At 28.5% G+C, this 239764-nt stretch overlaps 54 protein-coding genes across 58 annotated transcripts; 25 read left to right on the top strand and 29 right to left on the bottom strand.

The window, feature by feature from the left end:
- Positions 1–23127: 23127 nt before the first annotated feature.
- OCT59_007404 (uncharacterized protein) lies at positions 23128–27742 on the bottom strand (the record flags this gene model as incomplete). Its single annotated transcript, XM_066148455.1, has 6 exons — positions 23128–23597; positions 23763–27175; positions 27248–27312; positions 27401–27430; positions 27499–27633; positions 27713–27742. 6 exons carry the CDS (start codon positions 27740–27742, stop codon positions 23128–23130), a joined length of 4143 nt encoding a protein of 1380 aa, XP_065998676.1.
- A 1010-nt stretch (positions 27743–28752) lies between these two features.
- Positions 28753–29274, bottom strand: OCT59_007403 (uncharacterized protein; the record flags this gene model as incomplete). The annotated part of the gene is made up of 5 exons (XM_066148451.1): positions 28753–28783; positions 28851–28856; positions 28937–29088; positions 29156–29197; positions 29266–29274. The coding sequence occupies 5 exons, from the start codon at positions 29272–29274 to the stop codon at positions 28753–28755; spliced, it is 240 nt and encodes a 79-aa protein (XP_065998675.1).
- A 1914-nt stretch (positions 29275–31188) lies between these two features.
- On the top strand, positions 31189–33043 carry OCT59_007402 (uncharacterized protein; the record flags this gene model as incomplete). The annotated part of the gene is made up of 2 exons (XM_066148449.1): positions 31189–32509; positions 32574–33043. 2 exons carry the CDS (start codon positions 31189–31191, stop codon positions 33041–33043), a joined length of 1791 nt encoding a protein of 596 aa, XP_065998674.1.
- Positions 33044–43120: 10077 nt separating this feature from the next.
- OCT59_007401 (uncharacterized protein) lies at positions 43121–43483 on the bottom strand (the record flags this gene model as incomplete). The annotated part of the gene is made up of 1 exon (XM_066148443.1): positions 43121–43483. The coding sequence occupies one exon, from the start codon at positions 43481–43483 to the stop codon at positions 43121–43123; it is 363 nt and encodes a 120-aa protein (XP_065998673.1).
- A 5062-nt stretch (positions 43484–48545) lies between these two features.
- Positions 48546–48788, bottom strand: OCT59_007400 (uncharacterized protein; the record flags this gene model as incomplete). Its single annotated transcript, XM_025324614.2, has 1 exon — positions 48546–48788. One exon carries the CDS (start codon positions 48786–48788, stop codon positions 48546–48548), a length of 243 nt encoding a protein of 80 aa, XP_025185411.2.
- Positions 48789–51692: 2904 nt separating this feature from the next.
- Positions 51693–53775, bottom strand: OCT59_007399 (uncharacterized protein; the record flags this gene model as incomplete). The annotated part of the gene is made up of 11 exons (XM_025314360.2): positions 51693–51994; positions 52056–52204; positions 52273–52348; positions 52429–52523; positions 52592–52612; positions 52690–52704; positions 52793–52892; positions 52960–53110; positions 53180–53442; positions 53519–53635; positions 53692–53775. The coding sequence occupies 11 exons, from the start codon at positions 53773–53775 to the stop codon at positions 51812–51814; spliced, it is 1254 nt and encodes a 417-aa protein (XP_025185409.1). The 3' UTR covers positions 51693–51811.
- Positions 53776–54598: 823 nt separating this feature from the next.
- Positions 54599–66990, top strand: OCT59_007398 (uncharacterized protein; the record flags this gene model as incomplete). Its single annotated transcript, XM_066148419.1, has 35 exons — positions 54599–55250; positions 55330–55477; positions 55564–55801; positions 55962–56006; positions 56114–56299; positions 56371–56906; positions 57018–57378; positions 57453–57756; positions 57832–57993; positions 58072–58448; positions 58519–58671; positions 58771–59127; positions 59199–59459; positions 59541–59633; positions 59727–60078; positions 60153–60260; positions 60330–60754; positions 60834–60937; positions 61010–61767; positions 61836–61887; positions 61969–63730; positions 63816–64155; positions 64227–64306; positions 64393–64473; positions 64543–64649; positions 64720–64894; positions 64983–65119; positions 65193–65274; positions 65354–65456; positions 65524–65631; positions 65724–65843; positions 65913–66158; positions 66239–66459; positions 66530–66673; positions 66739–66990. The coding sequence occupies 35 exons, from the start codon at positions 54599–54601 to the stop codon at positions 66988–66990; spliced, it is 9630 nt and encodes a 3209-aa protein (XP_065998672.1).
- Positions 66991–67615: 625 nt separating this feature from the next.
- OCT59_007397 (uncharacterized protein) lies at positions 67616–69022 on the top strand (the record flags this gene model as incomplete). Its single annotated transcript, XM_025314359.2, has 1 exon — positions 67616–69022. The coding sequence occupies one exon, from the start codon at positions 67616–67618 to the stop codon at positions 69020–69022; it is 1407 nt and encodes a 468-aa protein (XP_025185407.1).
- A 2473-nt stretch (positions 69023–71495) lies between these two features.
- OCT59_007396 (uncharacterized protein) lies at positions 71496–75723 on the top strand. Of its 2 annotated transcripts, XM_066148407.1 has the most exons (4): positions 71548–71724; positions 71872–71905; positions 72031–72121; positions 72738–75723. In XM_066148407.1, exons 2-4 carry the CDS (start codon positions 71879–71881, stop codon positions 75290–75292), a joined length of 2673 nt encoding a protein of 890 aa, XP_065998670.1. In that variant the 5' UTR covers positions 71548–71724; positions 71872–71878; the 3' UTR covers positions 75293–75723. The 2 variants fall into 2 exon arrangements, with proteins under 2 accessions (XP_065998671.1, XP_065998670.1); XM_066148408.1 differs by lacking the exon at positions 71872–71905 and having other exon boundaries at positions 71496–71724; positions 71981–72121.
- Positions 75724–76275: 552 nt separating this feature from the next.
- OCT59_007395 (uncharacterized protein) lies at positions 76276–78551 on the top strand (the record flags this gene model as incomplete). Its single annotated transcript, XM_025314356.2, has 10 exons — positions 76276–76369; positions 76457–76518; positions 76595–76660; positions 76724–76845; positions 76910–77163; positions 77239–77468; positions 77542–77686; positions 77762–77928; positions 78010–78182; positions 78264–78551. The coding sequence occupies 10 exons, from the start codon at positions 76276–76278 to the stop codon at positions 78322–78324; spliced, it is 1374 nt and encodes a 457-aa protein (XP_025185404.1). The 3' UTR covers positions 78325–78551.
- A 10493-nt stretch (positions 78552–89044) lies between these two features.
- OCT59_007394 (uncharacterized protein) lies at positions 89045–89614 on the bottom strand (the record flags this gene model as incomplete). The annotated part of the gene is made up of 1 exon (XM_066148388.1): positions 89045–89614. The coding sequence occupies one exon, from the start codon at positions 89612–89614 to the stop codon at positions 89045–89047; it is 570 nt and encodes a 189-aa protein (XP_065998669.1).
- A 5785-nt stretch (positions 89615–95399) lies between these two features.
- On the top strand, positions 95400–95720 carry OCT59_007393 (uncharacterized protein; the record flags this gene model as incomplete). Its single annotated transcript, XM_025324611.1, has 1 exon — positions 95400–95720. The coding sequence occupies one exon, from the start codon at positions 95400–95402 to the stop codon at positions 95718–95720; it is 321 nt and encodes a 106-aa protein (XP_025185399.1).
- Positions 95721–97826: 2106 nt separating this feature from the next.
- Positions 97827–98435, bottom strand: OCT59_007392 (uncharacterized protein; the record flags this gene model as incomplete). Its single annotated transcript, XM_066148374.1, has 2 exons — positions 97827–98119; positions 98216–98435. The coding sequence occupies 2 exons, from the start codon at positions 98433–98435 to the stop codon at positions 97827–97829; spliced, it is 513 nt and encodes a 170-aa protein (XP_065998668.1).
- A 60-nt stretch (positions 98436–98495) lies between these two features.
- OCT59_007391 (uncharacterized protein) lies at positions 98496–99498 on the bottom strand (the record flags this gene model as incomplete). Its single annotated transcript, XM_025324609.1, has 3 exons — positions 98496–98560; positions 98628–99091; positions 99185–99498. 3 exons carry the CDS (start codon positions 99496–99498, stop codon positions 98496–98498), a joined length of 843 nt encoding a protein of 280 aa, XP_025185397.1.
- Positions 99499–101309: 1811 nt separating this feature from the next.
- OCT59_007390 (uncharacterized protein) lies at positions 101310–101648 on the bottom strand (the record flags this gene model as incomplete). Its single annotated transcript, XM_025324608.1, has 1 exon — positions 101310–101648. The coding sequence occupies one exon, from the start codon at positions 101646–101648 to the stop codon at positions 101310–101312; it is 339 nt and encodes a 112-aa protein (XP_025185396.1).
- Positions 101649–102377: 729 nt separating this feature from the next.
- On the bottom strand, positions 102378–102671 carry OCT59_007389 (uncharacterized protein; the record flags this gene model as incomplete). The annotated part of the gene is made up of 1 exon (XM_066148354.1): positions 102378–102671. One exon carries the CDS (start codon positions 102669–102671, stop codon positions 102378–102380), a length of 294 nt encoding a protein of 97 aa, XP_065998667.1.
- A 149-nt stretch (positions 102672–102820) lies between these two features.
- Positions 102821–104259, bottom strand: OCT59_007388 (uncharacterized protein; the record flags this gene model as incomplete). Its single annotated transcript, XM_066148344.1, has 5 exons — positions 102821–103035; positions 103101–103410; positions 103540–103650; positions 103718–104138; positions 104207–104259. 5 exons carry the CDS (start codon positions 104257–104259, stop codon positions 102821–102823), a joined length of 1110 nt encoding a protein of 369 aa, XP_065998666.1.
- Positions 104260–104426: 167 nt separating this feature from the next.
- OCT59_007387 (uncharacterized protein) lies at positions 104427–104996 on the bottom strand (the record flags this gene model as incomplete). Of its 2 annotated transcripts, XM_066148336.1 has the most annotated exons (3): positions 104427–104524; positions 104588–104703; positions 104905–104996. In XM_066148336.1, the coding sequence occupies 3 exons, from the start codon at positions 104994–104996 to the stop codon at positions 104427–104429; spliced, it is 306 nt and encodes a 101-aa protein (XP_065998664.1). The 2 variants fall into 2 exon arrangements, with proteins under 2 accessions (XP_065998664.1, XP_065998665.1); XM_066148337.1 differs by lacking the exon at positions 104427–104524 and having other exon boundaries at positions 104571–104703.
- Positions 104997–105267: 271 nt separating this feature from the next.
- On the bottom strand, positions 105268–105681 carry OCT59_007386 (uncharacterized protein; the record flags this gene model as incomplete). Its single annotated transcript, XM_066148333.1, has 2 exons — positions 105268–105521; positions 105612–105681. 2 exons carry the CDS (start codon positions 105679–105681, stop codon positions 105268–105270), a joined length of 324 nt encoding a protein of 107 aa, XP_065998663.1.
- A 199-nt stretch (positions 105682–105880) lies between these two features.
- OCT59_007385 (uncharacterized protein) lies at positions 105881–106249 on the bottom strand (the record flags this gene model as incomplete). Its single annotated transcript, XM_066148324.1, has 1 exon — positions 105881–106249. The coding sequence occupies one exon, from the start codon at positions 106247–106249 to the stop codon at positions 105881–105883; it is 369 nt and encodes a 122-aa protein (XP_065998662.1).
- Positions 106250–106482: 233 nt separating this feature from the next.
- OCT59_007384 (uncharacterized protein) lies at positions 106483–106683 on the bottom strand (the record flags this gene model as incomplete). Its single annotated transcript, XM_066148320.1, has 1 exon — positions 106483–106683. The coding sequence occupies one exon, from the start codon at positions 106681–106683 to the stop codon at positions 106483–106485; it is 201 nt and encodes a 66-aa protein (XP_065998661.1).
- Positions 106684–111311: 4628 nt separating this feature from the next.
- On the bottom strand, positions 111312–114807 carry OCT59_007383 (uncharacterized protein; the record flags this gene model as incomplete). Of its 3 annotated transcripts, none has more annotated exons than XM_066148313.1 (9): positions 111312–111743; positions 111867–111885; positions 111963–112057; positions 112172–112563; positions 112643–112882; positions 112964–113091; positions 113163–113446; positions 113540–113658; positions 113735–114807. In XM_066148313.1, 9 exons carry the CDS (start codon positions 114805–114807, stop codon positions 111397–111399), a joined length of 2697 nt encoding a protein of 898 aa, XP_065998660.1. In that variant the 3' UTR covers positions 111312–111396. The 3 variants fall into 3 exon arrangements, with proteins under 3 accessions (XP_065998660.1, XP_065998658.1, XP_065998659.1); XM_066148311.1 differs by having other exon boundaries at positions 111400–111726; XM_066148312.1 differs by having other exon boundaries at positions 111400–111743; positions 111825–112057.
- Positions 114808–117285: 2478 nt separating this feature from the next.
- On the top strand, positions 117286–117978 carry OCT59_007382 (uncharacterized protein; the record flags this gene model as incomplete). Its single annotated transcript, XM_066148301.1, has 3 exons — positions 117286–117349; positions 117622–117807; positions 117875–117978. 3 exons carry the CDS (start codon positions 117286–117288, stop codon positions 117976–117978), a joined length of 354 nt encoding a protein of 117 aa, XP_065998657.1.
- Positions 117979–122077: 4099 nt separating this feature from the next.
- Positions 122078–123544, top strand: OCT59_007381 (uncharacterized protein; the record flags this gene model as incomplete). Its single annotated transcript, XM_025314352.2, has 4 exons — positions 122078–122672; positions 122754–122893; positions 122970–123103; positions 123173–123544. 4 exons carry the CDS (start codon positions 122078–122080, stop codon positions 123468–123470), a joined length of 1167 nt encoding a protein of 388 aa, XP_025185390.1. The 3' UTR covers positions 123471–123544.
- Positions 123545–125040: 1496 nt separating this feature from the next.
- OCT59_007380 (uncharacterized protein) lies at positions 125041–126924 on the bottom strand (the record flags this gene model as incomplete). The annotated part of the gene is made up of 6 exons (XM_025314351.2): positions 125041–125116; positions 125190–125410; positions 125496–125672; positions 125744–126046; positions 126127–126353; positions 126423–126924. 6 exons carry the CDS (start codon positions 126922–126924, stop codon positions 125041–125043), a joined length of 1506 nt encoding a protein of 501 aa, XP_025185389.1.
- Positions 126925–130321: 3397 nt separating this feature from the next.
- OCT59_007379 (uncharacterized protein) lies at positions 130322–130669 on the top strand (the record flags this gene model as incomplete). Its single annotated transcript, XM_066148277.1, has 2 exons — positions 130322–130503; positions 130600–130669. 2 exons carry the CDS (start codon positions 130322–130324, stop codon positions 130667–130669), a joined length of 252 nt encoding a protein of 83 aa, XP_065998656.1.
- A 90-nt stretch (positions 130670–130759) lies between these two features.
- On the top strand, positions 130760–131154 carry OCT59_007378 (uncharacterized protein; the record flags this gene model as incomplete). Its single annotated transcript, XM_025324606.2, has 2 exons — positions 130760–130807; positions 130888–131154. The coding sequence occupies 2 exons, from the start codon at positions 130760–130762 to the stop codon at positions 131152–131154; spliced, it is 315 nt and encodes a 104-aa protein (XP_025185388.2).
- Positions 131155–138813: 7659 nt separating this feature from the next.
- Positions 138814–140834, top strand: OCT59_007377 (uncharacterized protein). Its single transcript, XM_025310170.2, has 6 exons — positions 138814–139334; positions 139404–139630; positions 139708–140013; positions 140085–140261; positions 140346–140575; positions 140648–140834. The coding sequence occupies exons 1-6, from the start codon at positions 138833–138835 to the stop codon at positions 140718–140720; spliced, it is 1515 nt and encodes a 504-aa protein (XP_025185387.2). The 5' UTR covers positions 138814–138832; the 3' UTR covers positions 140721–140834.
- A 969-nt stretch (positions 140835–141803) lies between these two features.
- Positions 141804–143522, top strand: OCT59_007376 (uncharacterized protein; the record flags this gene model as incomplete). The annotated part of the gene is made up of 1 exon (XM_025333858.2): positions 141804–143522. One exon carries the CDS (start codon positions 141804–141806, stop codon positions 143331–143333), a length of 1530 nt encoding a protein of 509 aa, XP_025185386.1. The 3' UTR covers positions 143334–143522.
- A 235-nt stretch (positions 143523–143757) lies between these two features.
- On the top strand, positions 143758–145592 carry OCT59_007375 (uncharacterized protein). The gene has a single exon (XM_025314350.2). It carries the CDS (start codon positions 143865–143867, stop codon positions 145215–145217), a length of 1353 nt encoding a protein of 450 aa, XP_025185385.2. The 5' UTR covers positions 143758–143864; the 3' UTR covers positions 145218–145592.
- Positions 145593–146006: 414 nt separating this feature from the next.
- Positions 146007–147320, top strand: OCT59_007374 (uncharacterized protein). Its single transcript, XM_025314349.2, has 3 exons — positions 146007–146561; positions 146645–146768; positions 146841–147320. Exons 1-3 carry the CDS (start codon positions 146055–146057, stop codon positions 147107–147109), a joined length of 900 nt encoding a protein of 299 aa, XP_025185384.1. The 5' UTR covers positions 146007–146054; the 3' UTR covers positions 147110–147320.
- Positions 147321–147464: 144 nt separating this feature from the next.
- Positions 147465–150120, bottom strand: OCT59_007373 (uncharacterized protein; the record flags this gene model as incomplete). Its single annotated transcript, XM_025314348.2, has 11 exons — positions 147465–147717; positions 147815–147913; positions 147989–148102; positions 148170–148223; positions 148296–148488; positions 148565–148776; positions 148851–149153; positions 149263–149543; positions 149621–149787; positions 149922–150011; positions 150087–150120. The coding sequence occupies 11 exons, from the start codon at positions 150118–150120 to the stop codon at positions 147582–147584; spliced, it is 1683 nt and encodes a 560-aa protein (XP_025185383.2). The 3' UTR covers positions 147465–147581.
- An 815-nt stretch (positions 150121–150935) lies between these two features.
- On the top strand, positions 150936–152037 carry OCT59_007372 (uncharacterized protein; the record flags this gene model as incomplete). The annotated part of the gene is made up of 3 exons (XM_025314347.2): positions 150936–151146; positions 151239–151486; positions 151567–152037. 3 exons carry the CDS (start codon positions 150936–150938, stop codon positions 151762–151764), a joined length of 657 nt encoding a protein of 218 aa, XP_025185382.1. The 3' UTR covers positions 151765–152037.
- Positions 151813–155301, bottom strand: OCT59_007371 (uncharacterized protein; the record flags this gene model as incomplete). The annotated part of the gene is made up of 8 exons (XM_025314346.2): positions 151813–152222; positions 152299–152493; positions 152573–152727; positions 152798–153031; positions 153109–154327; positions 154398–154536; positions 154617–154779; positions 154862–155301. The coding sequence occupies 8 exons, from the start codon at positions 155299–155301 to the stop codon at positions 152074–152076; spliced, it is 2694 nt and encodes an 897-aa protein (XP_025185381.1). The 3' UTR covers positions 151813–152073.
- Positions 155302–158290: 2989 nt separating this feature from the next.
- OCT59_007370 (uncharacterized protein) lies at positions 158291–160739 on the top strand. Its single transcript, XM_066148234.1, has 5 exons — positions 158291–159340; positions 159408–159449; positions 159518–159569; positions 159648–159854; positions 159931–160739. Exons 1-5 carry the CDS (start codon positions 158654–158656, stop codon positions 160446–160448), a joined length of 1506 nt encoding a protein of 501 aa, XP_065998655.1. The 5' UTR covers positions 158291–158653; the 3' UTR covers positions 160449–160739.
- A 788-nt stretch (positions 160740–161527) lies between these two features.
- On the top strand, positions 161528–162539 carry OCT59_007369 (uncharacterized protein). Its single transcript, XM_025309074.2, has 2 exons — positions 161528–162330; positions 162406–162539. Exons 1-2 carry the CDS (start codon positions 161674–161676, stop codon positions 162463–162465), a joined length of 717 nt encoding a protein of 238 aa, XP_025185379.1. The 5' UTR covers positions 161528–161673; the 3' UTR covers positions 162466–162539.
- A 1017-nt stretch (positions 162540–163556) lies between these two features.
- On the top strand, positions 163557–164860 carry OCT59_007368 (uncharacterized protein; the record flags this gene model as incomplete). The annotated part of the gene is made up of 5 exons (XM_025309071.2): positions 163557–163657; positions 163757–163916; positions 163988–164121; positions 164211–164446; positions 164524–164860. 5 exons carry the CDS (start codon positions 163557–163559, stop codon positions 164658–164660), a joined length of 768 nt encoding a protein of 255 aa, XP_025185377.2. The 3' UTR covers positions 164661–164860.
- Positions 164427–166262, bottom strand: OCT59_007367 (uncharacterized protein; the record flags this gene model as incomplete). Its single annotated transcript, XM_066148206.1, has 7 exons — positions 164427–164815; positions 164893–165022; positions 165103–165190; positions 165259–165474; positions 165561–165919; positions 166006–166084; positions 166160–166262. The coding sequence occupies 5 exons, from the start codon at positions 166260–166262 to the stop codon at positions 165141–165143; spliced, it is 807 nt and encodes a 268-aa protein (XP_065998654.1). The 3' UTR covers positions 164427–164815; positions 164893–165022; positions 165103–165140.
- Positions 166263–166555: 293 nt separating this feature from the next.
- Positions 166556–168790, top strand: OCT59_007366 (uncharacterized protein; the record flags this gene model as incomplete). Its single annotated transcript, XM_025314344.2, has 9 exons — positions 166556–166752; positions 166829–166916; positions 167011–167141; positions 167203–167273; positions 167350–167453; positions 167524–167565; positions 167643–167936; positions 168015–168348; positions 168419–168790. 9 exons carry the CDS (start codon positions 166556–166558, stop codon positions 168643–168645), a joined length of 1488 nt encoding a protein of 495 aa, XP_025185375.1. The 3' UTR covers positions 168646–168790.
- A 1459-nt stretch (positions 168791–170249) lies between these two features.
- OCT59_007365 (uncharacterized protein) lies at positions 170250–171612 on the bottom strand (the record flags this gene model as incomplete). The annotated part of the gene is made up of 4 exons (XM_025314343.2): positions 171345–171612; positions 170743–171256; positions 170430–170663; positions 170250–170329 (listed from the first exon to the last, which is right to left on the bottom strand). Exons 1-4 carry the CDS (start codon positions 171555–171557, stop codon positions 170250–170252), a joined length of 1041 nt encoding a protein of 346 aa, XP_025185374.1. The 5' UTR covers positions 171558–171612.
- A 40-nt stretch (positions 171613–171652) lies between these two features.
- Positions 171653–173265, bottom strand: OCT59_007364 (uncharacterized protein; the record flags this gene model as incomplete). The annotated part of the gene is made up of 3 exons (XM_025314342.2): positions 171653–172888; positions 172957–173047; positions 173128–173265. 3 exons carry the CDS (start codon positions 173263–173265, stop codon positions 171747–171749), a joined length of 1371 nt encoding a protein of 456 aa, XP_025185373.2. The 3' UTR covers positions 171653–171746.
- Positions 173266–181077: 7812 nt separating this feature from the next.
- On the top strand, positions 181078–181401 carry OCT59_007363 (uncharacterized protein; the record flags this gene model as incomplete). Its single annotated transcript, XM_066148184.1, has 2 exons — positions 181078–181229; positions 181287–181401. 2 exons carry the CDS (start codon positions 181078–181080, stop codon positions 181399–181401), a joined length of 267 nt encoding a protein of 88 aa, XP_065998653.1.
- Positions 181402–185281: 3880 nt separating this feature from the next.
- On the top strand, positions 185282–186235 carry OCT59_007362 (uncharacterized protein; the record flags this gene model as incomplete). The annotated part of the gene is made up of 2 exons (XM_066148176.1): positions 185282–185288; positions 185688–186235. 2 exons carry the CDS (start codon positions 185282–185284, stop codon positions 186233–186235), a joined length of 555 nt encoding a protein of 184 aa, XP_065998652.1.
- Positions 186236–186771: 536 nt separating this feature from the next.
- Positions 186772–188130, bottom strand: OCT59_007361 (uncharacterized protein; the record flags this gene model as incomplete). Its single annotated transcript, XM_025329466.1, has 1 exon — positions 186772–188130. One exon carries the CDS (start codon positions 188128–188130, stop codon positions 186772–186774), a length of 1359 nt encoding a protein of 452 aa, XP_025185371.1.
- Positions 188131–189790: 1660 nt separating this feature from the next.
- OCT59_007360 (uncharacterized protein) lies at positions 189791–190967 on the bottom strand. The gene is made up of 6 exons (XM_025314341.2): positions 190804–190967; positions 190645–190727; positions 190406–190587; positions 190225–190332; positions 190088–190150; positions 189791–190017 (listed from the first exon to the last, which is right to left on the bottom strand). Exons 1-6 carry the CDS (start codon positions 190879–190881, stop codon positions 189938–189940), a joined length of 594 nt encoding a protein of 197 aa, XP_025185370.1. The 5' UTR covers positions 190882–190967; the 3' UTR covers positions 189791–189937.
- A 107-nt stretch (positions 190968–191074) lies between these two features.
- OCT59_007359 (uncharacterized protein) lies at positions 191075–193167 on the top strand (the record flags this gene model as incomplete). The annotated part of the gene is made up of 6 exons (XM_025314340.2): positions 191075–191084; positions 191159–191185; positions 191268–191294; positions 191435–192181; positions 192263–192355; positions 192431–193167. The coding sequence occupies 6 exons, from the start codon at positions 191075–191077 to the stop codon at positions 193165–193167; spliced, it is 1641 nt and encodes a 546-aa protein (XP_025185369.2).
- A 175-nt stretch (positions 193168–193342) lies between these two features.
- On the bottom strand, positions 193343–195261 carry OCT59_007358 (uncharacterized protein; the record flags this gene model as incomplete). Its single annotated transcript, XM_066148156.1, has 8 exons — positions 193343–193642; positions 193714–193940; positions 194019–194353; positions 194416–194509; positions 194631–194692; positions 194937–195023; positions 195119–195162; positions 195226–195261. The coding sequence occupies 8 exons, from the start codon at positions 195259–195261 to the stop codon at positions 193358–193360; spliced, it is 1170 nt and encodes a 389-aa protein (XP_065998651.1). The 3' UTR covers positions 193343–193357.
- Positions 195262–195332: 71 nt separating this feature from the next.
- On the bottom strand, positions 195333–196498 carry OCT59_007357 (uncharacterized protein; the record flags this gene model as incomplete). The annotated part of the gene is made up of 7 exons (XM_066148152.1): positions 195333–195350; positions 195430–195485; positions 195555–195624; positions 195700–195793; positions 195876–195961; positions 196037–196235; positions 196410–196498. The coding sequence occupies 7 exons, from the start codon at positions 196496–196498 to the stop codon at positions 195333–195335; spliced, it is 612 nt and encodes a 203-aa protein (XP_065998650.1).
- Positions 196499–196698: 200 nt separating this feature from the next.
- Positions 196699–199040, top strand: OCT59_007356 (threonine deaminase; the record flags this gene model as incomplete). Its single annotated transcript, XM_066148146.1, has 8 exons — positions 196699–197059; positions 197193–197262; positions 197379–197890; positions 197980–198193; positions 198270–198326; positions 198402–198604; positions 198670–198765; positions 198838–199040. The coding sequence occupies 8 exons, from the start codon at positions 196699–196701 to the stop codon at positions 198969–198971; spliced, it is 1647 nt and encodes a 548-aa protein (XP_065998649.1). The 3' UTR covers positions 198972–199040.
- Positions 199041–199262: 222 nt separating this feature from the next.
- Positions 199263–201487, top strand: OCT59_007355 (uncharacterized protein; the record flags this gene model as incomplete). The annotated part of the gene is made up of 10 exons (XM_025314338.2): positions 199263–199397; positions 199466–199535; positions 199615–199710; positions 199806–199911; positions 200024–200210; positions 200311–200589; positions 200656–200780; positions 200854–200951; positions 201031–201180; positions 201253–201487. The coding sequence occupies 10 exons, from the start codon at positions 199263–199265 to the stop codon at positions 201318–201320; spliced, it is 1314 nt and encodes a 437-aa protein (XP_025185366.1). The 3' UTR covers positions 201321–201487.
- Positions 201454–204841, bottom strand: OCT59_007354 (uncharacterized protein; the record flags this gene model as incomplete). Its single annotated transcript, XM_066148136.1, has 3 exons — positions 201454–202812; positions 202887–203750; positions 203993–204841. The coding sequence occupies 3 exons, from the start codon at positions 204839–204841 to the stop codon at positions 201655–201657; spliced, it is 2871 nt and encodes a 956-aa protein (XP_065998648.1). The 3' UTR covers positions 201454–201654.
- Positions 204842–210843: 6002 nt separating this feature from the next.
- Positions 210844–211050, top strand: OCT59_007353 (uncharacterized protein; the record flags this gene model as incomplete). The annotated part of the gene is made up of 1 exon (XM_066148124.1): positions 210844–211050. The coding sequence occupies one exon, from the start codon at positions 210844–210846 to the stop codon at positions 211048–211050; it is 207 nt and encodes a 68-aa protein (XP_065998647.1).
- An 11485-nt stretch (positions 211051–222535) lies between these two features.
- Positions 222536–229740, bottom strand: OCT59_007352 (uncharacterized protein; the record flags this gene model as incomplete). Its single annotated transcript, XM_066148117.1, has 6 exons — positions 222536–222552; positions 224133–224158; positions 224243–224268; positions 229280–229308; positions 229627–229652; positions 229727–229740. 6 exons carry the CDS (start codon positions 229738–229740, stop codon positions 222536–222538), a joined length of 138 nt encoding a protein of 45 aa, XP_065998646.1.
- Positions 229741–237366: 7626 nt separating this feature from the next.
- OCT59_007351 (uncharacterized protein) lies at positions 237367–237624 on the bottom strand (the record flags this gene model as incomplete). The annotated part of the gene is made up of 1 exon (XM_066148113.1): positions 237367–237624. One exon carries the CDS (start codon positions 237622–237624, stop codon positions 237367–237369), a length of 258 nt encoding a protein of 85 aa, XP_065998645.1.
- Between the last annotated feature and the right edge of the window lie 2140 nt (positions 237625–239764).

The raw sequence follows: 239764 nt of genomic DNA, 5'->3' as shown, positions 1-239764 counted from the left end.
CCGGATGTTAGAATGAATGAAACGACCGGTAAGTTTCGCAACATTGTGTTGCGAAACTTAATTTTTACTCTTTTTTTTTAAAAGAAACGTTTATATTAACGTTTCTTTTTTACTTTTTGTAGGTTCCGGATGTTAGAATGAATGAAACTACCGGTAAGTTTCGCAATGTTACATTGCGAAACTTAATTTTTGTTCTTTTTTTTAAAAGAAACATTACCTAACGTTTTTTTTACTTTTGTAGGTTCCGGATGTTAGAATGAATGAAACGACCGGTAAGTTTCGCAACATTGTGTTGCGAAACTTAATTTTTACTCTTTTTTTAAAAGAAACGTTTATATTAACGTTTCTTTTTTACTTTTTGTAGGTTCCGGATGTTAGAATGAATGAAACGACCGGTAAGTTTTGCAATGTTACATTGCGAAACTTAATTTTTGTTCTTTTTTTTTAAAAGAAACATTACCTAACGTTTTTTTTTACTTTTTGTAGGTTCCGGACATTTGGATAATGGAAATCAAAATGAACCGGTGAGTTTCGCAACATTGGTTGTGAAACTTAATTTTTATTAATTTTTTTTTAAGAAACGTTAACTATCGTTTCTTTACTTTCTTTTTTGTAGGTTTTCACCAGCTTCTACTTTGGCATCGGAGATACATGAATGAATTAGATGTGCGGATTACCCATGGATCATTGGATATCTGATGAATATAGATTAATATAGATTCTCATCGTTAAATAATAATTGTGCATTTGTTAATAAATAATATTGTAATAAATTATGTAAAATTATTAAACCAGTGTTTTAAATTGTCATGGTATTTGCACTAAATTGTTTAAAATTATTACTAAATTTCAACTCAATTGTCCGAAATTATTGCAAAATTTCACTCAATTGTCCGAAATTATTGCAAAATTTCACTAAATTGTCTCCGAAAATGTTGCGTTTATACTGTTTACACTCAATTGTACAAAATCAGTAAAACATTTTTCACTCAATTGTCCAAAATTATCCTAAATTTCACTAAATTATCAAAAGTTTAGCTAATATTTACCGAAAAAATGCAAAATTTACCACAATTTTCCACAATTTGTATTACGTTTGCACAACATTGCTGAAAAATTCACCTAAATTTTCAACAATTTATATAACATTACTAAAAATACACTACAATTTACCACAATTTGCATTACTTTTGCATAAAATTACTAAAAATTTGACTAAATTCACCACAATTTGCATTACGTTTACATAAAATTACTAAAAATTTGACTAAATTCACTACAATTTGCATTACGTTTACATAAAATTACTAAAAATTTGCCTTTTAAAACACTCCAATTTACAATACGTTTACATAAAATTACTAAAAATTTGACTAAATTCACCACAATTTGCATTACGTTTACGTAAAATTACTAAAAATTTGATAAATTCACTACAATTTGCATTACGTTTACATAAAATTACTAAAAATTTGCCTAAAATTTACACAATTTACAATACGTTTACATAAAATTACTAAAAATTTGATAAATTCACCACAATTTGCATTACGTTTACATAAAATTACTAAAAATTTGACTAAATTCACATTACGTTTACATAAAATTACTAAAAATTTGACTAAATTCACTACAATTTACATAAAATTACTAAAAATTTACCTAAAATTTCCCACAATTAATGATAATTTACTGAAAAATTTCTCAACATTTGAATTAGGAATTCTGTAGGAATTCCGCCATTTTGACAAAATTTGCCAAATTGTAAGTCCTCCATTATCCCAAAATTGTAACACAATTTACCCCAATTTACCAGGATAATTCTCAATTTGCCAGAAAAATTCCAGGCAAATTTTGCGACAATGACATCTGTTCGACCTGTGTTATATGGTTAATCTAAACATAACGCCCACGTGATTGCAGTGTTTTTTAATATATAGATTCACCCTATCATGTGATAAATTTGATTGGGCTGACTAATATTTATAGTTTCACCATATGTTTATATTATTTTTTTCATTTCTTCCTTCCCCCTTGTTTTTTTTTTAGTACATTTTTTTAGGTCTTTAGGCTCTTCCAGGTTTTACAATTTCTAATACAATACTAGGAAACGGAAACCGTTAAGAGTCCGGAGCGCTAAATATTATACTCTTTATCGTTTAAGTTAAAAGTATTTGGACTTAGTTGGATTTCTTAAAATAAGAAAAAAAATATTAATTTTAATAATTGTAATCATTAGTAATAATTGTAATTGTAATAATAAATATAATAAATAAATTGCGGTTTAAATATTTTCACGTGATAAAAAAAAATAATTATACATGTTACTAATACAATTTTGTTCTAAAAAGTAACATTAAGATTAAAATAAGTAATTAAAATGTTGATCACATTGTGCGATGTTCTATTAACAAAAGCCGCACACAAGCCACTATAGAATTTTTCGAATAAATATAATGAATAATAAATTCATAAGTTGAGACACTCTTCGAAAGCGTAAAGCTAGAGAGAATGAAACTCCTAGTCAGCGTGAAACTCGTCTTGCAAAGCAACGTGAAAGCAGGCAGCGAAAAAGAGCGAATGAAAGCGTTGAGAGAGAAGGCGCGCTTGCACGCGACAAATCTGGACGAAAATGCGCGAAGTTGGCTGTGGAAACGGATGAACAACGGGAAAAACGTCTAAATAGTTATCGTGAGCGAAGAACTTATCTGATGAACTCACCCCAAAATCAAGATACAATAAATCAAAACTTGAATTCTCAAAGAGACAATTTACAGCATTCACATCTGCAGCATCCGCAGCAAATACCTGGTCAAGCCCACAGTGGCACGGATACACATGATAGCACGATTCCCATTGATAATCTAAGCGAATTCGAACGAAATCTCTTAAAGAAATTTCGTAACAAGGTTGATAAACTTAAACATAGTCTTTGCTCTACCTGTAATGAAAGTTTTCCATCCATTATACTTGCAAAGGGGAATGCTGACATTGCCGTATGCTGAGAAAACTTTACCGAAAAGGTTCTCAAAAGGGAACAATATGGACCCAGGTGAAGTGCCTGATGATCTACAAAATCTAACTGAAATTGAAGAAATGTTGATTGCGAGGGTTTTTCCTATGATGTTAGTTTACAGACTTCGTGGGGGTCAACATGGATATCGTGGAAACGTAATCAACTTTCCTCAAAATGTCCAAGAACTTGCCACAAAGCTTCCTCGACATCCATCATCATTGGACGTGCTTGTCATACGTCGTCATTCTGCGAGTAATCCAGAAGCATTTCGAGATTTTAGAGTTTGTCGTAATAAAGTAATTCGTGCATTGAATTGGTTGAAAGAGAACAATCGCTACTACGCTGACATAATCATTGATTATGAAGTGCTCCGATCCTTGCCAATTGATGGTTCAATCGATGACCAGCTTCGAGACGTTCGAATGATCGCAGAAGAATTGAATCATGAAAATGAGGATAACGTGATTACACGCACCTTTGTTCCATTTCTTCCTTCAACTCTTCACGAAGACGTTGCTATAAAAAATGCACTTGATCGTATGCAAAGTGAAAACAATCCTCCATCAGCTTACAGTATTAATAGCAGTCCCATCAATGAATTTCAGACACCGGGGTATATTGCATGCGCATTTTCAACTTTGTACCCAACTGGATGCGCAGATCTTCGTGCAGAACGTATTTGGGATATCAAGCCTGCCGAATACTTTAAACACCTGCTTCTGTACAAAGATGGGAGGTTTGCACGCCATGCTCGATGGTGGTACTTTGCGTTGAACTCTCAAATGCGATGGCGTGCACTACAGGAGGGTAAAGTGTATGTTAAACAGAATTTAACTGATGGACAGATCACAGTTACAGACATCCAAGAAAGGATTTCTTCAGGTGATAATCATATTGCCGATAAAATTATGCGATATGGTGAAGGATTATGAGGAACTCGGCAGTTCTGGAATGGAAGACGTTGCGAGTTGTCCGATATGATTAAGCAAATAGGACCAGAAGGATTAGATTTCTTTACATTCAGTCGTGCCGATTTGCACTGGCCTGAGCTCCACAAACTTATGCCATCTAACGGAAATTCTGAAACTTCGGCAAAAAACCATCAACAAAACATCATTGATAATCCTCATATCGCGGATTGGTTTTTCTATAAGCGATTTGAGATTTATTTTAATGATGTTTTAAAAGAGAAGTGGGAATTGGAAGATTGGTGGTATAGGTTTGAGTGGCAGCATCGCGGCAGTGTTCATGTGCACGGAATAGGAAAAAGAAGAGGTGCACCGTCAATAGAATGGAAGCATATGAAAGAAGATGAAAGCGTAATGAATGAAATTGTACAATACCTCGATAATCTAGTCACCACAATAAATCCAGGACTTGATATGCCTGTTCCTGAACGGCATTCATGTCAAAAGCAAAAGAGCGAAATACGCGATGACCAGCAGGACTATATCGACTTGATAAATAAATTACAAAGACATACACGATGCAGTCCAGGGTATTGTCTTCGTATTGACAAAGAAGGAAAGCAATTCTGTAGGTTTAAATACCCTAAAGAAATCGTTGAAAAAACGTTTGTAAGAGATGATGGCCACAGACAACCAGAGCTTGTAACTGCAAGAAACGATCCGTATATCAATCTGCATAGCCGACTTCAATTACAAGGTTGGCGAGCTAATGTGGATTTAAAGCCGATTTTAAGTATACATGCTGCGCTGCAATACATTTCTAAATATGCAAGCAAAGCAGAACCACGATCGGCTGCATTTTCAGATATACTAAATCAAATTCTTAACGAAAGTCAACCAGAGGATCCATTACTTACCTCGGTCCAAAAGCTGTTACTGCATAGCGTCGCGGAACTGGATATCTCTGCCCAAGAGACCTGCCATATTCTTCTAGGCACTCTTCTTTACCATTCAAGTCGCCAGTTCGTTGTTTTAAATCTTAATAATGAGATACCAAGGTGGATTTGCGGCACCGGGGAAAGTGAGAAATCTCCTGATTCAGGACGAACAGAAAAATCACCCTTGGTAGCATATTGGGATCGGCCTACCGAACTTGAAGAGTTCTCGCTATTTCAGCTTTATTTAACTCATAGACTTGTCAAAAATCGATGGAAGGAGTGTCAAAAGGAAAATATTGTCCGTATATTTCCGCATCCATCACCACTTCGTGAAGGTCCTCAATGGGAGGACTTCTGTCGTATAAAAGTTCTTCTTCATGTTCGCCATCGAGACCTTCAACAATTAACCGAAAACGAAACTATTGCATGGTCAACTTTGTATAACAACCATCTTGAAGAGATCAATACTGACCCAATTGATCTACAGTCAACTCCCTCTATAGTCACTCCCGTTATAGTCACATTCTACTATATAGTCACACCAGTTGAATGTTCAAAACACTTTATTATTAAAAACTATCCTATATAGTCACAATCTATCTATAGTCACTATCACACCTATCCTCAAAAATCTTATATTAAAAAGAACCGTTTATAATTACAGTTATATAAAGAATATATTAAATAACTTGGCATCTAATAATCGTACAAAGATGTATCATAGCTTTGTTAGAATCGTGCAAAGCAGATGAATCGAATGGTGGTAGTTTTATCCTTTTGCTGTGCAAACAGTCTTATGACTTTATCTTTTATTTATATTTTGAACTTCGAAAAATAATCAAACAATATTACAAAAATAAGGAAATAAACTAATAAAAAATAAAAAGAGTAGCTTCACGACTCATACAAGTAAAGAAATCTAAACTAAAATAAAATTAAAGCAAAGAAAACTGAACTATTACAGAATCGCATACCCCAACTTTACCCGAAGGCCAGTGTGAGTCAACTATCCAACATCCAAAAATCCAGTCCGTTACCAGAAAGAGATCCTAAGAGGTTGAACTGTTAAGCGGCGCAGAAAATCCAAGTGCGAGATCCAAGATCCACCCCGAATTATAGAAGAGGATATCCAAGAAATCCAGGAATCCTGAGAAACTGACGCCAAAGAAGAGTTGTGTTGTTGTGGAGAAGTAGTATTAGGGAAAGAATTTGTAGATGGGCCACGTAATTTGGAAGCAGCCGAGATACCCTGCGACTCCTCCCAAGCATGGAAAAGAACATTCCGAACGCAGCCAAATTTCACATATAATTCGACTTGGAAGTCATTAAGAAGGGGAGAAATAGTCTTGTATATAACAGAGAGAGGAAAGTATTGATTCAAAAATGCCGTTAAATGCGCAGGCAACAATCCTCGAGTAAGCCAAAGACAAGATGAAGAAGGAGCTTCATAGTTCCAGCAATCCAAAGCAAAAAAATTGGTATGAAAGGAATTATCCAAAGATTTCAGGAAAGGAAAGAAGATAAACAAGAATCTCTAAATTTAATGACTTCAGACCGGTGCGTTAAACAGGGATTTAATTCCGGTAAAATATAAGGACAAGTCCAAAGATGATTCAAATCTTCAGGAGCAGAATTACACTGCGGACAAAGAAGTAGTCGGAGTAATATAAGTAAGGTTTACGTTGTTGAAGAGTAGTTAAGGTAGGCAACATATCCAAAAGAAGTTTAATGCGGAAGATCCAAAATTCAGGACGACCATTCCTATGTGAAGCAAAACCTTTAATTTGTGAAAGGCAAAAATATATACCAGCCCAATCAAAAAGTGAAGGAGCGCCAAGAGCAGTAAAACGCGCAAGTGAACAGAAAGATAAAAGAGCACGAGCATCAGCAATAGAGCGGAGAAAATGTCGAATATTCACGTCAATTGGCAAGGAGTTAAAAGTCAACACGCATGGAGCGCTAACAAAATGTTGAAAGTAGAGTAGTAGGTATTAAAGACGAATGAGCATCTTTTGCCAAAGAATCCGCTTGTATATTGTAAATATCATCGCCATGAGCAGGGACTTTAATCAATTCGACATTAAGATTACGATCCATGATAAGTTGTCGAATAGAAAGCCAAAGAAGATGATTAGGTTCTCGGAGCAACTTCGGTGAGAAAGCGTGAACAACCGTGTCCATAGTGAAATTAACTGACTACAATCAGTATAAATAGAGATTGACGAATCACGGAAAAGAGCATTCAATCCTAATAGCACAGAAATTTCCCAGAGCGCAAAGCGGAAGGAAAGTAAGAAGGGAGATGCATGGAAGAAGATTCCAGAACAAGTCCATCATCATCAAGAGCAATCCAAGCAGAAGTCATGGAAGAAGGCGAAGAATCGTTGGCAGGATGGAACGAACCATCTGCGTACAAAGATTGCACCGAAAGTGGTAAAATAGTATCTTCAATTCTATCGATTCTATCCTTAAAGAGAGGAGAAAGAGCGGGAGAAGCGTTTGAAAAATGAACAAGAGCAGGAAGTCGCGTAAGCTCCATGAAGTAGATAGAGTAATGGGAAGATAAGCCGCGAAAACTTTGGTATTTCTGGTAGGGTAGCCCACAGTTTCTGATAGGGTAACATTGAAAAAACACTTTTCGCTGTTACAGCGCTGTTGAATGGCAGATTTCTTGGATAAGGCAGGGATGTTAAGGGCGCAACAACATGAGGGTTATAGGATCGTTCATCAGCCAAGGTAGATATAGGAAGCCAATGAGACATAATAGCCGAGTTTTGTTTCTTGTAGGTGATACACACACGACCAACAGATAAAGTATGAGTAGCAGAGTCAAGATTAATAGCCCATTGAGGATAAAAAGAATAATCTTTAACAGTATGATCTAATAAACAAGGAGAAGCTAAAGTAAAAGAAGAATTAATAAAATATGAAGATAAAAGTAAAGTAGAAGAGGAAGAAGAAAGAAAATTATTATTAATAAAAGTAAACCAATTAGGAATCCGTCCTTTACGACCAACGATGCCGAGATAACGAAGGTCAGGCCAATTCATAAGATAACGTCCACAAGGAGAAACCAATTGAGCAAGCGCAAATATATTAAGTTTTTCCAAAGTTTCCAACTTGTTTGAAAAATGGAATGTGGTAGAATAGATCGGAGTGGTAAAGCAGGTTGTAGATCGCGCCGCGGAGGCCGAAGGAGAAAGACCACGTGATGTTCAAACGAAGAAAACCAAAGCGAATTAAACAAGGTATGCGTTCGTAAAGAAACAATATGCGACCTAGGTTCAGGTTAATAGTAGTCGGGCAACTTTCAGCACCCAAGTATCCTTGAAGATAAGAAATAGCATAAAGGGCAAAATCTGTAAAAGCAGGATGAGTGAAAATTTTTTGCCAAGATGCGATATGGGAAGAAAGGAATCGATAAAAAGCATTCTGAAGCGAAAATGGAAGTTTGAGAAATAACAAGGCCAACGGGGTAGTCGCAGCAAGACCAGCTTTTCTTCGAAGTACTGAAAAGCATGGACACGACTATTGATTGAATAGTACTTTCGAGAAAAGGGTAGTTTGAAGACGAAATTCCAATCGCGGAAGAAGGACAGCATTATAGAGATAGGCCACATGTTGTGCTAATAATTTCTTCGGTCCCAAGAGAGCAGCCATATCTTTAACCATGGAGCGCGCTTGTTTCGAACAAAATCAGAAGAGGCGGACAAAGAAAACCAAACTCCTAAAAAACGAAATGAAGTTTTAAGAGGTAAAGAAGAAAGGGAAAGAGATATATCGGAAATTAAAAGGGAAGGTGAAAGTTCAAAAGTAATCTCCGAAGAAGGCGAAGAGGATGAAAGAAGAACATATTTTGCTGAATTGGCTTGAACATTATTCAAAGTATAAAATTCAGCAGTAATAGAAAGACGGTCTTCTATTCCAGATTTTGAGGAAGCAATAAGTGTAGAATCATCCATAAACGTTAAATGTGAAATTGGTAAAGAATGTTGTTCAAATTCAAATGGGGAGTAATTTAAAAGAGCTGAAGATTTTAAAATAAAAGGATCTCGTGCTTCTTGATTCAAAACAGTGAGTAAGGGATCCAAATAAATAACCCAAAGAAGAGGGGAAATGATTTCTCCTTGATCGATACCAACACGTACTCTATAAGCAGCTGTATCGCCATGACAAGTAATTATCTTATTATTTCGTCGTGTAAAAAGATTTAAAATAAATCGCACTAAAAGTGCAGGGATATGTAACCTATTTAAAGCTAATTTAAGCATATTTAAATCCATAGAATCAAAAGCTTTAGAGATATCTTGAGAAATGATCCATAGTTCCTGATCATCAGTAGAGTCATGTTTATGTTGATGGATAATCGCATCAAGCATCTTGATAGGGACATCAGTAGAACCACCAGGTAAACCAGCAAAATTACCACCTTGAAGAATTTTATTATCAGCAAGGATGTTGGAAAGACGATTCGTGACGACCTTAACTACACATTTTCGAACTGTTTCCAGAAGAGTAATAGGTCGAGTGTTCTTGAGTTGAGCATCAAATTCGTAAGGTTTAGGAATAGGATAAACCACAGCTTCACGCCAGTCAGCAGGAATATCACCGCGAGAAAGGCAGGTATTGGCCAGTAAAAGAGAGAAATCCAAGGCTTCACCGGACAGATGTTTAATCATCTCATAAGAAATTTTTGAAGGGCCGGAAGCTTTGTTATTTGGCATGGAGGAAATCACAGCAGACCATTCTTGTAGGGAAATAGGCGCCAAAACAGGATCGTATAATGAAGCAGACACATTTGTAAAAGGAGTGTAAGCTTGTTGCCATCGGGCGGGAAATGAAGTGATGGAAGAATAGTGGACCAACGGAGGAGAAACAATTGATTGAAAATGAGAAACAGCCGCATGTTTAATATCTGAAGGATCCGTTAATAAAGTAGGAGTTGAGTCCAAAACGACAGAACACGGTCAAGAACAATTGAACGTTTTTCTACTGATAAGGCAGAATCGATAAAGGAGCCGAGCGAGTTCGAAAAGTGTTCGTCACGTAGTGCAGTATAATATTCCACTGAGTCCGTAAGATGTTGGGCGAATTTAGTAGATAAAAAGGCAGAAACTAAAGTCTTCTGTGATCGTAAAAACGATTTAAATACAGATGCAGGGGTTGTAGAAAAAGTAGGAACTGAGTAATCAGGAAGTAAGGATGCAAGATTTTCAAGAAGGGAGGGCAAAGCGGCAGTCATTTGCGCAATCTGAGTAGGCCGATTAGAACGACGAGTAGTAAGGCGATATAAAAATCGATCTAAAAACTTGTTAATAGCAATAAGTTTAGTTAATTCAGGAGAGTACGAATGTCGGTGTGTGTTGGAGACTTTTTGAAAGGGTAAAGTTTCAATAGCAGCACTAATTATGGCAGCTTTCAATGCATGCCACATACGATCAAGAGAAAGAGAGGAGAAATCAAAATTAGGGCGATATTGTCTATCTAAATAAACTCCAAGAGAATCATCTACTTCAGAGGTAAAATTATTCCATTGTTCAACTGAAGTGGAAGCGTAAGAGAAAATAGTACGCAATTCTTGTTTTTGTTTAAGACGAGATTTAGCCAAAATAGCCAGGCAAGAACTGAAATCAAAAACAGTTGAAAGAACTTTGTGATCTGTAAAAGGACGATCAAGGAGAGTCCGGGCAAAGAACCACTTGCGAAAAAAGACCAGGGGCAGGAAAACCAGGTGAAGACCAAATATAATCCAGTCTAGAAGATCCATTATCATCGAAGAAAGTGGGATCAGGGACCATTTGTAGAGGAATGAGCTTGATGATCGGTAAAAAACCGAGAAGAAAGCGCGAAGAAAGCTTAAAATGATTAGGTGAATAATTAGAATGAGCGATTGCATCAACATTGAAGTCGCCAAGAATAACTACAAAATAATTATTAGCTCGGGCATAATCGAGCCAAGAAAGAAGTTTGGCAATAAGATCATTGCAAATAGATTGATGTACAGAACCAGAAGGGGGATAATATATAGAAATAATAGAAATTTTAGTTTGATGAAAAAACAAATCTAATTTAAGAAGTCGACCGTTCCAAGGATCAATTGTTTGAACATGTTTATGAAGGGGATTACGTAACAAAATGCCAACACCATCATGAGGGCGAAGAAGAAGAAGATGAACAAGCCCAATAGAACTTAAAGTGATGTTGGGAGTGTTCATTTTTGAAAATAAATTTAGCATTTGAAGGGAAAGACGCGTATCATTAATAGATAAAGCACCAAAAGAGGAGTGGAGAAAAAAATTAAGCAAATGTTGTTGTCGAACTGGGGAACATAAACCATTAACATTTAATTGACCAAATTTGATAAGGGGAGAGGGTGAGGGGAAAAATTATGATTATTGTTGTCCATCATTATTACACACTGATAAATCGGTAATAAAGAAGGGGGAAAAAGAGAACAATTATTGATTAGCTTGGCCTTGTTGCCGAGCTAAGATGAGGTTGTTTTGTTGGATTCCTTCTTTAATCGAGCCAGCCAAAGAGGCAACAGTATCAGAAAGAGAGAGACGCTGTTCCATATCAATAGGAGAAGGAGCGACGTGTAAGAATAGAATTGAGCAACGGAGACCCGCGAAAAACCACTTGCCGATTGCAAAGGAGGAGAATTAACATCAACGAGGATATTATTATCATTTCGATTCACTGTATCATCCCATCCTTTGCATAGAGGAAGGGATGTAGGAAGGAGGTTTAGTGACAAAAGGGCCAGGAATAGGAGCGCGAGCAGCCATAGCAGATTCCAAATTAGTGATGCGGCTGTTCGTGGTAATAAGTGTGTGGTAAGAAGGGCTAATTCTTGAACTACTTTTTCAAGAGCGGAGCACCAATAGATTTCCAATCGGTAAGCGCAGTAGGAGGAGCAGGGGTATGTAACATCCATGCCATCAGCATAGTGATCAAGTTCCTTTTCATCAGGAATGCGACGACGTTGATCATTATTATTATTATTGAGATTATCGCGATTCCATGGTCGGCGTTGAGAACGAGAACGAGATTGTTGTCGGTTATTAGGTCTGGATTTAGAACGATGGCGAGAAGCATTAGTACGGCTTTGTCCATCATTATTGTTATCAGGGCGGGCAAAACGGTTATGTCGTTTAGCAGGATGAGAAGGAGGTAGATGCTTGTTATATAAAGCACGTAATTTATCATTAGATTGCCAAGGGCGAGGAGGGCGATTAGTTCTAGATGAAGAACCACGCTCGATCGGGGTTACAATTAGGGCGACCGCATCGATGACAAAGAGAAGCGACTTCATCCGGAGAATGCCAGGTAAGGCCAACTTTCTTGAGGGCACATGAAATAGATTTAGCATTTTCCATAGCCGTTTCGGAGGCAAAATGGCAATAGGCGTAAGGTTTGGGATTGTAGGAATTCGCTAGAGAAGGGAACGTTGATAGATTTAGCGGAAATTTCATCGGCAATTTCGGCAAGATCGGCCGCTATAGTACGCGTGGAAGACCGGCAAGTAAACGGCATAAGCGCGTCTTTCGGCACGTTGGTCGGGGAGAGAGAAAGAAGCGGGGCAGTTCGCAAATTCGCAAATAATGCTCGCAAAGGACGCAGGTAGAGAATCGAGGTTCTGTAAAGCACCAGTAGATTCAAAGGTAATGTATGCAGTACGATAAAGTTTAGATAAACGGGTATGGCAGCGAACAATATTGCCGTAACGGGAAAAGGTACCACGCAAAAGAGCGTCAGTTAAAAAAAGGGGGATGTCGGTAACCACCAGGGTACGCGCGTGTTCATCTGCTTTAATAAATCGTCGATACTGCATGGAAATGCAAGCCAAACAAAGAATCCATAGGGAAGCGTGTGTGCAAGATCATCCTTTTTCGGAAGTGACGATGATCCTCTTCAAATCGTTGGATCCACTACACGTGGCACGACTACCATAAGAGGAGAACAAGGAAAGTTGTCGATCAACCGCGTCGCACGCGTCGCGGTTCGAAGCGAAGTGATTCCAAAAGCTATCGACGTCATTAGGAGCGGCCGAGGCGTAGAAAAGTGTAGGTTGAGATTGTATTGCAGCTTGGGACGCGTCCGGAGAGGCAGCACGTTCAGGGAAGGAGACTGCGGGAGTAATTTCAGGGCTTTTGCCTTTATCGTTGTTGTTAGCAGGGGCGTGTTGCGAAGCATCGAGAGAGGAGGTATCGGGTTGAGAAGGTATCTCAGCGGAAGTTGTCTCAACAGGGCTAGGAGGCGTGAGAGGTTTATCAACATCCATGACAGAGTCTTCAGCACTGACTCTGGTACGTTTATTAGTAGAGGCGGTCGAAGGTGGAGTGTTCGAAGGGCCAGACATAGAGGAACCTTGACCAGAAACGTTGCCAGTTGGAGAGCTAGAGGCAGGACGTTTAGATGTAGTATCTTTGTTAGACTGGGTATTTTTCTTTTTGTTATCTTTACCCATTTGTAAAGTGTCGTAGTAGTTATCTAAAATAAAGAAATTATAAAGAAAAAGTAATAAAAAACTCCGAAAAAATTTTTTATTTTTTCGTAAATATTGTCAAGTGAGCAGAACGGGAGAGAGTTGTTTTTAGTTTTATCCTTTTGCGATCACTGGCTGATGAGTTATTCAACAAAATGTTAAGCATCGGCATTATTATATTTCTTGATTTACGTTTACTGCGCCATTTAACATTTTGCTAAATTTCTCAGTACCTAGTGATTGTAAAAAGACGATTAATAGCTCGTTGGAATCGCCTCATCAAGACGAATCGAATGGTGGTAAGCTCATCTCTCTGTGATCAATATTGACGGAGTTACTACTTAAAAACCATTTAATATTTTTTAATTTCGGAAAATGATCTAGTGATTGGATTTCGATGTATTTTATACCATTAGATTCGTCGCATTAAGACGAATCGAATGGTAGTAAGATTGTCTCTCTAGGATCAATATTGGCAGAGTTATTACACAAAAACCATTAATATTTTTTAATTTCGGAAATTAATCTAGTGATTGGATTTCGATGTATTTTATACCATTAGAACTGTCTCATCAAGACGAATCGAATGGCGGTAAGATCGTCTCTCTAGGATCAATATTGGCAGAGTTATTACACAAAAACCATTAATATTTTTTTAATTTCGGAAATTAATCTAGTGATTGGATTTCGATGTATTTTATACCATTAGAACCGTCTCATCAAGACGAATCGAATGGCGGTAAGATCGTCTCTCTAGGATCAATATTGGCAGAGTTATTACACAAAAACCATTAATATTTTTTTAATTTCGGAAATTAATCTAGTGATTGGATTTCGATGTATTTTATACCATTAGAACCGTCTCATCAAGACGAATCGAATGGCGGTAAGATCGTCTCTCTAGGATCAATATTGGCAGAGTTATTACACAAAAACCATTAATATTTTTTTAATTTCGGAAATTAATCTAGTGATTGGATTTCGATGTATTTTATACCATTAGATTTGTCGCATTAAGACGAATCGAATGGTAGTAAGATTGTCTCTCTAGGATCAATATTGGCAGAGTTATTACACAAAAACCATTAATATTTTTTAATTTCGGAAATTAATCTAGTGATTGGATTTCGATGTATTTTATACCATTAGAACCGTCTCATCAAGACGAATCGAATGGCGGTAAGATCATCTCTCTACGATTAATATTGGCGGAGTTACGATACAATAAAGTTTTGAGTATAATTTTAGCTAAAATTATGTTAATTTTTGGCCGGAATTATGATATACTAATATAAGAAATTTTTTATATAGTCACATCTCTTTATAATCACCAAATATGGACTGTCCCAAATGTGTGACTATAAAGAGAGTTGACTGTACTTGGACAACCTATAGGTAATGCAGAAAATGAAATCGTTGTTGAAGAGGAAGAACAATTAATCGAAGATGATGAAGAGGATGAATTTTGGTTCGACTGGATGTTTCTTGCAGAAATGGGCCTGAACCCAAGTTTCGATTGTTCTTCTGATCTTGGATCTCGGGACATGGACCGGAACCATGATTGGATTAATGATCCAAGGCAACGTTATAATGATACCGACCTCAGGGATATTGATACATTTATAAGTAGTAATTCCAGGATTAGTACCGAAGAAGAAAACTTAACCGTGGATTATCAGACACTAAACGATAATCAAAAGAAAGTTTTCAATCGAATAGAGGCCCATTACCATGATGTGCTCGTAGGGCATCAAGTCAAACCTTTAAGGATAATTGTAATGGGAACTGCAAGTGGACCGGAAAGACCTACCTAATCGAAGCAATCTGAGGTAAGCTTCAAGAAATGGCGGGAACAGGATCTAAATCGCCTATAGTCACGCTTGCGCCAACAGGAGTTGCAGCATTTAACATCAACGGGGGAACGATACATTCGAAGTTATCAATACCAATAATTAATGACGCAAAACGTCTTGATATACAGGGCGAACGATTAAAGCAACTACAGAATAGATTAAAAGAGGTGAGATATGTAATAATCGATGAGAAAAGCATGGTTGGTCACCAAATGTTTGCTTTAATTGACATGCGGCTTCGGCAAGCTTTTCCAGAGCATAATAACGAACCATTTGGCGGCAGATCAGTTATTATGCTGGGAGACTTTGGCCAGCTCCCACCTGTACGTGATCTCTCGATGTATGCCAGTACTAAGCGAGATGAATTATCCGATAGTGGTTTTGCGGCATATAAACAATTTAAAGAGGCATATAAGCTTAATGTTGTTCAGCGCCAGTCGGGGAATTCAAAAGAACAACAGAGACTTCGGAAACATTCTTTTGAGAATGCGCAATGGAGAATCTACTATAGATGATTGGAGAACTCTCGTCGCACGATTTGAAGATAATTTGAGCGTGGCAGAACGTAATAGGTCTACGGCGCTATATTCATCCTAACGAAATGGGCTGATGTTAACGCAGTAAAGCATAGGACCAAGCTTAGATCTTTGAATGTTCCCGTTGCTAAAATTCAAGCCGTAAATACCGGAGCGACGAGGCAAAGAAAGCCGGCTACACAGCGCATGTCTTGAAGCGCGAGTTATTGCTGAAGAGGATCGCGTGTCGTGTTAACGGCAAACCTGTGGACAGAAACTGGACTGGTTAATGGGCTAACGAACCGTAAAGACATATTTCTGCTGCAAGCACGCGGATCCACCTTCTTTACCTATAGCAGTACTAGTCTCTTTTGATAGTTATAAAGGTCCCACCATTACCAGCTTAGAGGGTGAAAGGGTTGTACCAATTGCACCAATTCGACGTACGTGGGATGGTAAATCTAGAGTTTGTTCACGACTACAAATCCCTGTTCGTCTTGCTCAGGCAATTACTGTGCATAAAAGTCAGGGTCTCACATTACAAAAGGCCATAATAGATCTCGGTGATAAAGAATTTATCGCTGGTCTTTCATTTGTAGCGATATCTCGAGTACGCACCCTTAAAGATATTCTCTTCAAGCCGTTCAACTTTGAGAGGCTTCAGCGTATTAAAGAATGCAAAAGGTTGCAAGAAAGACTAGACAAAGAAAAACGTCTAAATTCCATAATACCGGAAAATTGAAATAAAGTTTACAAAAATTACGTATACAATCACTTAAGCATAAAAAAAATAATAATGTTTTGTGTAAAAATGTTTTAATAATTATATTACATTTAGCGTGTATACAAATTGCATTCTAAAGTATATACTTTTGTACAAAAATTTCTATTACAAAAAAAATTTTGTTCTATTTTCGAAGAAAAAATTTCTCATATACACAATGCTTAATCAGTATATGTATATCTTGTCGTACGTGATGCGTATGATTAATCAATGTATCGCAATTTTATTTATCTTATTTATCTTGTTTATCTCAAATTTTAAGAACGTGACACGTGCGGACAACCGGAAATCGCCACGTGACACTAATTGTCACCGACCCTCGTAAAATTATATAGTCCTTCGCTACGCTCCGGACAATTATATCTTAACATGTTAAAAAGGTACGTTCTCTTTTTTTATTGATTTTATTTTTTAATTTTGTTCCTTATTAACTATATTTTCTTTTCTTTATGTAAGGTTGCTTGCCGAAACCTAGGGGTTTAGGCAAGATGGCATTTCGCCGAAAAGCGAAATTCTGCTAAAACTATATTAAAGTTATATTAAAAAACTGGCGAAACTTTGGAGAAAGGCGAAACTGCCGAAACTTATTATAAATGCCGAAACTGCTAAAACTCTGCCAAAACTATAATAAATCTATAGTAAAATTTTGACGAAACTAATTGTAGGATTTTGAAGAGGTTTAGAAAAGCAACCTTATCTTTATGCCATTCTTTAACTCCTTTCTCTTCAACATTATATGACGCGTTTTGCTCTTAACTTGCTTTTATTTGGTCATTAACTTTTTTTGGGTTTACTTTTAAACTTAATTATGGGGTTTTTTTCTTTTTTCTTTGTGGTGGGTATCTTTTTTTATTCTTTAATATTTAGGTTTTTGCTTATTTTTTAATTTTTATTCTTTACTAACTATCTTTTCTTTACTCTATACTGCTCTTTGACTTAATATGTTTTACTTTTCTGTCACGAATTTTACTTTTTGATTTCATAGGTTTCATCATCATTTCATTCTTTAACTTTTTACATGAGTTTCATTCTTTATTCTTATAGCTTTGTTCTTTGTTTGCTTTGTTATTGTGTATTTTTTATTTTTTTGTGTATATGTACCATAATTACTAGTCCTGTTAAAAATAAATAAAGTATGAGTTTTTTCTAATTAATAAACTTTGATTAAATGTTTTTAAATCATTATAGTACAAAAAAATTTTGCAAATAAAAGTATTGCAAATTTTCAGTAACGTAAATAAATTAAATTAACCAATCAAAATTGATTGGTGTAAAATATAAATTTTTAGGGGGGGTGATTTAACCTGGGTGATTTAACCTGGGGGCAAGTTAGCAAAACTCTATTTAATAAATCTGATAAATTTGATATATTTAATTTATTTATTTTATTTTTTATAATCTGTATCGCTACTCACCAGTATGACCTTAAATTATATAATCAAATTTTGATTGGTTAACTAATATTTACAGTCTTCAGTTTTAATTATTTGTTTATATTCAATATTATTTTTCCTTTTTTTTCATTTTTTCATTTCTTTTTATTTTTGTTTTATTTATTTTATTTTTCTTTCACCTTTTTTTTCATTTATTTTCTTTTTTCATTTGTTTTTCATTTTTCATATTTTTCTTTTTTGATGTTTTTTCATTCTTTCTTGCTATTTTTTGTAATTTTTTTTTTAGATCTTTAGCATAAGTTTTTTTTAGTTTTACAATTAAGGTACATCCTTTTTTTTCTTGCTTTTTATTTTTTAATTTATTCTTTACTGACTCTCTATGCTATTCTTTAACTCCTTTTCTTCAACATTATATGATGTGTTTTACTCTTAACTTCATGAGTTTTATATTTATTTTGTTTTTTAACTTACTTTATGAGTTTTATTCTTTAGCTTTATTATAGGATTTTTTTCACATTAAGTATTTTTTTTATTTATTTTCTTCTTTATTTTTTAGGTTTTTATTTTTATTATTCTTTACTAACTATATTTTTTTTACTTTATGCTATTCTTTGACTTCACAAATTTTACTTTTCAATATTATAGGCTTTGTTCTTTGATTTCATAAGTTTCATTATCATTTAATTCTTTAATTTTCTTGGTGGGTTTTGTTTTTCATTTTAACTTTGTTCTTTACTCCGTTATTATTATATTTTTTTTTGTATATCAAAATTACTATAAAAATTACTAGTTCTATTAAAAATAAAATATAAATTTTATAATGTTTCTCTATTAGTAAACTTTAATTAAATAATTTTTAACCATACAGTATATTATTATTTTATTGCATAAAATTAAAAACTTTTTGCAAATTAAAGTATTGCAAATTTTTAATAAAATAAATTAAAAATTGACCAATTAAAATATAGTATAAAGTCATATGATTAAGGTCATCATAGTAACAGAACTAACACTCTTATTTATTTATTATATTTATTTTATCTATTTTATTAATTATTTTCATTTTTAAATTTCATTATAAATAGTATTAAGTCAATGAATAGATAAGAATTGTATTATAAGATTCAAATTATATGAAAAGAGTATTATTTCCAGTAGTATAATTCAAAGACTATTTCTATTTGTACACTACGTGTGTAAATACAGGTCACGTGATTATTGTCGTTTTCAGTGATCTGCATAAAAAATTTCCTATTTTGGAAATTGTGTAATGCATTTTCATTTTTTACTGAAAAGCAAAATTGCTTTTTTGGTTGTGTAACGTTACTCTAATTTCCAAAATTGGAAATTACAGTAATTTTTGGCTGGAATTATAAATTTGGCCGAAATTTTCAGGTGTGGCATATAATATGTGACAAATAAGGTTTTTCCTATCGAAAAAATTCTAAGTCCTTAGAATAAATAGTAAAAATGGAAAACTATAGGGGTGTAACATGGATGACAAATTATAGTCACGTGATATGTGTTTCGCACACTAGTGTATATTAAGAAATTATCTAATTCAAAATAGTTAATTTTACGAACAAAAGATTATCTATATTTTTTTTGTTATATCTAAAAAATCTTATATTATTTTAATAAAAACCTATTTTCTTTAACTGAACATCAAATATTATTTCATATGATTATTTGTTATTAACTTAAAACTCTTCTATTAAGTTAAACTCTAGTTAATCTGTTAAAGTATTAAAGTTTTTCAGTCACTTTAATTGATAATAGGATAACAATACTTAAAATAAGAATTTTATAATATAATATATATTTATATTTAATTTAAATATTTAAATAATTTTTGATGATTGCATCCTTCTGGATGGATATAGCTTATAATAATTTGTTTGTATGGTATATGAACTTAATATTAATAAAGTATATATAAATCATTAAAAAAATAAATAAATAAATAAATAAATATTTAAATGATTTTTACTTTAAATCACCAGAGGTAATCATCACCATTAGCTGGAATTATCAATTTTTACCAGCACTATATTTTTTTAATGCTGGTTGATCATCATAATTTCAGTAACCAGTAATCATCACCCTCGGTGATAGTTAGAAAAATTCTATTTAAATTATTATTTTTTTTAGATGTTTAATTATAAAAGTAATAGTAAAATTAATTAATAACTGTTTATATATAATATATAAATCAAGATCTGATAGGTTGCATCCTATAAAACCCTTTTATTGTTTTTAAGTTTATTATAAAAAAAGATCTTTATACTTATATTTCTAGATATTTATAATTTAACATTAAGTAAACTTATTTATTTATTTTCTATTTTGAAACTACAAATAAGCTGATCTAATGCATTTTTATTAATAATAATTTTGCTATATTCATTTCTAATTTTATTTTTTCTAATTGCAATTATTTTTTAATTCTTTAATTTCTAATTATTATTTTATTTATTAATTAAAAGCTTTATTTTCAGTAGAATTTAAACTACTAATAATATTATTTGCTTTTTTTAATCATTTTTATTAGTCATTACTTAGTATATTACTTATTGAATTCAATAATTAATTGGAATAGTAAACTTTCCAGTTATTAAAATAATTTGTAATTTTTCCATAAAATAGTATAGCTTTAATTAATAAGTCAATTAGTCAAATATATCTAATAGTTTGCAATCCATTTTTCTTATTAAAATTCACTGTAAATATTTAACAAAATTTCCAATTTATTTTAGTTTTCATTCAAGCAATTTGCATTAAAATATTAATCTATTAATAATTAAAAAACTGAAAATTTTAATATTTTAATAAATTAACTAGAGTTTATTAACTAATTAGAAGAGTTTTATATTAATCTCAAATAATTACATAAAAATACATTGAATGTTTAATTAAAGAAAATTAGATTTTATTAATATAATTATAATATATATTTTAAAAAAAGAAAATTAAATCATTAATTGTAATTAAAGTTCCAAATAGGTCAGTTCAGTGCAGTTTTTTTCTGGTTCAGGTAGGAACTGAAATTGAATGAAAACTGAACCAAAACCATCTAGTTCGATTCAGTTCTATTCGATTTTTAAAAAAATGCGACAATTGAAATAATTTAGCAGCTAGTGATCGTATAAAAATGAGCAATAGCTCATTAGAATTGTTTTATCGAGACGCATCGAATGGTGGTAAGATCATATATTTAGCTTAGATATATTACGAGATAATCAATGCTAAACAATTTTTAAGAAACTAGTGCTAGAATTGTATCTATTAATTAAGGTTGCTTGCCGAAACCTAGGGGTTTAGGCAAGATGGCGTTTCGCCGAAAAGCAAAATTCTGCCGAAACTATATTAAAGTTATATTAAAAAACTGGCGAAACTTTGGAGAAAGGCGAAACTGCTGAAACTTATTATAAATGCCGAAACTGCCGAAACTCTGCCGAAACTATAATAAATCTATAGTAAAATTTTGACGAAACTAATCGTAGGATTTTGAAGAGGTTTAGACAAGCAACCTTACTATTAATCCTAAAGAAATGACTTTGGCATCATTTAATAGGTCTTAATGAGGTGAATCTAATGAGTTTCTTTGCTATCAGTGGTGATTTTTTTGGTAGTATTTTATAATGCTTTTTAAATAATATTAATAGGAATTTTTGACATGTCATGTAAATATCATATTTAATAACATATATATTAATAAGTCTATTAACAAGTATGATATTTAATATTAATATTGTAACTAATATAAAAGGATAATTGTCATATATTACAAAATTATTATTTTTTTACATTTCATTGTAATATAGTATTTTAATATATATTAAATTATAATAGCAATTATATTGTTAATTATTACAAAATATACATTATAGGATTATTATATGGTAATCAAAAAAATAGGTACTGATAGCTAAGCTTTTTTCATTTTTTTATAATCACTACATAACGAGTTATCTTAATTTTTACATTTTTTAAAATTTTCAAATGTCAAGAAGTAAAATTCTGATATAAAATATAACCCATCATCTACTGATTGCATTAGAATAATCTTTAACCATCTCAATGAGATGAGTTGAATAATGGTAAGATTATGTTTTTAGCATCGATAGATACTTTTCTAATGCTGATTTTCTAAAACTGCTTAACATGATTTGTCTGATATACAATGCTAGAGATATGATTTTATCATCATTCAATTCGTCTCATTGAGACAGTTCTAATGAGCTAAAGATCATTCCAATGCAATTAGTAGTAGATAATAAGTTATATTTTAGATTGGAATTTTTATTCTTTGACGTTTAAAAATTTAAAAAAATGCAAAAATTAAGTTAACTTGTTATATAGTGATCATAAAAAAAATGAAAAAAAGCTCATTAGATTTGTCTCATTTAAGACCTATTAAATGATACCAGGATCATTTCTTTAGGATCAATAAATACGATTCTAGCGCTAATTTCTTAAAAATTGTTTAGCATATGATCTTACCACCATTTGACGCGATGATTCTAATGAGCTATTACTTGTCTTTATACGATTACTTGTTACCAAGTTATTCCAATTTTCGCATTTTTTCTTAAAATAAAATAGAACTGAACTGAACTGAATGGTTCTGGTTCTAAAACTGAACTGAAAACTGAACTGAATTTTTGGTTAGTTTCAGATCAGTTTCTGGTTCAAACCAGAGCTTTAATTATAATAGAAACAAAATGAATGTTAAAATAAAATTTTCTAATTTAGTATATAAATAGTTCTTCATTAATGCTTCAAACAATAAAATTTTTTAAAAAATTGCTTATTTTAAAATTTTATATTATATATTTCTGAAATTTATATTATTAAAAACCTTAAATATAATTTATTTAAACTGTGATCTGTTAATTGGATTTTAAATAAAACTTATTTTATAATGCTATTAAATATTACTTTAAAATTACAAAATAATAAAAAAAATATTTATACCTAATGTATAAAAGCCATATAAAAATTATTGTATTATTTATCATAAATATCATAAATATCCCAACCAAAAAATTAAAATTATTAAAAAAAAGCAATAAAACTGTACAGAATTATTACATGAAATATAATTAATATACAAAGAAGATAAAAAAAAAGATAAAATGTGAAATATGTCAAGATACAAAACTATTATCTTGAATGCAATATAAATGTTAAGATTTTTCTGTAGGGTTTAATAATTACATAAAATTCATCTAAATAATCACATCTTTATTGTTATTAACTGACTTTTGTATTTTTAAAAATCTACTTTTAGTTCTTTTCTGTATTCTTTTCACAACTTTTTTAATTTTTTCATTTCCATTCACTACTCTTTTTTTTAATATTCCTAAAATACATCCTTGACATGAACAATCTAGTGAATTGTTGTCAGAATTACTAAGGGCTGAATTCCTTGAAATTGTACCTGAATGTTCTAAAACTTGATTAATTTGTTTATTACAACTATGATTATGCAAAGGTGTCCTCATCTTACGGATTGAATCACGTCTTCGAATGCATTGATATGGGAAAGATAATGAGCTTTCTGAAGTATTAAGTGATGTGGATGCAGATGGTATTGAAGTTTCAACAGGTGTTTGCAATTTTTTATGATGATGCTGTAAAGATGATGAAGCAAATAATGCTGATCGAGTGTAATTAGATGTAGATAAAGTTATTGGAACTGAATGAAATTGTGTTATGTGTGAAGTTGATAACGGATAATCTCTTTTTGGCGATGATAAAGATCGTGTTTGATATGATGATGATGTACGTTTTCGAGATACCTTACGATGATTTAAATTATTTTGCTGCTGTTGGTGATTTCTCACCTCCCCGAGTCAACTACCATCATCAATTATAGTTTTCTCCTTAAAAGAAATTTTAACCGATGTTTTTTCAAAATCAATGTTATTTAGTTCTTGCCCTTTTTTATCTAACGTGAGTTTATCGTTTCCTATAATTTCTCCATTAATATCAGATGGTAAAGAAGAAGAAAATAATTGTGACGAAATTTCTTCTTTAGGGTTGAAATACCCCTGCGAAAGAATTTCTTTAGCCAGTTCTTTAATTAATACAGCTGGATCTTCTTTGCTCATTTGTTCTATAATATTATATAATCCATATTGTTCAACAACTGCTTCTCGTTGTGGGTGTACGTCACATACTGATTTTAAAATTTTCAATAGATTTAATCTCACGACAGGTTTAGGATGTCCAAGACGATGTAATAGGCGTTTGAAAAAATTTTGCTGTGCTAAAGCACATGTCACAGACTGAGATAACTGAGTAATAAGATGTAACGGTTCGAGAATATTTTCAAACGAATTCGCTTTTGCAGTAATAAATGCTTCCAGAATAAGTTCAATATTTTTAGGTTGAAGCAATACGGGTTCAACTTTCTCAGTTTCCTCTTGTAACCATACCAGAATAGCCTCTATAGCATTAACCTGCCAAAATTGATCCGTCATCAAATCTAAATAAAGCTGTAAAATATCATGTCTCCACAACAAGTCACGGCAATCACCTCCAGCGTGGGGCATCTCACACAGAATGGGCAATGCGAATTGTTTAAGCGGAGATTTATTATAAGCAAAGTATTTCAAATGAGGAATAATTCCTGCATTAGCGGCTGCTTTTTGTCGTGATTTATTGATACGACAAAGGTTAAACATAGTATTAAGAACTTGATTAGAAATTTCTGTGACATAGGGTGGAGCTTGAACATCAAGAATACCAGTAAGAACTTTAATTGTTCCTGCATTTTGTAAAGCTTCCAAGGTATTTGAATTCATGGATAAATTCTTAATGCATTTAAGCATTGCTACTGTTAAAATTGGTGATAATTTATCTAAGTCCTCAAATATTCGAGGAACAACTCTAGTACGTGTAGCCATTATTTCTTTGATATGAGCATCAGCTTGCGAGAATAATAGGAATATATTGACAATTTTGTTCACGTAACATGGAGCTGAAGGATCAGGATCAACAATTACATTATGTAAAGTAATGGACAGTGGATCAAGTAATCCATATTTCGACAATAATCTGCAAAAATCATTCTTAGGAGTTGGACTTTGAAGTTCAAATACACTCCAAATTCCATTCACTGCTATCCATATTAATTGCTTATGTTTAGCATAATCTTCTTGCAAGAGATCTACTAAAACTTTCAATCCTCGACAAGAAACAAATATCTGAAGCGATGTATGGCATATTTGCCTAATAAAATTAGCTGCTTCAAGCCGAATGTCATAATTGTAACTTCGGGATATGAAATTCATTATGATAGGAATTCCACCAACAAGACAAAGATTCTCTTGAAGATTGATATTATCTTCAATAATGATATTCACAATTTTTAATAACTTGGATATAACATCTGTATAAGAACAAATTTCTAAAATATCTAGAATGGGAATAACTCCATGAAGCATAATGAAATGATTCTTAAGTTCTTTACGTTCCATTAATAACTCAATTAACTGTACGCAAATAGAAATTAACCGATTTTCGCTTTCATTAGGTTGTAACGCGTTTATAAGTTCCTCCAAACGCGAACAAGCTCGTGCATACTTATCTCTGGCAATGTTAGCATCCATATCCGTTTCGTCGAATTTTTCTTCCATTTCGAAAAATGGATCATCTTCATCACTAAAGTCATCTCCAAGCCAACTGTTATTAGATAGTCGAGTATTTAATTTCAAAGTATGATTCTCGCCATCTTCATCTTGATCATCAGTAGAAGCAAATACATCATCATAATCATCTTCTTCAGATTCACGATACTGATTAAATTCATTCTGAACATCTAATTCAAACGCTTGTTGTTGTGTAAACGACGATCTTTCTGGAGGTGGGGTCACAACTACCATTTTAGATGATGTAATTGAATCTTGAATGGCAGTATTCTCTATTTCCTGTTGTGCTGAAATAAATCTCCTTACATTTTTCGCAGTTGAATTATCAAATGATGCGCTTGAAGGCTTATGTACTGAAGTCTCTGGAAATACGATTGTACCATCTAATAATAATGCTTGAGATTTTCTTACACCTTCAAGATTACTTATGGACCGTCCATGTTGTTTTTGAGAATTTTTCGGAGCTATAATTGTGTCAGTCATATTTGAAGTTGAAACTGCAGATTTAACTACTCTTAACTTAGATTCAGGGTTTAAATTAATGACTGTATTACTTCCAGTATCATTAGTAATTTTCTCCTTGCCGTTAGTTTTAACAATATTTTCTCGGGTTGAAATTTTCTTTTTAACTTCATTTTGAATAATTTGAAATTGTCCAGGTCGAATAGTTTGCGCATTATCCTCCTCAATTTCTTTATGATTCGTTTGCTTAATTTGATGTGCAGCAATCTTTGTAGTTATAGATTCATCAAAATCATCATCCCAATTATCGGTTTCATTATCAGGTTCAACAATTGTAAATGGAAAGTCTGAAAAATGTCGGCTAATAGGAGGCCGATTTTGTTGTGGAACGGAAGGATTTAAATTATCCCCCTTATTTTTCTTAGTTTGCAGCGATGATGATGAATTTGTATTATTATCATTATTTAATTGTGTTTGTTGAAATCTTTTGCTCATATTTAACGGTAAAGAACCAGTGGGTTTAATTGATTCACTTCTCCTTCTCCTATGCTTATATTTTAAAGCCTCATTCCATTCTTGAACACTCTTTATAGCCTCTTGTTGAGGTACTGAGTCTGTAGCTTTTTTACGAATGTTAGTTATCCAAGGATGTTTTAATAATTTTTTAGCCGATATTCTAAGATTTCCATCCTTTTGAAAACATTGCATAAGAAAATCCTTAACAACTGGTGAAGCACTCTCGGGTAAAGGTGGATGTTCATCTTGAACAATACGAAAAAGTGCAGGCATTGGATCTAAATTATAATAGGGAGGTTTTCCTTCTATAAGTTCAATTACAACACAACCAACACTCCAAATATCCGATGAAGTAGTAGCACCCGATAATTCAATTATTTCTGGAGCCATCCAATAAGGTGATCCAACTACAGTAAAGTCGCTTAAAGTTGTAGTTTTTGTAGCAACACCAAAATCGGCAAGTTTTACAATACCTTCTTTAGTTGTTAAAATGTTTGCACCCTTGATGTCACGATGTATTACACCTTGATCGTGAAGATAGAGCAAACCCTCTAAAACTTGACTTATATAAATAGCAACAAGGTTCTCAGGAAATTTCCCAAACTTTTTACATATATTATGCAGAGAACCACTTTCACAAAATCTTCAAAATATAATAAATATAAGTAATATATATAAAAAAATCAATTTAATATAATTTTTTAAAAAAACTTACTCCAATATTATATATAAATATTCTGTTTCCTTGTGACGTCCTTTATATTGTACAATATTTTGATGCTATAAACAAAATAAAATAAACAAAATATATACACATAAGTATGTATATATTTATTTTTTTTTATGAAGGTTATTTTAAAATACTTACGTTAAGATTTTTTAATAAATCAATTTCCGTCTATAAATGTAAAAAAAAATAAGAATCGAATACTAGAAAGAAGCCATATAATCCATTAAAGGACTTACCATAATAAAGTTCAATTCAGATTTTGGTATATTGCTTATCTTAACTTGTTTGACTGCTACAACTTCTCCGGTTTCCCAGTTCAGCGCTCTATATACCGAGCCAAATGCACCCTTCCCAATACAATCGCCTAGTTGCTAAACAACAAAAGAAGCTCGATTCATTAAGCGATTGAATATTACAAATCGGATAGAAAAATATAAATAAAATACTTACGTAATTGCTAATAGTCTGGTTTGGTCCCATTTCGATACTTTTGTGAATAAATTAATAACACTAGGGCCCAAAAAGGCATTAAAGAAGATAAGAAGTGTATAGTTGATAAAGAATGTTTGAATATGCACGAGTGGAAGGAGTTGGACTTCAAATAACGGGAGAACACCTTAAGGTGAACTACATAAGAAAAAGAAATCAAAGATATTAATTGAGAATCGCTAAAAATCAAATAAACAAAAGAGAAAATAAAAACCTGGTTAATTTCGAAATTTTTTTTTTTAAAAAAAAAATACAATTTTATGTGTTGATCAATCGTGTGATGGATTATTTCAATAAGAACAAATTCGGGTAGGAGGTACGGAATTGAGAGAAATTTTACAAGGGGAAAAAGGGGGGATAAACGAAAAAAGGGGAAGAATGTACATGCCAAGATCTGCCTCATACTCTTGAAGCTAAACCAAATATGAAAAGTTGAATAAGTCGATAATCAACAGTGTTGCTTAATTTGGTTGGATTTGCGATCGCTACAACTGCGCGTCTGTTTGTTTTATTTTAACGTAGATTCTTACATTCCAATTCGGGTATAAACAAACATATAAATTTTGTGAAATGTAACAGGGTTTTAAATTTTAGCTGGAATTCGTATATGAAATAAGTACGTATTTATGACATTTATGACATAAGTTAATCGGAACATAATCGTGGAAAGTCGCGTTATTATTTATTTAAAGTAACATTGTATTGATTCTATTTCTATTTCAAAATGCTGTAATCAGAGTAATTACTGACATTATAATTGATCTAATGTATTATTTAATCTTTTAATATTATAAATTATATAACCGCTAGCAGCTACACAAACGCCAGCACCAAAACCACCAAGTAACATCGCTATTGTTGTTCCTATCGTTTCTTTCGAGTTCGGAATGACATATTCATAACAACTTCCGTCCGTTTGTTTCATCGCTACAGTTCCCTGCGTTATGAACAGAACTGACCATTTATAAAGATTTTCTTCACTTAAGTCTAATATGTAAACATCAGACGTTCGACCGTGGGTAGGTGAAAACCCTGAAATGAAGGCAAAAAAGTGAATAATAAAATTATCACGTGAGTGGTTAATCGCTTGACAACTTACCAAAAGCTACAACCATATAATTACCAACTATAGTGGCCGTGTGTAACCACAGATCTGGGATAGGATTGAATGATTCGGGTAATGACCAGGTGAAAGGTTTTGTTGTGGTATTTAAAACACAAAGTTGTGGAAAAGCTGCAACGTGTTTTGTTTCACCGCCATAAACGATAATCCTTCCATCTGGGGTTAAAACAGCTGTATGTTCCCCACGAATTCCGGGAATTTCACCTTCTGCTATCTTTGTTTTTTTTAAAAAAAAAAATTTAAGCTTTTAATTTTCTTTTGAGATAAAATGAAATACTCACCATTGTGGACCATTTGTCGTGTATTGTATCATAAATAGCAATCTATAGTTTAAAAAAAAGATCATTATGGACAATGTTGATAAAAAAAGAAAAGATTTAAAGTAACTTACTTCACTCATATCTACGTATTCATAAGTTCCATCCGTGGATTTTTGAATTCCTCCAATGTAAACGATATTTCCATCTGGTAGTATTGTAACGGCATAACTTGTTCTCGGAATAGGAGCGCCTTCCTTGGTGCCTTCATGCCAAGTTAAATGAACGGTGTCTAAAATTGTCATATCGTTGAAATCAGTTGTATTTGGATAACCGGTGTATTTATCAGCCGTTCCTCCAAATATGTACATTTTCCCCAAATTATCATTTACGGCTCCAAAATTTCTTCTCCTTAAAGGAGGATTTCCGCTTATTTTTGGTTCATACCATTCTTGTTTATTTATATCAAATACGTAAACAAGAGCATTTTCTTCGTTAGGTTCCATTTGACCTCCAAATAAAAAAATCGAATCATTTTTGCCTCCAAGAGCACTTGCTGCCCAACTATTTGCGGGCATTTTGCCCAAATGTGTAATATCAGTCCATGAAATTCTTCCCAACGTATTATTGAAGGGTATATTTGTAACATCAAGGTAAAAGAAATCATTTGTTGGTTGATATGAACCGTCAGAAATCATAACATCTCCTCCCAATATATACAATTTATTTCCAATAATATTTGCCGTTGGTGCATCTCTAGGTATTGTTTTTGCATTTATATCATGATTTAATATAATAATTAAAATTATAATTATAATTGAATTTAATGACATTTTTTATCTCCAATTCATCAATTTATTACTATATATAGTATATTATATGTTTTTATGTATATATATATTTTTTTTTAAAAAAAAAGTAGAAAGAAAATAAATAATTTTGAATAAAGCGTGCACAGCTAGTTTAGTATCATAATGTCATTAATTCTTCCCTGGAATATTCTCCTGAATATTCTTTTTTACCTTTTTAAGTTTATATAATTTATTTGGCGAATCAAAAAAATGATTGGTTTTTGTGTAATTTATTATAATTATTCCTCCGAGGGTTATTCCGAGGTTATTCCGAATTAATTATTCGTCGTTCGTCACTGCGCCAGGGAATTCCAGTTATGAGTTTATAAATCAATAAACTCCGAGATTAAAATATCGATAAATCAAAAATACAATATATATTTGAATAAATTATCCTGCATGATTTCCTTAATTATACGTCAGTTTACTATCTATCTTCCTTGTATTGATTAATTAATATTGATTTTTCATGATAGTAATTGTACGATTAATAAATCAATTGGTTATCATTATCCTTTATTTTCATATTGAAAAATTTTCGATATAAAGATGCTTGGCAAATTAAATAGTTTTTAGTTGTTCTTCGTTCTCAATTACGATCATTCTTTTTAATTCAATCAAATTTCTTGACGAACTCTGCATCCCTGTTTCTTTTTTTTTCTTTGACAGAGGGGACACGAATTTTTAATCTTTGCTATTAATAATCTTTACATAAAATATTCCGATTAATTTATAATATTATTAAATGTTTTTATAATAATTTTTAAAACAGAAAATATTTTTTGGGATATATATTTTTTCAAAATGGATGATAATTTTCATAATAACCAAATTAAGAACCAAGACCAACTACAAACACAAAATCTATACTCAAAACGATCACAATTACGAAAAACCTCAAACTCATTTCAAACCCTTTCCCGACAGGAACAATATCCGCATTTTAATGACTATACCAAACAATTGAACGATTCCTCTAACGCTAATCATAATTCTAGCAGTCAATCTGAAAGTGTTTCCACTATTCTAGGTGAAAGCGAAGATGATTACAACTACTTTGAAAATCATCCGTTCGTAATTATTTCGCAGCACTCTAGTCAACAATATTCAAGTCCTAAGTTATTATCTGAAGGCGAAGAAGAGGTATTTACGGAATTCTCGGATTCTGGATCAGAAAGAATTCATTACATATTCAATGAAGAAAATATGCCTTCACTAGAAAATGAAGGAATTTGTCTTACCCCTGAAAATTGGATAACTCGTAGAGATGAAACTGTTACAAGAATTGATCAATTTATACAACGTGATAGACTAATACTAATCAGAGCACCACCATTCACCGGTAAAACTTCTTTATGTATCTTATTGGAAGAGCATTATCGCAAAAAAAAAGTTCCTGTCCTGCGAGTATGTTTTTTAGGTGTAGAAGATATGTCTTTTGAGCAATTTTGGATAAATGAGACTGGGAAAAGCTGGAAATATTGGCTGAACCCTAAACATGGTGAAAGGATTATCATATTAGATGAAACTCATCATATTTTTGATGGTGACCAATATGAACCATTTTGGTTAAGAATAAAGTCCCTGTGTCGTCAAGCCTCACTTAGTAAAGAAACGATTAAAATTATTGCTTTTTCTACGGGAGGTAGATTGGCTACTTCGGTTCAAAGTCCCGTGGATTTTCAACAGAAATTTGGTTTTGGTTTAGTTCGTTGTACACAATCTGAATTAATGGAATTAGTTGAAGCGTTTAATAAATACAATTTTAAAAAGAAAATTCATGTTAGTAAAAAAATTGTACAACATATTATGGAATTTACTGCGGGTCATTTAGGTTTGATTCGCTGGATATTAAATGGAATCGATAATTATTTTTCTTATCGCGGAACAAACTATAAAATAACTACAGATCCGGAAATAATGTCATATTTTATATCATCTGATTTCATTGAGCATGTTAAAGCTCATCGTGGAGCTCCGCTTTACAAATTTAATACCGCAGAAGGAGAAGCTATTGATAAACTCCTCCTCAAAGATGAGCTACGTATTCATTCGACTGGTCCGGATGAGGCCGTAACTGCATTACTTAAAGCTGGAGTCTTATTCTATATCGACGATAGAGGTCCGGAATTTATTATAAGGGAAGGCTATGTTGGATTCGTTTCTCCTGTGGCTCGACTACTATCGTTCTTTCACCGGTGTGCTTCTTTTAAACAACCGCTTCAAAATGGTTTCACTCTACATGATCTTGTCCGTGAAGCTTTATCAAGAGTTAATTCTAAGGCTTTAACGCATAACCTAGGAAGGTCAAAAGATGGGATGAGACTTCTTGAACGTGTATGGCAAATGGAATTCTATAGGGCAATATATAGCTGTTTACCCGATGAGATGCATATATCGCCCGATGTAGGGAGAATATTTGCTACCGATGGAGTAGTTGATTTTTATATATCGGAACCTCAATGGGCAATTGAACTTTTGATTGATGGAATTGATATGAAAAGACATCATGAGCGTTTTCAAGATGGTAAATTTCAATATTTAGTATATTATTTTATTTATATTTGTCTAAAAATCTCTCATTTTGTTAGGAGGTCGATATTCTTCGATTCCTATAAAAGATTATATAATTCTTGATATTCGCGAAACACGAACAGTATTAAAAGCATATTCCAATACCTGGCATATTACTCCTAACAGTGATTTCACTAGTTTTAATATTATAGAAGGCAACACGAGTTTTGATGTATCCATAAGAAAAGTATTTAATCGATCTAATGTGAAAATATCTTCACAGGAATATGAAGCATTAGAATATGAAATGAAAAGTTTGAAACGTAAACAAGAAAGTGATGCCGAACTTATAGAATCTAAAAAGCGACAAAATAGAAGAGATGCAATAGAAAGTTTGGAAAAATTGGTCAGTTTCTTGCAAAAAAGAGAAAAATATTTAATGGAAAGGGGTGCTGTCGAAGAAGCCAGAGAAATACAACGTGAACTTGATCGAGCCTCTGATGAACTAACCAAACTTTTATACGAATCTCTTGGAAGAGAATTTTAATTTTTCTTTTGTAATCTTTTTATCTTTATCATAATATTATGACGTACTACGTTTCATTTTATAAATTTCTTATTCCAAATGAATGAAAATTTGTTGTTATCTTTAAGCCTGACACACACACAGGATAGTAAACAAAATACCGTTTTTAAATATGTCAGGTTGGTCTGACGTCGATCATTAGTCCTGTTTTTGATCGGGTTTTGAGTTGATAATTATTGGAATGCAACTTGATGATTTTACCGAGTATAGAGGTGACAAAAGTAGCGGACCTTAAATTTTATTAATTACTCAAAAACGTACATAATAATATTACTCAAAATTTTAATATAACTCCATTAATTGAATAATTAAAAAACAATTTTTTTTAAAAAATGGTTAAATTAAAAATTAGTATTTTTTTGATTTCTAATTTTCTAAAAAAGATTAATATGTAAAAATTCATATGCTAATTCTTTAAAGCAATAACTTTTAAATGATATAAAATTTAATCATTTTTATTATATACAATTTTAAGTAAATGCGAAAATAATATAAATTTTTGCAATTTTAGTTCAATTTTCTTTTTTTACAATTTTTTCATAAATTATATAGTAGCTTGTAAGCTAGCAATGAAAAATTCAATACATATGCTTACTGGGATTTTTGTTATCACATATTAGAGTTTCAGGCAATAATATTATGCAAAATTTAAAGTTATTAGAGGGTTCGCTACTTTTCTCAAGTAGTGTAAATATAAGGTTTAGTATAGTTTTTTTTTTATAATTATCCTTAAAGGGAGGGACAATACTTTATAAACATATACAATAAAGGTAAAATCCTACTATACCCTTATTCAAATTGATCCATTGATTAGCATCACACCATTTTTCTATTAATTTTATCAAACTATAATTTTTGTAAGATTTAAAAAAATTATTCTTCTACAAATTTTATTAATTTTAGCCAAACTTTTAGCTCCAACTCAAATAAACTGATGCCAAACCATAGTAAATTGTAGATTAATCAATTAAAAACCCATTTGGGTTGAAGTATTATCTAAGACCAAGGTTTACATATAAAACTCTTTGAAGATCCTACTATAAAAGGAAATTTTATGTTACATTGTTATGATTTTTTTCCTTTTTAGTCAATTAACCAATAGAATTTAAGCAAATCATAAGGTAAGGTTTCATATGAAAGTGAAATTTCTACCGGTAACATATTTTAGTAGTAAGCAGAGTCCTATTATCTACCCTACAAAGCATTATTGTACAATGCAAAATATATCTGAGTTGAGCCAAAAAAAAGGAATCAAAATTAGTATTTTTTAAAACAAAAATTTTATATAAGAAAAAGAATAATAACTAATTAAAAAAAAAAAATTTTGAAAAAAGCTAAAACTTTTATTTAAAACAAAAGTTAAAACATGTTTAACAACTATAAATTTAGTTAAACTATATGGATTAAACTACTAGTCCTCCTAATGTTTATATCCATTCTATTAACTTTATTAGTATTTTTTTTAATTCTTTACTTTAAAATTCTAAAGTCTTTCTTTTTTTATTTTTCTGTAAGACTGTAATAGAGGATTGACCGGAGGCAATCGAACAATATATATATAGGTCAGATGAAAATTTCAAAATTTACTAAGATCAATAAGCAAATTATTTTCATTCTGCTAAGCAAACTCAAATTGTAACATTAAAATTTTTTGCACTACCAAACAATTTATTTTGTAACTATAAAATGAAAAAAATTTCTTGACAAATTGATATTATTGTATTATATTAATAATGCTATTTTTAATAGCATCATAGTTAGAATAATTAAAAATTTCACGTGCTACTCCTGTTAAAGTTAGTGAACTATCACAATATGATATATAATATTTTGAAGACAATGATGAGTAGTAAATAGCGTATAACCTTTCACAGTTTGACTTGCAAAAATATTGAGATGAATGGGTAAATATACTTGTAATGAAATATAAGACAAATCTTCAATTTGAGTTACTGCATCTTGGCTATAACAATGGTTACCATAACCTTTATAATACATTGCTATTATTTTGGCAATACAAATTTTTGTCCCATATAATACCATCAGTAAGATTTTGGGTGGTGTATACTAATGTTAGTTAATACCAATTAACACTAGTGTTGCTTAACGCTTTAAACCGTAGAAAAACTAACCCTATAATGATTGACACTATCAAAAAATGCATATAAAAATGGCAGATTAATGTTAAACAACACGTATTATGTGTTAGTTGATTCATATTGTACAATATTATTTTTTTATTAATAAACTCGATAAACAATATGTATACTAACGTGAAAATATAGCCTAATAATGTATTGTTTTATTATTTTATTAACACTAAATTCATTATATTACAATTTAAATAATCTATAATCTAATTAAATAATCTAATATTTAATGTAAAACTATGTTAATTCTTTGAGTATTATCCAAATCTTCCTTCTTTAAGCTTTTTTTCGATAGTTGCGTCTAAATCTTTAAAATACACGTAAAAATACCTATGACCTTTAACGAAAATAGTTTTTACATTTATCAATGATAAATTTGTACGCTGAATAGCTATACATTTTGCGTATCTTCAACAACTTTGTATCGTCCAGATATCTTTCCAATCCACTTTGCTTTTTTTCTTTTTAACTCATTTCACACACTCCGATTTTTGCTAAATCACTAAAACAAAAAGTTTAATAAAAAAATAAGTTTCGCAACAAAAATTGTTGCGAAACCAACCTGTCATTTCCCTAAAATCAAACACCGGACCAGGGCTGATTATTTTATGATGTGATATAACATAAATTATTTATGTGTTATAAAAGAATTATGTGATATAATTTTTTAAAAATTTTTATATATTATTCGATATTATTTAGTAAATTTATGCAATTATTTAATTTTATGCATAATAATAATGGTATAAATTTATTAAATTTGTTATAAAATTTATATTACCATTTATTCTTTATTAAAATCACCATACAGTAGTAATTTCTAAATGCCATTAAAATATAACATGTTTAATCCTTTAAGAGAATCTTGAGATAAACTTTGTTGATCACTATTTAAAAGAGAATTATATATAGAAAAACTTCGTTCAACAGCACAACTTGATACTGGTAACCAAATGTAATAATCCAAAGCAATATTAGAAAAGATTGGCAATTGTGTTGCTTTATCTAACCAATATTGGTCCAGTTTCACTTCAGCTAAAAATTCATTATTTAATCCACAATAAATTCTTCATTCCCATAATAATTCATTTGATGGATTCGCAAATTCACTAATCAAATTATATTGTTGAATATTTTTTTGTAAAAAATCTCCACTTTGAATAAATTTGGGATCAAAAACTTGACATGCATGAAAAATTAATCAAGCTGGATGGTTAGGAATATGTGCAGAAAATTTGTTATAAGCTGCTTCAAATGCTGCTTGAAAAATAGGATAAAAATCATTTGTATTAAATCTAAAACCAATAATTAGATTTTCCAAAATAAGGCTAAAATCACTTGAATTTCTATACGTTTCAATATAAGCAGTGAGATGTTGAAGTCGTAATTCAACAAGAGGAAAAATGGGCTTATTTGATTACTGAAAAAATCTAGATTTTGGACAAATTCAGCAGCATGAAGAGAAATAAAATTCAGATAAATTGTAATAAGTCCTAATTCTTGTTCACTTTGCAAGTAAAAATTAATAGCTGTTAAAGTATTATGGTTTTTACACAGGTTGAAAAGTAAAAAATCAGGCATCAATCAGTTACCAATCAGTCACCAATCAGTTACCTGATTGGTGACTGATTAGTGCCTGATTTTTCACTTTTTGACCTGTGCTATCATTTTCTAATTCTTTTTTAAAAAAATTAGGCCAATATATAATGTGATCTTTTGCATAAAATACCATCTGAAACTAAGAGTTCTAATAGGTCTTATTATGTAAAAGTATTTTGCATGGTAAAAAAATTCCATGCATTTTCAAATAAGTGAGATACTGACCTCTTCGAGCAGGAGAATGTACAAATACCTTTTTAATTTTATCCAAAAATTCCTTTAAAATACGAAATTGAGGTAGTGTTCTCCATGTATCCTTAAAGTATTATTAAAAATAATTTTTCTTCCACTCTTCTTAACTCATAATATAATTTAAAATAAAAATAATATCAGAAACATACCTAATAATAAGATTTATGATATGCGTACAACATGGTACAGTCAAACCTTTATATAACGATATGTCGGGACATACAGTATATGAAATTTTTAGAAAATATCATTATATCAAAGTTATACTGATATTTATATGTCCTCACATATAGTGGGAAAATAAAATTTTATCGGTATATCAAGTTTTTAATAGTATATCGGTATATCGAATATCGGTATATCGAGGTTAGACTGTATATGGATTAGTTGTGGCATTAATAGTAACAAAACCTTACGATAATATTTCTTCATGTAGGTAGCTGAATCTAATAAAAATAGACGAGGTAAATTAAAGGATATATTGAAATGGAATAATATTGTTGTAAGTATTTGTCCTATTGTGGTATTATTTATATGTTCAGGAAAATTAACTGAAACCAATTTTGTTTTATTGCGATAACAAAAAAGTGTATTGACAACACTTCGTGCACAATCATCAGTTATTTCATCCATAATTATAACTACTGGCTTTGAATCAAAAAGTAACCTAAGTGATTGATAATGCTTATCAAAAATGTCAGATAAATAAATTTGTCTAAGAGTTGAAGCTTGAGGAATAGAACCACCATTCTTAACATATTTTTTAAAAAATGGAAGTAGACAATTAACTTTTTTAAGAGGAATGTCTACTATTGCAAATACTTCTATAAGGTCTTCAATAAGTTTTTTTTTTTATTCAGCAGCCATTTGAGTAGAGAAAAGAATAAGTTGCTGTGGTCTATTCTGGTTTTCTTTATGGTTTCTTACATTTGATATATGTTTTTGACTCTTGCAATGATTATCTACAACAGATTTATACTTCTATTTTATAGAAATATTGCAGTAATTGCAGAAAAGAATGTTATCATTAACACGAAAAATTTCTTTATATTCATTACATCTAGTGTAAACTGAAACACTTTTAGTTTTTTTTGGTGGCATTGTAAAAGAGTAAAAAAGAGATCAATTAATTGATAATCAAAAACTAAAAATAACCAAATTTACTGCGAATTATGTGCTTTAATATAGGGATATCTGAAATATGTGATTTTATGATTTGATAAACCAAAATTATGTGATATTACATAATTTATTTATTTAATGTGATATTATTTAATTAAATAAAATCATCGGCCCTACACCGGACGGTACCTATAAAATAAGAAAAAGGAAATGTTAATAACAATTTCCTAAAAAAATTAACGTAATTAATAAAACTTACTATTTACAAATTTCCAGTAACTTGAACTTCTGGAACCTAAAAGAATAAAAAGGAAATGTTAGAAAACGTTTCTATTAAAAAATATATACATAAGTTTCACAACATTTGCGAAACTTACTCATAACCATCCAGAATCCAAAACATTTTAAAGTCTAGGGTTTCGATCCGGATTTGGTCGATCCAGATTCAAATTTGGATTCCCTTATTTTTTGGACATCTGGATCTTACTTTTTTGTAACGGATGAATCTGTTTTTATTAATTTGAGCCAGCACTATAAATTTGGCCAGAGCTAGCAAATTTTGCAGACAGTTAATCTTTGACGTTTAATATTAATTCCGGTCAAAATTATAATTTTAGTCAGAGTTAAAGTCAAATTTAGAATCTGAATTCAATCCAGATTCGCAAGAAAAGATCCGGATTCTATCTAAATAAATTGCTTTAAAAAATAAGATTGAAACCCTACTGAAGTCTAGGTTAGCAAAAGTTTGCGTCTAATCTGAAATCTTCTAAATAAAAAAAAAAGGAAATATTAGTAAACATTTTCTAATTAAAAAAATAAAAAATATGTACAAAACTTACCGTTTTTGAATTTCTAAACTTCTAGGAATTGAACTTACGAAAAAGAAAGGAAACGTTTAATTAGAACGTTTTCTAATAAAAAATAAAAAAATATTATTTTTAAAAGTTTTGAAGCGAAATGCTTCAAAACTTACCATTTCGTTTTTCTTCAAAATCAAATATGCCGAAGGCTCTACAAAAAAAAATTATAGGAAACATTAGTAACGTTTCCTAATAGAAATTAAAAAAAAATAATTTAAAATAAGTTTCCACTTTGAAACTTACCATTCTTGAATTCCAAGTCAAGCACGCCAAAGGTCCTATGAAAGAAAAATATAGGAAATGTTAGTAATGTTTCCTAAAAAAAAATTAAAAAAATTTTTTCAAGATGAACGCCCTTAAAACTACCCTTTCATTTCACAAATTGAAAATGCCAAAAGTCCTAAAAAATAGATATAAGAAACGTTAGAAACATTTCCTAAAAATTAAAAAAAAAAATAATTAAAAGTTTTGAGACGAACTCCTTAAAACTTACCATTTTGTTTTTCAAATCAAATACTGCTGAGTCCCAAAAAAAAAAATTATAGAAAACATTAGTTTTCTAAACTAAAAAAAAATAATTTTTAAAGTTTTAAAGCGAATCAAAACTTACCGTTTTCAATATTCCGAACAGAAAACGAGCCAAGATCCTACACAAAAAAAAATGTTAGTAATGTTAATTAATTTAAAAAAAATTTTTAAAAAAAGTTTTGAAACTTTCACTTCAAAACTTACCATTTAGAAAAGGAGAGAGCGAAAAATAATGGGAAAGGGGAAACAAAATGGGAAAACGAAAAGGTAATTAAATAAAAAATTAAATAAAATATAATAAATAAAATAATAGTATATAATAATTAAGAATTATTTTTTTTTAATGAATTTTTTAAATAAATGAACGAAAAGTAGGGCTCCGATTGGTATCAGTAAATACCGAACCGAACCGATCAGTTTCGGTATCAGATCGGTTTCGGTTTTGTAATTTACTGAAACCGAATCATTCAGTAACTGCGGTTTCAGTATTAGTTTTGCGATTTACCAAACTGATTTACCGAACTGACTTTTGGCTATTAAAAAAACATTTCGCAACGTTTTTTATTGAAATAGTTAAAAAATGTTGCAAAACGTTTTTTAACATATAAATAAATAAATAAAAAACGTTTCGCAACGTTTTTTTATTAAAATAGTTAAAAAATGTTGCGAAACGTTTTCTAACATGTAAATTAATAAATAAAAAAACGTTTTGCAACATTTTTTTATTAAAATAGTTAAAAAACGTTGCGAAACATTTTTAACATGTAATTTAATAGATAAAAAAACGTTTCGCAACGTTTTTTTATTAAAATAGTTAAAAAATGTTGCGAAACGTTTTTTAATATGTAATTTAATAGATAAAAAACGTTTCACAACATTTTTTATTGAAACTGTTAAAAACGTTGCGAAACGTTTTTAACGTGTAATTTAATAGATAAAAAAACGTTTTGCAACATTTTTTTATTAAAATTGTTAAAAAACGTTGCAAAACGTTTTTTTAACATATAATTTAGCAAATAAAAAATGTTTTTCGCAACGTTTTAATTATTTGAACAAAAAACGTTGCAAAACCATTTTTTATTAAGTAATTTAATAAAAAAAACTGTTTTTGCAACGTTTTTTAATTCTTTTAATAGAAAATATTGCGAAAACGTTTTTTATTAATAAATTCACAAAAAAAAAGTTTTCGCACATTTTTTAAATAAAAAACTTTGCAAAAACGTTAAAACCCGAACTGCGAACCGATATCGGTAAATCAGTTCAGTTTTTGGTAATTACCAGTCAGTTTCGGTATTGATGATTACCGAAACCGATCAGTTTCGGTAATTAACAATACCATTACCGATCAATTCAATTCAGTTTCGGTTTTAGCAAAAACCGTACTAAACTGAACCGATCGGAGCAGGACCCCGAAGAATACATATACAACTCAGATCCAGATCCAAAATTTTAATATAACTTTATACACCTAATTTTATTAGAAGCTTTATACAAAATCATCACATAAGTTCAAATTTTATTATAAATTATACAATTATAAATCTGAGTTTATATAAAAAAAAATTTTTAAAGAAAAATTTCAAATAAATTTTATTGAAAATTTTAATAAATATTATTAAAAATTCTAACAAATACTTAAAAATTTTTTTTAAAAAAAATTATTAAAAAATAACTTAAATAAAATTTTTAAACAAAATTGCATGTTAAAATTTTAAATACCTTATAGATATTGATGCCCAATATGTATAATATAGTAAGTTTTATGCAAAAATTTGGGTGTATATTACAAAATAAAAGAAAATACATTTTGTTATATATCTCACCACCCAGTGATCGTAAAAAGATGAAACACAGCTGTTGGATTCATCTTGACAAGACGAATCGAATGGTAGTAGTTTCGTGTTTCTAGGTGTGATAGATGATGAGCTATACCACACATCGGCACTTTGTATTTTCGTCTACTGTGCATTTTTACATTTTATCACATAACTCGGCATCTATCGCGCCTAGAAATATGAAACTACCACCATTCGACTCGTTGTATTGAGGCGAATCTAATAAGCTGTGTTTCATTTCTCTATGATCACTAGATGCCGAGATATGTAATAAAATGTATTTTTTTTTAATTTTGTAAATGAATTTTAAAAAAATTTCTTCATTTTTATTAAAAAAATGTCTTAAAACGAACCTTTAAAAACTTCTTAAACAAAAAACAATTTCTATTAAAAAATATTTCAAGTGTTTTTTAAAACAAATAAAAAAACTCTTTTTTAAAAAATATCTTAAAAATTTCTTAAACAAAAAATAAAAAAAAACTAAAAAATTTTAAACGTATATAAAAAAAATTCTAATATCCGTTATACAAAATGAAAATCTTACTTATTGTAAAAATCATTATTGTTATACAAATAAAAATCTGACTTTTTGCATAACTGCTATTTGGTTATACAATTTCAAACATATGACTTATTAAGAAATTACATAGTAAGTTTATACAAAATTGGATCCCAGTATTATATGTATTTTTCGGAGTTCTATCGGAGCCCTAACGAAAGGAGAATGAGAGAACGAAAGGGGAAAGGGGAAAGAGAAAGGTGAAGGAAGGGCGAGGAAAAAGGGAGCGAAAGAAGGAAGGGAAAAAAAAAGCTGTGAGAGAGAAAAAAAAAATAAGCTTTGCTTAAAGCTCTAAACGGTTTAGGCTAAACCGGGGAACTGATCTGAAACTAGCTCAAAATTCGGTTCAGTTCAGTTCAGGGACGGTTCCAGTTCAGTTTTCATTCAGTTTCAGTTCTTACTTGAACTGGAAAAAAACTGCACTGAACTGACCCGTTCAGAGCTTTACATTAAACTACATTGCATATCATATTGAACTATACTTGTCATCAAACAACATAAAAAAACTTGTAAAATTATACATATATAAAAGCATTCAGTGTTAATCATTACAGTATATAGTATTAAACAATAGGATATATCGTATTAAACAACTCCTTAATATTAATTAACACTATAATTATTTAAAGCAACACTTTTAAAACTTGCTGATAACAATTATATAATCACTTTGTCGTAATAGAAAATCTTGAGTAATATTTGCGATTCAACACATACTACTAAATTAAATAACAATTATTAATATTAAAAATTACATAATAAGTTATATAATTAATATTATATTTACTTTTATTTGTAATTTTATCAGTTTGTTTTTAGTTTTTACCTTGATAATTTAAATTTATGTAAACTTGCAAGATTAGCTGTCATTGCCTTCCAATTTTCTTTTCATCGCTTTTCACGTTATTTTATAAATTGCATTGCTAGATCACCATTATTTGTAAGATATGAAATTATATGACTAGCCTTATTTGGATTAATAGTATTTGTTATTTCATGGCCAATCATATGTACATGATTTTGTCTTTCAATTGGTCTTAAATTATATGCTTCATGATCCTTTCGTAATTTAATCATACCCAAATAATTCTGCTCTCCTTTTGAAATATACTTAATAGTAAGATCTTTCACAATTATGTTAATAATGTTACTATTAAAAGCTTTAATAATGTAATAATATAATTAAATAAAATTTCATACCAATGAGTAAGTAGCTCATTATTAATTATTCTTATATTATCTAAAGATGAAATAACTTGAGCTTGACGAATTTGATCATCAATATTCTCAATATTTGATAAATTAAGAATATCATCAATTCTTTCAGTAGTATACTTGGATGCTTGACTAATTGCATCAGAAATTTCGATTTCATTATTTGAATCATTTTCAAGTTCCAAAATTGACTTAATTCTGTTTGATACTTCCAAATTTTGATTCTCTATTATTACAAATGGCAGTAATAATGAATGATTCATATTTGAAGTAGGGTCCATATCAAGTGCTTTAGCAAGTTCAGACGCCAATTTGTAAGAATGTTTAATAGCTAAAGTAATATTCTTATCTAATGGCCAAGCACATAATTTTGCTAACTTGCTTGGATTAATATTTCTAATATTATAGTCAAAATGGTAATCTATTTAAAAGAAATATAAAGGAAGGAAGATTTATAATCAGTTAACTAGTAATTTTTACTTCTTTTATTACAACTAAATAAATGATAATTAATTTACTAGGAAACGGAAACTGTTGTAAGTCCGGAGCGAAAGATTTGTACAAAAATCCAAATATCTTTAAAAATTTAATTTGTACAAAAAATCTGGCATCCCTAAAAAAATAAAAATGAAAAATGAAACGTTAGAAACGTTTCTTTAAGGTTAAACAAGTAAGAAAAGCCCTCCCAATTTACCTTTAAAAGTCCGGCATGTACAAAAAACCTGTGTTTCTAGATAAAAGAAAATAAAAATGAAATGCTAGAAACGTTTCTTTAAAGCAAAACAAATAAAAAACAACTCACCAGTCCGGTATGTACAAGAAATCCAGAAACCTTAGGAAAAAAATAAGAAAGTCGTTTAAAAGAAAAATATACTTACTAGCCGAAATCTAAAAAAAAAAGGTAATCATAAACTTTTTTACTTGTTTATTTTTGATGTAGTACAAAATTTCAATACACATTCTGTGCGGACTAATAAGAAATGACGTGTGCGGACAACCGGAAATTGCCACATGACACTAATTGTCATCGACCTTTGTAAAATTATATAGTCCTTCATTACGCTCCAGACAATAAGACGTAAAATTTGTGTAAATAACTATAAAAATATATGTCTATATAGTATTATTTTTTTTAACAATCAAATATAATGATAAATATTCTTATTTATAATAAAAGTATGCTTGCTTACTATTACGAACTGATTTTTCTTTTTCCAATGTAATATTTTTTGTTCTTAAAGCTTTAGCACATTGAGAAATTTTCAGAACTAATTGTAACAATTCTGAATAATTAAAATTAATTAATTTACGTGCTGCCGCCATGCCAAAAAAGTGTTCACAAGCCTTCTGACCCATATATCCATAGCAAAAATGGATAATTTGGGTAATATTCCCAATGTGCTTTTACCAGCAAAACTATAGACTTCGCAAAAGAAATGAAAATTGCAAAACTTTGATCTGCTAAAAAGAAATAAAATTAGGATACTTTTCACTCATATTTATTACATATTCTCTCCAAAATCGTAAAAAGAAAAAGGATGTCATTGACATTTTAATTCTTTCTAATGGAGTTATTTTACAGTTTAAGTAACTATCAGTAAGTTCACCTAATTTTAATTTTTAAATTATAATTTAATGACAAAAAAATACTATTACAATAATTATATCAAAATTATTTTTATTTAACCCATTATAAAAAGGTATACAAAAAGTCCTCACATGTCTTCTTTAGTATTGTGAACTTTATGGCAATTTTGTAAATTTTCTGAACAAAATACACAATAGTTGCACTGTTATTTTAACAGTCAAACTTTATTACATCATGACGATACATTACAGAATTAGAAAGATTTGACAATTTTAATAATTGTTCAAATCGTGCAGTTGAACTTCCAAGGGTAAGAAGATGGATGCCAGACATAATTGCATTACGGCTGGTTTTTTTTGCGTGTTTAGGATTTTGTATACAAACAACAGGTTCTACTTTCAGAAAAATTGGGCAGCTGAAATTAACTCCAGGTTTATTATTTTTAAAAGTTAACCGCTCATCTGCTGTTGAATACGATTGAATTGCAACTTGAGCTTTAAATTTGACAATAGCACCATCTAATCAGGATCCCAGACAATTATAATAGAGGTCATATCTGTGATACTAATAAAAATTCGAAAAAAATACACATAAATTTAGTCATTTTATTATACATTTTTATCCTATAACCTTTATATAATACTAAAATATACTTTTTTATCATATGACATTAATATATATTTACGTTAAAATTTTATTTTTTTATTTATGATATATCAATATCATATATGTTAAAATAGGGTAATTTAGATATCACCTCTATATAATGTTTAAAATCTAGCAAATCAATAAAATACACACAGTTTTATCAGGTAAAATTTATACTGTATGATAAAATTTTATGATAACTATGTTATTTACAAAATCAAAATAAACATCAATTTTACAACAAAAAAACTATGTGTAAAAATTCCAAAATTTCCAAAGATTAAAATAAAAATTACCAAATCTATTACTAGAGATCAAAAGCAAAAATTGTCATTAAAGATCAAAAATAAGTTTGCTAAAAGATTAAGAATAAAGTTATACGGCAAAGAAAGTACAAAATTATTACCAAGATATGAAATGAGTCTAGTGCTCCAAAACGAGTCGAGTTGACTCGCGAGTTGGTTGAGTCGAGTCAAGTCAAGTCGAGTTGAAAATTACAATCAAATCGAATCGATTCGAGTCGAGTTAATAATTTAATAAAATCGAGTCGAGTCGAGTTAAGCTGAATTAAACATAATTCCGGCCAAATTTATGGAATTTCCTTTTTTGGAAATTATGTTACACAAAATCCGAGACGAAAATTTTTTGAAAATTACAAAAATGGAATTTTGTGGAATGGCTATCGCCAAAAAAAGGAAATGATCGGCATAGCCGAATTAAAATCATGTGATTTAATTCGACTCGACTTGATTCGGTTTGACGGGCCAACTCGACTTGAATCGAGTCGAGTTTATATTTTTATAATTTTAACTCGACTCGACTCGACTCGATTTAACTCGAGTCGAATCGAGTTTACATATAACTTGACTCGACTCGACTCGTTCGGAGCTCTAGGGGTAGCATTGCTGTATCAGATGATTCTACTGCTATAAGAACAGGTAAATTTTCAAGTATACTACTATTTAATTTTATTAAAATATCATCTTTGTATCATCTAATAGAAATAATACTAATATAAAATTTTGCTGTATTAGAATAAAATATAACTCTCCAAAAATGGCGGCAAATTATTCCTTTTGTAATTGTTTTCAAACAAGTACAAATATGTGATCCATCATTAAAAAGAACTACTAGATTTTCTTTTTAAGAAATATTTCCTACTCGATGAATTTTCTAAGTTTTAACAATATTTGATGTATCCATATCATTTAATATAGCTTTTAATATTACTTGTAATTCATCTACTATATTTTCTATGAAATTATCATTTGGAGTATCAAAAGGTGAGTTCTGTAATGAAAAATAATGTTTTTTATTTATAAATGTTAATCAATACCAATAGTTTTATTTTTTAAGAAATAATATATACATCAAATGAATAAGATATTAGTTGCCCTTCATAAGTAAATGATTGTGAAATTTGAAAACGTTGTAAAGATAATATAAGAGGAATTAAAAATTCAACAATAACTGTATCAACATCTGAAAAAAATTGAAAAGAAAGATGTAAAAGTCCAACTTGCTTTAAGTTCTGTTAATTAACAATATCTAATTTCTCTTATTTATAGCTTTTTTCACCTCACAAAATGTATTTGTACTATTTAAAGATCTTTTAATAATTACATTAAAGCTTTCTACACTTTGTGAACTTTGTATTCCAGCATTAAACTGGAATGGCATATATGCTTTAGCTTAACTAATCTGATTAGCATATAATCATATTCTAGTTATATAACGTTCACAGTTTGAAAATGATTTTATCATAAATTCCTAATATTGCTCAACTATATATATAGAAAGCTTTACTATAATTACTAATGTTTTCGCCTAATTTGGATTTAAGATGCTTTATAATATTCTGCCATATATAGAACATACAATAAAAATGTGGTGTATTTGGAAAATTTGAGCAATAGCATTAATTAATTCAGGTTCAGAATCAATCCAAAATGATTTGAATTATATTGTCGATTCTTTTCACCAAATATTATAAAATCAAGTATATATTAAATAAAGTTGAAATGTATTCTCTTAATACGTTTGCTACATTGCAAAATCTTCCATAGCTTACCTTTTATCATAAATACTTTAAGTACGTTATACTTATTAGTTTTACAAGTATTGTCATTTAATACTATATTAGAAAATCACCTATACAATTCTTATTAACTGAAAGACATCCAAAATATGCCTAATAAGCGATTTTCATTACTAGTATGACGAACAAAAACTTTTCAACGTGAGTATTGAGTTATTTTTTCAAATAAAATATTAAGAAATAATAAAAAATCAGGTCTTTCATTTTTATTATTTTGGCATAAATTATAAATAGTATTATAAATGTCTTGTTTATGAAATACATGTTCTAAATACTTTTTTTTAAGAATTTCTAGTTATATAATAGGTGCAACTTTGCAATCCAATAAAAATTTCAAATTTTATATTATTTCATTATTAAAACGTTTATATATGAGGTAATTAGGTAGAGTTTACTTTATAGTTGCGGGCTAAACTAATTTTTAAATTTGGCAAAATGTCTAAACCTTAGTTTTGACAATTTTTTTATAAGAATTTATTATAGTTTCGCCATTACATATAATTTTTATAGTTAAGTTTTACCAATTTATTATTAAGTTTTTAATATAGTTTTACCAAGTTTCACATTTATTATAGAGTTTCACCTGTAACCTTAGTTTGCTTTATGATTATATATATCTTTTAATGATATACATTTTACTTAATTTGCCATGAAAAGTTGCAGTGCCACTCACAATTTATCTTTATAGTATTACATAAATGATGCAATTTCTGATCTATTACTATTCTGGATTCATGTTTTTCATTTTAAGAACAATGAAATGATTTATATCGTATAATAGCAAAATTATTTGGATTTTTATTATTTTGATAAACTTGATATTTAAACCCTCTTTCTTGATGTATAAATGTATCAACTGATTGCCAATCATTAAAATAATCTCCTATAGTAAAATTATACTGATAAACCTGTTCAGATAATGATTCAAAATCATTTTCAAAAGGTAGTTTAAAAGGAGTTTCACAAAAAGGTTCAAAAGAAGGTTCAGAAAAAGGTTCAGAAGATAACTTTAAAGAAGGGCTACGGAAAGTAATGCTAAAGAAGAGTTAATAGATGGTTTAGAAGGCGTTTTAAGAGAAAAACTATCTATGTTTGTAAAATTATGATTAAAATCTGGTTCAGCAACTGGTAAAAAATTTATAGCAAAATTATCATTAAATGGTGATAATAAAAAGTCTAAAGTTTCAGAATATGGTGAAAAAAATGCATTTGTCTTATATATATCTTTATTATAATTGTTAGAATCCTTCATATTGTTTATATTGTTTAAAGAAAATTATAAAAATAAAAAAAAAATGGTGTTCTAAGGCTAAAAGTTTGTTTATACATTATGTAAATTAAAGTAAAATTCGCTGAAAAGGTGAATTTCGCTATAAAATTTTAAAAATTTATGTAATACATGTATGTAATATATGAACAAGCGCGAAATTTACTATTAAATTATTGAAATTTGCATTTTAATAAAAATTTATAAAAAATCAAGTGAAATTCACCACTGGTAAATATAAAATTAATCAAAAAAATAAAAAAATAACTTTTTTTTTTTTTCTATGTAAAGGCGCGATCATGTTTATTGATAATTATGTTAAAGTAATACAATATATTTACAAAAGTAAAATAAAATAAAGTATTCTAAATAAAGTTTTAAACATTATCAATATACTGCCCCTCCCGAAGGAAAAGACCGACCTGTCACCTTGAGATCAAAGGTGACTCGTCATGATAAATCTAAAAATTTGACCAATGACCTCCCTTGTCAAACACCAAGCTATTCCATAGCTCCCAACGCGAACTTACTATTTTATCTAATTTATTAATTACAAATTTAGATTTGTTGGCTGACCTTTTCATCTTTGCATTAATCCCTTTCTGATGTTCTAAATCAACTAATTTAACATTCCTATACTTCCATATAAAAATTTTGAAATTAAAAATTAATTTATTAATCAAACTATCTAATAACCTTACCCTATCTTTGTCTATTATTTTGTAACTCTTAAATAAATTAACCAAATCTATATGCACGAAGCCTTTTGCTAACATAGATAAATTGTATGTCTTATTAAAATCCCAAATTCTACAGAGCAAAATCTCTTTAAGAATATTCTCAGAATTTAAATTTTCTTCTTAACTATTCATTAATATCAAATCTTGTATGTATTGTTGTAATTTACCTATCATGTTTTAGTTTACTTGTCTTAAATATTTACACTTCTATAAGTGTGAATATGTTTTATCATCTTTTAAACACATAGGACATTTCCATTTAGAACTATAAACATGTGGTTTTCTTTTAATTAGGTTATCAAGTGTTGGTAATTCTTCTGTCCGAATTTTGACTTTAAATAAGTTTAATTCATGTTCTGAAAAATTTGTTAATTCCATATTACCTTTGAGCACTCTAAACGTACATGACCATTCTATCTCTGCAAGTGTCTCAGAATTATTCCAACACTCATTTCATGTAGGTTGAAAAATTCTTCTATCCATTCAGCTTCCCTTACGCGTTTAATCATGATTGGAATTTTTTTCAATAAGGTTACGATTAACAAACATTTCCTTTCGTACATTAAAAGTCTTGGATCAATATATATAGGATCTTTACTTACAGCGTCTTTAGCTAAATTATCTACCATATTATTGTATTCACTATCGTTATGCACTTTGACTTTAACTAGCTGCACTGATAATTTAAAAAATTTAATTATTTTAAACCTTAATATCCACCATACGTTATATGGTCGTTTTCCTTTAGATATCTGTTGTAAAGATTCTTTTTTTAATTGATTGAAATTTAGTGATACCTGGCTAAATTCTTTTTACCAAAAATTTCAGTTTCGTCACCAACTAGTTTTGGTTTCGTCATTGACTAAACTATATAGTAATATTTTTTAAGTTTAAATTTTAATTATATAAAATTATAATTTTATTATAAAAATATATTAAATTATATTATACATAAAACAGTTTTATAAATTCTTTTAAAAAATATTATATTTTAATATAAATTTATTATTTTTTTTTTTATAAGTAATTATTATAATTAAAAATCCATGGAAATCTATAAAAAATCCATGGAAATACTATGGAATATTGAATTTCGGCATTTCGTCTTTTAATTTTAAATGTCTAAACTATTTCGGTTTAGTCAAATGACTAAATATTTCAGTTTCGCCCAGAATCTCTAGATTGAATGTATTAATTATAGTTTGTGCGTCAACATATATCGTAATATTCGCATCTTTGGGACAAATTAGTAACACTAATATTATTGCTATAAGCTCTGCTTTGAATGCTGACGGATTGTCACTTGTCAGTGATGTTAGCATTAAATTCAAACCTTTTTGGGCCAAATAAAAAAATAACTAAAAAAAATCAAATAGATTTTAAAAAGATATTAAAGATAAATAAAAAAGAAAATCTAAATTAGTAATTACAAATACTTTTTAAATTGCCTTTTAGAATATATTTCAATAATAGTAGATGTAATTATATTATTAAACTAATAAATATTTATTTTATTATTAAAATTAAAGAAATATTCTATTAAAGCTATAAGTTTAAAGTACTATTAGATATTCTATAAAACCTGTTATATTATGTATATCAAATAATCTAAATACAAATAAATCTTATGTAAATAATATTAAGGTATACAATAGTATACTTGAATTTACATTATTAGGAATAAACTTTGATAAATTTTTAAATCTTAGGTAGACTTTTCTATTCAGTTCAAATAGAAGTCACATGGTTTCATTTGGGATAAAGGTGGTAAGGAAAAGGTCAGAGTGTACACAGTATGTGGATATGTAACTTTTGAAGAAAATCATTTGAAGAAATATTAATAGTAATTTTTGAAATAATTATTTTTTTTGATTTCATTTACTATTATTTTTATTAATTGTGTATTCTGTTAATTGACTATATTGTAAATAAATGAAAATTCATTTATTTATAATAAAGTTTTTTTTTAAACCTATGCAAATCAAATTTTAAAATATAAATCTCTCATATATTGTATTGTTACACCGTTTTGTTGAATTTGGGAAAAACCTGTTTTTTAGAAGCATTTATGTTTAGTTATTCGGGATCAAAAAGTTTGCAAATGTCACAGTTGCACAAAGTTGACAAATTTTGAGTTTGTGTACAACTTAGAAATTCAAATTTTATCTTAGTGTCAAAGTGAATTTGACAGTAAAATAATAAGTACTATCTTTATTTTTTTTTAAAAAAAAAGCAATATCGTACATAATAAATTTAGATTATAATATCCTATTGTAAAGCAGGTAAAATTTTACCGTAACATTCCCCAAATCCAACTAAGTAACCTTCTCCCTGACAATATCCTGTTAATACTATTTCGTCTCCATCTTCAATAAATTTTCTTTTAATTCCATCAACTTCATTTTGACCGTTCCATGTAATTTCTAATAAAGATCCTCTAGAATCTTCGGTCTAAAAATTAAAAAATATTTATTCAGGGAAATTTTAAAATGTATAGTATGAAAGAACTTACAGGTCCGCTAATAGTACCGGTGCCACATAAATCACCGGGGCGTGTATTGCAGCCATTTACTGTATGATGAGCAAGTTGTTGTTTCAGAGACCAGTACATATACCTTAAATTTGACCTCGTTAGCGTCTTGAAAGAATCACTATTATTTGCTATTCAATAAAAAAAAATGTTGTTAACTTGTATTAATCGAATTTCGAAGATAAATATTAATATCTACGTTTAATTTTTACTTCCAAATGAATATCATATGCTGATGGAATATTGTCTTTGAGATAGGGTAAAGGAGCTGGATCCTATAAACGAATAGATTTAAGAGATTATTTAAAAAGAAAAATACATATATATAAAACAAATATATATATTAGATATAAACCTGGATAGGTCCATTAACTAAAAATGGCTCCAAAGAATCTAATGTAACGACCCATGGCGAAATAGTTGTACCAAAGTTTTTACCCAAAAATGGTCCTAAAAAAACAAACATATTTATGTTGAATTTTATAAATTAGAAAGTTTAAATTAATAAATAATCTTACCTAGCGGTACATATTCCCAAGCTAATAATATAATCGACGAATAATTAATTTTTTTTATCATTTGTAGTTCAAATAAAAATATTTAGTAGTAAACCTGCCTTGAATATCCCGAGCTATTAAGAAAATATTTTTTTATCTGACTAAATAAATTGAAAGAAAAGTGAATAGTAAATACTAAATTTATACAATTAAATTATTTACCACTCCAATCATTCATCAAAACCAATCCGAATATATGGTTGTTTGCTTGATCAATCGGAATTCGCGCTCCAAGCTTATTACCCGATCCAATAAAAAATGCCTAATAAATTTGACTCCAATGTATAGATTAGACTCTTCTTTTATTGTTTATAAAAGTTATGCTTTACCATTTCTAGTTCAAAATCCAATTTGGCGGAAGGACCGAAAATTGGAGGCTGATTTTTGTCAGGTGATATTTGTCCACATGGGCGAACAATATCTGTTCCAGAGATAACAATAGAGGAAGACCGTCCGTGATATCCAACCGGTAAATATACCCTTATTAAATTTATTTTTTTTTAAAAAAAAAAATTGATAAAATAAAGGCAATTCGACAGAAATACTCACCAATTTTGCATCAATGCATTGTCTTTACCCCTAAACATAGTACCAACATTGGTTGCATGTTCTTTCGAAGCGTAAAAATCTGTATAGTCTCCGATATGAGCTGGCAGATGCATTTTAGCCGATTGCTGCGCCACGAAAGCTTTTTGTCTAAGCTCCTCGTTGTCTTGTAATTCTGGATTATCATGAGATAAAATGCTTTGTAAAAATCTTCGTGTAGCTTGCCATATTGGTTTTCCTAATGACATAAACGAGTTTAAAGAGGGCTATAAAAAAAACACAGAAGTTACAATGAAATCGTACTATAGCTAGGAAATTATTAATCATGTTTTAGTTCATTACCTGAGAAAAAACGTTTGATGGATTCTTCAATTCTGGAACATATTTTTCGAATAAAGTTGTTATGGCAGTCAAGTCTAATATTTGATCACCTATGGCAACACCAACTCGTGGCGAAAGCTATATTTGAATTAAAATTAGGAAATGATTAATAAATGAACCTAATTTTATCTTACATTTTGTTGGGTAGAAAAAATTCCAAATGGTAAATTTTGGATGGGAAAATGTGAATTGGGAGGAACATGTATAAAGGATTGCATGGTTTTTTTTTCGGAAATTAGATGACTGTGAGAATAACAAGAATTAACAACTGATCAACACTCACTTACTCTACATATAATAAACTAAATCACAGGACCTTAAAGATTATCGTTGTGATACATTGTAAATTGGCCAATCGCAATTTATGAGATTGTCAATCACTCATCAATCTGGAAAAAAAGCTTAGTAAAAGATTGCTTTTTCAAGTTAAACAATAGCTAGCCAATAAGGAATCAAAGAATCAAAGAAGAATAATTCCCACGTTACAGAATAATTTCATATTCGTGTAACACACAATTTTGTGATTGTTCTGAATCATTATAATAAATCATTTCTCAAATATCACAAAATCTGCTGCGGCTTGTCGTTTGTATTCCGTCATTAAATATTAGTCTAAATGTATCACAGGATTTGTAGTACTGATAAATAAAAACTCAAAGTTCGCTATCTTGACAATTATCCCTTCTCCCTTTATTGAACGAGTGGCTTTCAATATATATATATATATTTTTTTTTTAACTCTCGGGCCAATCTGTTTTTGGAGGGTAACGCGATTTCTATTCAGTTCGAATCGTTAACTGCTCCGTGTATCTTGAATTCGGGATATATACTTTTCAGTAACTCTAAGTTTACACCGCATTCGTTGCTTGAGGACAGCATTATTTGTACACTCATCACACAACGCGTGTTTTTTGCTTACTGGCCCTAGATCTTGTAAACGATCAAAAACTTTACTATACTTTACAAAATTATATAATTTGTGTTGTTAAGTTGACAACATTAATTTGTATTTATACGAACTTTTTAAAGTCCAATCTCCTTATGTCACAAAAGCTACCCGTAGACCGGAAACCTCTTGAACAGGAAGAGATTACTGGTCTTGACGTGAAAGAGGGAGTAGAAAATCAAACCTTGAAGAATGAAGAAATGGATAACGAGGTAATAATTGAAGACGATTTGGATGGAGCAAACAGTGAAAAAGAAAACTTGTCAGAAAAGAGCGAAGATCTTGTGGGTCGTCAAAATATTAAAGAGGAGAGCAGTAGTGAAGATGATGATGAGTTGGATGATGATGATGATGATGATGAAGACGACGACATTGAAGATATCGATGAAGAGATAGTAGAAGAATATGAGGGTCATGAAGAAGACTGTGTAGTAACAAAACCAATCACACATGTGTCCCGTCGAGATCATGAACAGCATCCAAAGAAGCGCGTTGCCTTGGCTTCAGAAACATCTAGGCAACAGCATTCTTCTCATCGTGGTCGGAATAGTCGTAAAGAACATCGGCATATGGCTTCATCATCCGAGGATGAAGACTATGTGTCTGATGATGTTGACGACGACAGCGAACCCGGTCAGCGAAGAAGACATTCACAAACCTCAGCTACTGGTTCACGACGGCGGGGTACAAAGGATGAAGACTATCCTCTTAATAATTATGAAAGTTATATTAGTCAATTAAAAGAACGTTTGTATTTTTTTAAATCTTAAATAAGAATTTATTTTATTATTAATTTTATTGATCATAATTATTTTGTTTCTCTTAGCAAATCCTTGCAAAATACTCAATAAATTTAATGATTTTGGAGATCTCATTATCTCTGGTCACAATAGCTTAGACACTAAACAACATTTCATTGATTTAATGTATAGAGAATGGTTTCCAAAATTTGCAATTGTATTATTAAATCGGGGGTATTTATATTAGATTTTAAATTCTTAAAGTTTATCATTATTTTATTTATTTGATATTAATTTATGTGTACATATATTTTAAAAAGCTACCCCACTGTAGCACCCGCACAAGCAAACATTATTGCGAGCACAATTCAATCATTTTTGACAAAAGTTCTCCAAATCTCTATTCGACTTATCGAAGAACCGGAGTCAATGAATGTTAGCGAAGATGAGTTTCCGCTTTCAGAACATATGCAGGATGCAGTGTCTCGTATATTAGGAGATGAAAATGCTACGTTTTATCGTAGATTTGATAGTCGATTTGATACAAGGCGATTAGATGTAGGTGTAAATTCAGTCATGGTGGGAATAGTTAATGATGAGGTTTGTAGACTGGATTTCAAAGTTATTAGCATATTTTGAAATCTTGCAGACGGACCCTAAACTTACCCAGTAATTAATATTATCAAATGACTAATTCGTAATTGCTTATGTTATTTAGATTGGAGAATACGATGATTCAAGTGATATTATTGCAATGGAACAGGTTCAAAAGAAATCAATGAAGATTTTATAATTTAAGATGGTTTCTCATTAGTAATTTGTGCTGATAAAGCCTTTCATGTTGCTTGGCACCTGTTCCCAATTCCAAAGTTGGAACCACGTATATCCCAGTACCAATACGAATCAATAAATACGTTTGTCGGTAATGGTGGATTAGAGGCCGTCCTCCGTGCTCTAGGTTATGTCGACGAAACGCGTTCGATACGAATCGATACTCACCGCTTTAACAATCTCGATCTGAAAGACGTTCATGGTGTTATCAGAATGATTCACAAGGTAATTTATTTATAATAATTTTGTTTCTCAATAAATAATACAAATAATTCTAATTTTAATCGTTTTATTAGATTGGTCCATATGTCCCTAATAATGTGGATTTTAGACAATTTGTAATGAAGGTTGCAAATTGCGTATACGATCAAATTATAAACATACCTGAAGAATGGCTTATCCGTCAAGATAAAAAATTAATCCCAAATATTGTTCACATGGTCACATCCATGATATTAACTTTACCTTCATCTGTTTCTGGTACAGTCAAGGATATTGAGAGGAACTATCACCCAATGATGTCGTCAGATGAAGATGACGATGATGATAGCGATTATATGCTATATCAGGAAGTACCCGATGAACAACAAGTTATTAGGAGTGCCCAATTGAAAATTGATATTGCAGTTCGCTTATTGAAGACTTCAAGATTGGACTTGCGATTAACAGGTTTAAATGAAATTAAAGAAGCTCTTATTTTAGGTCTAAAACAAGCAAGAGTACTTAAAAAGAGTAGACGTAGAGGTAATGCTCGAAAAAGAAGTTTGAGTGTAGATGGCGAGGACGATGCTATTCAAGTGGATGAGGAAAACCCTTCCGACAAAATTCATCGGTATTTTTATTATCTAAAATTATTAGAAACATGTTCCGTTAAAATCTTGGCTTATTTAAATATTAATATATTAAATATTATATATATATATATATTGATGTATGTTTACAGTGTGCTTAACGAAAAATTACAGGAATATGCAATTCTAGAATATATATTTGGATCTAACATTCATTTGGAAATTGTACAACGGTGTACTGATATTTTAACTTTTATGATACATACTCGTACGCTAACGACTCGTGAATTGGATATTGTATGGTCTCCAATTGATGGGAATCAACATCGTAGCATAATTCACGGTGTTTGCCAAGTTTTAATTGAAGTTTCAGATTCATTGAGTCAAGATCAAAGAGATTATTTGTTTCAAAAATTAATGAAAATGCCCATGAGTTTTATTGAAACACAGACATATCTGTTAATAAGAACATTGGTGCAGTCTACAATGACCTGCGTAAGAGTAGGAGGAGTGGTAAATATTAAAATTATGTATTATTGTGCCTTGATATTTAATTAATCATTATTATTTTTCTTCCAATTTATAAGCTCGTCAGTCATATTTCTTTCGAAGCTCACCGAATATTATGGCGTATTCTATGTGATTCCTCTGTTCCTGTACCAGTATTAATGAATGCAGAAGTGTTATCACCGACGGCTGGTTCCTCTGCTTCAACTATATCAACTATTGACCCGGAAATTACGCAAAATGCTTGTACTGTTTTAACAGAATTGTTACAAGGTGATACTCGTCAGGAAGATCGCAACGCGCTATTAGATATGTGCATCGATTGTTTGAAGAGGCATGACCCAGGAACAGTATGGGCATTAAGAATATTAACAAGGATTATTTGTAAGTTATAAAATTCTGTTTTTAAAAAAAGTGGGAGAAACAGAATCATAAAATAATATTAATTTGCAATAAAAGCTCCTCCGTTTCCAAATCCTTCCACGACTACCAATGGATATCTTCATCATCTAATAACTGGAGTGAATCTACCACAATTGTTTTTGGATGATTTGGAACATTGGACTAAAACTGTAAAAGTTTGTGCTGATAGGAGCTATAGCTCATTTAGCATGGATCTTGGTGAGAGTTTAAATATTTATTAATATTTTTTCTTCATGTATCAAATTAATAATTTAATTTTACTTAAAAAAAAAAAAGATCGTAACATATCATATACTGCTTCGTCTTCGACGGTTTTACTCTCTCCGTCGAGAGCAGCAATATTAAGAGATCAACTAATTTCACGTTTGCAATTTTTACAATGGGTTGCAAATTATGAAACCATCCCATTTTTTACCTCTACAGCACAAACTGATGTAATATGGAACTGTTTAATCGTTGATCCAATTGGCAAACAAGAACAGGATGAGGCATTTTCATATTTCGATCATATCATTGAATATGATCATTTTACAAGTCATTTTTTTAATAATCGTTTGCCTGAGTTAGATGTTAGATATTTATCAGACCAAGCATTTAAATATGCCAAAAACTGTTTGCTTAAAGTTAACGCGAAAAATGGAAGGTTACGTTCGGTACGTTACAAAATACTTGGGATATTTCAATTATCTTTGCTAAAGTTAGTAATAAATTTAATTATTTTAGACGTCACCTAATCCTCAGTCACAAAATCAGCTTAGTATTATTGTACAAGGTGATCTTGTCGGAATTGATTTAATATGGGATATTGCTTTACGTGCGGAAGAGGAATCTGTGGGCAATGAGGCTATTGTCTTTTTGGTTTATTTATATTTGAATGTGGGTGTGGGCTCAATGTTGTCATTGTTGTCAGTTATTCATTGATTTTGTATTCAGAGTTGTGGTTACATATCGTTGATCTGTGAATTTACTCTTCAGACGGATAAAAAATTGGAAAATCACATTAATCTTGCGCGCCAGCATCGCGAAGCTTTGGTAGACAAATGTGTTGCACATCTGTTTACCGCTGCTAACGGGTTGTCTCGATCTCTTGCCTTCTCAACAATGGATAACAATATTACCATATCTAACTTAGTCCAAGCGTCATTGTCATTAGAAAATCAAGATTCAAATGCTTTAAAATTTAAGAGGTGTCTCGAAGTGTTAAAGTCTTTTATGGACTTATTTGATACTAAATACAGCGATTCTCCCATGGATCTTAACATCGTGAAAAAACATAGTATGCTTAATGAAGCAGAAATGATTACTGTAAAAGTAACAATAACACATGCGGGTGTAAGTTTTTAAATTATAGTTTATTAAATTATTTTTTATATCAAATTCATTTTTTTTTTTTTTTATTTTAGGCGAACCGTGGTTTTGAAATTCAAATTCATCCAACTGAAACTGTTTTATCGTTAAGACAAAAAATTGCTTCTCGTGTGGGATCAACTCGACCTGGAATGATAAGATTAATTACATCAGGAAAAGAATTAAATACTGATCAAAACGGAATGACACTGAAAAAACTAAAAGTAGTTGATCGACAGTCTTTCATGGCCATGAAACGCACTACAGACATAAAAAATGGTTTAGAGTCTGACAAAGCTGAAGATACTGCCGAGGAGGCATGATATTTATATATAACATATCATTTGTTCTGTCATGAAATTTTCGTGTAGTTTAATATTTTTTTTTTTTTTTTGTAGATTACGCAATCAGATCTTCCAATTAATATGCTTTCAAAATACATTGATCAGTTCTTCTTGATGTTAGAACTTGATGAAGCTTATTCGTCACAGGTTTTATATTATTTTAAATATTTAGTATACTTAGTATATTCATTATATTGTATATTCATTTAGGTGTATATATTATGTATATTGATTAACTAGATATGGGATCTTCTTATGAGGCTTCCTACTCATATAAAGTCTATGGAAGCTTTGAAATCACTTGAAATACCAGTTAAATGGGAAGAACTATTTGTTAATCGTTCTCCATTTAGATTATTATATTCTTTGCAAATATTAAATTGGCTTTTAAGAGACGGAGATGAAACTCAAAGTGGACCTGAATGGAGTATGCGTTTTGTAGAAAACGGAGGACTAGATTATTTATTATCTTTACTTATGGTGCGAGGTTCTGCAAATGATAGCAATAATATTGTAAATTGCCAACAAAACAGTGTCACTAAACGTGCCTGTCTTGGCCTTTTATTGAAGGTTATAAGCTATTTTGCAGTTGGTAAGAGAAAAATTCATTTTATTTATTTCGTTTAATATCAAATATGTTTAATATAATGTTTTGTTAACTTCTAGATAATTCATCTGTGAGCTCGACAGTTTTTCAACGATTTGAATCGAATGCTTTAATAACAAAATTAATTGATATTATTGGATATTGCGTAGATCCTTCTCATAAACAAGGTAAATTCCGTTTAATACTAATCTGTTATATTATAAAAAAATATATTATTAAGTCAATAAATATTTTAGTCGGAGAAGATCTTATTATAATTCGATATGCCATGAAGCTTTTGTTGTGCTTATGTTTGCGTGAAGATTCAGCTTTATCTAGCTTTGTTGAATATTCTAATTTGCGTGAATGGTTAATAACGGCATTAGTAGCATGCAGATCAGAAGAAGCTAGGAATCTGATGTCTCAAATGCTTCTTCAGTTTTGTCAAGACATTGCAGAATCTTCGAATGCGTTGTCGAACCAACTCCCCACTTCTCTTGAGTCTTTTCTATCATTATTATGGTCATTCTTGCCAGACGTGGAAAATTATGTTGATACTAGTAAAGAATATTTTGAATTAATGGGAAATTTAATGCATTTTGTCACAAAATCCAATCGTGTTAGTTTACCAGCACTATATAGCGATATTAAGCGGCAAATTAAAGAACATCCAATTAAAGAGGTAATTTATGGAATTTCTAGTGGAGTTTTTTGACGTCTAGTGTAAATAAAAATTTAACAAGAAATAAATTTCATATTAGCAATTCAATTCTCCTAACGAAGATACTGTAATAGTTGGTTTAATCAAATTGATGACGATCATTGTATCGGAATATCAGGATTTTAAACGTGTTTCTGGTGATACGTACGTAAGGAATTATAATATATTTTATTATTTAATTTAAATATTTAGTAATTTGCGTTTAATTGATTACAGGTTACTAGATTTAATATTTTATGAATGTCTGTTCCAAGTTCCTACGATTAAACACACGGGTTCGTGCTTACCTCCAAAGTGCAAACTCGAAGTTTCTAGAAATGCTGCATTAGAACTTTTGAATCAGCTTGTTAAATATTGCCCAAAAAATTTCCTACGTATAACGGAATTATATTTAAAGCAATTGGATAGAGGTGATCAATTAAATGATAATTGGAATTATTGTCCTAGAACAGCTCAAAAATCTTCTGCTGGTTATGTTGGGTTACAGAACCTTGGTGCGACATGTTATGTTAATTCACTTATACAACAATTTTATATGAACGCTTTTTTCCGGCAAAGTATATTTAACACGCCAGTTCTTGATAATAATAAAGATGATAACCTTCTTTATCAACTTCAAGTTGTTTTCGGTAATTTGCAGGAAAGTGAAAAGAAGTCTTACGAAGCCACTACATTTTGTCATGCTTATAAAGATTATGATGGACAACCATTAAATGTAGCGCTTCAAATGGATGTTGATGAATATTTCAATGGACTTTTTGATCGTTTGGAAAATAGTGTTTCAGGGACACCACAGGCGATGCTTCTTAAAGAACATTTTGGTGGATCATCAGTTCAGCAAATTAAATCGAGAGATTGTGACCATATATCTGAAAAAGAAGAATCATTTTATGTTTTAAACTGCGAAGTGAAAAACAAGAAGAACGTTGAAGAAAGTTTGGAACTTTCAGTTGAAGGCGAATTGTTAGATGGAGGTAATTTTAAATTTATTATTTTTTGTTTTATTGTTTATTCGATTTTAATTTAATTATATGCCATTTAGACAATCAATATTTCTGTACCAAATGTAACAAGAGTGTGGATGCTATAAAACGGTATATTCTAATTATATTTATTATATATATATATTTTTCCTAAAATAAAAAAACTAAAATTTGGTTGTGTTTCTTATACAGATCTTGTATAAAAAAACTTCCTAAAAATTTAATTGTAAATTTGAAGAGATTTGATTTTGACATGGAATTGTTAAAACGGGTCAAGATCAATGAATATTTTGAGTTCCCAACAAATATCAATATGGAACCATATACATTGGACTATTTAATTAGAAAAGAGTCAGGTCAACTTGATGAGATGAAATTTGACGTTACAAACAAAGGTCAATTTGAATATGAGTTGGTTGGAGTGTTGGTTCATACTGGTACTGCAGACTCTGGACACTATTACTCTTTCATTAAAGAAAGAAAGCCTTTGCACAATAATGAAAATAATGAAAGTAATGAGCGAAGATGGTATCAATTTAATGACTCCAACGTTGAAATATTCGACCCAAAAGAAATTGCGAAACAATGTTTTGGAGGACCAGAATATGTAATGCAATGGGATCCAGCCTCACAAAAAAATCTTCCTAGAATGTTTGCAAAACAATACAACGCGTATATGCTTTTCTATGAAAGAATTGGTGATCAAAACAATACAGAATCTGAGCAGGAACAAGTTGCAAAAGTACCTACCGATATATATAGTTCTATTTGGGAGGAAAACATTAACTTCCTTCAAGATAAAAACATTTTCGATCCAGGTTATTTTCAATTAATGTGGTCAGTACTTCATTCTATAGATTTTGCCGAAAAATCTAAAATTACTGTAAATGGAGAAGAAATAGATTTAGTTCTTCGTACAATTCAGCTCGCTACTGAGTTTGTGCTAGGTACACTTTCACGTGCCAAAGACAATCACGAGCTAAAGAACTGGGTAGAGTTTCTCAAATCATTGTTTCAAACACATTTGTATGGATGTCAATGGTTAATTGGTCGACTTATCGATAATAATCCTAATTACATTCAACAAATTCTTATGTCTTGTTATGTTCAAGATGTTCGAGAACAAATTGTTGATTTAATAATGTTTGTTTTAAGAACACTCCGTAACGGAGATCCAACAGCTTATGGTTTACAAACAGTTGTTGTTATTGATAATGAAGATATTTTAGACTCGTCTATGAATTTAGATTCAACTCAAGCTCAAATTTGTAATCCTAAGGGCCTGATCGTTCAATTATGCGAGGCATTGCTTAATTTATTACCTTCCGCACACATTTGGTGGAGGAATTTTGAACAATATTTCTATCTACTGTCTTATATTGCTAGTTCTGGTATGCCGGAACGTATATATATGATTAAGCGAGGATTCATCGGAGAATTGGTTAAATTATTCTTATTGGATGAATTGCAACCATTAAAATCCCGTAAACGAAGAATGGGTGACAAATTTTCATTGCCTCCTTTTCGATATTTGTTGACTACTTTACGTACTCTTTTAAGAGCTTGTGATGTTGCTAATATAATTAGTGATAGGGAATCGGAAAGAGAACGAGATCCGTCCTCATTAACAGGAATTCAAACTTTATTAAGATTAAGTCGGAGCGAATATGATTTAATTTTCGAACATAACGAGTCTGAAGATATTCAATATATTTTCTTCATGAAGCAAATTCGAGACTGTATTGATGGTGCTGCATCTCGAGAAATCTTTCAACATTTTGCTATCAACAATGAAGAAATTTCCGAAGAATTTATAAATCAATTGATCCGTGCTGCTGATACTTACACTGCAGATCATGTCCGACCACACCTTGAAATTATATATTCATTGAATCAAATCCAAGATTCATTTACACAAATTAGAATCGAACATACTATTTCAGAGATCTTAAAGGTAGAAAAGTCTTTCGTTTTTCTTTTTCAATTGAAACTTTAAACTTGTAAATTACGAAAATTCTTAAAAATTTTATAATTTTCAGTTAGCTAAAAGTAATCAAAATTCTCCCCCTATTGCATATGAGTGCCTTGGATTAATTGAAGCGTTATGCACTTCAACAGTTGGTGCATATGTTCAAAATGCATTTTTCAATTATATGGATGATTGGTTACTTGAATATCTTTTGATCAGTCCATATGAGACTGTGAGGCAACGTGCCGAAGATCTGTTTTCTTTATTGATATTTGGTAAATTGGATGAAGCGCAGGGAGATCAAGCACAAAAAGATGCATATAAATCGATGACAAAGCATTATACCATGATGCTCAAACATATGGATGGTTTTGAACAATGCTGGAAAGCAACACATAATAGGAGAGGAGGTACTAAACCTTGTTTTTAATGAATTAAATTCAAGCATAATTATTAATAGATGCTTTTTTTTTTTTGTTAGCTGAACCTTATGGATGGAGATTAAGCAACATCTTTAGATGCATGACAAAATGTTTGAGATCACAAAAAGAGAAACAAATGGTAAGAATTTGATAAATTTGTTAATTATTTTATTTTTCTTTAATTTTTTATTAATGCTAAATATTTTTTATTATATTTAAAAATAGTTTCAAGCATATTATGAAAGGTTCAGTTCTATTTTCATTGCAGTAGATACTGCCAGGATAGATTGTGATATGGACAAAAAGGTTTGTAATTATCTTTTGATGTGATTGCGTTTAACGTACGAAGTTGATATTGTTATTTCTCATTATTAGGAAATAATTACATTCTGGTATACGGTCTGCGAAAATTACACACCAAATGTGGATATATTCATATCGAATGAAAATTTGACCAATCATCTTCATATGTATTATGTTAGGTAATTATTATACATGTTATTTTATTTTAATTATTAACAAGTACTTATTACGATCTTCATTATTATTTAGTATTAATCATACACAAGAGAATATTAATTATAATCAGACAACCCTTCCAAAATATTATGGTTTACTCTTAATGGGTTGTCGCCGTTCAAATGAATATCATAAAAGATGGATAGAAGCTCCAAATTATTATTGGGCGCTTAGTAGTATGATATTCGGTGACTTTTACGATGACCATGTAAGTTGATGATGTATAAATTGATGATTCTTTGTGCGGCTGGTGCGAAGACATGTAAAGTTATTAAATTTCTTTTTACCGTACACAGAAAACCGACGAATTAATCGCGCTGATGAATTTCAGTGCTGACGAATCAATAGTATTCAGATCAAAAGTCTGGGATCATGTAATCCCAACATTGAGTAATAATACACCTTTATCACGTAAAGTTAGCCAAATTTTAAGGTATATCCGATATTTCGATAATACATTTCAATTTTTTTATGTATATTTAATATTCCTAATATTATATTTTTAGACTTGTCCAGTTTTTAAATAGAAATTCAATAGAAGATCTCTATTTGTTCGGTAAATACCATGGATTTGAAATTTTGTCTCAGGTAACTACTTTATATATCGGTTTATAATGAGTTATAATTTTAATCTATTAACAAAATACCAATGATTTAAATTCGGTAGCATATACATACTATTAAGGACAAACATCCTAATGATGAAAGTATTCTCAAATGCCTGGAGGTTATAAATTTAAACCTGGGTATTGCCCTATCATCTGATGAAGGTAATGATGAAATGAATGGTGATTTTATATTTTTATCGGATGAACTAATTAATATAATTATTTTTAGGTACTCGTGATTACATTAAAAGTTGGAAATCACGGTCAGATTTTGTAACCAATCTCTTAACGTTTCTTCATCCGAATGTGGAAAATGCAGTTTATGTAAAGGCGTCAGGTGAGTTCAAATACAATTTTACTTTAAAAAAAAAATTGTGATTATAAAATTTTTTTTTTTGTCATTTTACTAAAAATTCTTTGTTCAAATAGAAATCCTTTGTAAATTTGTTTCAATGAAATCCACCATGAACCTTGCAAGTGAAATTATGCAAATACTTATCGACAAGCATTCACTTTGGCAGCGCGGATGGTCCAATGTTACTCAAGAAGGTAATACATTTTTTTCAAAGCTTTTGATTTTTTGGTATAATATGTTTTTTTTACATTTTGTTATTATAGAATTACAGTTGAAGTTTGGAGGAAGCCAATCAATTTTTACAGAACTGAAGTTACTTGCCAATGAATCTGAAAGTTATAGTCCATCCGGGCCATCAATTCACGTTTATAAAACATTTTTAACTAAGTTACGAAGCGAGGATATACTTCGATTACAGCAAAAAATATACAACCCTTATTTGGTGATCATTAATAAATTGGTCGACGCCGCCATAGAATTGAAGGAATTTGATAAAATTATTCGGTTATGTAAGTTTATATAGCCCAGCTTCTTAAATTTTCTCTCTCTTTTTTAATACTTAATTTATTATACAATAAAATTATTATAGGTTCATTGATTGTTTTAGAAATGATGGACCACATTGATGTTAACGATATATTTAGTCAACTGTTGAATATCTATGAAAAGTATTCGACCAAAGAAGTCATAAACGCTTATCACAATGCACCATTTGCAATGTTGGTCGAACGTATTTTGAATTCAGATTCACATTTTATTTTGGATCTTTCGCCGGAAAGATTAAATACTTTCAAATCGCTAATTGGCATTGTAAGACATTATTCATCTTGATTATTTTTCAATGAGTTTATTAATTAATAAATCGCTTTTTACATTTTAGATAAAGACAAGTAAACCAGATGTCATTCAACCTATAGTGTTGAAACATATCCAACAATTTGCAGCTAATTCTAAAGTCCTTAGAGAGAAACTTGACTCTAAAGATTTGGATTCAATTAATACAATTATTAAAGAACTTCTCATAGTAAGGTTTCCAATTTAAGTTTTACGTAAATTTATCAAACTATTTAACATAATTTTTTTTTTTAGATTCTTCAAGTTTTGGTACTTTCATTATCTGACAGCGATATACCAGTTGATGATCCTCTTAGAAAAGCCTATTTAGATAGTTTAAAAGAAATAAATTCAGAACAAGTTAAAAGTGGACTTGGACAATTTGATGAGATGACAGAAGTAATTAATAAGATTAATTTTCTGCTCGATCAATTGACACCTCAATGTGAAAATGATTTTGAAGTTGTTGAGAAACCGAAAAATGATACGATTAGTAATAATGCATAAATTGTGTTAATTATGAATGATTATTAATTACCTTAGAGAATGCGGAAATAATTATATAATTTCATCACCCTTTTATCCTTCTGGTTTTCTTAAGTGTATGATATTAAAATTTTTTTTACTTATAATCTCCTTTTTTTAGTTGTAGTGTATTTTCTCTTATCTCTGTTTTTATATTATTGATTTACACATATATAAAATATAATAAAAAACCTACATTACCAACAACATACAGTATATATGTAATATGCACTTTGCAGATTTATCTTAAATACTTTTAATATTACACAACTCCTATCAATAGTCTAACTTTTTTTTAGTTATTAAAAGAATGTCAAGAAAAGGTGATGATCTTCAAATGAAATCATGCGTGATGATAAAAAAACTGTCACGCCAGAAAAGTTTGTAAGATAAATTAGATAAATAAAATATTGAACTCCTTCTTTTACCAAAAAAAAAATTATAACTTTTGAACACTCAAAATTTGAACATTTTATTATAAAAATAATTAACTTTGCTACAAAAATTTTCAGTTCAAAACCTTTTGTTTTTAAAAAATAAACAAATAGACTTTTTTTTTAAAAAAAAAAACTCTCCTTTTCCAAAGTTAAAATCAAAAAAAAAAAAAATGTCACAAACAGATAATTCATCATTTAAGGAGGATAATTTAATCAATCAAATGAATAATTTAACAATTCAAAATAAATATGATAATAATTTACATTCTAAAACCAATAATAATAAAACGGTAACACTTCAAACAATTATACCAGAACTTGTAGAATGTATATTGATTCATTTACCACATCCTTATGAAATTTCACTCGTTTGTAAATTATTTCATGAAATAGTTTCAAAATCAACAAGTTTTAAAAGAAGATGGCTTAGATTTTGGCTTAATCCAAATTTACCTGATGCATTTTTGCCAAAATATTCAGATTTATGTCAAGCGATTAAAACAAAAACACCATTTTTTATATTAATACAAATTATTGAATTACAAAGATTATATAATAGACCACTTGCATCATCATTTGGAGGAAGTGTAACAAAATTATTAGATGAAGCATATAATCATGAAGAAAGAGATAAATTAATACCACTTTTAATATCAAGAGGGTTAGAAATTGAAAAATATATTAAAGATCATACATCAAAAGATTTTCAATTAACAGGAGGAGTAAATTATGAAAAAAAATTAGAAAAAGATTATTTATCATTATTAATAATAGCAACAAAAAAATCCAAAATATTTAAAGAAAAACTTTTAATATCAAAAAATTTTTTTTCAGATACAGATTTAGCATTCGCTATAGTATTACATGAAAGATTAGATGTAGCAACTATATTATCAATTAATATACAACATACATTAGATATATTAGAAGAAAGTGTTGATAGACAATATACAGCAGGAATAGCATGGGCATTTAAACAAGGAATCAATGAAATACAAAAAGAAAAACCATTATATTTAAGATTATGTATTGATAAAGCAGATGTTGAATCAGCAAGACAAATTATAGAAAGTGGGGCCAATATAAATATATCACCAACGACACATACAGAAGATTTAACAATTTATGGATCAAAAAGTTTATTAGAATTTTGTATTCAATGTTATTTCGCTAATGGTAATGATAATAAAAAAGCAAGAAAAGAGATGATAGAATTATTTTTACAATCAGGAGCAGATGCAAATTCTGATAATGGTAGACCATTACAATTATGCGTAACAAATCATGATTATGAAATATTAGATTTATTATTAGAATATGGAGCAGATGTTAATTGTGATGGGAAATTTGCCATTAAAATAGCGACAGATTTAGGATATAAAGATATGGCAAAAAAATTATATCGTATATCCAATCCAACAGGAGAAGTAGTTAAAGGTATGGTTAGAAGAATGAGTTTATTAGGAAGGAGAAGAAGTAATAGTGAAAGTGATGCAAATAAATCTGATCAAACTCAAAGAAAAAAATCAAAGTTAAGAAACATAAATACTCATAAGAAAGGAGCTTCAAGAGGATAAAAAGTTTAATATATTTAGGATAATAGATAGATAATCATTTAGTAAATAAAAATTTTTAACAATCGGGACAATTAGTAAGATTATCATCATATTATATTTATCATCATATTATCATAAATGGTCTTTCCTTAAATACATATTTATATACATACATACAAATATATATTTATGTAATGTATGATTGTAATGTTGTTATAAACTTAAAATATATTAAGAAGCGAAATTATAAATATTCTAAATATTCTTTATTTCTTTATTTAAATCTTAGAATTATATTTTATTCATTTTTTTTTTATTATTATTATTATTATCATCTTATCATCATCATCATCATTATTATTATTAATTATTATTTTATAATTAAATTTCTTTTTTAATAAAAAAAATATTACAAAAATATAAATATTTTATATGATTGATATAATAAAATTAATATAAATAAATAATATTATAAATTTATAATACTTAAAATAATAAAAAAGATCACCTGATTTATAAATACAATAATTAGAAGGGTTCAAAGGTAGAAATAAGTCCGACATGAATTTAATTTCTAACAACAAAAAGTAAAATATTAATTTACAAACAATACATTCATATAGATTTTTTTTTTTGTTATTGTTTTGATTGTTTTGCAAAATAGAAAAAAAAATATGTACATTCAAATACTTTAAAGGAAATGCTAAAAAAAAAGATTTAATTTTTTTACTATTAACGGATATAATAAACAAAAAATTAAAATAAAAAAAAATATATATATATATAAAAAAAAATCTTTTTTATTTGTGTAATATTATTTGAATAAACAAACTAGGTAAATTAATGATTTCGGTAATCGATGTCCGAAAGTAAATAGGAAATAACGAAGATTAGAGTAACAAAGTTCAAAGGACTGCAGGGGGTTTACGGCTTTTACGCCTATAAATTGAACACTAATAATTAATATTTCTGTGAAGAGAAACAAGTAAAGCAATGTTAGCATCATAAAAGTGTATGATGATCACTATCATCAGTATCATCATGTATTATGTATAATAATCATTTTCGTCCATCCAACATTCAATTTGATATCATATAAAACACGCGGAGTACCAAATGTATCGTAATATAACACCAATATAATTCTCATTCAGTTCTCCTGTTTAATATAAGAAATCAACAACCATTAAAGATTAATCTGGAAAGTTAAATAAAATTTAATACACACACACAAAAAAAAAATTCCTTGCAATAATATTTCAACACATTAAGCAAACACACACAATAATAATAACTAAAAAGGCGTTATATATAACTAAAGTATAGTTTTACCCAACCAAAATTTATGCACTTTATTATTAACTCTTTCTAGTCAAGTTTATGCATTCTATTTATTTATTTATTTGTTACCTCTTTCCCGAGTTTAGAAAAGATTTGGGCTTTGAGGCAGTGTTATTTATCATTAACTTTCTTTTTTTTGCTTCACATCCCACTTCACACACCAATACTTGTTGAAAAAAAAATATATATATAATAATGATGTTGTAAAAAGGAAAAGTGACAAAGAAGGAAGAAGAAAACGAGGATGTATCCGTCTTCCACCGAATTTTAAAAAAAATTTTTTTTCTAAAATCTTGATATATACACCTCATTTTCCTTTCTCTCATTTCTTGATTTTTTTTTCTTTTTTTTTTTACTCTTACTTTTTTTTATATAATATTATTATATATATATAATATCTAAATATTTTCATTTAGCCTGGTTGCTTTTCACTTACTTTTAGTGTGAAATAAAATAATAAGACAATTATAAAAAAAAACCGCAACCAAAAAAAAAAAATTTTTTTTTTATTTTCAATAATAATTAATTTTCCCTTGTTTTGTTAGCCAAAGACGGGAACCGTTTTTTTCCGTATATTGGAGACACTAAATTTAACGGTCTGCAGGCAGCATCAAATAAGCTGGATTAACGATTGTATGAATATATGTCATCGGGCATCATCCATATAACGACTCTATAATCATCATTAGTTCTCAAAAAAATTTTTTGAACGATTTTTTTTTACATAATTATATAATTAAAATATCATCATAAAATAATATAATTAGTTTAGAGGAAAAAAAAAGAGAGAAAAAGAGGTGAGTTAAATCTTAATTACTAAGTTTTTTTTTTTTTTTTTTGTATTTGTATGAACACCCAATAATCTTATTTAAATGATAAATCTTCTTCATCAAAACCGCATAATGATATGATTTTTTTTTTTTTTTTTATGTTATTCGTCGCTCCTTCATTTTACACAGGTCTATAATCTCCATACATCATCAGTAAAGGAAATTATTTTGTCTAACAACTTTAAAAAAAAAAGGTACATTGCAGATTAAATACATAATATGATTTACTTCAAACGTACCGCAGTTGTTAGAAGTTGATTGAACGATACAAACTAATATTTTCTTAGTCATTTTAGTGTACTTTTGTGTGTCACAAACCAGCCGCAAAGCTTTGGATTTTTAAATAAAAACTTAATTTTGTTTTCTGACGTCACGGTAACCTTAGACAGGAACGAGAGAGGGGTCTTTCTATACTTTAATATTCTCATATCAATACACGCGTTGACAGGCACAATCTGTGGTTGCGGATTCACCGTTCAAACTCTAGTCATTTCTCAATAAACCAACGATTTAACCCAAAGTATTACTGTTAGAGACTTTTTAATTAACAAGGTATGAAAATGATGAACAAAATGTTATACTTACCCTTTGGTCTCCTCTCTCTCCCAAACAGCGAAAACTGACGAAACTCGGTCTCTTTTTTTTCTTTTTTCTTTCTTTTTTTTCTCTCTATCTTTCTATCTCTATCTCTCTTTACAGTTTAACAATGACAGATACCAGTATCAACTTTTGGGTAAAATTTTTTTTTATTTTTTTTCTATTCTATTTTTTTCTTTTTGCCATTTTCCTTTGCTATAAATAAATGTAGGTTCAATAAAAATTACAAACGAACTCAACCAATACAAAAAATCTCTTCAGGTTAATCCTTTCCAGATGTTGCGATTTAACGGTAAAGATGAACTTACCAAAGGAGAAGTGGGAGTAGATGACGAACGCGTGATGAACGGTGGTAAGTTTTTTTTTTCCTAAGCTTGTTTAAGAAAATAAATAAGCTGGTTTTAAAAAAAAAGTTTCTTGTTATTTACATTTCAATCGTTTCGAACCATTTAAATACCACTTTTTTTTTTTTAAAAAAAAATTTCTTTGATGAAATTTTTATATTGTCACTTTTCATTTTATATCATCTCTTGAATTTATTGAATGAAAAAAAAAACAAATTCAATTGTTTTTCGTTAAACATTATATACAATAAAAAATGAGATGGTATATTCTAAAGGTGTTCAAATTTAAAGAATTCAAAGAAAATTTTATGTTTATATAAAAATATTCTTTATTTATATATAAAGTTGCTTTATTTTATTTTATTTTACTTTATTTTACTTTATTTTTTTTATATTTATGTTCTTATCCTTTTGTGTTGTTATCTATTGTGTTCTTATCCTTTTGTATTCTTATTCTTTCCAAATTCGATCTTTTTTTTTTTAATATCTCTTTTTTTTTATACATATACGAAAATCCATCTAAAATTTTACCGTAAAACTACCAATTCCTTATTCTTTATACAATACTATCAATGCAATCTAAAAAAAAAAATTTTTTTTTATCATAATTTTGTCATCTTGCAGATAATCCTATCCGCACACATTCGCCAAGGTCACAAATACCCGGGTTATATAAAAAATCCTCACCACCTACATCCACACCGACGCGTCATTCCTTTAAATCACCAGATGAAAAACCTCTTAAAATGCCAACTAAAGTTGTCACCCCTGCAGATGCTGCCGCTGTGCTGGCTTCATTGACACCTCCATATAACAATTCTACTTACATAAATCACGATAAAAAATCACATCACCATCATAAATATCCCGTAGATGAAAAACAATCAAAAAAACAATTAAAACGCAGTATTGGTTTTAATCATTCTAATCGTTCAACCTCTCCTCGTCAAACAGCGTCAATTGACGTTGCTGAAGTATTGGCTACTACAGTTTCTTTTGTTAGAGAGAATAATAAAAAACTTGATAGGCTGTCTGACGAGGTCAGAAGTGACGGTCAAAGTAGTGATAACGATATGGACTCTGTTATGAGCGATGATAGTATGGAATCTTGGCAATTTTCAAATAATAATAATAGAGAAATTGAAAATGAGATTGCTGTATTAGGTGTTCAATTGAATGATATGGAATTGAAATATAAGGACCAAATTCGGGGAAAAAATAAGTTAATAGAAGAACTTGAAAGTGCTTGGAAAAAAAGTGAAAAAGATGTAAGAAAAAAGGATAATAAGATTGAACGTTTAGAAAATCAACTTGAGGCTTCAAGAAGGGCTATAGCAGAATTGGTCGAACAACAACAACAACGGGAGAATGAAAGTTATAATTCTCGTTTATCTCCTGATCCTGAACAAGCTGAAACTCAGAGGCTTTTGGAACAAGAATTGGAAGAGAAAGACAAATTAATTGATGAGTTAAACAAAAAGATTCAAATTTCAAATAATAAGAAAGCTATTGAGTTAAAAGAGAAAGAAGAGAAAGATAAGAAACTTGAAACAATTTCAAATCAGCTTTTGAAATATAAAACACTTGAAAATGAATGGTATAATAAACAAATGACACTTGATTCTTTAACTAGTCAATTAGAAGTTCTCAAAAAACGTGAGGTTGAACTTAATGAAAAGGACGCTCTAATTGAAACTCTCAATATTCGCCTAGATACATCACAAAAAGTAATTGCTGAATTAAGAGAGAAACATGCGCCACATGATCTTTTAAGACAACTTAGACAAAAAGATTATATAATTGATAACCTTACACAACAAGTCGAAAATATTGATGCTGATATGAAAGATAAAGATGATGATATTGCCGCTCTTAAATTACAATTAGCTGATGAGAAAAAACTTATAGAAAAATTAAAGGAACAAACAGCTCAAATTGAACCTTTAAAGAAAAAAATTGAAGAAGTTGAAGATGTTAATTATGATATTCGATCTCAACTTGCTCATAAAGAGAGACAACTTACTGAATTAGAAAAAAGATATAAAGAATCTTTAAACAATGCACAAAATAGTCAAGATAAAATTAAAGTTCAAGAACAAAATATGTCTAATTTACGTCAAGAAATTTCTCAACTTAGACAAACTCTTTCAGTTCAAGCCTCTGAATCTCGTGAAAAAGAAAGACTCCTTCATACTCTTAGAGATGAATCTGCACGTATGCGATCAAATTATCAAGGTCTTCTTAATGCTATATCTGAAAAAGATCAAAAAATTCAACAATTTGAACGTCATTTAGAAAGTTTACAAAATGCTCCTAAGAATGATCCAATTGAAAATGATAACAAAGCTACTAAAAATGAAGTTCGATTAAACGCATTACAAAAAGTTTTAAATAATAAAATTGAAGCATGTAGAGAATATGAAAAGAAGATCGCAAATTTAGATAAGGAGTTTGATGGATTTAAAAAACAAATTGAAGAATCACAATCAGATAGTTCAGAAAAGGAGGTTAAAATTGCTAGACTTGTAAAAATGAACCGTCAATTGAAAGAAGAAGTTACAGAATTAAAACAAAAAATGGAAGAAAAAGAAAAGGAATTAGTTATAATTAAATCTAAAATTCCCAAACCTAACCCCGGAAAAACTCCTTCTGTTTCATCTAGAAAAACCTCTGATAGTCCACGAACAGTTGCCTTAGCTCGCACTAGATCATCAACTTCGACTTCTTCAGTCGAAGAAAAAAGAAGTAGTATCGTTTCAGATTATCCAAGAGTTTCCTTAACTCGTACCAAATCATCTGCTTCGACCTCCTCAATTGAAGAAAGAAGAAGTAGCATCATTCTCTCGAAGAAGAGAGAAACCAAACCAAGAATTTCATCATCACTCAACACTGTCGATGTCCTTAAAAAGACACCAAAGAAAGAGTCCAGCCCTATTAATCGATCTGCCGTCACTCAAAGAAAACGTGAAATGGAAGTAGTGAATCATATGCTTAGTGGTGTTGCTTCTTCTGGAAAAAACAAGTTGTCGACACAAAAACGTTCCACCACTGTAAATGAAGCGGCAAAAAAGAAATCTACAGAAGCTACTCGACCAAAGGTAAATGATAACAAAGCCTCTACTTCCGCACAAAAAACGAGGACCCCTTTAATCCGACCATTGCCGTCTAAGAAATCATAAACAATCAAAATCAATCATGAGAAGATTTTATTGAGATACATTTACTTTTTTTTCATATTTTTTTTTTGCTTAGTTTTCTTGTGTTTTTTTATACATGATTTAGCTGGTTTTTTTTTATACATTCTCTTCAATTCAAATTTTAAACAAACATTTATTTACTCGAGGTTTCTTTTTTCTTCTCACTCCCTTTTATACTTTCATTTCTATTTTTCTTTATATATTCATATATACATATATTTCTTTTTTTTTTGGTTTCATATTTTAAAAAAAAAAAAATTTTCACTTTTTTTTTCACTATTATATATATTTACCAAAATAAAACTTAAACAAAAGAGAGAGAGAGGCAAGGAAGAGACAGAGAAAAGTCAAGAAAAAAAAAAAAATATTAAAATTAAAAAATCAGTTCAAAAAATTTTTTTTTTTTGTATTTTAATTTTTTTTTCCAATATTATGAGATCGTTAAAAAAGCAAAGATGAATGTTTGTTCATTTTTCATGTGTTACAATTTTTTTAATTGAATTACTATTGAATTGAACTATAAAGTATTAACATTTCAATCGTGTTATCAACGTATAGAACGAGACGCATTCAAAAAAAAAAAATTCGCGTTACATAAAAATTATTTTAGAGCCCGTACATTTTTGAAATTAAGAAAATTAAGATAACTCGATTCAAATTAACGAATGAAATTGTTTCACTTTTTTTTTGCATCAAATCGTGTTATATTTGATTCATGTAAATTACTTTTACTAAATTCTAAAATATTGAGTAATTTCTTCAACACGTGAATCATGATATATACTAATCTTGAAGTATTAGTCATAATGTGTAAGAATATTTAAAGATATAATTGGTTAGATCTGCTTGAATCTATAAAAAGTTGAAGATCTATAGCATTTTAACCTTTTGATCAATTGATCAATTTATAAAGGGACAATAAAAGTGACTTTGGAAACAAATAAAGAGACTTCAAATTATTTAATATGGCTGGAGTTGAAGAAAGAGTTAGTGTCGATCCTTCCACATTGAACCCTCTTTCACCTGAAGTTATATCGAGGCAAGCTACTATCAATATTGGTAATGACGCCCCTGATTGATCTCAAATTCTTAAACTTCTATTATATTGTCCGTCTATTCACACACGATTTTCTACTTTTGGCACAGGAACAATTGGTCATGTAGCGCACGGTAAATCGACAGTAGTGAAGGCAATTTCCGGTGTTCAGGTTGGAACGATTTTCAAAAAGAAATTTTTTTCAATTTTGTTTTAGGTACTAAGTGTTGTTAAATTTATTGACGTAGACCGTTCGTTTCAAAAATGAGCTTGAACGTAACATTACTATTAAATTGGGTTATGCCAATGCCAAGGTACTTCGATTTTCTTTCAATAATTTGTAAGCACCATAATCAATAATTAAGGTATTTATTTAGATTTATAAATGCGAAAGGGAAGATTGTCCTCGTCCAGGTTGTTATAAATCTTATCGTAGTGATAAGGAAGAGAATCCTGCTTGTGAAAGACCTGGATGTACTGGAAAAATGAAGTTATTAAGGTATTATTTTTATTAGAATGATTTAGTTAATTCAATTTTTCTAATTTTTTATGTTCTAATTCAGGCATGTTTCATTCGTGGATTGTCCTGGTCACGACATTCTTATGGCTACTATGTTGAACGGTGCAGCTGTTATGGACGCTGCACTTTTACTTATTGCTGGCAACGAATCTTGTCCACAACCTCAAACTAGTGAGCACTTGGCTGCTATTGAGATCATGAAATTGAAACATATTATAATTTTACAAAACAAAGTCGATCTGTGCAAAGAGAGTGCTTGTGAAGAACATTATAGAAGTATTTTGGACTTTGTTAAAGGTAATCACTATTTATAATTTTTTTTTTTGTTTAAAAAAAATTCTTTTTGACTAACTTACTTTATTTCGTTTGAAGGTACTGTTGCTGATGGTGCCCCCATTGTTCCTATATCAGCACAGTTGAAATATAACGTTGATGCTATCAACGAATATATTGTTAAAAAGATTCCTATTCCAGTTCGTGACTTCACGTCAGATCCTCGATTGATCGTAATTCGATCTTTCGATGTTAACAAGCCTGGAGCCGAAGTTGATGAACTTAAAGGTGGTGTGGCTGGTGGTTCGATTTTACGTGGAGTGTTAAAGGTTAAATTTTATTTATCTAACCCTTATTAAAAAAGGATTTTTAAGTAAATATTTTATTACTCGTTAAATTCAGGTTGGAGATGAAATAGAAGTACGACCTGGAATTCTTACAAAAGATAATGAAGGTCAAATTCATTGCCGTCCAATATTTTCGCGTATAGTAACACTATTCGCAGAACATAATGATTTGAAATTTGCTGTTCCCGGAGGCTTAATCGGTTCGTGTTTATATCTTAGACCTTATAATATCTTTAGTTTTTTTTTTATATTAATTATTTCATATACAAATATAGGTGTTGGAACCAAAATTGACCCTACTCTTTGTCGTGCGGATCGTCTTGTTGGTCAAGTTCTTGGTGCTGTTGGTAAATTGCCCAAAATTTATACAGAACTAGAAATTAATTACTTTTTGCTTAGAAGATTGTTGGGTGTTAAAACGGACGATAAAAAACAGACTAAGGTATTTTATCACAAATTTCTCAGGACATAGTAGGGGTTAATTTTTTTTGTTGGTGGAAGTAATTTAATTTTTTTTTTCAAGGTTTCAAAATTGGCAAAGAATGAGGTTCTTATGGTAAATATAGGTTCAACTTCTACGGGTGGACGTGTCATGAATGTTAAAGCAGATTTGGCTAAAATTATCTTGACAAGTCCTGCTTGTACTGAAATTGATGAGAAGATTGCCCTATCCAGAAGAATTGACAAGCATTGGAGGTATTAAATAATATATAAAATTCCGATCGAATTTCAACTATTTTTTAGTTGATTTATATTAATGATTTATCTTTCTTTTAGATTAATTGGATGGGGTAAAATTAAACGCGGTGTTGATATTGAGCCTGATGAAAGAAAATGATAAGATGTTTACGACATATTTTGATAAAGTTTTTCATTTAGATCTTGTAGTTTATTGTGGTTTTTATTTAATAATAATAGAGGGTAAAAGTTTTGCTTTATTAACAAAAGTTGCATTATTTATTATTGTATTATTATATATTTATCGATTTATAACATCGAAATTAATGAAATTAATATCAAAAATTGAAAACTACCGATTAAAATCCTTTACTGCGCCACAGATTTTAAAACAGAAAAAAATGCCTAAATTTGGAATTTTTTTTACAAATAAAAATTGTATTTATAAATTATAAAATATAAAAAAAAAATTTCGTCTGAAAATATTATTAATTTTCTTGGCAATTGTGTAACTTCCAGTCGGTTTGAGTTCACTGCATTAATTATCACCCCCTAATTTATATAATAATTATTTATATTGTGTAATCGTGACGAATAGATCGACTTAACCAAAAAGACGGGTCGACATTTGCGAGTTTTTTAAACATAAAGCAATAATAGTAATAATCACGAAACACGTGTATCATTACGCGTCTGATGCAAATAGTAATTTATTAGAAGAAGATTCTTGAAGAAGATTCCATTTTACAGGTTTATTCTTTGAAATGAATCACGTTTACCCCATCGTAATCAGTTATTTTATTAGAAAGAGTCCCCAGAAGAAAGTTCGGAATTATATATCCGACATCCGATTGTATCTTTAAAATTGCGCCAATAAACTCGATATAATTGGTTCATACAATCTTTCAAATTTCCTAAATTAGTTAAATTAAATAAATTTGCAATGTAATAAACCAAAATAAAGTTTTATATTATAAAAAGAATATGAAATAAATTAAACTTTATTTATTATAATTTATTCATATTTATACATGCTACTAAATTTTATTATTAAAATTTTATACAAAAATTTAATAACAAACAACGCGTTTAGAAAGAAAATATACCATAATATATTATATAATGAACTAACTTATTTCAAAAAAGATTTCCTGAAAGAACTTTTAGAATTCGTAGAATTCGTGAAAGGAAGAGTTACTTTTAAGCTTTTATCGCCGAAGTCACACAAACTTTTAAAACAAACTTCAACAAACTACAAATAGTCAACCAATCAAAAAATTAATTGTTTCCCGGAGTTTTCATTATTATATTGTAAATCTCATTATGTATAAACCATTTATGGAAACAATAAAATGCACGCAACGTCAATCATCTTAACTATTTCGGGAGGTTTGCTCCTCGTGTCCATCACTTCTCTCACTTGAAACTTTCTGCGCGAAAAACATTTCTAAAGTAGTGTAACAAAACAATTAATCCCGCAGTTAGTGCAGCTAGGTAAAAAAATGTAATAAATTGGATTCGAATTCGAGGTATCCTTTTTTTTTGAAAAAAATTTTTCTCTTCATTCTAATCTTTTTCTTTCATAATCTAACAATGAAACTACTAATCATCCTTATAAAACACATTTCTCTCACATTTCTTTTTCTTATATCCTTTTTTTTGAGATTTTTTCAACTCATTTTTACCAGAGGCGTCAGAGACGTTATTATTATGGTATTTATCTGCATATCAAATATACCGAATTCACTTTACAATTATATCGCTCCTCCTAAGAATGAAGGGTTTTCTTTAAAATTGTTGACTTTAAATGCAAGAGGATTATGCGATATGGGTAAAAACGCGTGGTTAGGTTTTGAGATCATAAAAAATTGTGATTTGGTGGGACTTTCGGAGACAAAGATATCAGAAAAGCAGATAAAATCCGAAAAAATTAATCCTAAATCAATATATGAACGATATTTTGGATATAAGACCCATTGGAACTATTCAAAAACGTCATCATCTCGCAGTAGTGGTACCGCATTTATCTATAATAAAGCATTAGAACAATACTTTGAAAGTATTGAAAGTGATAATGACGGTAGAGCTATTATGATAAGATTTAAAATTAATAACACATATTTAAGAATCATTCAACTATATTGTAAAACCAATCAAAGAAACATTAAATCATGTACAAAAGTTGATAATTTAAAAGATTTAATTTTAGAATGGGTAAATAAAGGAATTAAAGAAAATGAAAGAATAATAGTGATGGGAGATCAAAATGCTGCATTTAATCCATCTCAAGATAGAAAATCAACAAGGAAAGATAAAATTTCTAAACCTGAATCAATTCTTATAAAAAAATTAGTTAACGAGATTAAATTAATAGACATTTTTGCTTTACGAAAAAAGGATAAAAATGTAATGACTTATAAAGATATAAGTCGATTGGATTATATCTTATTAGATAAAAAATTAATAAGTAATCTTAGTGATAAAGGAATAATTAAAAATGATGAATTAAAATTATATACTGATCATGCCGCATTATATTTAGAGTTGAGTTTTTAGAATTTATATAGAACTTATTATAGGATGATTAATAGTTTAGCCTTAGGGGTTAATATTGTTAGTTTGATGGACCGTTCATGCAATTTTATAATAAACTCCCGTTATTTTACGAAAATTTTATTATTATGCTAGTCATAATAAGTAAATCGACCAATGGATACATAAATATGCCCCTTCTCCTATTAATATTTCTCTCTTATTCCCTTTATTGATTGATCTTGATATTGTCTTCTTGACAGACCTATATGGTAACAATATGCAAGATGCATACCTCAAACCTATTAAGATCAATCATACGGAGTTTAAAAACATAACTAAAATCTGGTACTGCTTATTTCCGAAATCTAATTAAAAAAATTTTTTTGTTGGTACCCCAATTTTAACGGTGTAACGACTGTAACGTGTAACACGTTTTATTGTAACATGTAATACATTTAGCCTACCAAGATCGATATTTTTTGCATAACTGATAATAAAAGCTAATCCATACGCAGTTTAAAAGCATAACTAAAATCTGGTACGGCTTATTTCCGGAAACTAATTTAAAATAAAAATTTTTTTTTGGTACCCAATTTTAACGGTGTAACGACTATAGTGTGTAATACGTTTTGTAATACGTTTAGCTATAAGATGTCGATTATATCATTAAAATTTGGAGTTTATATATAAAAGATTAGATTATACGTATATATTTTTGTAAAAAAAATATCGAAATAAAATAAATAAAATAATTTCCAAATTATTATGATAGAATTATGTCATATTTATATCATATTTTCATATGATTTTGTAAGCCAAAAATAATAGAAAATAAAAAAAATAAATAAATAAAATTAGATAAATAAGTCTTGTAAAGATTAAGGATGAAATTTATAAGAATTAAAAACAAATCTTTATAATCTATTATTTTTAGTTAGTTTAAAAAAAATCTATACCAAAAATTTTTGTATTATTATTAAAATTATCATACTGTGAATTTTATTGTGTGACTGCGGCAAATAGTAAATCATTGCATGAATTGCGTCCAATAGTAATCATTAATTTTCAAGTTTTTTTTCAGATTATACAAGAAATCAAGAATACACAACCAATAAATATTTTACATTAAACTGAACTTCAAATCCCACTTAAAATATTGCCTACTAAATCTACCATGTCAACTAAAGTTTAGTTATTATTTTCTTTATCAACTAAGTCAGCAGGTTTTAGAAGATGAAGATATATGTTGATTATTATTCTCTTGATGATTTATATCATTTCAGAGGATGACCTTTTGGCTTGTAATATTCTGGATTTGATATTTTCAGAATATTATGTTCTTCCATTACAACTAATGGCTATCACGGGTAAAGCTCCGAACGGGTCGGTTTGGTCCGGATTATAGACGGTTCGGATTAGAGCCGAAATCCGTAAGAACCGAACCGAAAAACCGGCGGTTCGGTTCGGTTTAATCCGATTTTCATAAAAATGCGAAAAATCGAATAGCCGGCCATCTAGTGATCGTATAAATTCGAGCCATATATCATTGGATTCGTCTCGACGAGACGCGTCGAATGGTGGTAAGATCAGGTCTCTAGCATCGATAGCTCACACGTTAACCCACGCTAAATGATTTATAAATAATTGGAATTAGCAAGCTATCTATCGGTGCTATAGACATGATCTTAGCACCATTCGACGCGTCTCAGTGAGACGAATCCAATGAATATAAATTCGTTCGTGTACGACCACTGGATGGCGAATAATATCAAGTTTCGCATTTTTTTAAAATTTTCGAGCGTTAAAAATTAAAAATTCCGATACATGAATTTATTCGTCGCCCAATGGTCGTACAAATATGAATTAGGACTCATTGGATTCGTCTCAATGAGACGAGTCGAATGGTGGTGAGTTCATGTCTCTAGCATCAATAGATCGTAAGTTAATTCACGCTAAATGATTTATAAAAAATTGGCATTAGCAAGCTATCTATCGATGCTAGAGACGTGATCTTACCACCATTCGACTCGTCTCATTGAGACGAATCCAATGAGTCCTATTTCATATTTGTACGACCATTGGACGACGAATAAATTCATGTATCGGAATTTTTAATTTTTAACGCTCGAAAATTTTAAAAAAATGCGAAACTTGATATTATTCGCCATCCAGTGGTCGTACACGAACGAATTTATATTCATTGGATTCGTCTCACTGAGACGCGTCGAATGGTGCTAAGATCATGTCTCTAGCACCGATATATAGCTTGCTAATTCCAATTATTTATAAATCATTTAGCGTGGGTTAACGTGTGATCTATCGATGCTAGAGACCTGATCTTACCACCATTCGACGCGTCTCGTCGAGACGAATCCAATGATATATGGCTCGACTTTGTACGATCACTAGATGGCCGGCTATTCGATTTTTCGCATTTTTATAAAAAATCGGATTAAACCGAACCGAACCGCCGGTTTTTCGGTTCTAATACCCGAACCGAACCGAACCGAATTTTGAGCCGGTTTCGGATCGGTTCCCCGGTTTAGCCCGAACCGTTCGGAGCTTTAATCACGGGTAATTATAGGAAAATTCTTGAATTTTATCATTAAAATGTGAACTTCCTTTATATTTAATCCAGTATTATGATGATAATTCATAATGAATTGTGTAAGAAGTCTGATCAATTCTGATGTAATACCTTCTGTTACAGCAGCTAAACACTTGTCTTTGCTATTGACATTAGAGAACCAAAGCTCAATTTTATTATTAACTTTTTTTTTTAATATTTGACATATAAATATTTGCAGTTTGAATTTGGTCAATATAATATAAAGTTTTGGTGGTATAATATTTATTTTTTTTGAGCAACTATAATATAATTAGTTATTTTAGTTGATATTGATTTATACTAATATAAATGAATAAACCTCATATGAAAAATAGCTTTACTAGACTGAAGAAAAACCTAATACTGATATTAACATGACATTTCTTAATTGATAATATATATATATGCACAAAACAAAGTTGAATCTTTAAGAATTATTACATAGTATGATATAAATGTTGATAAAGTGATAATAGAATAGGTACTAAATAATCCTTTAAAATAAAGTCAATATTTTTAAAATCATATTATATGTTAATAGAAAATCAGTTGATGAATTTAACTTATAATATTCCTTAATTTAATTATATTGTACTTTTTATCTTAATGATTTTTACTAACTACTTTAATAAAGTTATATTTTTTAAAATGGCATTAATGGATTTAATTCATTGAGTTAACTCAAAATACTTTTAAAATTGTGTATCTTATCCATAATTTATATTAAAAAAAAAGTTTTTTTCAAAATAAAATCAATATGACTCATACTTTATAAACATTTCATTGTATTGGAATTCAAATTAATACTTAAAAAATCTTTAATAAAATTCTGAACTATATTATTATGTAATAAACTTTAGCTTTTTTTTTTATATTTTTATAATATGGTAAATATATAACAAATGATAAGTTTGTAAATAAATAACTTAAACAGACTTTATTTTAAAATTGTTATCAATTTCAACAAATAAACTTAATACCATTTTATATTTATTTGTTTTTATCATATTATTATAAATAACAATATTATGAAATTTAAACTAAAGTTCATTATACTATTTATTTATTATTCAAAAAAAATTAGTAAATTTATTAAATTGTCTTCTAAATGTAATATTGCTATATAATTAAAATTAGAATCTCACTTATTTATAATAAAGGTCACTGTAAAAAATTAGTCCTTTACTAATGATTTTTACCTTACTTTTTTCTTATTAAATTCTATTAGTTAATAAGTTAAAAAAAAAAAAATCATAATAATATAATATAAAATTTCCTTTTATAATAGAATCTGTAAAGAATTTTATATATGATTTTTACCTTAAGTCTAAAAGTAATTTATTTTATAAGTAAGTAGTAGGATTTTTTAAAATCTTCTTTATATTATTTTAAAAATATAGGAATATTATAGCAATATTTAGTGCTCTGAAAAAAACTGATCTGATCTGGATCTGCAGATTTGATCTGAGTCAGATCTGGTTCAGTTTTCAAAATTCTGATCTGTAGATCAGATCAGATTTAAAAAAAATCTGATCCAATCAATTTCGGATCAGATCAGATCATAACACAAGAAAATCTGATCTGATCTGAACAGATTCAGATCAGATTTTTTTTTAAATAAAAAAAAAATTTTTTTTTTAAAAAACTTTTCCTGGACAAACGGACTTGAAACGGCCGGACGACCAAGATTTAAAAAAACGAACTAGATAAGTTCATTTCTTTTTTTTTGTTTTTTTTACTTGAGGGAACGTATTTAACAGTTCTCTTCTTTTTTAGTAGGAAGCCTGGACGAACGAAGCCTAACGACACAACCAGGATTTAAAAAAAATGAACAAACTATGGTAAGTTCGTTCCTTTTTTTTATTATTTTTTTTTATTTTTTATTTAAGGGAACGTAATTAACATTCCCTTTCTTTTTTTTAGGAAACCTGGACGTGAGACGAAGGAATGACCAGAATTTAAAAAAAAGAACGAACTTCGTTTCTTTTATTTTTATTTTATTTTTTTTTACTTAAGGGAACGTAATTAACGTTCTCTTTCTTTTTTTTTTAGAAAACCTGAACGTGAGATGAAGAAACGACTAGGATTTAAGAGAACGAACTATGGTAAGTTCATTTCTTTTATTTTATTTTATTTTTTTTTACTTAAGGGAATGTAATTAACGTTCCCTTTCTTTTTTTTAGGAAACCTGGACGTGAGACGAAGGAACGACCAGGATTTAAGAGAACAAACTATGGTAAGTTCGTTTCTTTTATTTTATTTTATTTTTTTTTACTTAAGGGAACGTAATTAACGTTTCCTTTTTTTTTTTAGAAAACCTGGACGTGAGATGAAGCTGAACGACAGGGATTCAAAAAAAGAACGAATTATGATAAGTTCGCTTTTTTTTGTTTTTTTTTTTATTTTTATTAAGGGAACGTCTTAATTAACGTTCCCTTTCTTTTTTTAGGAAACCTGGACGTGAGACGAAGCTGAACGACCAGGATTAAAAGCACTATGGTAAAGCTTCGTTTCTTTTTTTTGTTTTTTTTTCTTTTGCGGGAACGTAATTAACATTCCCTTCCTTTTTTGGTTTTTTAGGACAGAACCAGATCCGAACAGGATTCGGATCGGGGATTCAAATCGGATTCAAATGGATCTGAACAGTTCGGATTGGATCAGATTGAACCAGATCTGATCAGATTCAGATCAGATCAGATCTATTAAAATAAAAATCAGATCGGATCAGATTTAAGCTGAATCCGGTCTGAACCAATCTGTTAGGAGCACTAGCAATATTAGGTTTATTATAAATCTGAATATCTTGATACTTTTAAATTGCATTATAAAGATTTTTTTTTAAAAAAAAATATGATATTGTAAAAACTTGTAAATAAAAAAATCAATTGTTATTTTATACATAAATCATTTTTTATAGGGCCAAGTAAATAAAATTATTCATTTCTCATAATCGGATGGGTCATGTAAATGTTAAAAAAAAATAAAAAAATTTATTTTATTTAGTCATGTGATTTTAGTTTTGACCAATCATAATCATAAAAAAATAATTTTTTTTTCACTTATGACTGAGCAAAAAATCTATTAAATCAACCAATCAACTTCTAGGAATCAGTTAAATTTTTATTGAAAAATAAATTTTTTTTCCAGACAGTTAGGTCAAATTTAGCAAATTTTTTTTATGAGAAATAAATAATTTTATTTTTTTGGCTAAGTATAATATTTAATTTTATTTAAAATTAATTGTAAAAAATGTAAGTTTTTAAAAACTAATTTTATTAAAATAAAATAAAATTAATAATTATAACTAATATAAAATATATATTAATAGCATACTGTATTTACTAAAATAAAAGTTAATTTGTTATACAGGTCAAAAAGTGAAAAATCAGATATCAATTAGTTATCAATCAGTCATTAATCAGATATCCAATTGGTGACTGATTGGTAAATAGTAATAGTATTTGGTAAAAATACCAATCAGTTACCAATTTGCCTAATTTTTCACTTCAATTTTGACCTGTATTAAGAACAATTTGTTTTAATTAAAATACTCTCACAATATATAATGTAATAATTTCTGCTTTTTTTGAATTGTAATTTTAGCTTCCAATATTAATAAATATAATAAAGAATAATAGTTTTATCAATAATATCAAAATCTCTATAGAATTTAATAGCAATAAAGCTATTATATTTTGCAAATATATTAGATATTATTAGAGGCATATCAGAAATCACATGATTACGCTCATGCCAGATCCAACGGTAAAAAAATATATATAATATATAATATATTATATTAATATATATATATTATAATACAATTAGTTTGCTATCTAATAATCCAATTTACATAAATTTTTTTTGTTTTGTAGCCCCATTTATGCTTTATAAAATAAAATAAAATTCATTGAAATTGGACTACTAGATAGTGAAATAATTGCAAAAAAGCTTATTAATAAATAAATTACCATATATTATATATATATATTATAATTATACATGAAGTTGAAATTAAAGCTCAAAAGTAGAAATATTTCGACTTGGGAAGGTCAAAAGTCGAAATTAAAGTTGAAATGGTCAAAATTACATCATAGTCATATGATTTTTATAATTATAATTTAATATAAAATTTTAAACGTGAATAACTCCGTCAATATTGATGCTACAGATATGAAATACATATCATTGGAATCCTCACGATGAGCTGAATCTAACTGCGTAAAGATCATAAAAATCGAATCACTGGATGCGGAGTTCGTTAACTTTGAATTTTAAAATTATTGCTTACTATAAAAATTATAAGACTATTTAATACCAAATTTTAAACGTGAATAACTCCGTCAATATTGATGGTACAGATATGAAATACATATCATTGGAATCCTCTTGATGAGCTGAATCCAACTGTGTAAAGATCATAAAAATTGAATCCTGAATGTGGGGTTCGTTAACTTTGAATTTTAATATTATTGTTTACTATAAAATCATATGACTATGATATAATTTCGACCATTTCGACTTTTGGAGGGGCTCAAGTCGAAATCATTTTGACCATTTCAACCATTTTGGAGGTCAAAATCAACCAATTTCAGTTTTATGTATAGTATAAAGAAATAACATATATAATATATTTACCCACGATATTAATTGTGAATATAGTTAAATTTTGCCTCTTCGATAATTGGTTAAATATTTTTTTAAGTTTTAATACATTTCTTGTAGTATTATTAGAATCTTTGGAAAAACATATTAATTTTTTATGATCATGAAGTTGCTTATCTTGAGTGGAATTAGGTCTACCAGTTTTGAGATATACAACTTCCAGTTCAACATTTTTTCATAACTGTACTACTACCATATAATCAGCTCTTCATGCAATTTTATGAGAATCTTTTTGTATGGCACTAGCTGAACTTCCTTCTTCTCCCTTAAGGAAAAAAAATAATTATATACTGTATATGATAGTTAAAAGGTAGCATTTTTCAAATCAAGCTTACTATATATCCCATACTACTGGTTTTTCTGGTAAATTGTTCATCACTATGTTTATCAATGGTGCTAGTACCTTGCAAACATATGACCCTTCATTTATTGGTTTTTCCTTCTTTATATATGCTTTGTATTTTGGTGATTTCTAAGCAAATTAAAACATTATTCCTGTATGAAAAAAAATAAACTTACAATAACTCTAACATCTGTTTTGTTATTTTTTTAAGCTTTTTGAAATGATCTATCCATTTTCTATAATCAATATTACCCAAATCCTCATCTTCATTAATCTTTGATTCTTTCTTCTGAATAAAATCTTTACAAATATCTAATATAACATGATTCTAATCCAACTTATATTTTTGAAATGGTTCTTAAAAATATCGCAAAATGATTTCTAGATATTTCATGGAAAGATTCTGATTTGATATTGAGGTTGACTCCGAACATATCGATGATCAAATCCAAGATTTTCTACATTTACATTATTAAGTTCCATTTCTATCCTCTCCCACATGGTTCTTTCGTAACTTACGCTTCCATTTATACACTGTTCAACGTCACATTTCAAAGATCGTAAATTTGCATTTGTGTCTTTGTGTCAAGCTTCAATATCAATTACTAATGCTTTCATTTCAGAAAGCGAATATAAGTCTTCGAACTCAATCAAAACCTAAAAAATGTTAAAATTAGTTCACCAAAATTTATTTTTAAATCATAGTAGATTCCACATTGCAGGATCAGATTAGATTTCCATTTTCACATGAAGTATCAATTGCCAGTAGAATATTTCAAATAATAGTGTATGGTATATAACTATATGTGAATATTCAGCGTGAAGAGGAATTTGATCAAGATAACATGGCAAGTTATTTGCCTGTGTATTCCTGTTATTATCGACTTTGACAGGAGGTGTACTTGATTTAGCATCATCTTCGTTCTCTTCTAAATTATTTGTTACTTTATTTAAACTATTAAGTAAATTATTGTGAACGATGTCAGTTGCCAGATCGTTTCTTTCGTTCGCCATAGTTAACGTTTTCTCTGTAGTCCTCTTCTCCTTCATCTTTCTCTCCTTTCTCATAAAATAAAAATCTATCTTATCGTTCCTAAAAAAATTGTCTCGCTTCAAATATCCCTCAGCAATGTTACGAAATTTAGCATCGTCACGTAACGATTTTAATATATTCTGAAGTGCATCTATGCCATCCGATAAGGAAGTATAATCAAAATACGAGTAAAAATTTTTTGCAACCAATGTACTATCTGTCAAATGCTGGCAAACATATTGATATTCTGTAAGCTTACGCTTCATTGTATTAGTACCGTAATTTTATGAAAAATAAGATGGCACAGCAGGATCTGAAAAACTTCTAATAGGAGTTACCGCCAAACATGATTCGAGGCTATAATTAATTTTCAAAAAGGTCACCGCCAAATTAATTAGTAAAAGTCACGTGTTGGTTCGCAACAATAAGAATTTTTTTGTGAAAATCTTTCCTTTCTTGGCCCTATTACACAGTTCGAAAAGTGAAAAATCAGGCACCAATCGGTCACCAATCAGGTAGCTGATTGGTGACTGATTGGTGACCGATTGGCGCCGATTGGCATTTTCGCTAAATGCCGTCATAATCAGGCAGTTTGCTAACTTTTGATTCAGTAATCAGAAAAGGATGAAATATAGCTCATTGGAATCGCCTTAGCAAGACGAATCTAATGGTAATAAAATCGCATTTCTAGGATTAATACTTGATGAGAAATTAAGTAAAATATAAAAATAAAAATGTATCATTTATATTTTATTTAATTTTTTATTAACTATTAATCCTAGAGATGCGATTTTACTACCATTAGATTCGTCTTGTTGAGACGATTCCAATGAGCTATATTTCATTCTTTTCTGATCACTGGATCAAAAGTTAGAAAACTGCCTGATGGCGACCGATTGCCTCGATTTTTCACTTTTCGACCTGCGTTACTATATTTAAAATAGAAACATGTGAGTAAACAGCAAAACAACCAATCATATTATGGTTCGCACTCCTATTTTTTTTTGATTTTTTGGCGGTAACCTTTATATATAGTTTTCCAGGTCCTGGCACGGCGGACGTGCCAACATGAATATAAAATTTTGTAGCACGTGATAGATAACCAATCATAATTGAAGTAAAAAAATCGCTAAAAAATTTATCCAGAAAAACTTTTACAATACTGTATATAAAAAAAGTAATCGTGGCCCGTGATCACATTACTATTTTATATATCGCGTGATGGTACTTTATTAATACACGCGAATGATAAAAAAAAATAAATACAGCCCACTGTATATGAAGAAATTTCTAGTATGTTATGATCACGAACTTGATTTTATTGCTTGAAGTGAAGCAAGTAAGACAATATTCTGTTCCATTCCTATACCATTTACCTTAATAATCCAATAATTTGTTTTCATTTGCAAATGCAAATAGGAGTGGTAGCTCTACGGCTGAAGTGATGCAAAATTATAATTATCAATCCCCCTAAAACTATTTCAGAATTTCAAGTATGGGAAGTGCTCTAAGATGGATTTGATAATTAATTCTGGATCAGATCTGGCTTCGAAAGTGATGGGCTCAAAATTAGAGGCTTGAGGTTTGTTTCACAGCTTTTGGTAATTACCATGGTTCATGACCAGTTTCTTTCTTATATCTTTTATATAATTTGAAGCAAATTTTATCTGTCAAACCGCTTGGTAACCCACTTAATTTGGTATGCCAATCTAGATATTCAGGGGTTAATGTTTTATAGAATATAGTCTGAATATCAAAACTTTTGGATATTAGATAAACAAACTCCTTAATTTTTTGTATCCTTTTAGGAATAACAATTTCTGGTTTTTCATTGTACCATACTTCAAGAAGGGAAATTCCTTTATCTTGATATATGCATCATTTTTTTCTGATCACAATTAACAATATCTTCGAGTTTTTTAACATCCTATACCAGCTAGTGTTATGAAGTTGATGCTAAGCCCTTACACCTCTAATGCAATTCGATATTTTTGAAAGAAAGCATCAAGCTCTAATCCATTTAAGAAAGGAAGACGATATTTGATAATAGGTTCCTCATTAAGAATTTTCTTAGCTATCTGGATATATCTAATCTGGAATTTGCGATTTTTCTTAGCTTCTCTCTCTGCCTGATCCTGCTTTAGTTTTAAAATTCTAGCATCTATTTCTGCCTGATCCTGCTTTAGTTTAGTGATCAAAACTTCAAACCTAGCTTTCTCATCAGTTATCTTAGCCTCAAGTTCAATGATCAATACTTTAAGATCAGATGACATGATAGATAATATTTTTATATACGAAAGAATTATTCAATGTTACATGTATATGGTAAATGTAAAATTGCTTTATTAATACATACAAAAAATAAATACAAAGGTTTGGAACGTAGCCTGTGATACATGATGTCTAGGCTAATGACTGCGAATACCCATTCCTTAATAAATTTTTTTGTCCTTGCTAGAGTTTCGAACAGGTTGACCAAATTCAGGTAACCTGACAGGTTGACCTGAATTTATCAGGTCAGGTTTATCAATTGTAATTCAATATCAGTTCAGGTTGTAACATCAATATAACCTAAATGACCTGTTGACCTGAAACTATAATTTTATATAAGTGAGTTATGGTATTATAATTCACTTTTTATATTGATTTTATATAATAAAAGTGAGTTGTGATATCAGTATTCACTTTTTTATATTGATTTTATATATAAAAAGTGAATTGCGGTATCAAAATTCACTTTTTATATTGATTTTATATAAAAAAAGTTAGTTGTGGTATCAGAATTCACTTTTTTATATTGATTTTATATATAAAAAGTGAATTGCAGTATCAGAATTCACTTTTTATATTGATTTTATATAAAAAAAGTTAGTTGCGGTATTGCGATTCACCTTTTTATACTATTTTAATATAAAAATGTGAATCGTAATATTTCAAAAAAAAAATGGTTTGCACCATTTTTTTTTGATATTTTAATAAAAATCCCAAAATTTTTAGGTTTCAATTCAAGTCAGGTCAAACAGATAATCTGATATAACCTGACCTGACCTGATTTAAAAAAAAATTTCAGGTCAAGTTTATCAATTAACCTGATCTGACCTGACCCATTCGGAACTCTAGTCCTTGCTCTTTTTTTATCTGAAGAATCACCAACTTTGACCCTATCCTTCAATAAGCCAATGATTACCTCCATAACTTTTTTAACGCTACAGCAAAGTTCCGTATTATCTTTTATTATTTTCTCGTTAAGTACTATATGATAGTCATCTTTCGAGCAATAAATCCTTTCTGATGTGTACATGAGAAAGTACCAGTCTAAGGCTAAACAAAAAAAGACATGAGTTAGTATATGCGAATGATTGATAAAAAAAAATCACATAAAGGACTGAAAAGCTCTACTTATGGTCACAATCCTATAGAGATAGTCAAACTCATCATCAAATACTACAGATGCTTTCTTTTCCTTGTGTTTATATGGTGTAACTAAAGATATGGAATAGATTACACAGAAATTAATATCAGATAGTAATAATTAGTTAACATCAAAATATAATATGGATAAATAATTAGCCGATGGGTAAATAATTAACCGATAAATAATATTTATAGTTTAGTTTAGTCACGAGAAAGTCATATGATAATACATCTTTTATTTCTTATTATTTTCTTAAAATTTTTAATAGAAAAAGAATAGTAGATAGTAGAAATAATTTTCTTAACATGTATAAATACAAGTGGGATTCATTAGGAATTCCGCAGTCAATTTTTGGCTCAAATAAAATAATATTAAAATATTAATTATTAAAAGTTATTCAAATATGAATATGCTCATTGTACGCTTGAGAATTAATTAATATTATAGTATAAGTCCAGAGAAGTAAAGTAAGGGAAATTATCCCAGTTTAATTATTATATGAATTGAAATAAGAAGTTAAGAGAACTCTCGCAGTTTATAAGAGAAATTATGAGAATGTAAGAGATATAAATGAAAGAGAGCGAGAAGTTAAGAGATAATAAAATCTAAACCAAGCATAATATTAAACTGAGTATGAGTTTAGTCTGCCGATATGTGGCAGGTATCGGTGACAATGGTGAGAGCTTTTGAGTTGCATTATGTTCTACATGAATTCCGCCACCAAATCCTTTTGTTTTCCCTTTATTATGGCTACCAACTCCTCATTGACGACATCTATTACTTTCTTGATTGCGTAATCAACTCGGCCTGATGCTTCATTACCTACAACTTCGAACTGGAGGTTCATGGTAATTCCTTTCTCAGTGATTCTTTTGGCAATATAGATGGATGCATATAATATTGGAAAATATACTTGCAACACATAGCCTCATTCCTACTGGTTGCTGAACTTATAATTCCCATCCTGCGCTTTATTTCTGTTATACACTGCTCAAGCTCTTCGTCTTTATTGTCAATTTCCACAGGTTTTGGCTCAAAAGGCGGAATTTTTGTTATTTTACTGCTATTGATTTCATATTTGCGTAACACCTTTCTTAAATCTTTCTTTGTTTTATATGTTGAAAAAGCTCTCAACTTCTTATCCTTACACTCCTTAGCAAACTTCACGAGCCTCTTAGCTAGCCCCAATTTCATTCCATGACGTTCAAGCTCTTTCTGAATTAAGTCAAAGAAGTCCAGGCCGTTAACTTCTTCATTCTCTAAGATTTTAATAGCTGGCTTGTTAAGTCCTAAGTTCTCCTATTTCTGCAAAAATTCTATAAGCTTGACTGTATCATCTTTCTTAATTTTGTCCATTAGCGTAACTGTCTCATTTCCAGCAACAGTAGTGGAGGTGGAAGCTGGAGTATAAGGTGTACTAGTTTCAGACATAGCATTACATTTTTATAGGAATATTTGGCTTGGTAAAAAATAGTGTTACGTTCAGAGGGGAATAGAGTTTTTATTTCTGGTGGGAATGCAAGTGTTAATATAGGTTTTTATATCGCACAGGCATTGTATCATTTCATGTGATCTATTTCTCATATACGTTCGATAAAATAATACTTTATTATAAAATAAAAAACGTTGCCAGTAGCCAGCCTAAAATACATAAAAACTATTACATGGTATGATAATGGAATATAGATAAAAAATCTAACTACTGGGAAGCTTTAGGACAGGGTATATGAGGATGAGACCCTCTTTGATATGATTGATATTAAAATGCTTAAAAATCATATCATTTGGTTTCAACTCTGTCGTCAGCTCTTTTGGATTATCAACACAAAGCTTAATCTCATCAGGAACCTGCTTATAAAGTGTTTCCATTCCTTTTTTAATGGTGGGTATGGCATCTTTGACTGGCTATTTTAATTATGAAGATTTCGTCATCCGATTTATCGTAAAGTTTAAATCTGAAGTCAATAATATTGCCTATATTTCGTTTTCTAAAATACAAGAGCCCATAGTGAGAAAACTTGTCCCCATACATACACAACTTCTGGTATATACATACCTTATTTGCATTATTTTCTCTGGAAAAGTTTTTGGCAGAAAGTTGATTGAACTTCTACATACCCTTTATGCTTTATATCTTGCTGGAAAAAGATAAGGAGGTATGAGGCGTAATTAGTATTGTTGTATAATACTAAAAATTCTATGGCCGAAGATGTTAAGACAAAAGCACATGTAAATGGAATCCTCATACCTTTTCACATGTAGATCTACCAAAATGACACAAACTTGATTCTATGCCTGACGATCTTGAAATTGCGAGTCCTTCAGCCCTTCATAACATATGCTTTTGCCATCAATATTTACTTTTACAGTAGGTCCTGTGTTACAACTAGACACTCTTTCACATTTTCTCACATTTGTTTGGAAAAAAAAATAGAGGGACTTAGCATATATATTTTCTTTTCGTTATATGCAAAAATTAATATGATGCACAGACCTATTATATGATTAGCCTATTTTTTGTTTCACAATACGTGGTCCAGTAAAAAGTCTTCTGAACTGGCGATTACCGCTCTGGGTTGATGATCAATATTCTGAACACAAATTTGAATATATGCTAACCAGAGATAAACACAATCATGACAAGCAATACTAATAATAATTCTGATCAAGACGATGCTCAATTATATAATGAACTACATGAAGAACTTTTATATGAAGTACTTTTATATAAGAAGAAAGATATAATAGCTATTCAGAAAAAACTCGGTATGGCGATGGAGTCTCATCCGAGACCACCCCCATCTATTAATGGCAATACAAATAAAACAGCATTGAATCAAAGCAAGAAAAAAAAGACACTTAAAGATTCATTTGGGCTGTTATTTGATTTGGTGGAGGAATTAAAACTGATATATGAGAAAATCGATATTTGTGGTAAAGCTGCCGCCCGAAATTAGGGAATTTTACCATTTGCCGAAACCGAAATGGTAAAATTAATTTAGGAAAAATACTTAATTTTAAAATGCCGAAACTATTCCAAAATTCTGATTGGCTGTTATTAAATCACGTGACCAAAATTAAAAATTTTACCAAAATTATAACTGTATTTTAATACCATAATTCTGGCTCCATAGCGATCTATTTAAGCCTATGTTCGCTTTGTGTAATATATATACTATATAAGGAAATTATGCGTCTTTATGCACTAATGTTATACAAAGTGAACATAGGCTTAAAATGAAGCTACACGTGTCAGAAAGATCGCTACGGAGCCAGAATTATGGAATTAAAATACAGATAAAATTTTAGCAAATTTATAAAGTCATGTGATTTTATAATAGGCCAATCAGAAGTTTCGGACAATTTCGGGAGTTTTAGAAAGATTTTGGGATTTCGGAAGAATTTCGGGATTTCAGAATTAGTTTTGGAAACAAAATTCTGGCCGAAATTATTTTGGAATTAGGAAATAATTTCAGGTGGCAGCTTTAATCTATGTCCACCCCATTCTTACAATATTGCATCAAAATATGCAAGATCTTATGGATGTAACATTTGGAAAAATGCCATTTGGAAAAATTTATTATTTACTATTATATTTGGAATGGGATATAAGCACAATTCAAGATCTTCTTGATTATTAATAGTTATATTAATCGAGAAATAAGTGAAATAGAAGCTAATAAAAATGCAATAGGATATCTTTATATGTTTAAATTTAACCCTAGAAAATAGTCCCGTAATTTCCGAAAAGCACTCCTTAAGAATTGTACGATATTTTCGTAAAAAATTCAGCTGGCACAAACCAGTGTACATGTCTAGTATAAGTTAGTTAATCTATATTTTTTTGTCATATAAAAGTGACCCTTCAAGCTGATGGTCACTGCTCCAGATTAGTTAGATCGGTAGAGTTCTACCATTTTGCTTGATCGTCAAGTAATGCTACTAAATAATTCCTTGGTGCTTATCTGATTATAGCTATAGTGAAATGATCAGCACCAGAGTCTATTATCATAGATATATTGGAATTAAGTTGCTGGTATAATTGAGATAAAACTGAATTTAGATTATTATTAACACTATGCCTGATGTTATATATCTGTCTTTTCACTTGATTTATCACAGCTCAATGTGTTTCCATAAAATAGGAGCACCGCATCTGTACCACAATTAGAAAACAAATAGAGCGGGATAGAAGTATTTATCTATTGCTAAAAAATGTGATTCTGCACTAATGATCACTGCTCCAGATTATTGGTTGGACCGGATTTGACTTCGATATAGAAGGATCACAAAATTATTGTTTATTGTTAGTGTCGAATTAGTACTATGATATGGTTACATGAGGACCCAGAAACTTATAATTGAACTCCCAGGCAAAATTCGAAAATTTTACTAAATGGTTTACCCAATGCTTTTCTTATCAGTTTTACCCTTATATAGTATAAAGTTCAATTTTTTTATTATATATTTTACCCTTTACTATAAATGTGACATTTAAGTTTTATTTATATTAAAATTCATTTACATTATTACTATTTTAACTATGAAAAATTGAAGTAAGTTATTTACGGGCATTAGAATTATTAAAAAAATTATAAATTCGTAGAGCTTCTTCATTTAAAGTAAGTATAGAATTATTTTGAAAAGTGATTGTATCAGGTTTTTCAAAATAATATATCACTTCTTTAGGGATAATATGCGCAAATAATTTTCCACCTATTTGGCAATTGTTTGTAAAAAATGATCCATTATAAACATCAATAAATAAAGATACTAATGATATATATGATATTGCATCAATATTTGTGATATTACGTGAAATATATTCATGTCTCCCACTAATATTTTCATATATAGTTATTACTATTCTGATATATAATTTCTGGTCAGAAAATATAATCAAAAATCCATCTTTTTCCAAAGGATTGTTTTGGAAAACATTAGCACAGCTAATATCTAAAATAAAAAATTATTATTATTTTTAAAATTGTATAATAAATTATTGCCTATTATACTTAACTATTTAATATATTTTGATTAGATATCATATTCTCCATTCTTTTTCATTCTAACCATCTGTTAGTTCTATTATTGACTGTCTGTCTATTTAAATCATTGCTATTTAATTGAGTAATTAAATGATTTGCAGTATTTCTATCAACATTATCATTAGAACCGATGTTTAAATTAATACCAGGCTGTTGTCTAATTCCACGAATTCTATCCGAACGTGAATATGCATCATGAGATCTTCTAATACTAAGAATTTGATAAACATCAGGTAAATTATTATTTCTAAAGATTTCTTCTTCCAGTTCTTTTTCAGTTGGATTAATGAAAGTTGGTTGATTATTCTCTAATAAGTATTAGATTTCAGTTGCTTTTATAAAATTTAAATGTGAATCATCTATTGTATTATTTTCATTTTCATTTTCACTTCCTTCACTATTACTTTCATCATCATCATTACTTCGTATAGTATCAAATATTTTCAAATTTTCATCTAATTTTGATAACCTTACAATCTCAGATGCTGCATTATCAATTTGATTTTGATCTTCTATTAGTTCTAAATTATTGTGTTCGCCATTATCATTCTCATTCAAATCCGATGAACTATCAACTAATCTTAATGATTCTTGATTTATTTTTTTAATTCCAAGTAAATTCATAAATGAAGACACGTTAATATATGCTATCCTTATAGCATCACCAATATCATCATCACTTGGCTAGCATCTTAATAATTCAATTTCATTTTGAAATAAAATATTATCATCAATATCAAAAATATAACCTAAATAATTAAAGAAAATTAATTATATAAATTTAATATAAATTATAATATATAAATATTATAATACCTTGTGCAGATGTTTTATCTTGATGATTAATTAAATTTTCAAGCTTTAATATTTTATCTCTATACATAACTTTATTTATTATTTTATAAAATTCATAATAAGTAAAATCTAGTACAATTTGTCTAGCAAGTCCAAAAACATGTTCAATAGCTTTAGTACCGTGTTCCCAAGAAAAAAAAGAAAAGGTCAAATAATATTTTCTATATGCCAATATTAATAATAACATGGATTCTGCTAAACTAGTAAATATCTTAAAACTTTGCATGGAAATACAGGTTTTAGATATTAAATACCATTTATTCTGATATATTTCATTACATTGTAGTAAATATTCTTTCCACATTTGTAAAAAGAAATAACACCTCATATCTTTACGAATTTGGCAATTACTACTTTTTGCATGAGAAATTAAATTTTTTGGTCGATATTTTCTATCTAATTTAACTTCCTTACCACACTGACATCTTACAAGTTTAGGTGTTATTAGTTGAAGAAAAAATTTATTGCGTCGCAATTTTTTTTCTTTTTAGCAAATATTTAGGGAAAAGTTAACGAACTCATCATTTAATTCATAATCAGAACTACTCGCACTATCATCACTACTTTCATCATCCTCACTATTTTCAAACTGATTCTCATCATTACTATTGGAATTATCATCGCTACTAACATTAATTTCTTTAATAGAATGTTTTTTTTTAGTACTTATATTTGGTAAAAAATCAAAAAGACTTTTTTGTACATTATTGGTTAATTTTTGCTTTTGAATATTAGTAGTTTGACTTTTAGGAATAGATATAGTATAAAATTCTGGTACAAAATTAAGTGTAGTTTGTGTAGTTTTACGTCTTTTTGGATTTCGTTCACTCATTTTTTTTATTTGAGAAAAAAAAAGATGATTATTTTTGATAATCAATTTAACGATATATATATATATATATGTAGATTATATAATATTTGATTTACCCATCTATTAGTACAGACATGATTTTACGCAATAATAAATTTACCCATATGTATCCTTGTGACTTCAAAACCATTTACCCCTAAAAAAATCAGAGTTGTCTCTTTTGTCCTATAAGTTTTATCCTGTATATCATATGAGCGTCAGAATTTTTTTATATGAAGTTTACCCTTGAGATTACCCGGAAGTTCAATTATAAGTTTCCGGGGTCCTGTTACGTGATAATATTTATATCGCATAATGATCACAGCGATATCGCAGAGATATTGAACTAATCAATGTCGAATAAATACAGTTACGACTAATTTAACAATGTTGAATCTATTTTTTTATCAAAATGTCATAATGATATCATAATAATATCATTGCGATATCTAATCAATATCGATTGTAAACTTCAAGTTTCAGCAAAGTAACTCTAGTATTAAATACTATTTATTAAATAAATATAATATAATAGTAATTTCAAAAGTCAAGCAAATAACTTTAAAGTTTAAGTGTATAAATCCTTGACTTGCAAAAAAAAAGTTAGAATGAGATGAAGTAATTGTTATTTGAATAATTTCTAAGTAACTACTCTTTAATGTTATTTAAAGTGAAAATTTTATTAAAGCAATGAGCATTTTTGATCCTTGCTACAAAGTTCCTAATCATCATCAAATAAAAAAAATGGTTATCCAAAAATTTAATTAATATTGTTCAAATATTTATAAAGACTTATAATAATTCTTGATAATGTGATCACTATTGTATTAATATTAGATTCTGAAATCAAAACTTCACTTTTCAAATTAGGTAAGCTAACTACCAATATGATAAATATCTTTAAAAATCAAATTTCTTCATATTTTATCTAAAGACTACAATTAAAATTTCTTCATATAAAAAAGTTCTATATTATCATGAGAATATTTTTACCAACTAAAAAAATGTTAATTAAAAGTAACTGCTAATACAGAACAAATACCATTATACCAGTCAACTCTGATTTTGCAGAAATAGAATAATATTTAATTTTACCAGTTGATGAAAATATTTCAGCACTTCTTTTGATAACAAGTCCATTCTGCTGAGTTTTTAATATTCTTATTAATGATGAGAGATTATTTGGCAATACAATCAATAAATGTAATTTGTGAACAAATTTTTTCTGTTACAGAAAATATAATAATTAAAATTCAAAATAGGTTATATTTAGAAACCGCAAAGCATTATTATATACAAAAAGCTAGATTGATAATAATATTGGTGAAATTTTAGTATTTTTTTTTTATTTTGCTGCAACGTATATAATTCTTTATTAAGATTTTTATGAAAACCAGTTTTAATACAATACACATAGAACTAGTTAAAAATTCTAATTAAACACTAAGAATTAAACTACTTGCTAACTTATGACGGAGTAACCATGTGTGCACTGTCAGTGAAGGATTTAGGCTAGGGGAGTAAGTATACCTTGTAGGTCTCCTTTCTTAGAGAGATGCTCTCCTTTCAGTCTACACCATGAGTGCCCCAAAAACTTACTGCTACTGCATACGAAACCTGAACTCGAACACAAAAAGAAAAAAAAAGGAGCAACAACAGAAAGTCAGAGTAAAAAAATAAAAAAAAAGAAATAAGGGTAAACTAAAAAAATATTAGTATTCTACAAATACAAAGTTCAATATAGTGTCTTTCACATTCTACCTATAGTCACTATAAGACGAGCAGGCCTCCTATCAGTTCTCAAGCCTTCTTAGTAGTGACCTGATTTCTGCTAACAATGTAAGTTTTCCAGTTTCGCTACCATTTAAACCTTTCTTCAAATTCTTTAAAGTAGAAGAATTTTGTTTTTTTCTGTTAGATTTGCCCTCCTTATTCTTGTTATTTATAGTATTTGGTCCAATCTTGTTAGCCAAGTCTTGGTTCTGCTTCTGAGTACGGCCACTTCTTGGTGATTGATTACGACCTTTAGATAGTTGAGGAGAGAAATACCTAATCCAAACACCTTCATATTCTTGCAAGTTCAACTTGGTATTAGTGATTTTATCCAAATCTGCCCAATTTTCATAATACATGATGAACTTGCGAGTACTTTTCTCTTGAATCACCTTGAAAGCTTTGCATCCCAAATGGGATATATGGGTGATTGGAAAATATCTGAGGGATAGAGCATTGAAGTAGTAACAGTTCCAATTAAGTCCATCACTACAGCCTGAAATTATTCTCTTTCCTTTCTTTGTTGAAGATTCCAGTTAGCAGGGTACCATCAGATAGGAAGTTCTCCTAAAAGAGCGATTCAGACTTCTTGATTCTATAGGTTCATTGCCTATTCGTTGAAATTAATTGAAACGGTAACCGTTAAATATTTCTTCTGACATTTAGTCTTGAAAGTAATCACATGATCCCATTTCTCTAGATGCTAAAGAATATCGAGTTGAACCCATGTGGAGGGAATATCGTATAAAGTAATTTTCTGAACGTTATCCTTAAGTACTGCAAAAATTACCTTCTTGACCCTTCTCATGTTACTTTCTTGACCCGGTCAAAATATGCATGATTATGTATGACAAAAATATTTTTTTCTTGACCTGAAATGTGATAAAAAATTATGTGATAAGTAGCACAGTATTAGTGATAATTAATAGACATTTCCGATATTTTAAAAAATTTTTTTTTTATTTTTTTTATTTTTGTTGTATATTGGAAAAAACTTATTTAACAGACTTTATTAATTTTATAAAACATTTAAAGGCTTTAATATTCTTTAAATATAATAGTAAAGTCTATTTTCTTCTTGTCTATTATCAGAACTTGAGAAATTCAAAGTACTGGATGGCGGACGCAATTATACTACTATTATGAGATGTAGCAAATGAGCTAGAATTAAAAAGATATGTAGGTGAAAGAGAATATGGATTTTGATCAGGTGGACAATTGTTTGATGGTACCGTAAAATTTGAATAGTACGGTACGGTACTAGGAAATGAAATTGGTAAATTTGTAGGAGATAATATATAAGAAAAATCAATGGAAGTTTGTATTGATTGTAAAACAGATAGTAAAGGCTGAATATAGTCATTTCGCGAATAAGATTGCATGATTGTTGATTGAGTGTCTTGAAGGGGTAATACAGTTAAAGGTTTATATGGATTTTTGATATTTTTAATGTTTTCCTAAATTAAGTATTATTAGAAAGAACCGTATTTGTAATTAATTACTTTAATAAATTTATAATACCTTTGCATCCCTAATATTTTTTTCTAATTCTTTTTGTGCTTCTTGTTTGTTCAGAAGGTGGAATATTTCGTTCAGTAGTTTTAAGAATCCTATTTGGTTTTCTTGGTTTTGCTGATGATTTCGGAGGTGCCCCATTATTACCTTTATGATAATCAAGTTCTACAGGCTGGAACGGATCTTTATTATTCTCATTTGGTCGGGAGTATGATTTAAATATCGATATACCTAAATAAAATTAGCTAGATTAATTTATTAGAACTACTAAGCTTAAATTCTTTTTAAAATACTACCATGAGTTTTATATAAATCAATTATTTCTGAATATGCAGCTTCAACATCACCATTATATATCACTAGATTTTTTGATTCTGTGGGTAATACTCTTTGCTTATTTTTAAAATATTGTACTAACTCCTTTTTAACTTCTTGCTTAAACAATAATAGATCTGAAACTCCAATTGATTCTTTAAAAATTGACGCTGCATGACAGTGTTTGCAGACATCTCTGAATGGACCATTCCATACATAATCAAAACATGTACATTCTCCTGTTTTTATATTGATTAAATAATATTCATAATGTTCCAAATAATCCAGGATCTTGTTTAAGTGCTATTCCATTAGCTTGTTATGCAACGGAATAAGCAAGTTTAAATTATCCTTATCCAGCCGAATTAATTCATTGTTATATGAAGATTCTAATGCAAATGGATTATTTCCCTTTTTTACATAAAAATAATCATCAATATCAGTGCATTTAACGTAATCCAACAGAAATAATAATCTTCCATGATTTATTCTGCGCAATTTATCTGATGCGATATGCATAGCTTGTGATTCCTATTAAAAAAAGAACTATTTTTATAATAAATAAATAAATAAATATAAAATGTAGTAATGACAATACCTGTTCAATTGTTTGCATATCAAATATTGTTGCAAGTCCAGCTTCAAACCTTAAATTGCTGCATTTATCTGTTAAATTTTCTCGAAGTAATTGAATGCCATACAATCGTTCAATAAAATTGACAACTGTTCTTGTACCACTATATTGAGACTCAATTGTACGATTTAGTCTTTCCGTGTAATTATTTGTTGTCATAATATGCATTATACTTGGATTTTCAAGAATTCTTCCAGCATCTATAAAACTTAAAATCCATTTATTACAAATCCAATTGTTATAGAGATCTTTAACTAATTTGTTTTTTAATTCCTGTGTAATATCCAGCAAATTAATAAATTCTGAATATAATGGTCCTAATTCTTTAGCTAACTCTATAGATCTACTTCTACCAACTATTTTAAATGCCAATGCTATTGGGTATCTATAAAAATAAAATTTATAAATATAAATAAATTATAACATAAATTCTTAGAATAAAAACGTGTATACCTTAATGGCCATGGTACTTTCCAATTATTCAGGTTTTCACCGAATGTCTGCATGATATAAAATCAACACAAAATTGTGTGGTCTAACACATTTTCAGTGGCTATTTTAGTTGGTTAATGACTTAATGTTTATCTATCATTACCAACAGAATCCAATTGTGATTTTTGGCGCATTCTGTAATCCTTTAAAAACCTTTTTCATTTGGCAAATCTTCATAATATCATTTATGTTCACAATTTGAATCATTGTATGGTATATTATTTTTCAATGATTTCAACGTAATACTAGTTATCCAGTTATTTTCTTTATTAGATAATCCTAAATAAATACATAAATAAATTATCCACAAATTTAAAGTAAAATTTCAATTTTTTTTCTTACTAAATACTAATGGTGTACCAAATTTAGCATCATTTTTGGCTACAACTGCAAGTACTGGTGCGCGATCACTATTTAAGTCATACTTGCTATCAACTTCAATACAGTATTTTCTATACCTTTGAGCATTTTTTAACCATAATTGATTTGATAATGTTAATTAATAAAAACGTTCTGAACTCGTTTCTGATGATGATAAATTGGATTGTTGATAATAAAGAACATTTCCCTTTGGTTTAAGTATTTTATTAACTAAATAGTGTAAGATTGTCTATAGTCCTGCATTTTCTTTAGTTCGTCTATCATCATGCACCAAAAACCTATACAATTTTTTATCCTCACATAATTCCTTTTGATTATGTAATGCTTCTCGCAAATCTTCTTCGTTAGCACCATTGTAAGGAGCCAACATTTTTGCTTTAATATTTTTGTTATTTTATGGTCTGCTCTACAGTTTATTATAATATTATCACGTACTTGCCTAGTTAAACTCAACCGGTTAATTTGTAGTGTATGTGTTGTAAGAATATTGGATGGTAAATGGCTATTTAAAACTTTTATTTTAAGAGGACATGGATGATCAATTTTAGATAAATATACTTCTGAAATGATGCGTACTTTGCACAAATACATATCATTATAGTTTTTTAGATTATTTGGTAATGCTTCATTTTGACAACCTTCTATGTATTTACCAATTCCACCACATTCATATTGACAAGAATTACCATCTCAGCACAATATATTACCCAAAACCAGCATAGTTTATCTTTTTTTACTCCTGCTTCAATTTGTTTAACTAGTTCCTCTCCCTTTTCTGTTAATTTAACTATATCATCAATCTGGTTAGTTGATTTTGTTTGACCAGTCTTTATTCGCCATTCAATAAAATCAACAGCTCCTTCAACACGTTCAATTGTGATAATTCCTTCTTTAACTAATTCAGGAGTTTTCTTTCAACTTTGACTTTTTAAACAAATATTTTTAAGCAAAGGATGATTTTTTAGATAATATTCTGCAGTCTGACTAAATGGAATATTAACAGAATTTTCAGCAGTATTATATTCAATAAAATTTTCAAAGTTGCTATTATTCATTGTATTGTATAAAAAGAAAAAGTCAAGAGTTGCATTATATAATAAAATGTAACACGTATTATTTATGTAACGCAGTTATCACTAATACTGTGCTACTTATCACATAATTTTTTATCACATTTCAGGTCAAGAAAAAAATATTTTTGTCATACATAATCATGCATATTTTGATCGGGTCAAGAAAGTAATACGAGGAGGGTCAAGAAGGTAATTTTTGCTTAAGTACTGGATCATATCTGGTCATTACTGATTGTATTTCTTTTGGAAAAGCGCGTTGTTGTTTCTTCTTAACTGGTTGAGCCTTACTATCAGACACTATACGCTTGGTCACGTTCATTTTTAGCCTATTACTGGAAGGAGTTGGAGAAGTATCATGGTTGCTGCCTACATCTAAATTTCTGGAGACTATTTCTGCAAATGTAACTGTATGACCTTTTCCTTTAGGAGTATAGGGTATGGCTTTGGTGTTCAATTTTGTGGAACTCTTTTTAGAGTTCTTTGTTGAAGATTCAGGTATCATGTCTTTTGATTGGTGTTCAGTGTTTTGATCGTTATGTTCCACATCCATTAATTGGTGTTTAACGTTTTCAAAGTTTCCATATCCATCTGCTGTACTTGTGTTGATACTGGCGTATTATTGGCTAATTCTGTTGACTCAAACTGCGCCACTTGTTCTTGGATTATTTTGTTTATGTAATTCTTCAAAGAGACTTCATACTTGTTGGCAACAGCGGCAAAAGTAAACAACAAGTAAGTGAGTTGAACTTCATTTTTCATATCAAATTCCTTAAGACTGGTTGCTCATTTAATAAAAGTTTCAGTATTGTTGTATTCTTCAGTCAGTAAAATATGCTCTACATATTCTTGAATAGTGGTTAGTCTGGTGAGTTCTACCTTTTGAAAGGCAATACTTAGTATTTCCAGAAAGCTCTTTCCATTAACGTTACGTTCAGTGACCTGTTTAAGGTCAATAACATTAGTGTATTTCTTCAAGTATTCCATATTTAAGCGTTATTTTAATAAAAAATAAAATTATTTTTCTGCAAAAAAAATGGACATGGTGATCGTTAGAAAGAGTTGTCCTTTTGAAATTTTAGTATTATTTCATTATTATTTGTATTTAATAGATAGATATATACATATGATTGGTATAATAAATAAATGATTAATAGTAAAAATATACTTATTTGTAATTTATATAATAATTAATGAGTAAATATAAGCTATAATTTTATTAAAAAAATAAATAAAATTTTCAAATTAGGTTTGAATTAGATTTTAAATTAAGTCTGAACTACTAGGACTCATAATGTGAATCTAGTCTTCAGATCCATATACCATAAAGTTCTGAATATAAGCAACCTTTTTTTATTATAGGGGTGCTTATATTTGGATAAATTTATATATTTGTATATTGTATTATTGGCTAAAATTATCATAGTGTTAGTTAAGGATGCTTTATACTTTCAGATAATATAAAAATCTGGGAGTGTTTATATTCAGGGAATGCTTATAATTAGAACTTTACGGTAATAAGATTTATAGGTCCTAGAATTAAGTCTGGATTAAGACTGACTTTACCAACCCTACTCTCATCCAACTACTTATAACCAATGATATATTACTACTATCTTCCAATATCACAAGATCTTAAGTATTATATAAGAAGAAGATAACACTTTTACTACGTATATACCCTACCTTTATAATGCGCTATCATATGTAAGTTTTCTTAAAATGGTGCATTTCATTAGCAGGCTAAAAAACCCTCAAATGATCTCTCAAATACAGAAGATTGTATAATAATGATATAGTTTTTATTTTGGCCAGTTTTCACAAATGAATTTTTTTTCATTTTTTTATTTTGCTGTATAAAAACAAATAAAATAATTTTTTAAACAAAAGTGCTAAGAAAAAATAATAACTTTTTGAATAATACGAAAAAAAATATATAATAAGAGTACAACACTTTTACTATGTATATACCCTACCTTTATAATGCAGTCTATCATATAGAAGTCTTAAAATGGTGCATTTCATTAGCAGGCTAAAAAACCCTCAAATGATGCTACAAATACTGTAAATGCAATAATAATTTGCATATAGTTTTTATTTTGGTCAGGTTTTACTGAAATGAATTTTTTTTCGTTTTTTATTTGTTAGAGAAAAATGAAATAAAATAATTTTTTTAAACAAAAGTAAGAAGAAAAAAAATAATAATTTTTTGAATAGTTGATGAGAAAAAAAATATATTTTTTTTTAAATAAGAGGAACAACTAATGATGCAAAAAGAGAAAAGAAAAAAAGTGTTTTTTTTAAAATAAAAAAAAATGGTTAATAAGAGAAAAAACAAAAAATAAAAATTTTGAAAAGAATTTTAAATAAAAAGAATTTTTCATTTTTTAACTTCATTCTTAACTTTTTGACAACTTTAGCATTTTGAAATTTCAAATGAGTTCTTATTTTTCATTCTCTTTTTTTTATTTTTACTTTATTCTAATTTCATTTCTTTTTAAATTTTCAATTTTTTAGTATTTTGGCTTTTTGATTCAAAAATATGTTTTTTTTTTCCTTCTTTTTGTTTTTTCATTCTAACCAACTCTTCTTTTCTCTTAGATTTTAACTCTTTCTTCAATAACTTTAGCACTTTAAAATTTTAGGTGGATTCTTATTTTTTGTTCTTTTTTTTATTTTTACTTTATTTTAATTTTATTTCTTTCTAGGTTCCAGTTTTTCAGTTAAATTACAAAACCTTATCTAATTCTATAAATTAACTGCAAAGGATTAAAATAACAAATTGCAATACTGGAAAAAGAAAAATTAAAAAAATTATGAATATCTTTAAAATAAGCTGATTAAAAATCAAATAATACTATATAATAAACCATCAACATGTTTAAGCATTTTTAGTCTACTTTTCATAAAAAGAATTAATTAATAAAAATATGTTTTTTTTTCTTTTTTGTTTTATTTTTTTGTTCTTTTTATTCTTTTTATTAATTCATTTTAACCAACTTTTCTCTATTTTTAGGTTTCAGTTTTTTAGCTAGATACTATTTACTTATAAATTTATAAAATAAAATAGTATTATAGAATTTTTAGTGTTTAAAATTGTAAGATTTAATTAATAAATATAATATAGTAAAAATATATTAAATAATAAATTTATTATATTGCTATCCAATCAATGTTGTTCATATCTATTCTATGCTATCATTAATGAAAAGCAATAAATATTTTTGCCATAATTTAAAATTGAAAGACAAAATGTCAAAATTCAATATTCCATAATATTTTTATAGATTTTTATAGATTTCCATAGATTTTTAATTATTAATAATTGCTTATAAAATTATTATATATAAATTTATATTAAAATATAATATTTTTTAAAAACATTGATAATATATAATATAATTTTATATTTTTTTATAATAAAATTATAATTTTATATAATTAAAATTAAAATTAAAAATTATTACTATAGTCTATAGTATATAGTTTAGTCAATAACAAAACTGAAAAATTGGTAATAAAACTGAAATTTTTAGCAATAGTATAGTAAATTTAGCAAAATTTTAAATAAATATAAAAAATAGAAAGCTAAATATTTTAAAATAGAGTTAAATTAATGGCAAACTGAATTTTACCTATTGAATTTAAACTTATTTGACAGTATATATATGAAGTATTTTTTAACATAATAAGTGGTTTGGTTATTAATAATGTTAGAATTATTGGATCATATTTATATTTTCTTTTCTTTATAACTTTAATAACTATCAAATGTATTGTGATCTTGCAGTTATTTAAAAATAAAAAAATATAAATTCTATAAATAAAAATTGAAAATTTTTAATTTTAACTGAAGGTGAAATTTCTTCTATAGGAATAATAAATAAGATTTTTAATAACAAAAAATTTCAAAATTTCCAGATTAATTAACAAAAATAAAGATCATAGATTGTAATAAATAAATCTAATCTTTAATCTAATTTTAATCTAATTCTAATTCTAATTCTAATTCTAATAAATATTAGGAAAAGGAATTGTCCTTTTAGTTAAATGTAATTATTTTTATAAAAATTAGCTAATTAATTTGAAAATTATAAAATTTCAGAAATTTCAGAAGTTTCAAATTTAGCATTTATAGTAAAATTAATTTTATATAGTTTAAAGATTTTATTTATTATAAGTAAATTTTAATTTATTTACAATATTAGTTTATGTTAATAAGTAATACAAATTTACATATATATTATATTGTAATAAATTATTTATTTGTTACATTAAATACTCATTAAATAATTTGCAAAAACCAAAAAAAAAATTAAAAATATTAAAATTTTAAGATTTTTATATATAATGTAATATTTCTATAATAGGTATTTTTTATATTTTATCATTTAATAATCAGAATTTTTTATTATAAAATTTACCAATTTTTTTTGCTTATATAATATTGGTTAAAATAATTAATATTGGAATTTATACATTTAGTATTATAAATTTACAGTACCAGTTAAAATTAAAAAAATTATATATAATATATATATTAAAATGTTTTTATCATAAAGATTATTTTAATTACCAAATTATATAAATAAATTTTTTGAAATAATATATATTAAAAACTAACAATCTAAATTTACAAAATTTATCTTTTAAAATGAAATGTATTAATAACAAATTAAGGGATATAAAAATATATATATACTGTACTTTTATACAAAGAAATTGATGTAAGGAAAAATAAAAGCTAATTAAATAAATAATCTTTTTTTTTTTTGTTGGTACAAAAATAATCCAATTACCTTTGTGGCTTGTTCCAATTTGAAAGCATCAATTTCATAAGGGACCTTTTGATTTTGAGGAAAAAGCTTCTATTTTAGGTGTGAGGAATACCATTACTGTTATCGATGAAGACTTCTACAGCAGCCACCTCATACCCTGGACTATTAACATCATTTATACTGCTAGTTATTTCCATACCTCCTCTACTAGACCTCGCACTTTCTGTTCCTGGCATCTCCAAGGATTGTGAACTTGATGAATGTAATCTTGAAAAATCAGATCTCATTGGAGTATTTGAAGTGATAGGTCCTTCAGCTAAGCCAATGGTTCTATTATTGGTATTAATACTAGTGAATGGATCACCAGTACCTGAAACGGGAGATGAAAATTCACTAGCGTCAATAGTACCTGGAATAGTACCACCATTATCGATAACAGAACCACTAGTTTCGGCCACGTGAGAAGTCCAATCTGGGTTTAGACGTTTTTCTACATTGAAGCGGTGATCTCTATTCTTTAAATGGATTTCAAAATTTTCCAATGACAATCCAGGTCCAGGTTGATATAGCCTACCCGGGCAATCGGAACATTTAATTCGGAAATTTTCAGATTTTTGAACAATTTCGAAACGATCACGGGGATATTTCTGCTGCAACTGTTCACGTTGCTGAATTATCCATTCCGGAAAGACCTATGATTATAAAGTTGGCTATTAACGTCATAAATATTGAGCGAATTATGAAAGCAATAGCATCTTTTTTATATGGAGTTCAAAAACTTAATGAAACAACAGTTTCCCATAAATAAGATTTAAAATGAAAAAAAAATTACAGATTTGTTTGATGGTGTGTTAGGAGTGGTTACAGGCGATTTAGCAGAAGTTACTGTAAAACGCGGTTGGTACAATAGTAGACAGTAAATTTATAAACGTGAAATAATATGGGAACATATATTAGCATTTGCTATCATTAATACAGTAATAAGAAATTCAAAAATACTAAGAGCATTGCCTGGAGAATGTGCTAAATTTTGATTTTCTCTTGTTTCAAATTGTTGCTTAGAAACTAAATTTTGTTCATTCAGTGTATTAGGTTGTTTATCATTGATTGTAAAATCGAACGGTTGATTTGGTGTTGAAAGATTGTCTTGTGAAGGTTGAAGTGGTTTATCCATCGATTGGTTGGTTTCTTGCTTTATTAGACCGAGCTCGTCCTCATTCGTAGTTTGGGAAATTGGTCGTAGAGTATTGTTCTTTTGAAAGTAGAGGCCTGACGATTAGGAAAAGTTTTGACACGTGTGAATGCATACAAATTAAAATGACAAAAACTGGCCAAGTTATGCGGTAAAACCTTTTGGGTGATTCCAACTATTCATTGTATCCAGGGACTTACCGCACGCGTTACATAGTGTCTAAATAGATTATAACGAACAAAGTAATTAAATATTTAAATAAAATATAAACAAAAATGCTAATATAAATTCAATACCTTATCTCCGTTAGGCCCTTTACGTAACAGCGGTGTCGCCGTTTGTGGACATCCGCAACCATCACAATGCCATTCTTCTGATTCTTTACCCGTACCTGCAAGTTTGCAGTAAATTAAATAATAAGAATTAAAAATTAAGTTATTTCTTAATATTAAATAATTTCAGCTATTTTTCAAGTTAAAAAGTCATAATCCAGAAACTGACTCACGTCGACTTGATTTTTTTAAACTATCTCTCGACTCTCTTCCTTGTGAACTCGGACCAACTGAGCCAGATCTTCCAGTATTATTTAAATCGGTAATATCTGGAGAGTTTACGCTTATAATACTACGTAGGCCACTCCCAGCTGTACGTCCACGTCCGCGAACTTTACCAGGTGTGGGAACTTTTTCAGAAATAGCAGAATAATTGTCATACCCCATAGAGCTCGCCTTACGCATGACCGGTGGCATCCCAGATGAAATTAAGGTAATAAAACCACTTTCATCCGTGGGATCAGGAATAATAGTCGTGCTATGGAGTAAGGTTCTGTGTGTCTTAGGAGGTTCTCTATCCGGCAAAATAACGCCACGCCTTCCACGAGTTTGTCGGCGTTTACGTCTATTATTAAAAATTAAATAAATAAGTAAATTATAGATAATTCGGATTTATCGTTGATATAAAGAAATTGTCTTTAAACCTAGCATCTCTCTCCCGGTCCTTTTCAATTTTATCAATCTCCGCTTCTGTGAGTTCTACGAGAATTGGAGTATGTTGGTCAACTGTATCCTCTTTTCGGATTATATTAGTTACAGGAGGTAAAAGGCTTTGTCGTAAATCATCATCTTGTATAGGAGAACCATCAAAAGGATGTCCCACGAGTATTAAAGATTTAACATAAATTTGAATTTGTTCACGAATAGAATGTGCTATTGCAGTTCTGGAGTTTTAAATGTTTTTACATTTATAATATACATATAAATAAGATCGTAAGCAAAAAAAAAAAAAATTAATGAAGTACCTGAATTCGCCTCCTAAACCTAATTCTGCTGTCAAAATTTCTGCAAAAAGTTCTGGGTCATTTTTCTGACAATTAACATCCCATTCAAACTGATCTACTAACGAGATGTTGCCGATTGTGACATCAATCTGTAGTAAAAAAAAATATATCGTCAATTACTTATTTAGTTCGTATAATACTATCTTAGAAGAATATTTACCTTTATTAAAATTCTTAATTCTTCGTGAATATTTGACTCTTCAGAATTACTTAATATATTTTCGTTATCAGCCTCTTCCTTTATATCCGGATCTTCAGAAGGATTAGATAATGAAGGGAGTATTGGGGAGGTCGAAAATTGATCCAATGAAGATAAAGGATGTGAGATATATCCTTGCAATTGTTCGCGTATTTGTTTAACAATTGCTGGTACAAAAGTTGCTACAGGGAAATGTAAGTCATCGCAGAGAACTTCTGCAAAATGCTCGGGAGTAATAAGCGTTTCTGTTACATAAATGAAATAGAATAAGACAAATATTAATAATTCATATAATTATTATATTCATAAACTAATTAGTATAAAATATCACAATATACCATTTATATTCCAGGTGAAAGTATCTCGTAATTTATAACCATCCGCCCCATCAATTTCCAATCTTATTGGAACTAAAAGATCTTCTTTTTCAGCTATTTCTCGTAATTGCTGAAGAGAACTAAATAAATTATAATGTAATTAGAAAAAAAAATAATAATGATATTAACACATATACATTAGGAATAAAAGCTTACAATTTAAATTCTTTAGTCTTTTTAGGTCTCTTCCTATCGTGAGGATAAACTATCCTAAATTTGGTTCCAGTAATGCCATTTCCGTAACCTTCATAACCTGGACCAAACAGGAGTGTTGATTGTCGTGTTTGGTGTCTTAGTTCAGCCTGGGTTATTTCTTTACGTTTTTCACTTATAATATTCATTTGCCTTTTATGCTGAAGATCTAAAGCTTTTTGATAGAGCGTATCTCTCCTAACATATTGTTCTAAATATTGTTTTTGAACATCTGTAAGATCTGGCGCAGGCTCATAAGGTTTAGCGACAGTCGATGCTGGCTTTTTAACGGGTTCAGCGCTTTGTTTTTGATGTGAAGAACGTTGATGAAGGTTCTGTGCAGGCGGAGGATTTGTCATAGGACGTCTTATTTGTTGCATCATTTGTTGCTGTTGTTGTTGTATACGTTGCCTTTGTCGTGCAGCTGCTAACTGTTGTTGCTGCTGATTCTGTTGATGATGTTGTTGTTGATATTGACGCTGTTGTATTTGTTGTTGTTGTTGTTGCTGCTGCTGCTGCTGCTGCTGAAGTAACATAATGTTTGGTCGTTGACTGACCGTCTGTCCTAACGCACGATTGATAACTGGTTGTTGAAACACTTCCAATCCAAGGCCATTTATATTATTTTGTGATGGAAAACCTAACATATTAGTAGTATTCATATTATTATTATTATAAATCGGACCTCCTAAAGCTGAAATTGGAGGTATCGGATGAGCTGATGATGTTTGTAAAGACTGACGACCTTGAAATGTATATTGATTAGCCATATTATTTCCACCTTCACCATTTAGCCCTCGCATCTGCTGTAAGTTGGGGTTACCCATTGCCCCATAGTTTCTTTCCATCGCCATGTGCTGTTGTTGAGTATTCATAACGCGTGTATTTATAGAATGTGTTCCAAAATTATATTGATGAGTCGGTGCCTGCTGCAACAAAGCATGATTCAGTGGATTATTATTGTATCCGGCTTGTTGCTGTTGTTGATGCTGTTGCTGCTGTTGCTGTTGTGATGGTATTGAAGGATATGAATCCATTTTAAATAATTTACAAAATATTAACGATCGTGTTTATTTCGACTGAATTTAATGCTCAAGATCTATTAGTTCGATTTATTAGATCACTATTTGACGCAATCGAGTATAAAAAGAATTTCAATGAAAAAATTCTAATAAAATCATTTTAAACCTCTCATGTGACCAGGCTTGTTTGATTTAAATAAAATCACGTGCTCAGATCAACCCAATAAAATTAAATGTTGCGCTAAATAGCTCACTAGACAAGAGTTCAAAGAGCGTATAGAAACATCCAATGAAACCAAAAAACATACATCCATAAGAAAAATATATTCTTTAAACTCTCATCAGCAAGTTTTGTGGTGGGAATCGGTTATTTTTTTATAAAAGATATATTTAAACCCAACATACTAATCCCGTAAGGAGCTTTTTGCCATCGGTTCTTTTATTTTACCAATTTCTATTACTATCCTCTATTTACTAAGTTTAAGCTTGTTTTGAAGTAGTTGAATAGGTTATACTTAACAATATACGACATAATATTTTATCCTTAATTTCTTACTTTATTCAGTAATGCACCATCTTATCAAGAAAGGCATGACAATAATGACGTGATATCAAAGTTCAGTATCACTGTTTTTTAGTCACAACCATGTGACATCGATCCCTGAAGGTGTTTTTTATATTGTAGGAAAAAAGTATTATCACATATTGTCCGAACATGTAGCGCAGTAGCACGTGATTTATCTGCGACCCATCAAAAATTTCACTATCCCGTGACTTTGGGCTCGCATTACGCATTATGCACTAACATGTGAGTTTGTGACGTTCAGAGTATCATATGATAGCACGTGCTTTTTAATTGTCCGGAGCGAATGCGAAGGTATGTCTAACAGAGACCCGGAAAATTTCCGATATCAAATCACAAATATTTATCACGATAACAGTAAAAATTCCGATTTATTCCGATATAAATTTTACTAATCATTATAGTTATTTATTGCTATTTTGATTATTAAAGTACATAATAGTAAGGAATTTAAGTGATTCTAGATTTAAATTTTGTCTATCATCATCTAAAATTTTATTATACGCGGAAAAACTTCTTTCTACTGCGCAGGAAGAGATTGGTAACCAAATATAATTTCGCGCAATTTTTTCTAAAAGAGGAAGCTGTAATGAAACTTTATCCCAAAAAGTTGATACTATGATCACAAAAACGGCACATAAGTTTTCCATTATCTGCATAAAAATAACTTCAAAAATTTGATGAATATTTTTCTCTCTTCAGAAAATTCTTGCGCACGTGAAAAAGCAGTAACCGTGGCATTTTAACATTAAAAAAATTTTTCGGAGACATTAAATTTATTCCGATGATCTGCATTTATGATTGGCTAATTGTCACGTGTCGGAATAAAATTATCAAAATTCACTAAAATTCCGTTTTATTCCATTATGCAGCAAAAATTCCGTTTTATTCTTTTATTATAATAATGGAATACTCTGATGTCTACGCACTATAAAAAATGATCGATCACGTGTCAAGGCGTTATGCTGCTAATCAGTAGAAAATTGCGATCACGTGAGTTTCTGTCCAAGGCGTTATGCTTCGAAATCGCTACCATTCTTGATATATGTTAACATCTTTATTTATTATGATACTTCGCTCCGGACTTACAACGGTTCCCGTTTCCTAGTTATTACAATATATTGGAACTGCGCATATAAAAATTCAAAAACAACCCCTGGTCATCTAAAGGGTTTGTTAAGATAACCCCCTGGGGTACGACAAATCTATTGTAAGAGTTAAACAAAATTCACCCGGTGAATAATACGAAAATTTTATTTATCCAGTACAGCCGGTTTATAATTGCGTGTGATTATGTGATTACGCAAATATGTATTTGTTTATCATAAGAAAATGATTTGCCATTAAAAAAACACTAACCATTTTCATACCTACGTTCTTTTAACAATATAATTTTTATAAGATACGACTTTATTCCCTCATTATTTATAGTATCTCATCAATTTTCGATAATCACGATTATTGATGGGAACAGCGAATAAATTATTAACTTACTGGATAATAATCGAACTGGTTTCGTCTAGCTCTGATAACAATAGTAAGCGTAAGATGCAGTCATGCACATGATTATAAAGAGGCGGACGTCGCAACTTTGATAATTAGAGTAGGGCATAATACTCTCTTTTATTTTGCCGAACTCATTATTTATTAATGAAAATTTTTTCTTCCGTTAACACTTGTTCCTAGATATTATACCTGATTTAGATCAAGCGAAGAACAATCAATTTGACTTTTTATTATCATATATTAAGTAATTCGTATTTTTATTTAAGTAAATTAATGGGACAATAAACGTTTATTGTGTATATTTTTTATAAGAATTAATTTATCAATTAAAAAGTTGTTTTGTTACTCAAATAAAATTAATTTGCTACTTAAACAAATCAATTTGACACTTAAATCTAATTACGATGAACCTCTTACATCGATCACGTGGCTTAATGCTTCGGACTCAACAACGGGTACAGTTTCTCAGTATGTATAAATGAATGATTGATAACATGTTAGTCATCAAACTTGAACAAAATTCCTCTTCAATATTTAGCTCTTTTTATTTTCACGTCAAGTTTCGCCTTTATCACTTATTATTTTAATGATTACCGAACATTATTGGAGTTCACTTGGATTTATTTTTTTGATATAATTAATCATTAATTACATTCAACGTTGGATGACTAGGTATCATTAACATTTAGTGCAAATTTCTAAAAATGATATTCATATTTAAAATATTCAAATTTCCTCAGAAAAGAAGTCTGTTTTTCCGGATGAATTTAGAGAAGAAACAAAAGAATGTCTTGAAAAATGGAGAAATATTATTATAAACAAACATGAAACCGAAGAAAACTTTTATGGTGATCCCATCTTAATAATTGAATATAATGATGCAGGGCTTACCGCTAGAAACATTGATAGCCACGCTGTAGCACAGGGTATATCTTTAAATATTAAATTATTTATTTCTTTTGAGAGTTTCTCTAATCCCTTTTTATTGATTAGTTGTTCGAAACACCGCTGGTTATGTCGCCAATCCGTTCCCCAATAACAACACTATTGCACCACTTTCGGATTCAGTTTTTGTTTTAATAGAACACAAATATTAGAGAATGCTATAAAAAATCTACATGATACCTATCATGATAATACACAAGCCATCGTGGGACGCGTCTTTGTCTTAGAGTTTCTTCATCGAAACGGGACATTCGAGACCTGGGAGAGATTCCGTGTATTTGACTGACTAAGTCAGCTCTTTATTTCTATTAACTTATAATTATATGTAAACTCCATTTTTATAAATTAGCCAGCTTAAACCTTTTATTTACATATATTGATTGTATTGTGAATAATTTTACATATTAATAAATCAATACTTGCTGCAAAAAAAGAATTTTCTTTAGTACCGTCTGCCACTGCATATAGTACCCCGAAAATATCTCTTCTTTAACTAATATTCTTTAACGATAATTTGAGACTAAGCGTTCTCCTTAAATATATTATACAACGAAAATGAATTTGGCGTGTAGGTCAAAACTACTACTACTATCGAAGATGATGAAAGACGAACTCCAGAACGACAAAGAAGAGTAGAAAACGAATCATCTAGCTCAGCTGATGAGAAGGATACTGAACCATCTCTTTTTTCGGTAACTTCCCTTTAGGAATCTTGTTTTGCGTTCTATATTACATCGCAATGCAATGCCCTCCAGGCATTTCTAATCTGAATTCCTCTCAAAGCCAAGCGACGACAATGATCCTGATGTAAGGATAACACGTGAGGACGATAATAATCCTTTTATAGAACAGACAAGGGAAGATTTAACGAAATATAAGTAGAGATGGGGAAGTTCCAAACAGAGCGGTTCCGAACCGGTTCTGGAACCGATTCTAACTTTAGCAGATTCTGAACTTGAAACACTGTTCTAAAATCGAACCGGAACCGGCTTCGAACCGGTTCGAAGGAACCGCTCCAAATCGGGTTGTCATCAAAATTATGACGATCCCGGACCAACCATCGTTTGATGACCAATCAAAATTTTTCTAATCGACCTTCATCACATGCTCTACCTGCGTCTTAAATTTGACGCATGTAGCTCATATTTTACTTGACGAAGAACCGACGAACCGATCCCCATCCCTAATAGTGGGTAACGCAGGACAGACACAACATCTCCATCGATTTTCGTGAGTTTCAATTAGGTTCAATCGAAAAACTGAAAATCAATCCAACTTTGTCATATGCGAAAGAAATTGATATGATATTGTAAGTATTTTCTATGCGAAGCTACAGAAATTTGGCTGTGTTTAACATTATATATACTTACAGGTGTCTATCATCGATTACATTGCTATTGCGATGAATATGTCAGATGTTCCGAAGAGACATGGGACGAAGTTCGTCCAAGACCATTGATTCCAAAGGAATTGCCAACAGTTGCTGATTTAGCAGTAATCGAATACAATAGAGTAAGTACCTTGCCTGGTATGATCATAAACAATCAGTAAACACATAAATTTGTTTGTGTTTTAGCTTTTGAATGACAAACAATCACTCAATACAAAGTGGCGTAACAATTGGGCAAAGGGGAATAAATTATTAACAGATGAAGACAAAGGCATCTTCGATTGTGTACAGATAATTTCAAGAAATTTGTAAGTTCTAGGCTTTGCCTACGAGGTGAATTAATAAAAAAATAATAGCGATATTAATACTTTTTTCCCCTTGCAGTATTACCTATTTATCCTCAATAAGTTACAATGATAATAAAGAAAGAAGAAATTTTTAATAAAACCGGATTGTCATTGGTTTGGTAAGATTCATGTTGTCATCATAATAAATAACTCTAACACTATGTACTTACATTCCTTCGGAATTCCCTCATTATCGAAACAAAGGGCAATGGTGAATCTGAAAGTTCCAAGGAGAGGCGCTTATTGGATGGTTATAATCATGGTAGAAAACCAGACTTTCGGATCCTCTCATAGAATAGTGACATTGAAAGGGAACAAGCCATCACATCACATTACTCTTTCCGCATAATAAAGTTAGCAGAATTCATGAGAGGGTCTTTAGACTAAATTATTAATATATACGGTTATGTGGTTGGTCTGGAAACATATGGCGTATTAATTTGCGGTAAGACGGTTATATAACTTTGCTGATGTTTGTTTACCAAGCTAATCAAATCCCCTTTGGGCATTCATTCTGAATGTAAAAACAATAGGCAAAATTTTTAGTACTGATTTGGTGTATGATGGTCTATACCAATGTAAACTTATATTGAAAGTACGGAAAATGCGAATTTTTTAAACATCATCACTGTGGTGGTATCTACCTTATATTCATTACTGGTAAGAACCTTACTTTATGATCTTCAATCACGCTATTTCGCAGATTATTTTGCTTTATGCAGGAAAGGGTAAGATCCATTATTATAAATTCATCTCAATTACGAACCGAAACATCATCATTCCGCCACTCATATTGTCGAAAGTCAAATTCATCACAAAAAAAAAACGTGTAAAACTGTTATACGATATTATGATAGGTTTATGTAATATCGATATGTGTTCACTGTATATTTCATGTTAAATAAAAATGTTACAATGCAAAGTCAATATTCATGATATTATAAGGCCTTTGTTGCCATGAAGTAACTATTATTTCTAAATAACAGTTAGACCACCCGTTTTATAGAGGAAGTGGAGACTTCGATCAAAGCACCTTTTTTACTGTGGACAAAAAGGTACGTATTCTTTATTTTACAAAGAAGGGCAACTTCTAATCGAAGAATTATTATGAATGTCTAGTATCCATTCGAAGTACACTATGCAGGTATCTCTTTTGTCTTTAATGATCTTCCTATTTCAGAAAAATCTCTTTACATAGTCCTTTATTACAATTTATAATGTATCGTGCTATTAATATTAAACGTATACGGTTTTTCAAAAAAAAATTGGAAATCTACTAGAAGAAATGATCAGGGAATGCCTGAAAAGCATTGTTTTACAATGTAAAAGGTAAATTTTTTTATTTCGACATATGCTCATCATAGTTTTCGAAAAACTCAGGATTTAGTAACATATGATTATTTCACATCGTTTCGTACTGAATATAGATGGAACTTGGATGAATATGAACTAGAAAAAGAGAGTCTTTTACTAACTCTCAGAGATTTCGGCGTGAATGTTGGGAATCCTTTAGAGGACAATTGAAGATGACAATATCAACTTCTCTGATGCTACTAGTAGCCTAAGTTCATGACTAACTACTCCAACAAAGAAGATGAAAAGAATGGCAGTATCTTCCTTGACCTGTGGAATTTATCTTCAAGATAAAATGAGTTGATTACAAAGGGCGGTATCCAACAAGAAAGCACCGCAGTAATAGACCAGTAAGTATTTATTAAATTACCTGAAAGGGAAATCCACTGGTAATAAGTTATCTGAATGAAACGTGTATCAGAGAAATTATTAACTTTTACTTACACATAATGATTCTTTGGATAATTCTTTCGGAACTAGGGTTTACAGGTGCCATCGTGTCTCCTCAGGAAACTCTGACTACAATGTTTCCAATTTCTTTCTCCCCGCTATCATTCTTCACTACATCGTCATTCGTCAATATGTCGATGCAATGCAGTTAGACTGGTTGCTATTATTGAACAAACGGAAATGGCTGAAGACATCACGAACTAATGTGTTACATTATTGGTAAACAATGATAGATTCGGAGATTCGGAACAAGTTTTTGATCATATTACTGCGGTTAGCCGAGCCAGTAAAATAATAAAGAGCAGTCAGAAACGCTAAAATTAAATATTCTTTACTCTTTAGCTGTCTAAACGCGTACGCGTCAAAATAAACTTCGACTCTATATTATCATAATTGTGGTTGTGAAACGTTGAAATTTTCCGCTGAATATGATAGCACTTACCATAATTAGAATAGGGTGGCTTAGAAAGATCAGAGAATGAAAAAAAATTCTAGTTTAGTTCTTCAACGCGTTCTCTTTTTTTCTAAAATTCTTATTGATATAACTGATATCGTAATGTTGAGTCAATAACCATTTAATATTATAATGTAATTAATATAATTTTATTTATTTCACTGTGATAATTTGAAATTTAAAAATTTCGGACCCCTATTTAATAATAGCAATTAATTTTCTTTTACAATTTGATGCTTTAAATTTCTTTTAATCAAATGTATTTTTGTAATGCTTTTTCGGTTAAATTTAGAGAACATGTTTTAATTTCAAGTAATAAGCGTCTTTTATCCGCTTTATCCAGCATTAAAAAGCCTTCAATAACCATTACTCAAAATTTAAATAAGAGTACAACAATGCATACCTCTGTTTATGTTTTAATGAGATATAATTTCTTTAGACAAAGTTTACCTCGATTAAGCCCGAAAATATATATTTCTCGAAATATAAATGGTTTTAACAATCGCACACAGCTTTCGGAACGTTCTCCACAAAATCCTTTATATCCATATCAGAGATACGTACGTTTTAAAAACGCCACACCATTTTATCAAAAACAAATATTTTGGGTTTATACTGGTACGGTTGGAGGACTTGGAGGAGTATATTATGTGAGCCATTTAGAAACGGTACCCGTAACTAATAGGCGCAGGTTCATTGATGTTACTCCCAAACAAGAAGAGAAATTGGCACAACAAGCATATAATGAGGTTATGAAGCAATATGGTAGAAAAATTTTACCGCCTTTTGATCATCGTACAAAATTTGTAAAGAAAGTTGCTCGACAAATCGTAAGTGTAAGTGGAATGCAAGGTATATTATAAATTAGTTTATATGGTTATATATATTTAATTTTTCGATTCCTCCATTAATTTTTGTTTAACAATAAATCAGATTTAAATTGGGAATTTCATGTTATTGAATCTAAAGAAAAAAATGCTTTCGTACTTCCTGGTGGTAAAGTCTTTGTTTTTACGGGAATTTTACCTATTGTCGGGAATGAAGATGGATTGGCTGCGGTGTTAGGTCATGAGGTATGATTTTACCTTAATTTTTTTTTCTTGGTAAGAAAACCATCAAATAATTAAACATATTTCATAACAATTAAAGATTGGTCATCAGGTTGCGCGTCATAGCGCCGAGAAACTCTCTTTTGTAAAAATTTTAATTTTAGCACAATTATTCCTTAGTATCATTATAGATCCCGGCCTATTAGGTCGGCTCTTGATGGAGTTTGGTATGATGTAAGTTATCGGAAAATATTGATTTTTTAAACACGTAGTTTGTGTTTGATTATAATCTTTTTTTCATAGGTTACCTTTTTCACGAAAATGTGAAATAGAAGCTGATTATATTGGGCTTATATTAATGGCTCAAGCTTGTTATGATCCTAGGGAAGCAAGAAAAGTATGGGAGCGAATGAGTATTGCTCAAAAGAATTCACCACCACAATTTTTGAGTACACATCCAGCTCATGAATCAAGAATCCGTAAAATTAATGAATGGATGCCAGAAGCTTTACAGAAAAGGGAACAAAGTGATTGTGTAAATGAATATACAGGTTTTATGGATACTATGAATCATTTTAGAGATCAATGGGTTAAGTGGTAAAAAAGTATAATGGAATTTATTATAATAGAATATATGAATAAAATAAATATGCAAAAATTTGAAAACGGAAAAAATGTAAATGATATAATATATATATTAATGTTTGAATTATATGGGAGAAGAAAATCAATATCAACTGACCTGAACTAATAATTTTGGTTTTTTAAAACCTTGCATTTTGAATATATACGGTGTTTTTTCTTTCGTCCATGCACCACGAAGTTGTCGCTCAAATAAACAAATTCCAATAAAAAACTAGAGAGCAAATATGGAGAAAATCGATTGAATTAATTAGCTGGAAACTGGATTTTGTGAACACTTACGAGTTATTACTTATTATCCGGAATAATTTTCAATACATTTTTATCATATTAATTCTAAAGAATTTTCTATATGTAATATGGTTAACTGCCAATTATTCATTACATCTTACTCATTAGAACGATTTAAGTCGTACATGCTATCACTCGGCAAATAAAAAAGCAAGTCCGAAAAATAACATGATTGCACCGTCGTGTGAAACGACAAAAAGCACGTTTTACATTTTTGATATTTCTCTACTTTCGCGTTAAGCCAATACGAAATTGAACCGGCAAAAGTCATGCTGGCCCACGTTATATCTGAAATGGTAATTGTAACAAAGTCTATAAGTATTATAATACAGAAAGACATTAGAAAATTTATCTACTTTCGTTCACTACTTCTAAAACTACTCTCTAACAATAACTTTGAATTGCTACAGATGAAATTCGTCTGGAGAATTCTATCTCTTCAAAATGTCACTCAAATAAGTATGCTCCATTTTATTACAAATTTGTTCAAGTAAATTTAAATGATCATTCTGGTTTAATCATCTTATTGGAGATTAACAAAACAAAGACAATTTCCAATTAACACCTGAAAAACAATTCCAAGACTTAGAATCAGAGTTACATAAAAGCTTCAACAGACCCTTCTCTTCCTTCTACTACTTCTAAAAGATCCCATCCAATTATATTTTGTTTTAAAGTGTAACATGCATTTTTTATTTCGTTATTAATTTGATCACGTGTTTATTGTGCAAATTCTTTAACGACTGGATTATTTTTAATTAGCAAGTAATGAATATTTGATAATTAGAAACGCATCCTTTTACGTTACGAACCATAACATATTATTCCAGCCGTTAATTATTTTCCGAATTTTTTCTTTTGAGACTAATTTTTTTTTTATTTCCTTAAAGATTTGACGTGATACGGTAGATACGCCTTTATGCTTCGGATAATTTTCGTGGTCTGCTAATTTAATTTTATAATACCCATAAGGATATATAATACGTAGAATTTCTTAATTTGATAAGCGTAATTCATTTGATTCATCTCAAATAAAATGGAATAATAAATTAATGACCAACAGAATTTATTTTTTCTGGAAAAAATATTTATGAGTAAGTTAATAAGGAAGGGAAGAATTGTTTATTTACGTATTGGAATTAACTAATCGATTTAAATAATATTTATAAAGTATTACAAATAAATAAGTAAATCAAAACGACAAATAAAAACCACCTACTGTAATATTTTTTTTATTTTTAATAGAAATTTTTGCGAAGAAAATAAGCAAACCCGGCAAGTAATAATGCCGTATATACGAAAAGTTCCGGGGTTCTAAAAAAAGAAGTTTTCAAGTAAATTAACGTGTTATTATTTCTAAATTAATTTTATTTATTAATTTACTTACGATCTACGTGTAGTTAATTCACGTTTGACACTTGGTACGATACCAATATTTTCCCATTTAAGGATTTCTTTATGATGTTCTTTTAAAGGGCCAAATTCTCCTTTAGTATTTATGCAACTGAAAGAGGAAGGGGGAAGTGGTTCGTCAATAGCGTTTGTCACTTTATTTATGAATTCGACTGTACGTTCATACGATTTTGTAGTACTAGCATGATCCATCACCTAAAATAAAAAAAAAACGGAAGAATTTTTTAAAAAAAATACAATAACTTTTTTGTTGTAAATTAAAACTAATATTTTATCTTACTTGGAATACATGAGGCATTTCTTCATATATTTCTAGTGTAGTATTTGTCGGAGCTTGGAATGGAGATTTTTCAAATTTACCAGCATTATAAGATGGACCTTTATATTTAGCTGGTTCAGCAGATCTATGAGCAAGATAAATTGCTTCATCTCGCAATCTCTCACTATCTCCTGCTACCTGTATTATTCATATAAAATTTTTTTCAGTACGAAATTTCTTAATAAAGATCACATGTTACTTATCCTTACCAGTAATAAAGGAGGCAAACCGCCTAAGCTCTCAGCTAACATTGGACTAACATATGGAATTGCCAAACCTTCATTAGGTGCATACATTTGTATTCTTCCAGGTCTATCAAAAGAATCATGCCAAATTTTGGGACCAATATTTTGTTTCTTAATTTTTGCTGTGAGGGCAGCAGCTTTTTCTTTATATTCAATTTCAACTTGAGATTCTTTGGGAACAAACCTCTCCGAAGGTTTTGGAAGAAAGTCGCAACATTCGTCATCTAATATTGAAGGCGTGCTAACTGTAAGGTCAACCCATGGACTCTGTAAAATGTGGCGCAACATAATCATGTGAATAATTAGTAATTCAATAATATATAAAAAACTAAAATTTATTTATTTACCCAACCGATGATACCAGCGCATGATGGTAAACCAGCGTCACGTATAGCGAGACCAAGAGCCATGCTTAAACCTCCCCCAGCACTTTCACCAGAAAATACAATATTTTTTGGATTTAAAGGTTCAAATCCCGCATCTTTTGGAGGATTTAAGAGATACAAATAAGCGGCCAATGCATCTTGTAGTCCGGCGGGAAATTGATTTTGAGGTGCAAGCCGATAATCGATTACTATATAAATATTTAATTAGGTAAAATGTTGAAGATTCATGAAAATTTCATCCTTTCAATTTTGCTTACCTAAAACTCTTGCATTTACTTTTTTGGCAAGAGAACTTGTATTATTACGACAAGAACTTTTACCACAACAATAATAACCTCCACCGTGTAAATACAAAATAGTTTTCCTAATTTCTCTTTTTTCCCACTCATCATTAGGAACTTGAATCCATTCAGAAATAATTCCATCATCTTTTAAATCTTTCCATTCAGTATCTAAAACATGTTCATAAGGTTTCAAAATCTTCTCAAGATGTACTTGAGCTTCGTATCTATATTTATTGTTTATCTTAAATTCATTTATCGTTACACCAGCCAGTACAGGGATAGAATAACAACTTGCTCTTTGCACTTGCTCAATAGTTAGAGTACTGGAATCTTTGAACAATGATCTAACCAATATTACAGCTAAATGAAATTTTAAATCCCAAGAAGGTTTAGGTGGTCCATCAAGATAATGTTTTATTGTTGTAGAAATTAACAATGGAGTTTTTGGCACTACGAGTTTTACAAAATCGGCCATTTTTCTATGCAGTAAAACAATGTAGTATAACTAATTCGGTAAATAGTGGATCTATTTATACAACAATGCGAAAAACAATGGGGCTCATTTCAATGACAGATTTAGATTTAGATAAAATTAAATTATTAAATATACTAAATAAGTCAATAATAAAGAATAATATGAAACCTAAATTAATCACGAAAAAAAAAATCTTCACATGAAATAAAACCTGAAATTCCCATAATTGCCATATATCTACTCGAAGAAATAAAATTTATGTACGACAAATTTGAAAATGAATCACATGTTATTGTCACGTAATTCTAATTTTGAAAAATGTACCCAAAATATATGGCCCATTAGTATATTACCAATATGTAAATCTCGATGAATTAGGTTATTATTATGAATGGATTGTAATAAAATAAAATATATTTGTAATTTTATATTACTAGCTTTCATATAACTACAATAATTAATTAAAAAAATGAAAAAATTTAATATTAGTATTTTTTTTGATTTCTGATTTCTAGAAAAATAAAGATATAAAATTTACACGTTAACTCTTTAAAATAATAGCTTTAAAATGATGTAAAATTTAGTATATATAATTTTTTGTGTGAATTTATTCCTTACCCCGGGTGAGATTCGATATTCCTCATCCCCAAGTCATAAATTGTCAAAAATAAATATCAAGTATCAAAAATGGTATTTATAACCTTTCTTAAGGTACTAAGTAAATTTGTAGAGCAGTCAAAATTACCTATAAGCCATAATTTTGAAGGCTATACGAAGCTTATATTTTTTTTTCTTCAAAAATTACGTTGTTCCTTTTTTAGAAAGGATTGGCAAATGATCAACATAACGTCATTTTTGTATGGGTGAGAAATCACCCGAGTTTTATAATCCTAATGATATACTGTATATTTAATAAAGAAAGTATTTCTGTTTTTCCTATTATCTGTTATATTTTTTTTGTTTAATTTACATTTCAAATAAACCTTTGGCTACTTCTTATGCTTTTCTTATTATTTTTTTTTTAAAAAAAGTAAAATGGTTGTATATTTGTTAAATTTAAATTTTATTTAAAAAAAAATTACTTTCAAAGTGATTAATTAATATGGTACACATTTATTAAAAGAACTGGTAAATTTAACTTTACAAAATAAATGCTAATACCTCACTTGCCATGTTTTTTTTATTTAAAATTATATTAAATATATACATATTATTCAAATTATTTTAAACTATCATAGTTATAAGTAAAATCCCAAATTCAATTATAACATTCCAAATTATTTTGGCACTAAATTACATATAAACTGAATGAATTATGGCATTCCAAAATAATTTGAGTAATTAATTAAATATATATTAAAAATAGGCAATTTCTATTTATACACGGGTGTTTAAATATGGGTCATATTAGTAGATTAAAAACGGCATCAAAAACCTCCTTTAATGCCTTAAGTAAACTTGCAAAGCAAGTGAAAATACATATATTTATCTGTAATATAATAAGAATAAAAAGTAAAAGAGTATAATGTCAGTAGCATTCAATTTCAAATTAAAAAACAAAAAATTAGTCTATTAAAACATCAGGAAATTTGTTTAGGCGTAATTTAGTGTAATATTTCGGAGGTGGTGTAAAATTTTGAAATATTACACTAAAAACATAATATTACAAAAGTTTACGCTCTTAAATTTGAATAGTTATAGTAATTTAAGAATATCTCGCTATCTACTAATCCAATCATGACGATCTATAGCTCATTGAAATCAACTCATCAAGACGAATCGAATGGTAGTAAAATCGCATCTTTACATTTAATAGATAATTTTCTATTAATTTAAAACTTTATTGCATACTATAGAGCGTTCTATCAACAGTAGAAATGCGATTTTATTACCATTCGATTCGTCTTGATAAGCTGATTCCAATAAGCTATAGATCGTCTTGATTAGATCAGTAGATAGCGAGATATTCTTAAATTACTATAACTATTCAAATTTAAGAACATAAACTTTTGTAATATTACATTTTTAATGTAATATTTCAAAATTTTACACCACCTCCGAAATATTACATTAAATTACATCTAAACAAATTTCCTGATGAAATTATATTTATATGACCTGTATACAAACACCCTGTGTAAACTTAGAAATTTTCTTAAAAATAATAAATAGGACACAATCTTATAAAATTGTATTTTATTTGCATCAAATTGAGACTTACTTATAAGTAGGCTATGTTCTTCTTTTTTATATAACTACCTATAAATAACTTTTAATCTGACTTACATTTTTTTATTTACCTTGTTTGTTATTGTAAATAAAAGTTTTATTACCTTTAAAAATAATTCCATTTTAAAAGTCTTCAACCAAATATGTAAGCATATCTGAAATAGTTTGTAAAATAATTACTTACATGGATTTAAAAAGTAAATTGGCTGCTTTTTACCTATTTATTCAGAAGATCTAATGGATAACTGAAAGAATATTTCTATTGTAATCAATTATATGAGAAGTTTATTACATCTCCAGATATTATAATTATTTAACTTTATAATTTTAAAATAATCAATTAAAAAAATTTTACCATTAGTAATTATTATTTTACTAAAAATTAAATTTGAAAATCTAAGTGATTTTCATCCAAATGACTAGATTCATATTTCATAATTAATACCCTATAAAAATAAAATGAGTTAAATTTATTTAATATTTGTACTTATGTATAATAAAATAATGTCTAAAAAAGCACTATTTTGTTTAATTTTTATTTTTTTATAATAAGATATAAATCAGATAAAATACTGCTTTTTTAAATATTTTTTACAAATAAATACAAATTTAACTATTTAAATAGTGATAATAAAATTCCACCATTTTTATAGAAATAACTATAAATAGAATTTTCTAATATCCAGCTAAAGTATTATCAAAAATTGCTATTAGCCTTTCATTGTTATTTTCAATAACAATCTTGTTATAAGTGAAAATATTTATTAAGTAATTTTTACTAAAATAGAAAATTACTTTCTCATTAGTACTAGTATAACTTTTTAAAATATCCTAAAATACTCATTTTTAAAATTATTTATATAGATGTTTATAAAAAAAATTTTTGCAAAATAATAATCATATAAAAAAGTTTAAAATAAAAATATTTCTTAAAGTATAAAATCTGATATATACATATTATTGCAAAATAAAATTGGTATTTTATCAGTATTTTTATATTTTTAAAGATTATAATTAATTTTCACTTGAAGTGAAATCATCTAGGTGATATCATCTACTAATTTTTATTATTTTATAATAATAATAAATTTATTTAACATAAATGATATTGAAACTCTTTCTGACAATCGCATGAACCATTTTTTCTCAAGAAATTTTCAAAGAACTTATGGCCTCTAAGTTGCCTCTAACATTTTTTAAAGGCCCTTTAGGGCTTCAAAATATATCTACTAATGAAAGAGCTTCCTTTTTAGAACTTGTTCAGGCTGTTTTGGATAAATATGATAATATTTCTTCAGAAAATAAAGTTATACAAACCATTGAAAAACAAAGTGGCTCAAACTCACAACCGTATGATAAATTACTGCACAACAATTAGGATATCCTCTCAACTTTTAAGGTTAAAGACACTAATAAGTTATTTCACTTTCTCTTCCTTTTTTACAGGAGTTTTCACTTTATACAACAAGCTGTTGTTAAAGAGTTCAATGTAACTTGCCAAGAACTTGTGAAATAATAACATGTAACTTCAACATAACAACCTTCAGACACGTCTGAATCTGTTAAAGATCAACTGATGGATATAGAAATTTTAGAAGCACCAAAAATGCCTAAACACCAATCAAAAGCTGAGCACAACAAGAGGAATCAATCAGTATCCTCTCAGTAAAAGCCACTCCTTTTACGCCCAAAGGTAAACAAAAGCGAGTTTCATATGTTAACATGGTTAAATAGGACATGAAAGATAATGTCAGCAGACTAAGCTCGCCTTCATCTTTTACAAAAAAAAAGAGAAAAATTGCGTCTGTTTCAAAAGCTAATAATAGTCAAAGTTCTTCCAAGACTACCAAGAAACAATCTGCTGCAACTTTACCTAAAACTATTAGTACTATAATGACTGAATATATGCCTATGAACAAGGACTTTATTCAGAAAATTATGGTTTATGATATCCTCTCCACCTGGTCTCAACTTGATATGTTTAATCATTTTAAAACCTAAAGTCAAATAGTTGCGATTAAATTTAAATCTCAACAGAAATACATTACTGTTACAGTTTCGATTGAATTCAATTAAGAGGCTACAAGACTTTGGAATGATGGAGTATGGACTGCTCAGGATCCCAGACATCTCTTATAGAACTCACAACTGACTTTTTGCCAAAAAAAACCTAATTTGCTCTTTTTTATTTTCTGATTTTTGCGATTATCTTGGTATCCAGTAATCCAATTCATGTGGATTTTTTTATTTTGTAGAGTTTGATGAGAGCTACAAAACAAAAAAATGTTCATACAAATTGGACTACTGGATGCTGAGATAATTACAAAAAACTGATTTTTTTTTGTGAAATTTAGGTCAATCTGCAAAAAAGTTGCCACTGAGTTGTATATGTAATGTCCAGGATCCTGACTGCTCTATTTAAAGGTTTATCCATACGATAGTTTCTGGCCAACTGGAATTTCAAACAAAGAAAGAAACAGGAGTAATTCCAGGCTGTGCTTAAAGGAGTTTCTGCTTCAGTAACTACAGCAACTCTATATCTAGATAACCTTGCTCACTTTATTCTCACACCCATAAGGTGCAAAGCATTTAAACTAATTTAAGATCAGGACACCTGTAAGCTAATAACTTACTATAAATCATAGGCTGACTTGGAAAAAGTCATTGGTAAGCTATTTAACTTGAACAAATTTACTGATATTTGAATGAGATATTTTACCCCTAACTTGAAGTAAAAAAGGAGGCACCCTTAGAAGATAAATCAAGAAGGCAGTTCCAAGGTTTGAACTAATGATACTAACACGAAAAAGAAGGTGGCCAAGGAAATCAAGAATATTAATAAGGCTTTGGGCAATATTGATAAGCTTACTATATTAGCAGAAATAAGGTCGATGCTTAGAAAGCTGGGAGAATCTTGATAAGTTCTAAAAAATGTTCAGATGATCTTAGCTTTAGAAGTATAGTTGTTATAAAGTGGCTTCATTACTGACTGTTTCCTTATTATTTTACATTCCTAATTTTGTTATCGCTTTTTACGTGAGACTTTTTATTTTTTTTTTAATTGTTTTTTTTCTCATGTTTATTTTTCTTTTTGGTGCGATGGTACATTTGTACCAAAGTCTATTAATGATCTCTCATTGCACATCGAGGATTGTTGATCTATTTTCATGTATTATAATGATAATCATCTTATATATATAAAGCCATGTCATAATTAATAAACTATAAATAAAAAAAAAATGTAGGTGATATTACCTGATTATTTTTTTGTTATCAGTTATTTGTTTATCAGATAACAAATTTTAATATTCTTTAATATTTTTAGGCAACCTTTAACATTTTTAATGTCTTTTAATGTTTTTTAATATTTTTTAATGCTTTTTCTTTTTTTTTAGACTTTTAAAGATAAGCTTTTTTTTTATAATATTTGTTTACTTTTTTATTTGCTATTGTTTCTTATTTATCCATTTTCTTTTTGTATCCATTTTCTTTTTGTAGATTTTCAACTTCGGTATCCTAGTAAATGTAGTAAATGGTAAGTTTCAAGTTTTTCAGAATTTTGGAAATCTAGTTTCTTTACAGTAACTAACCAGTTTTATTTTTCATTTGGGTTTCTTCTATTTTGGCTGGATTTTTCTTTGAACTTTTTCTTTAGATTTTTTTTTGTTTTTCTTTGAATTTCTTTTCGTGTTTTTTTTTTTAAGTTTTTTGATTTTTTCTTTAAATTTCTTTTTTGGGTTTCTTTTTGAGTAATTTAGGATTTTTATTTTCTTTATACAATTTCATTTTTACTTATGTTTGATTTAGTTTTATTACAATTTTGATTATTCATTTATCTTCTTTTTAGTTTTAGTTTATTTTAACCTTGTATATTTTTATTTCTGAATTCATTTAATTTCATTTAATTTTATCTTTAATTCATTATAATTTCAGTATAATTTCAATTATTTTTAACTTTAATAATGATATCAAAGGTTATTATATAAACTATATATATAATGTAATATAATTATAGATTTTTCTATTCACAATAAATGTTTATAAAATTTATTTTTATATGTAAATAAAAATAAAAATATTTATACATGATTTATTATGGGTGAAATTACCTGATTTTAATAAATTTATATATGAGTGAAATCATCTGGATAATTTCATTTGAAAAGCAAATTAGCAAAATTCATTCTTAAAATAGAAAAAATTTGCAATCAAAAATGTTATTAGCAAAAGAAATGTATAATCTATTAGAATTCTAAATAAATTTTTTGTAAAGAATATAGTAAATTAAAATTTTCTATGTATAATTTTATAACATATATATAAAAAATAGAAATAATGTATTCACTACACCCTGCGTTACAAATTTATATATATTTTTATGTTTATTATTTGCCATTTTAAAAGGAATGTGATGTATAAACTAAAAATTGATATAAATAATTTACAAAAAAGGAAGGATGCTTTGTAACGCAGAGTGCGGTAAATAAATTCACTCTAAAAAATATTATATATAAAATAGGATTCTGAATAATATTAATATAACTCATATTTGAATTTGCTTAGAATTTATATTAAATTTTTCAAAAGTTAGTATTTTTAAAATTTTATTATTTTATATATCTCCTATTTTAACATAACTAGTAATTTGATTTTAGTAAAATTTATATTATTAGATTTATCAGAACTTTACTTACAGGACTCCAGAATTCTTTAATACAGGTCATAAGTTACACTTTTGGTGAATTGGCCCATTTTTTAAGACTCAAAAAATAAAATCATTTTTTGTAAATATCTCAGCATCCAGTAGTCCAATTTTGATAAACTTTTTTTTAAAATTGTATATTTGAATGAGGGCTACAAAATAAAAAAAAATTCATTAAAATTGAATTACTAGATGCTGAGATATTTATAAAATACGATTTTTTGAGTTTTGGCGAAAAGTGGTGTTTTTGGCCAAAAGTTCTTTATGACCTTTATATTAATTTTCTGGGATCCTAGTAAAAGGACAATTTTTTATAGTAACCTTTATTATAAGTAAGTGGTACAGGTCGAAAAGTGAAAATTAGGCGTCAATCGTCGCCCGAATCGGGATATCGATTGGTGACTGCTTGGATTTCGCCATCTGTTACCAATCAGGTATCCTGATTGGTGACTAATTGGTGACTGATTGATGCCTGATTTTTTCACTTTTTGACCTGTGTGGGATCCTAATTTATTTCAATAGAGGATTCTAATAATAGTAAAATCATATTTCTAATTCACAGGTCAAAATGCTAAAAATTGGCAAAAAAAAATGGCACAAAAAGCAGTGGCTATTTTTGGCTATTTTTGGCTATTTTTGGCTGTTTTTTGCTATTTGCGAATTAACCTATACTATTTGTAAATAGTTTATGCAAATTTGCAAATAGTTTATGCAATTTGCGCCATTTTTTTTGCCTGTTTTTGGTCATTTGACGTGTGATTTCAATATTAACAGAATTATATTATAAAATGTATTTTTACTTAAAATTTATTTGTAAGCTGTGATAGTATTATTTGGGATTTTATAAAAATATTACCATTAGAAAAAACTAGTTAATATAACAAATAATATACTTTCAAATATTTATATAATGACCTGTATAAGTCAGAAATAAACAAATATAATGTATATTAGTATTAGTATTAGTTTTTGAAATTACAGTCAACTCTCTTTATAGTCACACATTTGGGACAGTCCATATTTGGTGATTATAAAGAGATGTGACTATATAAAAAATTTCTTATATTTGTATATCATAATTCCGGCCAAAAATTAACATAATTTTAGCCAGAATTATACTTAAAACTTTATTGTATCGTAACTTCGCCAATATTAATCGTAGAGAGATGATCTTACCGCCATTCGATTCGTCTTGATGAGACGGTTCTAATGGTATAAAATACGTCGAAATCCAATCACTAGATTAATTTCCGAAATTAAAAAAATATTAATGGTTTTTGTGTAATAACTCTGTCAATATTGATCCTAGAAAGACGATCTTACTACCATTCGATTCGTCTTGATGAGACGAATCTAATGGTATAAGATACATCGAAATCCAATCACCAGATCAATTTCCGAAATTAAAAAATATTAAATGGTTTTTAAGTAATAACTCCGTCAATATTGATACAGAGAGATGAGCTTACCACCATTCGATTCGTCTTGATGAGGCGATTCCAACGAGCTATAAATCGTCTTTTTACAATCACTAGGTACCGAGAATTCTAGCAAATTGTTAAATGGCGCAGTAAACGTAAATCAAAAAATATTATAATGCCGATGTTTAACATTTTGTTGAATAACTCGTTAGCCAGTGATTGGAAAAGGATAAAACTCCCATCTACAAATTCTTCTCCTAATACTACTTCTTTACAACAACACAACTCTTCTTTGGCGTCAGTCTCTCAGGATTCCTGGATTTCTTGGATATCCTCTTCTATAATTCGGGGTGGATCTTGGATCTCGCACTTGGATTTTCTGCGCCGCTTAACAGTTCAACCTCTTAGGATTTCTTTCTGGTAACGGACTGGATTTTTGGATGTTGGATAGTTGACTCACACTGGCCTTTGGGTAAAGTTGGGGTATGCGATTCTGTAATAGTTCAGTTTTTCTTTGCTTTAATTTTATTTTAGTTTAGATTTCTTTACTTGTATGAATCGTGAAACTACTCTTTTTATTTTTTATTAGTTTATTTTCTTATTTTTGTAATATTGTTCGATTATATTTTCGAAGTTCAAAGTATAAATAAAAGATAAAGTCATAAGACTGTTTGTACGGAAAAGGATAAAAGTTGCACGTTCGATTCGTCTCGGAGTGAGACGATTCTAACAAGCTATGATACATCTTTGTACGATTATTAGATGCCAAGTTATTTAATATATTCTTTATATAACTGTGATTATAAACGGTTCTTTTTAATATAAGATTTTTGAGGATAGGTGTGATAGTGACTATAGATAGATTGTGACTATATAGGATAGATTTTAATAATAAAGTGTTTTGAACATTCAACTGGTGTGACTATATAGTAGAATGTGACTATAACGGGAGTGACTATAGAGGGAGTTGACTGTATATAGTTTTAGAAATTGCAATAATTTTTGAATTTTACTTTTTTACTTTTCTAGGATAGTTTATTCACTTCTTGGAATTTTAAGTGAAATTCAATCAATTTTAAATAATATTATAGTCTAATGCTAGTAAAAAATTTACTAATTATGAAATTAATAATAACCTAATATTAATTTTATATAATTCTTTAAACTTTTAAATAAAATCCAACAAATTTAAACAGATATTTTTAGTATCATTAGAAAAATATAGATTCTTATTTTTTTTTCTACTTTGTTTTAAAATATAATTTATATTTTTTCTTTTAATTTTTTTAATTAATGATATTAAAGCCACTGGAAACAGTAAACTAAAAAGCAATAAACCAACTTTTAAATTCTAAAAAGTTATATAAAATTATTACCAATTTAATTATCAATAGATTTTTTACTAATAATACTTTTTTTAAACTTTTAAAAAAAAATACTTGGATTTTTAAATTTTATGTTAGCAGATTAAAATAGATTTTAATAACTCTTAAACATTAATCTGAATATCACTTAGATTTTAAATATTAGTAAGTAAAAATAAACTTTAATTACTTTTAGTTATCAAGTTAAATATTACTTGAGTTTTTAAATTTCATATTGGCAAAATGAAATCCATTTATTGAAACTATTTAAATGGAAATTATTTGGATTTTCAAATTCAATTTCTAGCAAAATAATAATTACTAATAGTGAAATTCTTTAAACTAATCATTTTTGAAATTACAAAATTATATAGCTCTAATGATTTTATAGTACAGTTAGTATATTCTAGAAAGGCAATAGACTTTTTATATGACTGATTACAGCAGAAATGTCTTTTCAGTTATTTATCAGATTTTCTGAAACTTTTTTTTGTAAATAAATAAAGTAGAAAAGTGGCCAATTTACTTCTTAAGACTTAAGCCCATATAAGCAATTATTTTACAAATTATACTTATCAGCAGAATTAATTTTTTGAATTATTTCAGATGTAATATAATGTTGTAATTTACTATATTTTATATATTTTATTAATATAATTTAATTGATGTAATTGATTTTGCTAATGGCATAATATTTTGACAATGACTTTTTAATTTTACTGGAAATATACTACAAACTATTTCAAATATACTTATATATTTGATTGAAAGCTTCTAAAGTGTAATCATTTTTGAAAGTAATAAACAATTAAATAATAAACAGGATAAATAAAAGGATGTATATCAGATTGAAAGCTACCTGCATAGTTTACTTATAAGAAGAATTCAGCAGTTTACCTTTAAGAAGAACTCAATTTACCTATAAAGTACTAGATTTCAATTTGGCACAAGTAGAAAACAATTTTATAAAATTGTGTTCTACTTAATAATAAAATAATTCTGATATTAATTATTATGAAGTTGCTTTATTTGAGATTTTTTTTCAATTCTGTATTGAAATTTTTTTTTGATCTTAACAATAGATGGTTAAATTTAATTTAAAAGTAAAGAAAATGGATTAATATATTAATTTTCATATAGGATTTTTTGATTTAGTAAAAGTATTCCTATAAATCTATTTAGAAATTATATTTTTTATAATATATCAAAATTATTATATATAATATTGTATCAAAAATTAGATTTTCTTATATAAATACATGCTATACTTACCAAATTAATTTTTCTTTTTAGAGAATTTTAAATATAATTATAAAGTAATGACTTATAATGATGATAAAAAGTATATAGCATAAATATTTAGTACAAATATAAATTAAAATTATTCTAAAATATTCAAAATAAACTTGCAATAATAAACCTAATTTCAAGAAATCTAGAGGTAAATACAATAATATATTAAGCAAGCCGAAATATTAATTTTTATTTAAATAGCTATTTTGTTAAAAAAGGTTACACCACGATTTCCCGACATACGATTTCCCGACAAGACATTTTCCCGACAACTTTGACCAGCATTACAGTAAAACTAATGTATCCTGTCGGGAAAATGGATGTCGGGATTTTGTCCACATCGGTTAAAAAATTATAATTAAATATGTTAAATAGTAAATAGTAAAAATTATTATTTTCATTTTAATCCTAGATTATTTTACATACGCAAAATTTAACTAAAAACAGCTTTTTTTTAATAAAACAATAAGGAGGTTTAGAAAAATGTAAATAGTTTTAAAGTTATCACTAACATATGAGAAATGTGTCATACATAACGGGTGTCGATTGAAAAATTATCCGATGGTTGAACATTAAATTTAAGATTAGCCAATGCAAGATACATCTTGATAAAATTTAGCTACAAAGAATTAGCTTATTATATGAAAAGGTTTTTTTTTTGCGATTGATTCGGCTTTCGACTTCAAGTTAAGACTTTTAAAACAATGAAGTACTTTATTTAGGTATTATAATATATATTAATTAAATTTTTTAATGAGGATTTGATAAGTGGTGATACCAAAATCTAAATTGTCATATTGGAATAATAAATGGGCCGATTGTTTTTCCGTAAGATTTTTTATAAATAGAACCATTATTTATACCGAATCTTTAGCATTTTAGTTTTTACAACATTGAAAATGGCCAATTTTGTAAAACTCGTAGTGCCAAAAACCCCATTATTAATTTCTACAACAATAAAACATTATCTCAATGGACCACCGAAACCTTCTTGGAATTTAAAAAATCATTTAGCTATGATAATGCTTAAATCAATTCTCGAGAATACCGAGAGTCAGACAATTGAAGAAATGCAAATTGGGAGTGCTCGTCCTGTTCCCGTATTAGCTGGCATGATGGCAAACGAAATCAAGATAAACAATAAATATCGATACGAAGCTCAAGCTCATCTTGAGAAGATTTTGAAACCTTATGAACATGTTTTAGATACTGAATGGAAAGATTTAAAAGAGGATGGAATTATTTCTGAATGGGTTCAAGTTCCTAATGATGAGTGGGAAAAAAGAGAAATTAGGAAAACTATTTTGTATTTACACGGTGGAGCTTATTATTTATGTAGTAAAGGTTCTCATCGTAATATTACATGTTCTTTTGCCAAAAAAGCAAACGCAAGAGTTTTAAGTAAGTCAAACTTAAAAGAATAAAATTTCCAATAAATCAACATTTTACCTAATTAAATTATTTATGTAGTAATCGATTATCGGCTTGCACCTCAAAATCAATTTCCCGCCGGACTACAAGATGCATTGGCTGCTTATTTGTACCTCTTAAATCCTCCAAAAGATGCGGGATTTGAACCTTTAAATCCAAAAAATATTGTAATTTTTGGTGATAGTGCTGGGGGAGGTTTAAGCATGGCTCTTGCTCTCGCTATACGTGACGCTGGTTTACCATCATGCGCTGGTATCATCGGTTGGGTAAATAAATAAGGTTTAGTTTTTTTATATTATTGAATTACTAATTATTCACATGATTATGTTGCGCCACATTACAGAGTCCATGGGTTGACCTTACAGTTAGTATGCCTTCAATGTTAGATGAAGAATGTTGCGACTATATTCCAAAACCTTCGAAGAGTTTTATTCACAAAGAATCTCAAGTTGAAATTGAATATAAAGAAAAAGCTGCTGCCCTCACAGCAAAAATTAAGAAACAAAATATTGGTCCCAAAATTTGGCATGATTCTTTTGATAGACCTGAAGGAAGAATACAAATGTATGCACCTAATGAAGGTTTGGCAATTCCATACGTTAGTCCAATGTTAGCTGAGAGCTTAGGCGGTTTGCCTCCTTTATTACTGGTAAGGATAAGTAACATGTGATCTTTATTAAGAAATTTTCGTACTGAAAAAAATTTATATGAATAATACAGGTAGCAGGAGATAGTGAGAGATTGCGAGATGAAGCAATTTATCTTGCTCATAGATCTGCTGAACCAGCTAAATATAAAGGTCCATCTTATAATGCTGGTAAATTTGAAAAATCTCCATTCCAAGCTCCGACAAATACTACACTAGAAGTATATGAAGAAATGCCTCATGTATTCCAAGTAAGATAAAATATTAGTTTTAGTTTACAATAAAAGTTATTGTGTTTTTTTTTAAAAAAAAATTCTTCCGTTTTTTTACTTTAGATGTTTGATCATCCCTGTACTACAAAATCGTATGAACGTACAGTCGAATTCATAAATAAAGTGACAAACGCTATTAACGAACCACTTCCCCCTTCCTCTTTCAGTTGCATAAATACTAAAGGAGAATTTGGCCCTTTAAAAGAATATCATAAAGAAATTCAAAAATGGGAAAATATTGGTATCGTACCAAGTATCAAACGTGAATTAAAAATAAAAACTACACGTAGATCGTAAGTAAATTAAATAAAATTAAATTAAGAAATAATAACGCGTTAATTTACTTGAAAACTTCTTTTTTTTAGACCCTCGGAACTTCTCGTATATACAGTATTATTATTTGCCGTTTTCGCTTATTTATCCCCTATTAATTTATAAATATTAAGTGGTTTGGTTTGGTTTCTGTACAATTATTTATTTATTTATTTGTTTGTTTGATTGTATATTTATTTTAAATTTTTTAAAATAATAAATATTCATGATTATATACAAAAAAAAACGCGGTTTAACATATTATCTATCATAAAAGATTGTGTGAGTTAGACATAAATAGGATGGATTAGTTTCAAACAGAAATAAGCTATTATTAAAGATCAATTAATTTAGCTTTATTTGTTATTGTTAATCGTTTCTTCCTTATAAAAAGAATAATGTGAAATATGATATTGTGACACAAGGAGAAGTATCGGTGATGGCGCAGCAATTACTTCAAAAGAAGTTTAGTATAGTAAGTGAACCTTTCTGAAGTATATTGCGTAGAAATATCATAATGAGAACAACTATAAATAAGATTATTTTTTGCTCTTTTTGAAAGACTGTTGACAAAAAAACGCGGCAAAAATAATTGTAATTATTATTATTACACACTTTTCGTCTTTTCGAGTATAAGACACCAGAATAGATATACAGTATAAGCTATATAAGGTATATAGTCTCTTCTATATCGCTATATCGTAAACTTATTATTTTTTATTAAAACTTCTTTAGCCGACACCCTTTGATTTATTATAATCAATAGTATTGTATTAATAATATGTATATTATCATAATAAAAAAATCGATATAATTATTACTCGATATTTCAATGATATTGATAATATTTAATCACCTGGTTTGAAATTATTCATAATATTAATTATATTATATATATGTAGTATTTTGATTTTATTAAGACAAAACTTTTTTCGATTTTTTTTTCTTTTATATAAAAAGTCGAGTATAAAAGTTCTTATAATAATTATATATATATATATATTTTTCTTTTTTTTTTACAAAAGTACGCGAGATTTTTTTTTTTATCATTTATATACATTTTTAATTTATTTTTTATTTTTTCTTTCTTTTTTGATAGACTTTATCTCATAAATACACAATTTAATTCTTAATCAAATCAATAACTTATCAAATTTAATTTTACAATACTTTCTGTCCTTTTTTTATCCTCATTTAAACAGGTTGAAAATGGATCAAAAATCATCTCTAGAAAATGATCTCAAAATTGATACTAAAATGTCAAATCGTAAACGCCAAAAAACTACTACTACACGTCGTAAAGGAAAAGAACCGGTTAAATCAACTCCAATAGCGCTCTCATCTGATCTTCCAATTGCCATGAGATTACCTCAAGAGACACTCTGTCAGATATTCAGCAACTTGGTTGAACATCCGGTACATTTTACGCGAGTAGCTCAAGTTTGTAAATCATGGAAGGCAGCAGCTGATACTCATCTTTATTGGCGTCATCTTACCTATAAAATGGATTTACCTCCACCAAAGCCCAGAGCTTGGAAGTATAAAACTTATAAATCAGTCGTTGAAAGAGAATGGAGAAATCAAAATTTTTGTAGTTTATGTTTTAGGAAATCTAATGCGATAGAAAGATTAAATATTCAAACAGTGATAACCAATAGTTACGAAATTGCAAAATTTTGTATTAGCGAAAAAATTGATTGGTATCCAATTTTTAATGCGGAGAATGTTAATCACGAATTTTGTGTTTTTGAGAAACACTTCGTTGAGAATCCTAATGTTCTCAGAAATCCAATTAAATTGGTTGAAAAAGATATTTCTGACGAAAATATCGACATGGAATCCACTGATAACAAGAACGAACTTTGCGAAAAAAGTAATCTATTTGGAGCATCCGACCTTTCTTCTTTATCAATTAGCGTAGCTTCATCTTCACAAGATTTAACAACTTTCTCTCAATCAAATACAACTTCTGATTTGTCAACTTCTGTTGAACATGTAAATATGTCTACCACCAAAAGTCTTGATAAACCTAATTCGTCTACTTCAAAGTTAATTCTGAGACATAACCTCTGTAGAAATTGTAATACTCGATTGAATAGTAAAAAAATGGAACGTGAAGAAAATGATCGTCGTAATCTTCTTACCTCCAAGCTCAAAGAACATGGTCTTTCTCTTCGTTCAGATTCACGTCTTTGTAATAGTTTTATTGAACATGGGATTGGTGATCCTGATAGAATTGTTCAAATTATGACGGAAATGAATTGGTTTTTCAAATACACTGATTATGATAATTTGAGATACGTTTATAATAATGATTATTTGAATGATATTGATTGGGAAGATGGTATGTTCATTGACCGATTTGATATGCCGTGGCGTCGTTATTTTGGTAGACCAAGAACGATATCAACTAGGAGAGTTGATTCTGAATCTGGAAAAAGATTGGCTTTGGAGAGATGGGTTCAACAAAGATTTTCTAAAGGAATTTTTACTTCTCCTAGCGAGGATCCTACTTCAGATCAAAGACCTCCGCCAACTCTTTGGGAACAAATTAACCGAATTATTGATAAAAAATCAAATAATGAGGAAATATTTTCTGAAGGATCATCATCTCAACAAGATCGGAAGATAACGGGGCAAGACTTTGAAGATTTTGAAGACTTTAATTTTGAGGATTTTGATGATGAATTTGAGGAAATTGAAGAAGAAGAAAGCAGTTGTTGGTTTGATATGATTTAATTAAGCTTTATTTTACTCGCCTTGCGACTAGATTTAATAATCTTACGTATATTATTGCGGCATCCAACAAACTATTAATAACATGCATTCCGTTATGAATTATTACAATGCAGCAGTATAATTGTTTATAGGATAAAAATATATGGATAGATTTACAATTTGCAAATAAAAAGTTTCGAGCATATAAAAATTTTATCTCTTAATTGGGTGACTATTTTTCTCAATTAATTTTTTATGTAAGAAATTTCGGATTTCTCGGATTTGCAAAACCGAAATATTGCGTCATTTCGGGATATTATTACCTTGTGTAGGATATTATGGCGTAACTAAATGAAATGATCAACAAATGAAAAATTTTTGTGATATTGTTTAAAAAAACGAGTGCATAAAATTTCTTTTCGGTAAAGTTTTTTTTTTTTTTTTTAGAAAATATATATATATATATAAAATAAAATAAATAAAAAAAAATTAATCGAATAATTAGTATTATTATTGTAATTTGTCATTTATTCTTTTATTCATTATAAAGAGATGAATTCGAATAAACAATCTTATTATTATAATAAAAACAAATTAAAAGATATATTATATAAAAATAATGAAGAAAATAAAGAATTAGATTATATAAAAGAATTATTATCATTAAATGATTATAAATTTACAAAAAATTTAACAAGAGAAGAAGAAATTGAAGAAGAAATTGAAGAAAAAGAAGAATATTCAATTAAAGAAATTGAAGAAAGAGAAGAATATTTAGTTAAAGAAATTGAAGTAAGAGAAGAATATTTAGTTAAAGAAATTGAAGTAAGAGAAGAATATTTAGTTAAAGAAATTGAAGAAAGAGAATATTTAATTAAAGAAATTGAAGAAAAAGAAGAATATTTAATTGAAGAAATTGAAGAAAAAGAAGAATATTTAATTAAAGAAATTGAAGAAAGAGAAGAATATTTAATTAAAGAAATTGAAGAAGAAAAAGAATATTCACTTAAAGAAATTGAAGAAGAAAAAGAATATTCACTTAAAGAAATTGAAGAAGAGAATAATCCATATATTTCCGTAACATCATTCGAATATCAACAATCAAAAGAGACAATTCAAACAAAATTGAAATTAGAACAAAGTAAAGGACCATTTAATTCATGTTATGAAAAAATTTATGATAACAAAGGTTTAATTAAAATTGATAAAGAAATATTTATTTTAATAATAAAATTATATGAATTTTTAGAAAATAATATTTATAATATGTTAATAACAGAAATTATGTTATTTTTACCGACAAAACTTAAAAAAATATTTTATTATTTTGAAAATTTTGAATTACCTTTTATTGAAAATTTTAATTGGAATGGACAATATTTTTATGATATTATTGATATTAAAGAAATAATAAATCAATTAGATAATGGTTTAGGAATTAGACAAACAAACTATGTTAGAATTAATTCTTTTGGTAAAATATTTCAAACCGATAGATCTCCACTTCAACCTTATAGTCCTTTAAGACCAAAAAAAATTTATGATAATTATGAAAATTATGAAAATTTTTATAATACGAATATGGAAGAAAAAACTAAAGATTTCTTGAATTCTTTGAATAATAAAACTGAAGAAAGAGACGAAAGAAACGAAGAGAAAGATTATGATTATAAAAATCATCAAGAAATTATTGTAGATACTTTTGGAAATCCTCATCCAATAAATTCAACAAGAAAAGATGTTATAATAAGTAATAATACTTATAATGAAGATGAAACTGATGATTCTATTGAAGAATTAGATGAAAATTCATCAGAATTTTCTTTTGAAGAATTAAATGAAGTGTCTGATATTGAAAGTGTTACTACAACTGATGGTTCTAACACTGAATGGCGTTTAATATAATATAGAGTATATTAGAAGTAAATTATTATTTTTCTTTTATTTTTATTTTCATTTTGTTATTATCCATGTTTTTTTCTAAATTGTATTTCACAAATAAAGAAACCAGGTTTCTTCATGTATTAATACAATACTTTTTAATTCGCACATTATTTGAACCAACGATTTTAAAGATGATAATTGATCCTCCCGATTTAATATCTCGTAAATTATATGACGCGCCTTAAATACTATAGATGTAACTTTTTCATTTTATTACGCTTATCAAGAATTTTGCTATCCTCTATAAATCATGTTGCTAAAAAATTATAATTATTATATAATTATTAATCATAAATTTTTTATAATGAAAATAATTCACTAGATCCTCTAATTCCTGGAGGTATCAAACCAATAAAGGTATCACGTTTTATAAAATGATAATCGGTTTCTATATACGTGATCAATTAATACTTAATTTGCATAACTTCTTTCATAAGCAAGCAAATGTAGCGATAAAGATTTCCGTGGGTTCCTTTTTTTTCAATCTATCGCAAATTAAGGGATTCCGTTCCATACTAATATGAACCATAATGAATTTTTTTCGCGTAATAATTAATAATTATTTTTCCTGACGAAATAATGACACAGTTGCTGTGCTTTCTTTTTCATTTATAAATTAATTTCATGTGATAAAACAGATAATCTTTTCTAAGCGATCTTCCCGATTATAGTAAATCAACGGAATCAATGGTCCGTCACAAGACCTTTTTGGTTTTATTTTTGTTCTTAAATGAAAAATTAAATTCTTTTGTTCTTTCACCGTCATTTTGTAAAATATTATCTTTAGATTTATTAAACATGGTAGAGAATCGTTTGAAAGTTCAATATGATACCTTCGATGTATTTCAAAACGATAATCCCGGATATGTGAATAAATCAGGAAAACGGATGGATTTAGACCCTTTTAACATTTCAATAGAAATATCCAAATCAAAATTATATAAAACCGGTACCAGTATCTTTCGCCCTACTGTCCCTCAAATACAACCGAACCCAAAAATTCAAGTAGTAGATGGAGATTGTTTAAAACATGCATTAAAATTAAAAAGTGAAGGACATAATCCTATTGTATTAAATATGGCTAATGCTGAAGTTCCAGGAGGCGGATATCTTTATGGTTCTGGTGCTCAAGAAGAGAATTTGTTTCGTAGAACGAATTTATATCAATATCATGAATCTAATAAAGATCAATGGTATCCTATACCTTTACTTGGTGGAATTTATTGTCCTAATGCCACTGTCATCAAAGCTAGTGAACAAGAAGGATATGAACTTCTTGAAAAACCTGAAACAATGTCTTTTGTGGTAAACATAAATTTTTTGTTATGAGGAAAGAATACCTTTAAAAAAATTATTTTTTTTCCAAATCTTTTGTTTGATTTTAATAGGCTGTTGCTGCTATAGCTCACCCATATTTGGTGGAACATAATAATAAACCTACTTTAAATGAAGAAGATCAAGAAATAACTAGAAATAAAATTCGTACAATGTTAAATATTGGTTTAGATAATGGTAAGTAAATAAAGAATTCTTTTTTTTCTCGTTTCTTTATATGTAAATATATATTTTTTTCTATACACATAGGTCATGATGCGATCGTATTAAGTGCATTCGGTTGCGGGGCATTTGCTAATCCACCATCAACTATAGCTCAATTATTTTATGAAGTTATTAGTAAAGAATATTCTGGTGGGAAAGAAAATTTACGTAAAACTTATAAAAATATCTCCTTTGCTATATTTGACGACTCCAGCGCTAGACAGTGGGAAAATGGAGAAGGTAATCTTTTACCTTTTAAAAAAAGATTTGCTAATGGAATTTCATCTACAGAATCGGTAAAACAAGAATTGTAAGTAATAAATTAATTTTAAGATAGTATAAATCTAAATGGGTTGGTTTATTTTTCTTTCGATTTGTTTTTTATTATTATTATTCATATTATTTTATACATATATTTGTATGTAACCTTTTTAAATATTATTATTAAATAAATACGGATGTAGTCAAGATTTTGAAATTTTTATTTTACTTTCTCGGAATTTTATCGTTTATATACCTTTTCAAGATAATCAAAAATTGGGGTTCTTGCAGCTTTCCGTTACTACAAAATTACAAAAATAGAAACGATTAAACTTCGACGCATATTATTAAGTATGATCTGCAGAATATTCATTTATTAAACTATCATATTTTATATAATATAATTTTACTCGTTGTCGAAAATTATGACTTTAGTAGCTGATCGCGTGGTTTATTGCTTTTTTTGGTTTTTTTTTTACATGCTGTGATCAACACTTTATAACACGAATATTCACCACTAAATCACTAATTATTATTAGGAGGCCATTTTAAGTCAACTTCTAAAACATCTAAAGCTAAAATGTCAGCATAACAATCAAGTAAATCTCCTAAACTAGGTTTAGTTCTACCTAAATCTCCATGAATAAATTCTTTAATATATCTGTAAGTTAGAAAAAGTAATTTTGTCAAGGAAGTTTTTTTTTTTTAAAAAAAAAGAATAATATATATACAGTATACTGTATGATATAAAAAGATACGTTCCAGCTTCAGTTTGAAGTTGCATAGTCAGAAAATGATTTTCTAATGCTTCCGCTTTCATTGAATATATTATTTTAGGTCGAATCATTTGTGCTCGTCTAAATTAAAAATAGAAATTGTAGTAAATAGGTATGATAACTTTTTTTTTTTTTGACCAAAAAAATTTTTTATACCTTTGAAGAACTCTAATTGGTGTTTGTTGTTGAATGGTAAGTTCCTTATCTTGATATTGATTAATCTTATCAATAATCTCTGGAGTAACAATTTTTGATATCCATATAAGTGCGCTAATATATACAATTTTATATAAGTAAAATAAACATATTATTTAACAAGAAGTAAAGAATTTCATACCTATACGTTTTTCTTTTTGTCTCTTCTCCTTCTTTGATTATAACTAAATCTCGTCTATGTTAATAATTAAGTTAAAAAAAAAATTATATTCATTTAATCAAGAAAAAAAAATATAATAATACTTACTCAGTAACCATAGTCAAGTGATTTATTTGTATTAAATCTTTTTGAGTTTCATTGATTTCTTTTTGTGCATCATCTAATTCTTGCTGGGAAAGAAAAGGTTTCCTTGGATTTATTATTTCAAAATAAAAAGGTCTACCATTACCTAACATTCTAACATTAACATCTTCTCTACCAGCTGCTACAAAATTATAATCTATATAAAATTCAGTTAGTTAAACGAATTATCTAAAAATATAAAATGTGTAAATTTTTAATCTATTTATATTTACCATCACATCTAAATTTTTCTCTTAAAATTTCTCCGCTACATTCTGAAACAGAAGTTTTAGCTAATCTTTCACCATTTATAATCCAAGGTGATTGACTTATTTCTCTTGATAATTTTATATATCTTCCCCCAACATATACAGCCGAATGTTCTAATATTGGAAAATAATTTTTCCATCTTTCCTTTTCTTCCAATGGTGGACAATTTCCTATACTAAATAAATAAATTACACAAAGATCAAATTAATTTAATTAAAAAATATATATTTTTTTATTATAAAAATTTACCTTATAAAATCAGAATCCGGAACTTTTTCTAAAGCTGCAATAATATTATTTCTTGAATCTCCTGTCCATACAGCTTTTCCTTTCATTCTAACTTTTTTTAATTTAAATTCAGCTGATGGTATTCTAGTAAGTATTAAATGATTTTGTTGAGTGATTCCATGATAATATTCTATAGAAATAATAAAAGGACTTTGAAAACTATGATTTAAATCTAATTCTTTTTCAATTGACCATCCTAATAAATATTTAAAAGGTTCTTTTAAATCTATTACATTACTTAAATCAACAGTTAAATTTCTTTCCCTAATTTTAGTTTTCAATAAAAATAAATGTTGTGTTAAATTAAAATGTGTTAATCATATTATCAAATTGGTCTGATTCAATTAAAAAGAAATATATTATAGAGAAATACCTGAATTTTTGTCTAATATAAACTTTAACAGAATGATTATTAATTATTATACCGGAAGGTAAAGTAATTGATAAATTAAAAGTTTTAACTTGAAAATTATGTGAATTAAAACTTTCAATTATTGGCCATAAACATTCTAATGTATCAGCTTGATAAATTAAATCAAAACATGTTGTACAAATCGGTTTATCTTGTGTTTTAGATAAAAGGATATTTGTTGATGGATGTTGAGAATCTTCTTGTAAAGTTGAACGAATTCGATTTAAAATTTTAAGTAATACCTTTTTATAATTATTAAATAATTATTTTAAATTATTATTATTATTATTATAAATAAATTTAATAATTAAATAATTACTTCTTCAGACTTCGCATAACATTTGTAATCTCGTATTCCCAAGAATCTGAATATACATCGAGCACAACATTTTATGTCAAGCATTGTATCAACTATTGTTTGATATGTCAAATTCACGTAATTTTTCATAACATGTTGCATAACATTTGAATAAAGTGTTTCGATATCTAAAATTTAATAAATTAAAATAACATTTAAATATTTAAATTAATTAAATAATTTAAATAAAATTAGATAAATTAAAATTAAATAAAATTAAATATTTAAATTATCATCAAAAATGCAAAAATTGTTTGATTACCTTCATTAGTTTCATCATCATTATCATCATCACGTCGAATTCTTTTCCATCTATCAGTTTCTTTAGAAATCCTAACTGGTGGTATCAACTCTATTTTTTTTTTCTCACTTACAAATTACATTTTTTTATAAATTTTATAAATATTATAAATTAAGATAACATTACCATGATCATTTTCCCAAAATCTTTTTTTCAACATATTTTTTTTTTTAAACATGAAAAGCAGATGAAAAGGTTAATAAAAACTAACCCCTTTTTTTATTGAATCGTACATTCTTCGGAAAACATTCCCAAAAAGTAAAAATCATGGCTAATTTGACTTACTATAATTATACATAAGCCAATTATAATTATATATAAGCCAACTAAAATTATACATAAGCCATCTAAAAAAGGATGGATGTAACCTTCGAAAGTTCCTTCAGGAAAAATATAAATGCTGTCATGCTGACATTTATCTTATGACAATTAGAGTAATTATTAAGCATCATTATATTAATTAGTGATCATGTTAGAAAAATCGATCGAACGGGCTACAATAATTTATCAAACTTTATTTTTCATTGTTTTTTAAATTGTAAAATTTTATTGAACATGATATCTGTTTTAAAAAAAAAAAGAGTTCAACCCATTTTTGAGTAATTAAATGCATTATACGTCGATTAGTTATCTAAAGTTAATCCTTTTTCGAAATAGTAAATAGTAATAGAATGTTAATTAGAATGTTAATTATTAACTTGATGATCTTTTTTTGCAAAGTTTAACGATCTACATAACCGTGTTGCAAAAATTATTATTATTACCTTATTCTTATTTCATTGTATGTCAGCTAAATCTAGAGAAGAAAGATGATGGGGGGCGTAAAACATTTTTTTTCTTATAAGCCCAAATATTTTTCCTTTTCCTAAAAACAAAAAAAAAGAAAAATAATTATTGATAAATTTTCTAGTTTTATTATTATTATTAAAAAAAAAAAATTTATTTAGATAACTTGTCTAATTCCAATTATAAATAATGGATGTTTCAATTCCTATTAATCAACCAGAAAATAAACCCAAAAATTGGAATAAAATAATAATTTCATTAAAAAGTCCAAAGAACATTATTACTTTAATTGTAATGCTTATAATTTGTATAACTGGTGCAGCTTTAGTATTAATTTTACTTGATTGGATTAAACTTGGAGATACAAAGAAAGCATTTTGGGTCGAAATTTTTTCTCAAAGTTAATATTGTTATTTTTTTTGCATTTCGCGTGATTTATTAGGTTACTGCGTCGCAAACTTTTAATTAACATTATTTATCTTTTATATATAGTTCTCAACGGGATTTTTACCGCTCTCTCATTATTATCATTTCATACACGTATAATTCCATTCATAATAATATTACAACTTTTATTTAAAAGCAAAAATAACGACTATATTAAAAAACAAAAATCAATAAAAAAATATGCTAATTGGTATAATGAACAATATGATTCGTTATCATTCTTATTATTAGTATATGTAATGTGGATTTTAAATATATTATCTCAAGCCTCTCTTACTACTTTAATGTGGGGTGTAAGTAAATTTTTTATATCAAAATCAAAAATTCAACATTTTAAATTTAAAAATAACTCGAGAATTTTTTTATTATATAGTTCTCATCATATGATAAAAATGGAATCATTGTTTTCTCAATGATAACTCCAAAACCTCGATCAATTATGTTAGTATTTATTTCTCTTGGTATTGCACTATCTAGTTCAATGTTTGCTAGCGGTTTGATTGGATATAAATTATATAAAAAGAATCAATTACAAAAACTTAAAAATTCAGAATCTTCAATTAATATATAAATTATAATAACTACAATACTCTTTTTAATTTTACTTTTTTTTATTGTTAACTGTATATTACCTGGAGGTACTATAAATTTTAGAGTACTACTATTATATACTAGGAAAATATTATATATAATACTAGCTAGAATATTAATACTAAAAGGGATATTATAATACTTATTATATAATAATATACTGTAATACTAGAAAATATAATACATATAATACCGAATAAAGTTTACATAAAATTTTAATATCACTATTAAAATTTTAGTATTATAATACTTTATATAATTGTATTATTTTCTTTTCACTTGATCATCATCAATCCATATCATCAACCAACATTTCGTTATCTTCCATATTATTACTCTTTAATACTCCATCACCTATGTTTTCTCCCCTTAAAACTATATCTGAATGATCACTTGAAGTAGAAACTTTTACTACATCTCCATTTTTTACTTTACCCTCTATTTATTAAAATAGATTATTGATAATTAGAATTAAAAATAATTTATACAACAAATTTATTATTTTAAAACTTACCAATTAAAAGTCTACTCAATGGATTCAAGATTCTATGTTTAATCAGTCTGTTTAACGGGCGTGCACCATACTCGGGATCATACCCATATTCCGAGAACCATTTGAATGCATCATCGTTCAAGACTAATTTTATACGTCTATCTTCTAAACGATTGTTCAATCTTTCCAATTGAACATAAACGATCTTACGAATATCTGAATTGATATATATCAAAAAATTGGTGAATCATAGTTCCTTGTAGGAAGAAACTCACAGTAAACAAAGAATACTTACCTTGAACACTAAGTGGTGTAAAAATAATTATATCATCTAAGCGATTTAAGAATTCTGGTCGGAAGTGCGTTTTAACATCAAACATAACTTTTTCTTTTATCGTATCATTAATTGAATCTGATGAGAGACCTTGAAGATGACGAGATCCTAAATTACTGTTTAATAATAAACAAATTAATTATATTTATAGATATTATTATCCAATATTTTATTATTTATACATACCTTGTCAAAATTATTACAGTATTACTAAAGTCAACATGACGACCTTGACCATCTGTTAAACGACCATCATCCAATACTTGTAAAAGAATATTAACAACTTGAACATGCGCTTTTTCAACTTCATCAAACAAGATTACACTAAAAGGTCGTCTTCTAACTGCTTCTGTTAATTGACCGCCTTCATCATGACCAACATAACCTGGGGGTGCTCCTATGAGGCGAGCCACAGAATGACTAAATAACAATAATAAAGGTTAATATAAAAATATTCATTTTTTAATTTCACAAAAAAAAATTATTATATAATATACCTTTCCATGTATTCTGACATATCGATACGAACGATAAATTTTTCGTCGTCAAAAAGTTCCTGAGCCAATGCTTTACTAAGTTCAGTCTTACCAACACCAGTTGGTCCAAGAAATAGAAAACTTCCAAGTGGTTGCTTCTCACGTGCCAAACCAGCACGACTTCTTAATACTGCGTTTGAAACTGCATCAACGGCTTCATCTTGTCCGATCACTCTCTTATGTAGAGATTCAGAAAGTGTAAGCAATCTTTCTGCTTGTGATTTGGAAAGACGTGATACTGGAATACCAGTCCATCTTGACACTATTTCATTAATTTGTTCTGGACCAACTGTATCTGTTAATAAATTATATTCTTCATTATTATTCGAATTAGCAGCCTTATTTTGATCATCTATATCTTTTTGAGATTGTAATTCCTGAATACGGTTTTCAACTTCAGGAATGGCATAATATCTAAGATCGGCAGCTGTTTGAATATCTGTACGTCTTTCGGCATCATCTGCTTTTGCTCTTAATTCGTCCAATTTTTGCTTAAGTCTTCTTATTTCATCAAATCGATCTTTATCATTCTCATATCTTGCCTTAAGAGGTCGTAATTTTTCTTCAATTTCTGCCATTTCTTCTTTAGCCTTTTCAAGTCTTTGGCGACTAGACTCGTCTTTTTCTTTTGAAAGGGCTGCAGCTTCGACTTCAAGTTGAAGGTGACGACGTTCTAATTGATCAATAATTTCGGGCCTTGAGTCTAGTTGGACTCTAGTATTTGCACAAGCTTCATCTACTAAATCGATGGCTTTATCAGGTAAGAACCTATTAGTAATATACCGCGCTGATAATTGTGCTGCGGCTACCAGAGCTGTGTCAGAAATCTTTACACCATGATGAATTTCATAACGTTCTTTCAATCCACGTAAAATACTGATAGTATCCAAAACAGAAGGTTCTCCAACCAAAACTTGTTGGAAACGACGTTCAAACGCTGCATCCTTTTCAACATATTTTCGATATTCATCTAATGTGGTTGCTCCAATACATCGTAATTCTCCACGAGCCAACATTGGTTTAAGGAGGTTGGCAGCATCCATTGAACCTTCTGCTTTACCAGCTCCTAATACTAAATGGATTTCATCAATAAACAAGATAATTCCTCCTTCAGATTCTTTTACTTCTTTTAATATGGCTTTTAATCTTTCTTCAAATTCACCACGATATTTTGCACCAGCTATTATAAAATAGGGGAATTTCATTAATCAAATTCATAAATATAAAAACTTGATTTACATTTTACGTACCAATAAGCGCCCCCATGTCTAAAGAAAATAATTTAGCATTTAGCGATTGTGGAACATCTTTCCTTAAAATTCTTTGTGCAAGACCTTCCACAATAGCTGTTTTACCAACACCTGGATCACCAATTAGCACTGGATTATTCTATTAAATTGGTTAATATGTTAAATATATAGTTTTCTTTATTCTATAATACTATCAATACCAAATTAAATATATGATACCTTCGTTCTCCGAGCTAAAACACGAATTACGCGACGAATCTCATCATCTCTACCAATAACCGGATCAAGTTTTCCAGCCTTCGCCAATTGAATTAGATCAACCGCATATTTGCTTAAAGCTTCATAATTTTCATCAGCACTCTTTGATTCAACATGACGATTTCTATATAAAAAAAAGTTTTTTTTTAATAAATATGAATCTTACTATATGTAAGTACAGTATGGTGTAGTAACGATTAACTCACCCTCTCACTTGAGAAATAGCCATTTCTAAGGATTTCTTTGAGACACCAGATTCAGTTAACGCTTGTAAACATTGTGCATCCTCGGTTAAAGCCAATATCAGATGATCTTGAGAGATATAACTATCTTTCTGACGCTGTTGAATGTCATGTGCGGCACGAATAACTTTACCAGCCTGAGGACTTAGTGATACATCAGTTGGTGGTGGATCTTGTGCGGGAGCTCTTACGACCAATTTTTTAAATGCTCTCTCGGCTGAAGATGCATCACCACCTGCTTTATTAATTATATTTTTGAATAGGGATTCGCCTTCTGTATCATCAAATAATGCACATGCAATGTGTGCTGGAATTAATTGTACGTGAGAATAGTCACGAGCTATTTGAAATGCTGCTGCAAGAGTTTTCTCGGATTTATCGGTAAAATTGTAATTAGCGTTCATGGTTAAGATATTCTATTAAAAGGTATATGGGTATTTATTTGCGTTTTTGAATAAATATGACAAGAGAGATAAAAAAGTAATACGCGCCACAGAAAAAAAATAATTTATCGAGCGAGAAAAGGTTGATGATCCATTTTATCCATTTTTATAATTGAAATTTCAATATAGATTCTTCTGGAATTAAACATCAACTGGAATTACCTAGTACAAACCCGTCAATTCTACAAGTTTCACATGTGAATAGCACTGCATGATGATCGAATTTTCAAATTAAATAAATGATCTGCAAGAATTTTGACTTTAAGGTTTATTTCAAACCGCAGAAATCATAGAACCGGTAAATTTCTGACAAATCAATCAGACCCTCAGACCCTGCTAAAATATTTTGATCATAACTTCATCATTATTCTGATTAGATTATTTATCAGTGGAATGCAATAAGAATGAATCATTAATTCGAAATAGCTTCTATTACTATAAAACCTACTTTATATGAATTAATTTGTAGTTAAATTTCAAGAAATTTCTAGTTTTTAACAGGAAATTTTCTCTAAGCAGTACAAATACTGTACAAATGCGTTTCTTTTTATAAGTAATTGTAGGATTCTGGACATCTAATAACTGATCTGTACTACTTTTCACTTTTTAATTTTTTGCAATTATCTTAAAATTTAGTAATCAGATTTAAATAAACTTTTGTAAAATTCATCAATAATTAAATTTAAAAAAAAATTACCATTAAATGATAAAAAACTGATTTTTAAATTTTCAAATTTGGATAAATTTGCTTTTTTTTTATTAGTAAAGTTAAATTATAAATTAATTTATATATATCCAGGATCCTGTTATTAAATATTAAGAAAATTTAATTGCAAATAATTGGAAATTTTGGTTTAAAAATCTTTTAATTAGTATTATTTCAAAATCTATTAATTTAAATATTTTATTATTTAATAATAGTTTTTAATTATAAGTTTTACCAATACTTTTGTTGTAAACCAAAATGAATTTAAATATTAAAAAGATGTTATTTTCAATCAAATTAATTTAAAATAGTTTTTGATGTTTTACTACATTTTACCTGTATTATTACTTGTTTGCTAATTTTTATTATATATATATAATATCCTGTTATATGTTTTATTTGTAATACTTTTTAAACCAAAATAACAAAAAAAGTTTATAATACATCAACATATAATATTAAAAATAATGTATTTTTGCAAATTTATTTAAAATAACAAAGGTGATTTATTTGACAAAAACCATTTTTTTATTAAATGATTAGTAAAGAAATTTCCTTTTTTAGGAAATTGTATAAATTTGTGTAATACAAATTTCAATTTTAGTAAAATGGAATAGTATAAGACAAAATGGAATTGATAGAAAATAAAATGGAAGTGAAAAAATAATATTATAAAAAATTAAATTTAATGGACCAATCTTGATCGTCACGTGATAGTATCGATTACGTGACTCCACCGACCCCATACTATCTTATACGACCTATATTATGTGACATATACGTCGTATAAGAACATAGCACCTGATCGTATAAGAACGATACATTTGCACCCCAGGGTGAGAAAATAATTTTTTTCTATAAGTTATATGATAAAAATGGATATCAAAACAGCAAAATTACATTTGGATTTTTAATTAGTACTGCGGATGTGACCTCATATAATTATCTGGGGTCACTATAGATATAAACATAGCTTGAGCTTGAATTTTATTAATTAATGCCGAAGTGACTTTAGAGAACACAGAGTGATCTAGAAAGCACCGCAACAAGTGCAGAACTAATAGAAAACAAAGAACAAATAATCTTCCAAAATTACAAATAAAGAAACTAAGATTATAAAAACCCCACCCTCTCTATTTAAATAACTACGGCTACTCCCCCCAAATCTGGGGTCACTATAGAATTATAGAAACTGCCTTTATAAAAATGATATAAAGTCAATTAATTATAATTAATCGAAATTAGCTTTCTTGACATCATTGTATTTTCCTTTTTACTCGGTAATTCAGTGTTTGAAATTCAATGTGCGGAGTGTGCGCGCGCACAAATTTTTTAAAACTCTGCACATGACCAAAATTTTTTTTTGTGCGCTTCGCGCACACAAAAATTTTGCATGCGCCTCCACGCATTTTCACACATCCCGCACATTTTTGCACATTTCCGCACAGTTCCACAGTTCATTACTTATTTCCCGCACATTTGCGCACACTTGCGCGCATCGCGCATACATCATTTATTTATATTACTCATATACATGTATATGATGTAAAAGATATTTCGTAATATAATATTTGAATTTTTTATTTTATGATATAAGAGTAATGGTGTTTTATTGGTGTTTTTATAAATTTATAATATAATAAAGGTTTTTATAATTTCAAGTGTTTTTTTTTTATAAAATCAAATTTTCAAGTATCGTCACTGGAAAAATGAATTATGTAATTTTAAAAAAACTTTCCGCAATCTGCTAATCATTTACGATCACATGATATTATTATACAAAGCGCAGCAAATTCATTACAGCAAATCAACCATTTAAGTTTATCGTAACATTGTTATCTCTATAAAGGAATATATTTAATATCTGAAGACCCTAATTTGTTAAAGAAATAATTTGTCGATCAAAAACCTGCATGATCTATATATACTGTGGTAAAGTTATTAAAATAAATTTTCTTGGCAGCTAGCACACTATTTTCGTATGTTTCAACTTGTTTTATATTTGGTTTGCAATTTTTGATTGTACAATAAAAAAAATAAAAAAAAATAAATAATTATATGCCATTAAATCATACTGTTTGAGTTCCTTGAATTTCTTTTCAGTAAATTTAACCTAAGCCAACACGGGTTAAACTTGGTGGCTTCTTTCGGACGGGAGACTCGGGGAGACTTTGCACGGAAGCATGAACCTGTTTTACTTAATGATCACATGATTTATAATTTTCCGCGTAAAAAAAAATGATCGAGAAATTAATAAACCAATTTTTTTTATTTCTAAAAAACCATGCGCTCAAATTTAATACACTTTGAAACATTGGTAATTAATGTTGTACGTGACGATGATTGTTTCCTTGTGATTGCTACAAACGATGTAAATATATCTAGAAAGTTACACAATTGTTATTCTTGTTATTCTGGAATTAAAGTTTTAGGAACTTCTACACTTTTAACACTTATACCTACTTCTTTTTTTTTAAAAAAAAATAAATTTTTCCGGGATTTTTTTTAATAATTTACATTCTTTATTCAAATTTACATTCTTTATTCAAAATTTTGAGGTGGAGGGGAGCAACGGCGACTTAAACTTATATTTACAATATAATATAAATGGCATTCTCGTCACTTGTGCGGTTGACACTGTCAATTGCGTTGATAAGTTCGTTTGTCCTTGACGTTATATGCTTCACACCACTACCTCGGTTTGCACAAACTTCAGCCTTTATTGGCAATAAAATTTATTATATGGGAGGAGTTGTTCCTCTACCTGAACCTATAATATCAGATTTCTTTTACTTAGACACATCGGTACTAAGTTCAACAGATTCAACAACGTTACCATGGACAGAACTTACGGGAATAGATAACTTGTTTACAAGTTCGGGAACGGCTGTAGCCGGAGGGGCAAATAAAGATTTATTTATTCTTTTTGGTGGAAATATGACTCCAGCTGAAAATAGTAGTTTAGTGATCGTATATAATACTAATAATAATACATGGTCTAAACCTGTAATTTCGGCACCTCAAGGTGAACCTGCAAGAAAAAGGAAAACCCAAGCTGTTGTTGATAGTGCAGGTAAAATGTATATTTTTGGTGGATCAACCTCACCTGAGCCAGACATTTCTCTGGTAAATGATATGTTTATATTGGATACTATTAATTGGAGCTGGAGTACTGGAACTCAAGATGGTGCACCTGATGCTAGAAGTGATTTTTCTGCTACAATCCTAAGTAATGGATTTATAGTTTATATTGGTGGAAGTAATATAAACAATCGTTATGTTCCTATGAGCCAGGTTGGTTGGATTTAAAATTAGGAGGAAAATATTGCTTGAATAATTCTCATTTTTTTTTTTTGACCAGATAAATATGTATGATACTAATTCAGCTGCTTGGGTTGACAAGGTAAGCCAGAGCTAAAATTATCTCGTGTATATGATAAGGTTCATTCTAATATTTTAAATATGTTGTAGGAAGCCACGGGCGAAATTCCTAGTCCACGTGGTGGTCATTCCGCTGTACTAAGTATGAAAATTTTTACATTTGACTCGTTCTGTAAAAAGGCTAACATATTAATGATTTTATTTTTTAAAAAAAAATTAGCTTCGGATGAACGCATTATTATATACGGTGGGGCAGTTTCGATTTCTGCGGATGGGAAATATACTGCGTCAAGTCCAGATTTGGCTATTTTAGATACCACTAATAATAATTTCGTGTGGAGCCAGCCTAAAGCAAGCGGAACTGCACCTCCGCAGATTGCGTATCACTCTGCGTCATTGGTTGGAGATTATATGATTGTTTCTTTCGGTAAGTGTAGCGAGTATATAGTATGCGCAGTTGACATTATGCATAAAATTGGACTAATTTAAATTTCTCGTAATAGGAAATATCACAAACAAAGGTTCATCACCTGATGTATATGCTTTAGATACTAAAGATAAGGGTTATAAATGGATAACATCAATAAACACTAATACACTTCCAGGAACAAATTCAGGAAAATCATCAAATGTAGGGTTAATTGCAGGATTATCAGTTGGTGGTATTGTTGTACTAATACTATTAGGAGGGGGATTATTTTGGTTTTACAGAAATAAAAAAGTGATGGAAGAAGTAATAGAAACGCCAGGAGAATTTACAGATGCTGGATTTAATAGGAGATATGAATCAATGAATAGTGCCACAACATCACAAATTTCACATGATTTTAGTAGACATTCAACGTCTGCTAATACTGAATCCGATCCTTCAAGAGAATTCCATCCTTCTTACTCACATAATTTTCCTGTACAACACGATCCTGAAATTGATGATGATGATGATAAAGAATTTAGAGTTTTGCCTAAAGAATTACAACCTGAATATTTAGAAAAAAAATTTAATAATAATGATAATATATAATTATTTAATTAACTAATTTATTTATTTAGATTTAAGAAAAATAAGAAAAATAGTTATAAAAGATTGGTAATTATCCAAAGAAAACATTTTTTAAATTAATGAAAATAATTTGTTATTTTAAAAAGACCCTGAGTAGGCTACTAGTAATAAGTTGATAAATTAATTAGATATACATATACATATATTTGTAAATGATAGAATGATATGTAAATTTGTTGATGAAATTATTTTTTTTTTTAATAGAATTACAAATTATTAAATAACACATTTATATAAAACTGATTTAAAATACAAAGAAGGGTTTTCGGTGATTTTTTTAAACTTCTTTTAAGAAAATCTTTATAATTGCAGATTAATTTTTAATTAAAAGATATAATTTGCATTATTTAATAGTAAAAAAATTCGGATTTTATTTTAAAAGTAAGATTTACAATATTTATAATATTGCAATTAATTTAAATTAATACTTATAAGTTATTGCGATTAATATCACAATTATTAACCAATTCTAGCATTCTGATTGGACAGATTTGGCCACGTATTTATCAACGCAAAGCACAATATCGATATTATCGAGTGACCCCATTGTATGGACTTTAGCTTAATTATAGATTATTTTTGATTTTTTTTTAAAAATAACAAAATTATCAGCAATTATATTTAATATACGGAGCACGATAAATTTTATAATTAATTGCAAAAGAATCCTTGATATTTAATATATAATTCATAACTGATCTTAGCGATCTGCATATTAAAATATTTTAAAATTATTTAAATAAGTTCTAATAATAATTAATTGGTATGATTTATCATATTAGTATATTAAATTTGATTGGATGGTTTTAAATAATCAATTTTCAATATAATAATTATCAAATCCGTGTTAGAACATTTCACATACTTGAAATTCCGAAATAGTTTTAGAGGGGAACTGATAATTATAATTTTTTGCATTTGCTCGAAAACATGGGAATTATGGAGCGAGCTGACTGTATTTTGAACTCTTCTTTCTTCAATTTCAATAACAACTTATAAAACAATAATCTTAGAAATAAAAAAATTTATTTTATTTTATTTTATTTTATTAGATGAAGAACGTAAAATTATATGAAGTCACGTGGATGTGAAAAAGCGTGATCAAAACGGTAAAATAGCATATAAGTCACCGATATAGTAACCACGTGAGTTATCACTTTCATTTCTCCCATTTTATTTATAAAATATGCCTCCAAAATCAAAAAATAAAGCAATAAAAAAACAAAATGATCAAAACCAATTTTCTAAACGACGTTTTAATAACACGCCTACAACCATTTTAAGCTGGCCAATAATATCAACAAAATCAAATCTACAGATCGAAACAATTTATCAAGATCAGATAGTAATAATACCATCATTTTTTACACCGAAAGAGTGTGCGAATATGATAAATTTTATTAATAAATCAATCTCATTAGAATCTGCTAATCAATCATTAAAGCCAAAAAAAGGAGAAGCATATAGAGACAATGATAGATTTTCTATAGAAGATATAAAATTTTCTCAAGAATTATATGATTCAGGATTAAGTCCTTTAGTATCAAATTGGTCTTCAACTTTAACCAAGAAACCTGCCGTGGGATTAAATCCAAATATTAGGATTTATAAATATAGTAAAGGACAAAAATTTGGACAGCACTATGATGATTCTGTACAAGATTCTTTGGGTAGAATAAGTGAATGGACTTTATTAATTTATTTAAATGGTGGCGATAATGAGAATGAAGTATCTCTGTATGGAGGAGAGACCGTCTTTTATAAGAAAAAAGAAGAAATTGTAATTAAGCCAGAAAGAGGAATGGCTTTATTACACAAACATGGACATGATTGTTTATTACATGTAAGTTATAATTTATGCATAAAACCATCTTTTTTAAAAAATTTATTGATCAATTATACTTTCAATCCTAAATAGGAAGCTAAAGAAGTCAAAAGAGGCTTTAAGTATGTGCTAAGAAGTGATTTAATGTTTTAGGAATTTTCTTTACGTTTTTTGTTCGTAGTATCTTCATTTACAATAAATATGTTTTGGCGGTAATATTTCAATTCATTAATACTTTCTTTGATATCATCAAGAGAACGATGACTAAGTTTTTTTTGTGGCGCATTTTGAAAAATACTTGGATACCAACGCCTACATAGTTCTTTTACAGTACTAACGTCAACAATTCTATAATGCAAATAATCAATCACTTCTGGCATTTCTTTTTGCAAAAATACTTTATCAGAATGTACGCTATTACCAGCCAAAGGAGCAACTTTTGATTTGGGAATATGTTTTTTCAAAAATTCTATAATTTGATTTGACGCCTCCGATGTTGTAATATTGGAGTCTAATACCGCTGATGTTAATCCAGACTAACAAACATTTTTTTAAAAAAAAAACTATTAAGTATTGCAGTTAGATGAAAAAGAAAAAAATGAATAAAAAATAAATAAAATACCTCTCCGTGATGTTTCTTGCACCAATCGCCCATTCCATCCATGACTTCTTTTGATTGATGAATAACAAAATCTGGACCCTTATTATATTTATATTATTCGAAATTATTAAATATTATCCAATTATTAGCTGTCATGGATTTTTATACTATGAATTATGAATTCCACTGCTGCAAATATAAAATAACTAAAACCTCTGCAATAATATTCAAATCTCCATCGGTAATCAATACTGCTACTTCAATAATATGATCGTTCTTAATATCAAGACCAGTCATCTAAGGAGAAAATAAAAATTCAAAATTTTATCTAATAGTTAAGCCATAAAGCTTTTGAAAGATTAACCTCACAATCAATCCAAACTAACGGTTCTTTTATGGACATGTTTAAGATATTTGTCTTTCGTGTTAACCACCTAAGTTTTCCCTTATAACTATAATTACGGTGACTCAATAAAGGAATTCTTAAATAATAAGAACATATATTTATTGTTAATGGGTTAAAAAAATTTTTTTTGATATGATGTAAGAACATTTAAGGCTACTGATTAGATAATGATTATCTATTGAAATTGAACGTTCGACGTTCGACGAATTTATTCATTTTTAACCCTCGCATTTTATTATGGTTTCACCCTTAATAACTCCTTTCAGATTTGCTATAGTTGAAGATGAAGTATACCGTGGAGCGTATCCAAAAAATCGAAACTACCGTTTTCTGAAAAGGTTATTTTCCTTCCAATATTTCATACGATTTACAAAATATTTTTACGCACAAAATTTATTTACTAAATACTTGTTACTTTTTTTTTGTTTTCTACGTAGATTAAAACTTAAAACAATGCTTTCCCTTGTACCTGATCCACCAGTACCCGAACTCTTAGAATTTTGCCAAAATGAAAATATAAAAAATATACATTTTCATGTTCGTAAGGTTAAAGATAATGTACCATTAAATTATAATAAAGTTGTTCAATTAATACAGGTAAATTTTCTTAAATTTCAACTTACATATATTTACATATATATTTATTAATTCAATTTTTATAAATTTAGATAATAATAGATCCATCTAGTTTACCAGTATTTGTACATTGTTTAGACGGTGCAAATGTTACAGGATTGGTTATAGCTTGTTTAAGAAAATTGCAAATGTGGAACATATCTTCAGCTATGGGCGAATTCCTAAGGTAAAAAAAAAAGTATTTATTTTTCTTTTTAATTCATTATTTTGTATATTAAGGATTTTTTGCCTTTTTTTAAATAATCGAGATGATAGGTATCTTCGGGGTGGAGTTATTTCATCAGAAGAAAGCGAATTTGTTGAAAAATTTTCAGCAGAAATAGAAATTCCGTGTACAATACCAACTTGGTTATGGGGAGGACATGTAACATTTAATAAACATCCAACATTAAAATTAAAATTTTTGGATCCTAATATGGTCGAACAACAAGAACAGCAAAAAAAGAAAAGTGGATTCCATGTCGTAGAAGTAGTTGAAAAAAGAGTTGGTGGTAAGTGATTAAGTGTTTATTATTATTTCTAAAAAAACTCCCAGAGTTTAACAAAGTTCATAAATATATTTTTGTAGCCAATTTACTAGAAAACTTATTAGAATCGTCTGATAAAGTAACTACTGATTATGATAAAAGGGATGAAGCTACTGAAGCTGATGTAAAAGTTTCAAGGACATTACAAGCATTAGCATTAGAAGGATTAGATTACTGAGAAATACTTTAATTACTTGTTCGCATATAATGGTGAATCTGTAGCTAAAGTATACTGCTTGCCTCCAACTGTGGCTGCTCCACCTTGAACACCAAATGTTGTTGCAATTCCCAGGTTTTCATCAGATTTCAATGATGGCCAAGAAATACCATTTGCTATTTCATTCGTTTACGAAATAAACATTAGTAATTATCAATCATATATAGTATTTATGTAAATAATCTGGGCTTACCTTTCTTTAATTTAATTTCTACTTTAGTGGTTAGAATCTCAAATGTAGAATTTTCTTTATCAATCAATTGATATAATGGATATGTAGTTATAAATCTCTTTTCATCGGGCATCTTCAAGTCAACATCCAGCTTAATTTGATATAAAAATAAGAATTTAGGTAAAACATGTAATATATATTTCTTCCTTTTTTATAAAGACATATCATTACCTCTTTTTCTCTGAAAGTAACGGAAGAGTTTTGCTTATCTACTTTCTTTGCAAATATTGACATAATGATATGCGTTGGAGTTTGATACCTATTGTCAATAAATAGGTTAAATGAATATTCTTTTTTAAATTTCACGTCTAATAACAAAGGACGTACCAATCATGTCGACATTGTACAATTTCTTTTTCAACATTTTTCTAATAAAGGTAATGCTTAGTGTACATTCAAACAATAGACAAGAGAAATTTAAATCTTTTTTGATTCTTACAACTTCTTTACCAGATCCGACAAATAGATGCTTTCCTTTTTTGCATCCTTTTATCTTTAAAAATTCTTCAAATTCCAGTACTTTTCTAGAACAGCAACTCCAACCTAATTTAGAGATATTATAAATATTTATTATTTTAAAATATGTGAATAAAGTTATTTTACTATATATATATATCCACTATCCATACCTTTACTGCCTTCATGGAAAACTGGGGTACCAGAATGATAAATGCATTCAGCCTCTGGTCCTTCCCCTCGACTTGTTGCATCATCCACGTATTTTTTGCCGCACGATGGTCTCTTACATTCTGTATCCGAAGCTACGGGAATGTTCAAATCATCCTCCTCTGGCTCTTTCTCAATAGGTGCGAGTTTAGGCTCCTCAGTGATAGTTTTAGATATTGTTTGAGTATATGAAATCTTTGGACCGGAATCATATATCTCGACACCATTCTCGACTCGTGTGGCAGCCTTCGTGGCGGGCGCTTCTGTTTCTAAAGTGGTAGTAGTATTCTCCGGAGGGTTTTCCAATTGATCTGTATGCCGTCTAATATTTACAGATCAAACGTTCGTTTAGCATAATAAATTGGAACAAAAAAAATTCAATAATCTCGCTTCACAACTTGTAGATACCCTCGAGTACATCCTGGAATTGCAAGAAATTCATCAAATGTCGTAACACGGCGATTACAGCATTGCCAACCTTTTAATCCTACAACATAAAAAGAATATATTTATATAATTATTAAACAAATTTCTCAAAAATATAAAAAAAAAATAATTTTACCTTCATGAAAAATTGGAGGTGATGGATGATAAAGGCAAGCGTTATCATCGTTTTCTTCCTCATTATATGTTTTTTCGCAACCTTTATGAACACAAGTTAGCATTTCTATTTTTAAATGTTTTAAATATTAATAGTAAAAAGTCTATTTGTACGTATTTTCTAAGCGATAATTTTAAGTCGAAAAGATTTTGTATCCTTTTATATATAAATGTGTCCACGTGGGCTTAATGCTTGTCGAAAATGATTGGATATAAAATTTGTTCTAGCAAATTCTAGCCTGTAGAATTTAAAAGTATCTAAAATTATTCCTTTTTCGAACCAAGTGAAACTTGTTTTGCTTCTGATTAGCTAGTGTTTTACGCGCATACACTTACTATTTTTTTTTTGAAAAAAAACATGGGCCAAAATCACTCACGTTCTATTAACAATAATAAAAGGCGTCGTTCACTCATAAAAGTTAGAGATTTGATTATTTCTGAAAAATATGAGAGTAATGAAAATAAAGCTGATATCGCAGAACAATATTTAACCGGAGAATGTCATGACGATGACCCAAGCACAGCATTGAAGGAAGAATATCTTAACAAGTTTTCGTATGTATAAATATGTACTGTATTATAATAGTCCGACTCTAATTGTTATTAAGATTATTTTCTTTTTCTGAATCAGTGATAAGTTAAACTCTGATCCAAAAAATCGACTAGCATTGAATGCTATTTCTGGCGATGACATGTCAAAAATTTTGTTAAATCGTGAGGTAATTTTAGGAGTATTGACTAATCACGTGAAACAAGTTATTATTATTACTGTGAAAAAAAGATTTATATTTAAAATGGTATATATAATTATAGACCATCATAGATGACCTTCACGTATATTCCGAACAAATTGAATTGGAAGGCAAAGCTACTAATCAAAAATCTTCTGGACGTTGTTGGTTATTTGCTGCCACTAATGTTTTGCGTTTGATTATTATGAAAAAGTAAGTATTGTTATCCTCGTTACTTTGTATTAAATTTTATTAAATTACTTTTTTTTTTTAGATATAAGTTAGATGACTTCGAATTATCACAACCTTTCTTATTTTTTTATGACAAATTGGAAAAGGCTAATTGTAAGAATCACTATAGAACCGACGGTGGTCGAATTTATTCTATTTATTTAATCAGAAAATTTATTATTTTTAATAGATTTCCTTGAAAATATGATTGAACTAGTTAACGAGGATGTCGATTCTCGTTTGATTCAATACTTAATTAAGTCACCAGTTGAAGATGGAGGCCAATGGGACATGGTATGTGCCATTTAAATTTGTTTTTTAATATATTGTCTTATGTTAATTTTACAATAATAATACGTAATAGGTCATTAATCTTTTGGAAAAATATGGTGTTGTCCCTAAATCTGTAAGTTATTTATTAGTGAATAAATTATAAAATAAAATAATCGATTAAGAATTTAATTAAATTTTATTTTATTTTAGGTTTTCCCTGAAAGTTATAATTCTTCTAATTCTGCTAGACTTAATTGGTTAGTGGCAACTAAATTACGTGAATTTGCATTTCAATTACGTGAATTAAATGCCTCTGGAAAGGATGTAAATACTTTAAGAAATGCAAAAATTATGATGATGGAAGAGATTTACAGAATTATTGCTATTTCGCTTGGTGAACCACCCAAAGAATTTGATTGGACTTTTAGAGATGGAAATGGCAAATATCATAGCCATAAAGGTTTAACTTCAAAGAGTTTTTATCAAGATTTTATTGGATATAAGGTAGAAATTCTTTTATAAAATGTTCTTGCTAATAATTACTTAATAATAAATGATCTTTTTTAAAAAAAATCATTATAGGCAACTGAGACTTATTCGCTCGTAAATGATCCTCGTAATGAATATCTTCGTCTTTATACTGTTAAATATCTTGGTAACATTCAAGGAGGCCTTCCGATTCGCTATGTGAATATTTCAATGGATGTTATGAAACGTCTTTCAATTGACACATTACGTTCTGGAAAGCCAGTATGGTTTGGTTCAGATTCTGGAAAAGGAATTCATGTACCTTCAGGAATTTTTGATAATAGAATTATTGATTATGAATTAGGTTTTAATATTAAATTTGAATTGACTAAGGCAAAAAGATTACAATATGCACAAAGTGCAATGACTCATGCTATGGTCTTAACTGGTAAGTGAAAAAAATTATATTATAATTATTGCGTATGATTTATCTTAAACATTATTTATATTTATAAAAGGTGTTCATCTTGACAATGATAAACCTGTTCGTTGGAGAGTTGAAAATTCTTGGGGAGATTCTCGTGGAGATAAAGGTTATTTTGTAATGTCTGACGATTGGTTTAGTGATTGGGTTTATCAAATAGTTTTGGAAAAGAATGATACACCCAAAGAGTTAGTTGATGTATTAGATCAAAGCCCTATAGTATTACCTGCTTGGGATCCTATGGGTGCTCTTGCCATGTAATTTAATATAATGTGTACAAAAACATGTTACACTATAGTATATAACTTAGAATATTTCTTTATGTATTTAAGAATATATTATTTATGTAAGTTTATAATTTAAATAAAGATACCAGGTAATTTATATTATTAGTATAAATCAGTAAATGGCAATAATCTTTAAAAATGTATTTATAACTTTTAGTAAATAAGTAATAATTACAATTTACGATATGCAATGATATGTTGAAGCATAACCCAATAAAAAGTCATTGGTGCATATCATCAACAATATTTATTATAAATACTTTTGAATAAATTTTATTAATTTAAATAACCAAACTCAAAAATATTATTCAGTTGATTAAGATTATGAGGACCGATCAGCGGTATAATATTGCTAATATTGTAGAATCGGTATAATTTCTAGTAGATTATTTCTAATGACCGAATTTATTGGATGTTAACATTACTTTTTTCAAAAAAGACCTCAAAATTAATATAAAAAAAAAGGTAACAAATATAAATATAAATTATATTGTTATTGGAATGAATATCGGCCCACTAAGATCGGCATGCCTTTTTCTTCTGTCAATAATAACAGTTAATACGTCTTAATTGTAATTATTTAGGTTTAATAAATTAAACGAATGAAAATATTAATATTCGCAAAACTTTTATAACTGGTTTCTAAAATAAAATTTTAGAATAAAACCATGCATATACTCTATACATTGATTGCTTTGTGAGTAAATATATTTTTATTGAATACGCATTCTTTATCAAAAACTAAAAAAATATAAAATTACAATTACAAATTACAATTACGAATTAAATCGGCAAAAGCGATCGCGTAAAATCCATGTGGCACGTATGTACGTGTCCAAAAATACATTTTATTGTGTTTCCGATCAAAGATTAACATACCAATCGATACGGACATATCCAATTACACGTGAAAAATTATAACCAGGTTTCAAGTAAACAAGAAATGCAAGAAATGCTGGTTAAATTAAAAAAGTAAATTAAAAAAATGCATAAACCAATTCATGTACATCATGTGATTAAACCAAAGTTCCGAAAATTAAGATTTATACTTTATACTGTATATAATTGATTATGAATTGAGAAACCAAATTTAATGTATCTATTAGCCTATATATCCGGTTTATTTTATCCGTTTAATAAAAGTTTATAGCTTAATTGTTATTTAAATGTTAATGAAGGACAAATTAAGCTTCTTAAAGCTTTTAACTCTTTTAAAAATGGTTACCGGTGATAAATAATAAAATACAAGACATCGATTATGTCACAAGTGACTGTGAACGGTAGATAACATGAATGAAGCTATATATATAATAAAGTCATAATGACAGTTCAATGAAAGAAGACTTGTTTGAAGCGTTAACATTTCTTAAAAGAAATGGTAACACGGTTGATAGTATATTTAATTGATTAAGTAAAATTAGACACATTATTTAACAAGCAAAATTGTAATAAATTTGAATTAAATAAAATGCGGATAATTGCTGCGCCAGTAAGCCAAGGATAATCCGAATACTCTGTAATTTTTATTCGGATTATCCATCACAGGATTCTTGGACACTCTAATTGTTACTCATTTCTTTAAATAACTCTAACGAAAGTAGTTATACTTCTTAAATCATACCAATAAACAGCCAATTCGTCATTTGAAACAATGATAACTAAAATTTTTTTTTTTTAAAAAAAAGATAATTTATTGTTAGTAGAATGATCAATTCAAATTTAAAAATTTCCTTTTCAAAAAAAAAAAAAAAAAAAAACCTTCGGAGTCAATTTCGGAGGGATTTCTAAAACCTCCATAAGCAATTTTAGATTTAGCACGATAGGAAATTTTACCATTCCATTCTCTTTCATCACAAATTCTTAACTGATCATCCAAATTACATTTCCAACTAATTTCACCACGAGGTACATTAATATCGCCAGTAATTTTTGTCGCGAAAAGACAACCACTAATTTCGTATTTTAATAATAAAAATTCTATCCCGTGTCCTCCTGTACAACTTGTTAAAGTAAGAATCGATTTTTTATATATATTATTTATATACATGTATTTTATTTGAAAAGAACCTACCATAATCACCAACCCAAATCCCATCAAACCGTTTATTTTCTTTTTGATTATCTTTCGGAGTCCAAAATTTAAAAAATTTCTCATCTTCAAATGAAAAGCAATTTTGTTGTCCAATAATACTTTCCTGATAAATTTCTTCTTCTTCTCGTTTCCATAATTCACTCTCATGGTGTTTTTCAAATATAGCTTTCCTGATTATAAATTCCTCATCGTTGTTATCTTCTTCGTCATATAATAAATTACTTCTTATAATTTTGGATTTATGCTTGCTATTGTCATATTGTACGCAAAATAACATTTGATATGTAAATTTTGGTTCAGCATGTACCAATCTTACTGAAAAATTTTTTGACCAGGGAACACCACTTAATGATTTATTAATGGCTTCTAATTTCCACGCTATTATACTTAATTTATATGGATCAAATTTTAAATGTAATAGTGAACCGTTTATGGGTTTATTTCCTGCCCAATATCCAATCAACCAGCCATATTTGTACAATATTCCTGTATACTTTAATTTAATTTATTATTAACAAATAATTATTTAATAATGTACTAGTAATGATAATGATTAAATTTATAAGTGGACATTTACTAACCATAGTGTAAAAATTGGGAAAATTTCCAAGTTTATCTATTCCAAACTCTTTGCACATATTTAACCAAAAGAAATCAAATTTACAAAATTCGTAAAAGAATTTGCAGGTTTTTGATAAATTTGACAAAGATTTTGGATCCAATAATGATAATATATCTATAAGAATTTCTCTTGGTATACTAACAACATTAATAAAAATTTTATTTTCTTCCATTTTTTTTTTTAAAAAAAAAAGGAAGTAAGAAGGAATTATATAAATAGTTTGTCTTATTTAAAATTAAATTTCGGGAAGTACAAAAATTTTTATAACGTGTACAAATCACGTGTTAATTTAATAAATGATCATATTTTATTAAATATGAAAAAAAACATAAAATTTATCGGAAAAAATCATTTTTCTAGTCTAATTATCACTATTATTTGGACCATAATATTGAGAAGGATCAATGATATAATGACCAGTTTGTTGTTGATTTGGTGGTGGAGGAAGTGGTAGAGACGGAGGTGGTTGAGAGGGAGGTGGAGGTGGAGGTCGTGGTAAATTACTTTGTCTATGCTGATAATGTTGACCAGGATTAGCAGGACCGAAAGGATCAGAAGATGCATTATATTGGAACTCTTGAAGTGGTGGTGGTGATGATGATGGTCCATATTGTGGTGGGAACCTGTTTACTGCTAATGGTCGTGGTGGTAAGTAAGGTGCGCCAAATTGTTGTTGCGATGGTGGAAAATTATTAGGACGTGGGGGAATAGGAGGTTGTTGAAGAGATTGTTGGGGAAATGGTGGTTGTTGTTGTTGTTGTTGTCTTAAATAAGATTTTTCATTATCATATGGATTATAATTTGTATTTAGTGTTGGATTATATGTTGGAGGCGATTTAGATCTTTCTGATCTTTCTCCATCGCTAGCATTATATTGGTACAATGAATCCCTTCCTCTATAAACGCTACTTGCTCTATCATCATAACCTCTCATCGTTTCTTCATTTAGTTGTGTATTTGGCACTATATTTGACACTATACTTGGGGCTATACTTGCCATATTTGGCGATATATTTGACATTATAACTTCGTTATTTGAATGATCATCATATGTATTTGTATTTGTTCTGCTTAAATTAACGGATGACGCAGATGTTGCTGGTATACCAATATTACCATCACTATTACTTATTCTATCATTTCCATCACCAACATTTAATTTTGGATCATAAGGTTGCATTGCAATTTCAAATTGTTTTTGATATTTATTTCTTCTATATAACATAAATATAATTAATCCTGATATTGCAAGAGCAAAAAATCCTCCAATAGATGAACCAATTATTATAGGTAAATTATTTTCACTATCTGGAGATGTAGGTGTAGGTTCAGGGTTATATGTTGTTTGCGGTGATGAATTACTTGTAGGATTTGGATCAATATTAATCGTACCCCACATACCATATGCACAATGGGAACTAAATGAACAAAAATAATATATTGTTCCACTTTTTTGTGTTATTATATAACTAAATTCTCCACCTTCTTTTAATATCGATGAAACTTTTTTTTAAGAAAAAATGATGATTACTATAAATACCGTAGAGGAAAAAGAATTAACATTTACTTACATGCATTTATATCACTTGACTTAACACAACTTCCAGCTGGTCCGTCTGATTGTACAACTTGATGTCTACCATTTAAAAATACCCATTTTATCTAATTAAAGAAAATAAGGATATATTAAATATATCAATCAGCGATATCAAGAAAGAACAAAAAATAATTAAGATACTTACAGCATCGTTATATTTTGCTGTTATATTTTGTGGTGAAAAATACAAACCTCGTTCTCCTACCGTAATAGTGATATTTTCACTATATGTATAATTTATAAAATATATAAATATTATATATAACCATATAAAAGATTTCATGATGGAAATATTGAATTTGAATTTTGAATTTCTTTTTTTTCCTTTCTTTGAAACTAAAATTTTATAAGGATATTTAAACTCATTAATTTAAATTTATTCTGAATTAAATTTTTTATTCTTAAATAATAATTATTATTATTAACAAATTAGAAATTAAATATATATATATATATTCTTATTATAAGAAACCGAATGGAGAAAAAGTGAAATTCTAAATCCTAAATTCGAATTAAAAAAGCGAGGGAAAAATCCAGCAAAAATCTTTAATCGGACTATTCCATCGGTTGACCTTTTATAATAATGCATAATCATTTTTTTTCCATTTTTTTTTCTTGTATAACGTGGGAATGCATAACGGTACTATCCTTTATTCCGTTATTTAGGAAAAGGTTACCTTCTTGGTCTGTATCACCTTACTTTCTTGACCGCATACATGTAATACTGTCAAGATGGCAATTTTTTGCGTTATTTAGATATGTCATAAGTAAAAATATTTATTTGGATTAAATGGGACACTAAATGAAATCAATTCACACTTCATCACGTAGTCCACCAATCATATTTAACCGTAATTAAATATATAATACCAATTACCAATATATGATACGAAATTTATTTATTTATATATTGCCGTAGTACATCAATTATGTTTCTCCTTTTTTAGAAATTTTTCTGAAGAATTCATCTTTCGACAATAAAAACTTTGCATTTGAATTTGTCTCACTTTTTTATTAATTTTCAAAGTATCGAAATTTCTCATTTAATTTCGTTGGATAAATCAGACTAGAACAATTTTACACAATTTTGCTGAAAATCATTTATTATTTTTTTTTTTGTTGTTTTGTTTTTTTTTAAATGGTTGGTACAAAAATATTACAATGTACAAAATGGATTTACTTTTTATTTTAAAATTAAAAATATTATGCAAGATGATCTTAAATTATCACAAAAAAAATGTAATCTTATTTTATGTAAAAAAATAATACGATTTAAAAAAATAAATCGTACTGACCTTTAAAGTGAATCTAAGGCGTAAAAAAAAATGAGCTATTAATAGTAACAAAATTTTTACTATTTATAACTTAATGCAACAATACATGTTTACAATACGCAGCTACGCACTGACCTTTAAAATGCGGCAACTAAATCATGTGATCTTTAGTTATAAACGCCTTAATTTATATACCAATCAGAATTTAATTATATAATAGTGGTAACAAATGAATTTAATTATATACATGGTCTAACAAGAAAAGTTGGAATGTATATTAGTACAAAGCTGAAGATATGCCAAAAAATGCTCATTAGAAAATGTAATATATTAGGTAAAAGGTAAAAAAAGGATTTACAGTATATTACTGCCAATTTATAATATATAGGATATATTTTTAAAAATTGCTAAAGTTCAACCAGCATTATAATGTACTTTTGGCAGCTTAAATCATAATTTATATGACAATAATTATTATAAAATTAAAGATTAACTATTAATTAAAAGTTGTATTTTTGGTTTTGATACAAAACCTCAAAAATCATCTTGTAGACGAGTTGGATATTGATGAGGCTTGAATAACTAATACAAAACCAATAACAAAATCTTAACAATCCAAAATCCTGACAAGTCAAAATCCCAACAAATCATTATACCAACAAGTTGATTATCCTGAACAAATTATAAAATTTACCACATTTACATATTACAATAAATTATTTTATTATACCTATTCTTTTAGGTTTTAGTACAAAATCCTAAAATCATTTGAATAATGACTTATCAGGAGTTTGAATTGTCAAGATTTTGATTGTTAAGATTTTGAATTGTCAAGATTTTGTTGTTAATCTTGTATTAGTTATGCAAGTAGCTGTTAAGATTTTAATTAAATACTATATTTTTTAGATAACAAAAAATTTTAAAAAATTTTACATTCAACTTCAATAATTTTATTGGAATTTGATTTTGGCTATATTAAAACTTAATATAATATATAGAATTAGTTATGAGAAATAACTTTTATTATTATTCTAATTTTTAATATTTAAAAGTGTCATTTTGACTTTATATAGAATTCTAAAAAAGAATTATTTTTGTAAACTTGTAAAAAAAATATAAAGTTAAATTTTATCATCTCTACAGTATTTTATTCATTAAAGTGTAAAATATATTAACATGTTTAGTAATTATATTAATCTATATTTTAGTATCAATTATATAGTTTATTAATATATAACTAATTATCAAAATTAAATATAAATTAATTCGTGATCTGTCTCTGAACTAGTGAAAACTACTAATAAATTTCGGGAAACTTGATTTTACAAATTAATTATCCCTTAAATGGCTTTTGAGCTGATTTGCCCAGAATTTTTTTTTTTAAGTGTTATATAATAATATTCTGAGTATATTGAATGATAAATTTGCATCGTCAAATATTAATATTACAAGTTTGATCAACATATACTTGCCATTTAAGGTTACGTTATTATACAAATTGGCGATATTGCCTAAAAAGTAACCAGCCAAATTTGTATTACAACCCGGCTGAAAAATAGTGTAACCAATTGCTTAAAACTGAGGGAATCAAAAATTTTTACATTGAACGATTAGCTAAAAAATTTTTTCTTTAGCGACGCTGGATTTCGACCTTTAAAAATGCTATAATTATTCAATACAAGAGGTGAGACAATCACAAAATTGATATTTTTTTATTAAAATATTATTTATATGCTGGTAAATAATTTATTTAAAGGTTATAATAAAAAAAAAAGTATTAAAATTATTTATTTCTATTAAACACAGATTGTCTAACTTATCGTACTATATTTTGCTTATATTGAGCGATATATCTAGTAATTTTGAATAGTTGATACTTTTAAAATACCAGTTCTTCTACTCTAATAATTTGTAAGTTCATTTCACATTTCCTGTGTGCTATATCTATTGCTCTTATCTGAATTTTCCACTAAATTAATTTGCAAAATAATTTCCCAAAATGTATTAGTAGATTTCACTGGTTTGGAGACGGATCACGAATTAACTTTAAAAAAAAATAATAATAGAATTTTTATATGATAAATTAATTTTTTTTTACTATAATATTCTACTTCAATATAGAATTATAGGATAATTCAAATAATATTGGCAAACTTTGTATTTGAATATAATTTTATTTTAAAAATTTTAAGTCAAAAAATAATATTTAAATTTAATAAATAATAATATAAAATATATGTTTTGAACTAAAATATCCTTCTATAATATCAGTAAGGTCAATAGATACTCAAAAACCCCTTATTTTAAAAATTTTAGATCAAAAGATAATATTTAAATTTGATAAATAATAATATAAAATGTATATTCTAAACTAAAATATCCTTCTATAGTATCAATAAGGTCAATAGATACCCAAAAATCCTTTAATTTAAAAATTTTAGATCAAAAGATAATATTTAAATTTGATAAATAGTAATATAAAATATATGTTTTAAACTAAAATATCCTTCTATAGTATTACAGTCAAACCTCTATGTACTGATCCCTGGTGTACCAATAATTTTCTGTACTGATAAATTTTTATTGTCCCATTTCACATATAATAAAAAAACCACGTTGTATCGATATTATATATAATTTCACAATATAACATATACTGATACTTTTTCTTGGTCTCTTTATAATAATATATATTAAAGATGTACCAATATTTTAGTTACACTAGTATTAATTCAGGCTAGTACTATAAAGTTGGCTTGAATAAAAGATTTAATTTGAACTCTTTTGTGGTTTATTTTACTGAAATTTAATTATTTTGGCCTATTAATTGGGCGGTATTTGTCTGCATTATATTACTCATAATATATTAATATTGTTTCCAATTAGAAGCATTGGTATCAAGGTCTGACTGTCTGCTAATCTGATAATAGACGTGATTTACAATATGATATACAGTAATTGTGTACTGATAATTCAATGTACTGATATTTTTTCCCTAAAACAACCTCATCGGTACATAAAGGTTTAACTGTAGTAAAGTCAATAGATACTTAAAAACCCCTTATTTTGAAAGTATCCTTATAAAGTTAAAAAGACTAATAATATCCATAAAAGGCAACTGAATATATATTCTGGACTAAAGTATCCTTTTTAATATAGTATTAAGTAGCTCAATAAAAGACTTAAAAAATAAAATCCTATTTTAAAAGCCTTTTTACAGATATCTATAAAAAGTAATATACAGTATATTCTGAAAACTATATAATCTTTGATTAATGAAATTCTTTTATCTGTCTGAACAAGCATAGCGAACATTCCTTATATTGTTACATTATTGCCGATCATTTGCCGATCATTTATTAATCATCTTTTCAATATTGTCACATAAAAAAATACTATCTGGTTAATATATAAAGCTGAAATGATGTTTAATTTGACAATTTTGAGGGTAAAATTGATCAATATTAACAGAAATTATATCAATACATGTAAATTTTTATAATTAATAAATAAAATGAAAATTCAAATTTTATAATCTTGAGATCCAGTGAACATATTCTAATGAATTATATATTATTAGATTGGTCTCAGTGAGAGGATTCGAATGGTAGTAAAATCATTGCCATCAGATCCATATTGGCGAAGTTATTGCATTTTAAAATTTTGTACTAAATTAAATAGTAATATTATTAGTATTAATAATTGCAAATATTAATTTGGCCATAACTTTGTGTTACCTAAAATTATGTTGTGTTACTTCGGCCATTAATTTTAAAGACATTAATCTATAACTCATAAAAATTTCAAGTTTCACCCGAACTTCTGTGGCTTCGCCCAAAGCTTCAAAGTCTGATTAGGAGATGATCGGCATTTATTAATTAATTGAAAATTTTGGCCTAAAACTAACTTTGGCATTACATTTTATTTTGGCACAAAATTTTTATATTAAACTGTTAATACTTTAAACTATTAAATAAAATAATTTAATGTGATTTTTTTACACATTTATGGTTTGAAATAATGCTTCAAAGTTAATGTGATGTCAGTCATGTCACATATATTATGATCGGCAAATGATCAGCATGTGATAATAAGCATGTTCACTATGCTGTCTGAACAGAAATAAGATGGAAAATTTGCCTTTACAAATCCCAAATATATCAATAATCAAAATCCTTAAATGAGATAGATTAATTGAATACTTGTAAACAAAAACTAATCAGCCAAAATGGTCAAAATATTTTGTCTATGAGTATATTTGAAATCACTTCATCTCTTGTGTTTAAGGTTGCTTGCCAAAACCTAGGGGTTTAGGCAAAATGGCATTTCGCTGAAAAGTGAAATTCTGCTGAAACTATATTAAAGTTATATTAAAAAACTGGTGAAACTTTGAAGAAAAGCGAAACTGCCGAAACTTATTATAAATGCTGAAACTGCTGAAACTCTGTCAAAACTATAATAAATTTATAGTAAAATTTTGACAAAACTAATCGTAAGATTTTGAAGAGGTTTAGACAAGCAACCTTACTTGTATTTAATTAAGGTTGCTAGGTGAAACTAAGTAGTTTAGACAATTGTTGAAATCGAAACTAGTTGAAACATTTTATTAAAAAATTAAAAATTTGTAAAACTGCGAAACTGACAAAACTGGTAAAACTGTAAAAAGTTTAGACATATTTTTACATAGTAATTAATAAAGTTTACCATTTATTATAATAAATTATATAATTTAATATAAATTTAACCAGTTTTGCAATTATAAAAATTATAAAATTTAATATACATTATCCCTTAAACTGTTTTGCGGGCAAATTTGCCCGCAATTTCTAAATTAGAATAAATGACGCTATAAAAAATTCTTTAATTTTGGCCAGATCGTCACATAATTTTGCAGCCAAATTGATCTACATTCTGGCCATAAATTGTATGAGTTAGATATACAGTTGATCATTAAAATTGGATTAGAAATTAACCCACAAAAATAGTATCGGAATTTTTATATAATAAAATTTAAACTTTTCTTACCATATTTTTTCTCTATTTGAATATTTATTATAACTTTTTATTTTTATTATAAAAATTTTGCATTATAATAAACAAAATAGAGATAAAAAAAAATCAATTATTATGAATATATAATTAAAATGCATAATAAAATTTTCATTAAGGGTTCTATATAAAGTCAAAATCCTACTTTTAAATATCAAAAATCATATTAACAAAAGTCGTTTCTCATACCAAATTCTACATATTCTATTAAGCTTTTATATAGCTACAATTAATTATCAATGAAATCGTCGAAGTTAAGTGCAAAGTTTTTTAAAATTTTGTGATTATCTTAAAATACAACTTTTGACCAATGGGTAATTTTCGATTTTCTAATATATAATTAATAAATGATAATAATTGCTGCACAATATATAATTTAAACTATCTTGGAAAAAAATTTTATTAAAATTGCTTTATTTTTCATAAAATTAGATGAGAGCTGAAATTTGGTAAAATTGCGGGCAAATTTGCCCGCAATTGCTTACAGTTTAAGGGATATTAATTATTTAAATCATTATATATATTAAAATATATAGTAAGTTTAATTAATAACCAGTTTTATAATTTTACTTTTTATATATTATTATTAGTACAGTCAGATCTCTATATAGTTATTTAATCAATTCTATAAAAATTGGTAACTATATAGAGGCTTTTACTATGATGTAATTATATAAAGGTTTTTTTATATAATAAGTATATAAATTGGATTTTCTTAAAGGTGTGATTATAAGGAGAAATTTTATATGATGTAATTATATAAAGGTTTTTTTATATAATAAGTATATAAATTGGGTTTTCTCAAAGGTGTGATTATAAGGAGAAATTTTATATGATGTAATTATATAAAATGTTACTATATGAAAGTCTAACTATATTTATTAATAGAATTTTTCTAACTATCACTGGGGGTGATGATCACCAGTGACTGAAATTATTACAATCGACCAGCATTAAAAAAATATAGTGCTGGTAAAAATTGATAATTCTGGCCAACGGTGATGATCTCCCCCAGTGATTTGAAGTAAAAACCTTATTAATAATTATATAATATTTATTTATAAAAAATTTATTTAAATATATATAATAATGTATTAATAATTATTTATTTTAAATTTTATTAATTAGAAAGTTTAGACATAGTTTAGACATTTAGCTATTGTCGAAACTTTTTATCATAGTTTAAACTATTACTAATTAAAGTTTAGATTTTTGTCAAAAGTTAAAATGAGTTTAGCCAAACAACCTTATTTTAATAATATAATTTTATATATCATATGAATAAAAATGAAAGTGAAAACTCAATATCCTTTTAAATTAACTTTTTACATTCATTTACAAGAAAAATAATTTTGCTTTAAACTTTTATACTTTATTATTGATAGAATATACTCTTATTCCTACAATTATACTTTTTTTTCAAATTTATTTAATTTTCACCACTGGTGAAATTCAAATTTTAATTACCTCTGGTGATGATTTTATTAATTTTTAATTTTTGTTTTACCACTGGTGATTTTTACCATAGTGTTGTATAACGTAATTATTGTATAAGCATATAAATTTTAACTAAATATATATTTATAATACCCATGCACATCATAAAAAATTTGTGCTCTACATATATTAAATAAAGAAGTGATAATTAATGCAGTAATATTTATCCTAACAAATCCTTTACCACAATAGACATAGATTGGGATTTCTTTATAAATTTTTCTGAAGACACCATTTTACCTACAAATTTTTTTATTGAAAGTAATGAAAAAAGCATGTTAGAAGATATTATTACACCTCCCAAGTTTTCTGAATATTTTTTTAATGAATTAGAAGAAAATGTATTAGAAAACATTATTACATCTTCTAAATCTCCTGAACACTTGTTTAATGAACTAGAAGAAGAACTTACAGAACTATTTGACAGGTTAAATGACAGCTTAAACTGTTCTTCATATTAATATAATCTCTGTGTAGGAGATAGTTTTGATGACTGGACATCAGTTGATACATTTTTGCATAATTACTGTTTAGAAAGAGGCTTTGGATACCAGGTTTTTCGTAATGATAAAGATGCAAATAATCATTCTATTACCTAACGCAAATCATTTTATTGTTTTTTTAGTGGTAATTATGAAGCCCGTAAGATTATTAATCAAAATTTGCATCATTCACGCAATTCTAACAAAAACAATTGTGAATGGTATTGTAACTTTTTCTTACCAAAGACAGAAAATAGCCAGAATAAAGTGTATAATATTAGTAGATACACATAATCATGAATTAAATCCTATACAAATAGTATATCTCAATGTTAGATATTGACATTTTAATGATAAGATGATGCAAGATTTAAAGTTTTTTACAGATTGCAAGGTGGCACCTATTATACAGTTAGAAATTTTGAAAAAAAAAACACCCACAACATGTATTCCATAAACAGAATATTTATAACTTAATATACCATTTACGTAAAAATAAAAATAAAAAAAATTCTGATACAAGTTCGTTATTTAATTCGTGATCCGCGTAAAAAGTAGAGAATCTAATTATTAAAAACTGGGGTTAAGTTATATATAGTAATATATAATAGCGCGGAATCTGAAGACGTGGCAAATTAAAGTACGAATTTTTTAAATATGATGTAAAAACTAAAACCATTAGCATAAAATTATACCATTTGGCTAACTTCTTACTGGAAGTCCAGTAAAATTTTCAATAATTAGAAATAACTTTCCTATGAGCCTAAAAGTAAAAATCCATTATTCGCAACGTTAAAAATAAGGCATTTTTTACCTTTAAGCTTATAAGTAAGTCATTTATAGTGCTCAAAAAATTTACCGGACTTTCAATAAAAAGTAAGCTAAATAACATAATTTGATGGCAATAAACTTAGTTTTTATATTATATTTTAACAATTAGTACTTTGGTTTGCCATGACGTCAGATTCTACGCTATTATATAATTACCCCGATTTTTGATATAGGACTCTCTACTTTATTTGCGGATCACGAATTAACAATTTTCTTGAAAAATAATTCAAGATCCAGGTTGGAAGAAGGACTCTGAACAATACATATAACACTGGGATCCAGTTTTGTATAAACTTATTATATAATTTTCCAATAAGTCATATATTTGATTTTGTATAGCCTGTTAGTAATTTTTCGGTAAGTCAGATATGTATTTGTATAACAGTGATAATCTTTAAATCAAATGAAATCTTTATTTTGTATAATGATACTTGTGTAAATAAATTACGTATATAAAAAATTTTTCTTTAAAAAAATTTTAAAAACTTTGTAAATTTACAAATTAGCACATATTAAATACTTTTGTCACAGTTTTTATTACCTGTATTTTGTGAAAATATGGGTATTTTATATAATTCATAATACATTTATTCCTAAATTTTTTCTTTTTACTTTCGTCAAACTTTGGAGTGTAATTTTACCATTTAAGCCAAATGAAATTGACTTTCTTTATTAAGAGAAAGTTGTTTAACAATGCCAAAACTACTCGAATCTAAATTTTCATAGCAATTGGAGTAATACTTATGGAGTACACGCATATTTTTATAATTATAGTAATTTTAAATTTGCTTTTTTCGTTTATTAATTTTGGAGCGTAATTACGGCATTTTAGTCAAATGAAATCGACTTCCTTTATTAAGAGAAAATTGGTTACGGATGTCAGAACTACCTACAACTAAATTTTTATAGTAATCGGAGTAATACTTATGGAATACGAGCAATTTTCGCACTTCCAATTTTTTTTTAATCACACAATCAGTAACTTCAGAGTGTAATTTCAGCATCTTTATCAAATGAAATCGACTATCTTTATTAATTGAAAGTTGTTCAGCAGGTTCGAAACTACCTAGATTTAAATTTTTGTAATCATTAGTATAATACTTGTGGAAACATTTGTATTTTTTACAACAGTACTAATTTTTGAATTATGACAAGTAAGTTTTTTTTAAATTTTTTTTAAATTATGAATTTTTGAATTGATAAATCATTATTGAAATGATTACATAAAATCAATAAATAAAATAAATTTTGTTTTATATAAACTCAGATTTGAAATTATATAATTTGAAGTAAAATTTGAACTTATATGATGATTTTGTATAAAGCTTTTAATAAAATTAAGTGTATAAAGTTATATTAAAATTTTTGACCTTAGATCTGAGTTATATATATAATGTTCAGGGTCCTTTGGAAGGTATTTGTTCGACATTCAGGTAATGAATGTCATTTGTCTGGTATTTTCTGGATGTCCCCTTCCCAACAGGATTTATACCAACAATTTCATGATGTGGTGTTAAATGATAACACATATAAAACAAATAAATACAACATGTATTTAAGTGTTTTCATGATTAAAGACAATTATGAATAAACCTATTAAATACATTGCAAAAATAAAAAAAAAAGATCCTAAAATTAAATTATTAAAAAAAAATTGCATTTCAAAATGGATAAAGTCAACTATGCTTCTTTGATGTTCAAGGAGCATTGCACTTCATTATTGCCCCTACGATATCTATGACAAAAGAAAATTATGAACAATTAATAAGAAATTTAGATTGGCAGGTATGTAATCTTAAAGTCTCTGCAGAGATGAATAAGCAAAAGTTTTGAAATGTAGCTAATGCTCTTGTTGAGAATGAAATGGTGTCTACATATACGTGGATTTTACAATGTCTTATGAAAGCAACAAACAATACTGTGCTAAAAGCATTTTGGACAGATTCAGAACAGAATTGATTAATGTAGCTGCTCATATGTTTCCAATGATGCCACATTTTTATTGCTTTTTCCATATTTGGCAAAATATTACCAAACACCTTAAAGCAAAATTGGGTACAAAATTTCGTTCATTTAGTAAATCATTTTACTTATATAGAAATACATTAAGTATAAAGTTATTTGAATAACGGTAAAAATCTATGATGAATGAATTTCCAGAAAGTTATCAATATATGACTAAAGTATTATATCCTAATTGAAGTAGCTGAGCCAAAGCCTATACACCATTCCAATAATTTAATGCAGATATTCAATTCATACAAAGTGTAGAGTCATTTAATGCAATTATCAAACACAGGTCGAAAAGTGAAAAATCAGGCATCAATCAGTCACCAATCGGTCACCAATCAGGTATCTGATTGGTGACCGATTGGTGCCTGATTGGCATTTTCGCCAAATATTGTCACCAATCAGGCAGTTTGCTAACTTTTGATCCAGTTATCAGAAAAAGATGAAATATAGCTCATTGGAATCGTCTCAACAAGACGAATCTAATGGTAGTAAAATCGCATTTCTAGGATTAATACTTGATGAAAAATTAAGTAAAATATAAAAATAAAAATGTATCATTTATATTTTATTTAATTTTTTATTAACTATTAATCCTAGAGATGCGATTTTACTACCATTAGATTCGTCTTGTTGAGACGATTCCAATGAGCTATATTTCATCTTTTTCTGATCACTGGATCAAAAGTTAGCAAACTGCCTGATTGGTGACGGTATTTGGCGAAAATGCCAATCAGGAACCAATCAGTCACCAATCAGTCACCAATCAGCTACCTGATTGGTGACTGATTGGTGCCTGATTTTTCACTTTTCGACCTGTGAAAAAGACATTAAATAGTGTAAGCAATCTTTGTGAAATTGGAAATACTATTGATAAAAGACATGAAAACGAACTTCAGTATTGTAAATTAGTCAACCTTAAAGCTTATCAAACAACAGTTGGTCTTCCACATTTATTATCTCAATTTTTTTCCAGTATTGATATTGTTCTTAATTACTTTTTGATGCTTCTTGTATTATCATAGCAGAAATTTCAAATTTCTCAATGAAGGTTGTTTGATATCATCTTTAGATGAGGTAATTATCATTTTATTAAAATTAATAGTAACTTTGTAATGTTTATATACGTTGCGTTACTAATTAATAGATCAATCATATGATTCGTATCTTCATATGATTCTTTTTTATATAAATCTTATAGAATTTAGATATTGAGACTGCCAGTGATAATTTTATTGAAGATATTATTGATAAATCACAAATAATTATAAAGTCTCTTTTAAGTGGTATTGAAATTTCAAATATCATTGAAATATGAAAAATAAGACATATAGGTGGCTTTTCACGTAAATATAATATAGTAATACTTTTGGATGATAAAACCCACCTTTGTATTTGTTTGGAAACAATTACAAAAGGTATAATTTGCCAACATTTCTGGAAAGTAATGTTATATTCAAATTTAGCAAAGTTCTATATTAGCATCATACCTATTAGATGATATAAAGACAGTATTTTAACTAATTTAGATATTAATCTTAAAAACTTTCTGATTCTTACAGCAATAGAAACAACTACTGATACTTCAACATTATCTCAAATTACATTATGTACATTTCAAAGTTTACATTGTATTCAAAGGTCTGATAATAATGAAGTTATTCGTCAAAATACTAATCAACGAAATAGATTTGGGATAGCATTTTTTACAGTAAAAACTGCTGTTAATATTGCATTAGAAACCAATAGTGATCATGAATTAATTCAATTATTAAAAGATTTTATTGAAGCAAAACAAGAAAAAAATGTAGATAATAATGACAATGTTAATCATGATATAATAGAAATTAATGAGTCTAATCAAGAAAATGATAATATAGTTCTATTACAAAAAAATTTAATTGAACAAATTACCAGTCCTTATGTAACTAAAGTTAGAGGGCTCCATCAAAAAAAAAGATTAAGAAGTGCAATGGAAATATCAAAAAGGAGAGTTCTGATGCAAGAAATTATTGATAAAAGTAATGATCAGCCTATAAAACAACAGCGTAAATGCTTATTGTATGGTAAATTTGGTCACTATCAGAAAAAATGCTCAGGGAATAGATAATAGGTATGTTTTTTTTATTAGAGTTTTATGATTTCAATTACTTTAATCGAAAATTGTAATAACAGAATTTTATAATGTTAAATTAAGTTAATTTCGCAATACTATAATAATTGACATGTAATGAAACTTTTATGAGATAAAAAACTATATAAAAGACTTGTATTCGTTAGCTGGTGGATGGGAAATAGGAGTCTTTTTTTTTGTGATTTTTCATGTAATTTGAGTATAAATTTCTTATAATAAAACTTCATTAATTTTAATTATATAATTACAATTAGAAAAGTTATACACATTATTATTAAATTATATTTCATTTATTATTACATAAAATTGCAGAAAAATTATTTATTAAAATTTACATTTTTCGTTTAATGAAAAACTAAAAATTTATCAAATCACGTGATTAGTAATTTTCATCACTGGTGAGCGTTAAAATTACTCTTTTTTTTCTACAAATTTAATATTCCTTAATTATAATATTTTATATAAAAAAAAGTATAGCTCACAAAATGAAATTTGCATACATTATTTATTTTCTAAATTTTAAATTTTAAATCTATTTTCTTACATACATTGTCAAAATCTTTTATATATTCCATATATCTCATATATATATTATTACCATTATCATATAAATCTAGATTATTTCCACTATTGTCAAAATTTGCTGGCAAACTTTTGATATAGTGTTCTATTTTTTTCTCTATGATTTGATTAAGATTTTCTAGTATATATATCAGGGATTTATCCTTGAAGTCGCTATTTTTTACATGCGGAAGTATCCATCTATCATATAATTTCTGGTGTTTCCCAGAAATGACAATGTTATATCCTTGTTTTATTGCAAAATTAATATAAAGTTCACACAAGTAACAGCATTTCTTTGACACTGCTATAAACACCCTACTTTTAATTTTATTGTCGATAATTAAGGAGGCCAAAATGTGCATCTCCGCATGTAAGTATATACATTTTTCAACATTATCATTGTTAAGTTGTAGTTGTTTTGTGGCATTGTCGGTATATACTTTATGGATTCTTTCCATTACTTCAGGCTTTTTCGAACACCTAGTCATGAAATGATTATATTTGTCTTCATCTTCATCAATAAACCTTTTGATAATATTTTCCCATGAATATATAGGTTGTTTATTTATGATAACAGGCCTTCCTCTATTTACTTTAATGTTAGAGAATAGTGGTTTATATTGTATATTCTTTGCACAATTTATGATACCTTTAATAGACCCAAAATAAGATCCCACTTTCTTAATATGGCCTAAAAATTTTGGGGAGATGTTAGAATTAACTTTAGCTTTAATTTGCTTATAATACTCGTAACAAACTAAGGATATGTTGATAGGAGTTGCTGAATCACCAAGCTCTGCTGAAATATAATCTTTTAAAGATTTAACGTATTCATTATTATCACCATTATTAATATCATTCTTAAGTTTATTCCATCTAAACTCAAATTTAGTATAGCAATATGACATCACAGCTAGGTAAAAAGCCTTTTCGGTATCTGTTGATTTGATGGGAGTATTTTTTGATATAACTTTCAGATAATTCGTAATATTATTAATATACTTCACATCTTTGTTGAGCCAATCAAAGTTCTTAGAAAGGTAAATTTCACTGCTATCTTTTAAAATTTTCAACCATACTGCAACTATTTCTTTGTCCCTTGCAAGTATTGTTGCTAAATAACAGGAAAATCTATCATGAATTTTCAAGTCAGCAACTTCATCTTTTGCTTCACCAACAACAAAGTTGATACAATGAGCAACACATTCTTTACTATATAACTCCTTCTCATGATCTTTCTCTTCCTCCCATTTTTTTTTGTGTTCTTTCTTATACTTTTTTAGTTCTTTCAATTTTTCTGAAATCATTTAAGCTACTTGACTTTAAATACAATTATTTATAGAAGTATTTTACAAATCAAACAATTGATAGTTTTAATCAATAATATTTTTATTTTTGACTTTAATAAACTTATAAATACATTGCAGTTATATAAAAAAAAATATATAGATATATAATATCATATAATATATATAGATCTGATTTGAAGTTTGACTCATAGTATTGTTTATTATAAGTTAAACTGAATTAAATTAAACTAAACTAATTAAGGGTTAACTTTATTTAACTTGAAGATTTTTATTAAGTTATAAACTCATGGTTCAGTTTAGTTTAACTTAACTGTTAAATTGATAAAGTTAAACCAATAGGTTGATGAAGCCAATAAGCAAATTAATGGAATTAATGAAAAATTAATGAAGCTAATATTAATAATCTTATCAGTTTAACTTGAAGGTTTAAGTCAATCAGTTTAGTTTGACTTTAGCTTTAAGTTTGATCAAATCAGATTATTAATAATACTACTTTCCATCACTTTTAAATCAGCTGATTTCTGATATATTTTTAAGAAAATACAAGTATTGCAAAATTATTAAATGTATTGAGAAATATACTTTTAAAATATGTGAGCATTGCAGATAAATCAATAGTAAATTGAACGGTTCTAAGACTTTTAGTACAATAGAATATGAATAGAATGAAGAATATTTTACTCAAATTGTTAATGAAGGATCAGATTTTAGCTTGATTTTAAAACTTGAACCAAAATGCCTAAATATGATTATTATACTATTTATTTTATATTACTTTTATTTGGTATTCTGCATGAATTGATTTATCATACAGTATAATCCTAATTAATCCTAAAGGGTAAAAATATATTTTGCAAATAACTTTTGATCTAGCAGTTCAATTTTGATGATCATCTTTTATTTTGATCAGGGTAACAAGACCTATTGATTAAAAAAAGATCATCAAAATTGGATCACTAAATCCTGAGATAATATTTATTGGAAGTCAAATCAAGTCTGAATCAAATTCAAATCAAATCAAATTTCAGAGGAAAAATTTGATTTGTACAGAACACTACCTTCATTTGTACAGATTGAATTTTTAGTACTATTGAATATAAGTGTAAGTGTGTAACCTTATACAAATTCAAGGTTTTTGTACTAATTAACTTAGTAGATATCACATCAATTATCATAATAAACCTTCTTCATAGTGTATTTAGAGGGCCTCCTCCCTTGAACCTGTAGGAGATATATGACTAACTGTTTATTCATGTTGTCAAGGATCCAATAGACTATATTTAATGAAAACACATCCATTTTTTTTTTTTGATCAATAATAAAAATAAAATAAAATCAAAATAAAAAAAAAGATAACCCAATATTCATTAAAAAAAAATTTAACAAATATTGGTGAAAAAAAAAATATTATTACATCATATATCTTTTACCTATGTAAGCTTTTACAAGCTAAGTCAAATTATATATTCTTGATACTTCATGCATAACTAAAATAATTATCGCAAGCTTGAACCTCTAATTTCGGTCCCCTTATTGTAAATTTAATATGCGGGTCAAATCAGATCTATCGCACAGGTCAAGAACGACTTATATGTTCGGTTGTGGAAGGCTTTCCTAAGTTGAATAAGATCTTCATTTCTTACAACATCCAAATTATTTGACCGATAAAACATTGTGCTAAAGTAGGTAACAAAAAACGGATTAAGCACATCTTTATTTAATGGATAGATCTATTCGAAATTTGTTAATTGCTTTCTGTAGCCATTTCAGAGTACATAATTTATTAAATACTAGATCATGAAATTTAAGATTTTTCCAAGTGAATGACTAAATCGGTGAGCTGAGAGAAATTCGCAAGGGATGTAGATTGTTGAATTTCTTGTACTAAAAAAAGTTTTTTGACTTTTGAGAATTTTATTAAATTGGTTGTAAAATAATAAATTCCTAATCTTACCAGTTTTCTTTGGTTGTAACGTATTTGAAGATAGATCAATTTCCCATCCTCGTTCTTCCAAAACTAAAAGAAATGATAATTTGAATATAAATAATATCGAATTAGCTCAAGCAAATCTTATTTTCCAAAATTCTTACTCGTTAATACTTTTTCACGTGGCAAACCAAGATATTTGACTACGTCATCAATCACAATAGAAGAATACGCCTCTGATAAGAGATTAAGCATACGTTCTCGTAAATTATCTATAAGAGAAGCGATATAGATTATTAGGTAAACTTTATAACTTCAAACAGTAAATATAACTAACACAAATACCAGCCAATTGCTCCATCAAGGGCGCGATAATAGGGCTCCATGTTTTTGAACCTATAAGCTCGTACACATTTTCATATTCTCTTTGCCATAGCGCCGCACCGACATCCCAAATAGCACGTAATTCTTTGGAAGAACTTTTGATGGAGTCAGGCAATCGCTTCCAAAGAAAACGGGCGGAAGGACTATAATTAAATTTGATTAATATATTCTAAAAATACCATTAGATAAAGTTTACTTACAGATCTTGTTCTAACAAATAACCAAGTAAAAAGGGACCGTAAAAATCTTCTGGAGTTATGTTTGTGTTTGGTGTTAGAGCAAGCTAATATACAAATACGTTTAAAAATAAAGTACTTTACGAAATAAATTTAACGCGGACTAAAAAAGAATCAAAATACTTGTAATTCTAAATCCTCGCAGAAATTAACAAGCGCTGCATATTCATGACTTTCTATATGTGCTTTGATAGTATCCATAGCTAATTCAGTGCTAATTCTATTTGAAGACTACGTTTCTGAGACGTGACAGTAATAGACTAATAGTCAAATAGTCAAATGTCACTGAAGCTTATGCAAGATCACGCAATACTGCAATACTGCAATACTGATGTTTCACAGGACGAAAAATTTAAAAATACAAACTACATGGTTATAATTCGTAAAGACAAATATGGACAAAGGTACGTTATAAATAAAAAATTTGCATATTGATGGATATTAGATCTTATAGTTCTAGAATAAACTTTTTATATAGATCCCAGTTTATTGGCAGTCAAGACAAGTAGGAAAGGCATTTGACGAGTTCCATTCAGAGCTTTAAAGCTTAAAAGACAATACGCATGATCAAATTATCTTGATTATAGCTGTTCTTTTTATTTTAGCAACTCAAGGTGAAGGACAATAGAAAGTTGCATCCTACCAAAATTAGCAAATAACGAACAAATGCTAATTCTTTTATATAATTTTAATTGAAATGTTTCTCATTTCATATTTTTTCTTTGATATTTTAACACCCTTTTACACACTTCAGATTTAATTCAAAACTCGGGAACTCCACAATCACCCTCGTTAAACATAAATTTTGAAAAACATAACTTTCCTGGAAATAATGATATAATTACCAAAGTTGAATCATTAACTAATTCGGTTCCGATGGGCAATGTATCGGATCATGATGTTAGTCTATTATCTTTACTTAATTCTCCTATTAATGAGACTTCAACAATTCCGGTTATTCCTTTTGAGGAATCCGCCTCTTCATCTAAAATTTCGTCATCATTAAAACTCAGCTATATTCCTGAGTCAATTTCTGAATCAGAGGAGGAAAATCAGACTAATAGTGATTCCGAAAATATGACATCGGTTCATGAATTCATAAATAAAACAACTATTGAAGGAATTAGTGGATTAAAAATTTCAGAAAACCCGGAAAGTATTATACACGAAGAAGATACATTCGAACAAAGTAAAGGTCGAAAAGAGAGCTTACTTGATCCGATAAACCGGCTTAAAGAATTAATGAATTCCCAGCAGCCTCTTCCAGAAAGCTCTTATCATTTAGAGGAACTTCTTGAATCAAATACAGAAAACCACTCTTCCCAAGAAAGTTTGCCTGTTGAAAATTACCCGGCTAAAAATTTCGTTGATATTTCCGACTCTCCTCCTGTTTCAGAAGAACTTAGCGTAAAATTTAGAAAGAAACGCGTTGCGCCTGAAGCATTGATTTCAGATGATATCAAACAAATAATGAATCGGGCGCAAAGAACTAATATATATGGTAATAACAAAAATATTTTTTTTTTTAATATTGACAGTTGAACATGAGTTATACTTTTATAATAAAATATTTTCTGAATAGCTGTGAAATTAGACTCATTAAAACAAGAAACTACTGGCTTACAAAAATGGATCCTTATAAACATCGGAAGAGAACCACCAATAATTGTCAAAAGTATGAATACATTTTTTAAAGTTTAATTAATTTTGTGATATCTAACTTTATTTACTTTATTTCAAATTTTGACAGATTACCAAATAGGATTCCGCAAGACCTCTTCTACTTTGACAAGTTCTGCCATTAATAAAATATATTCTAATCCTGCTTTAGCCAAAAGTACTAGTAGTCAACCATCTTTGTCCACTATTTCGCGTATAGTTACAGAAAGTTCTGTAGATACTTCATTCACAAATTTGGGTTCTATAAATTCTAGTAAATCTGGTACTTCTCGAAATTCTTTAGATTTGGCAATTCAAGCTAGTTCACTAAGAGGCCGTCCAATGTCGCCTCCTTTATCACCTAGAACAAAAACATCAAACTTTCTTAACATATCTAATTTAAGTCGACATAATAGCTTTAGCAAATCTAGTAGACCATCATTATTTATGCCTCCAGCTGTAATGAATGATCCTTCTATTAATTCACCAACTTCACCTACTTCATCTAATAAAATTTCAAAAACTGCAACACCAATTAAACCACGTCAACGTAGGTTAAGTTTTCAAGCTGTCACCTCTCGTTTTAGTTTGGGATCATCTACTTCAACATCCACATCATTTATTACAACTATTGAAGAAAAGAATATACCTTCTTTGTCCTATTCCAACTCTGTTGTTGCAGATGAAACTGCATTGAATAAATTATGTGATGTTCTCCCCCTTGTAGATAGGGAAATATTATCCAAGTATTTGTGCGCAGCAGGGGGGAAGGATGACTTGATGGCCGTTGATCTCTACATGAGAGATCTTAAGAATGGAGAAGTGTAATTGAGAAGGTAGTGATTATTAATTTGAGATATCTTGGCAGACTTCTACAGTGAATATTATTGCTTTACATTTATTTTAGTAGTTAATCTTAATTATTATATGAAGAAAAAGAAATATAAATATATTTCAAAAAAAAAAAATTTTTTTAAATAAAGGTTTGAAAAATTTATTAATATTAAATTACAGTTCATTAATAACTTTTTCTTTTATTATTACTAATAACAATTGAATCATTAATATTGTTATTTTTAAGATTACATAAACATCTATTAAACCCTCGCTTTTTTTCTACTTGTATTGTTAATTCTTCTAATCCCGTTATATGAGATTTTAAAATTCGCGTAACTTCACTAATAATAAATTGTTCCTTAACCTGATCGTTAATTTGAATATGTATACTCCCTATTAAACGTTCACCATCGTTAGGCCAAAATCGTGGCATCGTATAAGATGCGATTCCATCGACATGTAATACCTAAATTCGTTTTTACATAGCAATTAAATAATTTTAATTTTTTCCTTATATATAAATATTAATAATATTACCTCATGTAAACCTTCAGTTATGTGATACTCAAGATTATCATTTATTGAAAGCATTAACACTGCAGCCGAATGTTTAATCAATGGCACAACACTCATAAAAATTAATACAGCAATAAATATCGAAGCCAAGGGATCAAATCCGGTCCAACCAAATTGATTAATAAGCAAAGTTGAAATTATCACTCCAATTGAACCAAGCGTATCAGCCAATACATGTAAGTAAATACCTAAACAAAGAAACAAAAGTTACGTAATTCATAAATAAATAAATCGTATAAATAAAATAATAATAAATTATAACAAACCTTCCATATTCGCATTATCAACATCATGATGATGATGATGATGATGATGATGATGATGATGTTGTTGTTGTTGTTGTTGTTGTCCATGGAGTTTACTGTCATCCTTATGATGAGAATGTCCATGAGAATGTCCATGATGATGATGACCATGATTAAACACTAAAATTCCCACCAAGTTAACAACAAGCCCTAAAAAGCTTACTAATAATAACCTATCAGTATTCATTTCGGGAGGATCAATCAAACGACCGATAGCCTCGAACATAATGAATATAGAAATCAAAACAAGGAATATTCCATTTGCAAACCCCGAAAGAGTCTCAATTCTTCCATATCTAAATAAAAAATAAAAATAAATCTTCCGGTATAATCAAGTGAAATAAATTTGTATATTTACCCATATGTAAACTTGTTATTCTCTGGCCATTTGCTCATAATGGCGGCAAAAAGTCCAACTGCTAGTGCCAAACAGTCGAAAAACATATGAATAGCTAAAAAATAATGGAGCAATTTTTTAAAGAGGAAGAAAAGAAGCGTTAAGAAATTTGTTAAATTATTTTCAATGAGAACTATTGAACAAGATCTACTTTCTTTAACGTACCACCGCCTTACCATCCGAAATCAAACCCAAACTATTAGTCCAAATTCCATAAATCATTTGTACAAACATATAACTTAAATTTAATAATAAAAAATAAAAAATTTGTCGCGAATCATGATTGCCCAAAATAATTCTCATGTATAAACTAATATTTTTCAAGATTCCGAGTCCTTTTATTGTATTAATTGCAGGATTTACACTGCAGTGAAGCGGGAGCTCGAAAGCTCTACTACCAATCCCGGGTGATGGAAAATGTATCTCATTTGCGAATTGTGAATCAGAACTTATCAAATAGTAAATTCCTGAAAACATAATACCGGCTAATACAAGGTCCAGCATCGAAAATTCTCCATAAAATAAAAATATGCTCAATAAAATAGCGCTTCCAATTGAAATTGGCCAACCTGTTGTAGTATGAGAAAGAGTAGAAGCTTGTATACTTATAAAGTGACCAACAAAATAGTCAAATATGATTAGACCAATCCCCAACCCTCCATACATTACAATCGTATTTTTAATATTCCCTATGTAACTCGTAGAATACTATAATTAAAATTAATTAGAAATATTTGCATAAAATTTCAAACAGAATTATGATATTCATACCATAATATATTGAACAAAAGCCAAAGGCGAAATCATTAACGCTCCAAGAGGAACAGAAATAGCAAGCAATCGTCGATTTCCACCCACATCAATTGCTAATTTTTTTCCTAATGTTCGCTTATAACCTGATAAACCGATTGAACATTGTATAAAAATATACCCAATAATCAAATTACTAAGTGTATGATTATCAAAAGAACTGACGTCATTAATTGTTTCCATGTATTGTGGTAAAGATATCGGAGGTTTTGAACGTGGACCTAATGAAATGAAAATCAACTGCTTAAAAATTGCGAATATCACAGAAGTAATTTTTTGAAATTATATACTTAAGACATATATCAAATCTACAAAAAACGATAAGACCAAAGTCAAAATCGCATAATATGCTCCCCTGGTCTGAATAATCAATATAAACGTTAATTTAACTTCTCAATTATACTAAATCAAAAACAAATAACCAAATGATATTACTATAAATGTAGTATCTGATGATGAATAGTTTCCTAAAAGATATCTTATTAATGACATGCTCCATATATCTGAAAATTGGGTTAATATTAAAGTTCTATCAAAATTTTTTGTCAGTTAATCAATTCACATTATTGGTCAATATAAAACATAAAACATAAAAATAAAGAATATCTTACCTTGTTGATCTTATACGTGATAATCCTGCGAACCAGAAATAAATCTGTGCCGTATATATTAAAGCATATAACGCAACTTTTAGCCACTGAAATAATAAAATTATATTTTAATAAATATCAAAAACTAATTAAATAAAATTTTTCTAATAAATCAACCGCACTTTCTTTCCCATTAATGCTCTATGGCTACTTAGAGTTTTTTGCCAAACCAACAAAAAAAGACCAGCTCCTCCTAAAACTCCAAACGTTACAATCGAAGCAGGGGCACCGTGTAGTAGAACCCATTCACGAGCTATGAATGTCGATAAAGCATGTATAAACTTGGAAATAATGAGGAAAGTAAGTAGGTGTATGGGTATACTTTAGATTTGAGGAATTAAAATTATTAAAAGGAAAAAATAAAGTTAGACCCTTGACTTACGAAAGGACATACGGTAATTCATATTGAAAATTACCGAAGTGGATCGTATAAAATGAAACAACGATCAATACAATGTCTTCATAGCCAGATTAAAGCTAGTTGAAATGACTTACTTAGACGACGTTCTAACGTTTATTTTACCTATATTTATTATACCTTTACGTTTTACAGCTTTTGGATCTGGTATATTATTTAATTGCATATTATTTAACTAAAGAAGAAAAATTGGAAAGGGTTAATCAAAAGAAAGTGTAAAAGTATAATTCATTTTTTTAAAAAATTTTACTATCATGTGATCATATTTAGTGTACGGGGCTGTAAAAATTTGCCGGGTTTATCATTTTCCGGGTTTATAGATATCTAGATCGGAAATATTATATCAAAAAAAAAATTTTCTCGAATATGGTTAAAAACGATCCTCAAAATAATGACGAAACAAATAATGTTTCTTATCCACTCCCAAGTGGAAAAGCGCTTATAGAAACTGATACAGAATCGCCTTCTCCTCACTTATCAAATCAAGTTCCTAATTTACCGAATCCTGATTATCTTCGATTGATTCTTACCTCAAGAGTTTATGAAATAGTTAAAGAAACCCCTTTGCAACATGCTGTAAATCTTTCTTTGAAAACACAAAATAATGTGTACTTAAAAAGGGAAGACTTACAAGAGGTGTTTTCCTTCAAAATTAGAGGCGCTTATAACAAGATAGCTCATTTGAGTGAAGAGGAAAGGAAGAGAGGTGTAATAGCATGTTCTGCTGGTTAGTTTTTGATGCTGGAGTTAATAATCATATATAATATAATAATATATTTATTGATTTAAAGTTTAAAACTTTAGTACAAGTTGTTGTGTAAATTGAGAGCACTAAATTGACATTTGGTATTTCTTTTAAGGAAATCATGCGCAAGGTGTTGCAATGTCCGCAAAACATCTTGGACTTCCATCCACTATTGTAATGCCACTGTATGCAATTTTTCAATCATCATTTCATATCATTTTATTTGCATTTATAGATATGATCTAACGTAACTATTTTTCGACTATGCGTAATCACAACTATTTTTGATCGGAGATGCCAGCGCAACTCCAGCTATTAAATGGCGTAATGTTAAAAGACTTGGATCTAAAGTCGTTTTATACGGAAATGACTTTGATGAAGCTAAGCAAGAATGTGCTCGACTCGCCGAAATAGAGCAACTTACTAATATCCCTCCATACGATGATCCATATGTTATAGCTGGCCAAGGAACAGTTGCGATGGAGATCATCCGCCAACATAATGTGCATGATATTGATGCGATTTTCGCATGCGTTGGTGGTGGCGGTCTCATAGCTGGTATTGGCAGTTATATTAAAAGACTATGCCCCAAGATCAAAATTATTGGAGTTGAAACTTATGACGCTAATGCAATGACTTTGTCATTAAAAGAAAAAAAACGCGTCACTCTTGAAGAAGTAGGTTTATTTGCCGACGGAGCTGCTGTTAAAATAGTGGGAGAAGAAACTTTTAGAGTGTGTAGCGAGGTGGTGGATGAAATGATTATGGTATCTACCGATGAAATCTGTGCTGCCATCAAGGACATTTTTGAAGGCATGAAAAATAGAAAATTTGTTTTCATATTTTCGATCAAAAATTACAAAATTGAATCTAATAATGAAATCTTTTACGGCTCGATTTAGATACTCGATCTATTGTGGAACCTGCTGGTGCACTTGGAGCAGCGGGCATTAAAAAATATGTCGCTGAAAATAATATTAAAGGTCATACCTTTATAGCCATCACATCAGGAGCAAATATGAACTTTGATCGTTTGAGATTTGTAGCTGAGCGAGCTGATCTTGGAGAGCAGCGTGAAGTTTTAGTATCTGTTATTATACCGGAACGTCCTGGAAGGTGTGAATTACTTTAAATACTTGACTTTATTTAATCGATTAGCAAAATTTCACCAACATATTTTATATTAAAATAGTTTCGTTAAACTATATAATCAAATTCATCCACGTCAAATAACAGAATTTTCCTATAGGTAAAATAACATGGGTATTTGTGATGTTTTTGACATGGTTGATAACTTTTATTAACAAATATGTGTTATCTAAAGATACTCTGATTCAGAAAAAGCGTGGATTTATACGTCATTCATGGTTGATAATCGTGAACAAGAGCTTCCCGAAATTTTACAGAATCTGAAAGATAATGGAATGTATGGGCAAGATATTAGTGATAACGAAATGGCTAAATGTCATGCTAGATACTTAGTTGGGGGAAGGAGTAAAGTGGAAAACGAACAATTATATAGATTTGGTATGTCATTTGAGCATTCACGTGATTCCATAAATACCAATTAAAATAATGTAACCGTTTTATAGAATTCCCCGAAAGACCTGGAGCACTTCAAAAATTCTTACTTGGACTTAGAATAGATTGGAATATTTCACTGTTTCATTATCGTAATCATGGATCGGGTACGAATTATTTCCAACCTTTCCACATTACTTGGAAATTAATTATTTACATAAATCTGTACTATTTTGTAGATATAGGCAAGGTGTTGGTCGGGATTCAAGTTCCTCCTCAGGATTTTGAGGCTTTTGAAAAATTTAAGAATAGTTTAGGATACCATGCTGTTGAGGAAACTGATAATCCTGTTTATAAACAATTTTTGATATAAATTTTGGAATATAATTTATTACGCATAAGAAATATAAAAAATTCAAATTATTATTATTATTGACAAATATACCATTGTAAACCACATTATTAAAGTTGCTTATTAGCCAATGGGATCATCAAGATAAAAAAATGATTTTTGATTATGTAAATCGAGATCAAAATTTAGCGGATAAATTTTCGAACATCAAACTACCAATCAAAATAATGCATTGCCATTGTACTTATGGTTTACCATTATTTGCTTAGTTGTTTGCAAGTTGTTTCGCTTCTCACACAATAAAGTATCATAATGAGCGTATACTCGAAGTCGGATCTTTCAGATAAAGGTGTTACTGTGGTATTAGGTTCTCAATGGGGTGACGAAGGGAAAGGTAAATTGGTAGACATACTAGCACAAGAGGCCGATGTATGCGCTCGTTTCGCAGTAAGTATTCCCCTAGATGAGTTGATTTACTTCTTTATTTCACCACATACGTTATGACTGAATTTTAGGGTGGAAATAACGCTGGACATACTATTGTTGTTAATGGTACCAAATTTGCTTTCCATTTGCTTCCTTCTGGTAAATTTTTTACAAGTGATAACATGCTTTCCCGACGTTAATAATATTGCAATAGAATTAATCCTCGTTTTTTTTTTAGGTTTGGTGAATCCTAAATGCATATCGATTATCGGATCGGGAGTAGTTGTCCATCTTCCTTCATTTTTTTCTGAATTGGAACAATTAGAAGCGAAAGGTTTTGAATTTTATGTGTTTAACTGTGTTTAACGTATTTTGATGTAATGTCATATCTAGAACTTTCTAATTTATGAATTGCATAATAACTTTTAGGATTAAATGTTAAAGATCGTGTTTTTATTTCGGATCGCGCACATTTAGTATTTGATTTCCATCAGATTGTTGATGGTTTGAAAGAAAAAGAACTTGGTCGTTCAAGGTGTATTAATCATGATATCTAATAATTATTGTAATTATTTATGTTACAAGATAAATTTTAATTGTGGTTTCTGGATTTGACGAGGTAAATTGTTCTTAAAATCTTTTTTTAGTATCGGCACAACAAAGAAAGGCATTGGTCCAGCGTATTCGTCCAAAGCTTCACGTTCTGGTTTACGAGTTCACCATTTATCGAATCATCAAGCATTTGCTGAAAAATTTCGACAATTGGTTGCGAACCGAATGAAACGATACGGAAATTTCGAATATGATATTGAGGCAGAAATTGAACGGTACAAGGTATATTTTTTAAACGGATTCAATAAGTGGCTTGTATTTATCTATATGCCATTCTTTCATCAAGTATATCAATATCGTTAAATTTATTTCAATAATTAAGGAATTAGCTATTCGTCTTCAACCTTATATCGTTGACGGTGTAGTTTTCATGAACAAATGTATAGCTTCAAATCAGAAAATTCTTGTTGAAGGCGCCAACGCTTTGATGCTTGATCTTGACTTTGGCACTTACCCATTTGTAACTAGTTCTAACACGACTGTTGGTGGCGTTAGCACCGGATTAGGTATTCCACCGTCCAAGGTCGATAAGGTTATTGGTGTGGTAAAAGCTTATACGACAAGAGTAGGAGGCGGTCCTTTTCCCACCGAATTACTTGATGTACGTTACATTAGTAAGTTTTATTTATTGAAGATGGTTAATTTATTACTTCTTTTATGACTGTAGGAAGCTGGAAAATATCTACAACATACTGGCGCAGAGATTGGTTCCACTACTGGAAGAGTGCGACGTTGTGGATGGCTTGATCTAGTGGTTTTGAAGTATTCAACTCTAATTAACGGTTATACTAGGTAAATAACAATTCAAAGATATTCTTTTAGCAAATAACATCTAGTATTTTTGGTATTAAATCTACTCTTTTAGTCTCAACTTAACGAAACTTGACGTCCTGGATAATCTTCCGGAAATCAAAATTGCGACTGCATATTTATTAGATGGGAAGCCTTTGGAAAGTTTTCCGGGTATGATTTTTTAAAACTTCTGACGTAAATGTATTAGAAGCAAATATTATGATTAAATAGTTTTATTGCTACTTTTTAGCTGATTTAGAGACCCTTGAAAGAGCCACCATTCAGTATGAGACATTACCGGGTTGGCAAACTGATATTTCTAAATGTCGTCAATTTTCTGATTTGCCAATAAATGCACAAAATTATATAAAAATAATTGAAAAATATTTGGAAGTTCCAAGTAAGTCTGGTAATTTTGTTCTGAACATGTCATAATTTTTTATCTGATTGTTTTTTTCTATTTTAATATTAGTTGAATGGATTGGAGTTGGTGTTTGTCGTGAGGATATGATTGATTTAAAAAAAGAATTTAAAGCATGATGGTGTCATGTACAAATAAATAAATTATTATATAGAGAAAGATTGTATAATAGTTATTGTAATAATGGATCAGTACCGTAATATCAGTTTAATTTAATGGAAAATAACTCTTTTTTATTAAAGTAAAAATTTTCCAATAAAATTAATTTATTTGTCAGTTTAACGATATATAACTAATGTTTTTTAGCATATTGAATCTAAATAATTTATATAAATCTAAATGAACTTAATAATAAAATAAAGGATGCTAAAATAAACAATAAATATTCAAGCTTTTAAGTTCATTACATAATGCGTTAAAAAAAAAAAGTTATATTCTTTAAAATAAATTGATCTATTGATCTTTTCGCTTTTCACCAACAATTTTCATATTCAATTTTCTTTTTGTTGCTTGTCTCTTCTTTTTATTTGCTTCTCTGGTTTCATTCAAATATTCCTTAATTACAGTATCATACCAACTAGCATAAACTTCACGATTATATCTACCTAGAACACAAATCTTTTTGCTAAGCTGTTCCAATTCCCTAGCAACAGTGAGTACGCCATACTGAGCCAAAGTTTCCTTTTTAGGGAATTGACCTGTCTGAAGATGTTGCTTGACAACGCTTTGAATTCGACGTGATAAGAGTGAAAAAACTTTATCCGATTGGGAAAGTGTTTTAGAAACCATTGATTTTACAAGAGATTGAGTTTCAGGAGAAAGAGATGATGGAAGATAATTTAAAATCTCGGCAGTTAAATTATCAATAGTAGTGTCGCCATCCAACAATAAAACGAAAAGAGTATCTTTTAATTTAGGAAGATTATCATCATCGAATGAAAAATTAGCCTGACTGCTAGCTACGTTTTTGGTAAGCATTAATAAGGCAGCCACGATAGTAATAGCTTGTCCTTCATTTTGGAAATTCCAAAGTCTTTCAACATCAAGCAAAAAGGTTTCAGGACAACTATTTTTATCGATAATTGATTGTTGAAAAATAAAGGAGACAAGTGCTTCGTTATATACTTGATCAAATTTAATACCATGATTATGTTTATGTTGTGGGAGATAAACGTTCTCAGGATTTCGTTCTGCGACTGTACGTAATAATGAATCAATGGTTGGAGTCAACCAAGCTTTAGCTCGATCAAGGCTCAAACGATTAGATTTTAACGCCTGATCAAATTTACGTCTTTCATAATCAACTGCATGCTCTTTTAAATAAGATCTAAATGCCTTAACGCGATAATTAGCAAGGTCAAGCCTCATTTGATCCAAGATTTCCAATAATCGTTTAAAAATCTCTGCAAGATCCTTCAAACCTTTAAGCTCCTGAATTTGTTCATCCCGAACAGGCGCGCAAATTTGTAACATAGTATTAGTAATATATACAATACAATTACGTATATTATATACACCAACTTTGGTTTGTTGTTTGATCAAATCAATGTCAAGAATTTCATTAATGGACGATTGTAATGGAGAAGTTGGAGGAACCAAATCAACAAGTCGCTATTTTTTTTTAAAAAAAATAATAATAAAACTACTAGATAAAAATAAAAGTTAATAAACATCATAAAACATACCTGTTTAATATCGCTGAGAAGATTAGGAATCCAAACATCATATTTTCCTTTTTCAAAATCTGCTCTAGCTGAATCGAAGAACGCTTTAGTAGCCATAGATCTAACCCGTTCTTCTAATTCAGTCCTCTTAGGGGGTTGCAACTCAAATTCTGGGTCAATAATAATTTCATGCGCAAGTTGCTCATTAGTTAATCCAACACCGTCATGTCCCAAACTTTGCATAATGCGATGGAGATCTGAATTTGTTGAAGGTTCTGACGGTGAACCTAGAGGACTAGTACTAGGAGAAAACGCAAAATAAGATGAAGATTTGGGCATTGATTGAGATGAATTCTGTGTTAAATTAGAAACTTTAGTGACCAAAGGTGAAGGAACAAATTTCTGTCGTGGAGGAGTACTTGATTCTTGTTCCTTGATTTCTTCAGCTTCTCGTTCATTATTAACACCAGCGACCGAATCTGACGTATCAGTTTCATCGCCACTTTCATTTGGAAGTTTTTCTTTTAATCTTCTCAAACTTCTTTCCAACTTGGAAATTGCTTCATCACCGCCCAAGTTTCTAATTTTGCTTCTAATCACTTCTTGTTGTTGCACAATATTCATTCTCCACTCAGTCTCTGCGTTAGCCTGTGTTTTAACTGTATTCCACAATTTCTCAAGCTCTGCGTAATGCGCAATGAGGTTACTAGCGAGTTCTTCGCTATCTTTAGATTTCCAATTATCAAAATCTTTATAATAAGTGTCCCATGCAGAAAGAAAGCTGAGGAGGTGGTTAATATGAATTTTATTTGGTTCATCGTTGCTAAACTCATTGAACCATTGTTCAAGTTCTCTCAGCATGACCTTCGCGGAAGTAAAAAGCTTCTACGAAATGAAACCAAAATCCATGAATTGTGAATGATAATAGGAAAGAAAAAAGAAATAGAAAATTGATAAGTATATTAATAAAAAAGAATTCAAATAAGTTATAAGCGATTGTCTAAAATTCTACCTATTTTATCCATTATCTCAAGATGTAATTAACTATCCATTTAATTTTACCTTCACACTCTCACTTATACCATAATAATAATAAACATAAATCGAGAAATCACGAATTTGCTTACCCTTTCATAATGACCGATATCAGCAAGAATTTCGTTGGTATGTGACACGATCATATAAGCACTTAAAAACACCCTAGAAAGATTCTTATACTTGTTTGCACCACATGTCAGAGGGGAGACTTTTCGTGCTTTTTGTAACAATTTACCAGTTGCTTGAATAACTGCTGGTTTTTGTAACAATCTTACAGTATCTTGAAAAGACAAGTTTTCAGTAACATGAACTGAAATTCCAAAACTACGGTAAGTTTTAATAGCTTTGGAAAGTTGTCTATAACGCCAATGGTTTTGAATAATAACAGCAGCTTCCTCACGAGTGGGCGGAATAGCCATCTCGTTAGAAAAAATGCGAGATTTTGGTACAGTGAGGAGTTTAGCACGACGAGCAGCAGTAGCTTTTTGTCGACGTTCCAAATTAGCACGACGTCTATCAATTTCTTCTTGATTCTTAAGTTGTTGTTGACGCGCAACTTCTTTGCATCTAGCAACTTCCTGAGCACATTGTTCTACCAATCGTTGCAAAATAGTATTTCTATTCTTCTCGGCGAGTCGTAAAGTTTGCTGAATATGAGATCGCTTGGCGGAAGAATCACGAAGAGCACGTTGATGCTGTTTAATAAGGACATCCTTTACATGCAAGTACTGACGAGCCAACTTAAGACGCCTTTGTTCAAGGATAGCCTCCCTTTTAATTTGAGCATCATACGGACCATATTGAAGCAGCTTTTCATGTCCGTATGAGGAAAAGGATTTCTTGGATTTCATTCTTTTCTCAAGATGAAACGGACGTTTGCTGCTATTATGTAACGGTAGGACATCGATAACATAAAAACCTGAATCCGTTTTGTGCATATTTGCAAGATATTAAATACGTCTACATGATTTAAATAAAATTTATTATTAGATACAACTATTGAAACTATGAATTCTAACTAATTTCTTGAAGAAGTCAATACAAAACTTGCTTTTACGCACGCTGCAATAGCTAACCTGTAACGTTAAATAAAATTTCACTTTATCAAAAAAAAAAGAAAAAATAAGAACGAGATTCCGAAATTAGAACTAAAGTAATGCGCAAATTTGTTTTTGAAATAAATTAAATAAACGAATAGTATACAAAATGAAGAAAGGAAATATATAAGTAAATTTGAAAGAAGATAAATTACACGGGTAATATTAAAAAAAAAAAAAGAATTCCTGACTAAGGAAAGTCAGAATTACTGAAACAAAAAACTTCTCGGTTTCGGTAGAATCTAAAGAAATTTTGTTACCATTTATAGTCGTTATAGTCGGCAATATGCAGAGGTATGACAAATGGATCTTCATTATTACGTCAAAATTTTAGAAAATGATCCGTTAGTAACACTAAAAATAAAATGCTATATTTAAAACTTCGATTACGTTCCATGTGTTAAATTACATATTCACTTTCGAGTGCATTGTCTACACGATTTGAATAGTTTCATTAGTATTAAATAATTTAAATTGCAGAAAATAAATAGACAGAAAAAAAAGATAGAACTAAAATAGCCGATCAATGGTTTGTTTACCGGTCAAAAATAATTGTAAATTTCCGTGCGAAATTTCGTTATCATGAAACTGCGGATCATCACTTTAAAAAAGAGAAATTCCGAGATTCCGATTTATTATTTGTTTTTGTCTATTTGAAACTTTTTTTTCTCCTTAGATAATTAATAATTACTTTTTATAATCATTATGACTATGATAGTAAAAGTATCATAACCTTTATATATACTAGGTATGTATTTAAAAGCTATGATTTTATGTAAATATATGCGATTAGTTGCACCGTTTATTTATTTATTGCATGTGACCGCATATACAGTAAACTAGAATATTTACTAGAGCTAGAATATTTACTAGCAGATTATCAGTGATGGATAAGAGCTTCAAAATATTAGAAATTTCCTGACCCAGCCGGTTTTAATTTATTAAGCCTTACATCGTACCATAAATATCTAGTTTTACTTACTATAAAGTGTAATTTATCAAACAAAAATGAAAAAATTTACTAAATTTCTTCACAAAGAAAATAAAGTATCATTAAATATGACAAACAAGCTAGTCTTACTTTAAATATTTAAATATTTTAAAGTCCGTAAGATAATTACATAAAGTACATAACTTTTAATAATTCGGGTTTCACTGCACCAAAAGCAACTTCGTCTCCTTCTGTAGATGATTCTTCGCTGAAATTATCACCACGAATATGGAAACGAGCTCGACTACAAACAAGATGTGCATAATAAACAGGAGGGACTAAAGAAACTACTCGAGTACATCGCGCGTATATATAACACAAGTTGTATGACAAAGTTTGAAGTGAGTCGGGCGTGAACTCATTTTCGTCGTATAAAACGTGATAATGAGTAGGTCGACACGTTCCTTGCAATCCAGCTTGGCTTTGTAAGTAAAAATCAAATTCCACGGGATGAACAATGTCAGTTTCTACAAGGGTACCAGGATAACAGTTTCCAGTTCGATCTGAGTCTTTCTTGTCAATTGGAAAGAAACGTGCATGATGACGTTTTTGAACAATGATGAATGTAATTGTAGGTGAATATTTTGGATCAAGAGAGTGACACGCGGCTAATTATCAAGTTAAATAAATAAAATCAGTCAAAAAAAGTAAAAATAGTAATATATAAACTATAATAGTCTCACATTTTACTGCTTTAATTTCTTCATTGAGTACTTGCTCAAATTGACCTTCCGAAACGCCATCTCTGTAAAAAAGAATTCTTTCAGGTTTCTTCCCACTAGTCTGATAAAAGGTTTTTAACATATCTTTAACCATATCAGCCAAATCAGAAATAATTTCTGTACGAGAAGCTTGCTGCCTTATTGAAGCCGCGTAACGAGAAGCTCTAGAATCCATAGAAGCACATAAGGCCGCAATTGATGGTCGATTTGAACCATGTGGAGGATGTGTCACGTCAGCACCCATCAAAATCGAAGGCTTTTCGTGAAGAAATGGATTTTGATTTGGTGCAAGGAAAGAATTCGTTCCACCAAGTTTCACATTAATTTTAAGACAAACATTAGCGCAATATTGTTTCCCAGCTTTTAACATATGTCTACCTTGAATACACTGAGTTACTACACCGATGACTGTATCACCCGCGCATTTGATAGAGCCATAAAGTTGAATACCAGTATTGGGTAAGATACATAAAATTAGTTGTGGTTTTGATTTTGCAGCATTTCCAGCACGTATCCATGCTTGTTTTAAACTCTCTTCAACATTGCCTTGAGGATTTGCATGTAAAATTGGTGGGTTCTTATTAGAAATATTCATTCCAGTATCAGAGCAAGTAGTAACTAGTTCTCGAACAAAATTTTGAACCGAATGCGCTGAGTATTCGCGTTCTGATCCGAAGACTAGAACCGACCATGACCCAAGTGTAGCACCAGTAACAACTTTCTTATATCTCAAATTCCAGACTCCATCCCTTGGAATAAAAGTTGCATCTTTAGAACTAGGATGATAGTTAATTGTAGGTGTAGGTAATACTCTAGCTCGTACAGTGGCCATTTCATTTAATACTTCCATATTAAATTTATTCATTTGTTCGTTGTGGCGATAATTAAGAGTATCAAATCCCATCTTGATTTTGTTTGCGCGAATATTTGGCTGTTGGCACGTGAACTTAATCATGTCAGCAGTTTGTTTTTCATTGAGTTTTCGAAAATGACGCTGACCCTATTAAAATATGGGAAAGTTATTATTTTAAAATTTCTTTAAAGGAAAAAATAGTAATTTACGTACTTCAATAACCTCACACACTTCCAATGGAAGAAAATTGTCCGTTTTAACCACAATACAAGGTAAGTGTGGATAAGTAAGTCGTTTGTAGTTTTTTTGAAAATATGAAGCCACATCCATTTTATGACCATCTGCATCATCAAATTTTGTTCGTTGAGCATCCTGAGGGGTGATCTTTGAAATTCTGTAACGTCGTTTGGCATTTTTTTCACCACGATGAGTAACACGAATTTTAAGATTTTTAAGTTCTTTTTCAAGCTTAGCGCGTTCCCTTTCATTAATTCCTCTGCGCAAATCATCGGGATGTTGTTTTCCAAGCATTTTAACAACAACATTGACTAAAGGACCACTTTCATAGAATGCGGTCGCACATAAGTCAATATTGATCATCATTTTACCTAATTAATGAAAATAATAAAGAATTCATCATATACATGTTAAAATATTGAAAGGAGAAACATCAAAGATTTACCTGGTGTAGGACGCGCAGATTGATAATACCCTTGCCAAGCTTCAACGCCACCGGATAAATTTCTAGATCCCTCACGTGTATAGAAAGATCTACTAACAGTTACATATTGCATTGAAGGCTTATGTCTAATTAGCACATCCAAAGCCATAATGGCTGTTAAAACATTCGAACTACATTGAGCTTTGCCATCCAAAAAACGTTGCAATTCTTCCATATTTATTTCATTCACTTTTTTAATTTTGACCTTAAAAACTCTCGGTTGGCGTCTTGTTGAAGTTGAACCGTCATCTTCTGGAAGAGTAATATCAAAAGTGGCAGAATCTTCGAAAGAAAGACGTTCACAAGTGAAAATATTTTTACGCCCATCGAAAACGGCCTTGTTGTTACAGTTCGATTTTTCAAACACTTGATAAACCTTTCTATTCAATAAGGGAGGTACTTGTGGCGTAATGGTAACATCATAATGGTGAATATTAGCTTCAGGGAGTGAGGTAATTTCAAAAAAATTTGCACGGACGCGTATTTCTCGACCTTCGCGACCCAGGGAAGGCCTTTTAACGAAGTCGGTAACATTTAGACCTTCAGGAGGATAGGTCATTTTCCTCGTTGCCATATTTTTACAAAATTTGAAGAAAGGAGAGATATCAAAGAAAGAAAATAGGCTTAAGAGAACTGATCATGCACGCGTTGAACAAATGATTCGGTCGGGGCTTTGATTAGATTGAAAAGATCTTAGCGGATCACATGGAAATCTGTTCTTATCTGATTGGCTGATATAACGTTTCTTATTCTAGTTTTTCTTAGGCTTATAATAATAAACCTGGTTATAACCTGCTTCAAAAAACTTAGACTTTTAAATTGTTAAATAATATAATATCGTATCGTTGTCTTATTGTTAAAACCAGTTGATCGTTCCTAAAACTAAACGAATATTGATTAAATTCAGAATTTTTTCTATATCTTGTGTAATATTGTAAAACAATATAATTAATAATTAAATTAATCATTTAATTTATCATACTAAATACTAAAAAGTAATATAATCATTAATTGAAGTTTGATTAACTTCTTCACTTTTCTAATTAGTTTATTATTCATTAACAGATTTATGAAATTAAGCAAATATTTGGTCACCAAATTTAGAGTGAAAAAAAGGTTTTTCCATCAGATACTCCTTTGAAGTATGCATATTTAAATATTATATTATATTTACATATATATAATTTGTTTTTAACAAATGTATTAAAATTATAAAGTAAAATATTTTTAATTAATGATAAAAAAGTAATCTTAATTATTGTTATTATTTCTAATAATTATAACTATTGAATTATTAATTTTTCTTATAATAAGCAAGATTTCAAAAAAAAAAATAATATAATTATATCTTTATAAGTTTTTTTCTTATTTTACAGTTTAAAATTCAATTATATTAAAGATATTTAAATTAATATATTATATTAATTAAATAATACTATTTACTAATATTCCAGTCATATATTTTAATTGAATAAACTAATTATTATAATATATAGCATAAATTTATTATTATACCTAATGTAGATTCAGTAGCAATCTAGCAAAACAAAATAAAAATATGACAAATATTCATTATAATTTTATTATTTGTATTATATAATATTTATATATAATATTTATATTAAATAAACAATATAATTGCAGATTTTGCAATACAGTCTGATCTTGATATAACGAACCCATGATGTAATAAACTCTTAACTTACTGAACTTTTTTTTTAAAATTGGTTTCATAGTATTTAAAATAGTCTTGATATACTGAATTTCATATAAAACTCAATGTAATGTAAGGTTGCTTGCCGAAACCTAGGGGTTTAGGCAAGATGGCGTTTCGCCAAAAAGCGAAATTCTGCCGAAACTATATTAAAGTTATATTAAAAAACTGGCGAAACTTTGGAGAAAGGTGAAACTGCTGAAACTTATTATAAATGCCGAAACTGCCGAAACTCTGCCGAAACTATAATAAATCTATAGTAAAATTTTGACGAAACTAATCGTAGGATTTTGAGGAGGTTTAGACAAGCAACCTTAATGTAATGTGTACTGAACTTTTATTGATTTACCGTTTATTATAAAATATAATAAAAAAATTTGATATACCAAACTGGTCACATGATTGTCAGAATTGGTTAGATTGATTAAACAATGAAAAAAATTTTCTTTGTCTTCAGACTTTTTAATAACCACGTTATCATGAACCAAAAAAGAAAAAGGTAAATAATGAAACAACATTAAAAAAAAGAAAGGTTCTAACCTTTGGAGAAAAGAAAGAGTTATGTTTGCTTTATAATGAAAATCCATTATTATCACGAGAAGAAATAGGAAAAAAATTTGGTGTAAAAAAAATACCATTTGTGATATTTTGAAAAACAAAGAAAAATGGTTAAATATAGAATTTAATAATTTTAATACAGCTAAACAAAGAGAAAAATCGCCAAAATTATATTTCCTGAATTAGAAAAAGCTTTGGCAATTTGAATTACAAATGCTTTATCTGCTAATAGAATTATAACAAAAGAAATTATCATAGCTAAAGCTTTTGATTTTACAAGATTAATGAATATTGAAAGCTTTACTAAATCAGCTGGATGGTTAAACAATTTTAAAAAAAGACATAATATCAAGCAATATAATAAATATGGGGAAGCACAGAGTGGACCAAGTAAAGAAGAATTAATCAAAAAAAAAGAAAAATTACAGGAATTAATTAGTAATTTTGATCTTGAAGATGTATTTAATTGTGATGAAACAGGTGATTATTGAAAAATCTTGGAATTTTAAATAATTTAGATTATGGTTATTATAGGACCCCAAACAATATATATATAGGTCAGATGAAAAATTCAAAATTTACTAAGGTAATTTCTCTCCTTTTAATTAAGGACTGGTCTATATGGTCTTCCTTTTTTTCTTTCAAAAAAGATTATATCACATGCACTATTGCTCTCTCGAATTCTATTCCCTTTCGCTTGCTTTAAACTCAACTGTTAAAGCTCCCAAATCTATTTTCTGCATCGGTCACATTCCTTTACTATTTCCGAATGTACGACGCCCAAAGCTTTCAAAGCTTATTATCCTATCCTACGTAAATGATAGCTGTTTTATTTATCTCAGCTTATAACTCCACAAGGCACCTATTTAATTTCTTGGAAGGCTTATTATAATAATTTGGTTGAACAACGCGCCCTAGTAGCATCCCCTATTAGTATAAATATATTCAAAAATCTACCACCATTCCTGACTCTAATAATCAGTTGCTCGATAAATATATTACTCCTTCGCCTGCGAATGATTTCTCAGTTTGTGAGTTAGAATCTTGCCTTTCTTCTCTCCCTACTACTATGAATTGGATTGTCACGTTAGATGAATTTGATTCTCCCATCTTTGAAAAACAACTTTTGGTCCAGGCAGGTCGTGGTCCTGCTCCATTGTCCATTGGATTTCTTCCAATTGTCAATCTTCGCCTGGTGATATCCTCAAGCTTATTCCTGCCCTGAATGCGCTGCTCATACCCTTTACTTCCTTCTAAAAGACAGAATGCTGATTTAATTCTTTGTATACCAAAGGTTTCCTTACAACATTCGCTCATTTTACCTACCATCAATGAACAGATAAGATGCAATACCTCTGAAGTGACTTCTCTTTTCACTTGGTCTGATATAGAAGATGGTGTTCGTCTCCATTTTAATAGATGGGATATTACTCCTGATTTTTCTCCTGTAGACGCCATTGAGACTCCTATTATTCCTACCACTATTGAATCCTCGGCTACCGCTATTTTTGCTAATTCTCCTTTAATTCCTTTTACGGACTCACATTACATCTTTTTCACTGATGGGTCTCTTATTAACTTAGGAACTTCTGATGTTTCTATGGGCTGGTCTTAGATGCAAATTGTACCAGATGCTGACTTTCCTAACTTCATCGCTACTTATGCACATGGCATTATTCGGGATAATCCCTCTTTTTCTCATGCTGAAGCTGCCACTATTTACGCAGTTTTAACCATCTTCCCTCACGACCCAGAAGTTACTATTTATACTGACTTGCAAACTGCTATTGATGGCCTTCGAAGTTGTTCTTCTTCTACCTATTCTAATAGCTAGTTTTATCATAAAACTACGAACTTTGAACTTTGGGCTATTATTGAATGAACCATCCTCTCTAAGAATTTGATTGTTCTTCCAATTAAAATCAAAGTCCATTTTGGCAACTATTTGAATAATTTTGCTGACTCCTTGGCCAATACTGCTCACACTTCATCGTCCAGTATTTTAATAGGACTCTGGATATCTCCAAAACAGGTCATAAGTCACACTTTCGGCAGATTGGCCCATTTTTCAGGGGCTAAAAAAATCGTTTTTTGTAAATATCTCGGCATCCAGTGGTCCAATTTTGATGAACTTTTTTTTTTTAAATTGTAGAGCTAAATGAGGGCTACAAAATAAAAAAAAGTTCATTAAAATTGAATTACTGGATGCTGAGATATTTACAAAAAACGATTTTTTGAGTTTCAGCAAAAAGGGGTGTTTTTGGCCAAAAGTCCATTATGACCTTTATATTAGATATCCGGGGTCCTATTTTAATCTCTGGCTTGGATCTTCCTTTGCCCATGATTTTGTTTTAACCTATGATGATGATGTTATCTATGAGTCCAATTCGAGACGTCTTCTCAAGCAATTTTATCAAACACAGATAATGCGTGATTTATTACGTCTAACGTGATTTCATTTCATTTCTTTATTATCAGATAATATAGATTATGTTGTTGATTGGAATCTTACTTGGTTCACTTTGAAATTCGAACCTTCTCATAACGCATCCTTCACTTTTGAACATGCTTTCGGCACTATACTTTCAAATTTAAACTTTTCGTAGATGAATTACCTGTATTGGAAAAGCTTAAAAGAGCTCACCCGGACTTATACTTGGACGAATTAACTTGCCGTTCCTGTATCAATCGCATGGAAGATTTGATGCACCTTTTTATGTGCAAAAAATGTCGTTTGCTTATGCAACAAATTCTACAAACTTATCAAAATCATTTGATCTCAAAAATTCATGAAGCTGGTAAAATAGCTGATATCAATTCTATTCCATTTATTACTAAACTTACCTCTCTTTCATGTTGGTCCTTTTTTTCTACTAATTGGTCCGGCTTCCTATGCTCTTATTCATGACTGTTTACCTAAACTTTTCGTTGACTTATTTGTCGATTTAACTATCCCAAGAAATTCTGCGATGAAGGTTGTCGCTGCTATCCATAATAATTTTGGTTAAAAATTCAGAAGAAGAATTTGGAATCCGCATTCTTATGAAACTTATCAATGGGAAAACGCAATGAACATTACTCATAAGTTGAAAACTACTCTGAGGTCATCTAATTTGCCAACATCAATGTACATCCCTTACTCATCTTTACCACCTTTGACCCTACACGATTTATGTGACTCCAGAACTGATTGGTTGAAAAACTTGATGAAATATGGTTTACCTTGGTTTAATCACTTTTTGGGTTTTATGGGTCGTCTAACAGTGCTATTTAATAACAGCTTTTGCAGGATAGAGTGTTGATTTTTATAGTGGGCATGCTATTTGTTATTTTGTTAGCATAGTTGCTTCTACTTTGGTTAAAATATATCAAGGAGGAAGATCTGGGGAAATTTAGTGTATTGCGATTTTTCTTTTTTAGATTAATTTTTTATTTTATTTTTTCTTAGAAGACTATATAGCTTTATTTTTAGTTAGTTTTATTTTTATATTTTTCCTTTTATTTGTTATAAATTGTAATAATTCGAATAAATTTAATAAAGATAAAGACTACTATACCACATTTGCCTATGATATATATCATGTACTTTCTCTCCCAATGAAAAATATGAGGATTTTTTGCCTTGAGTGATAGTAAAAGGACTTTTCGACGTTATATAAAGTTATTACTGAGGTCTTTAGTTTTGCCTGAACTTCTTACAGCTTATATTGAGTTAGGACCGTTATCATGAGTCTTGGAGTTACCAATAGTACTGTAAGATAGCAGTTCTATACGAACATTTTCCTGGACTTTCTGAAAGGTTAAAAAGTAGTGCGTCTTGATTTCTATGCCTTTAAAGTCTAACTGGCTAAGTGGTTCGCAGGCTGAACCAGTATTTTTTAGAAGAAGCTTTTAACCAATATATTATACATGCTGTCTAAATTATTTTGGAATGCCATAATTATAATTTGGAATGCCATAATTCATTCAGTTTATATATAATTTACTATATAAAGTGCCAAAATAATTTGGGATGTTATAATTGAATTTGGGATTTTACTTATAATTACAGCAGCCTAAAATAATTTGGGTGGTATGTATACAACGTATTTCTTGCTAGTTGATGTTATTAACGGAGGAATTAGTCTTCTAAAATAAGGAGACAGAGTTGAGGTGTATATTTGGTATTTTTTACTCAGATTTTTCTCATTGCACTTCGAGTTTTCCTGAAATTTATGTTTTTATTTTTTGCTTTTTATTTTTTTTGGTCACTTTTTTCAGTATAATCTTATTTTCTTTGGGGATGAAAGGATACTGGAAAATTTGATCGTCATGGTGGCTTGGTATTACAATTTTAAAATCGATGATCACTCAGGTGATAAGGGGGTGACTGGTTGGGTACCGCAGTTTTTGTAGTATGCTGATCAAGGTGGTCACATGTTGGGCTATCATTGGATTGACTTATTTAGGTAGATCTTAGGTCAAAGGATTATTCACAATAAGGTGGGTATCCTCCATTTGGGATCGTTCACAATAAGGTGGGTGTCCCTTCAGGGATTGCACGACACTAAAAAGTTCCCCATCAGCTGGACTGCACAATACTAAATAGTTCCCAGAGGCCTTTATGAAGTAGGTTTGTTATCCATAGTATATAGTTAAATGTTTCTAATAGTGCTAATGATAGTTCAGAGATTCTTTACCGATTCTAAGAGTGAGTACGGTGCTGAATGGGTTACATATAGCATAATCGACTTTACCTATTTTGAAATAGATTTGAGGGAGTAGCTGTAGTTATTTATATAGAGAGGGTGGGGTTTATAATTTTAGCTTTTCTTTTATTTGTAATTTCAGAAGATTATTTGTTCTTTGTTTTTTATTAGTTCTGCATAATGTTCTGAATAGAACGGGTTAATTCAGGTGACTGATTCAGGACTTGATGTCAGTCATCAAGTTCATAATCCCTAACCCTCAGGTCAGATCACAATTTGACCTAACCTGTTCAATTCGATTACCCAACATAATATTTCTGGTCAGATGGGTCAAATATGTAAAAAAAAATGCTGAAAACATTTTTTTATTGCATTACTATTAAGAAAAAATATTTCAGCATTTTTTCATATAAAATTATTAAAAAAAAATACCGAAACATTTTTTTTTGTATTAATTATTATAGAAAAAACATTTCAGCATTTTTTCATATAAAATTATTAGAAAAAATGCTGAAACATTTTTTTGCATTATTATTAAGAAAAAATATTTCAGCATTTTTTCATATAAAATTATTAAAAATAAACGCTGAAACGTTTTTTTTGGTATTAATTATTATAGAAAAAATGTTTCAGCATTTTTTCATATAAATTATTAAAAAAAATGTAAAACATTTTTTTTTTGCATTATTATTAAGAAAAAACGTTTCAGCATTTTTTCATATAAAATTTAAAAAAAAAACGTGAAACATTTTTTTTTGCATTATTATTAAGAAAAAACATTTCAGCGTTTTTTCACATAAAATTATTAAAAAAACGCTGAAACATTTTTTTTTGCATTATTATTAAGAAAAAATGTTTTGGCATTTTTTCATATAAATTTAAAAAAAAAATGCCAAAACGTTTTTTTTATATTAATTATTAAGAAAAAACATTTTGGCGTTTTTTCATGTAAATTATATTAAAAAAAATGCCGAAAACGTTTTTTTATTACAATACTATTAAGAAAAATATTTTGGCATTTTTTTCACGTAAAATTATTAAAAAAAAATACTAAAAATGTTTTTTTTTTGCATTACTATTAAGAAAAAACATTTCAGCATTTTTTCATGTAAAATTATTAAAAAAAAATGCTGAAAACATTTTTTTTAGCATTACTATTAATAAAAAACGTTTTAGCGTTTTTCATATAATAAATATTAAAAAAATGCAACGTTACTTTTTTAACAGAAAAATGTCAAGTTTGGCATTTTTTATTTTTTTAAACTAAAAAACATCAGATTTGACGTTTTTCATTAAAAAAAATGTTTCTTTAACTAAAAACGTCAGGTTTGACATTTTCAATTAAAAACCCTGGGTATTTTTTATTTTTTAGTCATTTTTGATATATGAGTCAAATGAGTCAAACGGGTCAAGTCAGGTAAGACAGGATACCTAATCTGATCTGACCCGATTTTTTTTATTAGATCAGGTAAGACAGAGACCTGACCCGTTCAGAATACTAGTTCTGCACTTGTTACAGTGCTTTTTAGAATACTCTGTGTTTTCTAAAGTCATTTCAGCATTAATTAATAAAATTCAAGCTCAAGCTATGTTTGTCTATAATATATATCATATACTTATCAGATAAATATCTGATAAGTATTCTATATGTATCTGAAATGTACCAATAAAACTGATATTTACAATATTGTATAATTTTCACACATATCGGATAGCTGAAAAATAAAAAAAAGTAAAAAAAAATACAATATTTATGCTAATAAAATTTTAATTTTAATTTAATTATAATATTAATTCATTTAATTATGTTATTTTATTTTATTAATAAATATTAAAAAAATATTACAAAAAATACAAAACAATTATTCTAGCTATATAAACACAATTAAAATTATGTGAAATGCATATAAATCTTCTTTTATACGTTGGTAGGTTAATAGGCATTTATCTGTTATCTACAAGTTAGTAAAAAAAAGAAACATTATAAAAAATAGTTAGTAACTAATAGAACATGTTAGTATAAACGTTATGTTAGTATGTATAAATATTAATAAAAAAAATGTTTAGAATGAAGCAAAATATATTAGTAAAAACAAATGTTAGTAGGAGGAAACATATTATATTAGGAAGAGAAAAGAAGTGTTAAAAATATAATAAAAGAAGAAGAATATCAGTATAGAATATACCTTCATATTTATTTTACATAAAACAATAAAATAAAAATTTTAAGAGAAAAGGTTTAAGAGAAAAAAAATAAACGTGAAAGATAGATAAATAAATAAAAAATTGCATTATCATGTGATTAACAATAGCTATTAATTTTTATTGGCTATTTAGGTAATTATTGATTTTAAATTGATTAGTCCGTTAGTGTTTACATTTATACTAGAATTGCACTCAATTGTACTAAATTGCACTGCAAGTTAAACTCTTTATCGCTTTAAATAATACAAAATCTACTTGTATATACCAATTATCCACCTATCAGTTACCTATCAGTCACATATACCTAAGGTTGCCTGCTTAAACCTCTCCAAAATTCTACAATTAGTTTCTCCAAGATTTTACTATAGTTTTATTATAGTTTTAGCAAGGTTTTGGCAGTTTCGGAATTTATAATAAGTTTTGTCAGGTTTCGCTATTCTTCAGAGTTTCGCTAACTTTTTAATATAACTTTCATATAGTTTTAGCAAAGTTTTACTATTTTGGCATTTTGCCAACTTGCCAAAACCCTCTAGTTTCTCCAGCAACCTTACATATACCCAAAACCTGATTCATCTAAAATTCAAAAATAAAATAAAAAAAAAGATAAAAAAAAGAAAAAGAAAAGCGTTAAAAACGTTTCTCAAAAAAAATAAGAAATATCATCCCTTCCTCCACTTACATAATTCCAAAGTCTGGGTTCTTCTAAAAGTCTAGCAACCTAAAAAAAAAGAAATGATTAGTAACGTTTATTAAAGAATATAATAAAAAAACTACTTCTGACCTCTTTTTTACTTAAATTCCAAAATCTGGTTCGTATTATTTGTCCAGCAATCTAAAAAAACATCAGGAAATTTTTTGGGGAGCAGATCTGCGCAGATTTTCAGAAATTATATTTGCACAGATCTTATACCCTGGCGCAAAACATCAGAGGAAAAATCCAATAAAAAACTGCGCAGATTTTATAAATAACAAAGTTCTGCACAGATTTTTGTTATTAAATTCTGCACATATTTTACAAAATAAAAATCTGCAAAATTCATCAAATAATAATAAATTATACAAATTTTGATTGTTATTTTAGCATTATTTAACATCAATTTATTAATTAAACGCACTACAAATTTATTACTTTACTATACTATTTTATTAATGTACTAATAGCGAAAATTCTACTGTAATTTATATGTTGTTAATGGTTTAGATATTATTCCAGTTGGTTCGATTTCAACAAACAACCATTTAAATTTGCATTTAGGAAGCGTTCAGAAACTTGTAGACCTACTAAAAGTATAAAAGTAAAAACTTCAGTTAATTAGTAATGTTTTATTAAAAAAAATAACATTTAAACTTTGAAGAATACCTTCGAAGTTCCATCCAGGTGCAATCCAAGAAGTCGCAGATCTACAAATTTCATTTCCTTGAAAATCTTTATTTTTTTTCAAGTTCCAGATGTTATCCAAAAAGTTGCTGACCTACAGTATAAAAAGAGAAATAAGATGTTAATTGATATTTCATTAAAGAAAATAAAAGAAATTAAAGAACTTTGAAGGATACCTTTGAAGTTCAATTCAGAAAGCACCAGGAAGCCATAAACCTACAAAAAGAGAATACGTTAGTAAAGTTCATTAAAAAACAAAAAAATTACTGAAGTTTTGAAAAGAATATAATTCTTTTCAAAACTCACCTATTCAAAGGTCGCAACTAATACCTGAAGTTTCGAAAAGTTAGTGTAACTTATCACAGGTTTTGTTTCAAAGGTTACGCTAGCCTTTCTGAAATAAAGAAAAGAAAATTAATAAAATTAAAGTTTCGAAAAGTTAATGTAACTTTTTGAAACTTATCACAGGTTTTCCAAAGGTCCCAACTAGTGTTCAGACCTGGATTGATAATGGGTAAACCGGATCTATCCAATAGTAAAATCTAAAACCGAATTAAAAATTTTAAAGAATTTTCTATCCAGTTTCTAAATCAGGTCCAAACCGGTTCAACCGTTATTATAAAAGGTTACTTAACAGGTAAATAGCGGGTAGATAGCGGGTATGTAACAGTTCATGTAACACAATTAATTATCCAAAGCCACGTATCGATTATTTCTTAAATAAAAAATTAAAAAAAATTCATATTTCATAGTTATAAAATGAAAATTATTTAAAATGTATCTTTATTTTTTTAACCGACCCAGTATTAATTAACAGGGTGAATTGTGTTAAAATTGGTCGAGTTTCTCTTCAGAAACATTATTTTTTTGAATAACTTCGGTTTCATTCTCGTTCTTTTATTAGTTAGTAAGTTCCCTGCATCAGAAAAAAGACGTTCACTGGCAGTCGAAGTTGCCGAAACTGCTAAGTGTTTTTGAGCAAGGCCACTTAGGATAGGAAAACTCTCTTTTTTTTCTCTCCACCACATGAGAGGATTCGAATCTAAGGCAATTTCCGGTAGTTAGAGATATTCTTCAATTTCGTTAATAACCACTACATTAGCTTTGGAGAGTCGTGCCATTAAAGTCTTCCTTTTTTTTGAAGATTTTGATTGTGTTGTTGATTGAGTTGAACTAGAGGCTTGATTATTTTGATAATTCACCTAGGACCCCGGATATCTAATAAAGGTCATAATGGACTTTTGGCCAAAAACACCCCTTTTTGCTGAAACTCAAAAAATCGTTTTTTGTAAATATCTCAGCATCCAGTAATTCAATTTTAATGAACTTTTTTTTATTTTGTAGCCCTCATTTAGCTCTACAATTTAAAAAAAAGTTCATCAAAATTGGACCACTGGATGCCGAGATATTTACAAAAAACGATTTTTCGACTGAAAAATGGGCCAATCTGCCGAAAGTGTGACTTATGACCTGTTTTGGAGATATCCGGGGTCCTATTCACCTTCTCATTGTTAAATAATTCTTGTAAATGACGTTTAGTTTCAATTTTTTGAGCTTCTGGAGAAAAATCGAGTTTTTTAAATCTAGGATCAAGTATAGAAGGGATTAGGCTTTCAGTGAAAAGAGTTGGATAATATTTCTTTATATTTTTATATAATTTTGATTTAACTTCATCTAGCAAACCAAAAGTATTAATTGGTTCATTTATTTTACTATTTTGTGTAGAATCTTGCCCTTCTTCTGCATCATTATTTTCGAATGCATCATCCTCTTCTTCATCGGAATCTTGATTGTTTGCCAAATCGGTTGTTACCGTTTTAATAATCTCCATTAACATCGGCGTACGCATACTATTCGTTACATATTTACTTCCCCTAAGTCCTCAGTCGCATCAGCAAACGTTGATAGTACCTCCGTTAAATCGGTAATGAGATCCCATTCATCATCGGTAATCATTATTTGTTTTAATCGTTTGGCATCTTTTTTTGAATCCAAGTCCATATTACATAACAGAACATTGAATAAAATTTTTATCCATCCTTTTAAATACAGCAAATGGACCCAAGCGAGGTAGCTGGAATTCCAGCGTGTAGATACGTCATTAATCAATTGGAGATATTTGGCTGTATCTTTTACATCCTGGTATTGTGTTATATTGATAAGGGTAATATTTTATATAGAAGTATTAGGAAACATAGAATAAAAATATTATGAAAAAAATATATCTACGATTGTTTCCTTTTCAGCTTCATCTAACAGTTCATCATTTTCTAAATTTGCATTCGGATATTTTTTTTGTATATCCTCCAAACGTTCAGATTGCTTGGGGCGCATAAAAAACTCGATTAACCTTTTTACTCGCATAATTAATGCTTTAACTGGAACTAATGCTTTTCCAACTATAAGTTGAAGAGTGTGGGCGCTGCATCCTTGCCATCTAATATTACTCATACTTGCGATCGCTTTTTTTATATTAGCAGCGTTGTCCGTGGTAATTGTAAAAACTTTATCACGTAAATTCCATTCGTTGAATACTTCTTCCAGACTTTCTGCAACATGTTGAGCGGTATGTGGGTATCTAACGTAATTGACTGTTAAGGTAATTTCATTAAGATTGAATTTAGTATCGATGTAAGAACAAGTTACACTAATGTATTCTTGTCCGTTACGTGCGGTCCACATATCCGTAGTTATTGATACACTTTTCGCGTCATCCTTAATTTTTTCGATCAATGCAGGCATTGTAAATTTATAAGCCTTATAAATGACTTTTTTAATGCCTTTTTCATCTGGCATTATGAAAGCCGGATCCAATTTACTAATCAATCGCCAGAATGAAGAACTTTGAACTACGTATAATAGCTGGAGATCTTCAATGATCCAATCGGTTAAAAATTGACGAAGTTCACATTGGCGACTTTCTTTGTGTTTGTGAGCTTGAATAACAGCAGGAAGAGTCGTTTGATTCTGTATAAAAAGTGATATTTTTATTACTAAAGTTTTTACAAAGAACAAAGAAAAATTAAAATTTATGAAAGAGACGCACCTTATTTATTTTACCTTCCTTTAATATTTCATGTTCATTTAACAAATGGTTTATAGCATTTCCTGTTGAACCATCATTAATATAAAGAGTTCCGCACTTATTTCCTTTAGCATCAGTAAGTTTACACCTTTTAAGTACTTCTCCTTTATCACTTGCTTGCTCTTTAATGTCTACTTTTTCAAAATAATCCCATGTCCAGCTTCTCTTTTTTCTGCTGCTTTTTGCTTTCGTTTTCGGGTGAACCACCAGGGCTAGGTTAGTCTTGTTCTATGTCAATAATATCAATAATATGTTCTTGTTCTATATCAATCTCAGTCATAATGATATAATCGCGTAATGTAAAACAAAAATGACAAAATAATAAATCGCATAACGTAAAACAAAAATGATAGAAAGAATAAACCGCGTAGAAAGAATAAATCATATTACTTGAATATTTGCGTAATGTAAACGAGAAATAGGCATGATCTTGTCGCTAAATTACTATAAATCGGCATTTGGCATTTTGGCAGATCAATACTTTATCGGATCTAACCGGTTAAATCCAATTAACTATTTTAAAATCTGGATTGCAATCCGATGTTCAAATTTCAAACTGGATATCTGATAATCCAGATTGATAACGGATATCTGTTATTAACGGTTTACGGGTCTGAACACTAGTCCCAACTGATACCTACAAAATAAAAAAAAGAAAATTAAAAAAAAATTAAAGTTTCGAAAAGTAATGAAACTTTTCAAAACTCACCTATCCAAAGGTTCCAACCGATGCCAATTGATACCTACAAAATATAAAGAAAAAAATTTAACAAAAAAATACTTGAAGTTTTGAAAAGAAGGAATGAAACTTTTTGAAACTTACCTATCCAAAAGTCCCAACCGATGCCAATTGATACCTACAAAATATAAAGAAAAAAATTTAACAAAAAAATACTTGAAGTTTAGAAAAGAAAGAATGAAACTTTTTGAAACTCACCTAGTATCCAAAGGTCGCAACCGATACCTACAAAATAAAGAAAAGAAAATTAAAAAAAGAAGTAAAAAAATTAAAGTTTCAAAAGAATGAAACTTTTGAAACTTACTGGATCCAAAGTGAAGGATTTCGCCGATACCTAAAAAATAAAAAAAAGTATTAATTTTTTAAAAAAAACAAAGTTTCAAAAGTTTCTAAAGAATAAACCTTTTGAAACTTGCCGATCTAAAGTAAAGTGTCTCACTGATCTAAAAAAATGAATAAAAAAAAATATTAAAAAAATGTTTTTTAAAAAAAAATGAAGTTTTGAAAAAATGAAACTTTTAAAACTTATATGAAAGGTTTCGCCGATACCTAAAAAAAGAAATAAAAAAAAAATTAATTTTTTTTTAAAAAACAAAAGTTTCGAAAGTTTTAAGAATGAAACTTTTCAAAACTTACGTGAAGGGTCTCACCAATACTTAAAAAAAATAAATAAAAAAAATATTAATTTTTTTTTAAAAAACAAAAGTTTTGAAAGTTTTAAGAATGAAACTTTTCGAAACTTACATGAAGGGTCTCACCGATACTTAAAAAAAATAAATAAAAAAAATATTAATTTTTTTTTAAAAAAACAAAAGTTTCGAAAGTTTGAAGAATGAAACTTTTGAATTTACCAATCCAAAGTTAGGGTTTCAATCCTATTTTTTAAAGCAATTCGGATAGAATCTGGAACGTCTCTTGCAAATTTGGATTGAATCCGGATTCTAAATTTGACCTTAACTCTGACCAAAATTATAATTTTGACCGGAATTAATATTAAACGTCAAAGATTAACTGTCTGCAAAATTTGCTAGCTCTGGCCAAATTTATAGTGCTGGCTCAAATTAATAAAAATGGATTCATCTGTTACAAAAAAATAAAATCCAGATGTCCAAAAAACAAGAGAATCTGGATTTGAATCCAGATTGAAACCCTATCCAAAGTGAAAGGCGCCGATACCTAAAACTGAAATAAATAAAAAAAATTAAATTTTTTTTTAAAAAAACAAAAGTTTCAAAAGTTTGAAGAATGAAACTTTCAAAACTTACCAATCCAAAGTGAAGAATGCCAATACCTAAAAAAATAAATAAAAAAATTTAATTTTTTTTAAAAAAAAGTAGTTTTGAAAGAATGAAACTTTCAAAACTTACCAATCCAAAGTAAAGGGCACCGATATCTAAAAAATAAATAAAAAAAATTAATTTTTTTTTTAAAAAAATAAAAGTTTCGAAAGTTTGAAGAATGAAACTTTCAAAACTTACCAATCCAAAATGAAAGGTGCCGATACCTAAAAAATAAATAAAAAAAATTAAATTTTTTTTTAAAAAACAAAAGTTTTGAAAGTTTGAAGAATGAAACTTTCAAAACTTACCAATTCAAAGTGAAAGGCACTGATACCTAAAAAATAAATAAAAAAGAAAATTTCTAAGTTTACATAGGGTGTTTGTACACAGGTCATATAAATATAATTTTTAATAGACTAATTTTTTGTTTTTTAATTTGAAATTGAATGCTACCGACATTATACTCTTTTATTTTTTATTCTTATTATATTACAGATAAATATATGTATTTTCACCTGCTCTGCAAGTTTACTTAAGGCATTAAAGGAGGTTTTGAATGCCATTTTTAATCTACTAATATGACTCGTGTTTAAACATCCCGTATACAAATAGAAATTGCCAATAAAAAAAATTAAATTTTTTTTTAAAAAAACAAAAGTTTCGAAAGTTTGAAGAATGAAACTTTCGAAACTTAACAATCCAAAGTGAAGGGCGCTGATATCTAAAAAAATAAATAAAAAAAATTAATTCTTTTTTTAAAAAATAAAGGTTTCGAAAGAATAAGACTTTGAAAACTTACCAATTGAATCCAAAAAGCTGGTATCTACAAAAAAAAGAAGGAAAAAAATAAACTTTTTTTAAAGCTAGAAGTTAAAAAAGATTATTATTCAGCACATAAACCATAATTGACTAGTCTGATCAGCCAAATCTTTACTAATTTCTGGTTTATATGATCTGATTGGCAATGATTACTGAACTGGCAATCATGTCGGTTGAACAGTGTTTTTACTTGTGTAAATATTAAAGTGTTAAATCAAGTAGAGTTAATCAAAATAATAAAATTGCAAATTGAACCAATATTTTAATGAAAAATAAAAGTAAAAATCTGCAAAATCGCAGTCTTCTGCAAAAATTTACATAAAAAGAAAAGCAGAAATCTGCAAAATCGCAGACTTTTACATAAATTCACATAAAAAAAAGCAGAAATCTGTAAAATTGCAGATTATTGCAAAATTTTGTAAAAATTAAAAAGTGGAGATCTGCAAAATTGCAGACTTCTGCATAAATTCATATAAAAATGCAAAGATCTGCTAATTTTACAGATCTCTGCAGTTCTGCATCTTAAAAAATTTCCCGATGAAAGAAAAAAAAAAGCATTAGAAATATTTCTCTTAAAAAAAATAATAAATATTATCCTCTCCCCCTCTTACATAATTCCAAAGTCCAGGTTCGTCTAAAAGTCTGGCAATTTAAAAAAAAAGAAGAAAGAAATGATTAGTAATGTTTCTTAAAGAATATAATAAAAAAACCTACCTCTGACCTCTTTTTTACCTAAATTCCAAAGTCTGGTTTATATTATTTATTTGGCAACCTGAAAAAAAAGAAAAAGAGAAGCGTTAAAAACGTTTCTCTTAAAAAAAATAATAAATATTATCCCCCTCTCCTCCACTTACATAATTCAAAGTCTGGGTTCATTTAAAAGTCCGGCAACCTAAAAAAAAGAAGAAACAATTAGTAATGTTTTTTAAAAAATATAATAAATAAACCCACTCCTGACCTCTTTTTTACTTAAATTCCAAAGTCTGGTTTGTATTATTCGTCTGGCAACCTAAAAAAAAAGAAAAAGAAAAGTGTTAGAAATATTTCTCTTAAAAAAAATAATAAATATTATCCCCCCTTCCTCCTTTTACATAATTTCAAAGTCTGGGTTCGTCTAAAAGTTCAGCAATCTAAAAAAAAGAAGAAAGAAACGATTAGTAACATTTTTTAATAAAGAATATAATAAAAAAACCCTCTTCTGACCTTTTTTACTTAAATTCTAAAGTCCAGTTCGTATTATTTGTCTGGCAACTTGAAAAAAAGAAAAAGAGAAGCGTTAAAAACGTTTCTCTTAAAAAAAAAATAATAAATATTATCCATTCCTCCGCTTACATAATTCTAAAGTCCAGGTTCATTTAAAAGTCCGGCAATCTAAAAAAAAGAAGAAAGAAATGATCAGTAATGTTTCTTAAAGAATATAATAAAAAAATCCAAGTTCAGTCCATATTATTTATCTGGCAACCTGAAAAAAAGAAAAAGAGCAGTTTTAGAAATGTTTCTCTTAAAAAAAATAATAAATATTATCTCCCTCCTCCACTTATATAATTCCAAAGTCCAGGTTTATCTAAAAGTTCAGGAACCTAAAAAAAAGAAGAAAGAAACAATTAGTAATGTTTCTTAAAGAATATAATAAAAAAACCTACTTCCAACTCCTTTTTTACCTAAATTCTAAAGTCCGATTTGTATTGTTCATTTGGCAACTTAAAAAATAAGAAAAAGAAAAGCATTAGAAACGTTTTTTAAAAAAGTAATAAATATTATTCCCTCCTCTATTTACATAATTCCAAAGTCCGGGTTTATCTAAAAGTCTGGCAATTTAAAAAAAAAGTATTTCAAAATGTTAGTAATATTTTGCTAAAACTAAACAAAAATAAAAAAATAAATAAAAATTCAAAGTGTTACCTTTAAAATGGGAGTCCAGAACTGTAGCTTTAGCTTCCAGAACCTAAAAAAAAAGTATTTTCAAAAATAAATAGTAGTCTGAATAATATTAAAAAACCAATTTCCCATTCCTTATATTATTCAAGTCCAGATTCGTTTTCAAGAATCTGGCGTCTTAATCTTACAAAAAAATAAAGAAAGAAATGTTAGTACATTTTTTTAATATTTAAAAATTAATTCCCTCCTTTATTCCTTATATTTTCAAGTCTGGATTTGTTTTCAAGAGTCCGGTGTTCTAGCCCTACAAAAAAATAAAGAAATAAACGTTAGTATGTTTCTTAATATTAAAAAAAAGTTCTTCTTTCTTTTTCCTTACACACATCTAAGTCTGAATTCATTTTCAAGAGTCCGGTATCTTAGTTCTACAAAAAAAAAGAAAAAAATGTTTTTTAATTACAAAACACATAACCCCTGGTCCCCTTCTCCCTATTACCTTTATTATGTAGTTCAACAGTTCGTCCTGGTCTCCAATTAAGGGTCTGGCGTTCTACAAAAAATAGGAGTTCGACCTACAAAAAAAAAATAAAAAAATATATACTGTATATATTTTTTTACTGTGTATCAATACGACAATGACCAATAAATGATTTACTAATCCTAACCGGTTATAGCAGTGCCAAAACTATATGTATATTATATGATATACTATGCTGAAACAGTTTTGGCAGTTTCGGCATTTCAGGTGATTTTGTGAAGTTGAATAAGTCCATCTATGAACTCGAGAAAAATTACTTTAAAGTGTGATAAAAAAATCATACAGATATCGGTGCTCAATATTTATTAGATAACAGATCAGTGACTAATACCTTGGATATCAGACATCTGGTAATTTGTATTTTTTAACTAAATTTAAGATTTGCGCATTAAATGACAAATTGAGTATCCAATATGTTGTTAATATGTAAAAATGCCCAATATGTACCCAATTAGTCACTGATATATAGGTACCCGATATGTGTAGAATAGATCATTTTTTGATATGTGAATGATCATTCCTGAAAATCTTAAAATTTTAAAATTTTTTTTTTGTAAAAAAAAATTAAAATTTAAAAAAGTTTATATTAATAATTAAAAAATTCATTAAATTAAAAAAATATTAGAAAATAAAAATATAAAGAACTCTTTTTGCTGATCATATAAACCATTTTTTTACAAAATTTCAGCAATAATATTTTGAAGAAAAATATATAAAAAATGGCTTTCACTGTTACGAATATTACTTTTGAGGATGTAAAAACATTCCTCAGCCTCTTTAACAACAAGATGTTTTTCACTTTAATAAAAAAAATGTTGTAAATTCTTTGTTCTATTAATGCAATTGGCACTGGTAAGAATAGTCCATTTCATCCAAATTTCAAATTGACAAATATTGGACATAAATTGGTCTAATTTTGGCTGATCATTGCCAAAAAAAATTGTCAAAATTATTATGGACAATTTGTACAGTTTGCCTGCCACTTGGCAATCACAAATTAGCAAAAATTTATTAAAAAATCAGAAATAAACTATTTGTCAACCTTTTGCTAGTCATTCATCCAAATTGCCGAATATTGGTGAAATTGAGTCTAATTTTGTCTAATTGTTAATGATTTTTATATATTTAGTTTATTTTAATTTTGCAATAACAATCAATTAATTATATTTTATTTTTTCACTTTATTAAAATTACACATTAAAAATTATCATATTAAATATCAAATATCTACAGTATCTGTCTATTTACACCTACTATTTACCATTCACCATCCACCATCCACCATTTATCATTTACCATTTACCATTCATTATCTATTGTCAACCATTGTCAACTATCATTCACATCCATCATCTACTACCCATCATCCACCATCTATTATCCACCATCGTTCACTATTATTCACTCATCCAAAATTATATACAACTTACTCTATCTGACAAAAGTCTGAAAGAGAAATCTACAAAAAAAAATAAAGAAATAGTTAGTAAATCGTTATTATTTCAATAAAAAAAGGTCAAAGTTTTAAAGATTCAAAACCTACCCATTCAATAGAAGTCTAAAAGAAAAACCTACAAAAAAAATAAAGAAACGGTTAGTAAACCGATTCTTTAATAAAAAAAATTTTAGTTTCAAAATATTTCAAAACTTACCTAACCAAAAATTCAAAGTGGAAACCTACAAAAAAAAGAAGAAACGATTAGTTGAAGTTTCTTTGAAAAAAAATAATTTCGAGAAACAAAGCTTTGAAACTCACCTATCCAAAACTCAAGAACTGAAAGTCGAAACCTACAAAATAGAAGAAAAAAAAATTTAAAAACAGATTAAAAAAGTAATTTTTTTAAAAAAAAGTTTCAAAGTTATCACTCTGAAACTCACCCATATATTTAAAGCCCAATAACCGAAAGCTGAAATCTACAAAATAGAAAAAAAAAACAATTAAAAAAATGTTTTTTTTAAAGTTTCAAAGTTTACTTCAAAACTTACCCATATATCCAAAGCCTATGAACTGAAAGTCAAACTTACAAAATAGAAAAATAAAATTAAAATAAATTAAAAAAAAAATATTTTTTTTAAAAAAAAGCTTCAAAGTTTTTATTTCAAAACTTACCCATATATCCAAAATCCATAAATTGAAATCTATAAAATAGAAAAAAGAAAAATTAAAAAAATATTACTTTTAAATAGTTTCAAAGTTTTAACTTTGAAATTTACCCATATATCCAAAGCCCAACCAAAAGTCAAAACCTACAAAATAGAAAAAAAAATTAAAATAAAATTAAAAAAAAATCTTTTTTTAAAATAAGTTTTAAAGTTTCACTTCGAAACTTACCCATATATCCAAAGCTTAAGAACTGAAAGTCGAAACCTATAAAATAGAAAAATAAATTAAAAAAAATTTTAAAAAAAAAAACAATTTATTTTAAAGAGTTTTGATTCCTTCACTTCAAAACTTACTTATATATCCAACGTGAAGCTGAAACCTACAAAATAGAAGAAAAAAAAATCAAAAAAATATAATAAAAATAAAAAAACCAAGATTCGTATTTGTACTTACGAATTTTGGTTCATTATTTATCAGAAATCCACACGACCTATAAAAAAAAGAGAGAAATGGTTATTAATAACCATTCATAATATTAAAAATAAAAAAAATAAAACCAAGATTTATATATACTTACGAATCTTAGTTTTCCAATCTTCAGAAGCATACTTAAACCTAAAAAAATGAAAGAACGGTTATTAGTAACTATTCATTAATATTAAAAAAAAATAAAAATAAAATAAAACCAAGATTCGTATATACTTACAAATCTTGGTTTTTTCTGTACCTACAAAAAAAAAGAAAGAAACGATTAGTAAATCGTTCTTTTAAAAAAAAAGATAGTTTTGAAGAGATTCTTCAAAACTTATCTTTGGGATTTCAGTATCTACACCAGAACTGATTCCTACAAAAAAATAAAAAAATGTTAAAAATTAACATTTTTTTATTATAGTTTTAAAATTTTTCGAAACTTATCTTGGATTTCGGTATTCAAGCTGGAATCGATAGCCCTACAATTAAAAAACATTTTTTTTAAAGAAGTTTTGAAAATAGTTCAAAACTTATCTGGAATATCAGCGTTCACGTTGGAGTTGATTTCCTATACAATAAAATAAAAAAAATAACGTTTTTTAATATAAAAAAATGTTTTTAAAGAAGTTTTGAAACATTTATTTCGAAACTTATATGGAATATTGGTATTCACGCCAGAACTGAATTCCTAAATAAAAATAAAAAAAACATTTTTTTTATTAAAAAACGTTTTATTAAAGTTTCAAAACTTTTGAAACTTAACTGAAATATTGGCGTCATGCATGTTGGAGCTGAATTCCTATATAAAAAAAGACTATTTCTATTTGTACACTACGTGTATAAATACGAGTCACGTGATTATTGTCATTTCTGGCATCTTTTCCAGCGTCATCCCAAGATTTTTCACCCCCACGTGACCTGCATAAAATGTTACTCTGCGTCACACTTCACCGTTTTCATTTTTTCATAAGTATTCTGAGGACTTAAAAAATTTTTAGTGGTGAAAAAAAAATTTTCACTTCTCCTTAAACATCACCGGTCACGTGAGGTAGAATTTTACTTAGAAATCTTAGGGCGATGCTAGGATAAATCATTTCCAGTGATCTGCATAAAAAATTTCCTAATTTGGAAATTTATATAATATACAGATGGTGCCCAAAATTATCCGGCCACTTTATTTTGCCAAAATTATGCTGATCATCACGTGTTATTATAATGTAAACAAACAATAATTTTGTATTTATAATCACAATGAACAATCCTCTGCACCACATTTCTTCTGGAACTTTCTGGAAAAATGAAACCACTTACCCCAAAAACTCGTGGCGCAATTATTTACGGTCACAATTGTGGACATTCAAGTCGCACAATTGCTAAACAACTAAAAGGGGCGTGGGGAAAACAACAGTTAATGACATACTTAAATGCCTTCGTGAAACTCACTCTTTAACACCAAAAAAACAAACTGGGCGTCCACCACTTCTTAACTCACCAGCTCAACAAAAACTTAAGTCCTTCATTAAAGAAAACAATGAAAATCGTCGACTTTGTTCAAAAAAAATTGCGACCACTTGGACAGCCCAAACAAAGCAACCTATTTCTCGTAATACTATACGCCGAAACCTTAAGAAAGTTGGACTTACAGCCTGTGTTCCTCGTCGTCCAAGCCTGCAATGACAAAACGCATTATCGAGGCTCGCTTGCAGTGGGCTTATGAACATGAAAATTGGATGAAAAGAAAATGGAAAAGAGTCCTATTTTCAGATGAAAGCACCTTTACTCAATTTCAACAGGGTCGGCAAGGGATGGTATGGCGTGAACCTGAGGAGGAGTTAAATCCTGATTGTATTTCAGTTACTGTGAAACACAGTCCTAGCAAAATGTTTTGGGGGTGTTTTTCCTGGAGCGACTTGGGCCAATTGTTCCATTAAATGGTTCAGTTACTGGCCAAACGCATGCTCAAGTTATTAATGATTTTGTTGTACCTATCTTGCACACACATTTTCCACAGGGTAATGGAATCTTTCAGGAGGATAATGCTGCGCCACACCGTTCAAGAGTTGCAACGGCTGCACGTGAAAATGCTGGGATTGTGACTTTCTTGACTGGCCAGCTCATCACCAGATATTAATCCTATAGAAAATATTTGGGCTGAAATGAAGATGATGATTCGACATTGTTCACCACCACCATCTAGCATTAGTGTGCTTATGGAGTATGTTACAGATGCGTGGAACGACATTCCTCCTGAATATTATAGAAAACTGATCAAAAGTATGCCTCGGAGGGTTGATGCAGTTATTTCCGCAAATGGAAATAGAATCAATTATTAAATTTTTGTAAAATTCAATAAAGGAAGGTATAATAAATATGTTAAACTTAAATTTTTATTTTCATCATATTTAACATATGGGGATAAGCACAGCAAAACAAGGGGATAGTCTCAAAAAAAAATTTCTTAAGTTTATATGATAATTATGCTCCAATTTATCCAAAAATTACAGTTGTAATGAAATCTCAAAAAAAAATTTTCAGATCCTATCCCCTTGTTTTGCTGTGCGTGTTCCCATATATAAGTTTTTCAAATTGTAAAAGTGGCCGGATAATTTTGGGCACCATCTGTAATTTCATTTTTACTAAGAAATAAAATTTCCTTTTTTGGATTGTGTAATATTACTCTAATTTCCAAAATTGGAAATTATAGTAATTTTTGGCTGGAATTATTGGAATTATAAAATTTGGCCAAAATTATGATGTGTGACATATAATATGTGACAAATAAGATTTTTCTTACCGAAAAAATTCTAAGTCCTTAGAATAAATAGTACAAATGGAAAACTATAGGGGTGTGATATGAGTAACAAATTATAGTCACGTGATACGTATTTCGCACAATAGTGTATATTAAAAAATTATTATAAAAAAAATAAAAAAAAACGTTTTTTAAAAAAGTTTTGAAACTTTAGTTTCAAAATTTAACTGGAATATTGGCGTTCATGCTGGAGCTGATTTTCTATACAAAAATAAAAAAATGTTTTATTAAAATGTTTTATTAAAGAAAGTTTTGAAAAATTTTTTCAAAACTTTATCTGGACATGCCAGAACTGATTTCCTACATAAAAAATATAATAAAAAAACCATTTTTTAATATAAAACGTTTTTTTTTAAAGAAATTTTTGAAAATCTTTTGAAACTTTACCTGGAAAATGGTATCTACACTGGAACCGATTTCCTATATAAAAGTATAAAAAAAACATTAGAAAACATTTTCTTTAAAATAACAGTTTGTAAAAAAAATTAAAAAATCAAAATGTTAACTGACATTCTGATTGAAAATGTAAAAAATCAAATGAAATATTTCGCAAAAAAATATTAAAAAAATGGAATGTTAATTAATATTCTAATAAAAAAAATTTAACGAACACAGGTCGAAAGTGAAAAATCAGGCACCAATCGGTCACCAATCAGGCACCAATCGGGGCACCAATCAGGTAGCTGATTGGTGACTGATGTTAACCTTGCATTGTGCCTATTCATTTTTGCCGAAATACGAAATGCATAATCAGGCAGTTTGCTAACTTTTGATCTAGTGATCAGAAAAGGATGAAATATAGCTCATTGGAATTGTCTTAATATGACAGATCTAATGGTAGTAAAATCGCATTTCTAGAATTAATATATGATGAGAAATTAAGTAAAATATAAAAATAAAAATGTATCATTTATATTTTATTTAATTTTTTATTAGCTATTAATCCTAGAGATGCGATTTTACTACCATTAGATTCATCTTGTTGAAATAATTCCAATGAGCTATATTTCATCTTTTTCTGATCATGACAAAAGTTAGCAAACTGCCTGATTAATTGTGTGTTGTAAAAATATTGCCAATCGACATCCGATTGGTGTCTGATTTTTCACTTTTCGACCTGTGGGTAAGCAGAAGATTTCTAAATATTATATACAATCAAAATAATAATAGACAGCTTAAAAAGGAAAAGTTTTTTGGAAAAAAAGAAGCAATCTACTTCAAATAATAAAGGCTTCAACAATAATAACAAATTTACTATTTTGGCTAATAAAATTTAGGTGTTATTAAGATCACTGGCCAACTGACAAAAAGATTAAGCCAAATAAGGAAATTAGAAATTGGGTGTATTCACTATTATTCTATATATTAGCACTTTTTTTTACCCTATTTTTTTTTATTTAAAATCCTTTTTTTTTCTTATTATGTTATAATGAATCTTGCTAGAATTTCTTTATAGATGTAGACTAAAAGGAAGGAATGCTCTCTAAAAATAAGTATGCACTTTACATAGAAAGTACTTTCATAGCCTAAATTCTACCTGACAGTATACATGTAGATTGTGAGATCCTTTTTAGAATGATAAGTGGTTTGGATTTTATTAAATTAGTTTATTTGGTTTATTTTTATTTATATAATATATTATAAATACATGTATATATTTTAATAAAGATCTAAATATGCTGCAACTAAAAAAAAAAAAAATATTAAAAATTTTATGTAAAAAATATTTAATAATTTTTAAAATTAAAAATTATTAAAATTATTACAAATTTTTATATAAAAAATCATTAAAAAAATATAAAATTTGCAATATTAACTGTACTAGACTAGGATCCCAAAATATATATAGAAAGGTCAGAGACAGCCAAAAAATTTTTACTAATAGCCGTACGTATTCTTTCAAAGTTTCCGTAATTACGATAACTTTTGCAAGCGACCAAAAAAGGAAATATCTTTTCACTGGAAATTATCTAAAAAAGAAAAGATTTTCGCATTTTTTTTGGCTGGCTCAATGTACGAAACTCAGATTTGACTTTTTTATGTATATTTTAGGATTCTACTAGACTATATAAATAAAATAATTCATTTTTTATGAATATAATAAATAATAAAAAGTAATATGACTATTTGGAAAAATAATTTATTTTTAAAAAAAATTGAATGATTTCTAAAATATAATTAGTTAAAAAAATATAAATTTTTTCCTATCTAATAATCTGAAAAAAAAATTATTATTTTTTAACTTTAATATCCAGTAATCTAAGAAAAAAATTTATTATTTTAATAATTTTTTTTTATCCAGTAATTTGTATAAAAAATTTAAGATCAATTAGTATATAATTAAATAATTAAAAAAAATGTTATTTTTTAAAATTTTTTGAATCCAACCAGTATTTTGTAACTAATAAAAAAAATAAAAAAAGTATATTTATATATGATCTGGCTACTAATAAGAAACTAATAATTTTATATATAGCTTTATACAGATTTTTATCAAAATTATATAAAAAAGCAGTAATTTATTAAAATTATAAATTATTACAGAAAAATATTTTTGTTTATTTAAAAATTATTTTCTATATACCAACTTTTTTAAAGCAAAAAAAAAATACAACATATTTTCTATAATAATAATAAAAAATTAATTAAAATTATAAAAAATATTAATCTTAAAAAATTAGTAATTATAATATTAAACTAGGATTCACCTGTTAACTACGTTAACAGTTAATGTTTAAATATATTATTAAATTATAATAAAAAATTTTTATTGAAAAATTTCAGATAAACATTATAAATATAATTGATTAAATTTGCATTCTCCTAATTGTTTAATAATAAGAATTTTTAAATTTTTTCTTGTTGAACATGCAACATATAAATGGTCCTTTTTTTCTTTATAATTCTAAAAAAGATGCATAAATTAAAGTAAGTACTGCATTTATAGAAATCAAGCAATTTTTTTTAAAATAAAAATTGGCCTCAGAACACTTGGGAGGTCGCAAGATTTTCAATCTTAAGAATCAAAAGATGCAATAAGTGGGTTGAGGCTCATCCGCGGGGTGCTACCGTTAGAGTGTCCACCCTTAGGTCGTCAGCCATTAGCACCCAACTGCCTATGACCCAATGATACATCACCACTACCTTCCAATACCACAAGATCCCAAGTATTACATAGAGCACGGCACTTTCGCTATGTGCATACCCTGCCTCCACGATACGGCCTACCATATAAGTGTCTTAAAATGGTGCATTTCATCGGGCGGGCCAAAAAAATCCTCGAATGATCCCCGAAATACAGTAGTACCTTGGTAATCTGCATATAGTTTCCGTTTTGATCAGTTCCCACGGGTGAGTCTTTTTTCATTTTCATTGTTTCTTTTTTTTATTTGTTAGAGAAAAAATAAAAAAGAAACGGGAGTTAAAAAAAAATTTTTTTAATAAAGGAAGAAACAAAAAAAAAAGGATTTTTTTTTTAAACGAAAGGGACCGAAAAAATAAAAAAAAAGTTTTTTTTTTAAACGAAAGGACCAAAAAAAACAAAAAAAATCAAAAAAAAAAATAATTTTAAACGAAAGGAACGGCTGATGGGGAAAAAAAAACAAAATAATTTTTTTTTAAAAAAGAAACGAAAGGAACGGCCAAAAAAAATTTTTTTTAAAAAACAAAATGAACGGGAAAAAAAATAATGATTTTTTTTTAAAACGAAAGGAACGGCTGATGAGGGAAAAAAAACAAAATAATTTTTTTTTAAAAAGAAACGAAAGGAACGGCCGGAAAAAAAAATTTTTTTTTAAAAACAAAATGAACGGGAAAAAAAATAATGATTTTTTTTTTAAAACGAAAGAACGGCTGATGAGGGGAAAAAAAAAACAAAATAATTTTTTTTTAAAAAAGAAACGAAAGGAACGGCCAAAAAAAAATTTTTTTTTAAAAAACAAAATGAACGGGAAAAAAAAATAATGATTTTTTTTTTAAAACGAAAGGAACGGCCGATAAGGGGGAGGAAACACAAAATCAAATGTTTTTTTTAAAACGAAAAGGAACGGCCGATGAGGAAAAAAGACAAAAAGTAAAAGAATTTTTCGTTCTTTAACTTACTTCGGTGCTTTGGCATTTTAGATTAGGTGGGTTCTTTTTTTTTCATTTTTTTTGTTTGTTCTTTTGTTCTTTTCGTTCTAAGTCTTCTTTCCTCTTAGATCTTAGCTCTTTCTTCGGCTACTTCAGCGCTTTGGCATTTCGGTTTAAGTAGGCTCTTTTTTTCGTTTTTTTGTTTTGTTCTTTTCGCTCTAACTAAGTCTTCTTTCCTCTTAGGTCCTGATTCTTTCTTCGGCTACTTCGGCTCTTTGGCATTTCGGTTTAGGTGGGTTCTTTTTTTCATTTTTTTTTGTTTTGTTCCTTGGTTCTTTTCGTTCTAACTAAGTCTTCTTTCCTCTTAGGTCCTGGTTCTTTCTTCAGCTACTTCGGCTCTTTGGCATTTCGGTTTAGGTGGGCTCTTTTTTTCATTTTTTTTTGTTTTGTTCCTTGGTTCTTTTCGTTCTAACTAAGTCTTCTTTCCTCTTAGGTCCTGGTTCTTTCTTCGGCTACTTCGGCTCTTTGGCATTTCGGTTTAGGTGGGCTCATTTTTTCATTTTTTTTTATTTTGTTCCTTGGTTCTTTTCGTTTTAACTAAGTCTTCTTTCCTCTTGGGTCCTGGTTCTTTCTTCGGCTACTTCGGCTCTTTGGCATTTCGGTTTAGGTGGGCTCTTTTTTTTGTTTTTTTTTGTTTTGTTCCTTTGTTCTTTTCGTTCTAACTAAGTCTTCTTTCCTTTTAAGTCCTGGTTCTTTCTTCGGCTACTTTGGCGCTTTGGCATTTCGGTTTAGGTGGGTTCTTTTCTTTTTTTTTGTTTTCTTTTTCGTTTTCTAAATTCATTTCTAACTTCTTTTTCTTTTCTTCTTTCTTTTTGTTTATTTCTTTTCCTTCTTTCTTTTTGTTTATTTCTTTTCCTTCTTTCTTTTTGTGTATTTCTTTTCCTTCTTTCTTTTTGTTTATTTCTTTCTTTTTGTTCCTTTGGTTCTCTTTTTTCATTTTTTCACTGCGCTTTTTTTTCTTTTTTTTTTCTTCAATACCTAAAGAAAAAGAGAAAGGAAATGATATGAAAAAAAAAATTATATGAAAAAAAAATTATTAAAAAAAAAGTTCTCTCTTTTTCGTGCGCTTTTTTTTTCTTCAATACCAAAGAAAAAGGAGAAAGAAAAAATAAAAACTAAACGCGTAATTATTTTTGACGCGTTATTATATATATAAATATCAAGATCGCACGATGTGGTCACACAATTGTAAATGGTTATTTATGTGGGTAGTCTAAACATAACGCCCACGTGATTGCAGTGTTTTTAAATATATAGATTATATATTTAATGTTTATATTATTGGATATTGCTAAATATCACCAGCACAATTTTGAAAAGTGCGATAATTTGAACTTAATTTAAACTCTAAAAATATTATTTCATAATTTAGTAATCTGATTTTAAGATTTTTATTTTAATTAATAGCTCTTGTTATTTTAATTAAAATAAAAAAATCTTTAAAATCTAAAAATTATTTACAGAAAATATTTTTATTCTTTAGAATTAATTAAAGTTATATTATGTCATGAATCAATTTGTATGACATTTATATATTTTAAAAAATTTTGAAAGAAAATATACTATATTAAAAAATGTCATATATTATTTAACATTAAAAAATATTTGAAAACAAGGAGTTATAAATCACACTACTAGTACTTAATACCATAATATATGTTTTCATAAAAACTATATATAGCTTAAATTAAAGAAGTCACTCTAATTAAAATTGTTTAATACCTCTCGAAATGTAAAACAGCGTTTATTTAAGACTTTTTTTTTTATATCACAAATATTGCAAAATAAAAAAAAATTGAAAAACTAAGAAAATATATGTAAAGTATATAATATAACATTAAATATTACAATATGGATTATAATATTTTATTAATAGAAACATCTTAATTAAACTATTAATAATATATCCCTTAAACTGTTTTGCGGAAATCCGAATTTGCGCAATTTCTAAATTAGAATAAATGACGCTATAAAAAATTCTTTAATTTTGGCCAGATCGTCACATAATTTTGCAGCCAAATTGATCTACATTCTGGCCATAAATTGTATAAGTTAGATATACAGTTGATCATTAAAATTGGATTAGAAATTAACCCGCAAAAATAGTATCGGAATTTTTATATTATAAAATTTAAACTTTTCTTACCATATTTTTTCTCTATTTGAATATTTATTATAACTTTTTATTTTTATTATAAAAATTTTGCATTATAATAAACAAAATAGAGATAAAAAAAAATCAATTATTATGAATATATAATTAAAATGCATAATAAAATTTTCATTAAGGTTCTATATAAAGTCAAAATCCTACTTTTAAATATCAAAAATCATATTAACAAAAGTCGTTTCTCATACCAAATTCTACATATTTTATTAAGCTTTTATATAGCTACAATTAATTATCAATGAAATCGTCGAAGTTAAGTGCAAAGTTTTTTAAAATTTTGTGATTATCTTAAAATACAACTTTTGACCAATGGGTAATTTTCGATTTTCTAATATATAATTAATAAATGATAATAATTGCTGCACAATATATAATTTAAACTATCTTGGAAAAAAATTTTATTAAAATTGCTTTATTTTTCATAAAATTAGATGAGAGCTGAAATTTGGTAAAATTGCGGGCAAATTTGCCTGCAATTGCTTACAGTTTAAGGGATAATAAAAAAATTATATGATAAATAAAAAAATGTAGATCCCATAATCACTTTTTCAAAGATTACAGAATCTTTGCTAAGATAACCTATTATATATATGTTTACCTGTTTAGCATAATAAATCATTCAATAGTATATACATGAGTATTTAAATATATAATATGATAAGTGGTTTATAAATTAATAATATTAGATTAAAGTAATAGTCCTTTTTATTTATTTTGTATTACTATTTTTATTTAATAATTCATAAATATGCTATAATTAAAAAATAAAAATAAAAATAAAAAAATAATTAATACATATAACTGTAATTTGAATACCAGTAGTGTGATTTATAATTTTTGAAAAACAAATTCTTTGTATTTTAATATATTTAAAAAATATAGTTTATTACCATTTTCTTTTTAGTGT

Source organism: Rhizophagus irregularis, chromosome 15 (assembly GCF_026210795.1).
Source record: "Rhizophagus irregularis chromosome 15, complete sequence".
Classification (NCBI taxonomy): domain Eukaryota; kingdom Fungi; phylum Glomeromycota; class Glomeromycetes; order Glomerales; family Glomeraceae; genus Rhizophagus; species Rhizophagus irregularis.
This window is presented reverse-complemented; position numbering and strand designations above follow the sequence as displayed.

Excerpts from the sequence above, each read along its gene's own strand:
- OCT59_007396 (XM_066148407.1), top strand. The coding sequence starts at position 71,879 with ATGACAGATACCAGTATCAACTTTTGG. Across the intron at positions 71,906-72,030 it reads ATACCAGTATCAACTTTTGG|GTTAATCCTTTCCAGATGTT; the intron begins GTAAAATTTTTT and ends AAATCTCTTCAG. Across the intron at positions 72,122-72,737 it reads CGAACGCGTGATGAACGGTG|ATAATCCTATCCGCACACAT; the intron begins GTAAGTTTTTTT and ends GTCATCTTGCAG.
- OCT59_007377 (XM_025310170.2), top strand. The coding sequence starts at position 138,833 with ATGGCCAATTTTGTAAAACTCGTAGTGCCAAAAACCCCATTATTAATT. Across the intron at positions 139,631-139,707 it reads GCGCTGGTATCATCGGTTGG|AGTCCATGGGTTGACCTTAC; the intron begins GTAAATAAATAA and ends GCCACATTACAG. Across the intron at positions 140,262-140,345 it reads AAATGCCTCATGTATTCCAA|ATGTTTGATCATCCCTGTAC; the intron begins GTAAGATAAAAT and ends TTTTTACTTTAG.
- OCT59_007370 (XM_066148234.1), top strand. The coding sequence starts at position 158,654 with ATGGCATTCTCGTCACTTGTGCGGTTGACACTGTCAATTGCGTTGATA. Across the intron at positions 159,341-159,407 it reads GTTATGTTCCTATGAGCCAG|ATAAATATGTATGATACTAA; the intron begins GTTGGTTGGATT and ends TTTTTTGACCAG. Across the intron at positions 159,570-159,647 it reads TGGTCATTCCGCTGTACTAA|CTTCGGATGAACGCATTATT; the intron begins GTATGAAAATTT and ends AAAAAAAATTAG.
- OCT59_007374 (XM_025314349.2), top strand. The coding sequence starts at position 146,055 with ATGGTAGAGAATCGTTTGAAAGTTCAATATGATACCTTCGATGTATTT. Across the intron at positions 146,562-146,644 it reads CTGAAACAATGTCTTTTGTG|GCTGTTGCTGCTATAGCTCA; the intron begins GTAAACATAAAT and ends TGATTTTAATAG. Across the intron at positions 146,769-146,840 it reads AAATATTGGTTTAGATAATG|GTCATGATGCGATCGTATTA; the intron begins GTAAGTAAATAA and ends CTATACACATAG.
- OCT59_007375 (XM_025314350.2), top strand. The coding sequence starts at position 143,865 with ATGAATTCGAATAAACAATCTTATTATTATAATAAAAACAAATTAAAA.
- OCT59_007369 (XM_025309074.2), top strand. The coding sequence starts at position 161,674 with ATGCCTCCAAAATCAAAAAATAAAGCAATAAAAAAACAAAATGATCAA. Across the intron at positions 162,331-162,405 it reads GACATGATTGTTTATTACAT|GAAGCTAAAGAAGTCAAAAG; the intron begins GTAAGTTATAAT and ends AATCCTAAATAG.
- OCT59_007360 (XM_025314341.2), bottom strand. The coding sequence starts at position 190,881 with ATGGATACTATCAAAGCACATATAGAAAGTCATGAATATGCAGCGCTT. Across the intron at positions 190,728-190,803 it reads GCGAGGATTTAGAATTACAA|CTTGCTCTAACACCAAACAC; the intron begins GTATTTTGATTC and ends TTTGTATATTAG. Across the intron at positions 190,151-190,224 it reads ACGTGAAAAAGTATTAACGA|TTTTGGAAGAACGAGGATGG; the intron begins GTAAGAATTTTG and ends CATTTCTTTTAG.